We start from the raw sequence: 288,358 nt of genomic DNA on the forward strand, positions 1-288,358 counted from the left end.
AATCTAAAGAAGCTTTGCATTTCATTATGAACAAGTTCCAGGAGCTGGTTGGTTAGCATGTAAATACATCTAAAAATCTGAAAAAGAAGGGTTTAGGTAATCCTTGCATACAGTGCTGTCTGTTTCTTGTGTAAGGAACTGTTAACTCTCATGCCATTTTCCCCCTTCCTTGAGTACTTTCATCTCATTTTTAAACTACACAGGAGCCCAGTCATCACCCATGAAGGGCAGAGGAGACAAAAGAAGTATATATTTTTAGACAATTCCTTTGAAATAAGTGTTTGCCTAAGGTAGTGCGTTATGCACTGGCTGTATTGAATGCTGTGTCTTGGTCTCTCCTCTGAAAGTATTCACCCAAGGCACTGCATAGTGCCTGCACACTGAGAAGAGAGGTGATGACATCTAACAGCAACTAGCCCCAGCACACCCTTTTTAGAATATTTTAGAATGCTGCTTACTGTGGCAGAAAGAAGCAAAGTGTATGACACAAAGCCCTTTTCCCAAAAAAAAAAAAAAAAAAATTGCTTTTGAAAATGGAACAGAATGAAAACAGCAGGTTCAAGGCCAGAAAAGGAAAATGAGAGGGGATTTTTTATTTTTTTTTTTTTATTTTTTTTTAAAATGTCCTCAGCATGGTCTAGCTCCTAGCTAGCCTGTTGCCTGCTCCCATTCTGTCCCACACCTGTTTCCCAGAGGAGGGGCACTATGGTGGTGAAGGCAGGGGTTGTTTCCCAGGGGGGCAGATTTTGCCATTTGCATGAGATTTGACTCAGAGAGCTGGTGGCAGCTGCTCCCAACACAGACAAAACTGTGGCAGCTCCTGATAGAGGAAGAAAAGACACTGAAATCCCCTGCTGAAAATGTTCACAGCCCAAAGAATCGTCCTGTATTTTTGCATGGCATAGATTTGCAGTTTTTAATTTAGAAGTGGAAGGAATAATTGTCTAGAAGCTGACAGCAGCTATTGTATTGAACACATCTCACTCTTTAAAACTTAAAAGGTCTGGGGATAAAGCTAGTAAAAAAAAAAAACAGCTTTTTATGTATTCAGTGTTTTCAACAGATTTTTCATTGTATTCCAACATCTGCCTGGCACTTGAAAACTTAGTTCTCTTTAGTCAGAAAGGTACTATTTCAGTTTTCCTGCCATCTTTTTCTTTACATAAACATTTTTGTTTTGCTTCCACTAGAACAATATGGCTCGCTATCACTTGTTTGATTTCAAATTATGCCTGTAACACTCTACAGTGCTGCTGCAAAATGTCCCCTGACAGTCCCAGGAACCTTCTGAACGGAACAGCAGTCTCCTCTGACCCAGGCTAAGTGCTGTGCCTCGCTTCTGGGGTGCCTGGAGCAGTAAATGGTAATGTTGGTCATACGTGATTCTGAGCACTGTGTAAATTTCTGCCTAGTTCAGTTTATCTATCTCCCAGTTCGAATCAAGGGGATGTGGAGATTTTTGGCAGTACATTGTGGGCTGCAGAAGTGGCAGCTGGTTTCCAGTCATCTTCTGTGTTCCTGTTAGCCTACATTAATGGTGCAGCTGTGCCAGTGTCACCCTTTGAGCCTGTGCCCAGCTGGCCTAAAGCAAACACCGTTCCACTGGAGCCGAGACGGTGCTGTCCCTTCTGATGTGGAGCGTGGCTGCCTCTGGCATGGAATGCTCTGCCTTGCAGGGAAATAGAGGGTTCAGCACAGGAGATCAAGCTCTTGACAACTCTGCAAACATCTGTAGAGCAGGGCAGAGCTTCTCGGTTTTTGCAGTTTCACTCTGGATGCTCAGAGTTCACTCTCCTCCTCTGCTCAATCCAAGTATTGTTCTGGAGTGGGAACCAGGAGGGGAAGGGTCTGATGGATGAGAACAGCATTTTGGGGGAAAAATTCAGTCCCTAGAGTGAGGACCAAATCAGAGGGTGATGGAGCACAGAAAACTCTTTTCAGAAATGCATTCAGAAATGCTGCAGCAGTTTATTGGTCAAAGGATAAATACCCTTTTTTATTTGATAGTCAAATTCCTGAGACCTGACAGGGATTAAAAGAAATACTTTAAAAGGGGCAATGTAATGGAGCCCTGCTGGCCACAGGGGCTACTGCTGCTCAGTGGCCAGCTGGGCAGATGGTCCATCCTGAGTCTGGAGGGAAGGATGGCTGGGTTGGACTTGCTGAGAGCCCAGCATGAGAGGGAGATGCAGAAAAGAAGCTCAGGAGGAGTGTTGTGGTACCAGGGTGCCTTGCTTCAGCATCTCAGCAAACAAAGTCACCTTATGAAGCCAAAATGGTAAGACTCCTGTGAAAGTAGGAACTCTGCTGTATTTCCTTTTTCTACAGCAGAAGTTACTGCTTCTATCTCATCTCTGCTTACTTGGGCTCTGCTGCAATTGCTGCAGTTTTCCTGCCATGGGCAAGGGTGGCTCTTTCCACAGCACCTATGTAAAACAGATCTGTATTACTTTCAGGGGTTGTCTGTAACCTCTTGTGAATGCTTGTATTTCCTGCCATGAGCCTCACAGAATAGGGATGGTCCACAAATTACTGAGGAACCCCAGATTTGCATTGGAGTTGGCTCTGGATTTTGATGAAGTTTCAGGTGGGTCATACTATATGTCAAGTTTTCAGGTTTATGGTCATACTATATGTCAGGATTTCTCTGCTAAATAGGTGAAAAAAGAGTTCTTGTTCTAGAGAGACTTCAGTGCTAGTGCAGTATCAGCTACACATTTATGTGACGTAGACAGGACAGTACAATTTTCAGTATCTCAAGTTTGGGTGTGTTAAAATGCATAGAATGTGGGTTGGCCTTGGAATTTAGAGCACCTGAAAGTGAGGATTCCTATCAGATGGCAACATCCCTGGTAATGATGGGACTGCCATGACGTGGTCAGAAACATCTTGGCAAGTGACAGATCACAGGGTAGACAGCTCCACAACTCTGATGCAGCTTCCTATCTGCATCAGTTATCTAAATCACACTCTCTAACCCTGCCCCTGCTTGGGTTATCTCACCTGAGACCTCTGAGTAAAACTAGGTTAAAATGTACTTGCAAGAGAAGCATTTTGGAAATGTAACTCACTCTCAGTGCATTAAATGAGCAAATTTAAAAGCCAACATGAGTGAAGAAAATGAAAGAAAGGTTCCTGAAGGCAGTGAGCAACCAAAGCAGAAACAGGACACTGGCTGTAATTTGTACCTGAAACCTGTGAAAGCTGACCCCAGGCTTGCAATTGTAGAGCAGGTCTAACACCTAATAGGCTTGGACAAGTAAATAAGACCTTGCAGCAGTGAAAGTGCCTTATTGTGACTGTGCTTGTGGGAGCCAGTGTTTTTCTCAGCCAGGCTCCACCTCACTGTGTTCTCCTCAACTTAAAGCTCTTTCACTTAGGCTTAGTTCCAGTATTCAAGATTTCTGTGTATTTTTAGCATGTTGTTTGTTTATCATCTGCCATATATTTCTTAGAGCAACAGCAGGGCAAGTTAAACATGGGGTCTCGTGTCTAAAATAGCTTTACTTGGAGAGCACAAACAGTGCTTTTATACTCTCTGGATATGCTTTTTTGGGGGAGGGAAGGGTAACTTTTATAAAAAATAAGTGTAGAATAAAAGAATAAAAACATGGAAAGTCTTTGAAGCTGACACTCTACAGCCAAATCAAACTGTTTAGATTTATGTGCAAAGTAAGGAATTTTGGTGCAGAGGGTTACTTTAGCATTTCTTTCTGCGGAGAGAAATGTCAATGAGCATGAATGTGTACGTAAACACACTCAGAAGATGGGGACAATGACTCATGCAGACAAAAGAAAAATTAAGAAAGCTGACAATGCAAGGGCTGGTATTTAAAGCAGGAGGGGTGTGTAGTGAGCATTCTTGTAGAGTAGCCATTATTTATTAAGTAGAGGCAGAGTGAGTCGAGCTATACAAAAATATAATGAGACATGCTTCAAGGAATTTGCAGCCTATTACAAACTCAGAAAAAACCACTGCAGGCACATAAAGTACATTAAGTGCTGGTACAAGTTAGCAGTAGCGAAGGAATCTGGCTGAGGTCATTGTTGAAAAGCATTGTGAAAGGAATGAGTGTGGAGGAGGAGGAGGAGAGGGGAAAGTCATCTGAGGTGAAACCCTTTGGAAGACTTAAGTGGACCTGACACCAGCTCCTCTGTGTGGGGTGAATTTTATCCTTGGCACTGGAGAAAGATGACTTCCCACTTGAAGAGGCAGCTGGGGGAAAGAGGAGGAAAGTGAGGCAGGTTGGACTGGAAGGAAAGGTTTTATGGTGGGGATTGAAGGGGCTTTTGAAGATCAAGGTGAGGGGAAGATAAGGAAAGGGGAAATAATTCGGATGTATGGAACCACAAAATGACAACTGAGCTTTATTTGGAGCTAGTCAAGGAACACAGATGGTACTGAGATGCTTTTTGAGAGCTGAGTCAATCCAGACCATTCAATGCCATAGGAAATGCAGAAAAATTGTAAATAAAACAAGAGCAGATGAGGGGAAAGCTTTATTTAATTAATTCCTTACCTGAGCATTGGTTATCCTTATTTCAGGAGTGCGTTGTTTCTTAATTTAAAACAAGAATTATTATCCATGACCTGTGTCATGGAGGTGATCAGAAAACAGAAGGGGACCTATTGCTATGGGCTTGTCCAGTGATACCTTAAAAAAATTAATCTATGAACCCAATAAGTGTGAAGGAAGAAAAGGGAAGATCAAAAGTGGAGTGAAAAAAAGTTGTTTATTAAATTGCCCAGAGAAATATTAAAAAAAAAAAAAAAAAAAAAAAAAAAGTGCCATCTGGATCTGACAAATGAGCAGTAGTGAGGTAAAAGCAGGAAAAGCTATGTGGAGGGAGCTGCCTCCGAGTGCCCAGGTGCCTCCCTTTGTTTATACTTTGTTGGTTTTAACTAACAGAGAAGTATATCCTGGTGTGGGGGTGGTCCCCACACAGAACCCAAGGCTAGGCTTTGCTTAGTTAAAGGTTAGTGCTGACAATACCATCTTATCACAACAAGCTGAAAAAGAATGCAATGGGACTTCCTAGCAGTGAATTTTAGGGAATCTTCCTGGTTTCTGGTTGCAAGGGACAAAAAAATAACAAATTGTGGCTAGTATAGCATGGCTCTTGGGCAAGTTTTAAACCAGCCATGGTTTTAAACAGAATCTGATGAAGTAGAAGACCTTACCCAACCTGTAAGTTGTAAAAGAACCTCCCTGCACCTTCTCTTTTTCCATATTACTGTGCACTCACTGGGGCTGCACACTCACAGAGGAGCCAAGTTACAAGTAGCAGATGATCCTGGCTGCTCTCTAAGCTAACTAGGGAGAGAAGGGGCAGATGGTCATTTTTCCAAGACCATAAATTTCAGGGAGGAATTCTTTATCCTTTTCAAAAATTATGCAAGAACATCTTCTGACCCTGGACCTGTTAAGCTGTCAGTGCCCTGCCTTAACTTTTGCACTGTGAAAACAGAACAGCCCTGTTGCTTTTGGGTGTGATCTTTGGCTCTCCTGTGGCGTAACTTAATGAGTGTGGCAACACCTCACCTCTGCAGCCTGACCTTGCTCACCTTTTGTGTGGGGAACATTGAGGCTTGGACTAAAGAACAGTGCATTTAGTTACAAATATAGGTAAACTACCTGCTGCTTCCCAGATATCTGACTATGCATTTGGGGGCAGGGAAGGAGAGTTTGCCATTATCTTCAGTTTTTGACTCCTCAATTCAGAGCAAGGGTTCTGGAATTTATAGCCTCCTACATTTATTTCATAACAGTGCAGATGCTTCTAAGTCAGTGAATTCAACCATCCTGACAACATATTTGCTTTTTCCAGCTGTCTCTTCTAGGGATGCTCAGAGACCCTGTGGCCCTCCTTGAAAAAATATCTGTTGTTGAGAAATAGTCTCTAAAGATTATTTGTGTACCATGAGCAAATACTTGATGAAATAAATATTTTGAAATATTTACTTCTATACCAGATGACTTTTCACCTGTTTATCATGTTAGTGTGAATATGTCTTCTCTGTGTCTCCTCAGCAAAATCTGGTTTAGAACATTCTGCACAAATCTGGATAGAGAAACCTGCAGTTTGGGGAAAAAGATGTATCTGTGGACTGCTGCCCCTGCCAGTTTTCAGGAGTTTATTACTCTTAGGGGAAAGCTTAATAGTCTGTTAATTGAGAAGACAGAAGATCTTTTACACTTGGCTGCACACTATTATTAGGAGCATAGCAATAAAGGGAACAAACCTTAGCCCACATATTCAAGTAAAAATTTGCAAAATAAGTTTAACAAGATAGTGATGAATTATCCATGCTACAATGCGTAGCAGAGCACAAAAGGGCTAATAGCAATAAAAGCATTGATTACAGACAGGGATTCTGCTCATTTTTATTCTTGCCATTGACAAGCTTCTTGTTCCTGGTGCTTCTGATTTAATCCACAGGTTGAGGAATTGCAACTCCATAATGTCATGGCAAGGTGGAGTCCAGCCTAGCTTGCAGAAAATCACTAATTTTTCCAAAATCTCACCACTTTTTAAAGTTTGGATCCAGACAACTAAATCAGAGTGAGCACTGAGTCCCTGGGAGGTACAGAACAGTTTGTTCTGAGGTTTTGCTTGCTTTGTATGCAGGCAAAACTGCTGCTTTTCAGAGGGTGGTCTGATGGTGCTGTGATTCACACGTAGTAGCGGTGGTACCATGACAACTTCAAGCTCAGCCGTGCCTGTGAATTTCATCTCCAGTGCCAGCCCCATCTTTTATAATTCCCATGCTGGCTTTCTTGGTGGTTTGGTATTTTTTCTAATGGTACAGTGTCACTCTGAACTGTTCCTAAGGTTTCAGTGCAAGTTGCTATTGTCCTAGCTTAAGCAAAGAAAAGAACACATTAAATTTTAATTAACCCTTCTGGGGCTTATTTTTTTTAAATCAAAGTAAATTATGGCTCTGTAAACAAGAAATGATTTGATAAACTCTGTTGTGATTGATCCTTATCTACTTAAAAGAAGTACCAGGCCATGCTGCTGGTATGGAGTTCATTTTGATCTTGGGCATTCTTGTGATTAACTCCTGGTTCTTGCACGTGGCTTTGTCAGAGCAGGGCCTGAGCCTGTGTCTCTGTTCCAGGGAAACCAAGGTCTCTTGCAAAAACAACTGTGGGCTTTTGATTCAGCGTGTTCCCAATGAATCTGCATCATTTACCACTTGAGAGCAGATCTTTTTTAAAGCCAAGTTAGGAACACCTGCACTGGGGAATGCAGAGAGCGTGCAAGCTTTGCAAAGGAGGGGGTAATATATCTTTTTATGTTTTAAAAAAGATGTCTTTATGGTTTTTATGGTTTTGTTTTTAAACAGATCATCATCTGTTTTTGTAGACAAGCAATTGGTTCTGGGACAGAAGGCAATGAATGATCCAGTGGAAGGCACAGCACCAGGGTCTGTCTCCAGAGCCTGTCCAGTCCCACACCTCCTGCAGCCCTTTTGGGAAACCAGGTGTCTGCAGGAGCAGTGGGCAAGCATTCATAACATGGATATTTTTTAAACTAATGCTGAAGAAAAAAAGAGGATTTCTGTGCAGCAAGGGTTTGCATCTGGCATGGTGCAACGGCTACATTGTAGGGAGCAAGGATTTTACCAGGAGGGGGGTTTTAAGTAAACTCCTGAACTCCTACTATGGGCACATGGGTGTAGCCCGAGGCAGAGGAGCAGGCTCTGTTGCTGTGCATTATTTGTGTTACATGTTACCCCTCGGGTTATGGGCCAGGATCAGTCCTTGCTGGTGCTATATTTCCAGTATTTATTTCTGCAAAGTTGTTTGTTTCAAAGTACACCTAACCAGGGCTGTTGGTGTGTGTGGCAGGGCCCTGGCACCATGACAGGCTGTCACTGTCCCTTGCCCCCTCATGGCAGAGCTGGTGCTGCTCCCAGGCCACCTCTGCTCCCTGTGGAGATGGTGGGACAGGACTGGCCATGCCCTGTGCCGTGATGGGAGTGGGAAAAATAATGCCTGTCGTGCACTCAGATGAGGTAATTCTCCTTGCTCAGGAGGAGCACAGGGTAGGGGCCCAGGCAGGGAATTTGATGGTGGCATCTGAGTGCCATATGTATATATTCCAAACATCCAAAGCACGACCTTTGTACCTTTGTAAATCTAAAAATGCAGGGGGGTGTGGGGAACAATCCCAAGCTGAAGAAGAAGAATTTCCCAAACTTTTCAAATGCATTTTTCTAAAGCAGTTCTACTGTATCTCCTGACAAGTTCTGACTAGCCTGAAGTCCCCTCATACAAACTGTGTCAGCTCTGCCAAGAGCTGGGATTATTTTGGGCCCGCCTGGATCATGTCAAGGCCGTTTTCACCCTCTTATCCTGGCACCAAGTGTACCTTCCTGCTACTCTGGCTGGGTCATGCCGCTGCCCTGACCCGGTCAGGTATGATACACACACTAAAACCAAACAGGTGCCGGGTGTGGGCACTTCCTCCCGTCCCAGGAGAACAGAAGAGCTGTGCCATGTCATAGGAGAGGGCTCTGGGAGCCAGGATTCTCAGGAGCTCTTGGGCATTGCTCAGAGAGGAGGAGATGGGGCTTGAGGAGAGCACTTCTGCTGATGGCAGCTCTCCTCCGCCAATGACTCATTAAAATCTGGCAGCCAGCTGGATCACCACCAACACAGTGTCTTGAGGTGTTGCTAGGACAAAGTAAAAATACTGTGACTGGTGTGGCATCTACACTGTGCCACATCTACTCTGAGCTACTCAGAGTCAAGGTAGTCTAAGGAAATGTGAACCTGCACGGAGAAATTTGGAGTAAGACACTAGCACAATACAGGAGACGGTGCATAAGCTGATGCTGGCTTCCAGCTAAGGGCTCCACAGCCCTTTCAGCAAAGGATGCCGCATGTGGAGAAATGACAGCACAGCCAGTCATCAGTGTCAGCCTCTGGGGGAGAACCTCAGCCACCCCACAAAGCAAGCACGTGACAGAGACCAAAACACACCCAGCGAAGGGAGGGGAAGTTCCTGAATGTCTGAAACTGCTGCTGCTCTTTTTTCACGTTGGTGAAACTTAAGTCTGCACAACTGTGTCTGCAGAGAAGCGTGAAGATTCCTCGCAAGGAAAAGTTGTGATAACAGTTGGCGCGTGTCGCGGAGCAGAGACGCCGACAGACGGCTCCCGGGAAGTGAATGGGAGCACCACACGGGAATAGCAACATCTGCCCACCAGGAACCAAGATCTGGGGCCATGTTTTCCAACAAATGACACGAACTGACACAGTTTGGGCAGCTGCCTCTGTGAATGGGGAGCCTTCAAAGATGTTCATCTCTCTCCTGCAATTTGACAGCCCAATCATGTGTGACTCCTGGTGGCTGATCTTTCCTCAAGCACTTGGTTTCCATCCCTGCAAATGGACTTGCTGCTCTGATAGCCTGCCAGCTGTTCGGTTCTAAGGCAACAAACACGTTGCAAGTATTATTTTTTTTACATGTGCTCGTTTCAATATGTTCAGATGTGAAAGTACTTAACTGCATAATGCCCCAGATGTCTGAAGGCCTCTCGGGGATGAGAGCACGCACTGGTGATATTGTAGCCTGGAACAGTGCTTTTTGTGTGCTTTAGGAATGACTACAATTAGCAATGAAAATTTAGGGCAGGAAACCACCTACCCGGAGATGAGATCGACTACAGACAGAGCCATGCACAATAATTCTGAAAACTGAGCGATATTTGACATCCAGATAAAATGAAGATAAGTCTGAAACTCAGCCAGTCAAAAAACAAGTTAAAGTAGGTCAGTGAGTTTAGACCCAGCACTGCAGTTTGAACAACTCACAGAAAGTATCTGCATATTTTTCAAAACATAGGCACTGCCTAAAGCCATTGCTTTGCAGCAGATCCAGAAGTCGACAGAACATCCAAAAGCCTAATCCAAGACCTTCCAATACTGCAATAACATTGAAAATGAGACTAAATCATGATCCTTTTTTAAGAAGTGTTCAGTCAGGGGAAAAAATTTAAAAGGGTTAAGCTTCAGCTGACACATGCCCTACTTCTCATGTGAGCTTACTAGGAACTGCAGCAGGAATACATCTCCGTGAGAGCAAGCCAAGCAGGAAGCATGGTTTCGGCCTTGGAGTCATACTGTTATGGCCCATCTTGGGGCTTCTGTGGGGCTACAATACTTCTCCCAGCTTGGTCCTGCCCACCAGCTGCTTCCTTCGAGAGCAGAACCTGCCCACAGCCAGGGCTATCTCAATCCTGCCCTTTGACAAGGCTGATTCACTGCTAGACTGTGGAGGAGAGCAGGGCACCCAGAAATGCACCAGAATGGGACAGGCCCATCAGAAACAGCTGAGCTGGTCACCTTTAGGAAAGTGTGCAGCAGGATTCCTGTTTCCTCACTCAGGTCCAATGCTAGTAGTAAAAATAGTTAATTTGTCACTGGGGAAGAGCAGCAGCATTGGCCAGTCATTGGAGCTGGCATGTGACTTCTCACTTTTTGTGTTGGTATTTCCTCTCTCCTGAAAACACAGAAGGCTTCTGGTTCTGGCATGCCATTTCTCTGCAGGCTTTCAACACAAAAAATTAAAGTTAATTTAAAAAAACTTTAAAAAACAAATAAAAAAGAAAGCCAGGATAAAGTGACACCAAGTAACTGGCTAGAATCCTTAATGTCTCTTGATAGCAGAGGAAAGCTTGTACAGACTTTCACAGTGAATGACTCAGGTTGGTATTTAAATTTATTTGAGAAGAAATCACCCTAAAAATATAAGTGAAGACTGATGCAGTTTTCTAGGTTAGGTCTGCCTTATTTAGTGAGCCTCATTACATGTTCAATGACATAAAACCAGGTGGCAGTTGACACACTAAACCAGTCTAAACAGGTCACAGTCTGCTCCAATGTCAATCATTTGCCTGGGGTCAGGAAGTAAAAGTAGGCCATGACTTCATTTCTAAAAGCATCAGATTCGGTTTTGTTCCTTGTTAGTTTTGCTCAGCTCCTGTGTTGAAGTGCAGTGGTCACATCCGTCCTGGGGAAGTAGCTGAACCTGGGGCTGCATCTTTATAGGAATCCACTGCACAGGCTTGCTTCTCCTCCTCCTCCTCACTGGGCAGTGTTCACCCCTGCCTTTTCTGGCTGCTGAAAGGGTGGTTCTTTGTTATCCCTCTTGCCCTGAGCAAAAATCATTATGAATTTCACAGAGCAGCTCTCTCAAACAGCTCGTTCTATGTGTGCCAAAGGTGCACAGAGTCATGAAACACAGTCACTGGGATAAAAGTCTTGGCTAATAGGCTGGCATCAGGATCTTTCCTTTGGTTCACATCAGCTGAGTGACACCTCTGGTGTCTCTCTTTTCAGTTAGCAGGGTAATTACGATAACATACCTTCTTGCTAAAATAGACTTTCTCAAAATACATTGTGTACAGCAGCAAGGAAAAGCTGATGCTGTGGAAAACAACAGCTTTTGTAAAACTGCATTTGCTGTGGAAAAAAGGCCCAGACTTATTTCAATGGACAATAGTTAATAGTACAATCCTACCAGGTCATTCCTTGCTTTCCTATCTCCAAGTGGTAGCTCCATAGGAAAGAAAAGTTAATACTCTTTGAAGTACGAAAAACCAAAATACAATACATAAAATAAAATACATTTTACTTTCTTTTCACCTCCAATTCAGTTGTAAGGCCAGGAATTGGAGGACAGGGTCTCCAGTGCCAAGTTAAAGTGCAGAGAAAGCAGTAGGTCAGCAGAGAACCACCCCAGAGTTCTGCAGTGAGGACATAGCCCAGCCTGAGTTTCCTTCAGTATGCAGCACCACTCACACTGCGTGGTATTTCACCATGTCATTGGTGCTTTCACCAGGTGTTTTGGGGGCTTTAGTAATAAAAACACAGGCAACTGCTGAATCAAGTGAAAATTCATCACAATCCTTTTAGATAGGATGCCGTAGGACCCTTGACACAAGTCTTTCAGTGATAAATTTCTATTATGTATTAAATAGAATTACTTAGAATCATATTCCAATTTTTAATTTCAGGCAGCTGTGTGGATCATCAACATTTCTAAAGGATCTGAGGTAAATTCAATTACTGAGAAATGTTTCACCTGATATAGGAAAGTTGAGTGGTGTGCATTACATTATTAGATGTTTGTTTATTGATTTCTGAGGGGTTATCCTATTATAGTTTTTTAATCCTTCTAAAGACTGCCTCAGGTTTTTGAGAAGCACTTTGGGTCTGCACAGCCACGCTAAAGGAGCAATTTATTTGGTCTTAGTATGAGAGAAAAAAAAAAAGTAAAACAGCATTTTAAAATTTGTCACCAGTTGGAAAGTGAGATTTAAATTCGAGAAGGGTCAAATCTGGATTAAGTATTTTAGATGTACTTCTCAATAGAAAAGAGTGAACATGCAGAAAAATTCTGACACAGGTCATGGATGGAAAAGAATATATTGCTGTGCAAATATTAAGAGAGAAATGTGCTGGAAACTAAGATGGAAACTTTCTAAGCTCTGATACTTATTGAAGCATAAACTGGACTTCAGTGGTATCTTCCATTAATTGTTGCCTGTATGATAATTTTGTGTGGGCCAGTAATTTTGGTATAATATAATACCACTTGTCTTAGCCACTCATATGGTCTCTTTTCTTGTGGCTGGTTCAAAATACAACTTTACATACTAGAGACCAGACAAAATGAATTCTCCAGCTCCATATGTCTGAATACAAACTTGAGACTGAGTCATAAGCAGTTGAAAGTGAAATCCAAGTCCTGAGATCTTAGGACTTCTGCTTCACAGATTCATAAATACATTCTAGTTTTGCCAAGTAATGTAGTACTAGTGCTTGTCATTAGGTGGAAAATAAATATGTGATCTGTTTTGTTTGGTTTTGGTTTGGTTATCGTTTATTTATTTGTTTGGGTTCTTTAAGAGTACTTTTTAGACTTGTTTGTGAGCCTCCAAAGCAGGTTAAAGTTGGTTGTGGGAATATTTGGTGGACAATGCAGACTAAAGTGAGACTGTTTTCCCAGTGGAAATGTTGATTACTCATTTTTCTTGTTTTCCTCCCTAGGAACTCTCTCCAAGGTTATATATTTTAGGATCAGGAGCATAATTGTATCCTCAGAGCATATCAGTTCAGTTTCTGTAGGGAGCATCATGGCATGTGTCATATGAATTCACTGGTCAAATGCTATCTAATGCTGGGGCCTGCTTTAGTTCAGATTATCAGTAGTTTGCAAGTATAAGACCATGATCTTTGTTGTCATTCAACAGATATGGAAACCAGAGATCACCAAACCTTTTTCTCAGTTATCCTTCTGTGGACCACATAGGCTCCTTAGTGGCAGAAACAGAACTCAAATTAGTTGAGTTTGTCTTGCAGAAATTAGTAGTGCTGTGTTTTAAGTTATCGAACAACTGGAAAATACCCAGTCCTACTCTATTTACAGAAGCACATTTGCTAGGATAAAACTCAGCCTTGTAACCACAGCTTAGCATCTAACATTAAGAAATCAGGATAAGTTTTAAGGCCTTTAATAAAACTGAAGGTGTATTTTAACAGAATGTCTCAGCTTCTGAAAGTATCACAGCTAGTACATATTTTCAATGTCAAGTATTGGCTTAGAATAATATAATTGAAGTATAAGGAGGAGTTCTACTGAAAAATCTATTTTTAGCTTCAAAGAAACTTGAACAGAAGAGTTAGAAAACATTAGGTCACTGATGGCGTTCTCCAGAGCCCTTAGAATTCAACTTAGGGAAGTTCTGGATTGAGTGCAGTCAGCCACAGCAAATGTGAAAACTTGGTATGAAAATGCCCCCATAAGCAAAGAGATATGATGTCTGATGGCTGTGCATGCCAGAAAATTGCCTTCTGTGGGGATTGTGAAAAACATGACTTTTTCCAAAAATAGATGCAAAAAACATTGCATGCTAAGTTTTACACCTATTTTTCAGGGTCCAGGCTTTTAATTGCAGCCCAGTGATTCAATTAAGAGTGAGGAATTCTAAGATGTGTTGACACATTTCTCTAAAATCTGTTCATTCTTCATGCAACTGAAAAAATACCTAAGTTTAAATTACTTTTATGTATTCAGGCAATCTCCTGAAATGCATTGTCATTGTGGGCAAGTTTCTGTAACTGTTACTGGACCAGGTTGCTCTTTATTTCAGTTTACATTGTATTAGTATTTCATTTCTAGAACTGGTTCAAACCCTACATATTTTGATGTATCTGTAGTGAAATCTCCAGTTAAGCAAAGGGGCTGAAATAACCAATATTTACATTGACAGAGGAATGCAGGAAAGTTTCCTTCTTGTAATACTTGGTAGGAGTTTTATTAACCTTTTATTTCCCTGTTTTAGCCAGGTGACACTGGTTATTCACTGCACAATCCAAATTAAACAGCAGCTGGTTGTCTCCCACATTATTCTGTATAAGGTTTTCAAAGCTCATCCTGGTGTATCACTTTCCATATGTTTCACACTGAATTTTAAGCAAAGGAATGTCTGTCTCAGCCTAGATACTTCCAGTCACACCTTCCCAGTATAGGAAACATAGGTAGTATATAGGTATACAAAGACCTGGTTAATAGTTTAATCATGAATATATTTTTTCTAGATCTCCACAAGCATTGACATTTGCTGTTGTTCTTCCCAATTCTTCAGGGCAAAAAAAAAAAAAAGGAGGAGGGTTGGTGGAAAACAGTTATTTGCCCTTATTTAAAAGAATTCTGTCAGAAGCAAGACCATAGCAGCAACATAAAATAGCTGGGTGTGTTCTAGGGGAAAATGCATTATCTCTTTTTTTTTTTTTTCCTTAAGAAATGACATTTTTAGTATTTACAGGTTACTCTCACCCTGATTAGCCATATATCAACTCATTGCACATACCCAGTGAGAGCTTATTTATCAAGATTACAGGTGAAAGATTAGAAAATGGAGGATTTTAATAAAGTCAGCAGCAAAAGGCCAGAAGTGTGTTTGTGTTCCCCAGGCAGTGGGATAGTGAGCCATGCTGTACAGGTTGGGGGGGCAAATACCTCTTCCCTCTTTGCTGTGCAGTGTGAACATGCTCAAATCTGCTCCTAAGCCCACAGCTTCAGGTTTTTCTATTTCAGCAAAATAGGTAGTTTGGCTGTGGCTGATATTTTCTCAAGCTGTCTCATGTTTTTTGTGGGCTTTCAAGGCTATTCAGCATGACAGAAAGTAAGTTATGAAGCTTTTCCTAGAAGGGTGTTCCTTTTTCCCAGGGTTACCTGTGTCAAGTAGCAAGTTAATTTGAAGAGGCAGTGGAGCCATAGTGGCTAATTTGCACAATCATGAGTGAACACTTTGATTGCTTCTTGTTCTTCTGATGAATAAACTGATTTGGGTCGGACAGGTCTTCAAAGACCATCTGGTTCCAACCCCCTGCCATGGGCAGGGACACTTTCCACTATTCCAGGTTGCTCAGAGCCTCATCCAACCTGGCCTTGAAAACTCCCAGGGATGGGGCAACCACAGCTCCTCTGTACAGCCTGTGCCAGGGGCTCAGCGCCCTCACAGGGAAGAATTTCTTTGTAATACCAAATCTAAATCCATCCTCCTTCAGCTTGAAGCCATTGCCCCCTGTCCTGTCACCACGAGTTCTGTAAAAAAAACCTCTCCATCTCTCCTGTGGGCTCCCTTCAGGCACTGGAAGGTGCTCTAAGGTCTCCCCAAAGCCTTGTCTTTATCAGGCTGAACAACCTGGACTCTCCCAGCCTTTCCTCACAGGAAAGAGAGAGGCTCCACATGCTGAGAGGGCTGTGACTGTGCAGCCTGGCTGAAGAGAAGGTTCAGGGTGACCTTGTCAATGTATTTAAATACCTGGAACAAGGTACAATGACAACAACACCAGGTTGTTTTCAGTGATGCCCAGTAGCAGGACAAGAGGCAGTGAGCAGAAACTGAAGCACAGGAGGTTCCCCTTCAACAGAATAGAAGCTTTTTTATTGTGAGGCTGACAGAGCAATGGCACAGGTTGCCCATTGAAATTGTGGAATCCCCATTCTTAGAGTTATTAAAAATTCTTCTGGGCACAGTGCTGGGGAGTCTGCTCTAGATAGATTTACTGTTTACTGCCCTTTCATTGTTAAGTTTTGGAAGTTTGGAGTTGTTTTCCCAAAATAGGTCCCATAAAATAAAATAAGACAAATATAACTTTTTCTTTTTTTTCTTTTTTTTTTCTTTTTATTTTTAGAATGGACTTTTTTAGTTTTAATTTTTCTCAGTTATTAAATTAAAAGTACTATAGTTGATCTATCTCTCAGTCTATGAAATTTCAGAAATGAAGCTCATTCAGCTGCAGGTCTCTTACATCAACAGAGACAATGGCAGTACAATAGTATCTCCTCTCAGGCTTGAACATGATTCCTGAGCTTGATCTGTAGCTTGCTGAACATAAATGGAGAATGCCTACTGAGTTTATTCTGACCTGAATGGGAATCTGAATTAAATTCAATGCACAGAGAAAGATAACATTTCTTCTTCTTCTATTTTTTTTTTAATCTGCAAGACTTGAAATTCATCTAACAGCTTTGCCCACTGAGTAAAAGTCACATTTAATTCAGCAGCTTTTAGGTGCATAGCCTTAAAAAGAATATTATTTATTTTATCATCACTGGTTAAATTACTTAGCTTATGATGCTTCTGAATGTGAATGTAGAGTCTAGTTGTTAACTTTCTCACAGTATTTAACAAAAATTTAGCATGTCAGAGACACCTAGACTGAATGTTTATTTTTATTACCTGGTAACTTCTGAGTAATTTGTAAGAAGTGACAAACACTGAAGTTAGAATCTGTAAAATGCCATGGCATAAAACTGCCAAGCTCTTCATTATGAAGAAATTCAGCCTTATATTTTTGACACAGGTCTAAGTTCTATAATGAACTCAGTCTACATTTGAACATGCCTAGAAGACTTAATCAGCACCTTATCTCTTTCAGTGCATCCTAAGTTTTGTTTAGAAATGTCTGCCTCAGTTGATACTCTGCCTAAAGACCAACAGAGTAATTTTTAATTTGGAACAAGTTCTAAAATTTAAATCAGGAGAAGACCTATTCTGCATTCTCTGTCAACTTTAGAAAAAGTCTATAGAAGAAATTATATAACCTAGATTCACAGTTACAAAAGGATTAATAGTAATATTTTGTATTCAAGGGGACAAGGGAGATTGGTGTTATATAATATTTCAAAGCTGCTGAACAAAGCAACTTGATAATGGAGGTAATATGAAGTAAAATATCCAAGATTTAAAGAAACTGATGGAATGGTGCTGTTAAAGTCACCAGGAAGGCTGCATCTCTGGAGATAGCTTTAGAAAGGAACTAGGCCATCAAACTGAAGCTCTCAGCTTCGTCTTTAATAGATAAGAAGCTCATTTTGCAAAAATCAGTGTAGCAGAGTTAAATTGGGGCTCTGGTAATTATAGTGGCTGAAGTTCCCTCTGTTAGGGATCTCTTCCATGCTTTTTCTTATTTATGCTTGTGCTGCCCTGCTCTCCTGCCCTTCTGCCTTTACCTTTCCATCCTCCAAAACAAAACCTGAGTTGACTGGCTAGACATGGTACCCAAGAAAGCCAAGAAGGGGCATTATGGTCAGATTTAATATCTAGAACAATAACAGCTAAGGTACATGGAGGAACTATCAGGAGCAGCCTCTGCTTTTGTAAAAGGTTTTTTAAACTGTTTTTTTCAAACAGCTTTTGAGAACAGATTTACATGTGGTTTATGAGATCTGCATTTTTAAGCCTAGTGTGGTCAGGAAGCACTGATGAAGTTTTCGGACCCATCTACACCGCTTCAAACTCTGCAGGTCCTTAGAAAAGCAGTACCAGGTGTCATAACACTTACTGAGCCCAGAAGAACATAAAGCAGAGAATGCAGAAGAATTACAAGGGAAGATCAGTGCCAAAGTGAAATACTGAAAACCAAAGATAGAAAATATGTGGGAAAAATCCCCAGAGAAGGAACAGGCATACTGCTTCTGTTGCTGCCTTTTCAATAAAAAAGAATAATAACCATTTTTTACTTGATTTCTACCTGACAAGATGACAAAAGAGCACTTGGAATGACCATGACAAGAGCCTATATGCCCCAAACCTTTATTAATTCATGTATTGATTCTTTTAAGGAAAAAAAAAAATAAAAAAACCCCAGCTTTTCATGTCTGATAAATGTAAATCAGTGACTTGAATTTGCAGCTGCTGACTCTTATATGCATACAGAGATATGATAGTCTTAACTAGAGGGATTTGCAGCCTTATTACTTTCTATCTCTTTTGGAAAAGTTTAAATTGGGTGTTGAAACTGCAGTGAACCTTATTAAATACCTTCCCTATCCCCACTGGTTGCCTTAAGTGCACAGTAGTTCTTTTGTGTTGCTGCAAGAGGGATGAAAGTTTTAGAAGCTCAAACCTGTCCAAAAGGCAGCAGGCACACGCAGATCTGGAGACAGTGCTTTCTCATTTGTAACAATGCCAACGCTTTATTGTGATGCCTTGGAAGCTTCTCTAGGTATTGATTCTGAAAAAGGTTGGCACGGGTTCATCCCCAGTGAAAGCAACAGTCAGCTTATCCAGCTTGCTTTTGAGGACTTCAGCCTTCTCTCAAGTAAGCAGGTTTTGCATATCTGGATGAATAATTCCTGTACAGCAAACTGTACAGCAATGCTTAGCCTAATCCCATAGCTGCTAATCTAATATATATTTCACAGTTAACACTTCTTTTTTTTTCCTCTTTCCTTCAAAATGGATGTTCAGTGACTTCTTGCTTTGGGATTCAATTTCAACTTTAAACAACTGATTTTTATTACCAGAAAGGCTGTCAGCCCTTTCATTATCAGTCACATGCCCCCTCCCATTGCTCCTGTGGATCTTTTCCCTTCTCGGGCTCATGCTGCGTAACCTCCTTTCCCTCCTACGTCACAGGCACTGCAATCCTTTTCCTCTTCTGTTCCATGCCCTGCAATAATCTCCTGCTAATGCACCAGCTCTCACTAAGAGAATAAGCCCTGCCACCCCCAATCTCAAGCAGCTTCCTGAATAATACCACATGATGGGAGATTACATGCTTAAAATATAGTTCAGTCTTAGCGTTTTCTTGCTCGTCGTAATTCAGGCCTTTCCTTGTGAGTTGTGACACGTCCCAAATCCCCACCTCAGGCCTATAACCCCTTGGCCTGCTTTTTAGGATGATCTGACTTCGTACTGGACTTGCCACAAATCTCCAGGTTGCTGGGAGGCACAGGCCATCAGATGTGTCCTCAGCTGCCACGGACGGCGCATTACCACATATCCCTCAGCTAAGACACAGCCTTCAAAATAAGTCTGGCCCTTGGTGCAGTGCTTAGAGCCCCCCAAAACTGCCAAACAATAAGCAGAACAAGTTGCATTTTGCAGTCCTCCAGTCCTAAAATGCAGCTGGTTACTCACCTTCTTGTTTACCTCTGAAAAGCTGTGTGTGTGCTTCTGTGTTCACGTTTATCTCGGTGGGAAACTCACAGCGTTTTCAGTAAATATGGGAAGTATAAATCTTTGCACAATATTTCTGGAAATACAGGTTGATAAATGTGAAGATCTTAGCATACACTGAGAATGGGGTTCCTGAGTAGCTGTATCACATAAACTCCAAGTTCATGTGCAAGTACTGGGGTAGATAGGTGCTATTTTATAAATTCTTTTAGTACTGAAACAATTTCAGAAATTGGATAAAATGCTTGTTTTCATCTTCTACCATTTTTAAACTGCTACTTTTCCCTGGACTCTGAAGCCTGGCAAGCAGATACTTTAGACTGCAGAATTGTGTAGTAAGGCTTTGATTCATCATGCAGTCAAAGATCCACGATTTTCTTCTGCAAAAAATCTCATATTTTTTTTTGTTTTTTGGTTGTTTCGGTTTGTTTTTTGGTTTGGTGGGATTTTTTTGGTGTGTTTTGTTTTGTTTTGATTGTTTTTTTTAAATGAAATAGAGTTATATAACAAAAACAAAGTTATGCACAATGCCTGAATCCACTATGTGCTCTCCTACACAGCTTTGAGAGGGATATTTTGCTCTGTGATATGCTAGCTGTAAAATGAGAGTATTAGTTCTTGCCTTCTTTAGTAAATCTATTTGAGGCAAGATAAATGTGAAGGGATAATTATACATTATTACTATGATAACACTGTTCTTTTTAATGTATGTTTTTCATGCAAGACTTCCTAAAAATCTTATATTTTTTTTTTCACAGAATCTTTCATTAGCCTTTTCCCTGTTAAAATATGTGTGTTTTTCATTTTTTTACTAGACAGTTTGATTTTACTGACGTAACTGTCTTTCTGGTGGGGACTTTCCACCACTGCTGAATGCAAAGGGAGAGAGTAGATTTCTTTATGGGTGTGCTTTTCTTGGCAGGGTCAGGTGGATACAATCTGGAATTATGGAGAAGAGCCTTAGGGTGGAATTAATTTTCTTTTTATTTTGCTATCTAAAAATTTGTTGTCCAATCAAACTTAATTGTGCAGCTGAATGTTTTCTACTGAGTACTGAAGTCAGCTGTCAGTCTTCCTCATAGTCATAGACTCATTTAGAGTCTGTTATAGAAACATTTTCAGTGATCCAACATAATGTGTGTTTTTACATATGAAAAGAATGAGTTTCTTTCTATTGCAGGGTTGTCATTTTTTAAATTTTTTTTAACCTGAGTGTACAAGTTTCTGTATTTAAAAAGCGTAACTGATTTTAGACATAGTAGAAATAATTCATCACAAGTAGTAATGTAAGGGAGGGCTAGAGCATAGAATTCTTTCTTCTGGTGATGACATTTTGTTGGTACCAAGAGTATGGCTATCCAAGAGACAATTATTCCCATTTCATCGCTATGAACAACTGAAAATTCAGTTGTATTTATTCACAGACCTGGAGAGAATACTAGGCAGTTTTGTTTGGATGGATTTTCTGAGATGTAAAAGCTTTTAGCTGGATTTTGCTTTAAGTTTGAGCTGTGGTAAGTTAATTTTAAAGGCATCAGGTAGCAAAAGGTCAAAGAGTGAGGTCTGATCTGTTTGTTGCTGTCTCTAGACCAGAGCATGGTACAGTTCAGGACCAGGGTTAAGTTGTAATGTCATAAGGCAGGAGCTGGACTGTGATCTCTATGCAGTGCTGGGTTTTATTACCCTGAGTGGGACTATATGTGAAATACCATGTCTTGTTTAAGCTTGGCTGACTCCTTTGAAGCATTAGTAGAACACTGACCATGCTTCTTTCAGGATGCCACTTGAGCTTGCACTTGAATTTTATGGACTGTTAGGTGCAGAAGCTTGATCATCCACTCTGACAGCTGTATGGAAACTCCACAAGTCCAACATAATTTCTTCTTCATTTTAGGTGGCAAAATATGTGGCTGCATGGTTGAATGAATAACCATAAGAAGTCTCTAACTGGGATCTATTTTTCCTGACTCCTACTCCATGGCCACGTCTTCCCTTACTTCACTGTCACACTGTCATAATGTGCCATGTAGGCTTTATTATTGGGACAGTGCTATTATGAAAGAAATCCAATTAAAAAATGGAAATCCTCCCCTTTAACTCTGTTAGATATTCATATAAAAGGTAGAAAGAGGCACTGTAACACCTACACCATAAGTTTTTTGAAATACATTTTATTCCTGGATTTATTGAGAAATGCTATTAAGTAGATTTGAGATGAACAAGAGAAAGGTAAGAAATTATCAATATCATTTTAGGCCAGTGTCCTGGGGTGACTTTATGATGCTTGTATCCCCACTTGTCTGTTCTGTTTATGCTGGCTATGAAGTTCTGCACCTCTAAGAGTGGTTTCAAGAGTGAAGGGGGGAAAGAAGAAGCGCACAGTTTGTGTTCTGACACAGCACTCACTGTGCTGGCTGCAGCACGGACAGACAGCAGGACAGAGCTCTCCTTTGCTGTTAGTTAGCTTTTAGCTAGCTGAGGCAGGGAAGTTTCCAGGCTTGTTTTTTTTTTCCCCTTTCCTTGGATCTGTTCAAACCTGCTCTGGACTGAAAACCCAGCCAAACCCCAGGAGCTCACACCTGTGGCCCACCAGGGCCTGGGCCTCGGCACTTTCCAGCACCAGAGGGACTGATAAGAACCTGAGTGAGCCAAGCTACACCACACGAAAAGGACTTTTCTGGATGTGCCATCTCATTGAACAGGGAGAGGCTTCATTGTTTAATATTATTCCATTTCTGTTAAATAAACATTTTTATCCACTTTTCTCCAAGGAAATATTTTCCCTAACCAGCTGGGACAGGGACCTCTTGAATTTGCTTTCTAGCAGGACCCCATTTGGAGGTTTCTCCCAAATTTGCCCTCAACCAGGACAGCCAAGGTTCTGAAGACCTTGATTTGCTAGAAGACATCTGTGATATTTGAATTCTGAGTTTTTAAACCAGATTTTTACAATTTTAGATTTAAAATGAGCCTGAGGCTGTGCCTAGCCAGGGGCTGCAAACACCACTGTGTGTGTTTGAGATGCTGCTGCCCACTGCACCCGGGCTGAGTCAGAGAGCAGAGCTACATCAGGAGGGGTATGAATTCTCCTAAATTGCCTGGGTATAAAGCCAGCTGGATTGGCTTAAACTGTTGTTAAAAACAGCTAAGGCATTAGATAATCCTGCTTATGTTACTGTGATGCAAGTCATGGGAGACAGTTTAGTGTTTATGAGACGCTGAAATACATTTCAAGCAAATTAATAAAAGCAATAACAATAGTCATTAAACTTCTTACCAAGTATGCAGAGTGTACCAAAGACTTTCAAAAACTCTCAGAATTATTTTTGCGCTGTAGTGCTGAAACATTCAATCAGGATTGGCAGGAACAGTAAACTACTGCTGGATTGCAATGAAATTTCTACAAGCAAGCATATGGTATCTAGATTAATACCAAATGAGTCCTTCATTGTTAATGTTACCATGATGAACACTAAAGTTATTAATAAAGTTTAGACCAACTCTTAGACAGTGCCAGCAAAAAGATGACAGTTCAGTAAAAAAAGATGATTTTTGATGTGAAAAAAATCTGTGTCATCCCTTAGAAAGAATAGAAGGATGTGACTAAAGCTGAAAAGCCCAGACTGTTCTCTTAAAGATGCTGCAGGCTGATCATTTCTGGTGAGGAGAACACACATGTTTGTGCTGTTCAGTCTGCATGGACAGAGGTGGGAGCTGTACACTCTATTCAACAGGACCAAATTTGGATCCACCCAGGGACCACTGGCAGCATTGTTGTGTACAAGGAATGCATTTCTAAATTCTGCCAAATATGGTTTCCTTATAACTCAAATAACTGAAAAAAACCCCTCCACAGCCCAGGGTTGAATCAATAACTGTGCAGATGGCACATGTGGGTAGTACATGAGAAAGTTTTTCTTACAAGTTTCTTTGTGTATCATCCCCCCCTAGACTTTCTTTTACCTCAGCAGCCTTCTCACCTTTGTCTCTAATTTGCTGCACTTTATTTAAAGGATTAAATTTAATTGGAATAAGAGATTATCTGAGGATTTGTTTTAAACTATAACCTAGGAAAGTTTGTTTGTGTGAAAATGAAGTGTGCTTTGAAAATATGATCATATTTAAATTACTGACAAATGTTATTAGAATTTGGTGGAGTCATGTGGCAGATAATTGATCAGTCGATCAATGATGACAATGAACTGGTGGAGCTACCACAAACCAGATATATCCACTGGGCATCATACAGTGCTGTAAGAGGAAAGACAGTGTTTGGATGTTTATGGAGAAGTGCAAGGACACTAGAGAGTTTTATCCAGTACACAGCAGGGATTGTTACAGGTAAAGAGAGATGGAAGAGGTCACAGAATTTCAGACACTTTTCCTGTCCTCTGCAGCGGCACCCAGTGCGAGGGGGAGGCGAGGCTGGGACCTGGCTGGGAGTCAAGGGCCTGGCTCAGCATGTGCTATCTCATCCCAGTTCACAGAATGAACATCCTGCCACTGCTGATCGTCAGGTCACAGTGACCCCCGCCTCTATTTATTGCCACGCTGTTTTGTTTGCTCTGGAGCCACATGAGCATGATGTATGTGATCTGCTGCTAAAATAAAGGATGATATGAGTTGAGCCCTGCTGTGTCCTGACTGGACACTGACCCATCATCCACTTTTTCCCTGCCATCCTCTGCATGGTTATTTGGGCTCTTCACAGACTTCAGAGCAGGAATCTGTGATCAATAAAATCATAGCTACCCTCTTGTGGTCCCACATTTTATGTGACAGTGTTTTCTGGGGATCTCTTCACCTACACACAGCATTCTCAGAATACGGTATTCCTGACAAATTTGTTCCCACTTTTCTGATCACCAGTGAAAACTTGGCAGCCTCTGTTGTGGTGAGTGTTGGGAGCTAAGCCTTTCCCCAAAGGGAGCTGCCAGGCTGGGAAAGCATAAGGGAAAACTGGGTGACCTGCAGTAAAATAAACATCATGATCCAATTATAGTACTATTCTAGGAATATGAACTTAAACATTTCTAACTACATTACTGAAAAATGAAGGTGAATATCCAGAGACAGCAGAACTTAACATGCAATGAGTACTTTATTTAATGGATGTAAATATTTTCTGTCCATGGAATAGCTCAGTGAAATCTGTGATGCCCTTTAAACCATTTGTTGCTCAGAATCATTTGACAAAGCAAAATTTCAATGTTTCTCATTTAAATTAAACTTTCAATTAGATTTTTCAGTACTTTTCCTGAAGTCCTATTGGTTAAATGTGAAAGGTAAATTATGCTATATTGAATTATCCTCTGATCAGACAGCTGGAGCACATAAGACACTCCCCCTTGAAATACTGCTTGTATTTATTTTTCTTTTCTTCTTTTTTTTTTTTTTTTTATTTAAACACGATTTTATACCTATCTGTACAGTTTACACTGCACAGAAATTGAATTGGAATAAATTTTAAAACGTTTTGAAAGAGTAGCTGATTTAACCCCTGTCCAACAAATCTCCTGAACTTCACTCTGTATAATAGGAAATACAGTCTGGGGCATAGAGGAGAAGCAAGATATGAGACAGATCATCATGAGCTCCCATAAACAGCTCACGAGATAACTCCTGTGACCCATTGCTGCAGACCAGCCAGATGGACAATGTTAGTGAAGTGGAGCTATTTCTGAACCAGCAAACAACTTTTCAGCAAAATCCAAATTTCTCTGTGTATGATTTTGGATTTTTTAAAGTTTTCTTTCTTTTGAGAAACTGGAAACGTGGCTTTCATCTTCATTTTTATCAAAGGTGGACCATGAAGCCATTTTCCATGGACGGAAATTGGCTTTATGGTCATGGTGATAGGGCCTTCCTTATGTAGACTACAGGAAAATAACTGAATTTTCAAAGTTCCAAAGCTGATCTATAAAATCCTTCTTAATTTCAAACTGGTGTTGAAACCAAATGGCCTAATTTTCTCAGCAAATTTGCAGCTGAAAGTGGTCTGGTGCAGATCTCCTGCCTGCTGATGATATAAAGACCTAAAAAGCTTGGCTTTGCCACTTGAGCCAGTTCTGACATCCTGGGTGAAATCTACAAAACATATTAAATTTCTAAAGAAAAAGAATAATTTATGTTATTTACACCAGAGAGTCTACTGAAAAATATTCATGTAATTAAATTTCTTCTCTAAGTTACCATGTTGTAACAATGAGAGGTTTATTTGGACTATAGTCTCGGAAAATCAGCACTGAAGTTTTATAAAATTGAAGGGTGAAGCCTTTTAAAAGCAAGTTTCAGACCAGAAAGGAGCTTTCAAAGAGCTTGCTTTGTGTTGGGATAGCTGAGTAACAGGGTACCAAGCCCAGGACAGTAAATCCTTCTGTGAGGGAAGATCTATCAGATCAGGGTTGGGGTTTTGCCACTGTGGTTTGTGCCTCCCCTAATTCACCTGCATCATGGACAGAGCAAACTCACCTTTGTCTAAAAAGTGGTGTGTGGACATAGAGTGAGCTGCAGCTGCAATGATATACTTTTGTTTAAGTTGTAGCAGTAGAAATGTTCCCAGAGAAATACTGGAGTAGAAGGTAGGACTGCAAACAATGGCAGGTGGGATGATAACACAGCCACTTTGAATTCCTATAATGTTTAGTGGTCTACAATGAAATAATCTGACTTTAAAAAAATCAGATGTCAGGGGAGTGTTTTCCAAGTCACAGCCCTCACTGACCTCTGTACTGAATGCTCTCTGTGAAGATGGAGCACATGCAGCATGTGCAGTCCCGTGTCATTTTGGTCATCATTCTCTGCTTGACATTTCTTATGTTCCTAAGTCAGTATGCCCCAGATTAATGAGGCATTTGTTCTCAATCAAGAAGCTATTTAAGAATACACTTTTTAATTATAATGGGTTGTATATGATTAATTATTTCTACATGGCTTACTCATATTTTTGGATAGTTCAATGTAGATTTTTTTTTTTCCCCACTGGGCTCTGCCCAAATCTTTTCAGAATTCATATTAGTTATCACCCAATAATTTATTGGAGTGAATTGTCTTCATGAGGTGCTGTGAACCTTGAGAAATTTGCCTGGAGTTCTTTGCTATAATGACCTTCAGTGTTCTTTGTCAAAGGAAGGAGAGGCCTAACACACAAACCTGCAAAAGAAGTGTGTTTAAGGTAATTTGTGGGGGGTTTTAAAAGACCCCATTGTTTTAGGACTACTCATCCCACAGTTGGTTCTGATGAGAGTATGTAGCCATTTTTATATTGTTCTGTCCTCATCCTTCCCTTATTCTGTGCTCATTCTTCTAAGTCAGATGTGTCTTTAGAAGAAACTGTTTCAATGTCCGGTACATTCCAAGCTGGACCAGGTTGTTCCCTCCATGTGTGCTCCCTGCATGGGGGATGAAGTCCTGCCATGTGTTTCCATTTGCAAAACTTGCTCCAGACTTTTTTCACTGAAGAATTTCCGTTTGCTGCTGCTCTTGAAAGGACAAAAGGCTTAGTGCTTTAGGGGCCTGGGTCTTGAGGGATTATTTGAAAACTGTGAATTTTATGACCTTTCATTTCTCTTAGTGTCATAGGACATAATTTTGGCATGTAACTGGGAGACTAATAATGGTCAGCACACCAGATTCTGAGCTCAGGAGATTCTGTACTCACAAGGGAAGAAGGGATTTTCTCTCCTCTGAATTAGTAAATCATCAAATTAAAATTAATCCTACCATTCACATAAGATTTGTTGTTTGTGGCTACAGAGATTACAAATTAATCACCTGCAGAAGGATTTGGGTGCAGAAGGGGAGGCTCTTTCTCTTTTCACATCACCCTTGTCTGCAGCTATCAGAGAGATAATCTGATTATCTCCCTACAAGACACATTATCCTTTTATTAAGTGGGTCCATCCCAGTAAAATAACAGCCATGAAAATGCTACAATAAAAGAACAGTAAGAGCCCAAAGTGCTTGTTAGAGCTGTCTGTAGATTGCTCTTCACTGTGACTGAGTTTTTTCACAAGTTTCGTGTGAAATGTACTGTGGGCAGCTGGCATCCACCTATTTTTCTTGGCTCTTTCCATTTTAATGTAGCAGGAGCTGCATTACAAGGCAAGATCCATTTGTTCAAAAGGACCCATTAGGTCTAAACTTAGGGGCTATAGCATCAGATTATGTGTTATCTGTGGGTGGCTTTCTTGTAGCATATGGTGATTGAATCGATGTTGTCTCCTTCTCTCCTCATACTGAATATGTCAGGAGGAGCAGCAAATCCAGAAGAGCTTTCTCTGTAGGAAAGACATTCAAATTACTTTGATTTTTCCTGGTATCTATCATGGCAGAATGTTCCTGCAGGGCAAGGGACAGAGCTTTGTCAGTTGGGCTTACAATAAAAGGGCACAAGTGGTGCAGAATGACTTAGCAGGGAAAGAAAAGGAGGAAAAGCAAATGAAACAAAGCACAATAGAGTCATGACAAAATGTAGAGATGGTGAAAACATCCAGTACCTGCCCCTTGTCCCACCCCCCAGTACAGTGTGTCGTTCAGGACTCTTCTCACCAGTGCCAGTGACTCATTTTGGAGAAATTTCAAGAGCTAGCACCTTTCCCTGCTCCTCAGTGGGGAGGTCAGCACCCTAGATGCATTGGCATTGCAAAGGTAACAGACCTGAATGTGGGATTGCATACGAGCTACCAAAGATAGCAGCTGATTTGTTTTAATTTAAACTTCTGCATAGTACATTAATACACAGAGCAGGAGAATGAGACAGCAGAAGGGTGGAAACACTTGGCTGTATTGGCAGCCAGGAGGGCAGGTGGGAAGTGTAACCCTCTAATCTTCCCAGTGCAACTTGATGGTGCTCTCGGGTCAGAGCTCTTGTTCTCGAAAGCATTCCTCCTACCCTGGTTGTCAGAGAGTGAATTTTGTATTCAGGAGGGGTTTTGTGTAGATGCATGCCTGGGAAGGGCGTGATATGATGGCAGGAATGAGTAAAGAAATACTCTGAAGTACTGGTTTTGGACTCTGTGGCTACGAATGCACTATCAAAAAAACCCCAAACAACCCAATTTCAAAAGAGTACAGTGTGTGTTAGCGGTTTTGCATGGGAAATTCCTTTTGCTGCAAAGAAAAACTGTTTTATCCTGAAGGTTAAGACACAGCAAAAGCCTGTTTAAGTTAGTCCACAGAAGCATGGATCTGTTACAGTTATAACAAAAGGGCATATGTGGAGACTGATAGAGGAGCAAAAGTGAATTAGAATAGTTCATATCTCACTGAGTCTGAAAGTGTACGCTCCATTTAAAATGATAATTTATGGAGGTCTGATTGCCAGGTATTCAATTTGGTCCTGGAATCACTTGAACTCAGATTATATTTGTGAAACAGTCATGCTTTGCACAAATACTGTCAGTGTCAGCTGTATTGAACAGCCTGTGGGGTTTTTTTTGTATTAAACATAATTATAATTAGTTGAGCAAAATGGCAATTATGTCCAAAAGGGACCTCTTCCAATAAAAAATTATGCAATGTTACCTATTGCAAAGTCTCATAAGTGGCTCCATAATCAGATTAAGTCATCCTTTCCTCTATCTCGATGGCCTGTAACCTACAGACTCTGTTGTTAATTTGCGAGTTTGTGGTCTGAATGGAGCTTGCTGAGAGGGTCATGCAGAGTTAATGCCAGGCACCCTCTTCAGAGAGCCTGCTGAAAACACAGCAGGGCTGGCCCAACTAGACCCTTGCCTAAGGTCAGCATCTTTAGCTGAACTTTGGAACCATTGGACCTAGTAAAGTAGCTCTGCCAGAATAGCAAATATTTCCCGCTGAACTGAACTTGAAAGAGCTCAAGAGTTGGTCACGAAAGGGAGAGAGAAAATGTTCATCAAAATAATCAAGAAAAGCTTATCTTTGCTCTTGTCTTCATCTGGCAGTGTAAACAAGGGACCAAAATGATAGAGATGCTTGTATTAATGCCTGATGAATGATAGGTTAAATGGAATATCAGGTCATGCAAAGTCTGTAGGAAAATTAAAAACTGAAAGAGTAATTTAGAAACCTGCAGGTTCATTGCAAAGTGCATTTTATGGACACATTTTATGGTGAATATTGTTCTTTAAGAAAGGTCTGGAAATGCAAAGTGTGGCTTACATCCCAGTTAAAGAAATTTTAGAGTGGACCTAAATTGAAAACCTAATTTTTCAAAACTGAGTAGTCCTCCCAAGAATGGGTCAGGTGGAGTAGAAGGATCTTGAGTTCTGTGCTGAGAGTGAGATGGGCAGATCTAAAGCATTCCAAAGTAAGAGCTTGTATTGATTTTGCTGAGGTTTGTATCAGAGAACAGAGTCACAGGTATTGGTCAGGGCAACACCTTCAGGTACACAGTGAGGGCTTTTTGCTTTTTGGGAACAGCAAGCCTGAAAAGCTGAGCTTCAACTTCTTCATAAATGAAACAGGGTTGGAAACGAGCTGTTCTGGGAATATTTGAACCTTAATAAGATGATCTTTAATAAAAAGGCCACTCACACCATTGCAATCCACAACTCACATTGTAAGAGATTCCCTAAGGAAGGCCTAAATTAGAATTTGTTGTTTTTCAAGATTTTCAAATTCATGCATAGCAATTTATTATCTTCCAAGCCAAGGGCACTTCCTATTTCAGTTGCATAAATACTTATCCTGGCCATTAGACACAGGACAAATACTAAAAACAAAAGTAACCTTTTTGTTGGCTTTTCCTCTTTTTTGGAAATCTTAGACACACACTGATTAATATCAGATGCTTTGCACCTATTGAATACCCCACAGGGAACTCCCATTGCTCAAATCTCAACTGTGTTACATAAAACCAGATATATTCTAGATTAGCTGTTTTTTTAGATTTTCTAGCAGCATAGTTTCCAAAGGATCAGCAGGGGGACCTTTGTCTTTAGAGAGTGAAGATAGTGAGAACACCTATACTTGACACATTCACCATTGTCAGAGCTGTAAACCTGAGCTTGTGTGAAATAAACTGTGCAAAATGTCCTGGTGGAGAAACATCTGCTGCAAATGTTTCAGCAGGGAAAAGATACTGCCTGGCTGAAAAATGTAGAGCAAATTCACAAATGCAGCATGTTGCTGTTTAACAGATATACGTGGCCTTAGGGACCCATGTGGCTCCATTACTTGTCCAAAGTTCAAAATAAAGAGAAAAATAAGTTTTGACAGTCACTTCTGAGGGAAGTGATAACAGATCAAAGGACTTGCTTTTATTGCGATATTTTCATCATTATGGAAAAGAATCACTTTGGACTTTAGCTGCTGTTTGAAATCTTTACCTTTTAATAAGTGAACTCTGTAAATGTAGCTCAGAGAACAAAGGTTCCTCTTTTACAGTTAAACTTTTAACCCTTGAGGTTGAATTGGTGGAGACCAGAGGGAAAATCCACTGTGTTTTCACTGAACTTTTTACCCTTTGAAAAAAGCTGAACAAGTTTAAAGTTCATACACTGAGCAAGAGGTCTCTACTGGGGATTTCTGGTATTATTAACTTCCTGACCTCAGATAATTAAAAGGGAAGAGTGGAGGCAGTGCAGACTTTGACTCAACTTTGAACTTTTAACCTCTTGAGGAACGTTTTTAGTGTTCAAGTGGTACACACAGTAAACTCTCTTATTAACTTTCCTTAACCCATGGACACGAAAACTGTCAGCAGGCCAAAATTATCCTTTGTCCTTTATGTCATATTTCTATTTGTGTACCAGTTAAAACTCTAGGGGGATGTTGTTTGGATACAGAAAGTGACAGAGACAACTCTTTTCCAGGAACTGGCAAGAACAGGAGACGAGCAACGGGAGAAGAAGCCATGAATCTGTTGGGTTTGTAATTCAGGCTGTGCTGGGTTTTACCTTTAGGACATACACCAGCGCTTTAGTGTTGCCCCTCAGCAAAATTTTCCTTACACTCTGTAAGGTGTTTCATCTCTTTCTCCAACTGGGCTTTTCTTCCTCAAGCATTGAAAATAGTGATATTCAGCAGCCCAGGAGATTATGGATTTATTGAGTAGGAAATAATCAAACAAGTAGCATTGTGAATTCTGTGTTTGAGAACATAAATTTTACTTCCTTATGGCTACAGTAGCAATAAAAGAAAAAAAAAAAAATCCTTGCTTCTTGTCTTAGCAAGATGGAGATTATCTGTGATCTGTTTTTTGTCAGGGAATACAATTTACTATGAACTAGTCAGGGGAGCAATGTGGGAAATTGTAAAATTTTCACTTAAACTTCCTAACATTAGTGTTATTGGGGTGTGAAATAGAGTTATTGTGAATCCATGTAGTCAGAGGTAAAAGAAGTTGGCTGAAAAACAAATACAAAGCATATTGGATGAAAATATTTCCTGAAAGAGAAAGCTGTAAGCTTCTGGGACAAAATGTCAATATCCTCTCAGTTTTTTAACCATAAGAAAGGAAGAACACTAGTGAGTTTATGTCTTATGGTTCCCTAAACGTTTATTGCATATTATGGTGTGTCCAATCATAACCATTTTTTGTCATCTCCACTAGGAACTCAGCAGTGTTCAGTGTAATTGTAGCATTCATTTCAGTTTTCTTTAGCTGCAAAAACACAATCAGAAAAATAATGCAAAATGTCTTTTGGAAGCAGATGTGCCAGAGCATGAAATTGCTTTATTAAGATTATTAGATTAGCAGAAAAATCTTGAGGCTGGCTAGATGTTGTGGCACGTATGGATGCATGTGCCTTCAAAGTGTTGAATTTGGAAGATTTTTTTAAACCTCTTGATTAAAGTCAGCCAAACACTGAAAAAAAATCTTACACAAATCGAATTGTTGTTTAGGGGATCATCCCATATGTCCCACAGAAAAAGATCTCATGAAAATTTTGGCAAAAAATGTGCCTCTACTTGAAAAGGCACTAATTACCTTGTTATTTTATTGTTTTGCATTGCTTTTCTACTTTAAATAGAAAATTTAAAATATTTAAAAATATTTTTAAAATATTAAAAAAATAATTCAAATATAAAAACAAAAAATTCAAAATATTTAATTTCAATATTTAGTTAAAAAATATTGTCTACATAATCAGGTAGTGTGACACAGTTCAAATAGGTCTGTGAAGTGAAACTGTGAGTGGGCTAGAACCCGATGTTTGTGCTGTATTAGTCAAAAGCCATAGTGAAGGGAAGAATGCTTAAGTTACTTCATAGAAGAAAATGAGTAACATTTCTTTTTCTCAAATGCAGATTTAAACATGAATTTTCTCATGTCCTGGATGGGGACATAGCCACCTCCTCAGGGCACAGGGAAAGGGAGATAGGGATCTGTTTGTAAGAGCCAGCTTTCTTCTGTTCCACTTGCAGAGTAGAGTGAATCCCGTCCTTGTGCCGTGGCCCCAGAGGAGAACATGAAAACCACAGCAGAGTCTCACCCTTGGCTGAGCTGGTCCATCCCCTGCTGCACCAGCAGCATTGAGCAATCCACAGGCTGTGCAGGATTTCCCTGCTCCTTTTGCAACTTTTAGCTCTGAAGGTTTTACAGATTTCCAGCAGCAAGGTGGGAGGCTTCAAAGTCTGGTCACCAGGCCAAAGTGGTCGTTTTTTCATGTGGATTGCAAAAATCACTCTTAGAACAAAGACTCAAGTTCTCCAGACAAGCTTAAATCCATGCTAAAATATATGAGGTTAATAAGAGCATGTATCCCAGCAGGTTACCCAGATTTTATTTGTTTTCCAGCACAGACACAACAGTGTGTTTTTCCCTGATCCAGATCACTGAATTGCTTTAGTGCAGAGCTTTTCCAAAAAGCATTCAGCTTGCGGTATGTGGTTGGCACAGCAAATTTCAGCTGGAGCTAGACAGGAGAAGTTTGGCAAAGTTACAGGCAATTGATAGCAGGGTGTTCATCAAAGCAAGCGTTGGGAAACCTTTCTAGCAGCCCCTCCTGCAATCTCACAATTCCAACATGGAGACAGAACATGTAAAATCAGCGTGAGTGCGTTTGCATGGGAGCGTGGGGATGGATGGAAAGCGTCCACGTGCACACGGGTTTGTGTGTACTGCACATAGAGACCTCTTCAGGAGGTAATTAAATGATACAGGAAGATATCACTGGGACAAAATTACACTGGTTTTCTTTTTTTTTTTTCCTGAATGGTGAATACAGGTAATATGGAAAGAGATAAAATATAAACCAAATCATTATTATCATCTTTAAGTGAAGAGCAGAAGTTAAATGGTTTCAGTATGAAACCATGTCAGGATAAAGTTTTCAAAGGTGAAGTGTTGTTGTCAGTCCTGCACTCAACCCATATGTTTATCCTTAACCTTTATCCTTCACCTTTATCCCATGCTGAATGTAGCTTTTCTTTTCACTGCTTTTCTGCATGGCTGTGTGACAGACAGTTTATAAAAACTGGAAAGCAAAATTCTCACCTGGCCCTGCACATTGAAACAAGAATGAAAGAGGAATCCTGGTAAATGTCACATCCCACACACTGCCCTTAAGTCCTTCAAAGCCAAAAGTCCAAGGCTCAAATGTATTGCATGGCAGGAAGGAAGAGGAATTAAAAACCTGCTTCAGTTTGCAAAGGGATTCTTACAGCCTAATTCTGGTCAAGGTGAGGGACAGAAAGGAGCTATAAATGAATTATAAACCGTGGTTAGGCATTCAGGGGAGATAACACCCTACTTACTAGAGCCAAATGGGAAGGCCACCCCTAGCTTTAGGCAAGTTAGTCAGGGTGAGAGTAATGGCAGTGACAACTGGCAGTGGCCACTCCTGTCCTTTCCTGGCACAGTTCTGCCCTGCCTGCAGCTGCCCTTGGCTGCTTCAAGCACCGCTCAGAGGGGCTGACTGATGAGTTGAGGGCCAAACACCAAGCCTGTAGTAGAACTTGATCCTATTAAAACTTTCTCCTGCAATTTCCTCTTTCTCCTTTCACTGATGCCTGTGGTACCCATTTCACCCCTCACACCAAATGATCGTGCAGCCTTGGGAAGACCCTGATTTACAGTGCCCAGCAGGAGGAGTGATTTCAAGGAGTGCAAGGAGAAAGCTTTGGCAATAAAAAGGAGCCATACAGGAAATTGAGGAAGTGATTCCTTGGCTCAGACCCAGAAATCAAGCTCTTCTGAAGGGTCTCATCTTCTCATTGTGTTTCTCAAAGGCAAGCTTGGAAAATCTCAGCTTGGCTCATTTTCATTCCTCAGCAGCTGCTCTCTTAGATTATGTGTAAGTCCAATAACATGCAAAGATTTGTCTGTAGTGACTACCACTTATGCCAGGTTAGCTGATGGATGTGTGTGTCTGTTTTTATTAGTTTATGACTCTGCAGAGAAGACATCTGAATGTCCACAGGGATGAAGAAGACATGATCCCTGATGAAAACTGCTTGCAATCAAATTTTGGAATTGATCATGAAGGATGACAGGATACAATGGTGAATAGATATAGGCTGAGCAGGAGTTTTATTAGAAAAACAGACTGCATGCTTATTAAAGCCTTCTTTAATAAGAAGAAGTGGGTTGGAAAAAGGTTTTGTTTGGTTGGGGTTTGTTTCCAGGTATGTAGGTCTCTGGGTTTGATCCATTGCTACAGGTGTTAAAAATGATGTGCCTAAAGTTTGTGAAGTAGCCAAGGACATGCTGGTGTACAAATCAAAGGAAACTTTAAATTTAAGATTGAAGGTCCTCCTACAAAGCTGAACTTCCCATAATTCTCTTCTGTGCCATGGTTGTGTCCATAGCAGTTTAACAGAAGAGCATTCCAAACAGGTTACCAATTACATTTCAGACCTTGTTGGCTAAGCTGCTTTCTGGCACAGGAATCTTCCTCCCTTGAATGGTATTTTCTTGCCAGGAAAGGAGAGCATATTACACTCCACTGGATCAACTATAGAACCATACAGAGGAGGGACCCATTCATGGTCTTTTTTGTCTTCATGTCCAAATTTCTTTTAATTTGCTTATTATTTTTCCTCACAGCAGTAGGACTTCTTACACAGAATAAAGATCAAAGCATGTTTTTTGTACCATGCCTTGTGCCTAACCAAAGCCAGATAATGAGATGTATTACTTGTGTTTTTGGTGAAATTCCTTGGCTGGGGCCAAAAGACAGGTGACTTTATTTTAGAAGAATACAGTACTTGAATCACAGGTGCTAGTGAACAAGAAAACAAATAGGCAAAGAAGTGTTCAGACTTCAAAGGGAGACATATTGAATAGAAAATGAACAAATCACAACTGTTCAGATTTTTGTTGTTATAAAAAATTTGTTTTGCAGTCTCATTAATTTTTTTTTAAATAGCATTTTATGACATAAGTGCATAGCCTAATTCATTTGATAAAATGCTAAAATCTGAGTCCAAAATCCTACCTTACTGTCCATAGGATCATCAGGACTGCTGGATGCTGTACTAAAGCACACACTTGTGTGGGATTTCTGATATTTATTACTATTCCCAAGGCTTCATTTTTTGAACTGCCACAAAGGTCAAATCAAAGCACAAAACATTGTCTGTGACCATGGTGAGGACACCACAAAATCAATGGTCACAAGTAGTACAGAAAAGATTATATCAATTATATGCTACTGGAAAACTGCTGCTGGTAGCTCAGAAATACATGTTTTACTTCCTCTTGTAAAAATGTTCTGGAAATACATAATTATAATGAATTAATATTTATCCAGCATCACACATTGACAAAGTCAGAGAAGAAGCAAATGAAACAATCGGTGTTTCCTAAGTTCTCACTATTTAAGGAAATCGAGGTAAATGGTAGTAAAAGAGAAAGTTAAAAACAATCAAAATGAGGAGCTGAGAGTCTGAGCCAGTGAAAGAACATCAGGAGTCATCATTTGGCTGGAATTCTGGCTGTATCCCAGGCTTCTCTCCCAAGAAATGCAGATTCACTCTCCTTTTAAAGCACATTACCACCTAAGCAAAAATAGCCTCTCATCTCTGCTAGTCACAGTTGTAAATTTGACATGCTTGCTTTGCTGGCAGATGCACACCACACTTAACGTTTAACCAAGTGCAATCATGTTGGGCCATAAGATGTTTTTGTAAATAAGCACCTGTCCCCTGAAGAATGGTTATTTTAGTGTTATAAGGGACTTCACATTTTGTTTCTAACACTGGTACACCCAATGTAAACAGCCTTCCCCAAGGAGGAAAGGGGAAAGGAAGAATACAGAAAGCACTGTATGTAAACCTTGTTAGGATCACCCCAAGCCTGCCTTTTCTCCCAGAGGTGATGGGCTCAGCCCTGCACCCTCCCTGAGCGTGCTGCTTTTTTTCTCCTTTTAGGGTAGCAAACCCTGATCTGTAAAGTTCAGGGTGGCACAGGAGTCACAGCCAGTTCCAGGAATCTTCTCCCTGGGTCAGCTCAATGTTGCTTTCATCAGAAGTGTCACTGCAACGGGAAGAACTTGTTATAACGAGTTTCAGGAGGCATTGACATAATCAGGTCAGCTGGAGGTGCATAAACAAGGGAGAAGGGAACAAAACCCATTGAGAAATGTATGTCTTTCTATCCTGTTCCTAGGAGACATGAAGTAAAAAGCCTTTGCTCTCACCTGCTGGTGTGGCATCCTTGCTTCTCCCTTTTCTCTGTAAGGCTGTAAGGCATTTTCATCGCTGCAGCCTGACAATCCAAGGACATTTTCATCCATTGCTTGGATCTTAGGAAAATCTTCCCTTTCTTCTTCTTGTTATCGTGGCAGGCACATTTTTTTAATAGTCTGCTTAATGGTTATATACCCCCCACTGCTGGGATATCCATCAGTGAGACAGAGAGAGGACAGGGTCTCTCCAGAGGCTGCAAGGCCGCTGGGGAGGTAAGAAGAGGGAATTTAAGGGAATATTGTATGTTACAGGAACATCTAGAAAGCTTGTGTCTCTGATGATGAAAACATTTCTGGGCTTTTGTATTTTTCTCCTCTTGTGAGCCAGTTGACAGTTATTCATGACAACCATGACCTGAAGAGAGCCAGAAAAAAATACCATGTTATGTAATTTGCATCTGGAGATGGCACATGCTAATGCGAACTTGGTTGATTATAGAACAGTCTGCTATTACAAATGAGGCTGAAAAAATACTTTTTCAGTCAAAAAAATAGTCTAAACACAACAGATATCAGAAGCAGGGCCTGCAGCCTGGGCTGGAAGATGAGCCACTCTGTATTCATGGGGCATTTAAAGTAAAATACCTGCTAACATGAATATATATATATATATATATATATATATATGTATGTAAGGTAAGTGATTTAATGAAGAAGAAAGATTCTGTCCCTTATGCTGCCACCCTTTCTGAGCAAATAACTTTTCTTCCAGAGGGAAAGAGTTGGGAAAATATAAAAAGGAGTGTTCATCAGTCCCATCTCCTTTAAAAATCCAAATTAACAAACAAAGGAAGAGGCTTGTTGTAAAATGGAAATGGGAAACACAGTTTGCTCATGAGAAATTTTGTGACCTGCTACAGCACCTGTGAGAGCTCCTGGTCTCTAGGGACCAGTTTTAGGCAGGCCTCTTGGGGAAAGCTTGAGATGCTCTAAAGAGAAGATGCAGTTGGCAGTCTGGATACTGTGACCTTCTCTTTACAGCTGGAGACTGCCTTTGACAGTAGTGGGTGAAGATCTGCAGGGGTTTTGGATAAGACTGATGTCCTTGTAAGTACAGTCTCCTGCTTCTGGCAAGAGAGTGGCAGTGTATCACTCTCTGTGTTTGGATTATTACCATGCTTTCTACCTACTTCACTTCACTTGCAATTTTGGATAAGTAGAGTCATCATGCTCATTTTATGCCCCAAGGTTTTATCTGGTACAGCTGTGTAGTGTTAACAGCTGCTGGTTTTTGTTACAGAAGTGGATGCATTTTTAGGAATAGGCAGTGAAATTTCTGCTGTACAGTTTGTTCAGTCAATTTGTAAAACACTTTGTAGACCCAGGTGTGTAAAATAGTACTTAATAATATTTATTGTGCAATGATAGTAATAATAGGTGGATAAAAGAAGATTATGATGTACGTTTTGATGTGTAGTTTACTACTGATTTCTTATACAATATGAATAAAATCTCAGGCTCATGTTGCCTCATTGAACAAAAATGCAGGTCTAGAAATTAGATTCCTATTCAGCAGCTTAGTCATTAAAATTAAAAAAAAATACTCTATCACTTGTATTTACATTCTTGCTGTAAAACAGGTCACCCTGCCCTTTTAGTTCTGTTTTCCACAGAATGGGCCAAATCTGTTCCCACAGTGACTCCTTTGACTCTAGCAGGGTTGCACAAGAGATGACTGTAGTTCATAATTCTGCAGAATAACTCTATTTTGATTAGGGATAAAATGTTAGTATTTGGATGGAGTCTTATTTTTTCTTTTTCTTTTTCTTTTTCTTTTTCTTTTTCTTTTTCTTTTTCTTTTTCTTTTTCTTTTTCTTTTTCTTTTTCTTTTTCTTTTTCTTTTTCTTTTTCTTTTTCTTTTTCTTTTTCTTTTTTCTTTTTCTTTTTCATCTTTTTTTTTCCCATTGACATTAAGTGGAGATGTAATAGACATTGTTTAGTGGGAAAAAAAGAAAAAAGTGTATTTCATCTGTTTTCTAGCCATTGTACAGTAAACATAAGACCGTAAATGACAGCAAAATCAGAAAATAAAATAAATACACTGTGTTAGCTCTGCCTTCCTCTGTAATATCACTCAGTGCTGAAAACACAAATACAATTCTGCCACAGATACAAGAAAGGAATTGTGTTCATTTGGCTTACTCCTTGTCTGAGCTGGGAGCACTGGGTAAGGATTAGCAATGGGAGGGGACATGCTCACCTGAGAGCCCCACCAAGGAGGCACCAAGAGAGCCTGGAGTGGGTTTGAGCTTCCCCAGGAGCCCCTGGGGGAGGCTGGAGGAGGCTGAGGGCTCCAGGAAGGCTTTTCTGCCTTGCATGGTGGGACACCAGGCAGGGAGATGCCGACTTCCAGTGAGGGAGGGTGGGAGAGAAAGAATGGAGAGGGATAGAGCTAACTGGGAACAAAAATATGATGAATTAGAGACTTTCTAGAGACTATGGGATCTAGAGAAAGGTTGGAGGTGCCTGAGGATGAGACAGTGGAACTTCTTTTGTGTAGAGATTAGAAAAGATGACTGGAGCCACCCATCCATTGCTGCAGGAATTTATTTAATCCCTCTGCCTCAGTCAGAGAGAAACTGGCCAAGACAGTCATCTTCCCATTGTCTTGTTTCCAATTCCTTTGCCATAGACATGGACCTGCCTGGTGCCCTAGACTGTGTCTGGTGGCAAATAAATAAATCTGATTGACTAGTGCTGTGAACATTAATTCTCTGGGAGTAGCGACAGCATGGCATTGCCCTTTGTACAGGCAAGGACCAGTAAAAAAATATACTGTAGCACTTTTCTTCCTGATGTTTAGCTGAAAGTAGCATTAAAGACCTCAGCTCCTCCCAGCAGGTCATTAAGCCCTAGGAAAGACCCTGTTCCTCTATCATTATTGCTTAATTATTTTCAGCTCTGTAATCTAATTTGCAGTTTGACTCTGTGTTGATTCTAGCTGCTGTATCATAACCTTTGCAGCACAGGAAGTGTGACGCAGGGCTGCCTCTACTGACGTCTAAAAATTTTGGTGAAAAGGACCTCTTTACAAGCCTGTAGCTTCAGGAAATAACTCATTTTCTAGAAAGCCTGAAACCTTTAATGTTCTGAAGAATTCACTTTCTTCTGTTTTCTTGCAAAAATGTTTGATAGAGTTTACAGTGCAAAGCTGAGTAATGAAGGGTGTTTCATTATGCATGTGCCATTCCTCTTTAGTTTTAAAGCAGGATGTTAGAGAAATATGTCACACAGAGGAGCTGTTAACATATTCATTCTATTTTAATTAATTATAACATATGCTTCAGGTGTTGTAGAAAACAAGGAAATAAACTCATAGCTATGAAGGGAAGCTGTTTGAATATAAGAATTGCAAATGAGATAGATTAACAATTGAAGCATTTAAAGCTTGAAATATTATTAAATATGAATATAAATTAGATAGTTTTATTTCAAAAATAAATAACTGGTTTTTTGCAACACTACTACCTAGCTGGTTTCTCTAGAAATCTCCAAAATCTAACAGGAAATTAGAACCATAGGGAGCTTGAGGTATGTCTCATCAAAACTCTCATTTTTATGTCTGGAATTGCTTGACAAAATACAGAGACAACACATACAGTTCATAGTATTTGATGCTTTTGAGCTCAAAGGTTCTTATGGATGTGTATTAGTCACAAGAGCCTGTGGGAGGGCACTTAATCTGAAAAAAAGCAAAAAGGGAAAGAATGTGAAGGGGTCTCTGAAGTGTAAGTCTCCAGGAAAAGCCCTCAAAAAAGGCACTGGAGGAAATAATCTAGACAATGAGATGAGAATGTGGGAAGCATATAGAAATCAGTGATCAGCGGTCTAGAGAATATGTTTTGGGCGAATATCCTTAATGAGTAGGAAGTATTGAAAGCAGTTTTATTACGGTTTTCTTGTAGCCCTTTTTTCCCCCAACCCTTTCATGAGTACCTCTGAACCTTGGCTTCAAACCAGGTTAAATAAACCTTTCTATTGTTTTGCTGCAGGTCTGTCTTGTGTCACGGTGCACCGGGAATAAACCGAGGGCCTGAGCCTGCAGCTGGGGGGGCTCAGGGTTCAGAGGGTCAGAGGAGGGGTGGGGGGCCTGTTCTGTGTGCACTGAGGGACTCTGGAAGATTTTTGCAGATGCTCTGAAGCTTGGATTGCCACATGCTGGGGTCTGAGGCATTCCTCATGGCTAGGGCAGGAAAAGCTCCTTCACTGCAGCGTGTGAGGGTGCAGGGGACAGTGGAATGTGTGGAACTGCAAGTTCTGGGCTGCTGGACTCATCTGAGCAGGACAATCCCAAAACCCTGTGTGCCCTTCTGCCTGCCTTGTCTTGTGGATTATAGCAATGAGTAGAATAGTTATTCCTGCTCTCTCCTGTCCTTCTTTGTCATAGAGCTCTGCAGAGCTCTGTGAGCCTGCCAGCTACAGCAACCCTTCTGCCAGGAGGATTGTGGCTATTCTCACAGGAGGGAATTCCAGGGGCTGGGATCAGTTCACTGGTGTGTGCTAGCAAAATGTTACAATGAAAAACATTTTAGTAGTTTTCTTAGAGCTGTTGTACAAATGCATGTTAGTAGAGGAGGAGAAAAGGAAAATTGCTATCAGCCTCCATATCCTCTCCACAGGAAAATGGTTGCTGTGATGTCCAGATCACCTCCTCTCTCTGCTCTCTGGCCCTTGCTCAATGATTTTGGTGGGTCCACAGTAGTATGAAGTAGTCAGGGAATTTTAGTTGCAAAGCCTTTCCCAGGCAGTACTTGTGACAACAAGGCCTGCACTTTGATTTAAACATTTTTTTCTTGTAACAGAGCTAAGTGAACTAATTCAGTGTAAATGAGACTGAAATGGATGTGTAAATATGACTCCATTGTTGCACAGAAATATTGCATTATTTCAAGTCCACTTTTGTTTGTACAAGTTCTTCTCTTAGGGGAAAATATTCTTCTGACAAATATCTTGACTATCTAACTCCGCTTGGCTGACTCAAAATGAATAGGCAGATTTATGGTCTCCGTCTGGATTCATTCTTAGACTCAGAAATCCTGACTGAAGTCACTGAGAGACCTTTGATCCATTAGTAATGCAGGAGCAGATTCTTCTCCATGGAAAGGAGAACATACAAAGGGTGGTGAAATGGCAACCTCCCCTTATTTCATCACACAGTGTGGTGACTCTTTTCTGTGGTCAGACACAAACGTGGTGATTCAGAAAGAAAGGCTGGAATGCTTAGACAAGAGGTGGCAAACAGAAAATATTCAAATGACAGCTGGAAGAAGGGGACAGTGCTGATATAATTGGAGTAGACAAAGGATGTTCACTTTGTGACACATTTTGCGAAACACCCAGGAAAAATTGTTATACCACTAAATTGTTACCACTAAAGCAGGTTCATGGCTCAGTGAAAATGCCATCTTCCAATGGGGAGGTAAGCAGAAGAGGCAGCATGCTCTGATCAGAAAAAGGAACAAAATAATTCAGGGTTCCCCAGGAGATAGATGTATTTAGGTTCACATATATTATTATAACAAAAGCCCTGCTAAGTGTGCACAGCACTTTCCTTTGGTGGTTCTTCCACTGGGAAATGACTGCACACTACTGCTGTTTGCTCATGGAAGGGTCTTAATTCCCTCCACACACAGCAGTGTTCAGATGATCTGCCTCTGGAAGCTGTTACTTATGACCTAGAGACTCTCTGTGTTTATTTTGGTATTTAAAATCCATGGTAAGAAGTTATGGTGAAGCCTGTTCATGCCTCAAGCAATGTCTGGTGACATGGAAACTATTCAGATTTATATACTCAAATACTGGTAGTTCTTCCATGGCAATCTCATGTAACAATAAGCTATCACAACTGCAGTCCTTGGTTTAAGGAAAAGAAGGTTGCAACAGGTGGCTTTTGTAATTTTAAGTTTTTCATTAGAAAAATATTTCTCTCCACACTCAAGCTGCAGCAATTTCCACAAGGTTTTGAGGGCTTCAATAACATGTTTGAGATGGCTTATCTGTTGGTGATCAAAGGTGTGTATGCTGGCATGTATATGTGCACACACACTCACATAAGTAGTGTGTGTGTGCACATATAGTAGTGTATGAGCTCTACAAGTAGTCTCATATCATATATGTGTGTGTCTGTATGTGAGTGCAGGCATATCTGTATGTATTTTACTTTGTTCAAAGGTGAGATATGTTCCTTTAATTGTCTGGACTGAAATCCTGGGAGAAAGAGTATGTTTGTAATTGGTGGTAGGAGCAGCTGAACCTGCCCAGGGGTGCACAGTCCCAGGGAAAGGCTGGAGAGGGAGTATCCACAAAGCTCTTTTCAGAGGAACAAAAACATTATTCCATGCAACAGCAGGAATTTGCAGTGCTCACAAAATCAGAGTACCTGAAACCAAGACTGAAAGCAGGACCTGCCTTTAAGGATGGCACAGGCAGATGAGGGAGCACTTGGTAAAACCTTCTTAATGGCTGTAATCATTTCCTATCTAAAAAGTTAATGATTCTATTTTAATAACACCTGGAAGAGGTGAGCAAATTTAAGTTTTAGGGTACCTGAATAGGTCTAGGCACATTCACCTCAATGCTGTTGTCCATCTTGTGCCACACACTACTTTTTGATACAAGCCCAGTAGTTTGTGTTAAATGAAGAATCACTTACATGTGAGCAATGAACATGTTCTGAAGGGAATCAGAAGGAGGAGAATCTCCCATAGGCCTGCACAGAGTACTGACTGCTTTCACGTGCATCACTATTTTCTTTATTCCTATCTGGAAATAGATAGTATTAAGATCTCAGCCTTTGTTTTGTTTTTTTAGTTGTTTTTTTTTATTACTTTCTTTACTAAATTGGTGATCCCATATACTACAAGTACTTATTTTCACATAAAATGGTTTAAAGTGCATTCAGGTCTGCTCCTTATCTTGTCTAAAAGATAGATGAAATTGTCTCTTAGTGTATGGCATCTTCTCTTTCCTTCATATATATATATATATATATATATATATATATATATATATGTATGTGCATCCTGGAATACATCTCCTCTGCCTGATTACCAGAGTAAATTCATTAGCCCTGCTCCTGCTGACTGACCTTAGATGCATCCAAAGATAGTACAAGTGGGGAATTTTTTTCCAAGGAGATCAGGCTGAACTGCTGTTCACTGTGATAGAAAATATTTAACAGAGATGCAATCATGTTGTAGCAATTCTAAGAGCCATATGTGACTTTTATTTTTTGATCCTCTTACCCAAGAAATTCAATAATTGCTATAAAAAGTTATAGCAGCTTAAGAAATCTATTTTATATAGTAAAATTACTATAAATATATATTTATCAAAAGCAATGACCATGTGCTATTTTTTGCCAAGAGCTTTGGTATGTTGCTGTTGCTTGATGTAAACCTGTTTTTTTTTTTAAGCATTATAGATGTAATTTGCTTTATTATTATGGCACAGCATAGACTCTGGTGGTTTGATTTGCCAGATCTCAGACAGCCCTAGAAGTATTTGCTGGTTGTTCACCCATTTAAGTGGATTATTCCATGAGGTGATCCTCTGTGTCAGCTTGCCCTCTGAGATGTGTAGCACATTTTGTTTTACAGCTGAACCAGCAAGGCTTTGTGTTTGGAGCAAAGGAATGCCCTTAGCCATGGCACAAAAAGTTTTGCATGATGGTGCTTTTACCCTGGAATGTGTTCTTCTCCAAACTCTTTCCAGAAGCTTCTTCTCTTCCTTTTAAATAGGAAAGTAACTCCTTCTGAACATCCCATCTTTCACACAAGATCTTAAGCTGACTCACAAGCAACACAGAGAGGCTTCAGTGTCCTAACTTAAGTATTTAAATGCTGCTCTATTCTCTCATAAATAGTCCAATATCCATTGTCTCTTTTGTTAGACTGCAGAAAAAGATATTTATATTTCCTTTCTCATTTATAAAGTAGCTGTTGCTGGCATCACTTTGCATATGTGGAACTTTCCATTGTGACAGACTACTGAAGCTCTTCAGTGGAGGTACCTGCAGCACAGATTGAGGGAGATTTGGCTGAATACATTGCCTCATGGGACACACATCTGGTAGAAGGCACTATCTAATTTGAAGTATTATTAAAGTGATATTAGGTGTGTCAGCACACAATATATCTAATTTGGGGAAAAGCTATCCCTTTAATTTCTTTAATGCAATTGGTCTATACAGGTGCACAGGATGTGTCTGTACATGTCATCCTCACAGAATTGGTCCCTTGGTATGAAATATTTGGCTCCAAGTGGCTTAGAGCTGAAAAACCAAGTAAATCTCTTGCTTAAAACAAGAAGTAATAGTTTGAAAACAGCATTTGTTCCTTCTAATCTGCACATTTGACCTTGAATAGGCCTCTAAGTCAAGCAACATCCTTAAGAGGCAGTGGCAGGATGTAGGTTTATTTCTTTTGATGACATTCTCCAGGCTGCCCTCCGCCGTGTTTCTGTGTGCTAAGCCAAACTTATTCTTGGAGTAAGACCATTTTAGTCAATGGATTCATTTGGCCCATTAACTTTAGCCTGCCATAAAGTCAAGGGCAAAAGGATATTCTTATGCAAAGCAGAATCACTGTAGGTGTGCTACTAATCACTGAGGATTAGGATGAAGATATTCCTGTCTTCAGAGAACCTTCATATGTCTGTTCAGCTTTATTTTTTTAAAATAGCAAAATTACATGGTTTTTATTCTCCTATTCCTAAGGAGAAATCATAGTTTAATCTATTAACAAGAAGTGGTGAAACTTCATTAGAAATGCAGTTGTTTCCTAAGTCATTTAGTATTTCTGTGTGTGTGATTGCTAAGCAATGCTAGTTCAAATTACAGTATCATAAACTGCCTATGGGCAGAATGGTGGATTGTATCTGAACTTTCCATTATTACTGTTCAGGCTTGGAAATTCTTTTAAACCTTTATACTTCAAAGTAAAATAAGTTCAAAATATCTATGTAGGACTGGACCCCATTCACCTTAATCCTGTAAGTAGATGACAGGGAGTCAGTGGGAGCACTTGGTGGAATATGATGACATCAATTATCCTCAGGGTCCTGAATCTAATGTTAAGTGGTATTTTATATTATTATTTTTATAATATGTAATGTTATGTCTGAACAAAACTACTAATATCCTTCCAGTATTCTGATGACCCCATGGCATGGGTAAATTAAAGGGATTTTCTCCTTCAAAATTAACACTTCTTACATTTTTTAAATTTTGTTTAGACTCAACATTATTGGATTTTATCTGTAAATCTTTATAGTCTATTTAATATATATACACATATATATAAATAAATGAGAGCAAATTATTTAATTCATAAAGAAATGCAGCTCATCACTTTATTTAATTACAATGTTCTGAAATGAAATACATAGCCAGTGGGAATAGGCCTATTGATTAAAAACTAGGGTAGCTTCTGTTTAGTCTGTTGGAGTCTCTTCCTTTTTTTCCCAATTACTGTGTGTAGGACAGGTCAGTCTGGTTGCATTATAAAATTAGGTTAAGAGACAGTATTTCTGTCACTGAATTGTATGTGATCCATTTCTTACGAAAAGACACAGCAGAATAATTTAACTCTAAATTCAGAGCACTTTGCTGTGCCTGGCATTAAGATTTTTTATTTTGTCTTTGTTTTCTTTTCTTTTGTTTTTGTTTTGTTATCATTGCAAACTCAAAGATGCCTGAGAAACAAAGAACATGAGAAACTAATATTCATATGAGTGTAAATAGTCTGGTTTGTGTGATGTATTTGCCTTCCATGTGAGGAAAATTTGCTATGGAAATTAAAATGGATGTTTGGAGATCATAAAGAAGCAGGAGGAGCATCATGAGGATTTTATAGGAGTGCATCTCATAATAGTATTTGAGAATTATATATCTTCTTGGGGACATCTCTTATCTAACAGCTTTGTTGTGCTCTCAGCATCCCCAGCAGGGAGAAAAGTGGGCTGAGAGTTGCTGAACTCCATGGACATGGATTGCTGCATGTTCTTCTAACAGGTGACTCCTTTGTGGCTACTGTTTTTGTTTTGTATTGCAGTCAGGATTATACTTGTCTGATGAAATATGCTAACTAATGAAACACAGCAGTGTTGGTATATGAATAAATAGTATAGTAAGATTTCCCAAGAAGATTTTACTTAATGCTGGTTCTCAATGATTTATAAATTGATAAAAAACAGAGGTGGAAAGGATCTTGAAGTGTCATTCCCTCTGTCCTGAGCCTGGGTCAGTCCTACTTAAATGACCCTGAGAGATGATGCTTTGTCAGGTCTGTTCTTAAAAATTGCCAGCATGAGGACTTAGTGGCCTACCCAGGCAATGTGCCTTTACATTTTGGGGAAAAAAAAAAAAGCTCTCCCTGGGAACCAAAATTTACTTGGTGCAATTTAAGCCCATTATTTTTGTTCTTTCCAAAATGGATAAGAAGAACAGTTTATTTCTCTCTTTTTTCATAGCAACTTTTGACACCATAGAAAGCTGTTATCATGTCACCTCTTAGTTTTCAGTTCTCTAGGCTAAACAAACCTGGTTCTTTCTGACCTCTCCCAAGGGTCATGTTTGCCAGAATTCTGGCTATTCAAGGAGTGTTTGGTGAAACTTCCACTGGCTTTGGGAACTGAGTTACATCTGCACTGTAAAAACCTTATATTTGCAAAGCATCTAGAATTAAACCAGCCATTTTTACATAAATGTCTTGTAATCCATGTTCAAGTCTAAATGTGTTTGCTTATAAGTAGCAGTGGTACATCTTAGCCATGACCTTGTGTATCCACACTGGTGGGAGCACTCAGCCTTTGACTTGTGTGCTTTAGAAATGTACGTGGGGCAGATGGATGTCTGGAATACACACGTGACATAACATCTGCTGGTGAATAAAGATTGTTATAAAGACAGAAAATAAAGCTGGGAATGTGTTTACAAGTACTCAAGCAGTGCTGCATATATGGTAGGGCACAGAGTTACTTGAAAACAAGGCCAAAAACAATTACCAAAAAAAAGTGTCCCTATTCTCCTTGAGCAACTAAGAGAATTTAAATGTTTCTGCCATCTCTGCTAGGAGAGCTAAATGAGGAAAGAGTAAGAGTAAGATCACTCATTTAGATGACAAAACACTCATGACAGTGGTAGAACTTCTCTTTGGGTTATTTTTCTATTCCTTTCATTCCTCTGCAATACTGAGGTATTCATTTAAGCCAGCCACTGTACTGTGATTTTTTGAGTAGTAAATAAGAGCTTTTAGAGTTCAAATCACCTAATCATATTTAGAAATCTATTTCTGGATGAAATGAATTGCTGCTGAACCACTTTTTTCCACTCCATTAAATTTAACTGAGTCTAGGTGACTAATTCAAATGAGTAGACTCTGCCTAAGTTGCCAACCACATCCCTTAATGGGATTTTCTTTAGATCTTCTAGGATCTAGGGCAGAAGGTCCACGTCGTGGCCTCTTAAAAAGAAAACACTGAAAAGGTGATGAGCAGTCACTGGGAATTGAGTTGTGTGGCTCCAGTGCTCAGCAGGTGGAAGATCTGACACTGGCATTGCTCCAAGGGGAAGACTGCCATGGGTGAAACACAGCTCCAGACAGAGGAATTGTACTATCTCTTTCCAAAGAGAAAGGGAGCAAGAGTCAGAAGCAAAGATGAATAAGAGAGACCTTCAAAGACGCTTCAGAGGAGGACAGCAAAATAAAGGAGGACTTAAGAAGTAGCTTTGGTGAAGACAGCAGGAGAGAAGCCAGATGTTTAGGAAAGACCACTTGGAAGACAATCAGGAAACTGCTCCTATTTTACCAAGTTCCTCAGGCAGAGAAGTCATAAATAGTTGTATTCAGGAATAAAGAGGAATAGGTAGGTATTTCCTCTGAACTTCTACTGACTTCTGAGTATTAGCAGAAGATCTAACTCTTTAGACTTCAGGAGTATTGCTGGAGAGGAAGAACTGGCATAGAGATTGCGAATGAGGTATACACAAAGTGTCCTTTGCTCTTGTTAGGGAGAAATGGAAGGCTCCAGAATTTGTACTTTAGTGACTGCAAAGTGTGCGAGAAGAGATCTCTGGGATCTCTGTGCTAGAGATGGAGAACAAATTGATTCAAGTTCAGCTGAAAGTCTGGAAATTACCCAGATAGCTAGAAGAAAATTGAAACTATGCTACAGAAGGGGCAACAGCCTACAATAATACCTTTGTCCTAAAACCTGAGTTCCATAAATCATCCTCCCTTAGGAGCAGCCTTGGATAGTTGTGGTTGCTGGGAGCTGGCTCTAAGGTATGACTCTTTCCATGTTACTTTTTCCCCCCTTCTGTTTCTGTGGTGCTGATTACCTGTATCTTTAACCAGTTGCATTATACTTTTTCTGGCCTCAAATACATTGTCTGACAGTATGAACTGAAGTCAGAGCCCTGCCCATTTATTCTTGCTGATATTCTCTGGAGATACAGCAATTGTACATCTAGGTAGGTAATTCTGACTCAAGATAAGTGTTTTTCAACTCCTACCAGCTACAGCTGGTAACTTTTTACCAACAAAAATGGAGTAGGTCCCACATACCTACATCACTTTTTGTACTAAAGTACAGCTTTATTCAAATCTTGTATGTGACTCTGAAGAAAAGTTTGTTCCAGTTCTGGCTTGTCATTCTGTTTTGATTGGTAGGGGCATGATACAGAAATTTCTGCAAGTTTTGGATTGCTGTCTTTCTCAACTTAATAATTGAGTAATGTCTAATCTTCAACTGAGTATGGAATCAAAGTAGGGATTAACAGATTCATCAACGATAATCTCAATCCAGGAAATCTTCACAGAGTAGGAGTTTGTGGTTGATACCAAAACATGCTTCAAGCTACAGAAGCAGTTAAATCATGTCAGGATTGACTTACAGAGGGACTTTCCTGTCTGAGTCAAGCACTGGGCAGAGATCAGTATCCAGAGCTACCCAGTACTGTGTTAACCTAACCCTGTCCTTGGCTCAGGAAACCTCTGAGTATTCTGTACAAAATGGACAAGTGAGACTGACAACAATCTGTCTAAAAATAAGTGAAGGTCAGTGGTGATGTCAGCATCATCAAGATCATCGAGGTTACAATCCCTGCTCCAGTCAAAAATAAGATTTGAACAGGGCTTTCCCACATTGCAGAGATGTATTCCAGTCAAGTGAACTGAGGCAAAGAGAAATAAGGACTAATTCCTGCTCTTCCTGGCAGAACAAGGAGGAGTGTGAAACATTGCTGAAAAGATGCAGGGCAGAATCCCTACGTCACTGCATGTTTTCAATAATATTCCCTGCTTCAATGTGCCTAAGAGCCTACTGCCAACATCTGCAAGGTTCAGGTTTTAGGCTGAATCTTATTTTAGTTGCCTCTTAAATCTGAGCTGACTCCTGTTAGCTGGAAGTCCTTTGTTGTCCAGACTTTTGTGACCAGCATTGGCCTTTTGATGCTTATATGTGTATTCACAAATGTAGTCTGAGCGCAACAAATCCCTGCCTTTTCCCTGGCTCTACCTTATTACTTACTGATCCCTCAGTACAGCTGGGAGTGATGCTGAATTTCCTCAGGACAAAGTGAAATGCCCTGTTCTATCTTGGGTCAGAAGGGTGATTGAAACATGCCAAGGTATCAGCACATTTAGGTAACCAAGGAATGGTCAGGGAAATGGAGATGAGAACAGAGCTGGTGGAAAGCGTGGAGGGAGTGGCAAGTCTATAAACTCACCTTGTCACTCATGTCCAAATGTCACAAATTTCACAAAACCACAGTTCTAAGTGCAGAGTGTTTTTATGTTGCTATGGGCAGTGAAAAATATTGGTGTAGATTAAACCATGGTTTTACTTCATGGTTTCATTTTCATACTTCCTTTCTTGACTCTTCTGGTGCACATATCTTTCCACAAATTTTCCTTTCCGTCATCTCCAATTACAAATATTTCCAAACGAATTAAATCACCACACTTCTATTTTATGTTTTAGTGATGTGAGGCAGAGCTGATTAAAGGATAGGTAGGCAAGGACAGCACAAAATTTCTCCATGTATCTATCCTGCAATCTCCTCTGTAGCAAGTTTCCCTTCAGATGTTTTACACAGTTCACTGATGCACATGGAAAATTATGTTGCTGTAGTTAATAACCTTATTTTTTTCTATTAAATTTATAACCCTTACTGGGAATTAAATGTGAATAAGTCACTTGATGTTTTTGCTCTGATTATAAAATCCATATGTTTCCTGAGGTCTCCAAGTCTTGCCATTTAATCTGACTATAGTGATAATCGTTTTTGGGTAAAACCGCTACCTGGTGAATAACCAAGAAATTTATTACTGCCTAAAACTATAGAGGACATACTTGTTTCTATTGAAAGCTTAGCATTTTCTGAGATAAAATAGACATGCCCACATGCCTGTACTCAATATTTTTCGCACAATCCATTTGTATCTTTTCTTTTTTTTTTTTTTTTCAACAAATTCTGACATTTTTTACCTTTAACATATCTGATTTAAATGATATTTGAGGGCATTACATTCAGGTCTTTTGCAGAAATAACGACTGGAAAAACCTGAATTTCAGAGTTGCTTCCTAAGTATCAGCAGCTTTCCAGGGCTGACTATGATACCTATCCTTGCTTACTGGTGCATTCTTCTTTCATGTAATCAGTGGTTCAAAGTCCAGCTGGAGGCCAGTCCTTAGTGCTGTATTCCAGAGGTCAGTCCTGGTCCAATACCATCTGAGATCTTCATAGTGACCTGGATTCATGGGCCAGAAGCTCTATCTGTACTCAAAGCCGACTCTATTAATGCATTTTATCTTGTTCAAGCAAATTTACTTGTGTTTCCAGATGCTCATTTTTTCTTTTCCCAGTTTAATCCTATTGTAGGAGTGAATTATTTCTATGTCCTCTTTGTTCTACTTAATTTGAAAAATGATTTCGTGAAGCAGTTAAAAATTGTGCAATATAAAAATTAAGGGTTTTCACATCCAAGACTTTGCCTAATGTATCCCATGGTTCTGCATTTAGCAGGACTTTCTTATAACCTGTAGACAAAACACAAGCTAGGGTTAGCTGTGCTTGCAAAAGATGAGCTTGGATCTCTCAAACACAACGGAGCACCTTGGTTAAAGGTCAAGGTAGCTTCAGGATGTTACTGTATGTATGTTTGTTAACCAGGGTACAGCTCTGAGTTAACAGCTTATTCTTTAAGCTCCTGTTCTCGTGTGTTTCCAAGAGAGGAGTCATGTGAGGGCATTAGGGTTGGTGGACCAAATGCTCAGTTAATTCTGGTGGAGCATCCTCATGCCATCTTGTGTGCAATTTTTAAACTGCATCTCTGTTGCTGCTTTCATGCACAGCTCCAAAATGACTGGTGAGTGCAGCTACTAATCCCAACTAATTCTTTTTACCTTCTGCTGTTAATTGATTACTCTAATGCAGGGAAAGTCTCTTAAGTCCAAAGCCCTGCTTAATGCTTGTATAATTTAAACAATGATGCTTCCCTTTCCTCCCTTCCTTTCCTAGTCTGGTTAATTTAGAACAATTTTAGAACAATATCTTCTCTACCTGATTTTCCTTCAAACTTGACTCATTTTTGAACTGGTTTAGAGACCTGATAAACTCTATAGGCACTTTGTCTCAGCCTACTTCTGCTGGGAGAGAGGTGCCTTTGGGTTTCATGGTGAAGAAAGCCTGTCACTACTTGGCTTTGGCAGGACTCTTATCAGCTACTGATGAAGGCAGTGTACATTGAAGATCCTTGTCAAATCTGTTCTTAAAAATCTTTGTCATAAGTTCTGGCTCTTCTTGAGCTACCCATATTTGGCCAAAATCTTTTTCATGTTGTACATACCCTTGACTTGTCTTGGAATCTTGTCCACCTCTTGGCAAGTTTTGCTTTAGATGTCTTCTAGCTGTTTTTCAAATCTCTGTTTCATGATTTAGCCTGTAAAGGCAAAATGTTTCCTCTTCTACCTCAAGCAGAGGCTGCTTTCATCTGTCATTTTCATAGTATTTGAACACTGAATTATTCTCTTTGTTTACCACTAGTAGCATCATTGTGTGTTAATGGTGCTTGTGGAATGTTATGATCAATATTAATCAGTATAGATTCACCAAGTGAAGGACCAGGCTTATGTTATTTTCCTAACAAAAAGTGGGAATTTGGAGTTTTCAAGGTGGAAGTTCCTGTAATTGCTTCTTCCCCCAGCTGAGCTGTAGATGAGATGGCAGGGGAAAAGAGAATTCACAGTAGTGAAAATAGGAAAAGTATGGATGGCAAAGCAAATCCCTTTGGAGGAATGCATTCCCTACGCTGCACTCCTCCAGTGCATCTGCTCTTTTGTCCTGTGTATTAACAGGCACAGAATTTATAAGAGACAAATCCAACCACTTCTGTTTCTGAAATTCATCTAATTCATATTGTGACCTATTATCCCTACTAACATCTGCTGAGTGTTCACCACCTTTAACTAGGTTTTATATTAATATAAATCAAATGAAGAAAGGTATCACAAACTTTCTGTTCAGGAAGTGTTTTTTTTTCTTTATGCCTTGCAGTTAGAAAGAGATCAGTTTATCATGCCAAGATCTGGCATCTACCCTTTCTCAAGAAGGCTGTTTCTGCTAAAGGCCTCTGTCATGAGCTGGCTGCCACAGGGAAGTTGACTTCTGTAAACATCTGAAAGTAGGGTGGTGGTGGTGGTTGTTTGGCAATGTTAAACCAAGGAAACCAGACAGTAAATACCATGCTAGCTGAACACTCCCACCAACTGAAAAAGAGAAGAAGGAAAGTACATGAAGGAGCAAAGAGGGTATTTGTAACACCCAGTTTAGCAGAAACACAGCAGTGCATTCTCCTTCAGTCTGTAGTGCTGTGAATCAGCCGTGCTCTCACACTCATTGTGAATGGAGTTTTAAATAAAGTGATTACCTCACAAATCAGCGAGACTCCCAGGGAAAAATCCAGAGCAACTCTTTAAAAACATATTTCAAAGTGATCAAAGATGCATGTGTCTCACATTGTTCACCAGGGAGGAGTCTTTCAATAGCAACCAGAGTTAATGCAGTCATGAACTTGAGCATCTTTCAGCAACTGTCTCACATTTTGCTGAGATTATCATCCCATGGAACCTCTTTCTGAACAATTCCTTAACTAAGCTCAGTAGCTGGAGAGCAGCCATTACATCTTCATCCTTCATCTTGTAAAGCAGCAGAACATTTACCAGTGTATACACAGCTGAGAAATGCAATTTGACTGGTACATTAAAGGTATTTGGTGATCTTTAATCTTAGCATAACTGCTGCCCATCAGGGGTGCAGTAATGTGCTTCACAAAGCGCACAAGAGAAGACAAGACCCTTAATGAGTTTTGGCTGAGCTGGGCACGTTCTGCACAGTGTTGTTCAAATTGTCTCAGGCTTCCTGCCAAGTAATGCAGAAGAAAATGCCTTGGAGTATGCTAGCTGTCTATCAACCTCGCAGAAAGTTTTCTCAAAGACAGTCTTTGATTTGTGAGTCAACCACTATTAAGTTAGTGTCAAAACCCTCTCTGGAGGCAACAAAATGGAGCACAGTTCTGCTGTTACTTCTAGCATCAAAATATTCATCTTGAACTTAAGGCTCTAGGTTATTTTTACTGTGCTCTGTCTCTGGATAGGATTTGTGGGGTGACTTACATGGCTTAGCTCCTGAAATGATGGGAATAAAAGCTGGGGAATGAACAATGGGGAACGGTTGTGACCGTTTTGTAATCAACCTTATTTAAGGAAATAAGAGGGGCTCTGTCTTTGTGAGGCAAGCCTTACACTGTAGGCCTCTAACTTGACTCACTTGCACACACTGGCACATTCCTCTAGTGTGAATGGCAGGTTTGCAGAGAAGTGCTGTGACCAGTTCTACCAGTCTGTGTGCTACACATGGTGGGTGGGACTGGTCAGAGCAGCTGGAGATGGCATTTTGACTCTCTGTGGAGCCCAGGGACTTTGCATTGTGCCTTTGAGAAAGGGACACTAATGTTTAGGGAAAATGCCAGGGAAACATCACAGTAGGTGCCCAACACAGCCCCCACATAGGGGCTGAGTAGTCATGACAACTGTAGTTATCAAACATTAGCATGGGACAGCATTCAAAAACCATATTGAAGGCTTTAAATAACTTATCGAGCTGCAGGCGTGCAACTGTGGAGCTAGTGCATGACAAAAATACACCTTCTGACTTTGAGGAACTGTCAAAAAGGACACTGAGCCACAGGTGATCACTAAAGATTCAGCCTAATTGCAAAGGATATGCATAACAATGTTATATGTGGTAGCTGACTGCTCAGGAAATTCAGTTACTCTGCAGAGTAATCTGGGTCTCTGGGTAGTGTATCAATAAATACCTGCTTGAGATCTTCAGCGAGCCAAGCCAGAGACTAAGGATTTGTAATGATACCAGCAGGATATAGGCTCTCAAAAAGGCCTTCACGCAGCAGCCTGATAAATTTATTGTCTGAATTTCCAAAAAGGATTTTGAGCTTTGCCTCATCTGAGTTTGCATTGTTGTAAGAATTTAAGTGTTCATATGGTGTGAAGTAATGGATTTGGAAATGAAGACAGGAATTGAATGCTGTGATTAAATGTGTAGGGCAAAAAGAAACAGAAAGCCTACCTCTAGTGATGGAGAGCTCCTTGGATATTGCTTCAGTGTGGGTTTATATGCATTTGCCAGGAAGTTTTTATCTCTTACCTCCATCCTTTTTCTGACACGGTGTTCTTAATTTCTTATCTTTCCACATTCACCCCTGATTCCTGTTCTCAAGCTTGTACCACTGCAGTTTTCCTTTGTTCTCCACGCTCCCTACAGTGCAAACACATGACGGAGTTACTGTGCTTGACAAATTACATGGCACCAGCTGTGCCACCACTGTGCATTCCTGGCTGACACAAAGGTAAACCTCTGCCACGTGTGGGAACACAGAACCAGGAGCTGCCTTAGCACAGCTGGAATGTAGTCAGAAGTCTGGAGTCCTGGGTTCCTGTGCGGCAGCCTCAGCTCACACAGTGCAGTGTGGAAGTCTGCTTAGCCAACAAAAAGATGTAGCTGTAGTATTCTACACATAATAAGAGCTGCTGAGCTGGCTGTAGCTACAACACTCTCTAAGGTGGTGGCCTCAGGTGGCACAGGTTTTGTAAGCATGCTGGGGGAGAAGCCCTGCCTCCTTCCCAGAGACTGCTCCTTGTGCAGAAGTGTTTGGTACGATTGCAGAAATGCTTGAGATGTTCACAGTACCCACATGCTGCAGAACTGGAGCTCCACGCTCTTTAAGGCCTATGCCAGCATTGCACTTGGAGGGATGGGGCACCTCACTGGGCCAGCCTGGTCCCAGGGATGCCCAGCCCTGCCTGCAGTGCTCTGCAGAACGGGGATTTGCCCGGTGGAACGCTGTGCTAAAATGTTTGTATTGCTCCTGGTAACTGAGCCGGCTTGCTCAGATCTGATTTTAGCCTTTCACAGTACGCTGCCTTGTACCAGTGGGGAGATCCTCTCAGTGTGTTTAGTCTCACTGTGAGACCCTCCCATTTTCAGCATGGGAAGATTTATTCACAAACGATGAATGCCACAGTGTCTGAGAGGCTTGGGATGAACTCTCTGCAAGTCCATACCTCCTCTGACACACAGAGTAAGGCTACAGAGCCTACTTTAGGCAGCTGCAATCTAGTGCCATATCCAAGGCTGTAAGTAATTTCCTGTAATTTTGCATCTTCTTCTTGAAGATTTTCTTCTGAGCTTCTAGTGCAATGAGAGAGATAAACTCATGCACATCTAGTCTACTCTCTGTTTCAGTGGTTTGCTTGGAAGGCAGCTCCTTCAGGAGTACTGGCAGCAATATGTTTCCAGCTGTGGGTTTTTCTTAAAAAAAAAAAAAAAAAGTAAGAGAAAGAAACAAGACCAATCTTTTTTAAGGATTTTTCATTGTTGCTGCCCAGGGTGAGCAGGACAGCTTCAGGACTCTTGTTTTTCCCTTGTCTTGAAGTGATTAAATTGAGTGGCAGTGTATTTCCAGAGGACTGCAGAACGTTATGGAGACTGTGCTTGCAAGGGATTGTCAGTGTCACATAAGGTGAGTTGTAACACAATGAATGTCTCATGCACTGTATGGGACAGAGGGCCTTTTTTTTACTTTAGTTAAAGTTGCTGGCCCACTGAGAAAACTAGATGTGTGTTTGTGAAATGGAGCTTCTGAACTGGTCCATAAAAATGCCCCAAACTCTTTCCAATCCCATTTTCAGATGCAGTCATTTCCAGCTCTCCCTGTATTTACTATTTCAATGTTTTTTGAATTTGGCCTCAGGGTTTCACATCAGCGTGCACGCTAGCTATGTACACATAAGATTTTCAATCCTTTCCTTTCCCCACCACTTGTGACTTCAAGAAATTTTAAATGTACATTTGGTGTGCTTTCTGACCTTGACTTTTGAGCATTCAGGCCGAGTACTCAATCATTACCATATAAGTTCATACCCTTGACATACCATGAGTAATTGATCTCAACTCTCAATTATTATGTTAAGCTTATATGGATTTAGAAGGATGAGATCCTTCCTAATTAACCTCAAGTTTTTTGATAAGATTACACTCAAGATTGACACTGACAGCTCATAATTTATCTGAATTTTAAGGAAGCTCTTCATAAATTGCCAAGCCAGGACTTCAGTGTTATTACAGAAATAGATTTCAAAATGCACTAAAAATGCTGAAAATGGGAAAGAGTTTTGTAAGCAACTCTAACAGGGGTGGAAATTGTGTTACACCCACAGGGGACAATGTCTCGAACAACCCAAATGGAAAACTGTTTTTCATGGTAACTAGCATGAGCTGAATATTATTGATCAAAACAAATAATGAACAGGTAACGTAAGAGGTAAATCTGCAGGTGGTAAAACTCACAGAACCTGATTCTCACAGTCTTGGTTCCTGGTGGTTGGATTCACTTGAACCTAAGTAGGTCTCTAATGAAAGCCTTGCTCTGGGGTACAGCTTGTAGTGTTTCTGATGGAAACTTTGCTGCAGCCTAACAGGCAAATTTTGTTATGGTCATCCCACTGAGCAGTCCTCTCTCTAAGCTGCTTCTCTGCCCCTGTTTTTGTTTTTTTTTTAACTTTAAGTCTTTCTGAGTGCTGTCATTTTTCTTGTGTGGTTCTGTAGCTTCCAGAGGATCAGCTGCTCAGGGTCAGTCCCCAGTTAGCATCATTCTATTAAGGCCAGTGAGGGTTGAATTAACACAAAGTCAATCAATCTTTACTAATTCACACCAGCTAAGAGTTAGCTGTAAAAATGTAACAGTTTTTTAAATGCATGTTTAAATGAATTGATCTTGTTATCGTTCTGAGTAACTATTTTACTAAAAGTATGAGGAGCTGTGGGCTGCCTGACTGCTATACACCAACAGGATCATATTCCTGCATGACTTTATACTTACATAGATTCCAAAACAGGAGAAAATGTTGTTAGCAATGCGACTGAAATAGATGATGTTGTGTGACACTGCAAGGAATGCAGCATTTTGTATGGAATGGGATGAATGAGTACAGGCACTGAATAAACTAGGGGGAAATTTCAGCAGCTGAGTACAAAAGAACTGCAAGTACTGTCCTACAAACAGTGATGAAACTTGCTTTGTGAAGCAGGACATCAGTGTTCTGATAGGGAGGAATTAATGTGGACTCAGGTAAAATGGGAATTTTCACGTAGTGTCATTTTTATTTGAGATTGATTAGTCTGACCTTCACTATCTTCCTAAAGACAGTGCAGTAAGTTTTGTTGGCTTTTTTCCCCTCTGGTCTCACTGAGATTAGAGCACGGATTGGCAGATAGACCAGCCTCGTGTGCTGCAGAAAATGCAGCAGAGAATATTAGCTCAGAAGCACTGGGAGAAGACATTTAAACCCTTCCACATAGATGTTGATAAGCAGAGCTGTTGATGGACAGCTGTTTGCAATGTTATGGTCATATATTTGTAGACCTAAGGGAATCAGATACCAATGTCCTCATAACTGCTAGCCTGGTAATTAAATATGACAGTCTTATCATACAGTATTATCAGCATTTTGAAAGTATGTCTCGAAGACAGAGATACAATAGTCCTCTACAGTTCAGCACCAGACAGCAAAACATGTTTAGCATGAAAGATAAAATTTCAGATTCCAAATATATAGGGTTAAGACCTCGATAATGGAAGGTAAAGTAATTTAAAAAATGTTATATTTGGAGAAAGATAAATGTGTTAGAACTGTTACAATGACCCTGCAATAGACCCAGAAGGATAGGATGGAACTCTTACGGTGATGCCATTCCCTCTAAGGGCTGGTTGCTGTTCTCCATAGTTTTACTGATTAGTATCTTTATCAGTGAAGACTTCCACTGAAATTAATAGGATTAAATGTGTTGCCATAACCTGACCCTTGAAATTTTAAGAATATCTACAACATTACCAGTTTCTGAATGTGCAGGTCCAATTCACTGTCATATTTGAGTGTGTCTCTGGTTTTTTATCTCCTTTTCTCTTTCTTTTTTTCCCCTTTTCTTTTCTTTTCTTTTCTTTTCTTTTCTTTTCTTTTCTTTTCTTTTCTTTTCTTTTCTTTTCTTTTCTTTTCTTTTCTTTTCTTTTCTTTTTTCTTTTTTCTTTTTTCTTTTTTCTTTTTTCTTTTTTCTTTTTTCTTTTTTCTTTTTTCTTTTTTCTTTTTTCCTTTTCTTTTCTATTCGCCAGTTCTGGTTTTATCACTACAGAATCTCAGTGAAAGCAGTTTTGAAAACCAAATATGTCACTTAAGTGAACAAAAAATCAATAGCACACAAAATTCTGGGAAACCCAATCTCCAGGAAACATACATCTATATTTTATCTTCTTGACTTCAATTATCACTTTTGCCAACTTCTGCTAGAGACACTTTCCTGGCTCTTCAACTCATTCCTCATCAATCCCTGATGTTCTCTCTATTTTAAGTGACTGTAGTTCCTATCCCTCTTACTTTTCAGCTGATACTACCCACTTAGATTTTGAAACCCATTCTCATCCTTAGTTTTATTCTGCTTATAAAGTGTTGCCACTGATTTTGATGGCAAAATACTGTGATTATTTCTATGTGTGTTGAATAGGTAACAATCCTTCCCATCAGAAGTAAGATAGCTTTAGCTGAGCAAAGATATTGTTGCCTTACTAATTAAACTGCTGTGACCAAAACCTGTGTGTAAAAGCAGCTTCTTGTCCACATGTGAACAAGAGCTAGATTTCAGCAAATTCTCTTCATCTTAAGCTGTGCTTTGTGATTTTAATGCCATTTATTGATGTAGCAAAAGTGCCATTCATCACCCAGTTTTAAAGGAAAACCAGTGCCATTTACACCTTCCAGTTTATTTAATTGAACTGGCTCATCTGAGAACATAATTGTGACAATTGCAAGGGAATCAAAGCCTAGATACTTTCTGGAATAGAACTTCAAGTGATGTAAAGAACTGCTGTGCCTCCCTTGTCTACCACAGACTTGTAAAAACTGGCATCTACACAGGTTCTGTTTTGTTGCTCATGTGAATGGTGAAATTCCTTGCAAGGAAAAAATCAGGTTCCCAGTTGAACTGCAAAAATGTGTTTCTGAGCAAGAGCTAGGGACAGTGGTTAAACTGAAAATATTTTAAAATGTCACTTCAGTGGTGTTTTATTAAAAGGTCATCTGGCATCTTAAATAATAGGTGATTTCTAAAGGCAGCATGTGAAAATGACATGGATACTGAATATGGAACGCGCACACCTAAGTGTTATCTTGTTTCCCTGGGTGGACCCATTAAAATATTTGTGAAGTGAGTATTCTCCCTAGATTTTTATCAACATTTGCCTAGCTTAATTAAGCTTTTAAGGTAAATAAGTGGCTTTGTTGGCATGCTCAGGAAAGTCCTGACACCAACCCTGTCAAGAGTAGTAGATCTGCATCTTTTCAAGCCAGCAACCCAGGTGTGTACAGTAGATAGACAAAAAGCTTCTCAACTGTCCAGAGGCTGATGGTGATCTTAAAAAGTGACTGCCTGAACTACCTTCTTGTTTCATTTTCTGTAATGAGTTTCTGATTTTAATTTAGCAGAAACATAAAATTCAGCTGACAGGCCATGTCTAAGACTCTTGACACTGACATCTTCTTTATCTCCCTCAGTTTTGGAGTTGTTCATTTCCTCCTCAGAATTACAAGCCCTCCTTACAGAAGGGGTCTTGGAAAAGGTTATCAATAATAAGTGTTATCAAAGATCTACCTGCAAAAGGCAATAAGTGTTATCAGAGATTTACCTGAAAAATAATATACTATACCAGCCTCAATTAGAAAATAGGCATGAGTTTAGTTCTCTTCACAAGAAGCATTTCTTCCACCCCTTACTTATGAGCAGGAACAAAATGCTGTTTCATCTCCCTCGTGGAATCTGTGATATATAAGGTACCTCAAAGGAAATTTACATCAGCCTGTTATGACTTTATACCTCCCCCATCAAATAATGGCCTTGAGCATGGAACAGAGACCTGAGGGAAATATGATAGAGAAGGAAGAGAGCCAAGCAATTAAAAATATTTATAATACTTCCATGCAATAACCTATGATAAGGTTAGTTCCTTTTTTTTCCTTCATTATTTCTCTGCATAAAAGTTGCTGCATGAAGTCAGTACAAATATGTGTATGAAAAAGCATGAAAAAGACTTGTTTCAGGCTGTGAGTATGTGAATGTGTGTTCTGATTTTGTTAGAAGTTTAGGTGTTCCTGGAGTATAGGAAGAAGTAGAATCAATTTAATTTATGCTGTACACTATTAATACCCAGGGAATCCTTGTGCTTAGTGATATCTAGCACAGCTAAAAGTACACAACAGAAAACTTGGGTGTTTTACTGGCACGAGATCACTTTCCTTAAATAAGCTCAAAGAACTGAAAGGGAGATGTAATTACTCCAAAATCTATGTATGAAAAAAATAACTGTGAAAAAATATTGTGTGTGTTAACTGAGGGGTAATTTGCTCAGGTGTAATGAATGAGTTACCAGACCACCCCACACATAATACTGAAGGAAGGAGATGGTAGGAAAAATAAGAGGGATCATAAGAGTTGATATAAGGAAGGTGCTACTCAGCATAGCAGGGCCAGAGGCTGGCTTAGAGGACAGAGCTGCTGATGGAAAAAGTCAACATGTCAAGTTACACTCCTAAGTGGAGCTGATTTTATGGTGGGCTTTTCACACAGGTGACATTACCTAGTTTTTAATTACTGCAGACAGAACGTCTTAACATAGATTCACTGGAGGACATATCAGTTGTCATTTTGTTGGTTCCAGTAAGTGCTCCGAGGTCCCAGTTGTTACTGTCTGTGAAACATGCTTTGTAAATCTTATCCTATGTGAATATCCTTGGCTATTGATTCTTCTGTGAACTTGGCAGTCCTGTCAATAAAGGGAAAAAAAAAAAAAAAAAAAGCATTAAAGGAAAATCAGTGTCCTTGCCTTATGCAGTAACCTGAACAGTTCTTGGGAAAGAGTCCAGTGCAGGCACAGTAGCATGGTTAATTAAAGCAGTAACATCATTAGTATACTAATTTGGGAGTGTGTGGATGTTGGGTCTGTGTATATCAGGGACACAGTGTAATTGTTGCCCTTCTGTTCTTGGTTTCTAGTTTTCTGGAATTACGTGCAAACTGAGGTAAAAGTAGAATTGCTAAACCAGTCAACCAATACCTGAATTAAAAGACATCATTTTAGGGGAGGCTTTTTAGTGCCAGAAAGAGCACAATATTATCAGGTTATTTGGGCATTAGAAACCTGAGGAAGCTGTTCTGAGATGGCTAATGCATGGGTCTGGACTTCTGCCAAGGAGCCATGGGCATCCATAACAAGGCAAAGGATTTTGAAAATTCCTTGTTCTCCTGGACCCATATTCCCAAATATGTGTGGGTCAGGTTTTTCTCTACTCTGACGCTGCACCCTGGTTTATTACTTAACACTGTAACTCCAGCAGGGCAGTGCCATGCTCTTGTCTGTTGCAAACTGGGAATGTTTTGAAGAAAAAAAAAAGATTTTTATTCCCCTCCCCCCGCTTCATTCAGATTTCAATAGTTAATTGGATGCACAAGGTACTACATAAAGCTACAGAATGATGCTAAACCTCTCTTCTAGTCTCTGTCCTAATTTGTATGGAGAAAATTACTTCTACTTAGAGGTCACAGAAAAAAAAAAATGGTGCTGACTGAGAAACATGACATTCCTTTTTCAACATTATTAAAAACTGGAATAATGAAAATTTCAACACCTCTCCCACTACTAATGTAAATAAAATATCATTCTGTGTGTCTCACACTGAGTACATTTAAGAGAAGGATTTGAACTGTAATGTGCACATAAAGTAGAAAGAGGCAGAATGTGCCCTCGTGCATACACTGACTGTTGAAAGACTCACAACCAAATAAGAGCAAATTTTGGCCCCTGTTAAATCACAGTAGAACTTAATGCAGTGCCTGCAAGAATTCAAAGCAGCTCACTCAGAAAATTGTTATCTTGTGTTTGGAAAAGCAAACCATTGAGACTGTAGGATTACACATGCAATCCATGATCTAATATGTGTTTTATCACACAGGACAGTGTTGCTATGTCTCATTCATGGAGAACATAAAAATAGCTATTGACACTGCAAACATACTGTGAGCTCACCTTACTGCTTCAAGAATATTGTACTCATTATGGGTTTATGGAAGGAAATGAACTTTTGGATTTGCTAATGAAAACCTTGGAAAAATACCAATTAAACCAAAATCCTAAGAGCATTGGCACTTTACCTTTCAGAACTGAGACTAGCTTAGAAGTTCTGCTGGTCTGCAAAAAAATAAGAGCCCAGAGGCTCTTGGAGAGGCTGATCATATGCTGTCTGAAAGGGAAAAAAATCACCAAGATCAAATCAGCTGCGCCAAAAAAAATGGGTACTTTTATTAAAACATCCAGGTTTCTCAGAGACACTATCCAGCCTCACACACACCTCATGGGCTATCTTCAGAATCCTGATACCTTGCATGTGGATACAGGGATGTGCAAGGACTTGCCCAGCCTCAGTCAGATGTTAGCTCCATGTTTTCCTCCCATCTAAAGGTAAAAGCTGTGAACATTTTTCATATTCCACTTTCTTCAGAGAATCATTGCTGCTGCTTAGAAATTCATGTTACTTCTCTTAAAGAAGAAGCTGTTACTGGTTATTACTTTTTACTAGTAATGGAAACCCGATTGGGCAGCTCCATAAGGAGAAAATGCATTTCCCAGCTGTTCTTTATTTATTTATTTTCCACTGTGAAGCCTCCAGCGCTGGGGACCGATATTCCCAGACATTAAAGTCTTCCTTGTGAAACTAAACAGCATCAAGCAAAAATTTTTTTTCAAGGTGTTTGTCCAAGTCCTGTACTCGGGCTGCTCCTCAGAGGTCACCTTGCTTGTCCCCAGCGCAGAGCTCCGGCAGGACAGCAGAGGGAGACCGCGCTCAAAGGAGGGGCACAGGCCCGGCCTTTGCCGGGACACCCGCGGCCAGCCCTCCCTCAGAACCGAGAGCTGCGTTTCGGCTGTGCCGGCCTGTGGGGCAGCCTGCTGCGGATCCCTGCCAGCAGCTCCTCTCTGTCCCGACAGCCCCGGCAGTGCGGCTCAGCCCCAGCCTCAGCCCCAGCCCCAGCCCCAGTCCCAGTCCCAGCCCCAGCCCCAGCCCCAGCCTCAGCCCCAGCCTCAGGCCCAGCCCCAGCCCCAGCCCCAGCCTCAGCCCCAGCCCCAGCCCCAGCCCCAGCCCCAGCCCCAGGCTCAGCCCCAGCCTCAGGCCCAGCCCCAGCCCCAGCCCCAGCCCCAGCCCCAGCCCCAGCCTCAGGCCCAGCCCCAGCCTCAGCCCCAGCCCCAGCCCCAGCCCCAGCCCCAGCCTCAGGCCCAGCCCCAGGCTCAGCCCCAGCCCCAGCCCCAGTCCGAGTCCCAGCCCCAGCCCCAGCCCCAGCCCCAGCCCCAGCCCCAGCCCCAGCCCCAGCCCCAGCCCCAGCGGGTCCGGTCCTGTCCCGCTGTCCTGGCCCGGAGCCAGCGGGCTCCTCGGCGATTCCTCGCAGTCACCGACCTTGCCGGGTCACGGCAGCACAATGTACTGACTTTATTAAGGCGTGCCCTTTAGTGAGAGTGTGTTTGGTGCATGTGTTGGGTCTGTAATTAAAATGCTAAAATACGGTTCTGGGAGAAAGTTTAACAGATTATTATCTTTCCTGCACAGAAGGAAGAGAGTAGTAGGACATACCTGTTTAAAGTGACTGTGCAAATGACATTTTGATGTGCCATATTTATAGTGCTTTCCCTCAGTCACTTGCATATAAAGGGCTGGATTATACCAGCCTGCCCCAGAAAGAGGTCGGAGAATGAACCTCAGTCACAACCACTCCCAAAGGCCACCAAGCCTTCCCCCTGCACAGAACCACACAAAATTATTTAGGTTGGAAAAGACCTCCAAGATCATCGAGTCCAACCTTTTGCCATGCTTCCCGTGGCTGGGATGGCACTTTGATCAGGATAACATCAAAGCTTTATACTTCCATGCTGAGCCATATCTCCGTGGTGGTGTGACTCCTAGCCCCTGCTTTCAAGGTAAGCCAGAGAAGGATCGATAATGTCTCATCAAAAACCCAAGCTCCACTTTCAACCCCCCTGTCCCACTATAAGTTTCACTGGGGCACTTTGTTAGTGATGGGTGAAGACCACCTCTGCTCCCTTCCACTGCAGTACCTGACAGTGCTGGGAGTAATACACGCCTGGGTTTGTCAGCACAACTAATCTGGGTTTCCCTGCACAATTTGTTCTGGTTGTTTTTTCCTTTTTTATCTTCTTTATGGTGATTTTTGGAAAACAAACAAACAAGCACTCCAAAACAAACAAACAAAACCAAACAAAAAACCCACAAAAGACCAACCAACCAACCAACCAAAAAACAAACAAACAAACAAAAAAAAAAGAATGCCAAAAACCAAAATGGAAGAGCTCGTGTAAATTTTAATCCAAGTGCTTTGATTAAAATTTAAAGTGGCACAGAGTGCCAGTCAGCTGACAATGGCAGGGTAATTGATGTTGCATAATGTCCCACTGGCTTTCTGGAGATGTTTTCTTTGGGTTTAAATATCTGTGTTTAATGAATCCAATGTACTTGGCTGAAGTGGAGTCAAAACCCATGGCAGGCTCAGACCCATACACTTTATGGGCTTTGCAGGAAAGACAGTAATAAAAATGCCAGTTGAGCAGAAAGACAAAAAATTCTTTATTCCTTTGCCACGTGGATCTTCTGACAAAAAGCTGTGAATCTCTGGTTTGCAGTACAAGATCCAGTCTGGTTCAGGGTGGCAAGTCAAGAGACCCAAAGACATTAATTTGCAAGCAGACTCCTTCGGGAAACAGCTCCAGAGGGAGTCTTTTAATGAACACTATATTTTTTTTCTCTCTACCTCACTTGGGAAAAGGTAGAAAGTTCCTCTTTCCTGAGCAAAACTGTAGTGCACCAATGTTCAACTGCTGGGAAAGAGTAGGTCCTGGCCAGAATGGCTGCAAAAGGGATTTTGTTCCTTGAATGAACATCCAGAATTTTAGATCTCGCTCCATATTCTCCTCTATCCCACCAGTGGCACAGGGTTCTTCTTCTGGGTGGTTGGATTTCATCTCCTAAAAGAAATAGGGAAAAAAAGAGGTGAATGGTGCCTTTATCTACCTGTGAGCTCATCATCATCACTAAGATGTTAGGCACAGTATCTTTGAAACATTTTTGGTTTCAGGTTTTGCATAGTTAATGATATTTTTTAGTAGAAAGAATATTTTAAAATTTGAAGACTGCCTTTAACACTTGATTGTAAATTTTAAATACTTATTTAAATGAGACACTAAGTCTTGACTGATTTCACCAGGAGAAGAATTTCTCCCGCTAGTCTTCACCCAGAATACATCTGCAGTGGCTGGAGAGAAAAATGTGGAAGATAAGCTAGAAAACTGGCAGCAATAAGGCAGCAACTAGGTGTCAATAAGATACTACTCTAGTGGTTAAATTGCTAAATTCTGTGGTTACTGAATACTCCTCAATATTAATTATATCAATATTAATATTCCTAAGTCTGGCATAATTTTATTAAAAGTATGTTTCATTCAGAAAATGCATTTCCACTAGGAAGGTTTGCATGTGTTTCTACAGCAGAAAAAACCCAGCTGACCTCTGTTTCACGATCAAATTGACTTACAGTCGGGAAAGGTTTGGGAAGTTGGGAAGCTCCAATCTCTTTTTTAATAGTACCATTTATCTTTGTTGAAATCTCTATCTGTTTGAGGTTTTTCTAGTGGAAATATTTATCTGAAGAAGTGTGTGAGGGCATTGTTGGGAGGCAGTGGGGAAGGTTGTTTTAGTAGGACTCCTGCTTTGGTTAACAACCCCTCAATGTGGATGTTTGTTTTCACACACAACTTCTGTGAACTCATTCGGCCCTGGATAATTATTCAGTGGGACACATCTGGTTCTAACAGAGTCAGCACTCCCACCAGCTTCCCTGCGACTGCTGCTGCAGGATTCAGCCCCACAAGAGCTAGAGAAAAGAGATGAAGCTGTTTTGCTGAGGCAGGGGACAATCATTGACGAAATAAATCCACTGAAGGAAGGAAAGGAAATATTACTGCAGCGTTGTGTTGACCTTAGGGAAACTACTCTAAGGTATTTTTCCACTGCAGCTGGGAGGGGGCCTCAGGAAGAGCTAAGATACATGGGCCAAGTAGAGTTCCTTGGGGTTTTTTTGTTGTTCCTTTGGTTGGTTTGGTTTTGTTTGCTTGGGTTGTTGTTGTTGGTTTTTTGGTTGTTAGTGGGTTTGGTTTTTTTTAAACATTTCTAGCAAAGCAGGGGTTTGTCTGCTTTATTTTATGTTTTTTGCTGGTGTGACTTCTGTCTCATTTGGTGTCTGTTGGGGCAACTTTTTACTAGGACACCCACATCCAGACTAGGAGTGATGAGAAAAGTGAGAAAAAGACAGAAAGTTCTTTCAGATCATAGGACAGGGAATGAAAGTTCCTCTGGTGTGAAAGGGAAGAGGAAAACATGCTTAGCTTTACAGCTGAGATACTACATTGAAAGAAAAATGTAAATACAGTGCATGCTTCAGAATATCACTTCTCATTGGAAATGATGTTGAATAGAACTGAGGCCATTGAAATATGAAAAGTACAGGTAAAATTAAAGGTTTATACCAACACCAACCTATTCATTAAAGAAAACTGAAATTACAGGAGACAGTAGGACTTTAAGGAGTGTTTCAATAAGAATGATAATTTTGAAGATCACTACAGAAAAAAAGAAAAAATAATTTGGAGGACAAAATGTTCTGATGGATAAAGTAAGCATCTGATGATGCACACAGTCAGGGAAGAGGAAATACAGGTTGTTGAAACTAATTAGGGATAAAGTGAAAGGAACTGCAGGTCATATGTTGAAGAAGCTCATGAGGGAAGGAAATCCATGTGAAAACTCACAGCAGCTCATGGCACTTGCTGGGGGAGGGGGAAAGACATGGGGAGCAGGAAGAAAGATGAGTCTTGAGTGTGAGGAAAGCTGACAGTGGCCTAAAGCATACCAGGCAAAGCTGAAATCTGGTACTGGAGAGGGCTTTCAGAGAGAAATGGAGCTGCTGAGGGCAGCATGAGAGGGGAAGGAAGCAAATTGTAGAACAAACCAGGGGTGAGGCCAATGGAAGGAGCCAGGGGAAATGAGATCAAATGATAAAGGGATTTGGAGAAGAGAAATATTATCTGAAAAGTCAGAGAAAATGTGGGAGAGCTTTAAGGAGATAGTGTCCTTAATTTTCATCCTACAGCCCTGCAGCAAGTATTATAAAGGGGGCATACCAGAAATCTTTATTCATTGGTGATCTCTGTCATAATGGCCCCTTGGAGGTTTTGGCAGACTCCAATTTAAAATAGCTCTGAGATATCCTGACATTTAAAAAAAAAGGCAGTTTAGCTTCGAGGGATCTTAAAACTGCCCTGGCTCAATGAAGAATCTTCACTTGCAACTCAGGGTCCGGAGCTCAGCTTTGTATTTCAGTTTCTCCGAGCAGCTCTTGGTTTTATAACCTGTTAATCCAGTGATCCTCTTCCCTGAGCAATATCACCAAAGGTAGTTCTGGATGGATGGGGACAGATGGGGGTGATTTAGTGCTTTTTTGGCAAATATGTTGATGAGAGGGCTCATTACATGAGCTTAGTGACAGGGATGGTTATCTGACCCAAGCAGGGCTATGCCTACTTAGTGTGGTTTCTCCTTCTGGCCTGACAATTTATGAGCATGAATCTCTAGTCCTCTGCTATCTGTGGCTTCCTTGTTACTGCAGGTTCATAGGACAGGCTGTTTTCAGAGGCTCCCAGAAGTGTATAATTCCCTCAAGTTAGATAAAAGACCTATTTCTCACAGTGATGCTTATTAGGAGATCTTACACACCTCAGTGAGGAGGAAGGGAACCAAAGGCTGCAGGTGAAGTATTTCTGGAGCTCAGCTGAATGCAGCTGTCAGCATTGTACAGGTGTGAACCCAGGCTACTGCGTGCTTCCCTGTGGCCAGGTGACAACCAGTGTTGTGTGCCTGAATGACACTTTGGAAGTGAAAAAAATCTGTAATTAAAATCATATCAAGAATCTAACTCAGACTAAACAGGTAACTTTTACTTACCCTGGTGAATAATTCAGGGGGGTTGTGTAGGTGAGTCAATTAATGCTTTATGCAAGTTGATGAATTTAAAAGACAGAGAAGTAGAGCTGGAGGTCCTTGCTGGTGTAAATCACATAGCTGAATACAGTGAGATATACCTAGCTGCACTAGTTGCAAAACTGACACTTCTGAAGAACACAAGAGATAAAAACATTAAACAAGAGAAAAAACCCATGGTTGTGGTTATGGCATGTCCTTCCCTGGCAGTGTATGGACAGAAAAGAGAACTGAAAAAGTAATTATTTATGAATTATGTAAATGGTGGATGTTTCTTTTTCTGTTAATGCCTTCATGAATTTTCTGTGGAAGAGGTCATGGTTTTCTCAACTCTTACGTACTTTAAATTATTTGTCAGATTCTTCCTGCAAATACTTCACATTTAAACTGATGTGCAAGGGGCATTGTGGAAGAATTCTGAGCAGATGTGTGAATTGTCTTCTTTTCTTATATCCCATAGATTTTACAGGGATTGGGTCACCAGCATGAATGATGGATGCACATCAAAAAAATTACGCTTTAATAGCCAAGAGCTACACTTGCTTTTTTGATTTGGTAGAAACAGATCCAGTTCCAGCTGGAAAATGTCAGGTTCTGAAAGGCAACATTTTTTCCAAGAGAAGTAGGCTCTGGAGGCTCTTGTCCCAGCTGAGTTCAGTGAAATGTTAATGAAGCAAGGAGGGACAGAGAATTTTTCTTGTCTGTCTAAGCAAGTGTTTCTCCATAACCAACTTTCAGTGCTGGATCCTCCTTCACTGCAGTCAGCGAGATCAATAGTCAGTTCAAAGGTGCAGAAAAAAAATGTGTCATTGCTAGTTTTCAATCTCACTTTAATATTTGAAACTGGGCCACTTCAGACAGTCTGGGGCTGATTTTCACCCACAGAAGTAACAGGTAAATCAAGCAGCTGACATGGATTTCATACATGCTCCCAAACTAAAAGCATCTTTAAAAACCTGTATGCAGCTTGTTTACAGCTCTCGTAGGAGGTCAGAGCCTGCCCTTTCAAAAGAAACAGCTAAATCAAGAGGGTATAATAAAAGCACTGAAGGCTCCTTTAAGCCAAATGAGGATAGTTTAAAACCTATCAGCCTTTCTCCCACATGGAAATTGCAGTGTCTCACAATAACATTTACTGTTCTGTCTGTCTAGTTGTGTCAGCAGGGAAAACACCACTCGAGCAGGCACTGGAATGCGTTCTGATGTTGACCAGGAATAGAAACAGACACTGGTGCCTCTGGAAAGTGATGACCCACATATTTTTCCACTGTGAAATTATCAGTCAAACATATAAATGCAAGACTTGTAACACCTTGATATGAATTCTTACGGCATTTACTCTCCCAAGTTGGGGTGATGTCATGACACAAATGATGCATTTACCACACCAGACTTTAACAAGTTAAGATTAATGAACTGTTCCAGAACAGAACTTTTATATGTGCTGTTTATACACAAGTAGTATTAAAAAGAAAATAAAATGGGCTGCCAAAGCACCAATGACATGCAGAATATTGAAATAAATAGCTGATGATTCAAAAAGTGCTGAGAGAGGAGTTTACTCAAGCTCAGCAACATTGTGTGTTTGTATCATTTTCTGGGGCTGTGTCACACTGGTTACCACTGTTACAGTCCCAACTCCAGTGTATGTAGAACATCAAGGGCAATTGCTCTGCCATGGTGAGTGAGGATATTAATTGAAAACACCAAGTTGTGTATATTTAAGTGTGAAAAGAACAGCATGTTCACCCACCTAAAGTGCTTGTTACTTTCTAAATGTCTGTCTTCAGCAGGCCTCATTCCCAAGGTGACTGATACAACCTGGCACTGGGAAATATCTCTAAAATTAATATTAAGTAATTCATATAAGAAAAAAAAAATATCTCCATATCATAATAAATCATCAAAACTCCCATAATGCAAAACATGAAAAGGTATATATAAAACATTTATAGAAAATCTTTCACCCAAAAGTCTCAGACTTGCTCAGTCTAAACATCCTTTGTTTGTGCTTTAAGTTCTTATAAATACTAAAGAATTTTTTTTATGGATTGCATCAGATACTTAAAAATCACTGATTTTAACACATCCTCTGATGTGTATGTATTTTTATTCTCCTTCCAACACCAAAATTCCTGTACTTTGAAGGTTAATGGTTGCTGCTACTGAAAAATATTCAGCATGATCTCGGAACAGCTTGTCACAGGACGTGATCTAGAAACCCCCAGTTGGTGAAACAGGGATATAGTTGGGTGATATAGAGTTACATAAGCAGGCATTCTCCAAGGACATTTTGATGAAGTCCTCTGTTGCTGTGAAAAGCTGCACAAGATTATTAATGATCACAAGTGGTCAGAATGTTTTGCGCGGTCAGAAATGGGACAAAAATAACACACCATTTTTATTTTAACAGCATGCTAGTATGGAAACACACTTCATGTTATAGTCCCATCCTTGCTGTACTAGATCACAAATCTATTGATCTATTGATTCTTCTACAAGCAAGTGAAGTACAATGTCCAGGGAACTGTGCATCCATCACCTCTGAGCTTGAGACTCAGTCTATGGCACCCTTGAATACACCTAAAGGTAAAAACAGATTTCTGAGAGGAAGCAACTGCAGTTCTCTGTAGAGACTGAAGGGTGTGTGATAATCAGAATCCCCCCAGAACAATGAGGGAAATGGGAATGTCATTCTTGTCGGTGTGGTATTTTCCTAATCTCATGCTTTTAATGAAAATTATGTGGCAGGGTCACTGAGAATCAGGTTAACCATATGGCGAGCACAGTGCTTGCTTCGTAATGCGTGGGTTTGCTGAGGATTAGAAATCTATTAGAGAGCAGATTTGGAATTCCATTGAAGAAAGTAATGAACTGCATTTTGGTGGAGAGAAAGTAATCTCAGATAAGCAGAGAGCACAGTCAGTTTGACAGTGTGTTGAGGAGGTTCAAGAGGTGAAGTAAAAGTCACGCAAAACCACTGAGGAGATACACTGAGATGAAGTTCTTTTATTTATTTATTGTGCTGTAGGTTTCTTGAGGAGGAGTTCTGTAGATGAAGTGCATGCAAGAGCAGGTCTATTAAAAGCAGCTCTCAAAATACTGAACACATGGGGCTAAAGAAGCACTTAGCTAAGAAGCAGATAAAAAGTCTCAAAAATCATTCAAATAAAAAATTAGAAGCTAGTGAATTATGTTGTTTCTAAATGTTCAGTGAGATATTGGTAGATCAAAATAATATGTGAAATGAGTCTACAAAATCTCTAAAATTAGATGGAGAGATATTTTATATCTCAAAAATCTGAAAGGAGGCCAAGAGGTTATCCCTAATCTTCATTTTGCAAATCATAATCCAAACCCCAAAACCCTAGAAGGAATTTCTGTATAGTGATAGGATGAACCATAAACAAACTAGTGATTTTGGTGGGATTTTCTCATTTCTTTGAATATGGTACCTCTGTTCCCAGTGAAACTCAATAAATAAGTTTTTTCAAAACAAAGAGCGGTACCACAGAAATCAGTATGCAAACAGTGTGTTGCTTCAATATCATTGCCAGGCTTCCTTGGATTCCTGACTTGACATGCCATAAGAATTTATATTCACTGCATAGCATGTATATTGGGCCTAAATTAACTGTCAGCACAGGTAGAAGCTTCAGGAGTAGTGAATTTTTACTTTTTATTTCTCTGTGCTATGGAGAGCATTAAACTCTATGACGTGATGGGATGCAGTTTGCTTTTCCCCTCTGCCCAACTGTTAGCAGATAAAAAAGTGAGTAATTTCTGGGTGTGCCTTTGTTCCTACAATTTCAGAGTTCATACTTTTTACAGAACACTGAGAAAGTTAAGATATTTGGAGACATAATCTTCACCTCACAAGATGCTCTTCCCTTAGTACACCTATAAAGAGAGGCTCTGCAGAGAGCAGGGGGATATCAGACTTCAGCCTGCACCTCAGGGACAGTTCAGCTCACAAACAGTCTGAGCTGGGGTCTTGGGGTCAATGTTTGGCTCTGATTTCTGTGTCACCTCACACAAACCATTTAATCATTTCACATGCCTGTTCTGCATTAATAAAATTCATCTGCAGTGTGGAATTTATCCACTCTGCAGGAGACATGGTAAGAAAGTATTTATTCTCAAGATACTGAGATCAGCCACCCACAGGCCTTTTTGCTTGATCTTTTCCCCCATCTTTTCTTACAGGCAATTGCAGACAATTTTTCATCCACTCTCAGGCTTCTGGCTTGAAATAGATTTTTTCCTTTTGGAGGCTGTGTGTGGATCTGGTTTGCTGCTTGTTCTTTTTAACTTGTAAATTGATGCATTATTTTTATTTCACTCATTTTTGCCATTATTTCCTTCAATGTGTTTTCTAATTGCATGGTCTGCCCAACTAAGCTGCAGTTTAGAACCACTTTTGGTGCTCACCTTGAGGCACTTGTGTCTATACACTGCAGAGTTACAATGAATTCTGCTTCTCCATGCTTGTCTCCTCCTGCTGCATAGTACTTTCTCTCCTGTTTCCATTCTGACGTCTTCCTGACCCAGCAGTTTTCCTCTTCCATCTGAAATTCTATGCTTACAATCACGGTCACATTTTTCCCAGCTTGCATCCTGTTTCAAAATCCTCCACACCTTTATTCTTGATTTCTTTATACAAGTTTCAACAATTTATTCCAGTAAAAACTGTACATACCTTGCCCCCTGAAAAAAACATATGAGTTTCCATCCTCTCCCAGATTGCTTTGCAGTCTTTGTAAAGATTCTATGTTATCTTCTCCCCTGATTCAGGTGGAAGTTCCTGAGTCATGCTCTCTAATCATGTCTGTCTGTGTCAGTGCCATCTGTTTTATCTTCAGTTTGTATCTATGTTTTCCCTCCTTTCCTTCCTCTCTCCTCTGATGCTCCAGCTTTTCCATTCACATACAGTCATGCTTCAGTCTTACCCAATGCAAACTTCATACCCATTTTTAGCTTCAATGTGCCTATGTGTTCTCCTTTGTCTTTCTCCTTTTCATTTATGTGTAACTGAAGGTGCAATTTAGGACTTTGAAGGTCTGCTTTTCAGTTATATCCTTACTTTTCTCCCTCTTTTGCTTCATCAGACAAATCCCACTGAGGTCACGAAAACCTTTTCTCTCAGAAATGTCCAGGACTGTTACTCAGGGCTTCTTTTTGACCCATCAATAACATTCATATCAACTATCAAACATATCAAACCTTTTTCCTGATTGCTCTATTTCTTGTGCAATGGTCTCAATAAATACCTGCAAATTGTCATATTTATTATCTTACCATGCTTCAAGTCTTCTTTAGAATTCTTGTCAATGAAGGCATCGGTGATCCAACTCCTGTCTGCCATTCTGACCAATGCTGTTTCAGTTTTCCACATGCAGATAGATCCATGTTAACTCTTAATTTTACTCACACTGCTCATGTGAGAGTACCTGTCTTTTATTCTGGATCTGTGCATCCTGTAGCTCAGTCAGGTCTTGCTCCATAATTGCTGCTCTAAGTTCTACAGCAATAGTAATAATATTAATAGTAGACAGAATCCTATTGACATTCAGCACTGTAATCAGCACCTTCAAAAATGCTTATAAATAGTACAGAGAAATTATTGGCAGGAAGGTCAGATGTCTCCTAGGTTGCTTAAATAACAGAAAACAAAATTTAATTCCTCTTAATGAGCGTGGCTTGAGACTGATTTTCATGGATTAAAACAGATTAACCCACTAAACATAGCTTCAGATCCTGATTCAGATTTTTCTTTTCCCACAGCTAAAAGACATTTAAGTTCTTCTATTGATTTAATATTTTTTATTTTTTTTTTCATTTGGACAAAACAAACAAACAAACCCCAAGGCTATAAATGAAAAATTTGGCAAAGAAAGGGTTATAGGACAGGTTGCAGCCACCTGTTCTGAGTGCTCACTGAGAAGGATAATCAGATGTGGTGAGCTGACTAAAAGAGATGTGGGCTGAACTGTTAAAAAAGAAGTCTTTCAGAAGAGGATTCCCAAGAGACAAGGATGGAAATGTGGTTTCCTCTGGTGTGTGGCCAAAGATTTTAATGTGAATATTGGATTATTACAAACTGGTTTTTATGTATGGCAAAGGAACAATCAAGACCTTCCTTACACTTATATTTTTCTGCTGTCCCATAAAGGCAATAGCATTTGTATATCTCTTAAAAGGTATTTAAGCCTTGCATGTATTTGCAGCATCCTCTCCTGCCTTTGCTTTGAAGGACTTCATTCTTCAACTAGGTCATCATCACATCATTAAGAAAAAGGGCTCTTTCTGTCAGGCCCAGTAAAATCTTTACCAAAACAGTGTTCTCTGACTATATTTCACATTCAGCTTCTCATCTTAGCCTTGCTGTCTACAGATTGGCCTTGGATACTATTTCTTATGCAGCAATCTCCAGTTCTTTTTAGTGGTTGTCTTGTCAACAAAACCTCTTCATTTCCCAGCTCTCAACTGCTTTGCGCTTCTAAACTATACAGTCTTACAGGCTATCTGAATATAAGTGTCAAACTTAAAATAATCATCTCTCTATTAAACTTCTAATTTGCAGAACCCTGATCCAATGTGTTTGCAAAGACCTTTAAGAGCATTGAGTCCATTGAGACAGTGTTAACACTGTCAAGTCCATCACTCAGCTGTGTTCTTAAGTGTCACATCTGCATGTCTTCTAAAAGCTTCCAGTGTTGGTGATTCCCCCACTTCCCTGGGCAGTTTGTTCCAGGGCTTGGCAGTGTTTCCATGAAGAAATTTTTTCTAATACCTGATCTAAATCCTCACTAGAATAACTTGAGGCCATTTCCTCTTGTCCTGTCACTTGTTACCTGGGAGAAGAGCCTGACCCCAGCTGGCTGCCTGCTCATTTCAGGCAGTTGTAGAGAGTGATAATGTTCCCCTTGACCCTCCTCTTCTCCAGATCAAACATCCCCAGCTCCCTCAGCTGCTCCTCATCAGACTTGTGCTCCAGACCCTTCCCCAGCTCTGTTCCCTGCTCAGGACATGCTCCAGCCCCTCAATGTCCTTCTTGCAGTGAGGAGCCCAAAAGTGAGCACAGGATTGAGGTGTGACCACACCAGTGCCCAGCACAGGGGGACGGTCACTGTCCTGGTCCTGCTGCCACACCACTGCTGATACAGAAGGCCATTGGCTTCTTGGCCACCTGGGCACAGCTGGGCACAGCTGGCTCATGTTCAGCTGTAACCAGCACCCCCTGGTCCTTTTTCAAGAATCTTTCCAGCCACACTGTCCCCAGCCTGTAGAATTGCCTGGGGTTGTTGTGACTCAAGTGCAAGACGGCCTTGTTGAACCTCAGCCCATTGGCCTCAGCCCATGGATCCAGCCTGTCCTGGTACCTCTGTAGTGCCTTGCTGCCTTCCAGCTGATCAACACTCCAACCCAAATTTGTGTCAGCTGCAAAGAGACTGAGGGTGTACTTGATCCCACCATTCAGATCAGCAGTAAAGATATTAAATAGAACTGGCCCAAATACTGAGCTATGAGGAACACCTCTAGGAACTGGCCACCAGCAGATTAAACTCAACTCATCGCCAGTCTCGGGCCCCAGCCATCCACTATTTTTTTTTTATTCAGGAATTCAGTCTCCTGTGTCTCCCTTTTACCATCTATTTGTATTTTCTGAGTATACTTTTGCTTTCCAAGGTACAGTAGAAAACAATTTTTGGGATGACTGAAGTGTTTGCATGGTTATTTCCAGCTTTCTTCTTTATGGCTTTTACAGTGTATTGATTAGAAATATAATGGTGGATGGAGTTTTGGGAAATTAGAAATTTCTTTGTAGTCTCTGATATCAGTGCAACTGTAAGATTAGGGGTATATTGTCTATGTAAGGGAAAACCAGAGAGAAATTCTACTGTGAAAGATTTCCACTGTCCAATCTCCCAAGACTCATTTTCCTTGTACTTTGCCAGTCAAGTAAACAAATTTTCCCTTCCCTTTTTTTTCTTTTTTTAAGTTTATGGGAGAATCAGGGGAAAATTCAAAGGACTAGAAGATAACCTCACCTAGGGGGCTGAAGTACCCTTCCTAACCTTTCATATCCATCTGGTTTTGCTTTTGGGAGGGGAAGAGGCAGAAGACATATTTTCTTGTAGGAAAGGACTGTCACATTTGTACCCTTCCAGGTGCATTTCTCTGGTGGCCTGCAGTTTGCACACTCTTTTTGTTCCCTCAGTACAGGGAAGTTGTAGCTTTCAGGGTGCTTCACTGCCAGCCAGAGCCCTCGGGTATCAATTTGGTTTTATCTATGCATCATTCAAAAATACAGGATTTGGGCTAAATGGCAAAAGGATAATCACAATCTCTAAGGTGTCACTAAAAGCCCCCTTGAATTTCTACAAAGACTTCTGCAGAGAAAGCTGTGACTCAGGGGGTTATAGAACTTCTTGGTGTGGAGTTTTTGAAATCTGTCACAAGGTGGTGCAAATGTGGGGACTTGACAGGAGGAAGGATACCATTTCTATGCATAGCATCTCACCACTGAGAATGGACTGTCTTGGAATTTTGCACTTCTTCATACACTGATAATGGACTTCAGTCCTTAATATCCATCGTTGGGTCTCCATCTCTAATGATCAGTTCCTTTGGGCAATATTTAATTGAGTAGTACAGTAATTTTGTGATCAAGATATAAATTTATTACAGACTGGATTGTGACTGACAAACTCATTTCACCTATGACCTAAACTGAACATGAACTCAACTCTTCTCAGGTAGGAAGCTGATGTATAAAATTGTTTTCAACTCATTGCCAGGGGATTTAGAGTGCACGTTTTTAGTGGTTTAATCTGGGATTTAAAAATGAAACCAGTTAGTAGAAGAGTTGGCCAAAACCAAGATAGAAAGATAAATCATATTTTTTTTTTTCCAAAGTAGGATCACCTCGCAGGATGTTTGTGTTACCAGAATAGTGCTTCTGGTGGGAAAGAAAATCCCTAATTTTTATTTTAGCTCTGAAATACACAGATGTAATATTTCTCAGAAATATGTCTAATATGTGATATTCTTGACTATATACTAAAAGTACAAAAGCTAAAATAAATATTTTAGTGCTCAAAACATGTGTGGTTTTGTATGTTTATTTTAGTGATGATAGATATAACAGAGTTTTAAGATACTTTCTGCAAAATGGAATGCAGACTACTCTAATGGCAGATGTTGGTCAATATATTTTTTAAAATAAATCCCTAACAATTTACCACAGCCAGAAGGAAAGGAAATGGCTTTCTCAGACATTTTAATATGCTGAAATTAAGCAAAGCAAAAATTACATTTATGCTGTACACTTAATAACTTTTAATAATAATCATCAATATTCTCTTTCTTCACAGAAATCAAGGACTTCCTAGCTTTAAGGCTGGGTGAACAAAGACCTTTCAAGAACATTTTCCTGCTGTTCTGTAGGTTTATTGTCTTAATAGATATTCTCATTGATCACTGTTTGCTTTATGTTTTTTCACTTCATATTTAAAATTGACATATATTTGAATACTTACCATTATATGGTCATTTGAGCTATTAATTTAATAGGTCAAATGATCATTATATTTCACTAGGATGCTGGGGTTTAATTCATTTAACTTTCTAATCTTTCATCAGTTTTTCCTTTAAGAGGATTTCAGTGCATATACAGGATTTGTATAAATCTGTGGAGTAAATTTATTCTTTTAACAGTTTTAGTTTTTCATCAGAAATTCATTTAAATGGATTCTACTATATATCACATTCACTGCCAGTGTGGCTTGAGGTCAGGTTGTAATTGATGCAAAAGCAATGAGGTATTAAAAGAGAGAGGAAACATCTGAAATTGGAAAGGATTTGAAAAGTGTGCCATTAAAAAGGCCATGGCATTCCTTGGATATGATGGGGAAGGGGTATGAACCACTCATAAACCATTTTTGTCCAAAGCCTGATATAGTTGCTAATTTCAGGTTCTGGTAAAATCAGAATCCATGCTAAGAGGGCCAAGTTTGAAGGGGCACATCAACACAAGAATCCTATATCAGGGTATAAATACGGTCCCCTCTATTTGAGAGAAGTCTAGAAATATCAAACCAGAAAAATGTGGGGGAAATACTTTCCTCTTCTTCAGTTTGTTCATGCAAAGCATTTGGCATATTCAGGATTTTGGGGTGTTGCTTTTTTTTGGGGGTGTTTGCTTGTTTGGGGTGTTGCTTGTTTTGTTTGTTAATGCAGGCTGCTCTGTTGGTATGGGATGCACAGAGCAGTAGCTGGAATATGCTCCTTTTCCCAAGTTCTGAAGTAGAATAGTAATAGCCAAGCTTAGAAAAGAAAGAAGGTGAAACTAATGGGGTTTTCATGTGCACAGGCATGAACAGAGAGAAGAGGATTTATGGGGAAACATAGAATGGTGTAGATGGTGCAAATATGCTAAGATTTCCTACATATAGAAAAGAAGTAGCAAAAAAAATCTTAATACATGCAGCATAATGACAGACTTTTAAATATATTAATCAAAGTTAATTAATGACTTAGCTAAGTTGTTACACTGCAAGAGCTACAGGGTGTGGGTTTACCCCTGCCCAGATCCAGCCCCACAGCTGTCTGTTGGTGACCTTGCTGACAAAAGCTTCTTGGCTGTGTATGTGTGGAAGTCAAAGGCAGTCCAAAATGCACCTGGCTGTATGATACCTTCACTGGTGTCAGCTGCAGGAGCTGATGGAACTTCTCAAAATATATATGGGGTAGCCTGTGGACCTCTGATAGTGCTGCTGCACTCAAACAGCCAACTTGCATAACCTCGAAGTAAAGAGAAGAAAACAGTGGTTTAAAGCTGACAATAGACAGGGAAAAATTGCAAAATAGCTGTGGGAAATTCAGAAATTCTGACGAATGTGCTGGGGGGATAGAATCTGTAATATTTATGTGTGTGTAAGAAAGACTACATATCTGTATTCAATTAAATAATATCAGTAACATTAATGGGAAAAAATTGCCAAGAAAATAAATTTATGTTAACATCACTGTTATTTAAAAGAAAAACATAAACCTGGATAATTTCTTTTAAGTGTATGACACATACAGTATATCTTAGTCAATTAAAATTTTTTTTTTTGCTAGAATTGCCAATAGTTGGAAGGAAGTTTGGAATATAAGTAGCATTTCAGCACTGGTGAGGAATGGTTGATTAGATCAATGAAGAAAGATATAATGAAGGGTCTGTTGAACATGTACTGTACTTCTAATTTTAATTCAGCAAATAAGCTATAAAAATCAATTATTTACATGTAAAACTAAAATGGCATCTCAGAAATTACAACAGTTGCACATAATTTTCTCAGTTTTTACAGTGACCTTTTAGATGGTATCATGTAATTATTTCTTTTTCATCTCCAACATATATTGGGGACCCAGGCTATGGCTGAAAGCACAACTCATTTAGGCTTACGGTTAAAAGTGCAGTAAAGATAAGTTTTAGTATTAGGAGAGGCACTATGCCTTAATCTCCAGCAATAGTGGGGCTGCAAAAGGGTTGGCACAAGGAGCAATATCCTGCAGAACATTTTCTCTGCTGACTGTTTTTTCATCTGGGTGATGGCTTTTGAGTGTGGGCCAGGTCTCAGCCCATCCTGGTGGTTGGGGTTAAGGTTAGGAGGGAGACAGTTTGCACTTTCTTCACTCAACCTGATAATCGGTTTTTCATTTTCCTCTCTGTGAGAGCCCTGTATTTATAGGATATCCTTCCATCACACTTGAAGTTGCACCCTTAGAATGGTGTGATGGCTTTGTATGCTGGGGATCTGGTGCCTTCAGCTTGCTGCAGTCAATTTACTTTTGACAACCAAGAAATTTGATTTTTATAATGAGGCGTAAATCACAGGAAAGGGTTGTCTGTAATGGACTTAGTAGAGTTAGGAGCAAGAGTGCAGCAGTTCATATCAAGGGGATTTTAAAATAGCTGCACAGTAAAGGACATAATCTTCGTGGAGAAGGAGAATTTGAAGAAATTTGGGACAGCCAGGTAATAGTTACACAGCTTGGAGGTTCAAAAGCTGTTGTTGACTTGTTATGGTTCATTGTGGCTCTGGTGTGGTGCTTAGTTTGATATATAAGAATACCAGGAGCCAGAGGCTGGCTGTGAACTGAGAGATGGGGTGAAGTGCAGCTTGCCCCAAACAGCTGCAGTGTCTCACTGCTCAGGACACCGAGCTGCATGTTTGTTAAATTGAATTATACCTTTAAATTAATTCAATTGAATGTGAGACGAATGAATTATAGATCATTCTCGGTGAGGCAGTAAATAGGGTTTGATAGAACCCAGGACCACAAATAGGAAAAGCCTACAATAATGTATTTGCATGTTTACATATCACTCCCCTGTGGTGGATTAGCAAGCAGAAAGAAGTCTAAAACCACAGGGGGAAGGTTTAAATAGGATGATGCAGACATTAGTGAATGATTAACCATAATTTCACAAAGGTGGAGGGTAAGCTGTTCATTTTGCAGAATCTCACAAATGTGTTTTGAACGATTAACTAAATTTGCTTGGCAAAAGTTTAATTAAGACTGCCACTGATTAACAGCAATTATTTAACCCGGTGAATAGGCTGGCTACTCACACTGTGTGGAGAGCCCAGCAGGAATTATAGGAAGGTGTTCAGGGGTTCTTGGGACTGTCTGTACTAGCTACCCCACTTCCAAGGAGCAGAGGGAATCAGACAACATTCCACAGCTCTCCTGAAAGGCCCCTGGCAGAGTTTCCCTGATGGAGTGCACAGACACAGCCAGCATCCATACACAGCCAGCTCTGTGGGCCAGTGCACCAGGGAATGGGGTCAGAGCCCTGTCCTCCCTGCTGAAATGATGGATGCTGCTCTCAGCACTCCTGACATTTCTACAATGCAGCAAAACCAGGCTGGGCCTTGTGTCTGCAAGGAAACTCAAGGCAGGGAATGAATGGAGCCTCCTTGTGTTCTTCTTTGCTCCTTCTTCCTCCAGCAGCTCCACCCTCCCCTTCCTTCTTGTTACTCTTCTTCTTTGTAAGAATGAATATAATCTGTCCCTGGCTGGTTACACCAATATTTTCAAATGCTGGTTACAATCTTTATGATATTTATGGGTAATACTATTTTGGCCCAGTTAGACACACTCATGAGAACAAATGACCTTTATGTAATTTATATATGACAATTATGTTTCACATAATTGTTTTTGTTTTGTTTTCTTTTCTTTTCTTTTCACAAGGGGAAAAAAAGAAAAGACTAGTGCTTTTAATAATGACTTATGACTAAGCTGATTAGGAAATAAGTATTTCCTTGAAAGTATTTTGGGAGGAAGCAAAAATATTCCTTTAAAAAAGCACAAATTCTCTTCACAGGTTTACCACAACCTTCTTGTCTTTTTACTCAATTGTTAAATGTTATTTCACCTTTTCATTACAGAGATCCTGATTTAACAGTGAGGTTCTGGCTGTCCATATCTCAAGCCCCAGTGAAGGGGTGTTGATTGTCAGATAATGGCAGACCAGGTGAATCTCTCTGATGGCTACTGGATACAGGTCTGCCTTCTAAACAGTTCCATGAATATTACTATAAAATTAGGAAATATGGTATACTTGGATGGTTGACATAGCAACATATAAGTAAAACACTGTTTTAAAGAACATTGCTCTTTATAATTAAGAAGACCTGTGCAATCTGGGCAGGATTTCAATGTATTCCCAAGACTTGACAAATATATATATATATCCTCCTGTAACTGAAATGTCTGCTGCTTTTATGCCTAAATCATGCAGTTTACTAGTGTTCCAATCATTTGCTCCACAATTTATGTGAATACTTCTTATTTTGGAGACACTGAGAATTTCATTTATATCTCTCCTATATTGTGGTGTTTGCAGTCACAATGTTATTCAAGCAGTAGCTTCACACGTTTCAGAACGTTCCAGCATTACTTCATTAGCAGTTTATATGGATGCTCAGTTCCAAAATATCTCAGTTACCTTGTTTACAAGGATTTTCAAGCTCACACACAAATTCACTAAAAGGCGAACTCATGTTACTGTTCCATTAAGAAAGCCATATGTCTTGCTCTATATTTGCACCTAAGACCTAAACTTAATGTCTACTATACCAAGTATGGTATTTCTATCTTTCTATTGGAAAACTAAAAACTAGCTAACTTTTAGCCTGCTTGCTCTCTGTTTGTATCTAAATCATTACTGCCTAGAGCAGTATAAACAACATATAGTCAAAAAGTATCATAGCCACAAGAAGTTTAAAAAAACCCCAAACAACTGGAAGTCATTAATTATCTTTTGATCAGTTTATTAAGGGTATTCCTATCAATCTTATTCTGTGCTTTGTTTGTCCTTTAAATAGTCATAAATAATTAGCTTATCTCCTTCTATCAGTGTCTAAAATAAAGGACTAATGATGTCAGGACAGCTTGCTTTGACATTTATGAAATATGCTATGATCTACCTGTAACTGATTGTACGGGTAGCTGGAAGAGCATATTTTTAGATTGCTTCATTTTCTGTTATCAGAAAATCTGTCAGCCTTAGCTGGAAGGCTTAAGCTGTTCCCCTACTTCAAGGAGGCCTCTACGTGTCATGCCCTTGGGAAGCATCTGTTGTTTAATTTTGTGAACCGATGTTCAGGTTAAACTGCAGAAGATTAGCCAGGTCCTCCTCCTCCTCCTTTTTTTGTTTCACCTGCTGTTCCCCAGAGCCCCCCTGGGCACGGAGGGGGCTGAATTCTTTCCCTGGGGGATCAGGACTGTGCAGGGGGCAGACCCTGGGGGCTGCTGTCAGGGTTCCCAAGGGAAGCCTAGGGAGCAAGGAGTGGAGAAAAGCAGGGGGAGGATGCTGCCAGTAGGTCTCTCTATTCCTCTGCCTTCTCAGGCTCAAGGTAATTCTCTCATTACCCATTCTCTCGCCTTTTGAGGCACCAGCTTTGAAGTGAGCTTTCCCTCCCTCACAGAGGCAGGGTATAGACCCTGTCCCTGCTTCTCCTACGTGATCCCTTGGATTACTGTCTCTACTGATAACATCACACCAGCTACCCAAAGGGACAAAGACCACATGAATGCCTTATATATAGGTATTATTATATTTTCAGGAGCTTTCGGAAACTTCCATCATTACAGTAGCATAGCTGTGCCACTTCACTATTATTTCAACAATATGCAATTGCAATTTACCCACAATAGGTAGTTTTTTGTCATTACCAAGCTCATTTCAACTCCATGAGTCACTTCTCCCACTGGTGAGCACAAATCCAGGTTTGCCCACCCAGGCGCTCCTAGCTCACCACACTAGAGGAGCAGATGTGTGTGGGTCAGGTGATGGAGATGGGGCCCTGTTCCTTTGCAATCCCAGCAGCCAGCACTTGGCAAGGGCCTAAAGAAAATAGAACAAATTGAGGAGTTTCTTCTGGGAATACGCAGAGGGAAGTGTCTCTGTTTCAATGTCATCAGGATGCTCTCTGCAGAGCTGGATTATCTGGCCCCACAGAAAAATCTATGGTCTCTTTTCTCCACCCAGAATTAGGAGATTAAACTCAGGTTTGACAACTTTTAGTTTTAGAAGCAATTGACAGGTTTTTAGAGAAAGTGCTGGATTGTCATAATCTGGTTGTAAAGTGACAGATGTTTGCTTAGCTGGGTTTAGGTCACCAGGTGGGATGGCCTCTATTCTTCAGGTTAGTCCCAGGACATAGGATAGGTAGTAAAATGATATTTTGAAATTCAAAGTAACAAAGGGTTACACAGGAACTCTTTCTCTGTCAGAGTGTTTAGATGATTTGTGGCTGGCTGCTTTAGATGCTGCACTCTGGCTGCAGATTCTTCAAAGTATATGCTGCTTCCTCTAAGTATAATCTCTATTTTGTAAAGGTTTAACATGAACCAGCTGTACTACAACCATATGGTGACCTGAGCAAGACACTGGACTGACTGGATTTTTTCAGTTTTACTGAATGTGGGGTTTTATGTGGAGACAGAAAAATGCAAGATAGAGCAGTTTATAAAATATCTCTCACTGCATTCACTTCTACTCTTGGAGCAGCTGCTTATGCTCAGCCTCTGAACTGAGTCAGTCAATTTACTCCAATAGATACTAAATCAGTCCCTTTATCTTTAATGATTAGACAGCAGCAAAAGGCACATCTGATAAAACATGGAGAATTCCAACACAAAACTTAAGCTTTCCTCACAGAGAAAGAAATGAGCCCTAACTGTGACTGAGCAGGTTAATGGCAAAACTGTACCAAGTAAAATCATTCTGCAAAATGAAAGCAGGATCAAAGATATTAGACACAGGCAATAGCATGTTTAGGGTACAGTAAAGAGTGCCTCAAACTATATTTGTTAGCTACTATTCCTGTTTAATAATTAACAGCAGATTACAATTGAGTTAAACCTTAACACTTCACATTGCAGATTTTCTGTAAACAAAGTAATTTGTCCGGCTTAATTCTGTATTCCAAGTAACCTTTATAAAAGGTTTACTTCACTGAAAACCACCACCCATCTCTTAAATTCAACAGTTTTATCTGACCTGGCTTCCTTCAACATTTTACTTTTTTTTACAAAGATTAAAAAATACACTGTGGAGTAAAATTATCTCAGCTTTGAAAATATGAAATTGCATCTGAAGCAGTGCTTAAGTATGTAGTAATTTACTGTGTAGCTCTAAAGCACAGATGGGAGAGTATAGAAAGAGGATTAAGCTGCTTTCCATATCCTAAACTTTATCAGGGATAACAGAGAAAACTCTGTCATTCATTACTGCCTGGGGAGTTCTTAAGTGTTAACAATTTATCCAGCTGATACAGTAGAAAAGCTAGGAAGTATTTTTTTTTTCATTAGCAATAACAGACTGCAACTAAAATGAAAGTCAAAGTTGCATTGCAAGAGTTTTGTTCACCTGCCAAGCAGAGGAAATTAATTGCTTCACTTTACATCTAAGCCAGAGTCTAAGTGCATGGACTCAAGAAAATTGCTGAAAATTTTGTTATATGGAGTCTTTATTTTTGAAAAGGCTATTTCTGCTACATTAAAAATAAATAATAATGAGACATTGGTTTTGATACTTAATGACATGCAAGGTTTATGTTCATACACTATGCTTCACATCACACAACAGAAATGGTTTAGTATTTAGTTCAGAACCTATTAAAGTCAGAAGCAATACCCTCATTAACATTTAGCAGCCTTTGGATAAGACCTACCCAAAGATTCAGCTGATAATACCAATACATGTAAGAGATTACAACCAAAGTCTTGTTATCCCTTGTAATTATATCTCCCTCATGTTTGTTTTCACTTGGATGCTTTGGCAGTTTTTCTAGACACTTCTGTTTAATCTGTGCACTTGGATTTAGCAGAATTTTATGACTGCAGTAGTTTTTCAATGATTTTTGAGTTTCTACAAATCCAAAGTTGTAATGCTCAAATAGCAAGTGTACTGTGGTTTTTCTGTAAAGATGCCACTGCAGAGCAGTTCTTAATTTTGTAAAGAGAAGTCCATTAATATAACATGTATTTTAATTTTTTAAAAAAATCTGTGTTTGTAGGTTTTCTAGATGTTGCCACAAACCAGTTTATGGAGCCCAGTGTGTGTATGTATGTATAAAAGCACAAAGATTTCTCTGCCACAAAACTATGCATTTAATCCTGAAAGTGTTAAATTGATTTAAAAATTTTCCATTATATCTTTCTGTCAGATTAAGTAGGGTTTCTACATGAAAATCTGGACGATTAGGACAGCTCTGATATGCATTGAATGTTTTTACATGGTATTTTTGTCTCAGTTTCCACTGAAAACTCTTGCTACAGATCTATTTCCCTTCTCCTAGCTTTTGTTCTATTTCTAAAAGAAAATGCTCCCAGTTTCTTTTTGTAGGCTGGACTTTATTTTATCTTCTGCTACTACAAATTAGTACAAAATTTGTACAAAATCTACAGGTAACATGGAGATGTAGGATACCATTTGAAAATGGGAAAGCATCTCTGGGGTGCTTAAGACCACACAAGCAGACACATTGTACTGAGATGTTTGGTCAAGAGCAGATGAGTATCCCATCTCCAGCAGTGACTGAAATTTTTATTAGTCATATTCAGAAATGTAATTCCAGCCCTGACAGTGTGTTTTTTTCTTTTTGACTACCTAATCCCTTAATAATATATTATGGCTTTCTTGGTGTCTGTGAGATAAATAATACATTTTCCTTAAGGAAGTGTAAGCTGACACCCAGCAAAATTGTGGCTATGCCTGGCACCACTTGCAGGAGCAGTGAAAGTTTCGTGTTCTGGACTAGGATATGTGCACACAGATTTATCCCCTCCTATTCAGTTTTCCTGTAGTGCCATCATTTTCTTTCAAATAAGATTCCCTGTATCCACTCAATACAACTGAGTTTTTCCACCAAGGCACTGGTTACCAAATGTTTCGACTTCCCTGTGGTTAGTCTTACACACAGCAGCAAGCTACTAAAAATCAAATGATAAAAATGCATTTGGCTTTGCCACTGTCATTTTTAAATGGCTCCTTCCTCACCCTCACCATTTCTCTCCTGGAAATTCCCAGAGATTGGAGGGAGGAATGCAGTGGTGAGCAGAGGGAGATGACAGAGTAAGATGTATGCCAGCCTTTGCTCCTCAAGAGATCACACAGAAGTAATAAAGAAAATAAGATTGGCAATTTTGCACAGTTTACAAATTAACAGCAAAATTAGAATGTTTCCAGTTTCATTCTGAGGATGAAGAAGTATCTTTGCTGGATTCTCAGTACACAGATTTACAACTCTGGTTTGTGGTTCAAATTTTGGTTTTCTGCAGACTTCTTCCCTGAGCACACAAAGCCACTCCTCCAAAACACTCTATTTTACTCACTGCAACCATTTTCATTTCTACTGCAGTGAAATCAATATTTAATGTTTAGTGAAGCTCTGACTGGGGAATCCACTTGTATCCTCTGTTAAGTGACTGCTCTGGCAACCAGGCCAAAGAGTCATGCACAAACACACATTTATACACACCTGTCCTTAGTTCCACTGGTGTCTAATTAATCTGCATAAAGAAGAATAGTTGATTCAAGGTTCTGGAGAAGGAGAAAGTCACCTGGTGTGGTGATATCACATGGAAGAGAACAGAAAACAAGAAGAAAATTTGAACCCTAAGGAGAAAGGATGCTTTGACTGGTGGGTGGCAGCAAGAAGGGCAAGTCCTGTCCACTCTACCCTTATTCTCTACAAAGCTTCCTTGGGTAAGGTTGCTCTGAAGAAAGCAGTCAGATTAATTGCAGAGATCTCGTAGGAACATGAATGCATAAATTATAGATCCTGATTTAGCTTAAATGTAGGATAGCTGTCTAGCTGCTAAATATTGTCAAGAAGTCTAGTGTCTGAATTTTTGCACAGACAGACTTTACATTTCTAAGTATCTTTAAGCATCTTAAGAGTGAGGAAGCAACTGAAACCACAGATTTGAAAATCAGCATTTTGACTTCAGACATTCCCTCCTCAGTGACTGCTAGGTGACATGTATTTTTTTTTTTTTGTTTTTAGTGATACAGGCAATAAACTCAACCTCATGGTAACATTGGTGTGGTGCTACATTCCCTGCCACGGGGACACTGAAAGGATAACTGTGCTAAAGATTGTGAAGTTTTAGGTCTGATACCACTGGCACCATGAGTACTTGTGATGAAGGTGGGAAGAGATGGCCAGCAGCACCACCTCTGAAGTCCCACCTACCCACTATCCTGGGTAAAACTTCTTCTAGACATTTGTAGCACTAAACCAATGTGTGTGATTCACTAGGCTATTCTTGATGCATATTTGGAGTTTATTAATTGACAATTATTTTTGCATACAACAGTGTTTTCCTTTTGATGTTATGAGGGTAACAGGGTTTTGAACTACATGTGGATTCAATAGTTAGAGTAAATCTTGGCTGTTACATGGTTATCCAGGATTAAAAAAACCAGTCATCTATTCCACTGAATCCCACTTTGAAGAATTTGAGTGAAATAGGAGCAGGGATAGTCACAGGGGAATGGGTCACTCTTTGATGTACAAGCCTTTGAACTGTAACTGTGCCTGTTGTCCATACCCTTTTTGCAGATTGCTGGATGCCAGTCTTCCTCAAGAACTGTCTTGATTGTTTCTTGCTCTCTAAATTAAAAGAAATTAGCCTATCCAGGTTGAAATTCCTATTCAAACACAGAAATACTGCCATGCATTTTCCCTTGTCTCCACTCTCAATCCATCTAATTCTTTAGAATGATGTTAGTTGTCCTGCTGAAAGACTCTGTTCTACTTAAAGTGAAACAACACTGAAATTTCCTCAGCAATAGGTTTTTCTGTTGTATTCTTTTGTGGCTTTTTTATATAGTTTTTGGTTTTTGTGGGGTTTTTTTTGTTTGTTTTTTTGTTTTGTTTTTGTTTTTTTTAATGTATGTTCCAGTTTTCAAGTTATCCATCACAGGCTTTTCGTCAGTTGCCTGAGGTAATCATGTTCTGCTAAATCAGGGCATGGGGGCAAGAAAGGTTACCCTGCTCAACCTTTTTAAACTTTCTGGAACTGCCAACTCCAAGCATCTCGTTTAACTAGGATGATTTAAATGAGTGATAATATCCAGTTACTAGCTCTGAGACAATTTGGCCATCTGAGGTACCATGAGGACTCAGCAACAGCAAGCAAGGCTGTTCTCCACAGAAATGAGAGTGCTGGTGTGCTGCCAAGATTATTCTAGGGCTGCAGATGGCATCTACTGTTCCCACTGTATAAGCCTGGTTTAATGTGACTGGTGCAGACAGTGTGTAGCCAATGCAATTTTTTACTGATGGGATGTGATAATCAAATTTAAATTTTGTTTTCCCTAAATATTTTAGAACACACCAGCCATGTGTTGTTCTCACAACATGTCCTGACAGTAGTGTATGAACTTTTTCCCCTTAACATTGGCTTCTTCTGCATACTTGATTACCTTAATAAAAGCCCGTAATAGCTGGTACAGACGGGTCATATTTTGGAGGAACATAAAGTCGTGAGTTGCCATCGGGCATGAGAACTGCCATTTTTTCAAAGGGGCCATAAAAGGCAAATACAGTTTGTCTCTCACATGGCATAGTATGTTTGTAGAAGTGATGGGAAGTGCTATAACACATGGAGAAGCAGTAAGACAGTGTAGCAGGGTCGTGGATAGTCAAAAACGAGGACACTGCAAGCTGGAGGCTCTGCAGTCACGTGCACAGGGATGTAAACAGCTCAAATTGCCACTGCATCAGTTGATGTCTCCTTGCCTCTGAAAAATAACACTGTCCTAAGGATCAGCTACCTGGGTGTGACTGCCTGGGGACACTGGATCAGCTGGCACAGCCCAGATGAGAAATACAAAGCTTTGTTAATATCCACCAGCTCAGGATCTATCCAGAGCAACTTCAAGGAATATAAATGTTCCATCCAAAGAGTGTGGAGCTGTTAAGCTGTGTAAAACAGCAATGTGTAAAACAGCAAGGTGGGAAGTAGTGCTTTGTGGGCAGCATCTATTACTTGCTGAAGCATGAACTATTTTATGTGGTCTATTCCAGCTCATGACTATATTTGCAGCCCTTAAATATTTATGCCATTGTCTTTCAAGAAAATTTTGTTGCACTTGGGTGCATTGGTACTCACACTTCAGAAATGGTCTAGAATATTAGAATCTCATTGGATTTTTCGAAGTAGATGTTGAAACCCAAGTTGCAGAGTTTTAGAGAAGAGCTTTACTTGACACAACAGCAACAGTTGCACTGTTGTACTCCTGAAAGTATAACTGCTGTGGATTGCTGGTCTTCTCAGGCTGTATAAAATAATTGCTTTTTTTATCAGAAAAATGGTTTTATACAGCCCCTGAATCTAAGTTAGAATTAGTGCAACCAAAATGTGTTAGTTGTCAGCAGAATTTGTTGAGAATGATCTATAAAAGTACAGGCTGCAGGCAGCAGGTGAGTATCTAAATCAGCTAAAAATCCATGGGTAAATGAAAACTAAGTGGGGAATTTCTGAGTTCCTAATTTTGATTTCCAAAATGGGGAGTCTCACACAAACCTGATAAGAAAATGAGAACACGAGCCAGGAACCAGAAGTTCAGCAGGGTAATTGTTAAGCTTTACTATTTTTTATTCCAGATGCTGCTGTAGCCTCACTGTCTGCCATCCTCCTGATTTGATGAGAGTGTCAGAGTGTCGGGGAAGATTCCTGAGGACAGAAGAATATTTTTAATTTGGTATTGCATCTACAAATTTAGGCAGATGTAAATCTGAACTGGCAGGCTAAGAGCCAGGTCCGGCCCTGAAAACAGCAGAAAATATGGTAGTATGGACAAAATAGTACATTCTGCTGAGAGACTACTCATGGAGGGGTGGGGATGGAGGGTGGGCTGTGAGAAGCAGCTAGCTCCTGTTTCACTCAGAGCCTGGTGCTGTCAGAAGCCATCTGTGGGTATGTCCTGAAGATAGGGCAGTGCTTGAGACCAGGAGTAGGTGTCTATGGCCACAGGAACTGAGGGCAAGATAGGATAGATTGTCCTAGAATCATAGAATCACAGAGTGGTTTGGGCTGGAAGGGACCTTACAGATCATCTCATTCCAACCCCACTGCTGCAGAGACAATTTCCTCTAGGTTGTTCAGATCCTCATCCAACCTGGCCTTAAACACTTCCAGGGGTAGAGCAGCCACAGCTTTTCTCAGTGGATTTCTGAGTGCCAAGGCCTCAGCACCCTCACAAGGAAGAATTTCACAACAAGTAACAGCAAATCTAAACCTACTTTCTGTCAGTTTGAAGCTATTTCCCCTTTTCCTGTCACCACATGCTCTTGTAAACTCTCTGCCTGTCTTTTAGGCTGCCTTCAGGTACTGGAAGGTGCTCTGTGGTCTCCTCAGAACTTTTTCTCCTCTAGGCTGAACAATCCCAGTTCTCTCAGCCATTCCTCACGGCAGAACTGTTCCATCCCTCTGATCCCCTTGGTGTCTCCTCTGGCCCGGCTCCAGCAGCTCCCTGTCCTTCCTGTGCTGGGAGCCCAGGGCTGGATGCAGCCCTGCAGGTGGGGTCTGAGCAGAGAGGGGCAGAGGGGCAGAATCCCCTCCCTGCCCTGCTGCCCACGGGGCTCTGGATGCAGCCCAGCACACGGGGGGTTCCTGGGCTCCCAGCGCACACGGCCGGGGCATGTCCAGCCTCTCATCACCAGCACCCCCAAGTCCTTCTCCCAGGGCTGCTCTGGGTCCATTCTCCTAACAGCCTGTCCTTGTGCTTGGGATTACCTAGATCCAGGTGTGGGACTTTGCACTTGGCTTTGTTGAACTTCATGAGGTTCACACAGCCCCACCTCTTGAGCTTGTCAAGGCCCATCTGAATGGCATCCCTTCCCTCCAGCATGTGCCCAGCTCCACACAGCCTGGTGTTCTCAGCAAATCTGCTGAGGGTGAACTCAGTCCCACTGTCCTGTCACCGACAAAGATGTGTCCTCAGGCTGTATCGTACGTAACAAATAAATTCGTAGAGGAACTCTGAATTAAATTGCCAGAAATGCTCAGATCAATAGATGGATTCTTTTTGGCTTCATTTAGCTTTGGATCATGCTCTCAAGGAAAAAATAGATGAATACAGGCTTTAACCTGAATTCTCATAGGCAGGAGTGGAGAGGTAATCTTTCTTGCAGAGTGGATTGGAAAAACTCTGCTAGCCTTTCCAAATTCTGGTCTAGCTGCTCCCAGAAGGCCTGGGTGGCTGCTAACTTAGAGGGCAACACTGATTTGAGCTCTTTCCAGCAGGGTGCTGTCATCTTGATATTAAAAAAAAAAAAGAGACCTCAAAGTAAAAGAGAGGTGAGGTGATGGAAAATGAAATGTTTGCAGAACAGGCTGGTTCTTTGAATTTCCCAATCCATTACATAACAAAAATGCATGAACTGTGTGATTAAGAATACTAACTAGTAAGTACAGAAATCAATTCTGTTTAGTGAGGATTCAAATCCCCTTGAGGATTTAAAATGTTTTTCAAAGTCTAAGGAGGTGTATGTGGGGGGGTGACATCTTTTCTATAAATGCACAGAATTACTAAGCACAAGGGATTTATTTAACCAGGAAACTTACATTACTGAGATTAGGCATCTCGTTTTCAAGGTGCTCTGGGAAGATAATGACTCCTGTACCCATAATTCACTGTAGACATCAGTTTTGTCTGATAATACATAAATTGACCTGATGATACAAGTTAGCAGTTTTCACTCTAAATTGCAGTATAGTGCTAGATAGCAATAAAGAATGTGTGGGCCTGATCATTGAGTTTCTTTAAATTACGGAGCAGAGGATTTGGCCCTCATGTTTAGGAAATATACATTTCCTCTCCAAAACAGAGATGAAGTTTTTCCTTTTGTTAAAATATAAATGCTCTGAAAAAAAAAAAAAAATCTTCTGGAACAAGGGAAAGAACAATGTGGTTATTTATTCTAAAAAGAAGGTTAGCCTCAAGGAATGGCTGAATGTTACAATGAATCACATGGAAAACACCATGAGCTTTTATGATGCTGTGATTAAATGTGATCAGTTAGCAGAAGAAGGTGTGTGAAATTCTGATTGTAAAGAATTTGATGGGAATTTTGCCAGTGACTTTAATAGGCACAGAGCTTCCCTTGGATCCTGGAAACTGAAAGCATTTTAACTTGCCGGTTTGATTTTGAGTTAGGGAATATTGGCTCTTCTTGTCTTTATTTGCTTGCTTTTCTGGGCTGAAGTAAATGTTATAGCATTTTATGCTGAGTAAGCTTTAAATAATCTCTAACTGAGCTAAATTATGTTGGAAATCCTTTTTGCAAAGGTGTAAAAACTGCTGTGTTGAATTGATCCCTGCATCTCTAAGACTGTCTTTTCAGAGGAGGAACAGACTATTGCAATTTGGCAGAGGTGAGGAGGATTGTGAAGCTTTTTCCTTACCAATTTTTAATTAGCTGCAGAATGTAAAAGGAGGAAATGAAGAAGCTTCCTCTAAATTGAAGGAGATTATAAAAGAAAAAAGAAATCAATACCGTTTAAGGAATCAGATTTTTAGTTGGTACTTCATGGGTCCTTTCCAAACTATTAAGTAGATGTAATTTAGAGCTGCTGATTAGAACATCTGATTCAGGAATACCAAATGTTAGTAGCTCTGTCTTAGAGGCACTATTGTGTCAGACCACAATTGTGTGGTCTGAAATGGAGATTTCTACCATTAAAGGTGTCTTCAGGGGATGAAAATGTTAAACTTATAGTACAAGTCTCCCAGGTTCAAATAGGGGCTTCTCATCGAGCACTTGGCAGTGGCTTGTGGGTCACACAGTTCTGCACAGAACTGCTTTGTCACCTGCCTGTTGGAAGTGAACAGCAGGACCTTAAAGGAGACAGGGATTTTATCCAGTGTGAACCTACAGGATTGCCCTCAAATGTCAGGGAATATGTGGGATATGGAGTAGGCACTGGCTGAAAAAGTGCTGAAAGTTCTTCTTTCTGAAGAAAGGGACAGCAAGAGGAAGCCTCTGACTTCATTTCTAAATTTCTACTTTCCCCCAAGAAATGCCCAATGTTTACCTTGAAATGATGATGAAGTCATAATTCAGCCTTTTACGTGGAGTGAATAGAGAAATGTGACCACTCAGCCTATAAGTAGTTACATGTTTAGCACTCAGACTATATCAGTAGCATTGTTGCTTTTACTTTCAGGTGAAAAATAAATGGTGATTAGAAGTAGATGTGCATTTTAATTAAGGATTTATATGCTGTGAGAGGAAAAAAAGGAGGAGGAAGATAACAGGAGTAAATATTACTTCTAGATTTACTGAAATGTGTCCAAGTTAACAACTACTAATACATTATTTTCTCTTTGTCCATCACAGAAAGAAATCTGTGAACTACACAGTCCTGCTGGTGAGTTCTCCCAGTGGCAGATGCAGCTGCACCAACAGAGTGGCTGTCAGAAGAGCAGCCTGGAGCTAGGGCTCAATTGAGAGTACCTGCACCATGGCTCGACCTTTACTGCTTGTATGCCATGTTAGATTATGGATTGCCATTTACTGTTAATGCAAAGCTAAAATCCACTCTCCTGGAAAGGCCAAGGATGCCTCAAGATCTTAGCTATGAAGTCTATTCATTGTGCAGGAACAGAAAACTCAGTACACAAAAGTCTCAATTTGTGCAACTTTATTTTTTCTTTTTTTTTTTTTTTCTTTTTTTTTTTTGAGGATGTAGAACCCAAGCATGTAGAAATCATGCAGCAGTGAAGAAAGAGAATTAAATTCTAACAGTAATGTGAGAGTAAAGCTGGAAAGTGAAGGTTCAAGTATTTGATAAAAAACTTTTTCTTGTCCCTTATTATAGTGTGGTTTGCTGTTCTGTTATGCTACTGCTGCAGCAAAGTGCTCTATTCATACCAGATAAAATATACATAGAGGTCACAACACTGATGTTGCCTTCAAATTTGATCTATTTAGTTACTGTTTTTTAATTATTTTCAAAGTTCAAATTCTTTCCACAGACAGCTGTGATATCAAATGGCATTATGAACTCTTGCTGAGTATTTTATTTATATTATTCATCCTGTTAATAAGCTGTTGATTCTTATTTTAATTATTCTAGTAGGTGTTTCCTTACAGTTTGTGATTTATCTAGTAGTCTAATGTCATCTCTAGTTTAGGCCTATCAACAAACTTGACCCTTACAGAAGGCTGTATCAGTGAATAATAAACATCTAAAGTGTTACTTTTTCATAAGAAGAATTTTAACACTGACAGTACCCAAACCCATGTAATAACATGCATTTTTGCCTTCCTACACAGTTTCTTGCCATACATATATATATATCTGTATCTATATCTGTAACTGTAGGTACAGGCTGCTTTTTCTATTTTAATGTTTATACTTAAATTATTATCTTTTATGTGTATCTACAAATATTGGCAAAATGAAAACTTAACAGCTTAGTTTAATGTCTGCCCTTTAAGATCCTTCCCTTGAGGATCTGTGGTATAAAATTAAGAAACTTCCTCATAAAAGTTTAAGAGTAAATAGCCAGATCGCCTCTAAAGCTACAACCCAAAATCAAGAAGTTAAATCAGTCTGAATGAAAGAGATATTTCCCTGAGTTACTTACTTTCATTTTACTAGCTCTTCAGGCTTTCTGGAGTTTTCCAGATAACAATTACTGTAAATAGGCATTAAAAAAAAAAAAAAAAAAAAAAAAAAAAAGAAAGAAAGAAATGAAAAGTAATTCTCTGTAGCTGGGAAAGTCTGCTTTTGGTCATTACTTTTGTAGTGCTCTGCACATAAGGTTTGTGATCTTATTTTAGTTTTTCCAGCTGGAGAACCTGAGGCTCAGGAAGGATGAGAACTTACTCCCTCACAAGAAAACTAGCAAGTGAGCCATAAAGCAAATGCAAGCCCATCTGTGGCAAGTTTGGTCTCTCAAATGCCTATTTTTGTGTCACTAGGTGGTAATTGACAAAATCTGTTAGTGTTCCTCAAGTTTATAGCAGGAATAAATGAGAAGTCTCACATTAATTTGCTTCTAAATGATAACATTTGTCATAAAGCTCTTCACAGTCAGCCCTGCTTTACTAATGTGTGAAACCTGAAATTAAACTGAAAAGAAGGCCTAGGAAAAGCCTTCAAAAATACTTCTACGTACTTCACAGCAAATTAAAAAAATTTGTAAGCTAAGGATTTTACCTTTTAAAATCCTGAATGTTGTTTGTGTAGGCCTTGTTTGGGTTTGCTCAGTGTAGAAACCAACTTATCTTAAAATGCATTTATCCTGCCAAGGTACAGACATTTTCAAATTTTCTGGGATGCAGATTCAGACTACAAAATTACTAGAATGAATTGAAACAGTCAGAAGTAGGAGTGATGAAAGTGATGCCTGTCCTTTACAAATATGAAACTGTGGGCCCAAAGAAAGGAAATCAAGATCATGGTCACAAAATGACATTGCCTGTCCATTTGTGGTGAATTTCAGCTTCTCTCTTCAGTACCAATTGCTGCTTGCTCATGGTATCAAATTTCATAGCAATCCCATAAAAGCTGTGAGAAATTAATTTATGGAAAATTAATTGTGGGTTGGTATGCAATACTATTCCAAACAGAGTGTAATTTCAGGTATTTCATAATATGAAAAAATTTGGACTGACAGTACTTTCAGCATTAATTCTTTGTTAGACAGTTCTACTCCACTATAGGTGATGGAATCTTCCTGATTTATACCAGCTAGTGGCATAGACTACTGTTTCTCTTTACAATAATTTCTCCTTTGTTTGCTTGTCTGTATACATTATAATATCTCTCACTATAACTCATGGATAAACTTTGACCACTCCCAATTTTTTATTTTCCATATTTGCCAATCTTTCAAATGGCAAAATTGGTTTAATCCTAATCTTCATCATCAAGCAATCAACATGTTAGATAGCAGTTGGGTAACTATTCTTTAGAATACAGGTGTACAATTTGAGTTTTGCTTGGTTGTTGGTTGGTTGATTGGTTGTGGATATTTTTAATAATTTGTTTGTGGCTCACAAGTTGTTTCCCTAAGCCTGTAAGTAAGAAACTTCCATTCAAACTGTAGTCAATAATAATCACTGATTTTTTGTGTATTAATTCATGAGCACAGAAACTAGAATTTCAAGAGAATTTCTGTCTTTTGATAATCTCAGTAAGCTGAGAAGATTTGCTTCTGAGTTAGGTATATATTCCTGTAGTCTCAGAAAGAGTTTTATTTCTCTTAGATGATAAATTTTAATGGAAACAGCAGCCTGCAAGAGAGCATTTTCTGAGTTCATGAAAATCATTCAGACCGTGCTTCTGCTTTGCTAGTAAACATTGCTCTTTAATTCAGAAAACAGTTTGTGCTGGCCTGGGGAAGCCTGTCTCATTTGATAATGGGCTCTGAATCCAGTGGATTATTGCAGGGATTTTATCTTGCAGTAATCTCCAGGGAGAAATGTACAAACAGCTGGGAGAGCAAGAAGGAACTGCATTGTGTGACAGGAGTTTGTGGAGCAGAATTTTAGGGTGCTGGAGTGGATCTCAATACCAACATGAATCTTTTTTGTTTTTCTCTGGTAAGTGTGCTCACATATGTTTTTTTTTTAGTGGGTTACTGAGTTTATAAACTGAACTGGTGGGTGTGCTTTTATAGAAAAATAATGAAGGTTTTATATCACAAACGGTACAACGGTTGTATAACAACAGGGAGTCTTTCTAGCCTAGACAAAAGAGTTTTTGTATAAGAAATTGTATGTAGCAAAATATGCTTCAGTGAAAATATAAAGCAGAGAATGTATAAGAAATATGTCATGCACTATCTGTGACTATTGCAAAACCATGCAGATTTATTCATGAGGCATTTAATCCAAATATAGTAAAACACCTCATAAATAAGATAAAATTACTAAATACATGTATGTTATAAATTGTTTTGCACTAGGGTTTTTTTGGGATTTTTTAGGTAATAGATGTAGATAATATTTAGATAATAATTTTCTTTCTTCAGCAGTTTGGGAAAAGTGCTAGAACTTTTCATGCAATAGTTTTCTACTACCTAAACATGAAAACAGTCATCAGGGATAATTTAGTCATGGCAATATTTGCACACAGACAGAGGATTTGATTTAAGACTGTTTTTAGTTGGCATTGCTGTTTTGCCCTTTCTCTTTCTGTTTGTTTTTTGTTTGTTTGTTTTGGTTGGTTGGTTAGTTTTCGGGGTTTTTTTCTTTTTCCCCCCCCCCCCTTCTCTTTCCTTGCCCCAAGGCAACTGCTCAGAATGAGCAGGTAAATCAGGATAGGAAATCCACAGAAACTGTTTCTGTTTTAAGAGCTTAACCATCTGCCAATACCAATGCCAAGTATTAGTAATGGTAATTAGCTGAGTATATTTGTTGTATTTACTCAGCACAGTAGATCTGTTTGCCCATTTTTCATCTTTTGTCCTGTTGTTTAGTAGTTTTCCCATACATTTAGAAAGAACAATTAAAATCAATATTCAAGCTGCACTAATAAAAACTCAAATAGGGAAACTGTTTTGTGTGAATCATTGCTCCTGGTTGCTAATACTATCTTAGTGCAGAGTCCTGGTGTTTTCCAGATCATAAGGATTAAAAGTTAGTTTGTACTTAAAGTAAAATCAGTGTTTTTTCAGGATTCTGTGACAAGAGTCACTCGGAGAAGTAATTCCCTGGGAACAGTGACAATTTTGATCATAGTTTCCTGTGAATGCCGATGTATTTGTAAAAGTTAACAATGGCTTTGTGGTACAATCTGTAACAGCTTGAAAATACTAATTTCAGAAGTTCTTTGGGAAAGAACTGTACTATCAGTATTTTACTGTTCCATTGGAGCAGCTTCTGGTTTTCTAAGTAGTTCACTTTTTAAAAGTTTTGAGCCTTGTATTGGTTGAGAAACCAATATTTAGACAAAATGTCAGGTAGATTGTGTGGGCAAGGGAAGGTCAAGTTCCAGTTTCCCTGTTAAACTCGAAATGCAGCACCCAGGGTTTCTGTGGGAGAGGCAATGACTGCTGTGATAATGGATGGTTCAGACAAGTGAAAGCTGGTGCCATGATAGTTTCTGTAATGAAATAATTAGTTCTGTTTAAAGATTGCTGCTAAGAAGATAACCTTCGTTCGTTACAAGCTTTACACGGGAGCCATTCTGTCCGCTTTAGTAATCTTCTGCTCACCCAGCAAAACACATCACAAGTTATCAATATCTAAGGGTAATTTATAGGTCAATAATGGGTTTCATAAAAGAAAGAGCCCTGTGCACCTCCCTGTACCTATGAGAAGGTGCAGTTGCTTTCAGTAATCAGATTGTTGAGCTTGGAAAATAGCTGGTGATCCACATATATGTCTTGGCCACATTTACTCTGTCACCCAGTGGCCATGGAGAGGCTGGCTACAAAGTAGTTGGAGCATCAGTATAAGGGTATTTCCCTTCAAGAGAGTCAAGCCAGAAATAGTGAACAGCAACAACATAATTAGTATTCAAAGGCAGCTTTTAAAGGTGCTAGGGGAGACAGTTCCTTAGTAGATGCAAATAGCCACCAAGGAATAGAAATTATCGTAGATTTACATCGAGTGAATGTCTGGAGTAACTGCTAAACCTGAAACCATGGAAGAGAAATTCAGACTATTGACAGACGGAATAAAAAGAGCTGTACAAAACAAATCATATTCTCATGGAAGTATTTCTCATATAGACTGACTGGTGAGATTTCAGACTGCAAAGAGTGTGTGTGTGTGTTTATGTATGTGTGCATATCCATATACTGTTAAAATACACTGGTTTATAGCTCAGAAAATAGCTTTAACCTAATAGTAGTGGTTGAAGTAATCTACAGCCTGGGAGAATGACAATAATATTCTGTTTAACGAAACTTCTGGCTGATGCAAAGTGGTGGAAATTCGGGTAGAGGAACATCTGTTTGCACTGTTGAATTTTAATTTGGGTTTGCTTTCATACCTGCCCATAAAACTGAGACAGCTGTAGCATGAGACACAGTGTTATGGGTCAGTATAGCAAGTGGCAATGTGGAGGCTGGAGACACATAATAGTCACAAGATGGTTGTGGTGGGGCTTTGGAGCCTGAACTGGATTCTCCCCTTCCCTGTGAGGCAAACGGGGATTACTCCAACCTGTCACCACCTGGGAGTTCTCTGATCTCCTAGCATGAGTGCTCCAGCATGGGGTGTTTCCCCAGAAGTACTTTGTGTCCTGAACTGACTTCAGAATGATTTGGTTTCTCAGCTGAGATTATTTTTCTCATCAGACTCATTGCCTTGTTCTCAAGAGATTTGTAGGAAAATTAGATTTGCCTTCAAAATCTTGTGTCCCTTTTTCATTTACAAAATGATCAACAGGATAATGTCCTTTTTTTTTTTTTGTAAATATATTATGTTAAATGGTCAACCTTAGACCCTAAATTTGCAGTGTCTTTTCCATCTCATGGTGCTTAACATGTCAGGCAATTGAATCAGAACAATACTCTTTGTGTTATGGATAATATACAGAGTCCCAAATCAAACACTGCTTTTGTATGAATTACAAGAAATTATGCTGCCAAACCACCTGTTTTGATACACTGCCTAATAAATGTCAGAATCCTACAAATAAAATGAAATATGAATGAAAACAAAATAAATGAAATTTGTTATTGAGCTGTGAAATCCTTTAGTTAAGGTAGAATATTTTTCCTGCATTATTTTTCCTAAATTTGCTTTGAATATCAAGGATATATGCATTAGGGTTAACACCATTTCACCTGGAACAGTACCTGTTAAACCTATCCTGACTTATACTCACAACCCCTGCCCTTCAGGAAAGTTTTCATAAGAAAGCACAGCAGAAACATGTGTAAGAAGACCAGGAGAGAAAGGCTGTGACACTCCTAATCACAGTGTTGTTCAGATCAGTTATTCAAGTTGAGCACTGGTCTTAGGATTTAAGCCAAACAAGATCCCTTTCATTTGTCTATTTCTTTCCCGTATGGTGCTTTTCTAACCACCACTTCTGCTAGTAAAATGTGAGTGAAAGTCTAATCCTCTTAGTGATTTTCAGTACCATTGGACTAGTTATGTTTTATTTTGATTGTTGGTTTAAAGATAATGCTGACAGCACAATGTAAAACACATTACATCTAATGTTATAAACTGAAACAACCCTTGGCACTAAAAGCTAATGTTTCTATACTGCAAAATGCAGAGAGAATAAGTATTAACAAAAGTGATGTAGTGGATAAATTATGATTTAGCTGGAGCCTCTATGTTAAAGAAACCATAGAGTAAATGGAAAGGTGCTAGTGCTGCTATGACTAGTGGGACATGGTAGTACTTAGAAATGGACTTAAAAATGTGTTTTACCAATGAAGGATTAGCTGAATGTGGAAAGACCTATCTCTAAAGTGGAGTGTGATTAGAAGAGATCTAAGTGGTTGAACTTTGTTGTGCTTCCCATGTAATCATCTCTATATAGTCTTTGCTCCTTTTGGCTGGACTGCTGTCATCCCACCATACACAGGATTCCACCCCTAAACCTAAAGTGGAAAATGACCTGACTGCATGACTAAATGCTCCTTCTCCAACTTATGATCAACCTAGTCTCTGCATGCTATGATGACAGTAATATCATGCAAAAAAAAGAGCTACAGACAATCATTCACTTCTAGATCTAAACTAGGATATTTTGTCCCATAAATCTCCTGAAGCAAACAGCTTCAGAAATCATTCTTATTGCATGTAGGATAAAGAAAATGTGCTAATACTCCAGAATTAAGTTCATGTTTCATTCTCCTATCTCTCATTTTCCTCTATGATATTTACTGTGCTCAGGATGACTAAAAGAATTAACATATGAAATGAAAAGACTACTGACTTAGCAGGTTTTGATATAAAAGTAGACCTAACTATAAAATAAAATAGAAGGAAGCAAGAAAATTTCAATTTCAGTTAAATACTTTGAGTTGCCCTCAAAGAAAAGCAATTACTGCAAGGAAAATAAACTCTCAGAAAGTATAAAACCAGCAAGCAAAGAAAACTATTTCGAAAACTGAAGATGTATTTTCTCTTTTTTGGGTGCTCTCCTTCTAACTGCTGTGCTTTTTTGTGTGAGTTTTCTTTCTTGAACTTGCTTTCCTGGTTGTCTTCTCTCACATCCTTTCCCTCACTGTCATCTGTTCTCACTCTTTCTTGTGTCTGCACTTACCTGAGCCCACAAAAGCCTCCCTTCCTCTCTTCTCTCTTTTCATCTTCTTTTGTGTCCCTTTCTTATCTTTATATTCTCCCCCCACTCTCTCCTTTCACTTTTTCTTACTTTCTTTTTCCTCTCCCTTTTTATCTTTCTCATGCTTCTCTTCAAGAGGAGCTCTCTTGATGCTTCTCCCTTACTTCAATAATGGCATGTATTATTCCCTATTGAGGGAGACGTATATGGTTACATTTTACATTGCAGATCCTGGAAATATGTGCCAAGGTTTTAAATTCACCCTCTTTGTCTAGAACATGTGTTTCTGCTCTCTCACCCATTTTCTCTCTGTGTGACCTCACTCTTTTCTACACCTTCATGTCCTTTCTCCCTTGCTTAGTACTTTGTGGCCACTAAATCTCATACTCTGGCGCTCACTTCCTTGCACCCTTTCTCCCTCTTTCCTGTGAGCTCTGTTTGTCACAAGGATTCCCTTGTCCATAATTTCTCACATATTCACTCTTTCTCACAAGCTGTCCTGCTCTTATCCTGTTCCTCACAGCCCCTCTTTCTCATGGCCTTGCACTGTTTCCCCCTTCTCATGACCTCACTCCTCCCCTCACAACCTTATTCTCACTATCTCTCCTGCCTGCACACTCCTTGCACATGCCTTCTCTTTCTTGAACAATCTATCTTTTACACACCATCTCTTCCTCACTCTTCTACTCTGTGCTATTCACACTCCTTTCCTTCTCATGCCCCCACTCTTGCTTCCTTGTGTTTGCTGGTTTGTTTTTTTTTCTTGCCATATTTTCTCAGCACACTCTCTCACATTCTTTTTTCCTTTTTCTCACACTCTTGTCTTTCTCTCACATGTACACTTTCTTGCAGCCCTGTTTGTGCTTCTTTGCACACTTCACAAGAACTTGCCCTTTCTCATGATGGTGCTTTTCTTCCACCCTTGCTCTACCCTCTGTGATTTCCTTCATGTGCTCTCCTGCTCTCTTGTCTTCAACCCTGCCCTTTCTTGCACCCACTCTTTCCTGTGCCCTCCTGCTTTCTCACAAGTGTACTCTTTTATGTGAGCATACCCTCTGATATTGGCTTGCTCTGTCTACAGTCATATTTGCTTTCTTAATCTGTCTTGTGTGCATTTTCTTTCTCACATCTCACTCTTTCTTGCATGCCGGGATACTTTCTCATACCCTCTTCTTTTCTCACACCTTGATTTCCTTTACATTACCTTTCTTGTGCTCTCACACTTTCTCACGACCTTGTGTTTAACCCTTTTCACACCTTGATGCTTGCTTTCTTACTCCATTTCTCTGCCCTTCTCCTAATGCTTTCTCCCTCTTTATTTCTTGTTCTTTCCCTTTCCCTTTCCGGAGTGGTTTCGTTTCTCTTGTGACCTCCCTTTTTCCAGCACCCTCCATGCACATGCTGGCAGCTTCTCCTGTGACCATGCTCCCACACACCCTTTTGCTTTCCTTTCTTTTGGCCACCCTTTCCCACACCTTTGCTTTCTTGCTTGCTTTCTTGTTCATGTCCTCTCTTTGGAACACCCTTGCTCATTTCCCTGCACTTGATCTTTTTGCTGCCTTCCCTCTCTCATGTGCTCACTCTTTCTCATTCCCTGGCTCTTCACCTACACTTGCTGTTTCCCATGTGCTTACTCTCCACACACTCCTGTGCTTCCTCCTGCACTCACAGCCTTTCCACTCCCTTATGTTCACTCTTTCTCAGGAAAACTTTACTTCTCATCCAATATCTCTGTTTCATGCTCTCTTTCTTGTTCTCTCCCACTCTCATTCACGGCTCCTCTCACTTTCACACATTCCCTCTCTCTCCCTTGCTACCTCATCTCTTTCTTTCTTTTCTCCACCTGCTCCCTGGTTAGTGTACTGGCTCTTCCTTGTGCACTCGCATTTCTTGTGTTCTTTCTCACAGCAGTCGTGCTTTCCCATGTGCTCTGCTTGCATGCATCCTCTTCCTCATGCCCTTGTCATTCTTCATGCACATCCTACTCCTTGTGCCCTCACTCCTTCACATGCTGGGGTTTTATGCACACTTGTTTTTTTCTTATGTGATCACCCTTTCTCACACCCTTGAGCTCCATCTTTCTCACACAAGATTTCTCTCTTTCTTGCTTGAGCTCTTTCTCACATTTTTCCTCTTTCAAGCACTAATTCTCACATGCTACTCGTTATGCTCTTTCTCCAGGTTTCACCTCTTCCATTTCACCCTCTCCTTCCTCTCTTATCCTTGCTCTTTCCCCCACTTCTTCCCTCCTCTCTTTCTGTATTGTTTTGGTGTATTTTCCTACCCTTTTCCTCTCCCCACTACTTTCTCCTTTCACTGTTCCCTGTTCTATCTTTTCTCTCCCATTGTAGCCCTCTCATACTCACTCTTTCACATGAGTTATCTTTTATGCTTCCATCTCTTCATTAATCTCTTCATCAAAGTTGTGTTTTATTCCCTGTTGAGGGAAAAGTATATGGTTGAATTTCACATTGCAGAACCCTGGAAGTGTGTAACAAGTTTTTAAACTCATCATTTTTGTCTAGAAGTGCTCCATCCACAACTTCAGATGGGGAGGCTGAACCATCATTGCTAGATGGCAAAATACTTACAGTGATAAAAAATAAATGCAGTAATAAAAAAAAATGCAGTTGCTGTCAAAACTCATGCTCAGCTGGATGTTCAGCACTTCTATGTGTTTCATAAACTAGGCACCAATTTCCCAAGAAGGATTAACTCATTAGTTCCTAGAATAGGCTCAAGTGTGTAACTTGAGTATTTTCAAGAAGTTCCCCATGAAATATTTCTCCCAAAATATTTATTTTGGTTTACCAAGAATCTATCAGACTGAGGCATATAAATATCCATTGATAAATATTGTGCTTGCAAAAAATTAGTCATGTCTTTGAACTGCTGCTCCACCAGTCAAAAATATTGCCTGTAAAGCTTTATATATTATTAATATAACTTCAAATATACATCTGTGTTTATCCTCTGTACTAAAGGAACAAATGCTTTTAAATAATATACTATGTTAATTTCAGTGGTGTTGCTCTGCTGTAAGTCACACTGCTATAAATTTGATTTATTCCTTAATTAATGCAGTTAAAATAAGTAATCAAAATTCATTGGGAAAATATTCAGTGCAGATCAAAATGGCAACATCTAAAATTTAGGATCATCAGTTAAGAGTGTCTTTAGTTTTGCCATCTGCTTTCACTTTACTCTTAAATTATGAAATGGCAGTGTGTATTTGTAATCCTATCCACAAATCCCTTGGAGTTGTGGGATAAATGTGAAAATCTTAGTTTCTATTAAAATGTTTATATTCTTGGAGGTTGGGTAAAAAGAACCTTACATGTGCATTAAAATACTGAGTTAAAAAAATTTGAATGCAAATGGATTCTTTAATTCTACCCATTATCATTATTTTGGGGGCCTAAACCATAATTGTCAAATTCTGGGAGCTGGCAGCATCATTCTCTCTAACTCTAAGTAATGGGGTTACCTTTCTGCATCAAATTAACTTTTTTTTTTTTTTTCTTGTATAGGAGTACAAACTATAAAACATTTCTATGGTTCATATAAAAGTTTTCATGGTATATGGTTTTCATAGTTTTCACAGGAATTTTCATGTAGTGTTCAGTTGGAGATATACACCTGGTTTTACTCCTGAGCAGATAATATTCATTTTTACTGTACCCTCAGCTTTAACATGGCAATCTGTGGTGTCTAAGTCATGATACTGTGAACTGCAGCACTTGGGTACTTATTAAAATCAACACCTATATGCTTTTTTAGAGAAAAAAAAAAAAAACTAAGTAAAGGATTTCAAATGACAGGGGAGGTAAAGTACATTCCATTATGCAAATCACACAAACATCTTCCTTTTAAAATTACAGTTAATTTAATATGCTTGCAAGTGTTCATCTCTGTTTAAATGTATTTTAGGAGGGCTCAATGGACAGCTTGTATGAGCCTGTCCCAGAACATCAGGAAGCCAAGCATACAACTACTCCTGAAAGCCAGGCTACCACTCCAGTGAGCACACATGTAAACTCTGGGCCACCTGACAGGTCTATGTCTTTGGTAAGTAACATTTAATTGCAAAGCATGCAATGCATTTTGCAAAAAAACTACTGCTCTGTACATGGGCATGTGTGTGTTCTGCTGGTTTATCTGCCAGTTTGAACTATTTAGGCTCTTTAGAGCCACTGTTCAAATCTCATCTCTGTAGCCATTGACCTGATTTCTGGCCAGTCGTAACAAGCACATTTGAAAAGCAGGTCATGAGTTTCTCTACAGTGAGCAGCAAAGGGAGATTAGTGCAGCTGCACTGGACAAGGGAATTTCTCTTTGCAAGTAACAGTATATGAAAACTCTGGGTACAGATACTGGTATGGTTTGTCTCTAAAGAATATACTATCAGTAAATTTGGTTGTCCTTTTTATTAATAAAAAAAATGCATTTCTAAAGCGTGAATTGAATGAATTTTGTAACCAATGGCCTCTGGAATAAACTTGACATTTTACAAGACCTCATTAGGCAAACATGTGAAGAAGGTTGTCTTCTGGGTTTTTTTTTTCCCTTCCTAAATGATGTTACCGTACTTAATCCTTTTTATTTGCGTGTTATTGGTATAATAGATGATACTTTGACAAATACTTGAAGATGGTATATTAAATTTCATAATCTTATTCATTTTGTAATCTCTGTTCTCTGCTTTGCAATGTGCCTTTGCTTATAATTACTGTTTCTATTTCAATGTATGATGCACTCTGGTGATTGAATAAAGGGGAAAACAGGATGTTCATCATTCAGAGGGTACTGTCCTCCCTTCAGATATTGTGCCAAGTTTTACCCACATGCACTCTGGGTTAGGTACCATGTACCTACGAGACTGCTGGGCCTTTGGAGTTGCATTATCACACAGCAGGTTTGCACACAGGATTTGCTTGGAGAAAGTGCTGGAGCTGGTGGGATGGGAGAATGCCTGGGGAATTGTGACAAGCACTTGTTAAATTGCTAAAGGACTGAAAACAACTTGTTCTCAGACCCATCTGCTGTAACCATCTCACTCTGTGCATGTCCCTCTCTCGCACATAATCACCTTGGGACTGTAAATAATGGTCTTGGTTTTGAGAGAGTAGCAGTGCAGACATCTCAAGATGATTCCTCATAGCATCAGCACAGACCTATGAGCCTGTGCTCTGAAATGTCCCTACATTATAACTTTCCTGCAGTAGGTGGGAGATGCTCTCCTAAATGACAGGGTTTTTCCCCATTACCAGACTGTGACCTTATCACTATAAGAATGAGCTACCTCTACAATGTTCCAGTTAAGAGTGTATAATTGTGGTTGTGAAATAGGGCTGTAAATTCATCCTAGCTTGGCTGGAGCATTTTCATTGTGGGAAGCTCTAGTTATTTGTACTTATATATTGCATGCCATTGCACATGCTCAGAGATGAATATTACAGTGCAGCTTCTACATCCATTTAGTCTCTCCCTTTGCTGTGACTCCAAACCAACTTAGTATTCAATGACTGCTACACTAATATTTCTTTGGCCAATAGATGTTCATCTGTTTGAAGCAGTATTTAGACAAAGTAAAATGAAAGTGAAAAAGGCAGATTTCCTTTTAGGTTTGTGCCTAGAATAGGACATATGATATCTTAATGGATTTAACAATAGAAAACTAATAGGAATTGTCCTTTATTTTCTCAAGGTATGGTAAAGACCATAACACTGTGCTCTGCTATGGTTTTCACCATGAAGACTTAAAACTTTCACTAAGACTTATAACTGCAGTGGTTGTTTACATCAGGCTGTTTCTTGCCTTTTCTTGTTGTATTCTGCTTTTTATTTTTATATGCTTTTATTTGGCATCTTCAGACTTTTCATTGTATTGCTTTAGAGTTAGGCTTCATAAATTATTTGGCTAAAGAAAAATAGTCAGGCTATCCAGTAAAGAACTTCGTTTTCCTTGAGCCAGCCTGCAGAAGCAGATTTGCTACTAGTGTAGGATTAGAAAATCCTATTCATTATTCTGAACAAATTTTAGCAAAACATCTTTCACATTGCTCAGTGTTTTGTGGGATAACACTGCACAGTCCATGAAGATACATGTATAACACTGAATAGAAGAACCCAGCACTTTGGTTTTCTGCTGCCTCTTATCACATATTTTTGTTTTCTTAAAAGAAATATGGTGATGGCACTTTTGTTCATCATTAAATATAAAGTTCATCCTCAATGAAACAACACTAAATGGGGTAGGCACACTTGGCTCGCTAGGTATTATCAAGAAGCTTCCCAAGGCTGGCTCTGGGTTTCATTTTCTGGTTTAAGAGAAATAAAAGAATTAAGCTCAGCACTTAACTAAAAATAAGGGCTGGATGCTGTGTCACTGTGCTGGCTGTAGAATCAACACGATTATTTATAAAATACTTTCTAGAAATGGAAAACAAGATTAGTGGTGATGTGTCGGCAGTAAGACCTATGGAAAAATGTCGCTAAAGCCAGAGGCCCGTGTGTAATCTTATCTGCTATTTCTGGCCTGTGAGTTATTACAGCTACACCTTGGATGAAGCCGTTAAGCTTATTAACTGAGCCCATTTGTACTTCTCTCCCATTTTTAATTCCGTCACTCGGTTCCAGGCTGCGGGGCAGCCCCCACGGCATGATAAATTCCGGACATTATTGGCTCCATTTATCCATCCATCATTATCCAGTAATGCATGTATATAAGTGCACTGCTAAGTAGGTATGGACTTGAGTGAATGTTTAAATGGTTGGCTGAAGCACGGCAGGTTCCACAGAGCTGTTAAATCTCCCAAGGGTGGAGCAGCCTGGAACGCCACACTTCCTCCTCAGGAGGCTTTGCCCTTCCTTTTTCCTATATAACTTCAAAATCAACAGGGCAGGTATCCAGCATCAGCACCCCTCAAATTTAAAGAGGGTGACTAGGGTTAGAGAAAATTCTTCCCTTCAAAGCAATGAGGTAGTGATTTTCTCTTGTGATTTGTCCTAATCATAGCTGAGCCATGAAGTTCTTCTGGAGGTGTGGAAATACAGGGTAGTGTGGTCACTGATGCTGTGCAGGACATCATTCACTGATCACAGGCTTTGGGCATTCATTTTTGAACCATGGCTCTTTTGCTCCTGGCCAAACATCTGCCCAAATGGCACATCCTGTATGAATAAAAATCTGTCCTTCATGTGCACTGTTCTTCTCTCTCACATAGTTCCAAAGACCTGTTTATTATCCAGAATTATTTGTCAGAGATGTTTCCACTCTGGGTTCCAGTGGCACTATCCTGAGCTGGTTATGCACACTTGCCTTTTGATTTTAATCCTCTTGGAGTATTGGCCTGTTAGCTTTGTGATTACTTTTCCTGTTGCTCAGCTTCAGTAATATTCTCAGAAAGAAAGAAAAAAATAGATTTATGGAGCTGTTTTTGTACTCCATGCATAGCAAATCTGAATTGGACCTTCCTCAGAAAAAGCTAGTAGCCATGAGCACATAATGAATCACATGGGTACTCTTTGCCTGTAACTATGCTATTAACTGGGAAACTGAATTTCTACCTCTTGTCACCTGGTGTTACAGTCTTCTACCTCATGAGCTGTCTCCATCTTCTCAGAGAAAGAGTATTCAGTATTAAAACCATTTCCATGTATATCCTGTCAGACTGCAATCACCAAATGTCATAAGATCCACGTATTTTTGAACTGCTGACCATGATATGATTGACTACCATGCGTACCAGAAGAGTGCCAAAAAAATTTATCAGTCGTTCTAAGCTGTTGCCAGGAATATCAAAACCAGTTGTGATATCTGCCTTAATCTGCAGTGTTATAATTTGCCTTTGAGCCCTGGGAGGGCAAGAAAAGATAACATTTCATTGTTATCTGAAATGGTCATTTCCATGTTTGCAAGTTTTAACAGACACAGGAGCTCTACCTTTTCTCAGCCAGCTTGGAAACACCAGAGGGTTTAATTCAATTCCTTAATTCAGAGTTATTTGATAAAATCAGGAAGAAAAGGACTTTATCAATAATTTCATCATGCAGGGTTTCCACATAAGCAGGTTTTTTCCTAGGAAACAGATTGTTCACATTTGGGATAAAGAAGAAAAGAATTGTTCCCATAAACAAGATAATTATTCTCTTTAGAGAATGTGGAGAGTAGAGTCTAGATGAACCTTTATTTACATTCTAAGATAAAATATATTTTTTAAAACTAGCTTCATTTTAAAGTTACATATAATTTTAAATGTAATCAATACAGAAAAGATACTTTGAAAAAACACAAACCAGAGTAATTTATTCTTGTACCCAAATTTAGCCACCTGATTCAGAAACAGCAGGAAGAGTGCTGAATTAAAGGTGCCATTTTTAAATGGCCATTTAAGTCCACTTAAATATTTCACTGCCTCCCATGATATCCTGTGAACTCACATGAGTCATAACCTCAATATATGATGTACTGTCATCAGTGCAACTTTGCTGGACTTTAGGAATTGGTTCCAAGCTGTGGAGCAAAAGATTAAACCCTGTTTCATGTTCTACACCAGCTGCTTGGTGTGTGAAGATGTGAATCAAATCTTTCTAGGTTTATTGCCACAATGGGACCTATCTCAAATTTTTCCGCTGGATCATATACAGATTTTAAATTACAATATCCTTTGGTCTCTGACCTCCATGCACAATACTTCCTTTAACAAACCTGTTTGAAATTAAATATTTGATATTTTTCAATAACATTTTGGCACTACCCTTTTAAAAAAGCCTTAAAATAACTTTTTAAACTATTTTTAACTTCTTTGTGTTTGTGCATTTCATAATTTATTTTGAGTTATTGAAAATACTTGTCCAACACTAAAATGCTGACATTTTTTCAGCAAGAAATTGATCTTACACTGCTTACTTTATTTCAAAGTGAGTGATAAATTCTGTATAATCTTTTGATCTACACACAGCATCTGTGAACAAATCGACACAGGCAAAAAAAATTATGTGGAAACTGCATACGATTATTAACATTCACAAATATCTATGCTAAAAGGACCTCCTACACTCAGCTAAAATAACTTAGCACAGGAAAACAACCTTTTCTTAATGCACTGCTTGAAAAAGCATAAAAACATCTATGATGAGTTTTACTGAGAAGAGAGAAGTATAAAATGCTCAATTATGAATGTACATGCTTTTATGTAGTAGAGGTTTTGGTTTTTTATCATGCAATCTGGATGATGCTTTTAAATTACTGTGGTCAGAGTCATGCAGATGTAGTTAGTGTTACAAGAAGGAAATAAATATAATATTATGAGAAATAGGTCCAGTTAGACTAAGTTTTTAGATTTATAAAATAATGAATGGTTATATTTTTTTTAATGCCTCTTGTTGCATAACAGATTAAAGTGGTATCATCATGGACATTTTTAACCCAGTTCTTGCTTTTCAGGATGGAGGAAATAAGAAAGTGATACAGTGCTTTGATATCCTGTCTCAAGAGACTTTACAATAATATTGTGATATACAGATTCTTCTGTCCTAGCATGACGTCCTTAGGTTTTCCTACAGTTGAAATTAACCTCAAGTCCATGGTTAACTGCACAGCAAACATGCATTGAGATGTTTTGGTATCATTTCCCAGCAAGGCACATTTTGTTCTATCTTTCAACAGCTACATCACTTCTCCCCCTCCTCACACCTTGTAAGGGTATAAGTATTTATTTTCTGGGCCCTGGGGGCTTTGTGATCTTGCCTCCAGGCCAGTGTTTGATTCTGATTTGGTCTCCATGAGAGCTTTCAATTTTATTTGCAGCTTCCTGCCCTCTTCCACTTTTCCCCTGCACATTTGAGTTTACAGAGTCTGTCTGAAAAACACATCCCGTGGCAATATGTGGGTATTTTAATCCTCATAAAGTTCCAAAGAATCATACTATGGAAGAGATATGATATTCATTCCTAGGTATGAGCATGGTTCTCTGGTTTTTCAGGGGTATTATGGTTGTCAGCTTCCTGGGAGACATGGAACACTGAAGCCTCCTGAAATCAGGACACATAATTACACATATTCTCTGCTGCACTGTGTCCTCCACAGCTTCCACTGTTGAAAAAAGAAAGATTGAAAATGTTAGTGGATATTAAAAAACACACATCAAAAATATATAATTCATTGTCTTTTCAGTGACAAAAATAATATATTTGGATTAAACATTTTTGATTTTCATAGACCTTTTTTCTTTATCTTTTTAAAAGGAGTTTCCTGACTTTGAGAACACACTGACCAAAAAAAGAAAGTAAGTTGAGACCAGTTCAAGGTCTGCACAGTGTCACTATATTTCTCTGTACCTTTCATCCTTGTTGTTTTATTAATGTTTGCCAATGTTGCTTTCATTCTCATAGAGTACATGTATTAGTGTTGCAGTTGGAGAGCACATAACAAGCTTGTAATGCATTACTAAGGCTCTTTTGCCATGACTTTTTTGTATCCACACAGCTTTCTTCCAAAATATCAGAACCAGGACAGCTAAAATCAAATGCAGTTAATCTCAGCTTGGTTTAATCATATGTCTGCTTTTCTGAGAGATTGAAGTGGTAACCTATTTTATAGCGTGTTTGCACCATTGACCTGATAATCTCCTGAAGAGGTTTTTTTTCTGTTTGTGTTTTAATCCAAGTGAAAAATTCGTTTGCAAAATGATTCAGAGAAAGAAGGTCAGATATAGTTTCATGAATAATTTTTGTGATAGCAGCATGTTTTGAATCCATTCATGGACACAGTGCTATGGTTTGGGCTAATGATCAATATTTATTAGCAGGCACTGGAATTTATTTTGAAAATTCTTTTTTTGCTTCATGCTGAAGGCTATTGCATTGCTGAAGTGGACCCCTTCAAATGAAATCTGAAACCCAGCCTAATGGAATGTTACAGACAGATCTTATCTGTCTGCTGTGACAGACATGAAAATTCCTGGAGATTTTGTTTGTTTTTGTTAATTTTATTTATAGGTGGGGCCCCACTATATTCAGAACATCAATGTAATCTGTGTCTGGTGCTAAAAAATCTCAAAATGGGTAAAGATTTCTAAGAAAATGAAGAGCTCTTTTGTCTTAAATAAGAGTTTTAATCTATTTCTTGTCATCTGATAAAAACACTAGTAACTTATCAGCTTCAAACACAGAGACATGTGCACTCATCTGTGAGATCTTAACTATGTGTCACCAGCCAGGGCTCTGTGAAACTCCTCCCAAAATTTCATTAATTAAAATATAGACATAACTCTATTACTCATGGATTTCTCATCATTCTTTTACACTTTAAAGGAAGTCAAGCTACTGTGTAGGCCTTACCAAGCTCTACAAATATGATGAAATCACCTGGATGCCTAAAAGTGTCCTGTTTAGATCAGAACTTTGCCTGCCTCAGGAAAAAAATAGCAGTTTATAGCTAAAATGTCAAAATTTACAATGCAAATAAAACCATCCTCTTTGAAACTAATCCTGTTCTAAAGAAATCAGAATTTAGAATTTAGAAGCATTGTTGAGATTATTTGACTGATCAATTAAAAAAAAAAAAGAGTGAGTTGGAAGAAAACAGTTTGAATCAACATGAAAAGATTTTGTAATGAAAATTATTTCATCATGTCCAGCCATCATTATCCTGGCATGGCAGTCCCAGTGATAATGCAGAAATTTTCCCATTGACCTTTGTAGATATGAAGTGAACAACAAATTAATCATTCTCTGTTCCATACAATGGGGCAAGTAGGAATCACCAAATTAGATGGAGTAGCAAAAATAACATAAATATTCCTTGTTTAGACAATAAGAATTAAACTGTGGAATTCTGGAATCACAAAATTCAATCATTTTAAATGGAGCTAAGTGGGTACAGACCAGTTCCTTGAAAGATCCACAGCAGTTTAGCTCATCCTCTTGCTCAGGAAACCCTTCAGCCCCTACATGACTGAGGATGGGAGAGGGATCCAGAATTTGTGCTCCTTCCCTTCTGCTGATCCCTGTCAAAGATTAAACAGTCCCTTCTCTCACCTACTATAACCAGTGCTCATAAACTACTCTCTGTTGGATTTTTAATGGATAAAGTGAAACAAATTAATCATTATTCAAAGATATTTTTTTCCCTCTGTTTAGTTCATCTATTCTTCAAGTTGTCCTCTATGAACTACTGGCCACAGATGGAAGCATGAATTAGGACTAATCCTTGATGTAAACGTGCAAAAAGCTCAAGGTTTACTGGGGCAGTAAAACATCATTCAGGGTCCTGGGGATGGTATGTTTGTATGGATCTCTCTGGTTCAATCTGTCATGTCACCAAACTTACAGCCATAATCCTAAAAGTTGTTGGACACTTCAGATCATGTCTGGAGGAAAGTATCTCTTCTTTGCTTCCTGATGTGTCCCCCAGACTCCAACATGAATTCTTCATTTCAGAAAGAAATTTGAGTCACATATTCCTGCAGAATGGAGCCTCAGATGCTTTGTGTGGCGTTTGGGAATAGATGATTGGGTGAATGAGCCAACTCTGATTAAAGCCAGTGGGAATAACACAGCTAAATCCCTGTGCCCTGCTTTGAAGAATTAGTTTGAAAATACCCATATTTGATTAAACACGCTTTAATTTTTTCATTCTGCCTTTCAGCTAATGGTAAATTCTTTTAATTCTTTTAGATCCATCCAGAAGTCCATGTCTGAAAATGAAGCATTTGGTTAGTAGCTGCTTAAATCATTTACTGTTTACTTGCTAATCTCAGAGAGCCAACTTTAATTAAGGGTCTGATTTGTTTTACAGCTATTGAAGCAAATGCAAAGGAAAGAAAAAAACAGAATTATGCTTTCAATATATTCTGCCCTCTTCCTTGCTTTTCACACACGCATTTGTAGGTAGATATTGAAAACAAACTAGTTAAATATAGAAACCACATTAGGATGAAGAACCTGTTATGGGACAGCATTAGAAATACTCAGCATGTCCAGTGTTTCCTTTAATCATTTCAATAAAACCTGTCTCTGATCTAAGAAAATTCAGGTCCCTGCCCTTTCCCATTTTAAACTTTGTGAGAATTTTCACAAACAAGATCACCAAGAAGGAAATTCAGGGGTTTTATTAAACCCATCCTGACACTCTGTATTGTTATCTACACTTGTGTTTCAATGTGTTCTATCCTGTAACTACTCTATAGGAAATAATCATCAGCTTCTTAAAAATAAAATTTCCTGCAATTTTTTTTTTTTTTTTTTTTTTTTTTTTTGTTCAGTGAGAGCTTCCTGTTATCATGCTTTCATTTATTCTTTGGAGTTTTGGTTTAGTTGTTGTATCTAGTCCTTGCTGAGTATAAAGGGTATTGTGTGTGGCTGTGATGATGTGGCTCTGATTCACAATGTGTCTCAAATAGATGAAAGCTCCCCTGTGTTAAGGCTTCACTCTGCAGCTCCTCACTGGGAACACTTTCATGCAGGACAGTGTCATTTGGTCTATAGCAAACAGGCTGTAATGAATTCCCAGCACCTGACAAGATCTACAAGAGCTTTCACAAAGAAAATTTTCTGAGAGAAACCCAGCATTAAATAAAACTCAACCAAACAAAACTAAGCAAACCCAGAAAGCAAAAACCCAGAATAGTTATCTACATGTTGTGAAGCAGGAGCACTCTGAAGTTCACTGAGGGAGCAGGAGAATGGCCATCTCCTTCCATCTCCATCCAGGCTGAGCCCATCACTGGACTCCCCTTGGAATCCAGGAGGGATGACTGTGGGCATCTTTGATGTTATTCCTTGCAAACACTCTAGTTGGGTAAAACTATAAGGAAAAAAAAAAAAAAAAGTTGGTAGACTTAAATAAAAATAAAAATAATAATAATAATGATTATTTACCTGGAAGCAAAACAAAGGCACAAATGTTCTATGGGATCCTAGGTCTTAAATCCAGGGTTAAGATAACAATCATTCTGATCATGTGTTAACAGTGTTAAATGAGGTATTAAACCACAGAAGAAAATGAGAAAAGTTGAAATCTGACCATAATAATTATTATCCATCCATCCATCCATCCATCCATCCATCCATCCATCCATCCATCCATCCACCCATCCATCCAAATTCCTATATTGCAAAATCATAAGTTCATTTCTGTGTCTGAGCAGATGCTCCAGTGCTCTGCAAGCTTTTTTTAATTTGCATTCTGATGCTATTTTTATAGAATTTCCTGTTATTTCACAGGTTTGCTATGAATTCAGGTGACTGCTCTCTGTGCTTTTACTTTAGACAGGAAAAATGTGAATGGCACACTTCGGCAGGGTTCCAAGAAGCCAGAGAATGATTCCTACATCAGAGGGCACTGCCAGCTTGAAGGTAATTGCTAAACATATTTCAGCTGATTTTGCATTCCCAACAAAGTATTTAAAAGGGCACCTAGGAAAATTTTTCATTTTTTACCAATAATTCAGTTAAATAATTTTTCAGTTTTTTTTAGAGATTTATTTTGTCCTCAATGGGGGTAAAAGTAGTTAAAACAAAGCTAAACTGGGAAGCTACAAACACACTCTGTGACCAATTCACTCTGGGCCAAAGCAGACTTTCCCTACAGTAAATTGCCACAGTTGTGTTGTATAGGGCTTGCCAGCTGCAGTAATCCATGATTCCTGGATATTTTACACAGCTCCAGATATCCAGCAGGGAAAGGATGCAACGTTTCTCAGAAGAAACTTTTTGTGACAGGTGCAAAAGAGAGTTGGCAAAATTTTAGATGCAAGTACTTTGTCTAATTCTCTTTCTAGACCTGTTCTGACTAACTATTAAAACAACCTTACAACTAATGCATGGGAAGTTGCTAATGACACTGCTTAAAAGTGCACCAATATAAATTCATCAAAATAACATTCAGTATTAACAAGTGAGCAGTCATCTCACCTATTTAAACACAAACTGGAGTTTAAAAATCAAAATGCTTTGATAATCTGCTTGATGTTGCTTCCAGGAATGGCACTTATATTCGTACTTCTCAAATTTAAGGTAGATCTCTTACTGTTGCTTAATCAGGCCAAACCAGACAAGGCTCAGCAAAAGCAGAAATCAAGATATGTGAGATTAAAGTAGAAGTATGTCTTGTTCTCAATTTAAACAAAAAAAGTGGGAATATCTCCTGCACAAATGGTCCAGAGATCATCCACTGATAGGAGATTCCACTATTATCTGGATATGTCAAAGAAAGCAAAGGACAGGGTGCCAACTTTCCTTCTGAATTTTGTTCAGTTCACCACTTGAAGTTAAACTCTTAAATGTTTGGAAATAGATCTGAAATTGCGATACATATTGCATTTGCACATCTGTGGGCAAATTTGAAACCCAGAACCAGAAATAAGAGATGACAGGAAGATTTAGAGGAATTCTTGTACTGAACTAGTGAGGAGAAAAGGGACCTTCAGTAAGTGTCATTGGCTTGCAAGGAACAGGTTCTAATGATAGATGACAGAAATATTAGGCATTTCTCTCCTGGCAAGTCTTACTTTTAACCAAAACCATTTTGGAATGATTCTTCCAATGATACTCCAGAGGTTGCTGGATTGGAAGTGGGGAGAGGCTGAATGAGAAAACAGAACTTTTTGACCTTCTTCCAAAGTCTTTTCTACTCCAGGCATTTTTTACCCTTTTAAATATCCAAGGCATGCAAAAGAAGCAGTGCACATTTTAAAAGCTGACAAGTGTTGTAATTGAAGGGCAGGGGCCCAGAGGGAACAGGAAGCAAAGCTGGCAGCTAAATAAAAATCTCCCCTTCCCCTACTGCAGTAAAATTATTTCTAGGGAAGTCCCCTTCACACAGTGGTGGAAACCTTTGCAAGGAGATTTACAGTGTATCACTATTGATCAAGATAATTCGTCACTATTGATCAAACTTTTCTCTCAGCAGAGATAATCCTTCAAGGTCTGCAAGTCTATTGCATAAAATGAATTTCTGTTAGATTATAAAAGCCATGTAAGGCGGTCACCATAGTTTTCTCTGCTTATTTCTGAGCTGAGTCCACAGACCTGTCTCAAATATCACTGAAATAATTGTAGAGACATCCACAGACACTGGTAGCCTTTGGATGTAGCCCTTGATGACAGCACATGTATTATTCCATCTACAAACCCAAGTTTTCTGGGATAAAATTGCAGTGAACACATGAATGTCCCACAGACACAGCAGTGGAAACACCAGTCCTTGCTCACAAGGCCACACCCAAATCATCAGCATGAGATCTGCCAGCCTAAAAACATCATTGTTGAAAAGTTGGCTGTGGAAGTCACAGTCATTGGGCTTCCATGAATGATTATGGAGACAAAGAGCAAACAACTGACACCTCTCAGAGCCAGTGGATGTAATTCTCCACTGCTCCTATTTTGTTCCACAAGAGGGTGACTGGTACCTCTTGCCAGACCAGGAAACAAGAACACTGCAGCTCTATTTGAACTTCATTTATATCTTTTGCATGTGTTGCTATTGTCAATGTTGTTGTTGTTTGTTTGTTTTCTTACACAAATACCTTATTCCATTATTCAGTGGGCTGGAGAGCTGATCTAAGCAAGATGTAAGAGCACCGTGGGTACAGGTTTTTATGGCTAGCAAAGACATTGTGGTTGGGGGAACACCACTAAGTTTTGCTTTAATAACTTGCTGTTTTAATTTGGGTTTGGGCAATATTACGTCAATAGCAGTGTCACTGTATGCAGTCTTTCAAATTGAGGGCATTTACATTGCCCCACAATTGTTTGTGATTCAGCTGCAAACAGCTACTCAATAATAATGTTTTGGATAAGGCTGTAGGAGGACTTTGGGGCAAAGAGCTGAACACTGCAAGATTTAATTTCCCAAGTAAGCTCACAGAGTGCAGGGGTGTAGTGTACAGAGATGCCTGCAGGAGATGAAAACAAGTTATCCTGAGGACCAGAAAGAACCCAGTTGTGTGAATCTGGTGTTGCATGAGCACTGCTTTTCATGAGTTATGGTGCTCCTGGAAGTCCAGCCAGCTATATAATGAAATAAACAACCAGATTGTCAGACACCAGGCCCTCGGTGTCTTCTGGGAGATTTGTAAGTGCTGAAGACAAAATCTGGACCAGGATCCCATGTGCCTCTTTGAATATAAATTTTAATGATCACATTCAGACACTTCTTCCATGTGATAGCTAAAGAATCTAACTCACATAGAATTATTCCTTGAATTACTCTTCTTTTTCTGTTAATTGTAGGAAGCACAATGCAATCAGTCTCGCCTGCCTATAGTTAGTTTTTGTGGGTCTATATTTTAAGCAAGCTGTCCATTTGCAAACAGGAGAACTACTGATGCTATAAGGTATTCCACAGAAGCAATAAAGATGCCAAATTAAGATTAATGAGAAAAAAAAAAAAAAAGCAACACATTCCTGCTGTTTTCTAGTGACTTTAGAAAATGTGGTGTGATTAACAGATATTTTACTTCATTTTTTTTCTCCCTTTAAAAATATCTGAGTGATCTTGATATCTGTTCTGAGGGAATCTGATCACTAGGGGTGTCCTATAGCTGTACAGTGCTTTGCCTTAAGATTGGGAGTAAAAGTGAATTTTTCAAAGTAAGCTTGCTTAAAATAGTTTTTAGACTTGTTTGACCTATTATTGCTCATTTTTGTAGTGAAGGTTAATACTCTTCCCGTCCAAACATTCATTTATTTCAAGAGATGGGAGGGCATTCATCATTTGCAAGTAATTTCTAATCTAATCTAAGATAAACAGATCTCAGTTGAAAAAAATATTTTTTACCCTTCATTTTTTCATATGAATATTCTAGACTTTGCTGCTGTAAATTAGCAGGGCAAGAGGAAAGTCACAGTGGGGTTCTGGATTAGTAAACTGAGGACTGAGTACAGAAGAAGAAATAAGTATGAATGAGTTTTCTTTCTGTGAGTCAGTTTGCCAATTTTTTCTGCAGTCTCACTTCAAAGAAGTTTAAGATAAAATGGATGCTTAAATAAGATTAACTTCAGAGATTCAAAATGTCAGCTCAAAGCATCGAGTGCAATTCAAATGATATTCCTCATAAAAACAAAGCAGGACATTTTAAAGCATGTTTTCTCTTTTTTGGTCATAATTTACAGAAGATAATATTATTGCTGATGGAATACATTTGCTCCAAGGAAAGAAGATAGAAGAAACAACATGTCAGGTGAAACAACTACTCTTTCTTTTTCAGAATCTAAATTTTCATTCAAATAAAATTGAATTTCTTGTTTCTATTCAGAATTTGTCTAGCCTAAACTTCATACTCAGTATGCTTCTGTATTTTAGCAGCTGATATTGAAAGAAGACTCTGGTGACTTCCAAAGTTGTTCATTATTTTTCTGTTGCAGGCCATATGGATTTCATTGCCTAGAAAACGTTTTCCTTCCCTGAGCAAATACATTTCTGCTTAATTGATGTGCTAGAACTGTGTCTGGCAAGTTCTGTACTAAGTGTTTACATCTGTCTTGCATGATCCGTATTGGCATATGTATCCTAATGCTTTCTGAATTTCTATAAACATATACCATATCTCTTCTTCCTAAATCTGTATTAGTCATCCCACTGGCACGAGGAATTAATGAATTCTGACCCTTGGGTTTGCATAATCATAGCAACAACATAAAAGTAGGTGACAACCCATCAGCTGGTGAACAGCAGAGGTGAGGAGAAGGACTTGTAGCTTTGGAATTGGAATAACTGGTGTTTGGGTTTTATTTCACTTCCAGTCCAGTGTTTGCTCTCATAATGTTTTACTTGAGTTCTACCTGTAGCAAACCAGCTTAGCTCTGCTGATTTCACAGGACATAAAAGTTTACTCAGTTTGGGACTAAAAATGTGTAACACACCTGTATATATGTGTAACACACCTGTATATATGTGTGTGTTCTAAATGAGGAATTAATACGATAAAATTATTTAGAAGCTGAAAAATCTATTAAATTTTCCTTTGCAGAAAAGTTCTGAATTCAAGGTGAGCATTAAATTTTAGAAAAAGCTCTGATCTGAGCTTCCTCTGTTTTTTCTATACAATGTCAGGAGTTCTTTTAGATGTTTAGGTTAAAACCAAGAAAAAAATGTATATTCATCACCCTCAAGGCATCTGAGATAAGACAGAGAACTGTGAAGACACAATGTTTAGGCAGTGCTCAGCTCCAGTGTAGGTCAAAGTCAAGATCTGGGTTAAAAGAAAAGAGTCAAATGATCTGCATGCTGGGGGACAGACAACTGTATGGGAAACTGGTGCCTGGAAAGTCAGTGTGTCCCAGGTTTCTTCTGCTTTCCCTCAGGGTTTTATCTGTCCCTGCACTGTTAGTTCATTCCCATGATTATCTCCTCTCCCAGCTGACAAAAGAGTATCTGAGGAGCAAGGAAAGGAGAAAAGAATTCTTTTTCTTTTGCATCTCTCATTCTCTTTCTCTGAGTTCTTTCTCTCATTTTCTAAGTATTGTGAAGAAAGATTGTTCTTTGATTTCCTACAATAGTTCTTCCCTTAGTGTGAGGGATCTGTACTCTGCCTCTGTCCTGCCATGACAGCTTTTGGACTGGCTCCTGGTAAAGAGTCTGGAGGTCATTCCTCAGACATGACAGACTGTGGAGGGGAAAAGGGAATAAGACCCAAGTTTGCGTTAAAGTATAAGTTCCCATAAATTCACTTAAAACCTTTCCCCATGAACCATTTGCCCCATTTTTGAAGCAAAATCCTTTTTTTGACTTCTCAAAGCATTTGAAAATGCTTTTTTCAGATGCATGAATGATGAACTACAGAGACTTGAGTCCCTCCAAACTTTGGTATCAGTTTAAGACCTATTGCACTTGCTTTTTAAACAATTCAGGTTTAATGGCATTATTTTAAATTTTAGTGATTGTTATCTCTTGTCTTCATTATCATCAAGGTAACATTGATATAATTCTCTTTTAAGCTTCCAAAATTGACTGATTATATCTGTATATATCTATATCTATATATCTTATATATATATATGTGTGTGTGTGTATATATATGTGTGTGTGTACATATATATATCTAATATTAAAAATGCAATATTCATTTGTTGCACTACATTATGCACACAGACAAAGAAATGCTGAGAGAACAGCATTATGGGGAAGATCTTTTCCTGCAAAATCAGCACAAATAAGTGTACTTATGAAGTTCCTGTCTGCTGATGCACAGAGCATGGGGAACACACAAGAGGAATTAGGAGTCTGCATGCAATTGCACAACTGCAGCCTCAGGATCACAAAGCTGTGTGGGATAGCTCACACAACTGAGCTGTCCCAGAAAGTCCTGGGAATTACAGACCTCTACTCCCAAGAATGTGATGGAGCAATGCACACAGGCTGAGATACAGGAAATTTCACATAAAATAAAGCAAGCACTCTTCTTGTATAGAAGGTGGTTAGACACTGATAAACCTTCCTAGCGAGGATATGAGAAGTTTGTCTTTGGAGACGTTCCTGTCAGGGATAGACCTGTGCAACTTGCTCTGGTGACCAGGTCTGAGCATGGAGCTAAACTAGACAGTCCCCAAAAGTACATTCCTACCTCAGCTGTGGGAGTCTGTCAGGGTCTGTGGGAGTCTGTGATTTTGTGAGCCATGGAAAAGGCAAATTTACAGGCGGGAATAAATTGAACAGATGAACACCTTAGATTTTTTTTTCCCTACTGTTGAAGAAAAAAAAAAAAAAAAAAAGAGAAAGCAAATAAGTTTCCCTGAGTGCTTCACAAAAGCTTTAATCCTTCTCCATTTCCTAAATTGACATTCATTCATTCCATTCATTCTGTAAGTGCTTGAAAATGGGGCTTGAAACAGAAGTACAGGTTGAGGGATATAGCATAAGCACCACTGCAATAATTGTCTCTTACCATAAAAAGTGCCTTTACTTTCTGCATTTATTTTTCATACCTTTGTTCTTATTTACTCAAGTCTAGCAGGGCTCCCTTGATGGCTCGAAGCCTTTGTAGCATATTGGGAAGGACATAAAATATCAAGTAACGCAGTCTTTGGGCTAATACATTTTCAAAAATGTTTCATGCCTCATTTCTCACGTAAATCCTTAGGTTGCATTCAGCCTTCAACATGCCATTCATATTCATGAAGGAAAAAGGCCAGTGTTCATCACTTTCCTGCTGAGCTGTAGGCACTGCCAGGCTTGCCCCCTAGGGACTGCAGCAGTGCCCCGAAGAAGGTGTATTCCCCTGGTGCTCCTCTCCTGAGGACACCGTGACCAACAAATGGCTTATAAGCAGATGATGAAAGTGTGAATAGTCTTATCTTAGTTCTGAGGATTGTCCCATTTTCTCCCCTTTGTTAATCAGGTTCAAACTCACACCCCTGCTGCTCAGCATCCCAGGAAAAATGAACCAAGCAAGACTCATTTTAGAACTGCATCAGTGGTGCTCCTAAGGGGGTGCTGCTGAAGGAAGTCTTCTGTCTTTCCTGTTCATTGAGCAGGGAAAGCCATGATCTAGGATGAGATCCAAGGATCCCATACTATAATGCACAGCTCTGCCATGGTACCACTTTCGCTATGATGTCTCCAAGATGTTACTGAGTCCCAGATAAGTGAGGAAATCAAGACAGCTCAATACCAAAATAATTTCAATGGGTGGCAGCTGGTATATGTCAGTCTTACTTTCATATCCACACAGTACCGGGCTGAAAAGCTGCTGAGCTCTTATCTATATTTAATTACACAATGCTAATTATGCTTATTCATCTTCTGTAAGTTATATATTTTTTTTATTTTACTTTTCTTACTATCTAGGTGATAAACTATGAGCAATGGATCCCACCACGAGTTCACAATCCAGGTGTGCCTGGCAACAGTGAAATGGTGAGTAGCCATGAAAATTGTTTATTTTTTTCACCAGCAGCTGAGAAGAACAGGCTCACAGGCTGGTTTTTCCTGTGCTGTATGATCCTTCTCCAAAAGCCTAAAGATCTTTATCCATATCCATGTTATTAATCATGATATCTCTCTGTCTTCTATAGAATACCTTATTATTGCCCTGCTATTAATCATTATATTTCTTTATCATTTATAGAATATTGTATTATTGCTGTGATTCCCAGGGCAGAATCTGCCTATTATCTCAGGCTGCTTAGTCTGACTCTGCACTCATTTTAAACTAGTTGGAGTACCAGGCCAACGTCATGGGGATATTTAAAGGTCAGATGTATATGGGCAGAGCACGTGAGAGAAGTCCAAACAGTGCTTCTCTATGCACTGACCATGGCTTTATCGACATTTTTTAACAGAAAATTTATCCAAATTTGATGCATTTTACAGAACTCTTTTAAAATGAGCAAGTTGTATATCATCACATACTATTTAATATTAATTATGTGCATCCATGTTATTACTGAGACTTTCCAAACATTTTTATGGTACCATAGCAATTAGCACTGTGGACACAGAAAACACATAAATTTTTGTCTTCTCACTCTTACACTGTACTCTGAATTTAAGTGCATTGGTAGTCATCATTAAATCATTGCACTTCCTTGGCAAAGGCAAAGCAGTTGAAGAAAAATCACAGAGATTAGATTGTGCCATGACTAAATTCTTTATGCTGAGAAGTGACATGCTGTGCAAGTAGTTTTATTGAAATTAATGCAGTTACACCTAGGAAAGAGAGTGCTCAACAGGACTGAGATTGCAGGAATCTGACCAGCAGTGTTTTACACTTAGCTTCCAAATTGCTGTATTTCTGTCACCAGGTTAATCCTCATAACATCTCACTGTGCAAAGATGTGTAAGGTATTTAAAATATCTTTGTATAAAGTGGAAACAGTTTATCAGACATAATTTAGTTCTTTCTCCTGTAATGCATTTTAGAAGTGCATTTTTAAAATGTATATTTTTTTTGTGCTTAAGTATTCCTGCATGCTTCATGCAAATTATTTGCAACTAAAGGGCAGCCTGTGATTTATTTTTTTACACAATTCATTTTGATTTGTGTTGTGACATGATTTTTCACCACTAAAACCCATTAAGTAAGGAAATCAATAATATTCTTGGTTCTCATTCATGTGGGAATTATTTCCTTATAGATAGCTTTGCTCATAGATTGGGGCAAAGCACAGTTCACCCGATTGGTTTCTACACCAAAGAATGTTTGGATAGGCAGATAAAATCCCATATTTGAATGCTTATGTAAGCCAAAATAAAATACTGTAAATTTAAAAGCTATCTCACCACTAGCTGATACTTCATGAGCTTTTTTTTCTCCATGAAAGAGAGTTACTACATTTATTATTTAAGCACTTATGACTTTTCCCTAACAATAGACTCCATGAAACGCATGCTTTTAAGGAAAAGAGGATTAGAGTTTGCCATTAATGAAATTATCTGAATAGATTATCTTCCATTTATCTTGATGTTTCCAAGATGGAAATCCAAGATCATAAATCAAAGTCATCATGTTGCTTTTGTGTTGTTACTTATAAGCGGACAAATTATTATTGCTACAAGAGATCTAATATGAGAGCAATATTAGCATTTTAAACCACTGTGATTTATTTTGCAAAGACATCTCACAATGAGACTGAAAAATTGCACCTCAATTTCTCTCGTTCCCTAAGACAAAAATGCATTCCTGCCATCTTGAATTTGTAAGAGGAAAGAAATCTACATGCAGGTGAAGGACAGAAAAAGCACAGCAGAGCAGTTGGTGCTGATGAGCTGATGCCCACAGTGTGTCCAGGTCTTACCAATGCTCACATCCTCCCTGTTGGACTACAACCAGTAGCTGGAGGTCATCAGCTCAACTTCTGGAAAGTGTCTTTTGTCTTAATTTCATCTGTAAGGAGTTCAGTTTATGGAACTTTGAGACCGAAGTGCAGCTTTCAGGGATAGCTGTGGCATTCACTGCAAAACTGAGACACTAATGAAGCCCTGGCCTACAAGAGACACTGGAGACATGAAAAGGTGCCAACCCTCTGGCTTCCTGCTCTGTTCCTGTGGAACAGATTCCAGTTTCCAGAACACTGCAGATTTCATGAAATGTAGCATGCTGCTGAGAAGGAGGGATCTAAACCCAAGTGCTATCCACTGTGAACTTTTGCAGTATTGTGATTAAAGAAAGACGATTCCTAGGGTCCCATCCTTAAGGAAAGGAGTCAATGTAGGCTCCATCAGCATTAGTGTGATTTATATCACCCATGAAGGTAGCCATGAAAGGTGCATCTAGACACATAATAAATAGTAGTAATAATAATAATAATAATAATAGTAATAATAATAATAAACATAAAAAATAGTATTTTATCATAAAAGTGCCTGAAAGAATAAAGCAGTTTCAGATTTTTTTGGGGTGTGCGTATATGTTTATTTCACTAGGTCCTGCTTGTATTCTGTAATGCTAAGGTATTCAAGAAAAAAAATATGTAAACAGCAATATGAACACTGATCTAAGTTTGATGTTTCTTGTGAGTTGCTTTTTCTCCTTTTTTAACCTAATAGTCCCAAGCAAGGAAAAGCCTAACTTTTAGAGCATTATGTCAATGATCAGTTCTTTGAATCCAACACTTTGTCATTCTCAAGATAAACACCATGTTACCCTTAGTTTTTATTTTTAGGGTTTGAATTATTTTAGTGTCTTTCTTGTTTTGTTTTGGTTTTGTTTTTTTGGCAGAGTGCAGAACCAGACAACAAATCTGAGTCCAGGGGAACATTAAAAAGATTGCAGAAATTGGTCCGAACAAAGAAAGCAAGTACACAAAGCTTGGAAGATGTCAAGCACGTTCTGGTTCCCTTCAGTAAGTACACCATCACATCAGCATTCCTTCCAACATTTGGCAAATTGCAGTGGATTGAACATAACTATAAACAATCCAGTCCAGGTCTGTCATTCACCACCCACGATTTTCAACCCCTGACTGAGATGTTACTGTGATACCACTGCAGCGCTGACTTCCTCATAGTGTGAAAACCTGTTTCCTGTCACACTAGCTGGAGTTTTGTAACAGTACATCTCACAAGTGGGGATTCTAGATAAATAGAATTGTATAACAGCAGGGCCTCTGTGCTGGGGACACTTTGGGTTTCCCAGTTTTGTATCGCATTTCTGGTCAGAAAGGCAAAATTCACAAATGGGAAGATAATTTCCAATGCTAATCCATGGGTCAGTAGCATCTGCAGGAAGGTCTGAGGTAAGCAAGCCAGTCTCTCATCATGCCTGAGTGCCCAGGGCTGCAAGGAACAGGAATTCTGAACTGATTCTGGCATCAGCTGATTTTCTGGAGTCTCCTATAGATCTCTGATCTGACTGTGCAGCAGCTTTTCCTCTGAACTTGTTTTACCAACGTTATTTTAACAATGCATGCAGTGGTTGTACAACACACTTGTTTATATGATTATTTATAACCCCGTATTAGCAAAACAAGTTTAAACTATCTGTTGAACTACTGCTTTAGCCAATTCACTGCTTGGGCTGAAACACATGAAGAAATAGGGATTTTAGCAACTACTTTGTAATTACAACATACATAAAAGGGGTGGGAGAGCAATAGTTCAGAAAACTTCCTGAACTATCTCAATTCACGCTCTCTGAAACTATCAGCAATATGACATTCAATTAGCAAATTTTCATGGGCAAAACTAATAAAATTTTTCACCTTTGAGGAAACAAGACAAAGATACCAAATGGAGAATAAATCTCACTTTTGGCTCAGATGCCTGACCCAGTACAAAATCCTTTCCATCTTCCTAATTATCATAATTATTTGGTTTTGGGAGTGGGGGGTTGTTCTTTTGTTTTTTGTTTTGTTTTTTTTCCTGTGTGTTTTTGTGAGTTTTTTTGTGGATGTATTTTTGTTGTTAATTTTTTTTAAAATTGAGTCCTTGGCTTTTTCATTGTATAGAGTGAAAGACAGCTATTAAATTAAAAAAAAAAAAAAATGTGCTAGTTTCTCTATGAATTGCAACATCCTATAACAAGAATTTACATTTTTAAAGATACCTTAGAAGATGCTTATCTCTCTGAAGAGGATGAAGAAGCGCTAACTTCTTGCATGAAGCTGACAAAACCCCAGGAAAAGAAGTCCTGGAAGGATAATGCAAGGAGAAAAGAAGAGATTGAGACCAGGATGGATTTTATTTCTGCGTCTCTGGGCCGCTCATACACTTCCAGACTTAATAACTTAGGAACTATTTCAATTCATTCTGAAACAGAATTTCACTTGTGGAGTGACTGGAAGCTGTTTCCTGACAACCAGCTCTGTCCTTGTGACTTTTTAATTTCAAAAATAGAAGAATGGGAAAACTGTACTTGCTCTTCTCATCAGCCACATCTTACATATTCCCTAACTGATATGGATCTACAGTACTCCTGGGTAAGTGGAAGTGGTTTCTTTTGTGCTGATATGCATAAAAATTGGAAACTTTTTGCTCTGATTCAGCATTAAAGACATGCTGTCATCTTCCATGTGGTTATGAAATGCAATAAACCAAATTTAGATTTCAGGTAAATGGATGTGAATGCATTGCTCAGGCTAACACCAGGGGTTCGTATAGCCCTAGGTAGTTCATTTTTAACCATGCAGACATCAGCAGCTTAGAGCTGGAAGGCTCTAGGCTATTCTGTTTCTCATCAGCACACTCATGGGGTTTTTTTTTTGGTTTTTCATCTGTACTATACTCATCCTTCTATGCTTAGAAAGCTTTCAGGAAGTCTGGGCTAAGTCAGTAAGGGACAATGAAGCCAATGGACTTGGAGCAGGCTCCTAGAGTCACTGCAATGCCAGTAAAGGACATTAGAGTAATTTAGGCAAATGTCAGAGGTTGCAGAGGTATCTGTCTTTTTGTCTTCTTGCTCAGCTTAGCTGGTAGAGCCTATTTTTGCAATTACCCTTGTGGTAGCAAGAAGATTCTAAGGACAGAAACAAAGAAGCAGAATTTAATCTTAGTCTGAAGTTATCTTCCTGGATAGATCTTTGGAGGAGGTTTTTGTATTTTAATTGCTGGCATTATTAAAAGGGATATTCAAAACTAGAAGAACAAAACCAAGAGACACACTTTTTGGTGAGGTATATAAAATACAGACACTGCAACAAGGGTTTTCTCCCTCTCCTCACTGGTCACAGCAGGTCTTCTGGAGCTCCACATAGTGGTGAGCACATGGAGGGTGACTGGAAGAGTGAAATACATCAGGGAAGCAGTAAAAAATAGCCGCTTTTCCCTTTATGCCTGTTCCCTCTACAGTGCTCCAGGGACAGAGCTGTCTCTCACTGTGAAATAAGGCCAGCTCCGAGGAAAGTGCACCTAAACCACAGGTTTTTGTTTTTTTCTAAGCCAGCTGAGTGTTCAAATGCAGGTCTGAGCAACCACAGCCTTAGATCAGAGAGTGTCCTGCTGAGAACAGCATCATCTGTGACATGTGCCCATATAGCATTAGAAAGGTAATAGATGTGGGTCTATACAGCAGCCATATTTCTGAATTCATGGAGGAGGTAATTCAGCTTCCTTTCAATGACACAGTAGCTGACATACCAGGCAGGACCTGAAATGTGGGATTTATCTAGCTGTAGATTTTCCTGGGATTTGACATAGAAAACAGAATCTAAAACTTTGACTGATGGATAATTTGAAAAAGAAGGAAAGGACACTACCCCTAAAAATGCAGAGGGAGATGCAGCAATGAAACCCAGGATAGCCTCAGCCCTGCACAATCACAGGGAGAGCATCTGCAGACAGACCTGTGGGACCAAGAGTTGGCAGAAATGGGCTGGGAGCCATGAACAGAGGCTGTGGTTTGTCAGGGGAGTCCCCCTGCATGCCAGGAAAAAGGAATCTCTGCAGAAAGTGAATTGTAACAGGGATGCTGGGCTCCATCATATGCCTGGCTCCTTTATGGAAGCAGCTTTAGCATCCCAAGTGAAGGTTGAAGTCCCAGGTAAAAACAGTAATAGAGGTGTCAGTCAGATTTATGAGAACATAAGTGTCAATTCAAATAATTTTATTTCATTTTGTCACAAACACACTGTTAGCATTCCCTACCCTGGTGAGATTTGTCCTACCCATGTAACTATTAAGTGCCAGCAAGAGGTTTAGTGCTTGTTTTTCTCGAATTGTTTATTTTGCCATCTGCCTTCCTGACGGGCTGTCTGACTTTAATGTATCTCTGAGGGCTTAGTGTCTTTAGATTTAGATTACAGCCAATGGCAAGACATTCTTTGCATCTGCATTCTATCAGCTGGCTCAATTGAAGATTACAAAGGCTGAACTTTCAGTTTTGCTGTTTAAGGATCAAAAAGCGGACACTGGTGGCTTTGCTATGAGAGGATCAGACAGAGGGGGTGGTGCAGATGTTCTTTCTGATGTTGATTTACTTATGAAAGTAAAACCAATATATTCCATAGCACCACTCTTCCCTGCTCTGTGAGAAAGAAGGTGTGGTTTCATTTTCTTGACTTGGTAACTCCTCTCTTGTCTCTGCTGCAGCAAGTTGTGGAGGACATAGCTGGAGACTATCAAAATGCTTGTTAGTATGTCCTGAGTTGAGACTAAACTGGTAGATGAAAAAAAAAGATCCAAGACTGCTATTCCATCAGCAAACTGCTGCTGATCTGGCTTGGGGGACAGACAAATATCTAGATCAGACAAATATTATCCAGATGTCTCTCAGCAATGCACACAAAGCTGATCAGGCCTGGCCTTTATTAAAGCTTGAATGGCAGAAAGTAAATTAAGTAGTGCTCTCCTGTAATCACAAGGAAAGACATGGATCTCTCCATCACAGATTGCTGCTTAGAGAGACAAAATATGAGTAATCCTAATTCCCTTCCTCCAATTTCTTCCCCTGACACCTTTCTTCCCTTGACTCCCTCTTCTTTTCTTCCACCTCAGCACTTTGCACAGCCTCCCTTGTGGTGCTTCATATTGCCAGTTTTTGTCACCTAAACCAGTAAAAGGGGTGACAGAAGTCATCTAGGCAAGGACTGTGAGAACAGACTCCAAAAACTATATTAATCTTCAGCTCCAACAGGCTCCTCCAGCTACTCTTCCTTCAGCCTCCCCCAGTTAAGCCCTCAGTAACCACCTCCATTAAGTGGACAGCCTCTGGCACAAGGATATTGCAGACCATTCACATTTCACCCATCCTGCCACTGTGCTACCCTTAGACTCTTTGTGCAGAGTTAACTACAGGTATTTGTATATATATATTATATTTTATATATAAATATAAAAATATAAAATATATATATTTTATCATTCAGCTTTTTAAAATATAATTAGTGGTTAGTCAAAATTTTGCTTAGGGCAACATAAAGCATTGCTTTTTTTTGGTGTGTCAAGCTTGCCATGTGAAATTATTGTTAGTGGTATTCTTCCCAGAGAGATGTAATTTATAAATAGCTCTTCCTTAGAAAGTGGAAGCATATATTTTAAAAAATACAGAGTACTTGAAGGGGAGAAAAAAAGAAAACTATTCTTGCATGATTGGATAAAGTAACTACTATGCTGCATATTTTTCTATTATCATGAAGTGTATTGGGGAGATCCAGGCTGATGTTTGTGATGTTATGAATCAGCTGAAAAGCAGGCAGGAGATGGAAGGAAAGATTGTCCAGACACCACTTTAACAACCACTTGACCCCAATGGAAAAGGTTATTGGGTTTTTATAATTCTTTTTATTCCTCAGGCTTAGCCCTACAGAAAACAGTTAAGCTGTCTGTCTCAGAATAGTTTTTTCTTTTTTTGTGTGTGTGTTTACTAAAAGCTGCCCTTCTGTCATTTGTATCCTAAGATACTCACTACCCTAACAAAGGATTATGCTTAGAAGTACCATGTCCATATGACTTTTATACAAACTCTTTCAGCCTTCTGTTGCTTTTTCTCAGTCTGTGCAGTTGCATAAGACTTTATAAGACTTTTTCAACCTCATAAGGCAGGAAAAATCTACAGTCAGAAGGCTGTAAACTACAGGAGCTTGCTAGGCTTGAATGGACCTGAAAAGCACAGTGAGGTCACAGCTGAGGTCCTCTTCACAAAAAGGTTTCCAGAGTATCCTGGACAGTCTGAGACAAAGAGAAAAACAGCAGATGAGTCCTTCTCTCCTCTCCCTCAATACTTTAACGTGCTACATCACTGGCTACATCACCATCCACTCTCCCATTATCTGTGAAATATGGAAGATGCCTTTGTAGAATTGCACAGGCCTCCTTTACAGGAAAGGGAGAGGAGACAACATCCTCTGTTGGAGACAAATCAGCAGAGTTACTGGAAGTGGGCTTTTCTTCTTCATACACCTTAGCATCATGGTTAAGTTTTACAGAAAAAGGATTTAGTCACTGATACCCTAAGAATATTTGTCTGGTGCAACCTGTGTTTGGCATTCAGTGAGAAGGAAATATGAGCAACATTTCCCAAGACTAAAAATTGGGATTTTGATGAGGAGAAAGAAAAAAACCTAAAGGAACTGCAGAGGAAGACATATTTTCTCTCCCATTTTCAGGTTAAAAGGAGATTAGAAAGCTTCGAAAGATCGGTTTCTATTTGATAAGAATGCGTTACATTGTGGAGGAATGAACAATAAGTTTGTTCAACCTTGCTGCAAAAAGACTTTATGCCAATTCCTGTGTTCATTCTCTCCAATTCCTATCAGGAAAGTGTTATGGTTTAATCATGATTATGTTTGCCCTGCTGTTACTGGCCATGGTTTTCTGCCATTTCAGTGACCTTGTTACTTTTTCCTTTCTTCCTGGTCTGGCTTGCTTCCTAGTCGGACAAGCCATTTCTCAGCACCTCCCTTTGACCCCTAGGAAACATGGCTAGTTTGACACTCATTTTTTTGTTGAAGAAACACTCTAATTGTCAACCTTGGTTTTGTACATTTCCTTGCTCTAACTTTTCCTGGCACACTGTACATAATAGGTTCTGGTTGCCCCATGACAGCCTTTCTTCCTTGCTGTGCTTGCTCTTATCCTGCCCTCTGCACCTCCCCTGCTGCTCCTGATCATTTTGCTTCTCAAAAACGTGCTGCATATTGCCTGGAGATTGATGCAGGGGTTGGGTATCTGTGATACCAGTGACTGATCACTGCTCCCTGGACTAGTGGAGTGGGGAGGAAGGGTATGGACAACTGGTAATGAACAAACAGGGCAGAGTATTCTTCTCTAGCAAACTGTGCTCCAACGCTGAAAGCTGTATTTGAACTGCCCAGAGAATTGCTGTGGGAAGACTTCTGCTCCATTTCAGCCAGCAGTTTCTGGTGCACACCAGAATGCTGTAGGCTTTAATGGACTTTCTGCCTTCTCAATTTTCTTAAACAATTTGACTGTTTTCTGCAGTTTTTCCTTTCTTCAGCTAATATTGTTCTGTTGAGAGACACCTGAACATGCCTTAGAAGAGCTTTCTCGATTGCATTTTGAATCCTCATTTGGCACAAATATAGCACTAAAAAGAATGCCTGGAAATCCCCAAATTGCTTTTCTGAGACACCAATTTTCAACTGCTCCGGCCACTCCGGCTGCTTCACTGTCGCTAATAAGTGATCCTTTTAAAAGCTATGGCTCTTGTTCCTATTTCAGTGACAAGGTGGGAAGCCAGATCCTCACCAAGTCTAAATCTATTTTCTATGGGTGTTAGAGAGTCCTGCTCAGCCAAGCTGAGGCCCAGTCTTTGCCCAGGGACGAGATAAAGGGCAGCTGAAAGGCAGTAAACAAAACCAATCAAGACCATGATACGCGTGTTCAGGTGACAAGCTGTGGCTAAAACGCAAAACCAGGATTTGTTTCCTCAGATATGAAACTGTCCCCAGCTGCTTCTCTTTCATCTTGTCATATCTTCATTTACAGGGCCCTCAACTGTAAAATGTTTTGAGGTTTTTTCTTAAGGGTTGAGATTAATGAGTGAGAGACGGTATTCTTATTTGGATTTGGAGATGTTTATTATTTCTTATCTATGTTACATTTTCACAGACTCTATGTTCTTCAGCACACTAAGCTAACAAACTAAAAATGAAGCTTTACATCTCTCTCTACAAGGCTTTTTAAGTGTAAACTACCCAATTATAAAATGTGAACTAATTTATTTTTACTTTTAACTTAATAACCAAACATTTGTGTTCCACACTGTGGAGTTTTCTACTCAATCACAATATTACCTAAACCTATGAAGAAGAAGGTGAAAAAGTGAGAGAAGCTTACACTTTAAAACTTCTGTTTTGCTACATATATATTACTACATCTCAAAACCTTAAACTCTAAATTTTATACTATGTGTTAGAACACACTTTTATTTAAAATATACGTTTACAATCTCTGTTCTATTAATTTTGGAAGCCTTTTCTATGGCCTTAGGTTAAATACAGTGTTCTCCTGTGGGTCAGTGCTTGTCAGCACAGAAAGCTTAAAATTCTCTGTGCCTAGGGTTCCAACACTCAGCAGCTTTCCTGTTGCTTTTTATAACATTCTAGCTAATTTCAGTGGTTACCCTGCTCTCCCCATTGGTCCACCAGCTCAGCCCTTTTCCCTCTGTATTCTGCACCTCTCTTGCAAGGTGAAGAGACAGCTAGAAACACCCCCATGCTCCCCAGACTGCAGTCATGAGATAAACAGGAACTGATAAAAGACAAAAAGGAACAGTGCTACAAAGGCACCCATTTCCCCCCCATTCAAACCCCATTCCAGAACCTCGTGAAAACTTATTTTGAATTTTAAGATTTGTGAGTGGGTAGTGGTTGAGATTTATGAAAATCTATTGTAGTAAAGTGCTGGTGACATTTGAATGGCTTTGTTTTTTAAACTGATGAAAAGCTAAGAGCCACAACTAAATTTTCAGTGTTTACTTTTCCTGGAAATACAGAGAAAGATACAGACTCAGAGAAGAAAGACAGAAATGCTAGTGAACTTAAGAACACTCATTTTCTTGGTGCTTCAGGGTCTGTAGAGTTTCACTTTTTCTACTGTCACGGGCACCTTTATTCAAGAAACAGTTACAGCAACAAATTGGTAAACATTATAGGGCTTGCTTCAGTTAAATACAAAAAATGAGAGAAAAATCAAGTGCAAGGTTTCTTCTCTCAAGCTTTGTGCTGGGAAAACAGGAAACTGGGAGGGTGTCCATCCTTTCTAAAGATGCACCACTGCACTGTGCTGATAGCAAATATCTGTCACTACCACTCCACTTCCTACAGTGACTTTTGCTATTTCTTACACAATAATGTGAAAAATTTGGTGTCCTCATCTGTGATGACTTTGACCATGCAGTCTTAAAACAGGCTTTAAAAAATGTGAAAAATCTGATGCTGTTATTCTTCACTATGGTAACTCTTGTCCTATTTTTTATTTTTAATACCTGACTAAAATTTTCATGGCTATGTAGGGAATGATATCATATTTTCCATTAATCCTAGAGGCATGTACCTAACTCTACCAAAAAGCTTCCTAAACTTTTTCTGCCACAAACTCCTGGGCTGTTTTGTGAAGTTGAATTTCTAGTAGTTTCTAGTATATATGAAGCAGAATGGTAATGAAGTGAATTTATTTGCACTAAAAGATATTTTAGAATACCACAACATTTTTAATATCGTTACAGATAACTGCAGAAGAACACTGCAATTCAGCTCAGCAGATTTCATGGGTTTGCCTCTGACATAGCTGCTAGGTCCTGCACAGCTAGAGAGAGAAATGAAAGATTTTGGATTACTGTCATGAATGTAATATGAAGGGCAGTATGATTGTTGAAATTGCAGGGAAAACTGTGCATTTTGTAGACTTAAGCTTTGTGAATGGCATATGCATTCTCAATAGAAAGAGTGCTACCTGCTTCATGAAACGTGATTAAGAGTCAAAATATAATTAAGCTAAGTGAAGTTGTTGGTAACAAACTGTCTGGTGAAAGGATGACTTCCTGTTAGCCTACTTTGGAATTGCTACAATGATGCACTTTTCCATTCTGAAGGACATATATTGCATTGCCTGTCTGCTGCTTTATTACTTACTCTGTGACAATATCATCCTTATGTGGGTCTGCTGTCAGTCCAGTATAAAAGACATTCTTCTTATTGTCTTTTTATTTTTTAAAAAAATAAATAAATTAAGGCTATAACTTCTTCCCATAAGCCATAAAATCCAAAACAATCAAACAAGAAAACAAAACAAAAAACCCCAGCCAATGTAAAACAAAATGAAAACCCCACAATATTCTGCTTGATCGGTGGTCCTGCTGAATGAATCAGCTAATACAGGCTGTGTTTTCATGCTGTGTTGTACTAATGCATTCACTCCTGGTGCTTTCAGGGACATCTTGACCAATGAAACTATCAGGCAACTGTTAAAATTTTTTACAGTGCAATTTATCTCCTCACACAAAGTAATGCAGTTTTACTTCTGTGTAGATTCACTTTTGAAACCTAAATATTCTCTAGATCTTGTGCTTGTTGAGTTGATGGCAAGCTTCCCATTTGTACCCAAAATGTTTAATCTTCACTTTGCTTGCAGTATCTCAGTGCACTCTGCATGTGCTCATCTTCATGCAGGAGAATAAGCAAGCTTAGCTTAAGATTTCCTCAGAATCCCTGATGAAACTAAAATTAAAGTGCTACCCACGTGGCTACCCACGTAGGTAAGGATTTTGTGGCTTTGGTAAGGAAGCCATGGCTGAAGATGACTCAAGGATCCTTACTGACCTTAAGTTACAAGAGCTAAGTGGTGGCTAGCAGTGCACACCACAGTGCCTGACACTCCTTGTCTTCTCCAGCTGATTTAAGTGGCTCTTCTTTTGGGGACATCAGTTTTCTGGAAGTTCTGGGATGGCTCAGAACCTGGTTATGTTTGCTTGCTTCTTTTGTGAGTGTAGATTAAGCTTGTTATTCTCTTTGCTAAGTCACTTTTGTATACTTTAAAGTGCGCCCTAAAGCCTATTTGTGAAACAAGCCTTTCATAAATCAGAAGAAATTAGTTCTGTTTTCATCTCCTTCACACAGAAGTGAAGGAAAAATCACATGATATCAGCGCTTAGCAATGGCATAAATGGAAGAGTGAGGATTTTCAGTGCCAGAAAGGTACTAAGGTTTCCAGGGCTGCAGCATTATTATAATGAGTGTGTTTCAAAGCCCTTTAAAAGAAGCACTTCAGTTGTCACATTCTCCAAAAGCAGGGCACGTCTTGCATAATTCCAAACTCGTTTTCAGAAACTGAAAATTTAATGTGAAAACTGCGTGTTCATCCAACTCAGAAAAATTACTTGTGGGTGAAATGAACAAGCCTGAAAAATAAGACTGGAAATGCAACAATTAACACATAGTGAACACACCTGTAATTCTGCTATTTAAATACTTTCAGATATTTAGACAGGTCATTGGAAGACAAAGACCAGGGCTTTTCAGAAAAAAAATGGACAGTGATTTGTATCTGAGTATTTGCTTTTATTTTGAAAGGAATTCACCTATGGTAATGAAATTTCTGGACTGTTTTTCTGTAGACATTTAACTGATTGAAGAAGTTCACCTTCCCTAATACATAAGAGAAGCAAATTGGAAATTTGAACATAACATAATTCTTGCTGGAAGTGCTTACACTCCAATCCATTTGAAGAAATCTGGCTGAATAATTTTTGCAAAAGAACCAAATTAATTAGGTTAAATGACGTGAAACTTCTTGTTTGCTTCTACTTACAACTTATCTTTGATAGCATAGCACATGAAATGATGACAAACAGTGCGTGGGAAGTAGGAAAATCAAGAGTTCAGATAGTTTAAGATCATGAGACAGAAACTTTTACATATATCTTGAGGATTTCTATATTTAGTTTTAGATTGTGTAAGTGTTTTAATATCTTGATTTCCTTCTTTGCATTTATGCTTCAACATAATTCCCCTAAAAATTATGGCAAGATACTATTCATATTTTCCAGTTTGAAAGACATGAAATCAAACTCCCCAAACTTTTCTTACAGCTGTATTTGCTCAAATTATCTGCACATCTAACCACAGGGTCACATCTTGAGGAATCCATGCAGTCAGTGATCAATTGCAAAGTAAATGACTTTTAACACAATTTCTTAGTGATCCCCTGAACTGGAATGACAAAATAAATCCTTACCCCAGTTCCTTATAGCAGCATAGCTTCTTTAAACCCATGAATCTTGATCCAGAGATTAAGGACATAGATAATGCAGATTCAACTCCCTGCACTACTACAGACATCTTGTGTGAAATTAGACAAATCACTTGTCTGTCTCAGGCTCCATTTGCAAAATGGGGATAGTGTGTTCCTGTACACATCACATGGTTGTTGCACGAGCAAGGATACACATTCCAACTTGTGCCCCAGAAGGGCAGCAGTTCAAACAGTTTATTTGCAGGCTCTGACACTGTCATTCAGATTCATAGTTTGCACTAAATTAGACAGACATTCAGGAGAGAAAATGTGGTAAATGTTGAAGTTGTCTTATTAAAACTGCACCATAAAACACGTAGGGGTGAGAATCAGGTATCACAGACGGCAATAATTCTGCCTTTCCTTGGCTTCAAAAGTTTGTTTTCTTCCTCTAATGAGTTTGGGTGTGTATGGTACATAAAGGTGCTGATTTTTTAGGGGTTCAGGTATTATTCTTTCCACCTCTAGTGGTGTTTGAACCCAAAGATATTTATAAGGTTCTTCTGAACTTTCCCCTCATAAACCAGAGGAGCATAATATTCTCTCCACCAATTTGTACATATATAAAAAACCAAAAAGACTTGTAAACTAGGAGGCCTAAATCTAGCTTTCAGAGTTTGCTCCAGGAGTGAGGGTTCTCTCCAGTTTGTTGTCTGTAGCTCAACAGAACTTTTAGCAGATCCTGGAGCTGTTTGCAGGAAAGGTTTCATTGCCTTTTCATCACCTGCTTTCTGTGCAGCAGTAAGGCAAAGGAAAGAGAAATCACACAAAATAATATAAATAATAAAAGAAAAAAGTATAGATGAGAATAGATGGTAAAAAAAAGTTCCCTAGAGGAGAAGTATGCAAGGTGTGAGTCAAAAGCTCATACACTTAATAGGAAGTGAGAGGGGAAAGAGTTTGATATTAGAATGAAAAATGGTAAAGATTGGTGGAAAGAATATGGAAGAAAAGGGGGATGTTTGTGAAGAAGCAAAGCAAAGTATTACTGTCTTTATAAAAAACACAGTTTTGGAGACAGTCTTCCATTTCCATTCCCTTGTCTCCCCAAAGACAAGTTACTGACACATAAGTAATTACCTTAAACATACTGAATACTGTGAGTGTCCCTGTGAGTGCCTTTAGCCTACAGCCTGAGCTAAAGCATGCTATCTTAAACCCTTAATGAAATAAATTTATGTGACTGTGCTTCATTTCATTTTGTTGATGGGCTGAGAGCAAGTTCCCACCCTGTCAGTGAGGCTCAGCTGACCTGGGGCAGTTTAGTCAGTTGTGACCACTCAGCCACAGAAGCCTGAAGCATCCCATGAAATTCTGAGTGAGGCAAGAGGGGCATTAGCCATGCACAGGGTGCAGCAATCACCTTGCCAGTCCTCAGTGCCAAAATCCAGCAGGAAAAGCATTTCCTCTTCCTTGTCAGGGAGCCCAGCCTGGCTAGAGCTTTCCCACTCTCCCTCACTCCTGCCCTGGAGCAAGCAGCTGATGGATCCAGGTAACATTTTACACCTGCCAGACAAGCACAGCGCATGAGCCAGGCCACCCTGCACTGAGGTTCAGACCTGGAAGTATGAGAAAAATCAGCCTCTCAAGTTTCAGTCCCAGTGTGTGTGATTTGGCAGGTCTGCTGATTTTGGAGCTATTTTGACCCACATCCTGCCAGATTTTGAAAGTCTTGCCATTAATATTAGCACCTGAGTTAAGTTTTGATACAGTAAGCCTATGGGTCTGGTACAGAGCTTGGGGAGGAGAGGAGGGAAGATTAAGGTTGTGAATAACCACCTTTTCTCAATAATGAAGAAGGACTCTGTTTCTGCTGGCTACCAGTCAGGTATCACATAATTTAAATGGGTAGAAATAGATTTTTGAAACCAATTCCAAACAAAGCCATCTTGTCCCTCTCTGTCATGTCCGAATTATGATTTTCACCCACTTTAAATCATGTTAAAGAAAAAAAGGAGAACATTTTCCTCTAGAATCAGTATGAAATCCAAGCCTTTCAAGTGAATGAATGTGCAGTGTGCTGTGTTATTCCTTTTCCTGTTAGCCTTTGCACAGCAGTCCTAAGGCCATGATGGCACAGCAATGTGACACTCTGACACCAGTGAAGAAATTCAGCAGGAGATGTTTACTGGGAAAAGATGGTTCAAACTGCAGAGTTTTCTGACAGCAGGCTGGCATTAAAGTTAATCAGAATTTACTTCTGCTGATCTTGATTCTAATCAGTGATAGGCTGGCAGACATCATGTACATACCTTGAAAAAATCCCCTGCTACACTGTCAGTGCTGCTGTGTTAAGCTGGTCTTCTAAATACCAAATGGAGCATGTCATGTTTTGTGTATGAGATTAAAACAGAGAGCCTAAACTTATTTTTGTATCAGTTTCCTTTACTGAAAAATCTCATATCTGAGCTTTTTAAATAGATGTACAAGGTGACCATCACTATTTATCTGTAAATGCATTTCTGTGAGTCTGAGCTTCAGCTGGATGACTATAAAACAAGTCATACAAACCTGCAGATTCCGTGGGATAAAATGTCCTTGTAGCTGATTAGTAATCACAGTATTCACTAATGGAATCCACTGAGATGTTCTAGGTATGAACACTGCAGTGTAGCCTTGATTTTAACATTCACTCTGAGAAACAGTGAGGCTGCTCCCCTGCACGTCTGAACTCCCAGCAGCAGCATCCTGCCAGTTGCTTTCTGTTGTTAATCACAGACTGTAAAGTGTACTCTGCTTTCAGAGTACAGGAGTCGCACAGGAAAACCACCAGTGACGCACATTTCTGCAGCAAATTATTACACAGATGCTGGATAAGGCTGTGGCTTCTGCTTTACAAGACAACAACCTTGCTGACTTTGAATTTTCTCGACAGGAACACCTGGAAGATATAGACACAACTTTGGCTCTTACTCTTCAAGCTAATAAGAAAGGGATTTGTTCAACAGGTGAAAGCCAATCTCCTTGAGAATCCTTATGTCACAGCAATATAGATTTTTATTAGTGTTACTGCTAACCTGACATAGTGTAGGTGTGACTGATCTGTTCATCTACTGCTAATGCAAGAGAATGTGTTGGGATCAAAGCTGGAGATAAGTTCCTGGTACTTCAATTTCCCTTTAGGCCAGGTGGTGTTGGGAACATGCCAAGGACACAGTCTGAGGGCCTGGCAATGAGACACTTCTTCTTACTCATAGAGTATCAACCACTCTTTTGGACCAGACACCTCTTTAAACTCTGGTAGTGGTGTTCTATAGCCTGTCCCTGCCATAATTCTTCATCACTCCATTGACCCTAAAGGCAAAGGATTAGCATAAAAGAAGGAAGAATCACAGTAACATTTTTTCAGGAAGAGAAGGAAGCCCAATAGTCCAAGAGACCAAAATCATATATTCCTAGGACCTGGCATGATGAAAGTATTCCTGCTGCTCTGTACCCTGATGGTTGCTTAAATAAGCTTAGACTCCCACTCTTTGTGGTCTTATGCCTTTTCATTTTACATATGTCATTAAAAATCCACCCAATGTAAATGATTTAGCAAAAATTAAGTTTTTGAAGCACAATTTAGGTGTTAATTATTCACTTTGCTGCATAGCCAAGGTTTCATAAGTCTTATACTTTGTATGGGATAGGAGACTTCTTGATATAGGGTCAACACAGACACAAATCAATACTGTAAGATTAAAATATTCTTTAATCAAGTGCTGTCTCTCTAAGACTCTGAGAGTCTGTAGCTTCTCCATTTTCTATTCCTGATGAGAAAACTACATGGGAGCCTATTCAATAGGAAATCACACACCTTGTTGCATGAAGTCCCTAAATATTTTGGACCAATTTTCAATACTAAATTCTGGATAAGGAGTTTTCAGAGAATGTGGGAGTCTTAAAGATGGAACTTTAAGCATCCCAGTTGAAAATCACAGCCTTGGTCTTTGGCATTAAAATTAAAGTGAGTGTGTTGTTAAATAGTTACAGCCCAGCCTTCAACCTCTGTCTTCTTTCACGGGTTGTTAGGATAGAGAGGGCTTGGCTTCACTTTTCCACACTTGCTCTTTTGAGTTTCTGAAGAGTCTTTGCTGTGGCAGCTTATGGAGAGAGCTCTGCTGAGGATTAGCAGTGACTGTAGCTGTGGCTGGCTCAAATCAAACCAGGAGAGGGAAGTATCTAGCTAAATTCTGGCCCATAATTAATACATTTGAGGAAATTGTGTTCTGCTCACGAACATTCTTTGAGGAAATAAAGATTAAATTTGTTGAGTAAATTATTCACTGCAAATTATTCACTCAGCCTCACTTGCTATTCTGAGATTTCTGCAATATCTAAGTGAGTTAGATAGCACAGGGAGACGCATGCCCATAAAATCACAGGCTGAGGGCATGATTCTTTTCTTGTTCAAAATATATCTTCTTTTAACTAAAATGAGCAGACCAAGACACTCTGGGCTTGTTTAGTATTAGGGAAAGCAATGTAGAGCCCCAAGGTATCTTTGAGTCTCCAGTTAAGTTTGGACCGGTTTTGTCTGACGGGCAATGGAAAACGAGTTGCTAATACAGAGAAAGCCTAATTTCATTTGCTTTTTGACAGGTGGCCAGTGTGCCAAACCCTTCAATCTACTCCATGCCCTACTCTCTAGTTTTATCAGAATAATCAAGTATTGAAAGGATAAATTTACTCTTGCAGTTTAGTCTGGAAGTGATCTCTCCTCTCAGGGAAGGTAACTGGATGGAGCCCCTGAGGGAATATGATACCATGTGGGAGGGAGGCACATAAAGCACTTGAACATCCAGGACCATTCATCACAGTCCATTCATTAAAAGTGAGTAATGATAATAATAAGCTATAAGGGATGTTGCCTTTTATAAATATAATGACAGTGGGAATCATTCTCATGGGGGGATCTTAATCATTTTAAAGTGGATAGCTTTTTTGCCCATAAGACTTTCCAGATAAAAGAGTGATGTTGCCTGGTTGTTTCAGGATAGAGGAGTCAGTCCAAGCCCCATAAAAATCACCTGAAAAACTTCTATTGATTTCACTGGGATTTGGATCAGATTCAAAGTCCAGCAAGGAAATGGAATAAGTTACATGCAGTCATGTCCAACAGAAAACTACGTATAAGAATTTTTCTTTTAATTTTAAACGAGTACTCATTCCACTATGAAAAATTAGTTTCAGATACAGAGGATATAAGCACCAATCTTATTATTAATTTTTAATTCAAAAGACCTCCTTTTGAAACCTAATGGTTAACTAAATTAAATGAACTTAATCTTATATATGTTTGATTTTCTTCACTTTGTTACTTTGTGAAACTGGTGGGTCAACCATCCAAGGGCAAGAACATAATCAGGTCAGCCTTCAAGCTGCTATAATTTTTCTGATATGTGGATGAGGAAAGGAAATAGATATGGGTGAGCACTATATCTCTTGAAATAGCCTCTTTCTTCCTGTTTAACAATAAATATTCTACAGAAAGGAAGCTCATATATTACTCTTCAGCTGAGTTCCCATTTTGTTAATCATGAAGATTTTAACAGTGGCCTGAGACAGGAAATCACAGTCTAATGATCAGCCGAGTCTGATTTAATCCTCATGTTTGGATCAGATTAAAAAGAAAACCAATATACTGCAATGTAAATCTATGGTGATAATAATCAAGTTTAATTACTATTAAACATATATACAGCTTTTGCATATACTGAATTACTAAGGCTGATTAAATACCCATGGTGAAACCTCCTTCTGCTTAGAAACTTAAACTGATGTTTCAGATGTTGTTTTCAGATGCAGGAAAAAAAATGAATCTGTGAGTTAACCGATCTTATTAATTCATTAGTATTATTAATCTCAATTCTTAGGAACTCTGATGGATATGTTATTTTCAATAATAAAACCCTCACATTCAACTTTGGTTTAAATTAGTGTTTTGATTAAAATGTGAAGTGAAACATTAGAGGCTGAGGTTCAAAACATAGTCTAATGCAGCCCTCTAACCTAGAGACTTTTGGGCTATATTTGACAGAATTCCAATACTTTAACTGCCGTTCCTCCTTCCCTTCTTACCAACCCCCATCTTAGAAGGCCTGCAAAGGAAAACCTCATAATTCTGTTAGTGTGTAACAATAATTCCTTCATCAGTCAATATCGGTCTCAGTCCATCCAGTTGCTCATCCATCAGAACCCAAAAAACTCCTCTTAAACATTTAAAGAGAAGTCCAAATAGAAAACCAAAATGGGAATTCATCTGATAAGCATGCCTTATCCTTCATTGGAATATTCATATGGTAGAAGAGAAAGAAGAGTATTTTTAAAAGAGCTTTTATTTATGCCAAAATTATGAGTTAAGCCTGCTTAGAATACATTTCCTTGGAAAAAAAAAAATGGAAAAATAAACAACATGAAAAAAATTTTTTGAAAAAAAAAAAAAATTGCCAAAGTTTTTTTTTTGAAAGTTACTTCTGAGTCCTTTTCTTGCAATTTACTATTCCTTTTACTATTGTAGTAATCTTAAATTAAGATTTAATTGAAGCTTTGTGGGGAGCCTGAAAATTTTGGATTTGAAACTGAGAATTTACCTCCATTGCTCAGCAAAAAGCTGGGAATATTTAATAGTTTCAAGGTTTCTGGCCTATTAGTCACAACAAAAAAGTTTTACTTAGGATGCTCAAGGCTTTTGTTTTTTTCTCTAAGATAATTCCAAACAAAATGAAGCAGGAATTTAAGCTATTTTAATAGCTCTGCTTTTGGGCTGGTTTTCAAGGGGATGTAGAGGACCTCTGCCATTTCCCTCAGCCTCTTTGTTTAAAGTCTTCTGTAAGGCTTGGCTTTTCTCCCTGTGAGACTTTTTCAGCAAATCAAGGAAAACAGAGGACTGAAAAGCGAAGTATCAGGGAGCCTCAGTTCTGTGACAAATGGCAAAAAAGTTATTCCACCATGCAAGAGAAAAATATGACTTTAGGTAATTCTCTTCTCTACCAAACAGCAGCCTTTAATCTCATTGCTTTTATTGCATTGCTGGAGAGCTGAGAGGAATGGAGGAGTTAGGGGCCAGTTGCACCCACAGTGTAGCTTAAATCAGATATCAATATTATCTCTTAGTCCTCTGAATAGCAGCACACCTTCTTCACACACAAGTCCCAGCACAGGTGGAAATAAAGCTGATAACGAAAAATTAAGAGATGAAAAGAGAATGATTTCTTGAGGTTATCCAAAATCTTACTGAGACTTGATGGTGACACAGCAGCAGATAAGTTTTAAAGCACTTCTTACTTTGAACCCTGTCCTACTTTTCAACTCATCTCCTTGGTGCACCTTTGTGTTTCTTGTCCCCATCACTTCCTCCCCTCTTTCCTCACCCCCTCCCCAAAGGAAGAATTCACTTTACTCCCCCATGCAACAAGGCAGCCGTGTGAAGTCACATCCTGATAGAATAAGGAACTGCATAACCAGTGTAGACGCTCGGAGTGCCCTCCCTTGCACTTAGTTTGGTTACAAATTCATAGCCCTTGCACATCCAGTGGAATAACGTGAGTTAAACATGCTGAAGAGAAAAACTTCTAACGTGTCTGATAAGGAGAAAAGTCAAAAGCCAAAGGTAAGAATGTCTCATTTTTTGCCATCAATTAATAAAAATAACAGGAATTCCTAACAATTTTTAATACGAGGGTTTCCTCTTAAATCCTATCTTCAGGATTTTCTTATGTGCTTGCAAGTACCTCAGTGCTATAATCTCAAGAATCTGCATATACTCACCTTATAATAGTAAATATAATATAATAATAGTAAATTCAATTCAATTTCACCCAAATCAAGGAATAATCATTGTGAAGCTGCTATAGCTGTGCTAAAGAATTCTGGTGCTGGACTTTAACAGATGGGCACACAAATTCCCTTTCTCTATTTCATTTATGATAAACCAATGATGTCCCAGAAGAGAGTGTGAGAATCAGTGAAGAATTAAAAATGCTATTATATTTGTTCCTTATTTTAATAAATTTGTTTTTGCATCACCAAGCCACAGGGGAAGAGGATACTTGGCAATCAGTGTTTGTTATCTTAATTTCTTTGGGAATCATTAAAAAATCAGCCTAAAAGAAATACTCTAAACAAATTGTCTATATGCTACACTGGACACTTTCCACAATCTGGAATTGTAAGGAAGGAGGTGAGACTTTTGCAAGATGCATAAGGATGTGTCCAATGCACAAAATTTATTTTCAGTCCCTGTACTGTGAGCAAAATGACCTCTGCTTGTTGTATTGTACAAGTATTTTTGGGTATTGTAAGGCTGTAGTGCAACAGCTACTGCTCAACCTGAGTACTTCAGTCTCCATTTCTGCCTCAGATATTGGTGCTGAAAATTTAGCAAAGAGATTAGAAAAGCCTCTCAGTATTTCTTTGCTCTCAACAACTGCTGTCTCCCAATTTATAGATTCACCTTCTCATTTTTTGGAAATAGACCTCCTTTAATGACTTCTGTCACTACATTACAGACATTACTGCAGACACTGTTTGAGCAAGGATGCCTTCTGGTTTTGCACAGCATTGCCTTTTGTGGATTGTGCTTGCAATTTTAGACTATTACTCATTAACAGTTATTAAAATTAATGTTCTTCCATGGATTTGAAGTGATTTTGATACCATTTCCTCCCACATTTTAATATTTTTTTATTGCACTGCTTGTTTTGGTATGCATTTTTTTCTGCTCATTCATTATACTGTGTTTTAATGCCAGGGATGGATTATAATTAATATCTAATTACATTATTGATTAAACAAGAAATGGTCAGGAAAGACTTTGGGGATGGACTTCCGTGTGTATAAAATATTTTCAAAAGCCAGTTTTGGCCAATCTCTTCTTCCAGAATAAGGTGTTCATTAGCAATAGTCTGATTTTTATTTATAAAGGCCCACTTTTTCACAGAACTATGCAAAGTTTCCATGAGGAGAACACCTTTGCTTAATGAGCTGCTCACAATCAGGACAAGGGAGCAGACAGCCCCACGTTGCATAGAATAGGAATCTTGGTTTGTTGTAGCACGTTTCGAAACTTGTCCCAGGGAAGCAACGTAAATACTCAAGTTGCTTAATGCTGAATTGGGTAAGATTGGACACAGGTCCTCACTTCTTGGAGAAGTCACAGGATTTCACAAGTGACCTCTGTAGGTGACGTCCTGGCTGGCCCTGCAGCATTTGGTACCTCCTCATGCTCACATGGCACGGTACCATTGCCACCGGGCAGGTCTTGGGCTACCTCACCTTGCCTTCAGGCCACTTAGACATCCCAGTGTCTCCAACACACCCACACAGACCTGTGGGAGAGCCAAAAGGCCTGCTTTTCATTTTAAATAAAAATCAGGTTTGCAGCCTTAGACCCTCAAAGGAGGCACCAAAAAGATCTTTTTAGGTAATTGAATCTTAACCATGGAGACTACTTGTCTTTATCACAACTCTACAAATTTCTGTGCATTAATTAGAGTGTTTCACCAACATTTTTTTTGTTAACCCTTTTGGTTTTATTACTTTCTAATGTGATAAACACTGGCATGAAGTGCTGCCTTTTGATAAAGATGAATGAATGTCACAGAAGGCTCATGTTCAAGTCTTTCTCAAGGCAATTTGCTGTGGTGATGGGCAGTTGAATGATCAGGGCAATGATCAGAGTAATACAGGTTCACTATATCACTGTTCACTACGTGCAGTGCATTTACCTTATTTATTATTGTGGTGCTTAAGTGACTTCTGCAGATGTGTTAGATGCTGCATAGACAAAAATCTATTTTAACACTCTCAGTGTACACTATGAAAAGTTGATCTATGCTGTGAAATAATAGTTTTGCAGGGTTTTTTTTGTCATGCAGCAAGATTTCAGTAGTGCTGCAGCCATGCTAATAACTTCTTTGAATGTCTGGCAGCTTGCGTGTATTCATGGATATGCATATAACTACTGAATGCATTTATATAAATAAACATTCATTGTTAGGCAAAAAGACATCCAAACCATGTGTCGTTCCAGAGAAAATGGAGAGAAATGAGAGAGGAATGCATTCAAAAGAGATACTGGAAGGATTCTGATCCTTTGCAAATGTTTCTCATTGTAGCTGCACATATGGGTGTACATTTATACCTTGTATAAAAGCTGAGGAAGCTGAATTATAAAGGAAAAGTCCTAAGGGTTAAAAATACCCCACTTAATGTTGGAGAAATTCAACCAATTGGATGGCTAAGCTCTCTATTCCAAGCCTATCTAAGCTAATTTATCTGTCTATCCAGGACCTTAAATGACTTTCTACCACAGCAGAACCTGTGCATCTCCCATCCCTTCCTTTCGGGAGTCCTTGCCTGCCCTCCTTTCATTTCTGCCAGATGAGACACAGCTTGGTGTGCACGGTGTAGCTGCTCAGAGCTGCAGAATTATTTGTGGGCAGGTGAGGTCAGACAAAGTACGTCTTGCACAAAGCCCTGAGGTCCATGGTCACGCTGATGGCTGGAGTGGCTCACTGCAGGGACAGTGGCTCCTGTGTTCCTGGAGCTCTGCAGAGCAGGAAAGCAGGTGGGGAAAGGACGTGTGTCCTGGATGTGTTTCAGCTATGGGTCTGTGCAGTCTGTCCCACCAGCCCTCAGAGAGCTGGGGAAGAGAGAGCAGTTGATTTGGAGGTTGAAGGAAAGAGCCCTGAAATCACCTGGATGTCAGCCTCTTTGAGCCTCATGATGTTACAGCTGTCAGTGCATCTGGGGAGTGGAATAAAGCAGATTTAGAAAAAACACTCTAACAAATTATACAGGTTCTAGTCTTCTCTTTTATGCACCCTTCAGGCAGCACCGTACACATAAAACCCCATTAAAGCACTTCACAGCTATTCTGCATTTCACTTTGCACTGTTTTGCACGTTTCTCCAGGTGCAAATACTGTGTAAAACATCCCTGCATTGTCTTGCCCACTTACCAGCACGTGTAATGTGCTGGGCAGAACCTACTCCTTTCTCTCTCTCTCTTCTCCATTCCCCTGGACACAGCAAACTTGAGAATTGCCTGATGATTCTTGGCTTTGCTTCAACATGAAGCAAAGATGTCTTTGTGCCATTTTTTCTGGCTTGACTGAAGAAAGTCTTGTGTCATTATTCTACATGACAGTTGATCTATGTTTATGCTAAAGGTTTGAGATGTTTTTGTTTCCTTATTCTGCTTCCAAATGCACTTGGTGCTTTAAACTCAGCTTACTTCTGGTGTGTAAGACAATTCAGGGTCAATGCCTCTACATTTTGTTTAAAAGATGTCCAAGCATCTAATTAAATCAATATTTGCTTACTTAGGTGATAAACCACTATTTTTTTTCAGGGCTGTGAGGAAAGAGTGATAAAATCCAATGGGAGGAAACATTTTAACATGCAAATTTATTCCCTAATACAATTTCATACCAATAATTTTACTTTTTGTAAGCTTGGAACAAAACCCTGACATTGCAGAAATCAATGCACACTTTTGCCATAGATTTGAGGCAGAATTTCACCTTTTTATATATTCTTCACAGAAGGCCTGATCCTGATTTTGGCTTAAATTAATAAATTAGCTGTGATCCCATTGATTTCAGTGGGATTATCTGAGTAAAGTTTATTGCTTGCCTAAGTATTTGGAGCCTGTAATGCAGACAGGTGCTATAAGCAAGTTTTTTGGTGACGCATTTTTCTGACGGTGGCTCATGTCTCTCCAATGGGGAACACTTATTAAACAAAAGAGAAAATAGGTACAGCAAACCTAAACACCAAAAATAATTTGAGACATAATTAGATCTTCTGTAGGACAAGATCTGCAGTGAAGAGATTGCTCAGTGTTAATGAATATTAACTAGGATTTATCCTTGAGTGGGGAAAGCTGAAGGTTTTAATTTTATTTCAAAGGTAAAGACTGGTAGAGTTATGAAGTTTTATATTCTTTTCTTTCCCCCTGAAATTTCAAGTGCATAATAAATGAGCCACTGCTAATGTCACAGATGCTAATTTTCACAACCATGACTGAAGTGATGTTCGTTTCCATTTGCATTTCATTCTAACAATGATGAGAGGTGATGAGTTGATGATAAGCTGTTTTCACCGTACTGCCCGCTGTGCAAATTTATGCTTATAGGCAAAGATGACACATAGTTCTGTCATTAAAGGGCTTTACTGCATTGCCTCTTGAAGAAAGACTGTTTGTCAAAATCCATTTGAACTCTGGTAAACAAGCAGGAACAGATGACAACATCTGGGAAGTATTTTTAAGACCTCGGTTTATGGTGTAAATACCTGTGGGCCTTTAGTGGGGGGGGTTCAGAGAAAGAAATAATGATACTTATAAAAACCATGTGTGTGTAGATGAGGAAAGGTGGGATTGCAGGTGACACTTCAGAAGGTGTTTTCTGTCTCCCCCAGGCTTCATAAAATACTGGAACAAGGTTAGAGTGAACCTTGGGTTATTTTCTTTGTGTGAGTGAGCGGTTCTACAGTCACATTACTTCTCCTCTTACTTCTGCTATTTTTTCTTTATTTATATTATCAACATGCTTCTTGGTCATCAGCTAATTATTCTTTATTTTCAAGAGCAGCTTCAGAAAGTTGTGTCTTAACATATATGTTAATACGTCTCTCCTAGAAAGCTATTGAAATTTGAGGAATTTTGTTTTCTCAGTGGGAAGCAAAGGTCCAGAGTGTTTGTGGTGAAAGAATAGCCATCTCTCACCTGGCCCTTGGCAGGAGGCTGATTAGGATGACCAGACTCCCCATTTTGATGCTCACATCAAGACATAGCCTCATTGAGGATTATGACAATTCTTGGCTGGCTTTTGTTACAAAGGAAAATTATATCTGTGGCCTGTTCCAGTACTGATGTATTTTGTGTGTTCCCTTGATTAAAGCATCTTTTACATTTTTGTCAACTTTGCACAACACTAATTTAATTTCTTGTTTTTTTCCTGTCTTGGTTTCCTTCACTAGCCAGGCTTAAGTCCTTAAGAGCAGAATATTTTAAAACAAATGAGAGCAGTCTTCTGAAGGGAATATTTACACATTAATATTCATTTTGCTTACAGTAACAAATCCAGGGTTTTGTTTGTTTTCCTAAGCAAGTAGGAGCATTTCAAGAAGTCTGCCTGAACCACCTTATCCAGGAATTTTTAGAAACCAGACTATCAGCTGCAGCATTTATAACTGTGCTCTCTGATAAATAACATAGCACAACTACCAAGGTGACATAAATCAGCATTGGTTGCCTCCTAATTCTTTAAGAGTTGTTTAAGAGCAGTTGACTTACTTACTGTGTTTCTAGGAAAACCAAAATACCCCACAGTAAATTTTGGTCAGGATATCTGTCATTGCTGGGAAAAAAACAGTAACAATGTATGGGCAGGACTGTCAGAGGATGTGGCCTACAGTTTCCTGTACTTCAATATTCGTCTAGTAATCTGTGTCATGGCATAAATTCAGACAAAAGCTGTTATAAAGCCATCACTGGGCAGCTGTATAAGCACTTTCTGTGTGGCTACAAACACTTCAGCCAGAAGAATCAATCCCTTGCTGTGTGGGCAGAACTTGCTGGGAAGTTCCCCATACCTGAGAAGGGGGAAAAAATCTTCTGGGTCTCTGTAATCACAATATCCCTCAAGCTTTCTCTTTTGAAAGGCTGCAACAAAGACAGCAGAGTTACTGCAGTTGTTAGAAGCAGTTGTTCTCTTTTCCACAAATTGGTGGTGTCAGTGGTTTTGCTCAGCATTTGCTGCTTGGCACCAGGCTACAGTTTATATATGCTCTGAATATTTAGCATATCATATATCCTTTAAACCATCCTAATAGAAAGCTTTGTTTCAAGAATCAGAGGTGTGTTGTATGCGTGCTGTTATTCCACAGGAAGATGAATGACTACTTATCTTTTTCCTAAGTGAAATCTCTTCTGTATTCATGCTTACTCTTACCCTTGTAGCTTTTTTAAAAATTGTGTTCTACTGTCAGTGTACCCAAGAGAATATTCTTAGTACTTCTCTTCTTAAACTTGAGACTGAAATTCCAGCCTGGGGAAAGGTTTGGAGACTTCTTCGGGGAAGCTGCCTCTTTGAGTATGCACAATGTATACCTTTCTGCCACTTTTCCTCCCTGTACTCTCTTTGGTTAGTTCCATGGATACACAGAAATCCAGATAATGACTTCACATGAACAGAGTCATCGGGCTGTTTAATTGCCAGTCATAACATCTGGCCCCTTTCTGGAAAGCTAAAGGTCAAGACCAAAGGGTCTTCTATCTCATCACCCAGCACTGAAGCTGACAAGTTTTCTCTGGCAAGAAGCTCTAGTGACCTGCTGTTTTGCACCATTATACCTTCTGGGTGGAGTTTTAGTCCTTTTCCTACCCTTCTATGTATCATCTTCTCATCTTCACAAGAACAACCATGTAACCTAGCACTGATGAACTTGATTTCCATGAGGTGCTGAGTGGTCATTCCCTTGAGAACTGTAAGAAGTGAGAATTCCTCTACTTGTCCAAGCTGACCTCATCAGAAGGTGTGTTAGATTTGCTGTTCTTCCAGGTATGTTGAGAGACAAGTACTTGAGTACTTGTCTTCAGGTTTTTCTGCAGTGTTCCTCGTGGCTTCTTCAGGGAGAAGACAAACACTAGAGGAGTTCTGCTCAACCAGAAGACATGGTGCAGTTTCATGTCTTCCCTGTACCTTTGTGTTTGAGACAGAGATGGAGATGTGTCACTGACAGGCTGCAGCCATGAGATAGAGAAATCAGCTTCACTTAGTGACAGCAGGGCTGAAAGCAGATGTGTGACAAGGAGACAACAGAGGCCGAGACAGCTGAGCGAGCTCTCGCGGCTTCTCTGCCACCTCCGCCTGCGCAGAGCGGATGCTCGGCTCTACCGCTCCTCAACTGTCTCACTTCTGTCTCTCTGTCTCCTCCTTTAAGAGCAGATGTAAGGTTCAAAAACCACTTCAAAGAGCTGGAAAGGGATAAGCAGCTCAGAACCTGTGGAAAGGATATATGAAATGGTGGTAGAGCAGGCGTTCAGCTCTAGCACATGGCAGGGCTGTTGCCTACTGGCATATTTACATTATTTTCTTCCTGTCTCTGTAATGGAGTTTATATTTGCTTGACTAATATATCTTGGTAATTGTGGTAAAATGTTTGAAAAGGTCTTTGTGTTTGTGATTTTAGCCAGTATCTAAAGAAAGAGGAAGAGGCAACATCTGCATATCCCTTCGTGACAGCTTAAAATTGTGTAGTTGGCACAGTTCCCTTTGCAGTGGTAGGGCTGATTTCAGTAGGATTTGGGGTATGTCCTTAAATCTGGGGTTCAAAGAACTCCTCAAAGCCCTCGCAGCTGCCACTGCCTCAGTAGCAGCACCTCACTCTGTCTCTCCACTACCTGTGGTTCTCGTGGAGGCTGTGGGAGCAGGGGAGGGGGGAACTGCTCAGTCTCACTTTTCTCATGTGTCAGAATGAAAACACACTTCAGGCACCTGGTACACTTGTTTTTCATGAAATTAAGCTGTAGTTTTCCACTGAGCTGTGGTCACAGCAACCCATGCCACAGAGAGAAACAAATGGAGAGAGGGCAATTGATGTGCCCTTACTGGTACCCTGGTGAGCTGTTGATTGTATTAATTCCTTTTTTGGACTGGCCTGAACAGATTCAGGATCATGTCTTCAGATTCCTAGATTTATTTTTTTTCCCCTAGGATTGCAATTATAGAGCTTACGCTAAAAAGCAAGCGTGGAATTTAATACATTATAACTTGTGCACTAAGAAAGATTCTTACACACTCCCAAATCATATGGAAACCTTGAGCTGGCAACCTTCTTTCAACTTCCATACAAAACCAAAAGCTGGCTGAACTTAGGAGTTCAAAATTGCAAGGAGCACATTTAGGATTCCCAGGAATAAATTGTGCAAGCATGTCCAGATTTTGAAGCCTAAGAAGCTGCAGTGAAGTGTCACTTGTGCTTTCTTCAACTGGAAAATAAGGATAACTTTGGCCTGTGGATGACAAAAAGCCAGTGTTGGAACACAGCCATTTAACAAGGGAGGACACAAGAAAGAGAAAAAAATGGTGACTCTAGTCTACATTTAAAAGGAGTCAAAAGTTAATCCACTCTAATGAGTGTAGTATTTTATTTATTTTTTTTGTTTTTTGCTTTGTTTTCCAATATAAAAATAATTTAAATAAATGGACATGTAGATCTGATGAAGCACTCAAATTCACGGTGACTGATGATAGACACTGCACTGAATTTTGCTTCTCTACTGTAGTGGATCTCCATTAAGGCAATTTCAGCTAATCTCACTATGGATTCATTAATCAAGTGTAGTCAGGATGTCTGAAGGGAGATAATGAGGGGGAAAAATGGCCTATTGTTTGGATCTTATTCTTCAGCTAGTTATTTTGTTTATCATGTTCCATAATATTTGTACCCTGATAAATAAGTTCCAGTTGCAATTTATTATCATAACAGATGACTAGGACATCTTTACTTACAAATTCAGAATCATTCCATAAATAGATCAATTAAATTCGTGTTCTTCTTACATCACAAACCTATACAGTATCAGTTAGCAGTGAAATGGAAACAAGTTGGACCTGTGCATTTTAAAGTTTCCTCCCTTTATCCAAAGATGCAAGCATCCATGGAGATAAAGTCCCTAATCCCACATCTTTTTCTCTAAGCATCCTGCAATATCAGCAATCCTTAGTGGCTTCCAAAATTTCTCCTCTAAAATGCCCAAGAAAAGATTTGTTCATTTTTTACTTACTTTTTACTCATTTAGGATTACATACTGTATATCTGCCCCACATAAAGCTGTCACTATATTGCTTTAAAAAAAAAAAAAAAGGTTGAGGTTCTAAGAGCCCGGTGGGTTTGGAGACTGCTGAAGAAGGGAATGTTTATAAGCTCTGTGATATTAACTGCAGCACTCAACCTCAGGTGACATAAAGCATGCAAAAAAGAACTTTCTGTCAGTTTTATTATTTCTAAAAAGGTTCCCCTTGAAAGAGAAGAGTGACCTTGCTCTGCTGAGCTGACATATGCCACTGAATTAATGGCTAGGCTTTGCTGTAGGGAAGCTTGCAGAAACATTACAACTCCAATGGCTGAGTTTGCTGCGAACATTAATCAGGGGAACCAAGATGATGTATCAAACACTCATTTAAAAGTAATAAAAACTAACTCTCTCTTTTCCCCCCTCCACCAAGTTTCTTAGAATTAGCTTATTGTTGGTCATTACCTGTTGTCAAGGGTAAGACTGCAGTAGGGCAGTAAAACTCATGTAAGGGCTTTCTGAAGTTTGCTTACTCTTCAGAAAAAGAGCAAACAAGCTTTTGGGACAGTCAGACTTGACCTGACTTAGAGGTTATTTTTTTTAATCTTGTTTTTATCTGGAAGGTCCTTTGAAGGAATGCCTTCCACAGAACAGCCACATTCCCACCTCCTCTACCACAGCACACTGGTTGCTCCACTTGTGGGTGTGCTGGCCAGGCAAAGGGGTCCCTGTAAAACTGAACCTTTGGGGCTGGATTCTTCTCATCTCTTCTTTGTGCATATGTATTTTTGTCTTCACTTCAAGCAAACATGCTAGTGAGTAATTTCTCTCACACAGGAAATCCAGCAAAACCCTGCAAGGTCAGGACCTAGATAACACACAGCATTATTAAAATCATGCTGTATAAGTAAGCAGGGAAAGGACTTTAATTGAAGCTGCTAGGTGATTTGGTTTTAAAATGTGAGAATTCATCTGTGAACTCAGCTGGTTTGAAGAGGAGGAAGTTTCAGGAGAGGAAAGATGTTGGTATTTAAGGGATTAAAGATCAAAGCCTGCAATGCTTACATAGTGTTTAACCAGCCTTTACTCAGGCAGAGCTCCCCTCTGCTGCAGGGCCGGTTTTGTGGAGAGTGGATTTCAAGGCTCATCCCTCAGTGTTTCTGCCCATGTGTAAATGAAGGGTAAAAAAAGGATAGCAGGGAGGTGGAAGTGCACATCACGCCAAATCTTTAAATGTCATTTTCAAAGCTCCTCTGAGTTTGTCACACATCCTTAACCTTCTTTTAAAGTCATTTTCTTCTCATGGTTTTGTGTGCCACTGAAAGTCACTTTTAATTAAATGTCATATAAATAATAAAGTCTTAATTACATAATTATAGCAAATACCTGTGTGCACACTCCCAGAATTGGACAGACTGCCAGAAGAGCACTTGGAATGACTTTTCTCACCGGGAAGTGAGAGTAATCTGCAGCAGCTGGGCAGGAATGATGGTGCTCAAAATTCAGAGTCCACGTGCATTGAAAGAAAGTGGAGTCAGATCCCTTCCCCCCTTGCACATTTTGCAATTCTCACTTGCACAAGACTTCCCAAGTGTTAAGACTTGCATTTCCTAAATTGCTTCCTTATTTAGTCCCTCACAAAGTTGTTTAATCAACACAACACATTTTTTGCCAGACTAAACTGCCTCTTTGCTCAGATGTCCTACATGGCTGCCCCTTCCAGAGGAATACTTAACAGACCTTGCAAACAATCCCACCCTGGTTTAACTTCAGGAACAGCAGCTCTGCCCTTGCTCTCAGCTGCCACAGAGCCTGTCCAGGGCAAGGTGTCCCTGGGAGGCACTGGAGACTGGGCTTCCAGAGGTGACTCTAACTGGGATATTGGGAACTACCTGCCTCGTGTCAGCAGGGATGCAGGCTTGAGAGGCTGGTACCAGTTAGAAGCACTGATAAAACAGCTGCTCAGTGTTTACTTTGGAGAGTACAGTTTGTTCACCTGTAGGCGTGTTAGGTATGATTACCTCAATTTCTTAATTCAGCTTTGCTTTTCCAGTCCTTTTCCACTGTTAAAATTAGGGTCTTTGGTCTGAGGCTTCATGGTGGCAGTTCTGTTCAAAGTCCACTTTGCTCCCCTCTCTTCCCCACCTCCATGCAGCTACTGAGCACCAGGCCATGATAACAACCAGTCTTTTATAGAGTCATTTTTAAGCCAGTTAAAAATGCCATTTCAGTAGATTGCTCTATTTGAGTTAGCAGGAACAAGCTGTATCTTTTTTATTGCTTTTGACTGGTGAAGTGCAAGGTTTAGGCCATGTTTCATGTGGGCTATAAAGTTATATTAATGTGTTGGTTAGTGGTCAGAAGTTCTGCATGTGTAACTAATGTGTAAATAGGGAAAAATTCCCTGTGGTGGAGAGGTCATGATATTTTCTCTTTTGTTGTTGCTTAATCTTTTACGCAAATTCTCATTCTTTATACAAAAGTGACTTTTTTTGGTGGTGTTTAGTTTATGGGGTTTTGTTCCACAGAACATCCAAAAAGCTATAAATTGCTATCTTGCCATCTGGAAAAGTAGGAGACAATTCTTTTGATTATCTATGCAAGAAGATAAGCTAGCAGAGTGGAAATATTCATCCCTACTTGGTAAGTTTTATTCTCAGAGTGGTCTCCTCCTTCTGAAGGGACTAGAACCATCAGAGAATAGAACAAATGAATCAAATCCTGATCTCCACTTATCTCCATCAATCAGAGCAGCAAGAACAGGCTGTTCTCTTGAGGGCTGCTGTGTCTGCTTTCAAAAAAAGAGGGAAGAAGACAAGTGTCTGTGGCAGGCAAGGAAATTGAGCAACATGCTGAGCTCCCTTTTTATCACTTCTAGTGTCCACGTTTGCCCCTATACAGCTTACATGGTTTGTGTAGTCTGAGGATGAATGGAAACTAAAAATTAAAATGCATGGAGTAATTTGAAGAGATTTACTTGTGTGAGAGGGTCAGAACAAAGCCATTGACATGAGGGACTTAAAAGATATTTTGAATAGGACTTGAAGCAAAATATAATGGGCCGGAATTTCTGACAGCAGGCAACCAGATTGCTGAGCAGTGTGAATTGTCCGAAGAAAAATATGGGATAAATATCTCCCATAATGATTATTTATCAGGATAACTGCAGTCAGTTTGGGCTCAAAGGTTGTTTTTAGACACAGGGAATCTCTGACTAGTTTGTCACAGACAAGAACTTCTCCTATGATATGCCCTACAAGGGAAGGATGTTTTAAAACAGAAAGAGATGGATTGCAGAACTTGTTGTTGTCTTACTATTTGCATACCATACCATATTATTTTCTAGGAAAAATGATAGGCTATTTACAGACAAAACAGACAATCAACTGCAGACTGTCCAAACTAAAATAAACAACAATTACATAGCACTTATGCCTTTAAAAGGATTATTTAAAGTTCCTGGATTTCAGGGAATAAATGATATAGGAGAAGATGGAAGAAGGTTTTAAAATACTTAAAAGTATCTTTGATGTTTTCTATTATGTTAGTTTGGAATACTGAATGGGAAGAGATGAAATTTAATGTGTTGATTTATAGAAATTATTTGATCAGTACTTGTGCGGGAAAACACAGTTGTTTCTCCCTCTGCCCATGCCTCCATTAGATTTTAGTGAGCAAATTTGTATTTGCTTAACATATCCCTGGGTAGCTCTTGCATGAATTGAGCCAGAAAAACCACTTAACTTTATAGGATGCTGAATCCTGGTATCAAAAGTCAATAGTGTATTTTCTCTTAGTAGCTTTGCATTTACTTTAAAAGCTTCCCTTCACCTGGAAATAAGGCCTGTCCATATCTTCACAAAGTAGGTGTTCCCTGACACTAATGCAGTGACTGACACTACTGAAAGTAATAGTCCCATTCCCTTTGCAGCCAGGAGCTCCTAAATCTGCTTTTCATTATCAGTATAATGGGGTTGGATACATTTTTAAAAGGTGGTGCCTATTGATTACTTAATGGAAAAAGTTAGTATAGAGAAGTGCTGAAGCAGCCCTATTCACTGCTCTCCAGTGCAGCAAGACCATTATCTAGAACAGTGGAAATCATCCTGTAGCCCTTATTAATATTTAATGAGGATGAAGCAACATTGAAGTACACTACCAAATAGCCCAAGGCTCCTGCACATGCTGAATATAAGGTTGTTTGGAGGGTCAAAAAAAGAATAACTGATTTCCCTGTGCTCAAGCTGTTTATAGGTAAGACCAACACTAAACAATGTTTTCCCTCTTGTTCCTTTTAAACTATTTCCAGCACATCTGCACTTTAATATACACTTATTCCTACTAGACATATTGAAGTGTGGGAATGCAACAGAAAGGTCAGTGTATGTTTAGAGATTGCTGAGACAATTTTATACTTTCCCTTCCCGGAATTGCTGTGAATCCCAGGCTCCCTTCTCCCTCCCGCTCTGTGCTGCAGGGCACATTTGGCTGGCTTGACAAGCTAGTGAAAGGTGTTAATCCTGTCTAATAGAACCATAATCCTCTGGGCTGTGTTTTTATATCATACTGTTGAGCTAACCCCTTGTCACAGGATGTTCTTCATCTACCTCATAGCAAAGCTCTTTATGGGAATTTTAGATAAAATTAAATGTACAATTCAAATTGTCATTTTCAAGTTCACAATATAAAAACAAACAAATAAACCACAATGTTTAGACAAAAGAGATTTTACAATCAATTAAGAGGATCTGTATGATTTTTGTCTTTTCTTCTTTTTTTTTTTTTTTCTCAGTGAATAGTAAATGTCATTATAGCTGTCCAAAAATATTCACAAACATGGGTCAGTTTCTTCAAATAACCTTTGGCTGGAAATATTTTCCAGTTTAGATGTGCCCAGAAATATAGGGGGGGGGGAAAAAAAGAGGATGTTATTATTCTTTTAAGCTACACTGCTTAGAATATGGACCCAAAATATGGGTAGACTTTTCTGTTCCATCTGACTCTGCTCAAGCTCCCACCGCTATGTCCACATTCATTTTTTGGGGGAGGTGGCAGAACTGGTTAATGAATAAGTTTGGGAAAGCAGGGAAATGCATCAAGGAGGGATTTCTCCTTAACTTCTCTGGATGCAGGTCCATGCCAGCATCAAGTATGCCTGCAGTGTGAAGGCAGGCAAAGCTCCCAAACCAGTCCTTTGCTCCTCCACTTGTGTTGCCCAAAGGAGATTCTACCTCTGTTGCTTCTGAGGCTGCCTCGTGACAATTCTTGTCTGGTGCAGAAGATTGGAACTCTGTAATAGGAAAGTTGGGAGCTCACAAGCCTTTTGAGGCTTGTGAAGTTCCTGGATTGACAGCAGAAGCAGGGAGCTGGAGATGCCAGGTGAAGAGTGCACAGTGGGTGCCTTAGAAACCTGGGGGAGATGAAAATATGACTCATGTGGCTGGGGGTGGGGGAAGAAAGCAATGGAACAAGGAACTAGTTTGGCTGAAATCACATGGGCAAGGCAAAAGGATGAATAAGTACAGGAAAAGCTGTAGCCCAGATAGCCTGAAATCACTTATTAAATCAGACAGAATGTATTTATTTTGTGATTTGCTATTTTAGTTCAGTGTTTTTTTATCACCAGAGGGGATTTTGAATACTCGAAAATAGTCTGAGATTATATTGCCTCATATATAATAGTGAACCCTCCTCAAGAACTCATAATTCATTAAAAACTTTCATTTAGTATGGAAGAAGGAAATACTCAAAAAACCCCAATTCATTCTAGATTTAGCTGTGAGTATTGGTGAAGATGTAAAAACAAGCTCTTAAACACATTGTAGAGCGGACAGATGTCCAAATTCTGTTTCTAGGTCCACACTTAAAGGGACTCCTGACTTGTCATTAATGCCAATTTTATGCATTTTGCCAACATGGGCAGTGCAGTTTCAGGCAGCTCTGCCTGGGCATGTCTGACAGGTATTTCTGTAGGACCCCACTCCTCAAAATCTGCTGTGCCACTTCCCACCTTTCCATGTCATTTATCCACATGCAGAAAGAGTAAAGACTAGAAGGAAGTCAGAGCAATCCATTCACTGTCTCTTAATGCACAGCTCAGGTAATGCAGCTTTGTTAAGCCAAATGAAGCTGTGGCATGGCAGAAAATTGTACCCATTTATGTTTAAAAAACAGAATTTTTAATTTGGAAGAAAAACATAAGGCTTATCTGATGATTCCGTGACTCCCTCATGTGTGCATTTTGGACAAGATGTATTCATAATCCTCAGCAGTCCTTACTCATTCCTGATGGGAAAGAACCTTAAATTGAATCCCCAGCTGCAAAAATGCATTATATAAATTGGCACAATTTATACCACCAAAACCAAATCTATTGCTTGTATCATATTTATGAAAACACCTTTTTTTTTTACTTTGAAACTCATAAACAAGTGTTTTTTACCAGCAAAAACTGCATGGTTATTTACATAAATAAGTAATGTGAAACAGATGTAGAAGAACTCATAATCATATCCATTACCTAATTAGTATTTGAAGCAGTATTGTTTCTCTTCCTTATTTTTCTACTTCTGCTTGTACAGTCACAATTTTTTTCCCCTACAGTCACCTCGTATTTTGTTTCTAGCTGGATGTAGCAGTTCATGGTCCACTGATATGGGAGGGATTTTTAACACCAACAGGTGGATTGACAGTTTTATTTAAGTCTTTGTAACAGAACAAAGCAAAACAACACCAGTGAGTCAAGGTTTGTCTTCTCTTCTTTTACAGCGCACAAGCAGTTTTGGAAGCTTTGACCGTTTCAGGCATCACTCAATATCAAAGACAGATGATTCAGCTGAGGTCTGTAGAACACAAACCTTAAATTTCTGCAGTTCTTTTTCCCATGACAGTTATGCAAAACCATTGGGAAGCTATGGTGTAAATTTTACAGTGGTGAGAACTTTGCTTGAATACCTGCATCAGTCTTAGTGATTGAGGCCTTGACAAAACAAACAAGAGAATCACACCTAAACTTTGGCACTTTGATGTGAAAATAGAAACAATAAAAGAAAAATTAAAAAATTTAAAAGTGCACTTCATATTGATGCATGCTCAAATTAACCAGCACTGTGCAAGTAATTCACAGATGTCTCACTTTGGTTTTCAAGACCTCTGCAAAAATTCCCTCAATTCTGATTGATATTAGGGTCAATAAATAATGGGAAACAACATTACCTACCATAAAATATATTTTCTTTCTGTCATTCATGCATAGAGCATTGTGCTGCAAACCTGTTTAGGTACACAGTTTCCAAGGAAAAAGGCCATGACTGAATTTTGTCATGCTAACTCTGTTAGTGTCCTAAATATTTCCTGGTAATTCCTGATCCAGTATACTGCATTTTATTTTCGTGGTGAGTTATTGCTTACTTTTTGATTTCAAAACAGACATCTGAGCTGGAGACTATAAGTGACATTGGGGAAGCAATGCAAATCAAAGCAGCAAACAATGGAGGAAGTCTGAGTAAGAAGATGAGAGCCATTTCACTTACCATGAAGAAAAAGATGGGTAAAAAATACATCAAGGCACTGTCTGAGGAGATGGTAAATACAGCCTAAGAGCCTTGTGTTTGTTGGAAATACATTTGAAGTAAAAATATTATGTGCATTTTTTTTCTGTTCATGATTCAACTGTCCTCAGTTGTGACAAATCATAAAACCAGGGTAACAACACATACTGAATTAAGCCAGCTTTTGGTATGTACCTGTTCTCTCATGTGAATTTTAGTGTACACACAAATCACATAGTAAGGGCCCAAGAGAGTCATAAGAGTTTCACATCATTTAATTTTGCTTTTTCATCAAGGAACATTTGTATGAGCATGTGTGTATGAGCACAAGAAAACCTCCTCATGTGGACATGGGGGAGTATTGGCTGCACCCCATCATCAGTCTGATGCTCAGTGTGTACAGAAAGCCTCATTAGAAGAATTCATCTCCTAATACAATAATTATTTCTGAAGTCCATTTTGTAAAGGTCAGCCAGGAACCTAGAGAATTCCAAGTCATATGCCTTATCTCCTTCTACCTTATCTAATCTTACTGAAACTATCTTTATTAAACATAAAAAACATATCCTGCACATACTGAAAATCCTGTTTTCTCAGTACTTTGTATCAGTAAGTTCCAAAATTTCAAAACATAAAGAAAAAAACTTGTCATACTTAACAATCCTAAAAAAATCTAGTTCTAGCTAGTCTGTATCCTATCTAACATGTCAAATGAGGAACCTCACAAATAGAAAATAATTTTCACAGGATAGCCTTGAATAGTTTTTGGAGGACTAAGACAAAGATTTGTATTTCATTAGTTTAGTTGTTTTTTTGTTGTTTTTTTTTTAAATGCAATCCATGATCTTTGTATTATATTTTTATATTTCCTTTCTGCATATTTAAAGCAACAACTTCCATGAGAGAAATTCAATGGATTATCTGGTTGAACACACATGTAGCATGATCTTCATTCCTGCAGGAGATGATGACAATCAATACCAGACTCCTGATTAATCTGTTATCCTGCTGACTGGTGTAACAAGCACTGTTCTTGTTAAAAACCAGTGCAGTTCTTCATTTCAGTGTCTGATATGTATCTATATGGGTCTCTACTTCACATTTGCACTGTCACCTTTGCTTCATCATCTGACTGGTGAATAACTAATTTTTTTCCCAAATACAATGTGCTGAAAGAAGTTTCAGTTGCATCAGGATATCATATGCACTGGCAACATGATGAATTCTGCTGAAAAATCTCTTGCTTTGAAAGATCATCCCTATTTCATGTATCTGTTGCATCCTCTCTAACTTAACTGTGACTGAAATATGGATCTTATTGTTTTAACAGGCTGGGATTCCTGAGGTGTGATTTATTGGTATAAACTCAAGGGGCCAATTTCATACACCATTAGACTTTGTGAGAGAAAGATGTACCTTTTAATTCTTAAATGCACTGGATTTCGAGGACAGGGTGAATGTTGGGCAGTGTGGTGAGCACGGTGCTAGAACACACCAGTGCCCTACATGTGTGCAAGCTGTCCCCAGCCTGCCACCAAGTAACCACCATCTCCAGAAGCTCAGTGCAAAACACAGCTGTGTCAGCCAGCTCTTCACCACCTGCTTTCAGAACTGAGCTTTGTATTTCCCTCTCTGAGACAAGCAGACAAAATCTTATCAGGCTGCCTACAAATTTTTCCCATTACAAGCTTTCAGCTCTGCCATGGTGTGCTGCAGTCTTCCTAGCTTAGCTGTTTGAGCAGGGATGGGATGAAGTGAGTGGGACAGAAACAAGACAGGGAATTTCTCCAGGATCATAAAATACTAGGGGTGATGGTTGGGCATGGTTAGTACCAGGCAAAGTTCTAAAATGCCTACTCTCACAAAAGAGTTCTTAATAAACTGCAATGATGAGCTAATCTCCAATGATGCTTTAAAACAGACAAAAAAATATTTCTCCAAAATACATTTCTTGGGGGTTAACATTTGATTTTTGTGTTAAAGAATGAAGAGGGGAAAGATGACAGTGATCCTGGTGGTGGAACACACACTGAGAAGGTCTCCCTAAAAACCAGTGACTCTTTGGAAAGTCTTTATAGTTTGAACAGTGGCCAGAGCTCATCAAGTAAGTACAAGACTATACTTCTTATTCACTGGATCAATATAGTTATTGCTTATGTCTGTGGAATCAGAGCTGGTGATCAAAAATGTGATGGTAGAGAGCTCTTCATTCTGGCAGACAAAAGTGTAATTTGGTTAAATGGGTAGCAGCTGGGGTAGGTAAACATCTATCCAGAAATAAGTTGAGTGTTTTTAAGAGTGGAAATGCTAACTGAAGAAAAAAAGAGACATGAATTTTTGTGGGGTTATCACTGCCATGATGCTGGGTTTGCAATCACTGGGTGAAGCCACACAAGCATCCTCTCCTGGCAGACTGGCTGTGAGCTCATCCTTTGCCCTGGAGATGAGGCAGACAAAATCTCTCTGAGATGTGTGGGGTGTGGGTCTGGCCTGGCAGCTTTGGGACATGATGCAGAGACACAGCCCACCTGAAAACCCTCCCCACCAGGGTAGTCTCAGTTGGAGGGCAGAGGATCTCTGATGAGAAATGTGCCTCCACCTCTCTCAGTGTGCTCTGCTGTGGATATTCGCTGGGTGCAGGCCTGCTGTGCCACCCTGCAGCCACTGCCCGAGCCCTGAGTGCAGACTGGAGCTGCAGTCCAGACCATTTGCACTTAGAGTTAATCTGGCCCTGAGATGGAACTGTGCACTTAAGCAATCACCTCGAACAAAACCCTTTTTATGATCATTTTCTGTGACGTGATTTGTGAAAGTCGTATATGGGAGTTTACTTCCAACACACCGCTGCTCTTATCTAAAAACATATTTGGATGGGATACTGCAGAGCTTGCTCAAATTTGCTTGAATTACTCTGCTGATATTTTATTGCTCAGCTTGGATAAAATGACAGGCAGAAATGTTGATAAGATTAAAATTTCCCTCTGCAATGCAGGTTCCTTTGATGTTTCAGCTAGCTCTGGAATGAAATAAAATAACTTCTACAGTACTTGTTTTCATTTCTCTGAATAAACAGGAGAAGTTCAGCAGAATTAATTCCCTAAATTGCACTTTTAGGGTACATTTTATTAATCTGCAGAGGTAATATTTCAAAAAGTCTGTAAATAAAATGTGTAGTCTATTAGTATCATCACCAGAAAAAGATTACTTTAGGGAAGATATTAATGAAAGATCTCCTACCCATTTTCTTCTGTCTCTTACAGAATGATTTTTACTGAATGTAGTTATCCTGGAGCTTGTCAAACTCACACAGAATACCCTCTGTCTCTGTTTCTGTGGTTTGGAACTCTTTCCTTTGGGCTGTTTGCAGAGTTGCAAGTCTGGGCATTTGGTGCAGGGGTGTCTCAAGCTGTCTCTCTCCCAGGTGGGGTGACCAGCTGCTCCGATGGCACGAGCAACAGGGACAGCCTGCGCTTTGACGACGAGGTCCCGTACAATGGGCCCTTCTGCGGCCGAGCCAAAGTCCACACCGACTTCACACCGAGTCCCTATGACACTGACTCGCTGAAAATCAAGGTGAGAACCACCAGGATTCCTCCTTTCCCACTAACAGTGCCTGGGGGACCAATTTTTACGTGTAAATAATACATTTAATAATTAATTTGTAACTGCTTAAGCATGTGGAAATCTCTAACAGCAAGGCCGATCTGGTTTTGCAATGCTTCTATAAGGGCTTAGTTCAGACAAGGCTGCAAAACCAAGTGCTGCTAAAGGCTTTTTAAGGCACAGATTCCAGGTAAAAACCTCTTCATGGTATCTCCCCACATACCCCAGCTTTCCTCAGAGTAAAATACATGCTGCTTCCCACATACATGGTCTGGAGTAAGAAAGAGAAAAGTCTCATGGGATGTGAAGTTGTCTCCCAAGCTTTCCCAGTCACAACTAGGATATATCCCGAGCTCAGTGGCACCCATTGTCTTTAATAAAAACAGTTTTCCTTTCCATTAAACTTTTCTTTAAGCCAGTGTTTGAACTGTGAATGTTCTTCAGCCCAGAGATGGCAAGGGGTATCTGGGATGTGTGAGTGAGGAAGAGGAGCAACAAAGAGGGGCCCAGTTGAACATTGCTAAAAAAACCCAGCCCTTCAGATTCTTTTCTTCTTCACAGCTTCTTGTTTTTGCCAAATCCTGTATCTCACATAGAATCCCTCTCCTCCTCTCCTTCTCTCTACATGACAACTGTTGCTCTGCCGGTACTTGTATTCTTCAGCACTTGCCCTCCACTTCCACCCACATCTAGCTCATTTCTTTTAATACAGTTCAACAGTTTAAACTATTTAACTGATCATGAAATGGCAAATATCTGCTGGCTCATATAGGTTTCTTTTTAATCACTAGGGTGGTGTATTTTGGAATTATAAACTAATACTTAGGGTTGAAATCCTAATTATTTATCACACAAAATTTCAGTATCTTGAATCTGAATTTAAAGTGCATCTGCAGCTTGGCTTGGAGCCACTTCATCCACATCTGAAGTTCCTGAGCTTGCATGAGTTTGTAGAATAACGTGTGCTTATTATGTGACCTTTAAATAAATGTTTGTTTTGTTTCCATTTCAAATGTGCTCACAGCTCTGAGCCCCATGTTCTACATAAAGCAGGTCACCAGCAGGTCACCAGCTCACAGACAATTTTGTACTTGGGTTTGTGGTCACCAAAACTAGGGCGACCCCTTGACTCCCTGTTCCTTGACCAGACCAGAAAAGATGTAAGTCTTGGAACTGTGGACACATCTTAACAAACAGTTTGATTTTTAACTTTGTAACAGAATCCCAAATGAAGTTGTCATTTGTTGGATAACTCTTCAAAGGCTTTCAACATTTTTCTGTGATAGATGCCAAGAAGATAGGGCTCATTTTTGAGGTCCTTGGGAGTAAGTTGTGTAGGGTGCATGACTTTGTGAGAGCCTTTTTACTGCTGGGATTACTCAGAACGATCGTTTTCCTGAGCTGAGACCTTGGTTCCCACAGTGATGCTGTGAAAACCTTTACCAAAAAGCCCTCTTGAAATAGCTGTGCTGTCACCCTTTTAAGCACTCATGTTTGATGAGTTAAATGTTCTTTATTATCTTTGAGAAATGTAGCTAGTGTTTGTTTTACTGTAAAATAGGTAGGAGTCCACCTTTCACATAGATCAGCTATCTGTTTTTGAAGACACTTGAGAGGTCAGATAATAAGATTATTCTGTAAATGCTATGGCACATATTTTGAAAATAACCTTACAGTAATCCCTTGCTTTTTGCCAAAACTGTGCCCACTGCCCGTGACAAAAGTTAATTGCTGATGCAACCCTATCCCTTTTCAGGGACCAAGTGGAGCACAAAAATAGTGAGAGGGGCTGCTTATGCTCACCTCTCCTTCACAAAGGTTTGGAGATAAGGACTAGCTCCACTTTCTGTAATTATTTTCCTGGGATTTTATAAAAGCGAAGGCACTAAATCTAGGTAATTAAAAAAAGTTACTTTGCACTGACTAGAGCTGGTTTTTGTCTATAGAGGAAAAGCTACATAAAACAAACCAGAGGTGTAAGCAGTGGTGTGCTTTTTTTATTGTTCTAGAAAGGAGACATCATAGATATCATCTGCAAAACTCCCATGGGCATATGGACAGGCATGCTGAACAACAAAGTAGGAAATTTCAAGTTCATTTACGTGGATATTATCTTGGAAGAAGAAGCTGCACCCAGAAAGATAAACCCACACCGAGGAAAGAAAAGGACCAAGCCTAAAACATTGCAAGAGCTCCTGGAATGTGTCCATCTGCAGGTCAGCCAAGGCATTTCCCAGCTCTGTTTGAAGTGTTCCCTTTCTGTGCACTTGGGTTTGAATGTCATTTACAGGCAGGAGGAGAAAGGCAGGTTTCAGCAGTTTTGATGTCAGCAAAGCAAAGCAAAGCAACCTCGTGTCTTTCATCTATGAAAGATGCCAAGATGATTTTTTGCCTTTTCTTTTATATGCATTTTATATAACTTCTATGTATCCTCAGTACTCTTGGCATGCATACTGTAACTCCTTAAGTCTGATAACTTAGCTTAGTGTTCTGTCAGGCCAGGAGACCAAACCTCCTAAAGGCCTCGTAATAGGAGGCTGGAAAGCTCTGTCTTGGGAAAACAAGATTCTCTCCAGAACATATCCTGTGAAATGGAGATTTGGACCATCCAGGGGGAAATTCCATGGATGGGGGAATATCACACCATTCATGCAGGCCTCCCATTGGGGTATCCTTGTCACATATGCTAATTTGTAAGGTCTATAAATTATATAGGCAATCTATCGTGTGTGCACTGTGGTGCATTCCACCTTGGCCAAGTGAGGCACCAATAAGGATCCTTACTAAAATACTGAGGTTAAAAAACCCTAATCCCTTAACCATATCTGACCCTCAATTTTTAAAACCAGGAAAGGCATCATGAGTGGTTTATAGAACTGCATTTTACTTCATCTTGTGGCTGGGCTAGGAGTCTCCAGTCAGAGAGAGACGCTGGAGACTTGTCAGGTCAGCCTGACTGCAGTTGTGTGTCTAAGTATAGCAGATGTGTGGCTGTGGACATCTCAGGGACAGAGCTGCAGTCTGACTCCAGTGCCAAAACTGAGAATTTTGTTTCCAATTTCTTGTAATCTTTAGGGAGCAATAGTGTTTTTGCACTATGCTCGTGTTACGCCTCTCCCCCTCTCTGCAACCCTAGATCTTGACTGAGTGTCAAAGTGTAATGAGGTCATGATTTACAAGTAACATTTTTAATAAGGGTAATTGCTTTGCTGCTGATGCAAACACTCCTTTCCCTGGAGCATGCACAGAGTTTTGTACTGAGTCGACACACAGCTCAAGGGGGACCTTGTGTGACACAGCAGGGACGAGGGCACCCTCTGCTTCTCCCCTTATCGAGGGTTCCTCCTGTGAAAAGGCAGAGCACTCCTTTCCCCAGAGCCCTCCTGGGCTCAGCCTGGGAGACACTCATGGAGTGACCCACAACAGTCCAGACACTCAGCAGATTAAATAATTCTGACAGAGCTCTGCCCTGGTCCTGTTTGCTGCTGACTGTGCTGTGGAGTTCAGGCACAGATGCTGGCATGGCCAGGAGGATTCCCAGGCATCTCTGCCTCTGTTCCCTCTTGCTTTCCACCTCTGCCAAAGGTCAGGCAACTGGACTGGAGAATGGAGCTCATTTCATCTTGGCCAAAAAGTGAGATAGTACCTATTCCTCAACTAAACATAGAGCTTGTTTCCCTGAGAGAATTTGCTTGTTTCCTTTCACAGGAATATGCCTCAACCCTCCTGCTGAATGGCTATGAAACTCTAGAGGACTTAAAGGATCTACAGGAAAGCCACCTTATTGAACTAAATATTTCAAACCCAGAAGACAGGGCAAGATTGTTAGCAGCAATTGAAAATCTCCAGGACTATGACAGTAAGTGTTTAAGATTTGTTAAGAATATATGCACTAGTACATTAAGCAAAAGAGAGCTTAGTTCAAACTGCTCCAGTAAAGAATTTTCTTTAATTTTTTGAATAGCATTCTGCAGGTAATTACAAACTTTTTCTTCCCTTGCTTCATCACACTTAAGTCCTTATCCAAATTAGCTTCTTTTGTAGGAAAGCATTTTAAAAATATATATATATACACTAATAGCTGGTTTGCATTCTTCTCTCAAAATTAATCTAACTTGTGCTTCTGGTGAGCTCCCAACATTTGAACCTATGGGGTATGTATATGCACATGTATTGATCACCATTTTGTTTTCTTCACTTGTTCCTTTCATGGGGAGTAGAAAAGCTAGGATACAGAACAGGAAAAAACTTTTCTCATGATATTTTCAGTCTGACTTTGAATTGTATATAATTTATGTCAATTTTGCAGAAACTACAGCCAAACATCTACTTAATTAGACATGAAAACAGGAGGTGTTTTCTTCTTTAATATTTGTGCATACTCCCCCTGTGCTGAGCAGTCCTGTAATGAAATGTGCATTTCCAATTATGAAGCATAGGAAAGAGAGAGAAGGATAAACAATGTCTTCCTGGGATAGTTTAATATCAGTTTTTGAGAGCATCCACTTATTATCTCCTAAGTATGTAGGCAGCTTTCCTTTTTTTTTTTTCCTGAATGTTTGGGCTTTTTTTTGGAACCCTATTTGTACATTAAGTTGTTCTTATTTAGCTTCCAGAGAAAGGCTCTTTCAAACATATTAGAGTGGCATTAGAAAGGTTTTCTTTGCCCTCCAGGTTTAGAAGTTCTTTCTGGTCTATAGCTCTGTGAGATGACAGGTTTGAAAAGAACTCTGGAAGGGCTGTCTATGTAGAAGCAACGATTGAGAGAGTAAATCCAGAAAAAAAAAAGGGTTACATTTTGCAGTTTTATCACAGGGAACTGCCAGAAAGTCACCCGAAAATGTATATACTGAGTATAGTGTGTTTTTTGGGGAACCAGCCTTGCTACACTTTCTGTACTTTTTACTGTGAATGTTTTTCCATATTTAACACCAGAAAAATAGTAAAGAAAAATGTTAGATTGTAATTTTCAGTTCTGCATCAGTGTGAAAGCCAAACTGAAACATAATGGTTTGTAACAGACCACACGAGTGCCAAACTACTCCGTAGTGGTGAGAGTGTGGTTTGCTATTTATATTTGCTGGGTAACAAAAAAGCAGAGCAAGCAGCTTTTGATACTGGTGTCTTAACACTTAATGATCTACATTGCACCTGTGCAAGAACCAAGCTTGGCAAGGTCCTTACATGTTCCATATACTGAAAATGAATATATTCACCTTTTTATCCAAATTGAGTTCTTCCTACATTGGCAGTATAGGATTAAGTCACTTTTCCAGGTGAAACAGTATCCCTGATGTTATCTGCATGGTAGTCTAATAGTTCAAATTCTTGTAACAGCTCTGGGAATAAAAACATTAAATCTTATAAAGTGGTCCATGTTTCAGAATCAGTGGCGACACTGTAGTCTTATTTCAAGAGACTAAATGAATATTTGTTTCACATGCACTTAAGACAGGTGTAGCAAATCTTTCCAGTATTCAAATGCAATCAAATAATTTTCCCAGAATTTATGAATGCTCACAGGGACCAAAACCAAAACACCTTTTTGTGTCATGCCAGCTATAAGCATTCATTTAAGTGTAGTTAACTTCTGCTTGTGTATATTTTAGGGTAAGCCATGAGTAAATATTGTCCTAGTCTGATTCTTGAATCCTTGCCTTGCCTGGTTGCAAAGGGATCAGAGCATTTGTCATGTGACTGGTGGGAACAGAACTGAACAACCTGTTCCAGAAAGGAGGATACTAAAGACCAAAATGGAGAGAAGCTATCTGTTAAGTTGTTATAACAAAAGACAGGGCGTCAAGATGATCTTGGGGATAAGCTCCACATGAGTCTGACATTGTACAAATCATTTGACCTCTTTGTCCTTCTGTCAATCAGATTAGAAAATTGGGTTGAAAGAGCTGGGTGCTACTGAGAAAGTGAATTCTGCATCTGGACTGAACTTTCCTGGGTCAATATACTTTTTTTCCTAAATGGGCATGGCTCAGTCCAGCATAAATGATTTTTTAATTAAAATTGATTTTGTGCATTGCTTAGAAGTGAACTGCATAATTACCCACAGCTACAATGTAATCTGTTTACTGGCCAAGAGAATTCTAGATAGAATTTCAGCACTTTCCAGGTAAAAAGTTCACTTTTTAAAAGTAAGCTTTATTAAAAAATAAGCTAAGGCCATAGACTGTATTTACTGTTCTAGTTCCATCTTTCTCACAGAGCTTGGAAGAATTCCATGTCTCTGCATTCCATTCATGCTTCCATGAAGCACATGTTTGATTAATGGATGGAGAGTCAGGTGTGGTCCAGAGTTGAAATACAAGGGTTTCTGAGTTTTGGTGACACTGCTATTACTCAGACAGCCAAGTGTGCTGGAACCTAGCCTCATTTTACTAGATCCTCCTATAAATGCAGTAAAACAACATTTCATATTTCTTTAATGTGAAACATGATCTTGTGAGATGTCCAGAGGTTTTTACAAGGCTTTTAATTTCTTTGTCATTCCTTGGCTTTTTCTTGACATTTATTGTATGTTATACTAAGTAATATCTTCATGACACATACTTGTGCTGTATAATTCATTTTGCAGAATAAACATTTATTGAGTTTTCTAACCAAAAGACCTGCAGCAGTTGTTTCCACATTATATGCTACTTAAAGCCATGCAAAACATAGGATTTTTGGCAGTGATTTTTTTTAATCTTACATTTGATTTAGACTTTAAAACCACGACAGACCTGAATGAATTTGAAAGAATAAATTTTACCCATCTTATACCATCAATTTAAAATGTAAGTTTTATTTAGCAAATGCTACCTCAGAAAGTTTTTTAAGCATATTTTTCTTTCTATTACTGTACTATCTTCTTTCTCCCTTTTCTTGGGAGTCCAGGCCCAAATTCATCATCTTCATGTACTTCACGTAGCAAGGCTATCCTAAAACTGAAAGGATTTGTAATCTCCTCATGACCTTCTCCCCCTCCTCAGACATCATTTTATATTTTCTATAAGTTGGTCAGACCTATATATTTGGGGCAAAAGTCTTGGTTTCCATGAATTCATGGCTGTGAGGAAAAAAAAAAAGAAAAAAAGGCTTTTCATAAAGTATTTCTTAATAGCTTTCCATTCTTCTCCCAGATGGCTTCTAGACAGGAGATGGATGTCTGTGCTTTTGTAGGATGCTATTTTTAAAGTGAAGCAGTTGCTGGATGGTTAATGAATAAAGTAATAAAAGAAGTTTGGAACTTCTTCTCTTGACCACTTCCCAGGACACACATTTTTGTGTGTGCAAGATAGGCTTGATTCTCTTCTCTCATAGATGATTTAAATCAAGAGGTTCATCCCTGAAATCCACTGGGTTACACTCGTCCAAAGCTACTCTGAGCTAAAGAAAAAATAGACTTCATTGGATATATGCATGCAGTTAATTTTATGGAAAGATCCCAAAAGGTGAATGTGTGCAATTTGGGGGATAATATTTTACACTTATCTCCCAAAATCATTTTCCTTAGCTTACTTTTCGTATTTAAGTGCAGATCATAATTTAAATTCCACTATTAATACCAAATAATGTTTATTCTTTATTTATTATTGGACAGCAAGGTAGGGGATAGATAAAGATATGACTTTCAGTTCTCAGATACATTCCTTACGTGAGAATCAGTCATCAAGAATTCCATTTTACACTGGGCAGTCCCTTTCAATACATGGGATCACACAGTATCTTGTCAGTCAAATAGTGCTCAAAGACAATCTCCCCTTCTGTATTGTGGTACAACTCATTGGCCTGAACATAATATTGCCAGATTTCCCAAGGAAGCTCGTCCTTGCATGTGCATTAGTAGTTTTCACCTTTCTTTTTTTTTTAGGCACATCTGTTTGCTTGCAGATTTTAGATTAAAAAAGAAGCTTCTCATTCCTGTTTTCACCACAAGTTCTCACATCTGTTCAATAACTTTTCCCTCCAACAAAAGCTATGCCACCGATTTCAGTGAATGCTGTATTTTAAGTTGCATATCTGTAAACATCCACAAAATATTTAGTCATTTGAATACCCAAAGTATTGCACAAACCAGTTCATGTTCTCTGCATCCTTTCCAAGAATTACTGCCCTTTACTGCTCCAAGATGATCCTTTCTGAGACTGATGCTTTGTGAGTTCTCATTTCATTTTCACACTTAGGTGGTCTAACTGGTACAGGTGATACGTGGCCTGTGTACCTTCAAAGGAGGTCTGGCTTCATTCTCAGAAACTCACTTTGTTCAGTGGGGTCCAGTGTCAGGGTAAGGAGCAATGGCCATAAACTAAAATACAACAAGTTTCATCTCAGCATGAAGAACTTCTTTAAGGGAGGCAGAGCACTGGAACAGCTGCTCCCTTTCCAGAGACATTCCAAACCCACCTGGTGACATTCCTGTGTCACCTGCTCCAGGGGGTTGGACCAGATGATCTCCAGAGGTCTGTGCCAAGTGCCCTGTGATTCTGTGATTATGAGTCTTTAGTTACTGAAAGGTGCTGCTCAGTACAGCACCACAGCACATCCCAGGAGGGCAGGCGAGTGACTCAGCCTAAAGCACAGTACTCCCAGCCCAGTTCTCCTGGAGAAAATTCACAAAGGCAAACTCTCAGAGAGCACACTCATGAAGTTTGGTTTGCTCTTGAATGACCTTCTTTTTGTCCAAGACAAAATGCAAGCTTCCTGCCACTCATCTGGTTTACAGGAGTCAGAGTGACCTCTGTGCATTCTTGAGTTGAATTTCCTTAAACCCGAGATTAAAGTGCTTCCCTAATCAGGACTTTAACCTCATTAGAAAGGGGAAAAAGAGCTGGTGAAGGAAAAAAATCTATCCTTGCATGTGTGGTGCAGATCTAAGTCATTGAATAACAAAACCTCATTTTAAAGGTCTAAATAGTGAGGAAGATAAGGGATGCATCACACATCTCTTACCAAGGCTAAAGGCCTCACATTTTTTTCAGAAGTCTGAATATAATCCTACTGTCTAAAGGAGTACTGGAATATATGTGTCAAAATGATGCATATCTTGGGCTCTTCTGGCCATATCATAGACAACAGTGACTGAGAGCCATTTATCTTATGTGAAACTGCTGTACTGTAGAAAAATGATAGGACTTCCATTTGTTGATAAGATAGTTATTTCTGATGATTCTGCAACATCTAAAGGCAGTTTAATTTTATCAATTCCTGTTTTCTGTGCAGTGTGGCTTTCTTCTGATGTCCCAAAGATTAAGGCAGCAAACCTACCTTTCCTAATGTAGAACTTGAGCATGTACATATTAGAAAAAGGACTTGAGTAGAAAGGAATAGAAGAGCCAAAAGTGTAAAAAGAATAAAAAGAGCAAAAGTTGCTTTGTTCTTCTCATGAAGAAACTTCTAAAATTGCATGCCATGTATTTTTATGATACTCAGCATCCTGTTCAAGTGGTTTAGTAGTTACTGCAGAATATTTAAGACTGCTTTAAAGAGAAAAAAATGGCACCAAAGTTTGCTTTCAGTCTTTTCTACATAAAAATGGAGGTAGAGGGGTGTTCTTCCAACTTTTTCTGATTAGAATGAACAATAAAAAAATGTAACATTTTTATTGTCTCAAACACCTGAATATTTTCAGTTTTCAGTTTTTCATGTAAGAAAATTCAACTAGATTTACAGGAAATTTACATATAAGTATATCTTCTAAACAGAAAATTCTCATTTTCCTAATTGACCTAAATTCAGATTAAAAAATAAATAAATAAATAAATAAATAAATAATTAAATCTCAGTTCCAGGCTTGTCTGTGCATTTTTCCCTGAAACACACTAGGGAGACATTGATTAAAAAAAATATAAGTTAGGATCTGTTGTTCACATAGGAACTGCTCGGATTACCTAGACAAGCAGTTACAAGGCACTAATACAGTGACTGAGACCACATTTTCCTTTTAATCCAATGGTTACTGGGTCTTCTTTCCATTGTAAAACAAACAAAGTGGATGGAAGCTTCTCTCTGACCTTGAAAATGTAAACAGGATTAACACTTTTTAGGTCAGTGCTTGCCAGGGCAGCAGATGATGCTGGAGAGCAGATGAAAGGGCAGCAAGCAGCATTAGGCAGCCAAGGGGATTAGGAGGGAGGCAGCAGGGCAGGAGGGCTCCGAGAGCTGCACAAGATTTGGTTCCCTTTGTCCTGGTGGGAGGGTGCTGCAAGGAGTTGAAGATGCTCAGGACTGCTGAGGCATCGCTCTGGTTTGTGCTGAACTCCTTCTGTCGCTGCCAACAGCAGCAGGAGTGCCTTCACCAGTCTGGTGCCTTTGTGATTCCTTCCTGACTTCAGCCAGAAATCAATTGGGCCCTACCTGATCAAATATTTTCCCTGCAAAGAGAGAGATAACATTTGACATGACAAACTGTGTTCTGTAAAGTGAGAAGGAGATCAAACAGTTACAGATATCAATTAAATCTGCTTCGACGTGTACTCTTTCATGCAAGTGCAATTAACCATTAATTTATTTGGGAACAAGGTGGAACTTTTATTCCTTGGAAAATATTTAAAGTAATTTTTTTTGTTATTACTATTCTAAATAAATATGGTTATGCCTATACCCTCAGACTTCATTGAAAAGATAACTAAGCTGAGTCTGGATTCTTTAAAAAATCAACTTAGTTTTTCAATTTATTAGGCAATTGGAAGCTAGAAGATATTAAGCAGATTCCATCAGGCCAAACAAATCTACAGGACTTCCATCAATTCCTCAAAATGTTTCTCAGTAGCTCAAAATGCTTTGTGAAATAAGCTCATTGAAATCTCACACAATGAAAAAGTTCTCCGAAGAAACTCTCCCGCTGTTCCATTTCACTCTAAAAGACTGAAAAAATTCGGTCTTTCATTTCTAATTTATTTTGTGTTATTCAATACAAGATAGGAAAAAAAAATCAAATTTAAAGTCTTTCCCCTTTTACCAAATGTTATAATTTCCAACAAGTGAAATACAAGTCAGTGTGGGTGTTCTTTGTGGAAATTTTAAAATTCAAGGAACTAAAATAGATTTAGATTTTGACACAGCATTTAATCCTTCATATCTTTGAACTTCCATTCTGCCTGAACTTGAATTCAGACAGTTTAAATATGACTAAAGATCCAGAACTGACTGTTTAACCAAGGAGTAACAAATCAAGTGGCAGAAGGGAACTTTCTTTGCAAAAGCAAAAAGGTACTGAAGGGCTAAAAGTCTGGAGCAAAACCATCTGTTTCCTCTGAGATGTTTCCTCTGAGATGAGTGTTCCCTACACTTTGTTCAGAAAGCCAGATACAGTTTGATGTAAATCTACAGCTACAGGAGGTTGATAACAGCACAAGGAAAAAAAAATAGGAAATGGAAAGATTAATATTTTATAGCTTATTTTATTAAGAAATTTACTGTGAGTAAACATGTGCTCCACAACCAGAGAACAGGAAGAGGAAATTTTAAACCAGTACATATAAGAGCCATTATATTCATGTATGTCCTCTCTTGTTGAGCTTCTCTTGAGAGATCTGTTGATACTGCCACTGATTTCCAGATTTTTGAATTTGAGCAGATTAGTCATACAGCAGCTTAAACAGGGGAAAATTATTTGCAAGATAATTTGCTTCTACTTAGTTTTGGAACAGTGTTCAAAAACCATGCAGCAGAAATCAAGCATCTTAGCTTCCTCTGAGGTTTCTGTGTTATGGAAAATAACCTTCTGGATATCAAGCTAAGCTTAGGAAGTTTCCATCAGCCACCCACTCCTGCAGTAAAGCTTGGGGCTTTAGAAAAGCTGGTTACCACGTCTTTGTGCCGAGAGCTTCAGAAGGCCAGAGCGTTCTGTCTCCCTGCAGAGAGCACATCAGGTGCTGGGGGTTGCACTCAGGAGACAGTGTGCGTTAGACAGTGTTAGAAAACCAGTGGGATCTGTGGTTAATTCAGTACCTCACTCTGGGATACGTGAGCAGGGGAAGGGGAAAGGTTCCATCCCTGCTGTGGCCTCGGTGACCACGCACTGTGCACAGCCTGAAGGGCCTCAGCATAAAGCATCAGGCCAAAGCCTCCAGCATTCATCTCTGAGAAACATCCAGAAGGAAAAAGACCAACCTCAATGTCAACTCAGATGTTGTTACACTTGTGTAATCATACTTTTAATTCTCTGATGCTGAGGTTTCTGTTTCTGATGGACAAAACATATTGATGTAGTCATGCGTAGATTACCAGCTCTGTTTCCAAAGTTCTTCAAGATCAGCCATGCTGCTATCTCAGCTCTTTCCCAAGGTACTTGTATTGACATTTTTTTCTTTCTTTTTGTTTCTTTCTAGTTGAAGAACAGCAGAAATGTGAGGGTGATCAGGAGACTCAGAACTTAAGCCTCCACCAGAGTTTTGACAAATCACAGTTAAATGACTGTCCAAGAGATTCTGGCTGCTACATCTCATCCGAAAATTCAGATAATGGTAAAGAAGAAGCAGACCCAGAAGCCCTGTCTGACATGGTGCAGTCAATAACAATCAGTGAGTCAAACTGATTCGGTCCTGCTGCTTTTCTGCAGGTTTTCAGAAAAGACAATCACATTTGTCAGTATGATGGCACGGAAGCAGAACAAAATATTCTCAACACTGAAAATCTACTTTTTTTCTGGTTCATGATGCTCTAAACTGTTCCATATGTGGACAATTGATAGCTAAATGTTAGTTGATAAAAAGAATTTCTCGTTTCTCTTTTCAATAAATCCACAGGTATTTCCCTGAAAAAGTTTATACTAAAGTATTTATAAATATTTGTACAGTGAATGCATTTTCTATAATAGTAGAGAATTGGTTTTGGTAGTGGTTCATGATCTGGAGATGTTCATTTCTGGAACTGTCCAAAATGTAAATATTGTACATATTTATTTTAAAAACATATGGATTAATCACACTGTCTCTATTTTCAGCTGTGTTTTGCTGATTTGTGTACAGAATGTATTTTCATTGATATATCATCGTATTAAAAATGTGGGTACAGTCAAACCCTACTTTGAAAAATACCAAGCCAATTCTCACTAATATTAAAGCTGTTTCTCACCACTTTTCTCCAAGATGAGCTCTAAAGTGGACTATCATTTCCTGTACTTTTTCCTGGAGGCATAAAAGAACTGTAGGGTAAATCTGAATTCAGCTCTCTGTGGCCCTTATCTTGTGGAAGAACAGAGCCATCTGAATGGCTTATGCAGTGGCAATTTCTTTATGGTTCTTTTCACACATGTTCTCATTTGTCCCAAGCATTATACAGAGAATTCAAACTTGGAAAAAAATTAAATAAATCAGGATCAGTGCTATGCTTTCATGATAAAGTTTTGTGAAGATGTGGCCATTTGTATGTGGTGTGAAGTTTGTTAATAGAGTATTTGTTTGTATACAGAACTCAGGAGCTAACATGGGTATTGTACATGACTGTCTTTCATATGAGATTTTATTGTCTTTTCCCAGTATATTTCACACTGGAATACACATTTTAACTGCCTGTCTTCTTTAGAGTTCTTCCTTCAATAATAAACAGAATCATGTGTTTAAGCCCTTTAAAAATACTTGATTTTTAATGTGGTTATTCCATTTCAAAGACTGCTCTCTTCTAAGACTAACACAGCAAACAGTAATTCCACTGAGCATTTTTAGCATGCATAAGAATCTGTGTATCAAATAAATAGAAAGACTTTTTGCTCAGTCATTAGTCACAGCATTTTCATAATTTGAGGCATTTTGCATTTATGTTAAAAAGTTTCCACATATTGCCGACAACTTGAAAGAAAATCACCTTCAGAAGAGATGAAACACAAAAAGTTCCACCCCAAAAAGGAGTATTTCTGAAGAAGCCATAAACAAATGGAAAGCTTTTCTCCCTTCCTTTTTCTTTTCCCCACTGTATTTTCTGTACTTTTCATGACTTCTCGAAAGACCACGGCTGTCAGACTCCTAATACACAAACATGCTTTGAAGGCTGTAGTATAAAAATTGTATATTTTGAAAATTGCATCAAGAAGATTTCAAAGATTTGGAGTAAACAGACTCTGTTTAGAAAAAAAATACACCAGAAAGGGAGCTACTATGATTTGTTTCCGGTTTTGACTTTTCATAACAGCAACTGATGTCAGCATTTAGCAGCAATGACTCCATACTGCCAGGTGTGGTGGGGATGCAGAACCCTTGGTGGGATGAGGGATATGAGAGCTTGTAACAAGCAGCTGTATTTGTTTCTTAATGCTTTTCTAGCCAGTGGTGTATCGTGACATGCAGTACTGACATCACTTAATACGACTTAACTTCTGAAATAATGGGTTTGAATTGGCTTCTATCATCTCCTCAGTTTAGAGAAGGGCTAAATTCAGCTTAAATTCCTCTCAGAGCGACTTATCTTCTGGCTTTTGTGGCAGAGGCACTTAGTCTTCAGGTTCTGAGGACATCTGCAAAATTTCTGAACCTGTGAAAGTATGTTGAGGTGAGCTTAAATGTGATTGTGACTGTCAAGAAGCAGCTGAGTTAGCTGGGTCAAGGACTAACCACCACAGAGACCAGAGCTGTGCCCTGATATAAATACTCTGAGAAATGTTAATTTGCACAGGTTTGCAAATGAAAATAGGCCTCCCTAGCCAATGGCAGTGAGATAGGCAAAGCTTTCAACAGAGCAAAACACCCAAGAGCTGCTATATTTTATAGGAATTAAACTCTGCCTATTGGGCTGATGGCAAGGGGATACAGGTGTAAGGTTAAGTAGTTGGGAACAAAGAGCATGAGCTGTAACCACTCTGATGTCTAAGCAGTAAGGCTTTGTCCAAAGGGCTTCTTGTTTAGAAAAATATACCAACTGAAAGCTTGTTTGACACTTTTATAGCTTCCTGTGATGGCAGAGCAGATTAGATCTCAAACTGAGACACTTCCGCTCTCTCACACCATTCTGAGAAAAAGAATGAGGAAATTTTGGACCACAAAGAAAAAAAAAAAAGTGTTTCCTACAAGAGGCAGACCCAACTTGCTTTCCTCTCTTGGTGGTCTCGTTAATCACACTGATCATGGATTAAACTGTTTGGAATAGCAGAAGTATTTCTCCAATTGGTTTAAGTGCTGGGTAATCTGAATGAAAGGTTGTTTTTGGAACTCTTGGAAAAAGTCTGGTGAAGATCTGACTTTCAAGTAATCCTTAAAATGTCCCTGAGATAGGGAGGAGAAGAAAGCAGTAGAGGTTTTGTTCCTCTCTGTCACTTGCTCAAGAGCGTCATGTCCCTTTTCATTTTTATTAACCTTCCTCCACATTTAAGGAGAACTAAATCATTTACAATTTATTTGGAGCCTGTTCCCTGCAGTTGCAAAGAGATGCAAAACCAGTCAGTAACAGCAGAGGCAAAGCTAACGAGGGCAGCCCTTCTTGCCTTTAGGCAGTGGGGATTTCCTGGCAGCACAGGGCTGTGGTGCAGGTGCAGCAGACTCCCCCAGGGCTGACCACTGACACCTCTACTGCTGCTGCTGCTGCTGCTGCTGCCCACAGCAGAAAGCCACAACTCACACAGACTTTCGTGACCCCCACAAAAATTCAGGTGGTGGCAGGCCTCCTGCTTCCCAAAGGATAACCATCTCTGGTCAAAGTTAGCAGTGCTTAATAGTGTTTAATGTCCCATGCTCAGCACCATGGGACTGCCATTCATGGCTGGCATCACATTAAAGGAGGGCTGCTCTACCATCAGAGAGGAGCTGAGTGCCAGGCCACAGCCCTGTGATCCATAGGGAGTAGCATCCTGCTCTCCAGAATTTGAAACAAAACTTCTAAAAGTCAGAGTACATGAATGCAGCAGAGTAGTGGCTACCAGCAAGGAGGGGTTTGCTTTCATTTTGCTGAGGTGCCCATGAGCACAGGAAGCACAAAAATGTGGGCAGTTCTGTAGAAACTCCGGAGAAGATTCATCTCTGAGGGACTCAACCTACTACAGGCTGCCAGCTGGACTTCACAGCACTCACACGATCCTGACCCAGCCAATTTTCCACCCACCTTACCACTCAGTTTTCCATCCCAAACCTCACCAAATCTACCCCTGAGTGTCTGGTCTGTGATGTGCAGGAGCCCACAGCTCATCAGCTGTGATATAAAGGGCGCCTTTATACTGCAGCACTTCCTCCCACGCAGTGGCAATTGAAATAATTTCTGGCATTGTCACGGAGCTGCATCACACCGGCAGACCCATTTGTAAAGAAGGCTGGTGCACAAATAACAAAGCAATATTGAAAGAATAAATGGGTTCTGTGAAACAGACAGGCCAGTTTGTAGATGTCACAGTGTTCACAGGATGAGGACAACCTGCCCCTTGCTTGGAAATCAGCTTTTCCATCGAGTCAAGGCCAGCACAGTTCTTTCAGCCCACGCAAACACACACAGATCTCTGGTCAGCAGGTAAGGGAAGACGTGCCACAGACCAATCCAGTGCCTTGAGTCACACTGGCAGCTTGGTGTCTGTCCTACGACAGCTTTGATGGCAACTGAGTCACAGTGTCACAGATCTCTGAGCCTTTTGTCATGTCAGAGAGAAGCAGTCTCAACATGTCTATCAAAGCATGGCAAGAACTCTGCCTTTTTCACAGCTCAAAGATGAGGTTTTGAGCTATGCTAGCTTCTGAATAGATTATTTGCATCATGTTCTGGCTGCTGGCTGCATATGTTGTAGTACTGCCTTGTGCAATGGCACTCTCTGTGTGGGTCCAGGAACAGGTGACATAGGATGGTACAAGAATATCCCTTTGGTTTATGGGTTCCTGCATGAGTTGTTCATTTGTGTCCCTGATCCTTGGTTCCTGGTAGGCAATGAGCAGCTTTTTGCCTACAACTGAGGAGAACGTGGAAGAGGCTTTGATGTGGCTGTATGGAGCATTCAGTTTGTATCATCTGATGAACCCACCAGCCTGCAGCTCCTCATCTGCCTGTGATTTCCTGGGGATTGGCCAGAGGACTGACACAGGCAGGAATCCTTGCTGAAGGTTTACAGCCCTTAAACTGAGCCCAGTTTTGGGGTTCCCAGCACAGAATGGACCTGTTGGAGCCAGGCCAGATGAGGACAGCAAGGTGATTAGAGGGATGGAGCAGCTCTGCTATGAGGAAAGGCTGAGAGAATTTTCAGCCTGGAGAACAGAAGGCTTCAGGGTGACCTAATTGTGTCATTTCAGTACCTGAAGGGAGCACACAAGAAAGGTGGAGAGGGGCTGTTTACAAGGGCTTGGAGAGACAGGACAAGGAGGAATGGCTTCAAATTTTCAGAAAGAAATTTTAGATAAGAGATTAGGAAAAAATTATTTGTGGTAAGGGTGGTGAGGCACTGGAACAGGTTGCTCAGAGAAGTTGAGGATGCCCCATCCCTGGAAGTGTTTAAAGCCAGGTTGGATGGAGCTCTGAGCAACCTGGTCCTCTGAAAGGTGTGCCTGCCCATAGTAGGGCGCTGGAAAAAATGATCTGTAAGGTTCCTTTCAACCCAAAGCATTCTATGGTTCTATAATTCTACAATTAACTGATCCTAGAGAAAGGGCTGGTCTGTTCACTGCAAAACCAATTAAAGTGGTTTCAAACCTTCTATTTTCTCCTGGCTAGGAAAAGCTAACAAATGCCACTACAGACACATGGGCAAGAGGGGCTGGAGAACGGCAGTGAATTCAGGGAGACACAGCTGTTGAATCTAGAGTTGCATCACGTGTGCATAAACAGCAATTATTGCAATGAGCATGAATTATGTATTCAGGGAAATACATATTCTCTAGAAGGAGGACACAGGTGGGAGGTGGTCCATGATAGGCTTGGAGGGTCTGAGAGGGTCATTTTATTTTTTGTGGCTAGGCTCTGCTAGGCATGAGAACAGAAAATCTTCCTGTGCCGTCATACACAAATGAGGGACAAGAGGGCTGGAGGACAAGTGGTGTCCCTTAACAGTTCACATACCTTGGCTGTTTAATTTAAGCCTGGCCAGTGTCCCACAAAGTGCATGTTTCTTGGGAAGAGCACACATGTCCTCAGCTTCTAAGGCCCCTTCCCCATGCCAATCCAGAATATTTCTCTGGAGGACCTCTCATGCTGTGTGCCATACACAGGTTTTTAGGGTGGAACATCAAAGGTGTAGCTATGCTGTACAAGTCAGCATTAGGACATGGAGACAGGTAAGGACTGTGCAGGGCCATCAGGTCATTTTCACAGACTGGAGCCAAGCTGATTGACATGCTTTGACTACCAGTCATGTCCATATGGCTGAGGGAGGGAGGGCAAGGGAGGGCATGGGAGGGCTCCAACCAGAATCAGTCCCAAGCCTCAGCTTTCCTGCAGAAGGAACCAAACTGTGTGAATCGTAGATACCCTGAATGCAAACAAACATGAAAGTGTTGAGGGTTACTCAGTGACTCGGGGTGGAGCTTGCATGCAATGTATACTCTGCAACCAGGACAGCCATCCTGTGCTGCTTCTATTCCCATTTTCTGAAGCACCTCATCCAGACACTTCTGACCAGCTTTGCTCTGATGCCCAGTACCCAGTGCAGGTTTCAGACTGCTCCTGCAGCTGGTTAGCTCAGCCAGAGCTGAAAATCAGGCCCCAGCCTTTTGCCACTTTTCTTTGAAAAGAAGCAAGATCTTTATGCCTGTGATGCACATAATATCACAAATCTCTCTAATATGTTCACCATCATATTTGAGAGCAGTCCCTTACTGCCTATCAAAAAAAAAAAAAAATCCTCCAGGGAAGTCACTTCTCAAAATACTGTTGGCAATAACCTTAGACTTTAGAGAGTGCAAATGTAAAAGAAGTGGAAATAGAAAGCCATTCATGTGAGGAAAAAACACATTAGAGAAAAATGAATACAGCAAACCCGAGGAACTTGCACTCTTTGAAAGAAATCTCCCTGTATATTATTACCTAACTACTTTGCCTCTTAAGTTTGCTCTCATCTCCAACATAAGGGGTCAATGACTATCATTATTTACAGGGGCATATTAAAATAAAATGTAACTTACTCAAGAACAGTTATTTCTCTTTAAATGTCTCTTTGGTAAAAATATACAGCAAATACTTCCTTATTGATGTTTTGAGCTACATGGCTATTTAAAGAGAGTGCTGAAGTGTCAGAAGGAGCTAAAAGATCATAACAGCTAACTCATAGCTGTGCACCACTCAATTGTATATACATATGTACGTGCCTGCAGGACATCTACCTGTCTTAGTTCTGCTTTATTTTTCAGACAAAATGTAATATCAGTCTTTTCTGATTTAATTTGGTTAAGAAAAACATGCTTTGTGACCTAGAAAAGGCTTTGGAGGGGCTGCTTTTTCATTTTGCTTGCAGAGTGGAGGGAAAGCCATCAGCAGTGGAAGAGGCTTTGTGACCAGTGATTTTGTCAGCTACAGTTTAATTTCATTAGAGAAAAAAAGTGGGAAAATTGACTGTTTTGGACTGAAATTGTAGATATATTTAACACTTAGCTAAGATATGAGAAACTTTGTATGTTGTGAGAAGCATGAAGAGTGTAGCTAACTGGGTCAGCCCTACAGCTGTTCAGTGAGGTCTGTGAACAGAAAACGATGGCTGAGTGTCCAGCAGAACAGGAGCTGTGCATGAGCATATGCAGAGTAGTCACCTGTAAGTCTTGCATAAATTCAGTCTCTCCAACACTGTAATTTTGTTGTTTCCTCTGGCAAAAGACCTAAGTCTTGCCCAACTGGCAGAAAAATTAGGCATTATTTGACAAAAATAAACAAATTTGTATGAGACATGATTCAACAATATCCTAGATATTATTATTATCCTAGATAAGAGCTTTAGGTACATACTGTACAGTACTTCATAGAGTCAAAATTGAATTCAGGGGATCATTTAATTAAAACCTATTCAGCTGAAAATCCTATTTATCTGAAACAATGTTTGTCCTATCTATAATATCAACAAACTATTCACATGAGCAACTAGCAATAAACAACAGAAAGATGCACAATGAATGTCAATTAACACAATTTGCTATCAAATAAACTTGCAGTTTATGTATACAGCTTTAGCACTGTCCTGTGTATCCATTATAAAGGTCAATTAACCTCAATTGCAGCTAGTCAGCTTGTTCTAAAACAAAATCAACATAAGATGCCTTTCTTTTTTTTTTTTTTTTTTAAATCAGCATCTCAGCAATTCGGTTGCCTGGCACTGAAGAACTTTTAAATTGCTAAAAGTCTTTGCTAAAAGTTTTATGTTAGCAAATGTCAAAAAAAAAAAAAAAAAAATAGAGGGGGGGTGGGATTGGCTGAAATTGTCAAGGTATCACAGTGTGGCTGCATAATGCTTTTAAAAATATTCATTATTCAGCACATAATCATGGATTCGGAACAACAAAGAGCTTTGGTATGTGTGTGCCTCAAAGGATGAAAATCTTCCTAAGTAAAGCTTTCGATGCATACACTAATCCAAGACTACACTAACAAATCTCTTGAAATGGAAATCCTTGCTGAAAATGGCCTGTGTGCTTTAAACACTATCAAAAAGGCTTTTTCCCTCCCCCCTCCCCTCTGCCTGCAGAATGTCAGCATTTATGGTAAAAGTCAATCAGGTGCTCACTTGTTCTGCTTAATCAGGAAGAAGTGATGCCACGTGAGCTCTGGGAGCTCTCATCTGGAATTGCACAAGCATCACTAACTCAAAGGGCCATCAATGCTGTAGAAAGAAAAGGCAAGTGGCTACAAGTGACATATTGGTCTGTTAGAGAGGCATTAAATATTTGACATCACACTTGAAAATACAGGTGAATCCCAAGAAATGTTGGTTTTCTCAAAGTTAATAATTACACTGTTAATTAAAAAAAAAAAAAAAAAAAAAAAAAAGAAACAAACCCAAAAAAACAACACACACAAAAATAAACCCCCAAACCAAACCAAAACCCAAAAACCTTTATTGATCACTTTCCAGGACATTCTCCAGTGGCCGTTCCAGCCACCAGCCATTGAGTTAGGCTTCTATCCAACCTGTCAGTGTTTGAGAGGCTGCTTAACTCAATTTTTAAAAAATAATGGGCAAGGTGGTGGCTGACATGATGAATCACAATTCTGGTCCTGCCAGATGCTTCTAGTCTTTTTAAAGTTGATGATAGTTACAAAATGACTACAGTGGTGTCTTCTCTCTTTAGAAGGAGATCATAGGAGGCTGTACAAAGACCTAAGGCAAAAAAAGATTGCTTTCTCGGCATGTACAAACACACCTTCCTTCTCAGAAGGTTAACAGGGGCTCTCTGCTTTCTGTGTCCTTTATGAACTTTGCCTTTGCTGTAGGCAGACAGTGTTCAGTGCTACAGAGCAATTTTTCCAGTGCTGCTGCTACTGAGACTCACAGAATATAAAAAAAAAAAAAAAAAAAAAACCAAAAAAAACCCCAACAAACAAAAACCAGAACTTTAGAACATAATTATAACAGACATAAACCTGTGGGAAAAGGCTTTGTTTTCTGGGTAAAAATCACCTGTGTCCCTAAGGCCTATGAAATACTTGCCTACAATTGTAGTCTGAAAACCACAGTGTCTTAACTGCATTAGAGTATCCTGACTCACTGCTTCATTCTACATCTGTGCTTAATTCTTCCTAGAGGTAATTTTTACTTACCACTTCATTGCTACAGCAAACATCAAACTGCATTACACAGTTTAACTCATCAGGATTGCAGCAGTAAAAAGAACAACCAGCATTCATAAAAAAGTAAGAGTCACTTCCCTGGTTGATGGGTGTGTGCTTTCAAATCTCAGCTACAAACGTGAACACAGTTCATGACTATAGCAGCAGCAAGTTCCCTTTGCATTTGCTAAAAGAAGCCCTCCTAAAAACAAATCAGTGTCTGACTGTGTGTATTATAGTTTCAGCGTGAGATAGAGTGAAAACAGATGCTTGGCTTGTCTGGCTAACAATGAATGGGTGATCTGAACAGACCTGGCAGAAATCTTCAGATAATCCTCAAGTTCCATGTAAAAAGAGAAAAATGTTCAGTTATTGATTCAGGATATGTGGGGATGTTGCAGTTCCTTCAACACAAAAAAAAAAAATTGTATTTACTATGATTTCTCTCTAGCTGATAAACTTTTTAATCAAACCGTTCTGCACCCTTGTAGGAACTTGCTAGAGGAAAGCCTCATAAATCATGGGGCTTGGTCTGATAACATTATAAGGAAAAGACCACCTGAGTCAGCCAGCTTGCTGTAAGGTAATACCTCCTAAAAGGCATCCTGAACATCATTAGGGTCTTGTGAAACAACATTTTGATTAGCTAAGTGAAAATGAATCACAAGTGTTGGCATACAGCTATGCTATCATTTTATTCAAAGAATGATCAATCGGTGGCAGAGTGATGAAACATTAAACAGACAGATCAATTCAAGACATTATATTCTTACAAGTCTCCTAGATCCTGTACTCAAGATCTGATAGTTTCCACAGGACTTATCAGACAGGGATGATAATTACAAAGATATGGTAATTAAGGGCATTATATCAAGCGTGTGAGCTGGATCTACTGTCACAGCAAGAACTTCTTCCCTGAGAACTGGCAGAGAAGGATTTTCCTCCCCTGTGACTGGCACAGCAGGATCCTCATCCAGCCACTGGCACAGTAACAGGTTCCACTTTAAATCTATCCTATCTACACCCTGTTGAAGTAATTCAGTTAATTGTGTGCATCAGTCTTGGGAGAAATCTTTCATACTGCTAGTTATGTCCTTGGATGAGTAGGGGAGCAATCAAACACTGAGGGGGCACTGCTGCCTCCTCCACAGTCCTGGAGCCACTGCCTCAGAGCCAAGAGCCCACTTAAGCACCAAGGAACCAAGCAGCCCACAAGATCAACCAAGCTTTTAAATGCTATAAATTACTCAAGAAGGGATGTGGTGTAAGCATAAATGTTCACCATGGTGCACAGCATGGGGGAAAAGCTAGCCAGAGTATGACTTGGCAATTTAGAGAATTTGATGCTAATGTTATTTTATTAAATTTCTTTTTTTAGCTTTAGGGAAAAAAAAAAAAAAAAAAAAGGTAAAGGGAAAGAAAGACTGAGTAAAACCAAAAGAATTGCAATGAAGGCCAGACAAAACATTCACTCTGACAGCTGAGACAGAGTCCTTCTCCAGACTGTGCCAATATTGACTTCCACATAAAGTCCTATTTTTTATAGAAGAGGTTAACCTTCCACAATTTACTTACTCATGAAATATAAGGTGAACAGAGACACTAATGCAAATGATCCAGTATATTAAAAAATGCATTGAGCCAGGAAACATTCAAAGTTCTGTTATAAATTATCTTTTAAGGTCTGGAATAGTAGACATAGTGGCTGTGCCAAGCCCTATTAACTGGAATAGATGGATTTAGAAGGAATCTTCTTTTAGGGATGGTCTCTAAAAGCTATGGCAGCTTTCTGTCCCACTCATCCTTCAAAGATTACTTTTAAAAAGGGTTATAGATAGCCCATCACATTGTTAGGACCTGAGTAGCAAAGCATATATGGGTAACTAGAAGTATATATTTCAAAGGAGCAAGGTATAATAACAACAGTTTGATCCCTTCCTATCGTATTCCATAAAAGTTATCACTATCATTTTTAAGGGTGGGGGAGAAAGAGGCCGCAGTGGCTTGGTCAGTTTTTAATATGAGCTGCAAAAGACAGACTGTGCTGTTCTCCCTCCCCTACTGCCCTCAGACTGCAGTCAGAGCAGGAACCAAAGACAAGCAGCTGATCTGAATAACAAAGTTTTTTCTGCTTCTCTCTCCAGCCTGGGACACCAGAGAGATAAGTTCACACACCACTGCTTTATTTTTGCTACAATTCCATTGACTCAGAGACTTTTTTGGTAATGCTGAGAGTTTGAAAGAGCAGGAGACTATGAGGAAGTTCCTCTAATTTTCCTGCTGCTTGCAGAGCTGAAAGGCCTGTAGGTGTTGCCTAAGTTTTTATCACATGAAATGGCCAATGTGGGACAGCAATACTGTGCCAGGTCTCTGTGCAGACAATTTTATTTGGCTGTAGCAATTCTTTCCTCTTTATGAGGAAACTAGGGTTTTAGGAGAAGTTTTTGTACAATCAGTTCCAATTAAAGCCCAGTTACAAACCCCTTGCACGTTTCTTGTTGGAGGCAAATCTTCACTAAGAGAAAATTGCTAAGCCCCAGAATCGGAGGGCTTAGAGATGGGATGAAACCCTTTCCCTATGGGACTGTCCTTTAGTAGTCAGGTTTACAGCTTGCCAACATCTGCTGAGATGAATGGAAAGTTTTTCATACAGACTGGAATGGGACAGTGTTTAAAATGAACTGCATTTTTCCTTTAAATATGACTAATGTGCTAGCTGGTGAAAAGCAAAAGGGACAAAAATAGAAAGATGAAAAAAAAAACCCTTTCCTTGGGTACAAGATCTGATATGGAGATCTTTGCTACGTAGGCTGTGCTAAAAACCCTCTAACACTTTGGAGGGACCATTCTGGTTTAGTTTACCTGCTGTGACTAAGACAGAACAGTGTTAGTGTTGAGACAGAAAGAGAAAAGGATTTCCTCTGGCAGGTGTATTGACCTAGCTAACAAGAAACGCCAAAGAGGAGCTGGATGTGGTAAGAGATTCGAGGATACCTCGTTCCAGTGTCCCCAGCTTCAGTCAGTTTATGTGAATCCAGTGTTGCATACCTTTGCAAAGCCAAAAGAGACAGCAGACTATGCATTCAGCTGGGGCTGGGTTTCACAGATCCTTGCTCAATATGTGAAGCTTTTGTGAGGGTCATTCAAGTTCAGCAGTCAAGCATGGAGCAACCCAGACACCACATCCTCACATGTTCAGGTGCTCGTTGCAAGCTGCAGTATTGTATTACTGCATGGAGTACTACTCCAAGCCAAAACTGGCTCCTACCTGCCAGAAGGTAAATTAGCAATAGTGATTTTTTACAGCTACAGTTTCTCAGTTGTTTTAAAGTCAGTCAGTAACTTACGTGGTTACCTTCTTAGCAAGAAAAGTGTTTGTGCAGCATCTGCCTGATGTGCTTGAACTACCTGGCATTTAATCATTCTTTTTAATTTAACGGAGAAAGATCACTCCTCTTGTGTCTAGTCTCTTCAGGAGGTGACTTACTTCCTGTGTAATTTCCCTTTGTGCTGCATGAAAAACAGCTATGCTGTTCATCTCTTCCTGTCTCCTCATTTTTAGCTCTAAGGTAGAGAGCTGGGTACTGTTGCACATTATGCCAGAGGTCTATTAAGCAGCATACTGGTGCAGCGAGGTGGAAAAACGTAGCAGGCAGTGATGCTGGCTGCATTCAGCACGAGCCTCGTAAATCCTGGGCACGTTCTCTGCATCGCCTACGAGGTGCTGAGGTAAAAGAGAAAAGCTGTGCTACCTGCATGCATGTTTGATTGCCAGCACTGAAATGTTCCCTCAGACTGTGCTGCTGCTCCTTCACCACCTCTGCTCCGAGGCTCCTCATCAGAGGAGGCAGAGACAAGAAGGGGGAAGAAGGGCAAGGGGATGTGCCCAGGTTATACCATCCGTACACATCAGGACTAAGGCCTTGGACATGATGTCATGAGAGCAGCTCCACGGCTTCCCCAGGCTGGTGTGGGCTGGCAGCCAGACACAGAGTTAGGAAGTCATAACCAGTTTCTCACTCTGCTTCAACAAACGTGGACTCAGCAAAACCAAAGCTCTGGCCCAGTGCCTGTGCTGAACACGGAGCCTGAGATGTGGGTATATTTTTACCAATCACATTCTCTCTTGAAGTCTGACTGGAACATTTATACAGAATTCATTCGCTGAGTTTTTAATTCTTTGCAGGCAAATCAATGTGTCAGCAGGTATTGTCTTGCTCTCTGAACGAAATAATCATCTTCAGCAGCACTTCCAGTTAGAGGGTCTCCAGGGCCGACTCCAAGCTCTGCAAAGTCAAAGGGGATGTTTGAAAGTGTGGGCTCTGGATTTAGCTCCAAAGCCTGTCAAACATTTTAAGTATGTGTGGCACTCCTTGGAAGTGTCAAAGTATCACTGTCCCTGTATTTTGGGTGTAAATTGCAACATAAAATGACACAAGTTTTGCTACAGGCTCCTACAAAATAGTGGTGGCTGATAGATACTAAGGGTGATATCCCACGTTTGTCCATGTACTCCTTGGATGATGTACCTCTGAGGGCATCAGCACCTCTGCTCCCACAGGTGTGAGCCAGCACAGAATTGGAAATAACCTCTGAGCTGCTATCTGCAAGGGAGCTTTGAATCTGTGCCTTCCTGTCACTAGCACTGAGCAATTCCTGTGAGGCCTTGCTGCCCCTGCAGTTCCCATGCTGCTGGACTGCCTCACCCCTCAAGCCTTAAACATCAAGTCCCCAAACAAGCATCAGGAATGATGCTCCACCAAACTGTTCCTGGTATGGGCATAGAAACAAAATAAAACCCCTTGCTTTGATAACATATTTTGAAGTTATCCTCCACTCACTGAATGGAACTGTAAAAATTTACGTGCTCTTCCTCCTCTGACCCTGCTACTTCTTTTGGCAGCCACCCCTCACTCCCCAGACCTGCCCTTCCCACCTACACACGGCTCCTGTGCCGGTCTCCAGAGCTGCAGCAGACTGGGAAAATGCAATGGCTGAGTCACAAGGCTTGGCCAAGAGGTTAACAGTGCATCCACACTGAAAATGATGGGGTGCATCTCATCCAGAGGTGAGCCCTGCTCAGCACTGCCCACACACAGCTCTGTGCCCTGGGCCTGCAGACATCACCCCAGGCTCGGAGCTTGGATTTATCCAAGAGCCAAGCTGGAGCTGTGGGGAGAGAGGAGAGACACCGCCAGCCCCTCCATGCTGTGCGTGGATGAAGAGGGGAACGCCTCTCTTTGGAATGGGGAATAATGAAGACATCAGGATTTAATTAATTTATTTTTGCCCTAAAAATGTTGCCTTGGAAAGCTCCAGTTTTCTGCAGGGTTGCAGAGGATAACAAATGGATGGGGAGGCCAGGGGACCGAGCCCTGGCATCCAAGGCGAGAGCCATGCTGAGGAATACCTCATGTTAAACAAGCAGGATAATTATTCTGCTCTACTTAGCACCAGCTAGGCCTCATTCAGAGCACAATGCTCATTTTGGGGCACTGCATTTTAAAACAGATAGAGACACTGGAGAGAGTTCAGATGAGAGCAACAAAAATGATTTAAGAGTTAGTAAATAAGACCTCTGAGAAAAGGTTATGAGAGCAGGGGCTGCTCAGTCTGGAGGAAAGAGGACTGAGGGGAAGCATTACTGTCTACAGATATGCAAAGGGCTGTTACAGAGATGACATAGACCAATTATTCTCATTAGAGAACAAGAACAGAACAAGAAGCAATGGGTTTAAGATGCAGCAAGGGGGAATTTAGATTAAATAATAGGCAAACGTTATAACTATTGGAAAAGTTAGGCTACGGAACAAGTTTACAGTAAAGTTTGCAGAATTGTCTTTACTGGAGAAATATGTGGCTGAGATGAGACTCCTGTCTGTTGTGGAGGAAGGCCAGTCCTCCGAAAGGCTTCCTCCTTGGAGATCTGTCCCCCAAGATAAGACAAAACTACTTGGTCATGGTGACTCAGCTGTGGACCCTTCCTGCTTCAGGACCCCATGTTATCTCCCTGTTAACTATTTGGTCATTTTACCCCTGTCTTTAGACCATTGGTCCTTTTCCCTATTCTCCTCTCCTATAAAAACCCCAGCTTTTGCCCAGTTCAGTGGAAGTTCATCACTGGCCCCCTTCGCTGAAGCCTGCTACTGAAGGATGGATCCCCGTGGAATGCCACACACTCTCCCATCTCTCCTCTATGTGCCAGCTGGGGTAAAACATGAGCAGAGCTGGGCTGATCCGAGCTGATCACAGAGCTGAAATCACATCTAGAAGAGCTGAACACTTGACACCTCAGACCACGCTCATAAGGCTTACCCCCGGCTGGGAACAGCCCAAGACCCCTGGACAGCCGTTCTTCACGGGACCTGTGATTATCTGGGATAATCGGTGGCAGTGCCGGGGGTCGGACAAACCTCTGGAACCAGCCACCAGCAGTCATGGCTAGGCTAAGACTAAGGACATGCAGAGCTCTTCTCCAGTGCACAGAGGTGATCCTGAGCCTTTCACAGGCAAACAAGGATGGCTCCTAATAAATAGAAAGGAAGATGAGGAGTTTGTGTATATGCACATGATTGCGTGTGTTTATGATTACCGCTGTAATTAATACTATACAACAAAAAAAATGCTATTAGTAGTCACAGCCCTTATTGTTACTCCATGTTTTGTCCACAAACACCATCTCTCCACATCTCCACATTAGTCTTTCTCTAACAGTAAGTCATGACTGGGACATCATTAAAACTGTATATACATATTTGGGTTCCAGCTCTAGATTATTTGTCCCGCAGGATGGTGAGCTTGGCAGGAAGCTCATAGGGCTTCATTTACAACCAAAATAACACATGATGTGGCAGTGCCATGGATGTCCAACTATGTTACTGTCATGGAGGCTACTGTGACAGCTCCATCATTCACCTCCATGCCTAGTTCAGATACAGCTGCACAACACCAGGTCCTTTCTACTCAATGGTTACCTTAACTACAAGCCAGAAATCAACAAAGGCACAGGTGGGGAACTGCAGATGGAAATGGAAGCAGAGTCATTCCCACTGCTACCTGCAGTGTTAGTGCAGAGCCTGAGAAATGCCACTATGAAAATAGAGTGCAAACAGAGAAATAGTTGTGTCTGAAGCTCAAATATTACCTTAAATTCATATTATCACTACCACTTCTGTGAAGTCCTAAATGCTTTGAAAATTACACTTGCAAGCAAGCGCTGCACTATCAATACATTTGGGGAATCTTTTCTAAAACATTAACTTCACCTTTTCTGAGTAAAGGGATGTCCAGCCCAAACCAAAAAGGATCCCTCACTAAGTCTCCAAAAACTAATCTGAGAATTTTGAAACTTTTGGACTAAATAATACGATTTATGTTGACGTACCGTTTAACCTGGTGTGAGGCTTTATGCTGAAGTTTTATAAATATACTTGAAACAGAAAAAAAAAAAAAGTGATCTTAGGCACAATGTTAGTCCAAAGGTGAACACTGTAAAGAGCGACAGTGTAGTCAAGTACAAACCACTTATTTGCTACTATACTGCAGCTGCTCAGAAACACACCTCTCCTTGCTGTAGGTCACTGCTTTGGAGAGGTTATCACTACTGACCAAGCTCTTTGCAACATTTTTTTGAGGCTATCGTAAAGGCAAGCAAGAAGCATGTGCTGATAAGGAACTGATTTGAAATGTCAGCCTTATGGGAGGAGGTGCCAGTACAGCTGGCTTTTATTTTTTTTTTTTTTTCCTCAAGTACAAGAGGATTAAAACCTTCCTGGTCAGGAAGAAAACCCAGAGGAAAAGAAGCCAAAAGTCTGAGAGGGCTATGAACCTCATAGCTATAGCAATAATTCTGCAAATGACTAATAATAAGGAGTCGATAATCCAAAGGATGATCTCTGAAGTGAAGAGCACCAAATTGCTTTGGGAAGAAAATCAATTATCTCCTTTTGTGGCTGCACAGCCTACAATATGCAAATGCACAGAACTTACCATAGTCACAGAAACCTGAATATCAACTTAGAAGAGAAAAAAACAAGGAATTTTACAAGAATTGCTCAAAAATATCCTCTCCATGAATGGGTGTGTATCTGCTTTATTGACACAGCTGCAATGTTATACTAATACTCTTCATCACAAAGGTTGACAGCCGTCCAGAGATGTCAACATCTATGAAAGAGATGCTGCACTATGGTGAAAGCAGAATGGGGCAACCGGGTCTGGAAGGCAGCAGAGAAATCAAATTATCATCAAATCTTGTGGGCAGTTTTTTCACATCTCTTCTCTTGCTGAGTGGTGTCTTACTCCATAACTGGGTCACTGAAATTAATGGATCTACTTGCAAGTAAAACAGTAGCCAATGTGCCTTAGAGAATCAGAATCTGACCCACAGCACACATTCAAATGTCACCTTGTGTTTTAATGTATCTCATACTTGAGGAGGTTTAAAAATGATTATTAATTTAGAAATAGACTCCTTATTGGGATCAGGCTCTTTTTTTTCACTAGAAGCACAAATGTCTTTAGAGGAGATGTCTGAACATTTGTCCACTTGTTACTAAAAATCCTATTTCCATGCCTGTGTAATCCACATTCCCTGAAGGTTTTGAGAGCAAGGAGCTTATTGTTGATGAAAAGGGAGAAGTGCAGCCTAAGGGCTGCTTTGGAACTCCAGATGGACGGAGGTCTCCAAGGGGAGGGGTGCATTCCTCGAGCATCTGCTGGTGAGCCAGGAAGACTGCATGGGACAGACCTCATACACGTCGCAGTTAAGCATCGGGTTTAGGGACTTTGGTTAAAACGCATTTAACCTCTGGATTTAAGAATAAAATGCTATTATCCCTACTGGGGGATAACTGACAAAAGCACTGTATCAATTGTGCTTGGAATGATGAGTTTCCCTAATTACAAGCACCGCCTTTACGACCACACTGGGGAAGCCTCTGAAAAGACTCAGAAAGAAATGAGACAAGGAAAGTTTTATCCAGAACAGCTTATTTAGGAGCAAGGATTTTTCTCAGCCTCAGCGTATCCCTGGTATTTTCTAAAAATGGGAACAGAATGGTGTCACTTCTGAGTTGCTGAAAAGAGCTGAAAGTACTTGGACTCAAGCCACAGAGAGAGAGCAGCCCAGCTGAGGGACATGGATAAGGAATTCCTAGCCTTATTACATGATTTGAGAGAAGGCACAGACACTTCTCTCAGTGTTAAAGAAAGGAAAGCAAAGCGGTGAGAGATCTTTGTGCCACACAGGTGAATTTCCCCAGTTCTGGACAAAAAATTCATAGACTTAACACAGAAGATGGAAAAAGTATTTGTGAATTGCCTCACTACTTATGTCTCTGAGAGACAGACTGGGGTTAAGACTTCACTAGGAGGAAAAAGTCTCACCTAATACCATTTCACTGTTCCTTAAGCTTATTCAGTGACTTCTTTTATATCTGCTTTTATACCTGCTCTTCAGAGACACATGGGGTGATTAACACCATCACAGATAACTTCATTTAGTGTCCCAAGCTACTGGGATATGGCACTAAGATGAAGCTATTTAAATATTCTTTTTAAGGTAACTCCTAAAGCCTGAATACAGAACTTATTAATACCTGCAGTGGTTCACTGAAAGCACAATGAGATCAAGAAGCTGCAAACTTGTCCAGTCCAAGGTCCACTGAAATATTTGTACTCCACAGGCCACCTGCAATGAAACCAAAGATTGCTCCCAAGGATGGTTTAAGTCAGGCCATGAAATTCTGGTCTCTCAGCCTCCCTCTCTGCTGCGGTGTTGCTGCTGAGTAAATTTTCAGTCCTGAAAAGTAAAGTCCTGAAAATTAAGTCCTGAAGTAAACTGATACTGCACCTGCATAAGTACTAAACCTTCAGTGAGGAAACTCTTCTTTTTACATTGGGTGAAAACTACAGCTGAAGGGCCCTCAAAATCAACATTTATGGCAAAAAAAAAAAAAAAAAGTTAGTCATAGCTGAGAAAGCTGGGAAAAATCTACTGTGCATGTGGTGCCTCATCTATACTCTTCACTCTTTTGGAGCAGCACTGAATCTTGTCAGCACCTCCATACCACTGGGTGTTGCTTTGCTTAGGCTCATTCCTTACAAGAATTGCCACAGAAATGCATTGGTCTGCCTAATAAAGCAAGCTGCAACAGCTATCTCAGATGGTGCTATGAAATATTTACATACATTCATTCTCTGATGTCACTTATGGTGTACATAGGCCTTAGACAAGTTTTGTCTTATCACCATTTTGTACAAGCTGGTCAGAACTCTGCAACTTGAAAATCATTATCCTCTCCATTAGCTTCTGTTCTTGCTCTTATTGTGTATTTGTTTTGGTTTAGGGTAAATTTGGGAGAAAATTTTTGAATGGGGTTTTTTTAGAAAGTAAATTTAAGTGGCTTTTCTTTTAACTGGTTTGGGAAAAGATTTTTTTTTGGAGAAAAGTGGACAAAACTGTTTATTTAACAAGTAAAGAATTTACAAGTAAAAAATGAATAATATTTAACAACAAAATTTTTGTTGCTTAAAGAGATGGCAAATCTAAAAAAGTTTTTGTTGTAGGGTGTAGTTTGGCTTGTTTAGGTCTTTATTAGTTTTTTTGGTGCTAGAAAGTGTTGAGGTTTAGGTTCTGTTGGGCTACAGGTGTGAATTCTCAGTGGTTTTTATGGTTTTTAGTTTAGAGTATGTTTGAAAAGATTTATGGAAAAAGAAAAAAAAAACATAGACTGGGGAACTTTTTTGTTTTAGCTAGTTAAAAACTAACTAAAAGCAATTGTTTGTCTGTGCTGCAGAGAACACAGTCAGGAGAAGCATGCGGGGCAGTGAGTGCCATTTCTGCAAATAAAACTGTGCACCTCTTCCTTCCCCCCTTCACTCTCAGAGCTGTTCTTAAAGCTGCAGAACTCAAATAAACAGAGCAGACAGCTGGGGATACAAGCATCATAACTTCACCCCAGGACATATTGTCAACCTGAAAGTCCAGTCTGAGGCACCCACAACATTTAGCCTCTTATAAGACAGACCTCATCAAGAATTCAGCTCAGCAAATCTTGACAAGAATTTTTCTTTTCAAGTAGCAGACAGACTATGTATATATATTTAAGGATAACATGGGAGTTGGTTGCCTTAGTAACAGGATCTTTCAGCCATTGCATTTAGTATTTACTCAGCACTGGAAATGTACACTGTATTGAGAAATAATACAGTATTTTTATTAGTCTACCCCTGTGTATATGCCCATCAGCAGCAAGTGCACACTGTGTAGTTTGACTTTCCTTTCCTGAGTTATGTGAAACCTCTGAGAAGGGAGCATGCAGAAATGAAACCAGGGCACCTGGTGCAATGTATTTTTGTTACAAGTGTTTTGAGAGAAAAAAAAAAAACCTGTTGTGAGAGTTTAAAGCACTGAACTAAAGATATTCCTTGTCTCTCAATAATATGGCCAGAAGCAGAAAACTATAAAAGCATTTCTATCCCAAGGTTTCATACTCTGTTGAAAACAAATCTATAGAAAATAGTTATGAAAGAGGATATTTGTAAAGTGGCAGTTTCCACAACTGCATTAATGTGCAGTACCACTTAACAAGTGTTAAAAGGCTGTTTTACTTGGCATTTGGGGGGATGAAAGTGAGTGTATATGCATTTAAGGTGCTATTTCAAAGCCTGCTTCACTCTGAGTGAAACAAGGCACCAGTTACAGCTGCACCAATTAAAATGCAAGAGAAATTAAGCAGAATTGAGCCATTGAACTTTGGGACCAGCCAGGATACCAAAAGGTTTATATCTCATCCTGTGCAAACATGCCATGGGATTTTTCATCCTCCCAGCAAGACAAAGTTGCCTTCAGGTGCAGCACAAACCCACGACCTCCAGCTGCCCAGTGCCTCCTGTGAGGGCACAGGGCTGCCTGGGAACAGAGTGGATCTACAACAGCACAGAGTCCCCTCCTGCCTCTGGGAAGTGCAGAGATGGGAACTGCTTTGCTCCAAAGCAACAGGCAGAGACCCACTGGGTTTTCACAGATTTTATTTCAAGACTCAAGAACAAAACCAGGCTCTTCTGCTTGGAAGGACGAGTGCAGGTCACCCAGGACCTTATGGTCCCAAATTTTAAGGGCTGAGCTGGAGAAGGTTTAAGCACGTGAACCAACCTGGCAGACTCTTTTTTCTAATAGTCTATGCATTACCTCTAGCTTTTATGGCAACCCAGCTCTTGCACTGACAAGAAATCCATTCCTGGGCTGCTCTTTCTCATTATAATGCAAGAAACTGTAAAACACTTCTGTATTATAGCAAATTAATATCTCATATGGCCTCTGTCACAGTGTTATATCATACCCTTACAGGATGATGGACTCTGGTCTAATACAGCTTTTCCTTCCCTAACTACTGCAATCCTATATCCATTTTGCAATTCAGATGGAACAGGCCCTGCTCAGACAGAAAAGCAGAATGTTATAATCTCATAGAATAACCTAAATGTAATTACAAACAGAATATTTATTCTATATTAAAAAAATGAGAGCTGGAAAATAGATGTGGAAAAGGCCTAACCGCGGAGAGAGCAGGTTGAACCAGAGAGTTCCGCTGGTTTAAAGCACCACCCAACAAGTGCAGGCTTTTTCTCCTATCATAAACAGTTTTCTCCCCTGTCCTGGCTTTGTCAGGTTTTTTAGCACCAAATATTGTTGCATAGATGGATTTGCAATGGACTTTTGGGTTAACTGCTGAAAAGGAGGCATGAAGACTGTGCTAGCAGCCATCATTCCTGGGCTTTGCACTCCCCCTAGAGGGGCAGGAATGTGAGTCACTGTGATCATGTGCAGGGCTCTGCTGATGCTCCAGCAGCTGGAAAAGCCAGTGGTGCCACACCATGTCAGTGCAAGAGAGCCTACAAAGCACCCAGCTGGATGGGGATAAGCAACAGGAGGAGCAGAGAGGTGGATCCATTATCCAAGAGAAATCACTCCCCTCAGGTCGATTAAATGTTCGTGTTTAAAAACAAAAATGCTTTTTTTCCCCATTTCTATTGCCATCCGTCAGTGTAATAGAGAGAAAGCTTTGTATTTCTGTGAAAAGTGAAGGGGAAAAGAGGTAGGCAATACAAATTGTTTAAAAATGGCATAGAGATGGCAAGCTGCTTTTCCTGACAGGCCCTCCATGAATCATCTCATTATCAGAGGCTGCAAACTAAGCTGCATTTTCTCAGGACTGTCTTTTACAGGAAGGGCTCCACTTCTGTTTATCACACACTTGAACTAAAATCTATCAATTTGCAGCAAAAAAAAAAAAAAAAAAAGGTGTTCTGAGAATTGGAAAAAAGGTTTCAGCTAGTAGGAAAAAAAAAATCTTTCTTTGTTCTACTCAGATTTTAGGGACACAGAATTCAAAACTAAAAAGTCACACAGAAAGAGGCTTACCAGTATAATTCTTACCCACACAGAAGTCAGAGAGAAGAAACAAAATGGCAGTGAATTACTAGCCCTCAGTGACTGCAGATAACACAAATCAATGTTAGTTTATGGGAGATCGCCTGTACAAAACAAAATTATCAGAGAGTTTTATCTATCTGGCTCCCAATACCATACACTTTGGAACTATCCAGACATGCCATATTTTCCATATAATGACCCAGAATGTGTAATCCAGCTTCAAAAAGCTGTGCATTAGTAGCTGTGACCATACAGAGCATGATATACAACTACAGTTTTGCTTTCAATTAATGTAGTAGCAACAAAGATGCAGACAGATCTAGCAATTTGGGTTATTCATTACTACTGAAATTGCAACACCTTTCTTTTCTATTTGTTTTATTTTGCTGATACACATATTGCAAGTTTTTTAACTGTGTTTTTTTTCTTTTTGATTGGCACAGCACTGTATATCTGTCTATCCTAAAGTGCTTCTGTCATACCTAACTGCTTCTGAAATGAAAGCACAGACGATGGTGACTGCAATAAACAGCAGACAGACAAGGACAGGTAGTTTGTTGTATTGTTCCTTGGATCCTTTTCAGCAAAGTGAGCGCAAAGTATTGATGTTGCATGATGTGAACTGAATCTACATCTCCTCATGAGAGACAGGACAGCTACAGTGGGGGTAAACAGGTGAGGAGAAAAAAAAAAAAAAGGTAAGTTTGTTGTTCAGCAGCTGAAGCTGTCAAGGTCCTTAGGAAAGGGAAAATCTGAAAGAATCGACATCTGTCAGCTCTGCTCACTTTGGGACTGAATGACAGCAAGGGAAGAGCATTATACTGAGATGGGAAACACTTGGGACTTCTCCAGACCATATGAAAAGATGCATTCTCTGTCCCAACAATTCAGCAGAAACTGATATACTACCTCCTTCTGAGATTGTGAAATCCCTCCCTCACATTGCTTAATCGCAGCTGAGGGTGCTGTGGGAGCCCCATAGTGTGACGACAGCCACAGAGCCCTCTGTGCTATGTACTGCAAAGAAAAAAAAAAAGAAAAAAAGGCAGTCCAGCCCAATGAGACTGTTTGAACACAGTCAGAAATGTTTCTTAGAACCATGACATAAACATACTGTTGCATTTTTATCAGTATTTTCTATTTGGTACAAATATTCTGAAGCTTAAAGGCTCAGCGCCCACAAATATGCTGGCACACAGATTTCGCATATCTTGTAAAGTCTCTGCCTGTCCTTGGGTGTGCATAAGCAGTAGCTGTTTTTTCAAACACTTGCATATCTGAGCTGCAGAACCGAGCCAAAAGCATGGCAATGAATTATGGGCTGCATGAAGGTGCTGATACAGTCCAGCAGACCTACACGCAGCGCAATCATTCAAGAAAGAGAGAGGAAAATGGCATGGGACTTTTATTTCATTGTGATTGCACAGAAAGGCTAATCTCTGCTTCTGTGAATGGATCGTTTTCCCTAGATGTACACCCTTCTTCTGGAACAGCTCTAACTTTACAGTATCTTCTTCCAACAAACTTCTCTCCAGGCTAAACAGACACTTGCTACTCACATGACAGTGCACAGGGGAGTGATGCTGAAAAAAGAAGACATGGTGTGGCTGACATCTTTGCTTGTCTTGTAAGAGTAATCTGAGCAATGTCGGAATGATTCCATCAATACTGTCAGAAATAGGTTTAAGAGCCCTCCAGGTAGGTTGCAAGCCTTGGCACAGGGAACAACTAATGCAAAGTGGTTGCCAACTGACCAGAGGTTCTGGGAAGGTACAAAGTAACACTAAGGACCTTGACTTAGGCTGATGACAGTTTCCTTCTTCTGTGTTCTCAACATTTCTTTCCCTATTTCAGAGGGTTTGGAGTATGAAAGAAGCAGAGTGGGCGCTGCTGTCAGATGCTATTGGTTTTACATATGGCACTCAGGAATGACACCAAACTGAGTTTGTATAATGCTGGATGAGCTTGCTCACATCTCAGTTGTATCTGATCCATTCATCCGCTAAACTGAAGTATGCTGGGCATTTACACAATAATGGCAACTCTTATTCCTGCAGGACAGATGTGCACTACAAATATCATTAGGAAATGCCACTACCACCTTGGCCAATGAGCAATTACAAATGAGAACACTTCTCTCCCATCAAATCTTTGATGATACTGCTTAACACAGATTCCTAAAAATAATGCAAGAAGGCTGATGTTGTGAGATCTCTGAAATAGTGTTTGAGACATCTTTTTTCAAACTGTATTGGCCCTCCAGGCTTGTTATTTATTCTTGAGTCACAGACCTTCAGTGTTCCTTTGCTTCACACAGTGTAAAGAAGAATACATGCTCTTACCTATTATTTCTTCCTGGATTGGAAACAATATGGGCCAGGGAGCTAGGTCTTCTAGGAAAACAGGCAGAGCATAGTTGCTCCTGGAGTACCATAACAGCACTTCTAAGTGATGACTGTAATAGATATTCAGTGCCAGTCAAAAGATTCACAGTAAAGGCTCAGAAGTTCTAATCCAGTCTACAAACCCAATGAGGTACTGTAGGTGATACCTCCAGGAAAAGAACAAATGTAAAACAGATACTCTTGACACTTCAGCCTCAGTACTCCACAAAAAATAAATAAATAAATAAATAAATAAATAAAAAGAACAGAACTTTTCTCTATCCACACATATTGCAAAATTTCTCCTCTGCCTGGGGAGCTCGCTGTTCAGGCAGCTTTATTTGAGTGCATTCTTGTGTTTATCCTTTTGTTGTCATATACAATAGACCAAATTGACAAGCCTGACTGACATCTGTATGGCTTTCATATACACAGCAGCAACATGAATGAGGTAAAGTGGCCTCTTGGGGGGACTGTTGGAACTCTTGTTCATTATCATTATCACCATGATGATTGGTGCAGATGATGAGACTCCCAGCCGTCCCATCCTTGAGCTCTGCAGCCCTTCACACAGCGTGGTGCTGCAAACACTGCTACGAGCCATCACTTTCCCTGGCACCCCGTGCTGTACCGCTCTCCCTGCACCACACAGGACACCCAGGCTGAGCAGAAGGTGGATGATGTGTTCCAGGCACCAGCACAAATCCAAGCCAAGCCATGATTCAGGCCCACTACCCCAGCCTGATGTGGCTGGGGAGAATTCAGCAAGCTCACAGCTGCCTTTTGGCATTGTAACACTGGCCCACTTCACCACGGTGAAGCATGAAGAGAAACTCTCAGTTACCAGACCAATAAGTGCCAAACTGCTTTGCCTCTTCAATAAAATGTCTCTGGTTTTTATTTTTCACACCACAGAAAGCTTTATCAGCATTCACACCAACTGAAATTCAAGTAGAAAAGTGGCACAGATAAAAAAAAATCAGTGAAAATCTCTTCTCTTTTCCAAACTGTTTTTCCTAGTTTTTACATTATACTGGTATCACTGCAACTGTATTCATGAAAGGGGAAACAGTAATTTCATTGTTAACCTCAAAATTATTTCATGAGGGTTTGGTGAGATGGGTATGTTAAAGCAGTTAAAGAAACTGTAATGAAAATGTGGTGCCATTTTCATGACTTACGCCTTTACAAGACTTTGGGTAACTACTGCTAAAGGTTAATATGCTTTATATGAATCTGCAGGTATCTGTCAGACACCAAAAGCAGTCTGGGGAAGAAATGCTCCGTGGCAGAGACATCTGCTGGGAGCTCCTTGCACTCCTCCCACGCCTCATGGTTCAGCTTTTTGGGGTTGTGGATCCTAGGAGAAGCCTTGTGCTGCTCCTGCTGCCTCCAGCTGGGGAGTGAGTTTGTGGCTAATGGAGAATTCAGCACACCCCTGCCCAGCCATGGCCAGTCAGCCACTCAAAAGGAGCCAGAATCTTTAGGCTATATGCTGGAATTTTAATGGAAACTTTTGCATCTAAATTAAAGGTTATGCTCCTCTATCCAGCTGCCTGACATTGAACTGTCTGTCAGAGGAAGGCTGCTGAAATTCTTCCCTTTCCCAAGCATAGACAGCAGGAGAAGATCAGTGTTTTAATTAGGGAAAGGAATTATCAGGGACCTCTGCAATTCTGACAACACACTAAGGCACTGTTGTCTAAGTTCAAAACTGAAAATGAGGTTTCAGATTTTAGCATCTTCTAAATTCCTAGCATCAACCATCTCCCTTCTCAGAGAGATAGTGATTCTATTCTCCACCTACAAAGTGGATCTCAATCCCTCCTTCCCTTCCTCCTTCATAGTGGGAAAACATGGACTGATCCTCCTGGGTTGATGGGATCACATTATGCGTTGAGCATATCCCAGCATCCTGAGTTTCAGTTTTAGACACTGGCTTTAAAATGATTGAGACAATGCAGAAAGCACTCACCCAGTAAACCCTAGAAATACAAACCCATGTTTTTTTACATCAGCAGAAAAGAGGATGCTTTGCAAACTCAATTGCCTTTTCTCCAAATGCAAAGCATCCTGCAAATGAAAACAAGCTGTATTTGATTCCACGCACACCAAATGCTTGAACTGTGTTTAGCACATCACAGGTGTAGGGTTTGAGTGATAATCCCCAGTGTAGCAGGATTTTTCCTGCAGACATCAGTTCACATCTGATGGGAGACTGTTTTAAAACCAGCCTCTGCTCTCACAATGTAAGAACAACTCTCTCCCTCAAGCTACTTGCAGGCAAAAACATGTTTACCTCCACCTATCAAAGCACCAGGGGAAAAGAACAGCCCCTTGAAGGAAATTAATCCCTGAAAAGTGTTTGAAATGTTATAAATAGCTTACTACCAGAGTGAACAGATGCACTAAGAAGGATAAACAAGCATTTGCCCAGCCCCTCGGAGGGAGTTGGCCTCAGAGGCAGGCAGGTGTCGGGGTCCCGGTGTGTGGTGGCCAAGGGCCACTTGATGTGGCCCATCCCAGGTATCCAAGGCAAGCAGCTCAGGACTAGCAGCCCCTGGCACCTCATGCACCCTCACTCAAGGGCATCCAAAAAAGCTTTATCACAGCTTTTGCAAAGCAGTTGTGCAGGTCTGAATTTGCACTGCCCACCCTCAGGTGAGGGTGCTCACCACGGAGGATGTGCCTTGCTTACAGGGAAGTGGCAAAAGCATTCCAGGAAAACAAAGGCCAGCCTTCCAGTGTCTGCCCCAAACACATTTTTGCTTTCCCCATGAGGCACTCTATGGAGCAGGAGTTACCCATATCTTTTTCTCCCAAACAAATAAGCCTCTCCCTCTACTGCCCAATGAATATTGAAATATTCTGTGCAAAACCAAGCTGTCTTCTCCAGAAACACTGAATGTTCCCTGATGTTCCTGAACAACACATTCCTGAGTGTAGCACTCGCTCAGATAATGGAGGAAAATGGACACAGGCCTCCCTCACAAACAAGAGTAGTTAAAAAAAGGTGATACAGAAGACACAGTGGTAATGCCCAATTACCATTACAAGGGCAAGATCACTAGGGTTAGTTCTGCCTGTTGTGCAGATGCAAGACAAGTCTGGCATCACTGTGCAGAGTCCAGGCATATCCATGAGCAGGTCCTAGTAGGTCATGGAGAAGATGTGGAGAGAAAGAATTAGGCATTTCTGGACTTCTTCTAAGCATATCTGCTGAAGACCATGTGTTCCCTTGAAATGACTACAGAATACGTGTGGTGGACTGAGCCTTCAAACCTTGCAGCAGCCCAAACCAGCGACAGGGGAGCCAGTGGCTTCTGCAGAAGCTTCTGGCATGGCAGAGCTTTGCTGCAGGGCAGAAAGCCTGCTGAGATGCTCCCCTTGACTTGACTCCCAGGCAGGTGGCCTGTGCTGTGTAATCCTGCAGGGAACAGCCAAGCCTCCAGGGAGTCAGTCAGGTGGGCAGGCTTTGATTGACACACTGAATTCATTAAGCTGCTTTGCTAAGGAGAAATAGGGAAATAGGAAAGGGCATTTGAGTTCTGTCCTTGGGCAGGTATGGTAACAAGTGATCCTCAAGTCTTTTAAAGGTTTAACCTCAAGGACAAAAACCAAAGCCTGGCCTCTGCTCCAAAAAAGGAAGAAATCTCTGAAATGAGGGGCTTGTATCAGTATTTCTTAAAAACACATCCTTACATATCAGAAGTCTGCAGTGTCATATTTCAGATGGTCCTTATGTATTAAAAAATACCTGCTATTAAATATCAAAATTATGAGCAAAATACAGTTTGATCATATGCCCTGTGTGTGCTAAACCTGTTTTTCTGCTCATCATCCACTGACAGCGGCATAAAACACAAAGTGCCTGCTCACGAGTTATAAGGATGAAAAAATACTGTAAACAACAATTACGAGTTTCCCCCCACTTACAAATGAGCACAATTACCGTAGTCCCACTTTATGAAACTTTATTAAAGTATGCAAAAGAAATTAAGTTACCTAAATAATTAGAAAACAGCCAGATCATGAGTCATTAAGGAGGCTGAATGGTTCAACTTTCTCTTCCCTTTCCAAAGAGTTTCCACCTTCTCATACTGAGAATGAAGCACATCACTATATGTTAACCATAAGTGGAGGACAAATACATTTTTCACTATTAAGGTAAAGTGGTTCCACTTTTTTTGCATATAGAAGAAGCTTTTAAGAAGTGAGCTCCTGGGAATTACTTTTGGGTTATGTATCTTTCCATCACTTAGGAGAAACAGAGATGCTGGAGATGATAACTACAATAGGATTTAGTCTACTTTTCTTCCACTATGCAATAGTGCACATATTTTCTTCCACTATGCAATTTGCTACCATCTACTCATTTATGGATATTTTCTATTTAAAAAGCTTCTAGCTTGGACTTCTGCCTGAAACAGAAGCCTGCTCTGCAAGAACCTGAAAATCCATTACTCCTTATGAGAGTGGAGTGGAGCAGAGCAGAGGAGAGGGACAACTGATGAGAAGCAAACCCCCAGAGTACTTCACAGTGCATTTCTTAGAGCAGTTACCAATTGTGCCCCTCCAGGATAGATTTGAGGGGCAGGTTTCGTCTGCATTCTCCTCACTTGTCTAAATGCCAGGTGGGCAAGAAGGAAATCTCCCCTCACCATTAATAAGAGAACTAAGTAACTTGTAGCCAGTGAACTGTGATTGGTTTGCTGAAATACATATTTATTGTAAAGTTTTGAGAATCGGTGTGCTTGATCTGTGGAAAGCTGCCTTGCAACCTGCACAGAATAAACAATGTCTCCTTTCCGAATCTGGCTCTTGTCCGTGCAAAAGACACCGAAACCCTTGCAGAGGAGGGAACTCGGTACTTTCTAGCTGAAGACCGAGGTGGGGATAAAGAAAGATGCTCTGCTTCAGCACTGCCACAGCAGCGGTCTCTGACGCCTCATGCCGGCGGGAGGCCGCAGAGCAGCATGGCGCCAGGGCTCCGGACTACCGCTCCCAGCAGCCATCGCGACCACCCCGCCCGGGCCTGCGCATGCGCCCCTAAGAGGGCACGCACTGCCTCCACTGCTAACGGTACCGCGCCTCCCCGCCCATTGGCTGGTACCCGCCGGAACCGGCCGCGCCGCGATGCGCACAGGGAGTTGTGGTTTCTTTGCCCCCAGCAGCTGGTGAGGTGAGCGAGGTGGACGGGATACGTGTACTACCGTTCCCGGCGTGCCCCGCGCGGCCCGGAAAGAGCCGTCAGCAGCTGGAGCCGCAGGCAGACATGGCGGGGCAAATGGCTGTGCTGGGTGAGGCGGTGGTGTGGCTGGGCTGTGGGTTTTGCGGGGCTTTACTTCCTCTCTCGCGTCTTTCTGCCGCCAGTGTCGCCCCGGGTTTGTTCTCCAGGGTGGCACGAGTTCTGTGTCTTCCGCTGTGTCCAGGTCTGGGCTTCTCTACGGGAGAGACATGCAACTCCTGGAGCGGGTCTGGCGGAGGGCAGCAAAGACGATGAGGGCACTGGACCTTTTAGAAGCAAAGGCTGAGGGAGCTGGGGCTGTTTAGCCTTGAGAAGAGACGAGTGAGAGGGAAGCTTATCAATGTCTGCAGGGAGGGGAGCATGGACCAGGCTCTGCTCAGTGGTGCCCAGCAATGGGACAAGATGGAACTGATGCACAGAAAGTTCCTTCTGAACATGAGGAAGAACTTCTTCACTGTGCAGTGACCAAACACTGGAACCGATCATCCAGGGAGGGCGTGGAGTCTCCCTCACTGGTGACATTCCAGAACCATCTGGATGCAATCCTGTGCTCTGGGATGATCCTGCTTGAGCAGGGAAGTTGGACCAGATTGTTGTCCCTTCCAACCTGACCCACTGTGGGATTCCTTGAAAGCCAAAGTGCTCAGTGACACATTGCTCAGAAATGCCTGGGAAGATTTGCAGCCCAGAGCAAGCCAGGGCTTTCCAACCAGTCTGTTTGAAGCACTGCTGTGACCACCCTTCCCTGCTGGGGAAAAAAAGAGGTCACCCAGTCTTTGAAATTTAACTTATTTGCATGTCTTGTTGAGATTTTGTTTGTTGGTGCATTTTTTTGGTAATCATCTGAGGTTATTACTTGATGCTAGACTTTTGGGTTTCCTGTGTCTGATGATTATAAGTAAAATTAAAAGAAAATCAACCAAACAATGAATTCTTCTGCACATAAAGTGGTCTTCCCTTGGGTTTCAAGGTACAGAAAAGATTCAGAGGTGTGGGGAGATGCTTTTTTTGGAGCTATGGCTGAAACAGAATGAGTTAGTATGAGAGAGGGTTTCTCTCCCCTTATTTTTGGACTTCTGGTGAAGATGGAGGTGTTAGAATTGGGAGTTTGTCATTTAACTGTGATTTTGGACAGTCCTATTAACTCAGTGTCCTTTAGGGTCATTTATAGACAACTCCTCCAGAAGTACTGATTAGCCTGTGTTATTGCAGTAACATGCAGAGAGAAATAGAATTATTACAGTGTGGTGATATTTTTGGCTTGGCCGTCTCTTGGGCTTTTTTTCCTCAATCAGTTTAATATTTAATGCCTAAAATTCTCTCTGTTGAGAAGGAAATTAAAAACTAATTAGGTAGCTAAACAGGCCCCAGGGTGTGTTATAAAGCTGCAGGAGGTGCAATGTGTCACACCGTGTCGTTTGCATTGACTTGTAGGTTTGCAGAGTTGATCCCCTAACCCTGCTGTTCACTGTTCCATGTTTCAGGCTCTGCTGTGCTGGCCCTGCTCTTAGCCAGCTACCTGGCACAACAGTATCTGCCCTTGCCCACCCCCAGAGTGATTGGGATCGACCTCGGCACCACCTACTGCTCTGTTGCCGTCTTCCTGCCTGGAAGTGGGGATGTGAAGGTCATTGCAGATGAGAAGGGGCACAACAGCATTCCCAGTGTCGTCTCCTTCACAGACACAGGGGTGCATGTGGGCTATGAGGGCCTGGAACTGGCCGATGCCAATCCTCAGAACACCATATATGATGCCAAGAGATTCATTGGGAAAATCTTCACTAAAGAAGAGCTGCAAAGTGAAAGCAGCAGGTATTCCTTTAAGGTAAGCAGTCAGTGCCTTCAGTTGCCTCCAAGCAGTGAGGTGCAGGATGCAATCCAGACTGGACATGAGCAGCCCCAGAGCAGCCCTGGGAGAAGGACTTGGGGGTGCTGGTGATGAGAGGCTGGACATGCCCCGGCCGTGTGCGCTGGGAGCCCAGGAACCCCCCGTGTGCTGGGCTGCATCCAGAGCCCCGTGGGCAGCAGGGCAGGGAGGGGATTCTGCCCCTCTGCCCCTCTCTGCTCAGACCCCACCTGCAGGGCTGCATCCAGCCCTGGGCTCCCAGCACAGGAAGGACAGGGAGCTGCTGGAGCCGGCCCAGAGGAGACACCAAGGTGATCAGAGGGATGGAACAGCTCTGCTGTGAGGAGAAGCAGAGACAATTGAGATTGGCTTGGGATTGGAGAAGGCTTTGGGGTGAACGAATTGTGGTCTTCCAGCACTGGAAGGGAGTTTACAAAAAAGATGGAGGGAGATTATTTACAGGGACCTGGAGTGACAGAACAAGGAGGAACAGCTTCAAACTGATAGAGGGTAGGTTTAGATTAGAGATTATGAAAAATGTTCTTTACTGTGAGGTTGGTGAGACACTGGCACAGGTTGCCCAGAGAAGCTGGAGATGCCCCATCCCCAGAAGTGTTGAAGGCCAGGTTTGATGGGGCTCTGAGCAACCTGATCTAGTGGAAAGTGCCTATGGCAGGGGGTTGGAAGGAGATGAGCTATAAGGTCCCTCCAACCCAATTCTATGACACCTGAAATGTGGTTGATCATCTTGTCAGACCTTGAGTCATTTGGCTTAATCTGATGTACCTGAAAACTGAAGAAAATGGTTGTGGAAGTTGTGTACCTCTGCATGAGAGCTGATAATGATTTTCCAGAAGACCCTGTGTTTTCCTATTCAGAAATGTTTTTCTGGGTAACCTTCCAGTCCTTTCTTTGAAAGGATAAATTTCAATTTGAAATGCTAATTGTGCTTTGCTGAAACTTAGTTCTCCCTGAAATTGTAAAATAAAAACACAAACAAAAATCAACAAACCGCTCCCCAAAATAGCGCAACAAACCAAAACCCAAAAAAGTTTTAAAGTCACATCTTCTCTGTCCCATTGTGTTTTTTCCTTCAGCACTTTACTACTTACTTGACCAGCAGCAGAACTTGAAAGTTACTTTTAAAAAAACTAGCTTGCATTATATGAGCATGGCTCAGAATTGACTGGAAAAATAAAAAACAAAAAAATGTGTACTGCAAGTGGTCTTTGAAGTCTTTTTAATTTTTGAATATTATTAAGAGAAGCAGTTTCACGACCAAGCTGTTTGTTTCCTCTCAAAAACCTGAAAGGTAACCTAATGACTAAAAAAAGCTTCCCTTTTGTCTTTGAATGTGGAAGTTGATTGCACAGTATCTAGGTCTTAACTTTTTTAAATGTGTTTTACTGGGGCACAGTGGGTGTGATTTTTTGGATATACTTTGACCCCTTAAGTGGCATGTTTTGCATAATCCTAATCAAGGAATAAAAGTGATCCAGAAATGCCAAAAGCACGTTTGAACTTTTCCAGAATGAAGAGACTACATGCAAATAAACATTTAGTGGGAACAGGGTAAGGGAGTACAGGAAGATTTCTCACTTGAGGGTTGTGTCACTTTATCCTTCTAGGTTGTCAACAACAAAGGATTAGCTGAATTTTCTGTGACAACTAATGAAACCTTTCGCATCACTCCAGAGCGCATTGGCTCTAAGCTGTTGCTGAAACTGAAGAAAATGGCAGAAGCCAACCTTGGCATGTCCATTTCCAAGGCAGTCATCTCCGTGCCAGCAGAGTTTGATGAAAGGCAGCGGAATTCTACCATTAAGGCAGCTAACCTTGCAGGTGATGTCTCTCTATGCCAGAGTTTATCTTGGAGACCTTGTGGTCTATTTCACTAACAGTAAGGCCTGTGTGAAGGATATAGAAACAGTGAATCAGTGACAGAGAAGCTTAGAATGGATTTATTGTGAGTAACAGCTGAGAAGTTCTGAGTACCAACAGGTCTAGCTGGCTAATGTGGACATAGATGGCTGAAAGTAAGTTTTATTTCAGGGAAAATAGTCTTTTTTATAATCTCCAAATAGGGAGACTCTATAGCACCCTTGGACAATCATTTAAGCAGAATTAGAATGCATGATATAAATCTCCTTAGCAAGGTTTCTCTGGAAGCAGTGTGTTTGGGCACATTATGGTTCGTGATTTCACCCTGATGCTGAAGCAGTACTATTTTAGGATTAAGTAAAGGGTTCACTGGAGATTACTGCTTATGAAACTACTTCCTTTAGATCTGACACTTAAAAAAACCCAAAAAGTATTGGCAAATGTCATTCTGATCTAAGAACTGTAGTTTTCTGAGGTGTACCTGAGTGTTACTTGTTGTCTCTGCTCTTCATAGGGCTCAACGTTTTGCGAGTAATCAATGAGCCCACGGCTGCTGCTATGGCTTATGGGCTCCACAAAGCTGATGTGTTTAATGTTCTGGTGGTGGATTTGGGTGGAGGAACTTTGGACGTGTCTCTGTTGAACAAGATGGGAGGGATGTTTGTCACACGAGCCATGGCAGGTAAGATAAATGCTTTTGTTTCTCAAGGGGTTCAAGGGAGGCAAGTGCAACCCCTTGAAGTTGGAGGGACTTTTTAAAACATACCAACCATGTCACAGAGTGTTTTCCTAATGCATTCTCAGCCGATTTTCATGCAAAATTAGGTTTGTGGCTGGTTTCAGCAATTAAGACCAGAGTCATAGGTTTTGGCTGACCCAGAGGGGTAAGTTGTGGTTTCATTTTATCCATGTCTGTTAACTTTTGCACCCATTAATAAAGTGCAGGTGCATGTTACAGTTACTTTGACTGGACTTTTGCAGAGCTGGAGTTGTTTAAAATCTTTCTGTCACCTTTGCCCAAACTGGGAATATAGTCAGATCACTAACCAGTGCTTTGGTGTGTCTTTGTCTTGTGTTTGCTGCCAGTTCAGTTGAGCTGGGTTTGGGAATGCATGGGCTGTTAACTCACAAGTTTTGTGATTGTTGTATGAATGATTCGTCCGTGGGCACAGAGCTCTGGCAGCAGTGTTTGGTGAAGAGACACATGCTTCAGCTGGCCTGCATGCACACATGGCTCTGTGCAGTGCCAGCTGCCTGTGTTGCTTTCAACAAGTAAGTCCTAATGTGAGCTGGTGCTGTTCAGTCCAGTTAGAGTGAAACAGCAAGAAAGATTCAGCAGCTTCACTCTGATTTAGACAGAGGTCCACTGAGTGAGTTCTGTTTTCAGTCAAAACAAAACAGTGGAAATCATTACCCATCATGTATGCAGTGGACAACAATTTTGTCTGTTGTCACAGCTCCGTGAGCTCATGTGCTTGTGGTCCTTCTGTGACTGTTCTGGCCCTTGAGCACCATCCCTGAGTGAAAGAGAAGTGTGCTGTTTTCTGGGGCTTTCAAGGTGCTCTGTCTGATGCCTTCTATTCTGATCTTTCAGGTAACAACAAGCTTGGAGGACAGGATTTCAATCAGAGGTTGATGGTGTATTTATATGATCAGCTCCACCAAACGTATGGTTCTCTGCCAGCACAAAAAGAGGAGGTTCACCGCCTCAGGCAGGCCGTGGAAGCTGTTAAATTAAACCTGACTGTCCACGAGGCAGCTACACTGAGAGTGCTGTTGACTCTGCCAGCAAACAAGCTTACAAGAGGACTTGCAAAAAGCCGGGTGAAAACAAACAGTGCGCTACAAGGTGAGGTTTCACAAGACACAAAAGGCCTGAAAAATCTTGGAGACACTTCCAAAGTAGAGGATGACTTTGTCGAAGTTGTGTTTGAAACGGAAATCTCTCGGAAGCTGTTTGAGACATTAAATGAGGACCTTTTTGAGAAGATTCTTGTGCCCATTGAACAAGTGTTGAAGGAAGGGCACGTGCACAAAGCGGAAGTGGATGAAATTGTGTTAGTTGGAGGCTCCACACGGATTCCCAAAATACGTGAGGTTATTCGGGACTTCTTTGGAAAGGAGCCCAACACCTCTGTAGATCCTGACCTGGCAGTTGTGATGGGCGTAGCCATCCAAGCAGGAATTCTTGCCGGGTCCTGGCCTCTCCAAGTCAGTGCTATAGAAATTCCTAACAAGCATTTACGGAAGACTAATTTTAACTGAAAAGAAACTCTTCTCAGTTGCATTCCAGCTCTCCAGAAGGATCCATACTTATCTGACTGGCAACAGAACTTAATGTTAGCTGCATTCTATTAAATTTTCACCTGTTCCAGTTAGATGTTACTGGGCACTTACCTGTGCTAAAGCTTGGTGTTACTTTAAAGGTACAAACAAGTTCTGAAGTGTGTTGTGTTTACTTGGAGATGGGATATTGGATGAAAATGCCAGTGATGACACACATTTTCTTGCTAAATTTTATTAGCAAGTCCTGGAGCAGTGTGTATTTAAAGTATAAAGGGAGCGTGACCAAAGGTTTGAGATGATGTGGTACTAAGGTATTCCTGGGTCCAGTGTATTTTCTTGGAAGGACTGTGAAGCAGCCTTAATGCACAGGCAGTGTTCAGTTTACACTTATTTATTAGATTGAGCCATTTGAGGATTTAAGCACCTTTCCTAAAGGCATCTTGCAGCTTAAGTGAAACTGAGGCATTCACTTGATTCTTTTGCTGTTCATAACAGCATAGTGGTATTGCTGATGCTCTGTGACAAACAGTCCCATGATTAGGAAACCTTACTGAAAACATAGCTCTTGCCAGTGCAATTTCTTGGTCTCCAAGGGCTTCATTCCTGACCTGGCTGTGATGGTTAAACACAGGTGCTGCTGTTTTACCACTGGCATTCTCCACAGAGAATGAGGGTATGTTGCCAAATATTCATACCTGCCCCTGCCTTATTTTAAAACTACAGAGATTTTATGTTTCTTGAAGCCACACCTGCCTGTCTTCCCTTGCATTTGACCAACACGAATTTCATTGTTCTGCATTTACAAGCGTGTGACATCTTCTCCATGAAGTACCCCAAGCCATACTGTCCTTGGGGAGAAAGTGTGGGACAGAAGGGTTGAAATGTAGTTCCTGTAGCCCTAGTAAATGAAAATTGACCCAGCTACTTCCTGCTTTTCAGCTCTTACGTGGTTTATGTTTTGTCATATCCCCCTCTAAACTGAGCAGAAGTTGTAGCTGTCCTATTGGGAAAGGAGCAGTGTTGTGTAACTCGGGGTTTGAGGTGGCACTTCCTAGGACTCTGTTTTAGGCAAACAGGTTGTTATGCAGATATCTTGAAAATGTGTGAGAAGAACAAAGTTACTGACCTGAAAAAAAAACAAATTGGTGACAGTTCTCTCTCTGGAGGGATTAAGCAATAATCAAACACCAGCTGAATTATATTATCTGCTTGTAACTTCCTACCAAAAAAACATATAATTCAGCTAAGACTGGTTTCAGCATCCATCAGCCCAGTCTTCATCAGGTAAGCTCTAATAACAGGTGGTTTTAAGGATTTTCTTGTCTTCTCCAGAATAATTTTGCATTAACCTTGCTAAGATAAAGTGTGGGGCTTAGATTTATTGTTTTAACCTATGACTATATTAAAATAGGCTTATTACTCTCCTGGCAGTAGGCCTGATTTATGGCACTGCCATAAATCAGTTGTGCTGATTCAGCTGTTTGCATAGCTATTGTCCAAATGCATCTTTGAAGTAATCCAATTAAAAACCTCTTAAATTGAATCATAGTTGCACACAGCCATTCCATCAGCATTGTTTAACTTGACAGAGGATTCCCAAAGTACTGCTGACATCTGTTGAGTTTTCCTGAGTTGAAAACCAAAGTTATTTTTTTATTTGAGGATTCTTCTTTTCCTTTGTGCCTCTTTGAAAGTGACCCCAGCTAAGTCTGTATGGAACTTGCAGTAAGTAAAAGTCTTGCAGTGAGAGAAGTGCCTCTTCAGTGACACCGTGGATGAATGCCACTATGCAGTAGAGTCCTCAGTTGCTGTTGGGGGCATTTGCTTTGCAATATAAATGTATGTGTTCAACATCTGTACCAGTGTCTTTAGAGTCACTGTGGCCTTTCCTTCTGCCCTGCTGTGAGTTCATCCCAAAATCCACTGGAGTTACGGTAGGGCTTTGGTCTTCATGCCTTTAATGTGCTGTGTAAAACAAGCAGACCGATACAGAAACAGAACCACATCACAGTGAAGTTAAATGATTAAAAGTTTAATGAAGTTAAATGATTTTGCAGTTTTGGGACAAGTTAGGTAGGAGATGTTAAAACTCTCAAAGCAAATAAATTAAGTACTTTTTTCTTTCACATCCTCCTTTAGCCTGGGGGAGTTAAATCTCCTTCAGTGTTAATCTGGGAACTGGAAGGGAAGCGCAGGTTGTTTACTTGTAAAAACTAAATTCACAAAAGGGTATTTATTCAGATTTCTATACAGGCTGGATTTTTTAGTAGAGAAGTTACTGTACACTGGATATCACAATGCATCCTTATTTATTAAATTTTCTGAATTATTTATTTTGTGTCTTTTAATACTGTATTTTGGCACAAACAATTAAGACGAGTCCACTGCACTAAGTGGGTATTTCCAGGTATGCACATGGGCTGCTTACCAAAAGGCTCTCTGTAAAAAAGTTGATATTGGAAGGCTGAAATCTTTCTGTAATCCTTATGATTGCCTTTAGTGGTAGGTGTGTAACAAATTTCTCTAGCTAAGGTTTATTTGGCAAGTTGAAATTCTGAAAGCATCAAGTGACTTCAACAATTGTGTGTTCCCTAATTGTTTCCCAGTGCAGATGATGAAATGCATTTTATAAATAACATTTTAGATTTTTTTAATAAAAGAAATTTCTACCCCTTGGATCTGTCTTCTTTCACTTTCTCAAGTAAGTTCTGGCTTCCTCAGATTCCTTTGAAATGTAGAAGATGAGGTTGTGTTCAGCTGTGAGAGAGTTTCTACTTCTGTGTTGTCTTGAGGAGCTGCAAAGTCTGCAGAGCCTGAACAATTACAGCGTTTCATAAGTGTTTCAAAGCTGGCAAAAAGCAGAAGTGTGTCTCTTCCTTAAAATGGGAAGCTGCTGCTCAACTTCTTTCCAGTTTCTCCTGTGATACTGCCAGGAAAGTGTAGAGCAAGGAGGACAAGCAGGGCTGAGGGGAGCAGCTCCAGAAGGTGGTGCATGTGGGATTTTTGAGTGCTGTGGGGAATGAAGTGGAAGCAGAGCATAAGCAGGTCCATGTTCATTCATGTGAAAAAAAATGATGGAGTCTTGGTCCCTTATGAGCCTCATTTTTCAGGTCTGCTCTGGTCCCCTACCTGTCCCCCTCTTCCTGTGAGTGGTCCCATAGGACAGGACTGGAACCCAATCCCTAAATACCAAGGAAGTTCAGGGAATTTTGGAGGAAGAAGGTGAGGGGAGTGAGGTGTGTGCCAAGCTGCAGAGGTACCACATGGCTTGCTTTGTGCTGGCTGGTGCCCTGATGTTTGGTGGGTTGAGTCAGTTCTGAACTCAGCCAAGTGGCCCTTCTTCATTTCCTAGAGTGAGTCTCCAGCATGACGTGTGTGAGGAGAGGAGAGGCTGCAGACCCTGGCTGATGTGCTTAAAGCAAAAGTGCCTTTCCCTGCCCACCCTAAGCCTGTTAGGGGATTTGCTTTGGAATGCTATTGCATGGAAACACAGCAGGAGCATTTCCTGCTGCTTCTGCCTCCACTGCACCCCCTTTTCTGAAGTTATTTCTCCTGAAAGAGAAGGAATGGCTTTGCTGACACTAGTCCAGCATTTTCTTTTCTCTCAGGCTTTGCCATTGTTCAGTCTGTGGCTCTCCCAGCTGCAGTCTGAAGGCAGCTGGAAGTAAGCACAGAAAGCCCTCCTCATAAATAAAAGTAAAGTAGAAATTACCACGCACTGATGCCTCACCTCAGACTGTTTTCTCTGGACCTTGCAAAAGGGAAAGGTTCCTGAGGTACTAAAGGCTACCTCTCCTAGCCTGTGTGCCTAAAACTTTCTCTTGGGCAAGAAATTAAGATTGTACTTGATACACCAGGTGTCAATTTTAAACTAATAAAACAGGGCTGTACCCAGGAACTTTATTCAGTTTGTTGGCATTTTTTAAGCAGTTGATAGGGATCTTAAGAGAAAATTGATTACATTGGTTGTGCTGGTATTAAATTTCAAGAGCTTCTGGAATGGCAATAAAAATGGAAATGACTATTTATGTGGCCTACAGAAGCAGATATGTTTAACTGACACTTCAAGTAAGTGTACATAACCTGCTGCTGTAATTAGTATGGAGGTTTACATTAATATTTACTAGCAAAGAGGCAGTTCCACCTGACTGCATTTTTTGGGATTCTTTCACAATAGGATTTTGTAATGATCAATTAAATATATATGAGGGTTTCAGTTTTTCAGAAATCACAAGAGGAAAACTGACGTAATGGGGCACATTTATTGCCTCAAGAACTACCTAAGTATACACAGGGATGTGCATATCCTAAAAATCAGCCCCAAGTGACATCTGTCTCTGTGTCCACACAACAAGCATTGTTTTTTTCCTGAATGTGTAATCATAGTAAGAATTATTAACTAAATGAGCATAATGTCAGAGCAACTTAGTTCAACTAAAACCAGCATGTCAACAAGATTTATTTTTCAATCAGTCTTTACTAATGCAACAGTTTTAACATACACCATTGAAATCCTTGCTTCATTCCCTTGTGCCAATGCCAATATGATAAAAGTAAGTGATTCATATAAAATCTGAATTTTATGAAACCTGATCAATGTATACAGATTGTAGCAGTAGTGAAGAGCAATGCTGTGAGGAGCTCTAGAGTAAGTCAGTTGTTTTATATGGAATACAGAATATTGCACCTATATATGCATATATATATATATATATATATATATAATGCAGAGATTCCTTGAGCATTCCTTCAGAACTCACTCAGTAGTTTTCTTTATCTTATCCCAGCCTCTGCAGCCATTTCAGAAAAGGCACTTTCTTGTAGTAACAAATTCTGTGGTGTATCATATTCTAGAATCCTTCCTGCATCCAGAACAAGAACTCTACAAGAGCAGAAAGATTACAGAAGACAAATCAGCTCCTCAGCCACATTTTCCAGTCCTAGTACAGGTATCTCTGGATTATGGGAATGCATTTCAAGGAAGTAATTTATTTTTCAAATGGCTTATCAAAACTTACCTTTCTGAATCCATGACTCTGTGTAACCTGTGGGCTATAGTTAACACTGTGCAGTTGTGAAACTCTGTTTTGATGGTGGAGTGCACAAAGTTATCTGTTTCTATGTCAACAGAAGCTCATCTAGGACTAGGATTTTTGTCTTTCACAGCAAAGCACAGGCCAGACAGACCTGCTGTCTCTGCCCAACACTGTTAAAAATACATTTGAAAAGGGCAAGTCAGGCACATGGAGAAAAGGGAGCACAAAATAAAGCTGAGATTACTGTGATGCATGTCTGTACTTCTTTCCTAACAACACCTTATGCTTCTGAAAAGACCACTGAAATATGTTCATCCTGCTTTGGAATTTTCTTTCCTCTTGCTCAGTGTATCAATAGTAGTTAAGCTAGGACTCTTCAACACTCATGGCTGAACTTTGAATTTTAAACCCAGTCTTCAGTTTCTATATTCACATTATAATGGGCACTCAGAATGAGCCAGATTGAATGCTGAACCACTTTTTAATAATGTTCAGTGTAAAAATTTGGATACTTCTGTATGTTAGCTGAACTATGTCCTTCTAGAAATGTCCTCCTGAAAATGATCTATCAGAAAAATTCAGGTTGATATTCAGTACATTATTCAAGACCTGTCCCTTTGCTGCTGCTATCTTCAATATTTGTCTCCTCAGTTTAGAGTTCTTTTAAGTGTCACCCTCCTGGCATAACTATGGTTTAATGTTTTAAAGTTAAAACTGAGTTGCTGTGCCTAAGCAAATAGAACAGAAGAATAAGCTCTCTGCACTTTCATGGATTTCACATTTGTTGAGGTTTTTTTTGGTTGATTGTTTCGTGGTGTTGTTGTTGGGTGGTTTTTTTTGTTGTTGTCATCTGTTTTTGTTTTGTTGGATTTGTTTTGTTTTTCTGGTTAGATTTATTTTTTTTAATTTAAATAAATGAACATTTTTCTACCCAAGTCTAATCAGGTGCTACATGAATTGCAACACCACTCCCCCACTTCTTTACACTTACTTATATACTTGAGCTGAAAATAGTCCTTGGCTTCCCATACAACCCAGGCCATCAGAATTTATACCACTGTGACCAGTTGGTCACCTCAAAGTAACTTGCACTACCAGAATAGTTCTACCAATAATGACAGGAGATGTGTCATTTCTATCCTGATACCTTCTGAAGTAAATTCTCTGGAAGGACATAGTTTTACATTACTGAAAAATAATGGCATTAGCACTTTCTTGATTATGTACCTAATATTTTCAACACCTTCTGAAATCTCATGGAGGAGCTTCTTCAGTGACTGGACAAAATCCTTTAAGTCACGTAGCTCCAACACTTCCTACAGTTCAAGATGAGTGTTTTCCAAGTGGATCCAGATTTGACTGCAGTGTCCCAGAAAACAAGATGGGGTCCTAAACTAGCAGCAGAATGTGAATGCACAATTCCACCATAATCCTAAAAGAAGTCCTTACATTAACAGAAGCAACTGAGACAAATAATCTTTGAAATGGATCTTTGCAAGGGAAATTGTAACAGTTTGAAACTGGTGAATGGGAGGACAAAAATTGTGTGCAGTCTCTGTGAGCTCAGTTCTACATATTATTCTCAAATAAAAATCCCACAAACCTCAGTAAAAGTTTAATAACTATACCTGCTACCACCACTCACCAATATGAAAGTCAATCTAATTGGTCATTTTCTCTGCACAGAAATTAAATGAATGTTCAGCATTTGGGATGAATGCTCACCTCTTTATCAACTGTTGCATATTCACAAATTCCTTCAATTGAAAGTGCATTGGTCTCAATTTCACATGCTCTATACACTTAAACATCTAGAATCTGGATCACCTGGGGAAATACATACAAAAATAGGAACAACAAATTTGACTGTACTAGAACACAGCACATTAGTTCAAAAACTTACCCAAACTTAAACAACTCATAAGCTGCATGCTTAATGACAGAGGCTAAAAATTGGACAGAACATGTTGGCACATCACATGAACCAATGGTTAGAAAATCCCTGTTCTCAGTGCTCCTCTGAGCAGCTCTTGCTTTCACACTGCACAATGGCTGTTGTAATTTGCACTGATATAAAAGCTCCAAATATCAGAAACTACATCAGGGTCATCAGCAAGTGTGCACTATTTGTATGAAATGTTGAAAGGAAAAGTTTATGGTTCATGGTGTGATGAATCAATCACTGCACTATTCCCTAGGTAAAACAAGCCAGTAATGTAGAACAATGGTTTTGTAATGGAGGTATATATTGTCTCTGCCAAATTTGTCACCTTCAAGCACTGGGGATGCTTCTGCAGACAGAATCATCATAGAATGATGGGTTAGAAGAGACCCCAAAGATCTCCTAGTTCCAAACCCCCATGGTACCAATTCCATGGTTAAATATTCCCACTTCTGTAGGAAAAGAGCAAGCCAAATGGATTCTGAAGGTCAGCCTTTTGGAAATGTTGCGTGCAGCTAAAGAAAGAACCGTATCAGCTGGACAACAGATGAAGGTGGAAAACTCTGACTGTCATCACCCAGTACAGTATGAGACAAAGGAACTCTTGTGAGCTGGGTGGGGTGTGGATATGCCATGACAGATAATTGTCTCTATGGGTTTTTTTTTTTCATTTCTATTCATTCAAATCTCTCAGCTGTGTTTCTGAAGCTCTTACCACGGTGAGAATCTGGACAACACTGGCTCCTAAGCATCACAAAATTAAAGAAAATTTAATTCTTAGTTTATGTCTACGTAATACTTAAGATTTATTCTAACTATTCATCAATAAAACTTAGCTTACTTAAGACACACTTTGAATATGTAGTTCTCATCTATCACCTTTGCAAGGGCAATGCCAAAGTAAATGATATTACTGATCTTTTAACTAAACACTCCTAGATAACATTCAGTAAGTGAACATAGAAAAGGAATTAAATATGAAGTACAGTTGTGCATGACTATGCCACTTCTTTGGTTTAACCAAACACTTAAAAATAAGCCTACTTTCATTAACTTGATTTTAAATATATTTTAATAATTATTATTCCATTTGCATTCAAAAGTGGAAAATAATTTATCATAAGCTTCCCAAAATTAATGAAATTAAAAGGGAAACTCTGTCCTGCCCAGGAGATGTGTCACTGATGCCCCCCTGTATAGTCACCTACTCAACTTCATTGTAATTCTTTTCATATGCAATGTGGTAACAGCAAAATGTTTATACGATTACTTACATTTAGAGTATAGGATATTGATAAACCCACTGTAGAAGAACTCACTGTATTTCCAGACAGTGCTACAAACAATTCAGCAAAGAACACCATTAAATTTCCCAAAAACTCAAGCCTGACAGATAGCCACCTGTAAATCAAGGCAAAGAAAAAAATGGAATTACTCACCAATATTTTTATAGCCTCTTGAGCTCTGAGATCATTATATTACGAATTTACCCACTTCACAAAAGAGATAAGTACTATCATTCCCATTTTACAGATGAGCTAGGTGGGCAATATGACATATCTGGAACTGGTAGCACTACTAAAACCATAATGCATGCATTAACTCCCTTCACTCCTCATACTGCTTTCCTGCTCCTCCTATCTAAAAAAGATTCAGGTATAGGGCTGAAAAACAGACCAGGAATCTATTAGCTCCTCTGTGACTGTAACTGCACTGAATCACAAAGGAATGCGAGGAAACAGATTTTATTTCTTTAAACCCGAGATTCCACTCTCAAGAACTCCCTGGTGCCTGTGAGTACAGACACCAGGTTACTTCCACATGAACTACTGAAATATAAATTCAATTTGTTCATAAATTTGCAAGAGGAACTGTTAGTTGAAATGTAGCATAGTCCATGCTTATGACCTATTGGTAAACTTTTTTTTTCTTTTTTTGTTTAAATATTCTCATCCCAGACAGCATATGTATATTTTCTATATACCTCCCAGTTTCTGGTAGATAAATACAAAATCTGTGAATTCAGTGCAAAGAGTGGTGGATAAATTGCTCTTGTCACAGAACCACAGAAGGTGCCGAGTTGGAAGGGATCCACATGGATCATCGAGTCCAACTCCTGCACACAGGACCATCCCCAAGAGTCCCCCTGTGTGCCTGAGAGTATTGTCCAAACACTTCTCTGTTTCTCAGTGGCTTTACTCTGACTAAAGCTAAACATTGATTTGTGGAATTCCACAGAAGAAGATTTACTTACAAATGCAAACCTGCTCTCAAGTACCTATTTGAGATGAGATTGTTGTAGAACCAAATCAAGTTCTCATACACAGCATCATACACATCTCATACACAACAAAACAGTTATCTTTCCTAATGAATCTCTCCTGGGAGCCAAATGCTTGAATTGTTGATCTCCCTGCCAGAGCCTCACTGAAGGAGAAGGTCACTGGAGACTGTGGTGCTCCTGCCAGCTGGATTTGCTGAGAACTCGTGATGTAGTAGCACTTATAGAACAACACAGACAGGTTCCAGTTAAGGATTCTGATAGGTTATCCCTGTAAATTTTCAATATGGAAAAGAACTGGAAGTGTCTACACAGAAAAAAGTATTCACAACAGAAAAAAATCCTACAGTCTCTTGGGACACACTAACATTGTAATGATGACATAAGTGCAGTATATAAATTACTGGCAAGGTTAAAAAAAATAGCATTATCTCCAAATTCTATAAAAAATGTGCTGTACCACAAGAGGTATGTAACAACCAACTAAAACTTCAATGTATCTTTCAAGTTAAAATGTCCTGCATCTTTCTCAGATGCAATCATACTATTTCTTCAGTGTAATGATGTCTGAATTTCAACTCCTTAGCAGGGTGAGAAAAAGGTGTTTGGTCCACGAGTGGCACAAGGCAGAGGAGAAAGCAAGGTGCACTGGGGGTGTGATGGGAGGGAAGGCAGGCACTGGGCAGCTCCCAGTGGGATGCAGCAGGTGGGGGTCTGGTGAGCATGTTGGCTACAGCTCGAGTAACACCTAGGGGGTGCATGTTTTGTCCCTGTAGTAATCTGATCTTAGTTGGGCACCATGTGCCCACCAAACTCTGCTATCACTCCCCTTCCCAGCAGGACAAGGGAAAGAAAAATAAGATGGAAAAGAACTAGTAGGTTGAGATGAGGCAATTTTCTAAAGCAAAAAAGGAAAAGTTTATGTGTGCAGAAGCAAAGAGAAAAGTTAATCTCTGCTTCCCATCAGCAAGTGATGTTAAGACACTTCCTGGGAAGCAACATGGGGTGGCTGCTCCAAAAGGCAAACACTAAAATAATGAATGTCCTCTGTTCCTCCTACATCCCTCAGCTTTTATATCTGAGCTGACATCACATGTTGTGGAATATCCCTTTGGGTAATTTGGGTCAGTTGGCCTCATTGTGTCCCCTCCCAGGATCTCGTCCACTCCCAGACCCTTGCTGATGGGCGAGTATTTAGAGTTCATTTTCTCTTAGAAGCTTTCACAGTGCTATGCTTTGCATGGGTAGCTGGAAAGGTGTTGATAACACAGCAGTGTTTTGGCTACTGCTGAGCAGCACTAGCTCTCTGTCTCAGAGCCAGTACAGCCTCCCTGCTCTTTTATCCAACTGTTTTTCCTTCCCTCCTGTGGGAGGTGGCCCAATTCCCTGACACCAGCACAAGGGGCAGGACCTGGCCCCCAACACCACCGGGTCCCTGTGAGTGGCCGGGAGGGAGCACCACAGTGGGTAAGAGATGTTGCTGGTGGGGACAGGAACCCCTGTGGGGTCACCGATGGCCACAGGGTAGAGGCAAATACCCCTCATGGAATTACAGGTACTCCAGGGGATCACAGATGCCCCATGGAGGGGGGACCAGATGCCCTGGGGGAGAGCAGTCACCTGTGGCTCGGGAGGGACAGAAACTCTCCAGTGTGGGACATGCCTCGAGGAGGGAGGGAGGGAGGGAAGATACCCTGGAAGATGCAGATACTTCCAAGATCACCCATGATGGGGGGACCAGACATGCCCCGGGGGTCACAGGTACCCTGAGGAGGGGGGAAGACCAGTGGGGTCGCAGATACCGCCCTCACAGCACAGATGACAGAGACCCCCAGCCATGGATGCCAGCTGCCCCCAAAGGAGATACCCCATGAGGATCACTGATACCTCCCCCTGGGGTCACTGGTACCCGTGGGGGGTCACATACCCACCATTAGTCACAGATATTCCGTGGGGATCACAAATCCCCCCTCACTGGGGTCACAGCCGTCTCTGGGGGTGGTCACGAGCGCTCCGACTCAGCCACCACCTGTCAATCAGGCTCAGCCCCGCCCACATCCCCGCCCCAGACCACGCCCACCCATTCTTCCTCCTGAGGGCCTGGGCCCGCCGGACATCACCGCCCTCCCTCTGCGCATGCTCCGTGCGCTGTAACTGCTTCCGGGCCGGACTCCACTTCCGGCTCTGCGGCCGGCGCCGGCCTGGCGCTGCTGCCGGTGTTCCTGCCATGTCCACGCTGTTCCCCTCGCTCCTGCCCCGCCTCACCGAGTCCCTCTGGTTCAACCTCGACCGGCCGTGCGTTGACGAGACCGAGCTGCAGCAGCAGGAGCAGCAGCACCAGGCCTGGGTGGGCACCGGGATGGGGGGAGATGCGGGGCCGGGTATCCGGAGGCCGGGAACGGGTTCGGGGCTGGGGAGCGGCCCCCGCTCCTCCAGCGGGCACGGCCGCGGTGCTCGTTTCAGTGCGGGGGTGGGGGTTCCCGCGTGTCCCGGCACACGGGGCTCCTCCGGTGCATCGCTCCCCCGCCTGTTCACCGGCCGTGCCCGTGCTTCAGCGTTTGAAATGGAAAAATTATGAATTAGGAATCAGGCATAAAGAAATGTTTTGACTAGAAGAGGGGGCTGCCGAAACCGTATGGAATGCTTACTGCTCCCACAAGAGCAGGAAGAGAGCAAGACTACAAGATAAAGAGCTAGGATGCACAAACAGGATGCAAGGACAAAGGCACCACAGGATAAGGGGATTCTTTGGACCCCTAAGCCGGGAGAAATGGTATCAAAGTCCAAAAGGCGGTCAAAGGACTAAAAGGAGCATGTTCAAGGAGAAAAGGTGAAGAGTTCAACTGAGGAGGAATCGCTGACTTCATCCCAAAGACCCCCAGACCACCAGAATGGCCAACAATGAGCCATGCGCAGTCAGAGAGAGGCGTGGAGCTAATTTTAATATCAAGTGGGGATAGGCAGAGTTAGGAAATGAATATGTATTAGGTGTATTGTGTAACCCTGGTTTGTAGAGAAAAGGAGAGGGGCAAGTGTCCAGGGTGTGCATGTTTTTGGAGGGGATACCCACATGCACCTCAGCGCTGAATAAATACAAACCTACTCTTATAACTTACTCTGTGGCTCATAGATTTTTCTTTCCACATACCACATCCTGTGCCGGTGTTGCCGGCTTGGGCACCGCTGCTCTCGTGTCCATCATCCCTGTGTCACACCGACTCAGGGAGGCTGTTACCGGAGCTCCCTGTTTGTGGTGTGGGGGTTAATTAATAACCTGCTGAACCGAGGCTCCCACACCAGCTCCCAATTAATGAATTAACTAATCTCCCGAGGGAGGCGAGGAGCGATTTCTGATCCTGGTAAGTGACAAGTGTTTGTGCTGTGAGCCTGGTTTGGTGCTGCAGTGCCCCTGAGTATGGGGGGAAGAACAGTTCATCCAGCTGATCAGATGTCTCAGATTTGGCTCTTTTTTGATAAAGAAATGCATAAGCTTTGTGTCTGAGCTCCTCCTGCCACACAAGGGGACACCTGGAACCCTCTCAGCCCCAGAGTGGCATTGGGACCCTGCCTGGAGCCAGGGTGCTCAGGCAGGTGTCTGTAGCTGCTCTTCCTTGCTTGGCTGGGGGCTGCCAGGGAGGCAGCAGGGCTCGGGCTGCAATTAGACGTGGTCAGGAAGCGACACAAGGCAGCAGCTGAGCCCAAAGGGCCTGTTTGCTGGGGTACCATGGAGCTGTCGGGGTGCTCACCTGCCTCTCTCCCTTCCCCAGCTCCAGAGCATTGCTGAAAAGGACAACAACTTGGTGCCCATAGGAAAGCCAGCGTCCGAGGTGGGTGTGTGGGCAGGGAAGTGAGGGGTTGCCACAGGGCTTGAGGGGCAGAGGGGGTTGCTGGAGCTGTTATGTCCACAGCACTATGATGAGGAGGAGGAGGAGGATGACGAAGATGATGAAGACAGCGAAGAGGACTCAGAAGATGATGAGGACATGCAGGACATGGATGAGATGAATGATTATAACGAGTCTCCTGATGATGGGGAAATCAATGAGGTAAGTAGTGTGAGACCCTGAGCATGAGCTCCAGGGGCTGTCTTCTCTCCTTCATTCCCTCTGTTGGGTTCTCACTCTGGTGCAAGATCTCAAACCTCTTTATTTCCCAGGTGGACATGGAGGGGACAGAGCAGGATCAGGACCAGTGGATGATCTGATTGTGCCACAACCACACCAAACTGGAGGCTGGGGGAGAGCCTTTGCCCCTCACGGCTCTGGGGGACAGTTCAGTGAAGCTCCTCCTGCCGTGGGTGCTGTGTGGGGCAGGGGGGTTCTGAGGGGAGACTGCCACCTGGCACATTAGAGCTGACACGTCTTTTCTAATAAACTCAGTTTTCAAGAAAACAGCCCCAAATCTGGTGTCTGAGGCCACCAGGACAGGCAGGGAGTACCACTCAGGCAAGTGCAGGGCTGCCCCCCACCATCCACTGGTGTGCCTGGCAGACCTCCCTGTACAGTGCAGGCAGGAGCACTACAGGGAATGAGCCCCCTCCTTACCCACTGTGCCCCACCACAGACCACAGCAGCCACTGTGTTTCCTCCAGAGCCCATGTTGAGGCTGAGATGGGGGTTGGGGACCTGGCACCCTGCCGGTAACCGTGGCCACCACAAGGCAGGAGCCCCTTGCACACTCAGTGGGTGCCGGTGTAGCGCAGCTCGGCGATCCCATCAGGAATGGCGCGGAAGTACTCCAGGCTGGCGCGGTGCACCTTGCTGTGGTACTTGCCGCAGGTCTTGGCGTACTGCAGGAAGTGGGGTGCCCCAGGGAAGAGGACATTATCAGCCAGGATGGTGGCCCCCTCAGCCAGCAGCTGGTGGCTCTCCAGCAGCCGTAGGTCCCGCAGGTAGCAGCGTTTGCAGTGATCCATGAAGACCAAGTTGGCATTCGTCAGGCCGTGCTTCTCCCGCAGGCGGGGTATCACCTCCTCCGAGGGGCCCACGATCAGCTCCACCTGTGCTGCAGGACCCTCAGTTACTGGGGCAGGGTGTCAGGGTGCCCACCCATCACCCTGCTTCACAGGCTGCTGAGAGGTCCAGATGGGACAGGACCTTTCCATCCCCACATATACTACCCAGCAGGTGCCGCAGTCCCTGCCACAGCGGCGAAGGACCCCCACCCATCTCCTCCCCGGTTTCGGCTGCAGAGCTGGGCTTTGTCCCAGATCCCGGGTGCTCACCGTCTGCTCACTGAAGCCAGCCAGGCGGATGACCTTCTCGGCCACGGCGGCGTGCCGGGGGTCCCCCTCGATGGTGTAGAGACGGGCACCTGGGGGCAGCCCCTGTGCCAGCAGCACGGTGCCATAGCCACAGTACGTGCCCAGCTCCAGCACCCGCAGTGGTGCCCGCTCCAACAGCACCCGCTCCACGATCCGCCCTGACGTGGCACGAGCCTCTCAGCACCCACGCGCCTGTGCCACCCCAGCCCTGGGCAGGGCGAAGGTGCCAAGCGGTTCCCAGTGCCCAGAGGGACGGAGGAAATGCCACAGCCAGGCCAGTGATGCCACACCAGCAGTGCCGTGGCTGTGCTGGCAGTGTGATGGCCGTGGCAATGGTGCCACAATCATGCCAGTGGTACTATGGCTATATCAACAATGCCACTACCATATGGTGCTGGCACCACACCAACACTGTCACAGCCACGTCAGTGGTGTCACAGCCGTGCCAGTGGTGCCATGGCTGAGCCCAGTGCCATGCCCCACGTGGGGTGAGCACACAAGGGTGGCACTCACCTTTGTCAGGCCCCACACAGCTGAGGTGCTCACAGTGGTAGCACCACTGGTCGAAGGTCTGGAGGATGTGGTGGGGGTCCCCAGGGATGGCGTGGGCCAGCACGTACTGGAAGGCACGCTGCTCCCGCGAGGTGCCGGTGAGCCGGTCCCGCAGCCAGGCCACCAGCACTGCCCGGTACAGCAGCAGCAGGTAGTGCCGGTACCGGATCAGCAGGGTGACAATGAAGGGGAGGAAGGCCAGGGCAATCACCGGAGACACCATCACAAGCGAGAGAGGCTGTGATTTTTGTACAGTTGCTGAGTTGACTTGGTTAGTTTCCTACTTATCTTGGGAGTTCTGCCAAATGGGAACTTCTGCACCCTTTGTGTCTATCAGTAGCATAACCTTGGGCCCAGGCTTTGAAAATCTCCCCTGTGCAGATATTGTTGAAGCATGTGAGTCCTAAACCATAATGAGGCAAATCTATCCCCTCACAGGGGATGCTGTGGTAGGGCATCCTCCCAGGGTGCCAGCTCCTATTCATGGCACGAGTTGGCTGGAAGTACCTCTCCCTGGCTCCAGTGCTGCTGGGCCTGCAGGCCTGGGGCACCCCAGGATGCTGTGGAGGTCCCTGTGCCAGGGCTGGGGAGTTCTGGGGACCCATCTGCCAGGGTCCAGATATTGGGGTCGGCATGGCTGACATCCCAGGGGATTGTGCTGCAGTGAGGGGCCTTGTACACAACCCCTTCCACCCCCCTTGGTCCAGCTTTGCTGCTCCCACCCCCCATACCCTGCTCCCCACACCCTGAGCTGCTGGAGGTGCCCAGCCACAGCGACAGGATAGGGCAATGGGGGTAGCACCTACCTGTCCCCACACTCCAGGCAGGCAGAGGCAGGCAGTCCTGTGTGGAGCCCTGCTGCCACTCAATTATTGATGGTGTCACCTCAGCTGCAGCTGCTATCGGAGCTCTGGTTACCAGCTCAGTGGGCCTGGCAACAGAGACGGGGCCAGGCTGGGGCTGGGAGGTAGTCCTGGGCTGCACAAGGGGGCCTGGGGTCAATGGTGTGGCTGGGGTCCCAAGACTGGTGTGTAGTACCAGCAGCTGTGGTCCTGATGCTGGAGCTGAGCTCCTGTCACTGGGCACTGAGAACTTGGGGTACTGGAAACACTGGGCACCAGGAGAATGGGGAGCCAGAAGCACTGGGAGGACTGGGAGCCAGAATCAGTGGACACTGTGGGTCCCAGGACAAGGGGGGCACTGGGAGCACTGGGGGTGTGGAGGATTGGAGCACTGGGATCTGTTGAGGTTTAGGAATGGTACTCCCCTGTTCAGTGCCCCCACAGAGACCCTCCAAACCACACCCATTCTCTCCCTCCCCTGCTTTCCTCTCCCCCTTCCCTCAGCAGCAGGATGGAGAGGAGAACTGGAGGCACAAAAGGTAAAGATCTCCGGTTGAGATAAGAACAATAAAGCAAGAAACAGTTCTAACACTTTTCACATGTTTTTTTTTTCCCATTTGAAATTTTTGAATTGTGTATATCATCTGACCCAAATAATTTTTCAAAGAAAAAAAATGTTAAAAATCAGTAATGGTCACAAAACATAATATACAAAATTACTTGAAATAACATTGAATATATTAAGTGACAGGAAGTTGCAAGACTTGATAGAATTGTACTTTCAGTTCCTATTTTTTGGTGGAAAATTTCTCAAGAAGCTGAGGAAGTTCCTGGTGTATGTGAGGAGGTGAATGACAATAACAACTTCATGGTCTACCATAAAAGAGGAAAGGAAAATGAGCATGAAATTTGCTTTCTAGAAAATACTTTACATGTACCACAGAATATTTGTTCCTGGAGATCTAAAAAGTTGTTATATTGCCATTGTTAAATAATGCCATTAGATAATATATCTGTTACTATGTATAAACAGTACTCCACCAACTAGTTGAATGTGATCTCTAAATGTTGCAAACTTTGGTTTTTGTGCAAAAAGCTAACAGCAGTCTCATGGTCAAGCTCAAATCAGAATAACACTGTGGAATCTAAGTGCACAGCCTACAATTCTGTGAGCATCAATGAACAGCAACAACCAGTTTAAAAAAATTTCACCTGCTAAACCAGGAATATGTAATTTACTGAAGAAAGAAGCATCCTCTTCAGTGTTGCGCTTCTGTTTAAAAACAAAGGAAAAAGCATCCATGATGCTTGAAAGAACAATGTTCTTGTTGGATTTTTTGTTTTCTTCTTTATTAAACATGTAGTTTTAGAAGATATTTAATTCTGAGCTATCAAAAGGCCTGTACCTATACAACCTGTCTGTTTTGGTTTTTTTTTTTGCCTGTCACCTTCTCCCACCAATACACTCCAACAAAGGTTTGGAGAGAGATCTACAGCCTCATGAATGAATAGAACAACTTAACTGGTTTCATTAAATCTTTGTCAGTTAAAATCCTGCAGGGTTTATTTTATTTTTTTCTCTTATTTGAGAGTATAGCTATTGGAAGTCATCAACAGCTAATACTTAAAGAACAGCAGAGCCCTTTCAGGACACCCTAAGAAATAAAACACCACTAACACGTGCTATATGCGCATAAAGGTGTATGAGACTTGTGCACTGCTGCCAATTTCATAAGGCATTGGAGATAAGAACAACAGAGGCAAACAAACACGAACTCTCCCGCAGTACCCGAGGACTGTGTGTGTATCCACGCCCAGGAGGGGCTGCAGCACACCCAAGGAGTAAAGTCTGTCCCTCGGTCACTCCTTGTAATAATCCCGGCCCAAGGACGCAGTTGCAGCCTTTTCCAGCAGGTGCCGTGAAACACCCACCGACACAACCGGCGCTCCTCTGCAGTTTTCCACAATAATTTTTGTTGTGCTTTCAGTAAAATGATGAATGGTTACACGATAATGCGACATATGACCGCAAACAGGCGATAAAGATGTATGTCCCCCTTCCCTGGCAAACACACCCGCTCCTGCACCTACGCGCCCTCACAGCACGGCGCGCTTGGCTGTGGAGGGACACCCATGGTCGTGCCCGTTCCCTGCTTAAACCCTGCTCCTGTCTGCGGCCTGAAATGATTCCCTCCTTATCCATGCAAAGGATATATCCCAGGCCACATCAGCTGCGCATTCAGAGGAAAGACTAGCAGGCATCCATCCCGGAGTGCCGGCGGGTTTCGGGGGCCAGGGGAGGAAGAGGGCACCGTTCGGGGTCCCGCAGCCGCCCGGAGCTCCACCGAGAGCCCCCCTCCCTCCTTCTCCCTTCTCCCCGGCCCCGTCACCTCTGGGCCGGGTCCCAGCAGCTCGTAGCGTCCCCGCCACTGCCCTCGGAGGCGGCCGTGGCTCCGGCAGCGCCCGCCGGGGGAGGGAAGGTGAGGGCGGTGTTGCCGCCTCAGCCTCGCCGGGCCGGTCCTGCCGGGCCCCGCTGCTCGCCAGCCCCGGCACCTCGTGAGGGAACCGGGGACAGGAGGCGAGGGAACGGCCCGAGGCTGAGCCAGGAGAGGTTTAGGCTGGATATCAGGCAAAGGTTCTTCCCGCAGGGGATGTTTGAGCACTGGAACAGGCTCACAGGGAAGTGGGCACAGCGCTAAGGCTGACTGACTTCAAGAAGTGTTTGGACAGTGCTGTCAGGCACAGGGTGTGACTAAAGGATGGTCCTGTGCAAGACAAGGAGCTGGACTCCATGATCCTGGTGGGTCCCTTTTAATTCAGCGTAATCTGTGATTCTGTTGTGCTGTAGCTATTGTATGCATAACACATTTCAAAAAATAGTATGAATCTTAAATATTCCTTTTTTGATGCAGTTCAAAGATATGAAAATTTCTCTCACGTAAAAACAGAAACCCTCCCTAAAAAACCCAAAACCAACAAAAAACCTGCAACAAACAAACAAAACCCTTACACCCCCCCCCCCCAAAAAAAAAAAAACCCAACCAAGCAAACCAAAATACCAAAACCAACAACAACAAAAAAATTAATCCAGTTATCCAGTATTAACGTGGCTTTTTCTTGACTTCCTGTGGTCCTGGCCACACTCTCTTTGTCTCCTGTTGTTATTTTTGGTACTCTGTGTGTCACTGTCACAACTCTGCCATTTTATCATTCTTTCCGAGGGCCTTTCCTCCACCTGGTACCCTTCACATTCACTTGAATGTGGCAGGGCCAGTTCAGGAGAGCTCTGTGCAATCTTGACATTTGTATCTTGATTCTGCTAAGGACAAAACCATAAATTTGAAGGCACTGGTGGAGACATCTCCTGGTAAGGAAATTGTTGACCTGATGGACTCTTTGCTGTATGTTGTTGTGCTAAAAAATGGTACTTGTAGAGAAATAGGAACTTGAATTGTTAACACTGTGAAAGTTCTGAAGAGTTTAATTTTGCATACATTATGGCTTAAAAAATTAAAAGACTGACAAGCTATAAAATAACACCGAAATTTTGAAAATAAAGCTGATCTACCTTATTCCAACATCTAGTATAGTTAGTAAAAGGAACAGAAAAGAATGACATGTGAGGGGATACACAGTCTGCGGGCGTGCTGGAGGAGACAGGGAGGGGGACAGAGCAAAGAGTGGCACAGTGGGCACGGGTCCAGCTGTGGGCAATGCCATGGTGGTTGCATGACACTTCAATGTTTCAAGGCATTTAATTCAGTTTTTCTTTCCTGGGTTTCCCCTGCTGACAGAAGGAAAAGGTAGATGGTGGTAACCCTTGCAGTAGAACCACGCACGGTACAGGAACAAGGCCCTGAAAAGAACTGTGTGTGCCACAAAGTATTTCCTTCTCCTCTGAGTAAAACTGCAAATGAGCAGTGAATAACTTCTGGGAAACTATATAGTTATGTGAAAATCGAGCTAAGAAACTGCACTCCCCAAATGCTGCCCTCATCAGCATGGTAAAGCATTGTGATAGTTACTGAAAAAATGCACATAAACAATATTGGATGTTCATTTCTCAAAAAAAAACCCCAAAACTATTGGAGTATGATTGCCATCTTTAAAGCTGGAGTTACAACTGCCTTATAACCCACAGCTGCCTGGTTGCTACAAACAGGTTTCCATTGTGTACACATATTCAGCATTCCAAGTATACTTTAAAGTGTTATTTTACAAAGGAGTGCATTTTCAGAAGTCATCCTGATGACAGCAATGCGAAAAATAATCATTAAAGAATTTATTTTCCAAAGCATAAATAGTGTGCATTGCTTCAGTGCCCATATTTTCTAATGGAGGATTAGTTACCAACTTGTCAAGCCTATTTAGGAAGGGATTATCAATTTACAGGAATTGCAAATATCAGTGTAGAAGACAGTAAGTCTTAAATTTCTTCCAACAAGTCACAGTTTTTTTGTTGGCAATCTTTAGACAGCTTGTTTTCATATTTAAACATACTGCATTGCAAAAGCCTGGTGGGATTTCCTTTTGCCTGGAAGGGAGCAGTGCTCTTAACCTTAGCGGTTAGAGAAGAATTTTTCTGTAGATGTGACTTGAGATGTAAGAGAAATTAGAGTTCTGAGAATTGGATTTCCCAACACTACAGGATCCCTGGGGGCAGAGAGGGGATTAGAAGGGGAAATACCATTTGCATGTGACCACAGATCAGCATATCAAGGCTTGTGTAAGAATTTTATCTTAATCTTGAAAAACCACACTGCAATGTTTTTAGATGCTATTTTATCAAAAACTTCTGGGGATAAATTTAATTGTAATAGTGCAATCCTTTTATTGATAAACCATAGCAATCTTGTACTGTAGTACAATTAAAATTTTATATATTTTTTTCAGCTTGAATACTTAGCCAGTGTTGAGAGTTTTTTAGTAGCTGGTAGTCTGTGGGGGTCCCCTAAAATTATCGGGGTTTATTCATCAGGTGATACTCTGACAGTCCTGAGAATTGTGGGGGACAAAGTCCTGAAGAGGCAGTGCCAGCATCTTCCACTGGTTTACATAAGGCACTTTTGAAGCAGATAACTCTGAGTTTCAATGTGAGGAGGGAGTGCATCCTTGTTGGAAAAGCATGAGGGATAATGAGTGGGCATAACAACAATGTAGCAAAGTGGGATGGGAAATAGCTGAATTTTGACGTTTGTGAGAGTGTACCTGAAACTCTGAGTCACCATGAAGGATTTATCTGGCAGAGAGCTGCCAGTAGAACCTACAGTATAACCAGTAAGAGGAGTTGAAATTTCTGAATTTCTCAGAAGCACAAGTGCTGCTGTTGTTGAACACAGTTCCCATGTCATGTGACAGAGATGTGAGTTCACCCCAGTTCAGCATCCTGATTAATACCACAAAACTTTCTGGGCATTGATTTGGTATGGGAGTCCTTTCCCAACACTGGGTTCAGAGGGCTTTGAAGCTATCTCATGGGGGTTATATCAACATTACTGTGAGCTGGGGTTGTTTCAGTTTTCAGTTCAAGAGAAACTTAAAATGTCCACTCTTTTCCCTGTTTCTATGTAAAAGAACAAATGTTAGCAGTTTATTCACAGCTAGTGGTATTAGGTACATTTAAGAGACCATATCTAAGATATTTTTCTAAGATCAGGTGATTGGCTCTTGGATAAGCCCAGTAAATGTTTTACTGGGCTGCTGTTTGGTTTTAGTGGGGTTGATCTCTCCTTGCTTTAACTTGTAAATGAATGGGTACTGTATACAAAAGTGCATGCTGAGGCTCCCTGACTGGAGGTTTCTTGGGTGCATTAAGTAGTAACAATAATCTAGATTAAAAATAGGGAGAGGGAAGAGTCAGACTGACACTGCCATTGTTTGTTCTAAGCAATACATGATGTCAGTAAAGCTGTGGTTTTATAATAGTAGTTGGGCAAAGTGTCAAAGATTTGAGATAACAGGGAAGTGCAAAGGAATTCAAGAGCTGCCATGGTGAACTTTACTCCAAACAAAATGACATATTTGAGAAATGGAAGCAAAAAATTAATTAAAAGTCATTTGTTGAGCTGAGCTGATTTTCATACCAGCAGATATATAGCATCTTTTTCTCCTTGTCACTGCATTCAAAGTGAAAAAGACACCTTTGATGACACCTCCTAAAGTCTGTCTGCTGCAAAAACTTGTGCAGCATAGCTTTGATGTGCTGCTCAGATTCATAAAGCTGAAGACACTGATCACTCAAAATTAAGTCATGAAACATGTAAACACTCACCCCCTTAACTGTAGTGGAAGGAAACAAAGGAAACCTAGACTTTATGTTTAGAAGCATTGTAAAGGACACACTATGCAAAAAACATTCCTACAGTTCATTTACATCATATTTGAATGGTTATGGTATGGTTTTCTTTCTCCTGCGCTGGAAATAATTGGGACACAGATACAGGCAAACTGAGCAACCATGCTTCACACATGAATAATGCAGTGTTTATCTGCCTCTTTGCCTCACCAAAAACTTTAAAACCTGTAGTCTGCACTCCTGTATTTACCCAGTGAAGTGATTTGTAAATAAATGAGCTTCATAAAAATAAATATTTATTCATTTGTTTTTCAGCTGAGGGAATGAAGTTAAAAAACACACACAAGCAAATCAGTATCTGGGTGAGGTTTGTGGGACTATAAGCTCCATCTCTCTGCCAGAGAGGCTTTTGCAGACCTTCTTAGAATTTAGATTAGAGAATGAATCCTTGGAAAAGCTCAGATGATAGTTTTATAGGAAAATGATCTCTGGAGATAGAGTTCTCAGAATTATTTTCAAATTCTTACAGGAAGATCCTTCTGTCAGCAGAATGACTTTTTGTTCTAAGCTCATTTTGCCCATCTCAGTGCCCCTAATTGAAGTTCAGTGAAGCACTTAAAGACTCCCACACTGTGGATCTTTAATGGGGTGCACCACTAGTTACCCCACTTCCTAAATTACACTCATGCAGGAGTTGTCAGTAATATATGACATCACTTGCTTACGTGTAAATCTGCTGATAGAAAGCAAGAGAAATAGATTAAAAACCAGTCCCAACCCTCAAAGCCCAGAAACCACCCTATCTACTGAAGTCACTCAATAGGAGGAGTCATAAATTGCAGAAGATTGACTACAGCTTTACTTTCTGCTTCCTACTCACTCACTCCATTGGTGTCATTCAGTTGTGTTAGACATCTAGCCTAAGAAAACACTCAATTTGCCACTTTTCTGTGGATATTACACATCACTTTTTCTCCTCTTCCACATGCTGAAATTGTGTTTCTTCATCTGTTTGATATACTGGGTGAAATCAGGTAAGAACCATCAGCTTACTCGTGATGTAGAATCTTGGCTTTAATCAAACATTTAAAAAATGAATATTCCATCATTTAAATTGGCTGAAAGGTTAAGATAAAATCTTATGAACTATGCCTAATTGAGCAGATGATTAGTAAAAAAAAATTCAGTAACTTTGAAACTGAGACATAAGTTTTCATTTTAAAGTAAATAGAACCTAGCCTGATACTTTATCTCTGGCTGTACTTTGCCCAGAGACCTGCTCAGGTATGTGCACTTTGTACAAAGTAGACGTAATCATGAAATAATCTTAATATACTCATGCGAGTTCATTGGTTGTTGCTGGTTTGATAGGTGCTTAGATTTTCAAGTTATGTGTTACATATTTAAATAATAAAATTTAATTACAAAAAAAAGACTGTTCACTTAAGATCTTCCCCTTTTCAACCACCCAGGAAAATTATAATGCTTACAAACGTGCACAAGAAAGTTAAAATTATACATTAACTTGATTAAACTGTGTGTGTAACAGCTCAATGCCTACATGTATGTTTTGATTGTACAGAAAAGAGTCAGTATTCCAACAAGAGTGCACAAAGGGCAGCTGGTTATTGCTTCCAGTATTCAATGAGAAACAGGAGTTTGAAAAACTTCCCCCAGTGACTCCTCGCTAAACAATTCAAAGTACTGAATCTATAAACCTATTTGTAGAACTGATCTAATTCCACAGTAAAAGCATCATCATTTCAGTTTTATTCTCTATTTACTTTTGAAAGAATAACTTCTGTCATTTCACAGCCAAGAGTAAACAAGTTGCTTCCCTTTGACACTTGCCAGCTAGTAAATAGTTTTGGCAGTTAAAATAATTTCCTTGTGATAGATTTCTCACTCCCATGGAACAGTCTGTGTCTGGTTCATCTCACTGTCTTTCCACTGGTTTTAGAAGTAATTTTTATTTCTACCAATCAAATTATTAAAAAAAATTGAAATATTTAAAAGGATACAGAACAATGTCTTAGCATGAATCTTCTGTATTTTAAATATGAAGGAGTGAATTTTAAAGATCAGTGATTAAGCTTGGATTTAAAGAACACAGTAGGCAAAGTGAGAGTTTCATGTTGTACCTTTGAGACTATAATCAAATGATAGGTTTTTATTTTTACTTTAGATCATGTTAATGTACAGTGTTAGTTCACTGCAGATGAAGTTAGTGTAATGTAATTTACACCCTAGTTTTATCATCATATATAAATATATAAAAAACAGAAATCAAATGTGAAACATATTGTTAACATCTCAGGATCATGTCACATGCACGACATTTTACCAGGTTCTTGATTATTATTTTTATTAAATTCAAGTCCACTTCTGCTGAACAGTTCTCAGTTTCAAACTTCTTACATAAGTCCAAGCAATGAAATGAGTTTCCTTTCTGTATCACTTGTTAGTTAATAAACTGTCTAGTAATCTCAGTAGAAGTTACATATATTCTTACATGTTTAAGTGAGGAAAACAATGGTGTTTATTTTTAAATGTAATTCTGTCTTTTTCTCCATGTAATAATTGTAGTTACTGTCATAACATGATGATAGGCATGCTCTTGTTTGGATTATATCCATTATTTCTGTGTGATGTCCAGCCCAGAGGTGACCTGTCTAGTCTTTGTAGATACATGTAGGGCATTAGAGGTGATTGGTCTAGTTCCCTACATTAGTGAAGTATTGTCTTTAGAACCTTTACTGCACCTTGACTGCCATAATTCACATCATTTAGCTTTGCTTAGACCTGTAATATTAAACACGTATTTCAGATATCTTGTAAGCCACCCACACTTTCCTTTTGCAGCTTTAAGAAGGGATGCAGGCTTGCTGTCCATCCTAGATGTGATGGATTTGGTTCTGCCTGTGAGCTGTTCTCTGGGAAAAAGAGAAGGGCTGGAATTGTTTCTCTTATGACTCAAAAAATCTGAGAAATTCAGGTTATTTTTTAATATTATTTATGAGGAACTAAGAAGACACTCTTTCTTTTGTCAATTGCTTTCTTGAAAGTGACTTGTTTTACAAAGATTTTAATGACAGAAGAGTTGAGAAAGGTGCCATCAAGCACCAGAGAGACAGAAGTCTCGTGTAAAGTAATGTAACTAGAAGTCAATAAATGGGCCAAAACCCATGGCTAACACCATAGCAAAGGTGAAGAGGTCATACAGAGGATCTGTGGCAGGTGTTGGTGTTCTGCCCAGAGTTCTGAAGTGCTTTATCTACACAATGTGACTTCAGCAGCCAAAATATATCTTTAAAGTGTGTTGGATGTTGATAACCAGATAGGGCAGAAATTCAGTCTTTTTAGAATCTTGAAAATATCCATCCTCTTCTTGATCAGCTTAACCTGGTACACCCTAACTGTCTAAATACAGACAGAAATTCTAAATCTTTTTGTCTTGTGCCATTACGTACACTGACCTTAATTCTTATTTTTTCAAACTCAGAGCAAGATTCTTTGATTCTTCTGCCTTTGTTTCTTGGTAATAGTGCTATTATAATTAGCACTATTATAATTATATAATAATATAATATAATTATATTATTGCTATTAATAGTGCTGGTGATCTAGAACCCCAGGAAGGGGTTCTAGATCATTCCTGTTGTAAATAGGCAGCTATTTCCTATTTCTAGATCAAACAAATAAGGTCTAAGGATTGGCAGCACAACCACTCTGGCCCAAAGAGGAAGAAACAACCACAACAGACTTCCTGTTTATACAGAACACATTTGTTCTGAAAATTTCTAAGAACCTGCTTTGATAGTGAAGTAAAGGTTCTTATCAACACTGACTACTAATTAGTACTTATAAGGAGAAAATACACTGTTCAGGAAAATTAGAATAATTTCACATTTGAAGGGTTTGAAGGAGCACAGTGGTATCTGCAGAGTCTGTAGTTAAACTGTGGTTCCTTGCTCAGTGCATGTTTTGACACCTCTTTCTAAAGGTCAGAAGTAAAGAAAATGGAAGTTCTCCAGTTTCAGCAGAAAAAGATATGGAGAGAAAAGTGAAGAGGTGGTATTTCAGGTATTTCAGGTAGCCAAACTCATCGAATGGCTGTCTTAACACTTTCATCTTTTTCAGATGAGGAGCAAAAATGTCCCGAATTTACAGACCTTAACATAGGCAATGCTTTGTCTGGAACAGAACTCCGTGTTCAGCTACTCCTATACACAAGGGAAAATCCAGATTGTTCTGAGAGACTCATTGAATACAATGTTACTACATCAGAATACCTGAATACAACCAAGAAAATTGTCTTTGTTATCCATGGCTTCAGGCCAACTGGATCTCCTCCGGCATGGCTGGGCGACATGAAGAAGCTTTTACTGTCTTCAGAGGATATGAATCTCATTATAGTTGATTGGAATCGTGGTGCTACCACTGTGAATTACATAACTGCTGTGGAAAACTGCAGAAAAGTTGCAGAAATACTGAAGAATTATGTTGACCAGATGCTGGTAAGGTAGAGCGTTGCATTTGTTCTGAGTAAGTGTAAAGAGCGTGGTTTGAGTGGGAATGGATATTTAAAATAGATATATTGAGAAGTCCAGTGAACAATATCAAATCACATTTCTTTATAGAGGTATTACTAACTTTACATGCAGTTATTGTTGCATATATTTAACTTCACCTGAGTTCTTATTTCCCTTTCACTGAAATGTGCCTGAAAGTGCATCTGATTTCTTGAACCAGATGGAAGTTTTAGGTCTTCTGGAAAGAGTGAATTCAGCAGTGGGGAAGTGCAGGGAGAGATGTTCAAAGAATATGCAGTGTAAACATTTTACAAAGGCATTGCGCTACTCTTTTTTTTTTTTACTATTAATCTACTATAAATAAAGGTTTTAAATTAGAAATAAACCACTGGGAGAAATATAAATATTAATTGCAAAATGGTATAAACTTCTTGTCTCTAGAGGCAGTTGCTGAAACCATAATTGATGCCAGTGGTCTTAACTAGGCTTTAGATTTATTGCTTGATCAAATGAACAAGACATGTCATGATGTTATATATGCCATAGTCTGATTTGTCACTTGAATTTTCATCTTTTCTCACCACTTATTTTTCAGCCATTCTCAGAAATTTTGAATGCTATTCAGTAAAAAAAAAAATCATGTGGAATTTGAGAAAAACATTCAACATTTTGAGAAAGGCTGAGGTGAAGGGAGAGAAAGCCTACCAGAAAGCCTGTCCTCTGGGAATATATACAGTGATAGCAATTTGCAGTTGTGCCAGTAGATTTATTGTTATGGAATAAAAAAAAATAATAAAAAAATAGGACTATAAGAAAAGTCTCCAAGTTAATTGCTATTTACAGATTTGCCTGGCAAACAGTGATAGTGTGTGTGAGTCCTGAAAGTGGTGGGAGGAGGGTTTGTAGGGTCCCACAGCTATTGCTTCCGCACTTACAAGCTGTTGTGAGGCCTTTGTTAATTCATTTTGAGACATATTAATATTTCAGATCATCTGTGTCACCCCATCATTTTGCAGGGATTCCAACTAGGTCAGCTGATGCTGTTTTAGAGCCCTTCAGTAGGTTTTTATTTGGATTTTTTGAATAATGTGTGCTTTGTAGAACAGGCATTTTAAGGTGTGCATTTGACATCATTATTCAGCAGTTGTGTGACATAAGTATTTGTTAATGGTATTATGTTTTGAATTTATTTTATTGGAAGGATAAAGCAGGGCAAGATTTTTTTTTCCTCATTCAGACTATTGGTTCAACTTTATTGTATCTGATAAATGTCTTCCTGTTCCCTTCCCTGCTCCCCTTCTAACTAATGTCACATTTCAGGAGAAATGTGACTCAAGCTTCCTTTTTACATTTTTCTAGTTAAAGAATTTCATAATTTCTACACTTTAACTAATATAGAATTGCAAGCTGAAAGGAGCATCATAATAACCTTTTTTTCTTTACAGCTATAAAGTTAGAAATATAATTTGAAGTACTGACAAAAAAAGTGAAAACTAAATCAGCCTACTGATTTCTGTTCTGTTAATTCTGTGTGTGACTGGCTTTTGTGTTTTTTCCCCCAATAGGTGGGTGGAGCTTCTCTGGACTCTATACATATGATTGGAGTTAGTCTTGGTGCTCATGTAGCTGGTTTTGTTGGCCAGAAGTATAATGGCAAACTTGGCAGAATCACAGGTAAGGCTTTTGATCCCAGTGCACATATTCTATTGTACCTTGTATTGTTGTCAGAGCACTGAGACATCAACAAATGAGAGCTGAATATTTAATGGTACACATGAGGAAAAATATAGGCCTGATAGCAGTTCAGGAAATTGGACAAGTCTGCCTTCAGGACACAAAGTACAGATTAAATTTTCCAACCTGGTCTAGTCTCTCAAATAAAAATTGAATGCTACATCTAAATGCCACTTAAATTAAATGATATGCTACCTGAGTGTCTGACTAGTTGTGTTCTGGAGGTGAGTTATATTGTGCATTTTGGTTTTATGAAGTGTATAATAGGTACAGTATTTTCTGGGGAAAAGGACAAAACAAATTTTCCTGATTTGATCCCCATGGCTATTGGCTTATATTCATCTGAATAAATGGGAGATGAGCACATCTAATTATGGAAAGAGAGAAATTAATAGATATGGGTTGATCAGTCTTGTGGTTGGAATCTCTGTTTTTCTTAGCAAACTGAAGAGAAAAAATGTGCTTTTTAAAAATTTTTCTACTAAGAAAATGAAGAATCATTGCTGAATTATGCTCAGATGTTGGTCTTTTATATATCTGTAGAAGAAGCCCAGGGTTTATGATGCAAATGTTGTTTTTATTCAGGTCTGGATCCAGCAGGCCCTTCATTCACTCGAGAACCACCAGAGCGCAGACTGGATCCTACTGATGCACAGTTTGTGGATGTAATCCATTCAGATATTGATGGTAATAACATAGCCTTGAATTGCTTATTTCAGCTTGAGGAAGGGCAGGAAAGCAAAAGAGAAGGGATAAGCTGTTTCAGTAAGATCAAAATAGTACTGCAGGAGAATATTTTGTGTTACCATGAACGTTTTTCTGCTGCGCAGGTGTGTATGAACACAGAGGTTGTCAACACGTGGTTGTCACCAATTAATCCCTTCTGAGACAGTCAGGCTCTGCTATATCAACTTAGTACACCACAGAGACACTGCTTAAAATACTAAACCATGTCACTGTCAGGCTAAAAAGAAGAGCATTATAAATTCTCCTTCATCTATGCTTTAATCTCTATTTTCATTTTCTCCTCACAACCATAAGTAAACCTTTAATACCACAGTTGTCACATTATTTGTGTAGTTTCATATCAGTTTTTTTAATAATATTAAAATTTAAGCATTTTCCTCTACAAATTTATATGTGAGGCTATAAAATACCAATTTTTGTAATGTTCCCATAATGTGAATAAAGATAATGTGTGGAAAAAGGAAAGTATGTCAGATTGAATTAACTCTTACTCATGGAATTTTGCTTATTTTTATAGGACAGATATAGATTTTCATATTTTGATTTACTGCTAATGTTAGTGTATTTCAGAATCCAATGTCCTGCAAAAAGTGGAAAATTTTACTCTAATGAAAATTGCATGGAGAAAGAATTTTGATTGCTGGAGAGAACATGAAGTTAATACATTATTTTATGTAAATTATATCTCAGTTACAGCTGTTTCTGTTCTTTCTCTTTTGCAGCAGTAGTAACCTTACACAATTTTGTATACAGCATTTTACATATATATAATTTTCTTAAAGAGAAAAAAACTCTTGACTTTTTTCAGAGTATGACTGATTTACAGTACAAAAAGAATGGTATAATTGCAAAAATTTTCTTTAAGACCTGCATGATTTTTGGAGTGATAAATAATTGCCATCCTAATTCTGTTTATGCTTTTTTTTTTTTATCATTCATGATGTTTTTACTTTAGTACTAGGTTTCAAGAAACCTTTAGGAACCATTGATTTCTATCCAAATGGAGGAATGGATCAGCCTGGTTGTCCAAAAACATTTTTCAGTGGTAAGTAAAAATTTGTTTATTTAATGGGAAGAAAAGTTTGAGGTCAAATTAATAAAGGTTAAATCAAATCAAATGTACACTGCACTTAGTCAGTAATATGGGACCTGAGACTGCATTCTTTCATTTCCATCCCTATGCAGCAAAATAATCTTGCTATAACATACATATCCCATCATATCATTAATATTGGCATGGTGTAATTATGTTATTGTATCATATATACAACCTGAATATAGTGATCATTATTTTTCCATGGTTATATGGTCCAGGCACGGGGGAGCGCATTTGTGTCCCAGTGGTTTTGGCAGGATCCCTTGCCTAGGACATGGGAGGCAAGGCTTCCACATCTCCACTGAGTTTTAGGTTCCTCCTGGCTGGCAATGATGAACCAAGTTTTGGTGTTGGATAAGTCTTTTAAGCTCTAGGATGAAAACAGTTTTATGAAATGATACTTTGATGCAGAATTTTGCTTATTTCAGCTTCCATGAGTGTTAGGTAATGTTGCTGCTATTATTTTTGTTTGCTCTTTTGGATATGCTTGTTTTTGTCAGTGTTTCCCATTACTAATCTGAACAGTCCTGCTACCAGTTAGAGCTGCTGAAAGGCATAAAGCTTCCACCTGTGTGTCTGTGAATATGGGAGGATCCTTTAAGCCAGCACCATCTTCTCTACAGTTCCCAAAGTTTGCTTTGTCAGGAAAGGAAGGAATTTATTTTCCTAGCAAACTAGACAGAAGAATCTCTGAAATGTTCCTCATTGTAATTTTTTGGGGCAAAACTGTCTCTCAGAGAATGGTAAAGAACTGGCACAGGTTTCATGGAGAAGTTTTGAATGTACCACAGGATGAACCCTGTGAGTGGTCAAGGCCAGATTGGATGTGGCTCTGAGCAACCTGGTCTAGTGGAAGGTGTCCCTGCCAAAGGCAGAGGGGTTGGAACAAGATGATATTTAAGGTCCCTTCCAACCCAAACCATTCTATGATTCTACTTATACATCTTTTATTCATTAATAAAAATTATTAAATTTTATTTTTATAATTTTTTTTCTTCCCTGAAGGATTTCAGTATTTTAAATGTGACCATCAGAGATCTGTCTTCCTTTTCTTATCATCTTTGAAAAACAAGTGCAATATAATAACATATCCTTGTGACTCTTATTTGGATTACAAGAGAGGAAAATGTGTTGATTGTGATGCTTTCCAGCCAATGTCCTGCCCAGTATTGGGTAAGTCTTACCATATCTGTTCTGGGCTGGGTGTGATTTCCAGGGATGTTAAAGTAGTTTAAAGTTCATGGGTTTGTCTGCTTTATAGTTATCTCTGTTAGGCACAGGTGCTGAATGTTCCTACTCTTTGGTCTTTATGCTTTCCAGTCGGGAATGGATTGTTTCCCCTTTTTAGAGAGAAACTGCTTGTGCTTAGTTCATCACTTCAGGCTTTAAGAGTGTCTTATGAGCCTTAGAGGACCTGTGGTTTTTATTTAAGAGTAATAATATTTAAAGCAACTTTATGGTTTCTTTCACTCTTCCTTTGGAATCAAGCTTTTATTTGGAGGGGATTTTAATTGTTTTGGGGGCTTGTTGCTTTTAGAGAGCATCTGGATGCGGTTTGAAAAGAGCTACGATAGTGTGAGCATTTCCTAGTTGGCAGGGTTTTCTTAAAAATGGAATTTTAAAAATACATAATTAGAAGTTAACTTTCAATTTGTATCTTGTCCTTTTTTTTGCACCCTTATGCTGGGATGTGCATGCTGTATTAGCTGGATCAAGGTAGAAGAAAAAGTGCAGATAGATCTGTGTGTTATTTTATAGAAACCCGACCATAATGAGCTTTTATAGTAGGACAGAAAGACTCCAGGACTTCCCCAGCATGGTTATTAGCCATGTCTGATGGACTTGGACAGACTGCCCAAGGTAGAGGTGGAGAAATATTTCCCCAGTCAGCTGCTGAGTCTGGGAACTGAGTGGAGAAGCAGCATCCTTCTGCTGCAACCTTTCCTGCTTCCTGCTTTGCAGTGGCAGCTCTGCAGCCTGGAATTAGCTCTCCTTTTCCAGTCTAGGTAGAGAGATTAACAGGGAGAGAACAGGATCATCCATTCTAGAAACAAGGACTGTTATCAAGCCCCAAAGACAATATCAGGAATTGTATTAATTGCTTTCTACATTAAATCCATCAGCTGAGGGGGTTTGCTGAGTGTCTTATATTTTATTAAACAATATCTACAAATAGGCTAAAGAATGTAAAAATATTTAATTATTCAAAAGAAAGAAAGGAAAGCAATTCTGTAAGTGTTCTCTGAAAATATGTGGGCTACATTTTTGGCTTTGTTTTTATTACCTATGCAGGATTTTGTGAGCACTACTTTTTGGAGCTAGTATCTAGACTAAAGAGGTAACTATTACATTATGGCAATTTTAGTGATACTAATATATTAGAGGAATTTAATACTTTCATACTACAGTCTGTTCTACTCAGAGAATTCCTTCCTTTTTCTAGTCAGTTTTCTTTCTCAAAGAATATTTAAGAAAATTAAAGCCAAATTTGTCACTGTGTAAAATTCTTTTGTGTAAACATATGTGTATCACAATTCTGCTAAATGTCTGAAATGAAATATTTAAACTTTGGATTTCAGGTTATCATGCTGATAGATGGAAAAAACTGTTGATACCATATAGCTCACCAACAGAAGCTTATTTTGATACCTCAGACCAAGACCCATTCTGCAGTGAGTGACTAAATACATACATAAAACCTATTTACAAAAATTTATGAGTGTTATTTTTGAGGTGATCTGGAGTGAAAAGATGTTAAAAGTAGCAAGTTAGTGTTAGCCACTGTGTAAAATGATGTAAAAACATGAACTAAGGGTCAGTCTACAGACTGGGGGAAGAAGAAGAATGATGGTGGCAGAAGAAAAAGTAATACTGTGTGAACTGGGAAAGAAATGGAGCTTTAAGAGTAATGGGATGGATTGCCAAGAGGAAGAAGGATGCCAGAAAAGGAGAATCAGGTGGGAGGGCAAAAGCTGGATTGATGAACCTGCTTAGATGGGATCGATGCTGCCATTTGCAGAGAGCAGGAAAGGGAAGCGAGGCTGCCCTGGGTGGGGGACAAAAAAGACTTCTGTGTTCCACCCCAGGAGGAGATCACCCTACAGTCAACTAAAGCTACTCCCCATCTCCCCAGGAGTAAAACAGTGAAGGGAAAACTCCTCTGACTGCTTCAGAGTTATGGTCTGTGGCAATGAGCTCTCATGGTGTAGGCTTCAGCTGCAACAGTTGGTGGGGAATTCATGTGAAATTAGGTTTTCCCAGTTTTGCCCATCATCTTGGCAAGTTTTGTGTCCAGGGACACATGGTCCTAGTCATGTTTTCTGACATCATTGTATCTTCCAAAGGATTGAGGAGAAGTGAATGAAGTGATGGATTTAACATAATTTTTTTTACATAAAATTTATATAAAATAACTCCTCAATGTCTTTCAGCTTAACCCAAACCTGTTACTACTGTTCTCCCCTACCCCTCTCTGGTGGTGGTAGAAGGGATAAAAGAGGGAGAGAAATCTTGTCCAAGACAGCAGCAGGCACATGGAACAGAATAAGAAATATTGTAATGACAGTATAAATTTAAAGGAAAATATGTAAAATCATGAAGAAAAAAAAAACATGCAAAGTCAGGAAGCAAAACAAACCAGTCAGAAAAAAAGTGTATTTATTAATTAAAGCTTTAATTATTAGATAGTTGGAAAGCTGAGGAAACAGAAATGAACAAGAGGTCTTAAAAAGAAGGGAAATTGTGGACTTGAACAAGACAAGGCCTCATATGAGGCCTGGTTTTTTAGGAGAGAATGATAATAAGCAACATGCAAAAAATAAAGGAAGCTTTATTTGGTGTTCTGACTGGGAGCAATAAAGGTGTGTGGTTCCAATACAGGTGATGGCTACAGAAGGCCAGGTCAGGGTTTCTGAGGGCATGAGGCAGGTCAGCAGCAGGTCAGCTTTTTATTCTCCTTTGAACTGGTAACATAAAAGTAGAGTCACTATTCTTACCATCTACCAGTGAATACATTTAACAGGGTGCAATGCCAACTGTTTTCTGTTGAGGTCATTCTTTGACTCTCATGATTTCCCATTTCTTCCTGCAGTGTATAACTACTTACTGGACATTACTACCTGGAACAAAAGCATTAGGAGAGGTTTCATTAAAGTTAAAATAATAGACTATGCTGGAAACACAGTAGAGTCACAGATGAATAGGTACGTTGTTCTTTCTCTATAAATCTTTCTTTTTCACTTTATAGGACTAATTTTACGAGTTTTCTAAACCTTTTAACTTGTTAACTTGTAAGTTGAAAAAGTATCCCGAGTTTGTTAAGGCTTGGCCATGGCACCATTTCCTGGATGTGGCTCGGTGTCGGGGGCAATGCTCTGAAATGATCCTTTCCCAGGTCTGTGCTTAGAACTGATTTCAATCCTGTTCCAGTTGTCCTTCTTCTGAATGCTCAAACTTGATACATCCCACAAGATTTCCCAGTTTAATAATAATGCTTAGCAATAATGAATATTGTTCAGCTAACAAAAGTCTGACTAAATATTTTTCTTCAGTGAAGCGTCAACATTTCAGCAATATAAAAGAGTCAAAATACTGATTGGATTTCACCGAGACATTGAAAAAATTGCAAAGATTTCCTTGACCTTTTCTACAAAGACTTTAATAGGCCCAAAACACAAACTTAGGATTCTTCAGATGAAGCTGAAATCTCTCAATAATCCAAAAAGGTGAGTGTTTGTCATGTATCACTGGGTATCAGCTAAGGTGCTCAGGATGTTTTCTCAATAACCTGTATTTTCATGCATTAATTTTTTTTTAAATTGAATATTCCTAACTGTATGTATATTTTTCTCATTGTCCTGATGATCAAATTTATCATGTGGAAGAGCTGCTGTGTACATTAACATTTTAATCGTCAGATCCAAGAAAGCCAGAATTTAAAATAAAAAACCTAAAAAATGCTCATCAAATGAGTGATGAGTGAGAATGAGAATAATGTTACAATACTTAGTAAGTCTTAAGTCAGTATATTTTATTAACTTGAGATGTAACATTTGAGGGTTTCTTATGTGGTGTATGATAATAGCCTAGTAGGAATTGGGTATGACACTTTGCAAAAATGATGAAACTTTCTTAAATTAATCTACTATTTTAGATTTACCGAGAAAGATGAGGAGATGGATGGGAGAGATTTAGGAAGAAACAAAGCACTCAGTAATCAAAATAGTACCTCAGAATGTACATACATTTGACTTTATTAACTTATTGAAAGCCATAAGTCTCAAGCTCTCAGGTGAAAATGTCATGATTTTATTTGAAAGCATTTGGTGATGAGAGTGAAAAGTTCTAAATCATATTCCAATTTTTTCTCAGCCCAAAGGTGATAAATCAGAAGGTACATTCTGTGTAAGCCTATCAGCACTTGGGACTGTCTCAGATAATGATCTAGCAAACAAACAAGAAAGATTTTCAGTGAAGAGCCCTTGTAGGGTTTCAGTTTTCATTCCTGTTAGTCTGGCTCTTGTTAGTTTAAATGTAAGGTGCCCTTAATATGCTTTAATATAGGATCTACACTAAAGTCCTTCATGTGGAGCCTCATCAGATTGCAGCTGTAGAGGCACGTTAGATACTTTTAGAGAACAGTGAAAAATACTGTATTGAATCAGCATGTGAAGGCAATTTAAATGCAGATGTTACAGCACTATTGGTTGGTGTAATTACCTAATTGCACATTGTAATTACAACTACCTATATTTACCTTATTTACATATAATTACAACAATTACTTGAATACAGGACGATCAACTAGAAACTACATTAAAAATATTTCAATTATTCACAACAAAGTAGTAGATAAAAACCAGGGGACAGATGCAGGGATAAAAGACAATAGGAGTCTCAGTCTCCCCAGGTCTGGGTTAATGACAAACTGGGAGAGTTTGGGGAGTATCACAGTCAATTGTCTGCTGGGCTGGTCCACTATTCACACAGATGGTGTGTGAATATGGGAGTGCTGAAAGGTACACATAATTTTCATACTCTTCTTCTGATCCCTCAGATAAATCATTTCTGCTCACCCATTAGACCAGAAAGCTTTGCTAACTTTTGCATGTCCAGGTGCCAATTATCCCAAAAAGCTTATGAACCTGTCAGTGAATTCAAACTCAGTTAAAGGGGAAGGTGAATGTCTCAAAGATACTTAGCCCAGACACCTCTGGGGTTTTTTGACCAGAACAAGAACAGACACAATAAAAAGAAGGCCTTGCAAATACCTCTTCTTAACAAGTGTGGCATGCCCATGTTTTTTAGTAGACAGCAGAAAAGCCATTTGTGTTGAGGGAAACCTCACCTAACAAAAATATTTTTTGTGTTTTGCTCCTTGTTGGTGAACCTGCTCCCTGCTCAGGGCTACTCTCCTGTGAGGCATTCCTGTTACTCAGTAATCACAAGCTGAGATGAATTTGAATTGCACTTCAAATGAGATAAAATATGTTGGAAAACATAAGCTTTTATTTCTAGAATTCAGAATTATGATTTGGCTAGGTATTTTGTCCCCTCTGGTTAGATAGAAATAATACTGCAAAAATACTATAATAATGAAACATTGAATTCAAATCAAAATTAATTGTTGATGAAGGACTGGATGAAATTCTATGCTTTGCATTGTACAGAACACCAGAATTCATCTTGATCTTTTTAGTCATAACATTACTCTCATTAATTTGTGGAGACCTTAAAAGTTGTCATATTCTTAAGTAAAAATCTGACTGTCCTTTTACATACAGACAGGTGGAGCCTTAACTGGTTGGAAATCTCAAAAGAATGGGAAACAATGGAAATGCCTGGTCCACTATTCTCTCCTTTTGCTTTCTCACTATATTCTACATCCCAGGAGGAGTTGAATTGAGTGGTGCAGCCACATCTATGAGTTCAGAGCAATAGAGAAGATAATTTTAAATAAGTCAAGTCTCGTAGCTTGTATGCTATGGAAATGCCATCAGAGGGTGTGTCAGTCATTTTCCTGTTTAAACCAGCTCTCCACAAACACTACAGTAGTGCATGAAGAGCAGGACTGTGACCTGCCTCTGCCCTAAAAGACAGAGCACTTATATCAACCTCAAAAATCACGTTTTTCACGTATATGTGGCTCCCTTTGTGACCTCTTTATGTTTTCACGTAGTATTAGTCTGCTGTGAGTTTTCTAGGTCTTTAGAAGACAAATTGCTCTCCTGCATTAAAATTTCTTACACATGCTGTCATTGCAAGTCAAAGAGAAAATATTGTGATGTGGTTCTTTATTCTCCTAAAATAAAAGCAGCGAAATTTTCCTACCTAGGGAACTCCAAAGAAATTATTCAGGCCCTGTGTTAACAGGAATTGTGCAGATTTTGGGTCATGCTGCTAAAGAGTTCATTTGAATGCAGATTAATAGCTGTAATGGATGAAATGCTGCATCTTTGTACTTCAGACCAGTGTGATACACTTCTTTGCAACATCCAGTTTGGTTGTTTTTCAGTTTGTCAAAGCCTCTCTAGGAATGCATGAAATAGGGTATAAACTCAGACAAGGAGACACTTTGAGACTGTCTTTGAGAGCAGGTAAATACTGGAGGTTTAATAGTTCAAACACTGGAATATTTTTCTGTTAAAGTTAACTTTTTCTGTGGTGATTTTTTTTTTTTCTTTTTTTGCTTTTGTAGGCCACAGCTGTGCAGATACGATTTTGTACTGATGGAGAATACTGAAATGACCTTCAAACCTATCCCTTGCTCTGAGAGGGGTCCATGAAAAGAGAGCTACAACTAACCTAATTTCTCTCAGAGCAGTGACATTTTGATGCTTCCTCAGGATAAAGACTGCAATGAGAAAGGAAATGAGATAAGCTAGATTTATTTTTCAAGAGTCTACCTGATAATATGCGTTACTTGCTCTGAGTGCCTTAGGCTGAAATTAATTGAAAAGTTCAGACATGTATGTGCTTGGAAAATTATTTGAGTAAAGTAGATGTATCGTGGTGGAGAACATGCAGTGGTCTGTTCATTACTATTTGTTAGCAATGAAGCAACTACTGAATTAAATATGAATTATCTGCATAATTCTGGCACATTATTTGTCATACATATATTTAAATATTTATTATTTGTAATGGCTTTTACATGGAAACATAATGATCTGTCTACTAAGTGAATTTAATATACTGTACATGTGATCTACGGATTTAATACACAACAGTTTGTCTGTGCTGTGTTTATTGGATAAATGAATCCACATTTTCTCTTTATACAATGTCTCAGTAAGAGAAGTGGAACAATAATATTTGTGAGCACATTTGTAAATTTCACAGTTTAAACCTGTTGTCTTTATGCTCATTGTACATGAATACTATTGCAGGCATTCAGATTTTTTTTAAAAAATGCTATGGACAGGGTAGTGTTGTTTCAGATATAAAGTAATCTAATGTCTATTCTGAGGAGAATAACTTAGAACTGAAATAAATATATTATTTTCATTTTTTTTCTGTTTGGGCCTCTTGGAATTAGAGCTGCTGCTCAGGTTGAGACTGATTACAGCTTTCCACCTATTGGTATGTGAGCAGGAATAAATGGTACAAAAAGATTACCTCCTCCAGTTGAGAAAGAAATGCTTTCTTGTGCCAGACTGCCTTTCCTGATGGAACTGAATGGAGGACAGATGGGTGTATTTTTCTTCTGTTAGGTTGTTTTATGTGTTTCACACTGGTTTCTCATGCAAATGCATCCTATGCACATTATCCATTTCCTTTCCTTCCTATGCCCCCTCTGTCCCTACGCTAGACATCAATGCTTGGTCAAACCTATTGACCAATTTCATCTGAATGTCAGTGGAGTGGGATGTTCAAAAGCTGAATTTTATGTTTTGTTGCAAGTCTAAAGCTGGGTTGTAAGGAAGTTGGAATATAGTGACCTAAGGCAGGCAGGCGTGTTTTCACTGCTGGAGAGAGCTCCAGAGCGCTAGTCAGTCCTTGCAAAGCTCTGAACCAGGCATTGCACATGCTTTTACTTGTTCAGACAAACCAAAAATATACTGACTATGGCCAGACATGCTTATGGACTGACTCTTTAAAAATAATTAATTCTAGAGAAATAGTAATTACATTACCGTAGGCAATTACCATAGCTACAGTCAACTTCTCAGCTTTAGCATTTTACTACGTAATTCTTTGTTTCTTTCCTTTGAGGGAGTCATTAGGAGATATACAGGAGAAGATATTTTTTTTCTGCTTATATGCTTGTGTATGAAGGGGTGGATTTTTAAAATTTTTCTTCTGTATTTTGAAACTGCTGTTACTCTCCTTATTTCATTCTTCATGTTTTTGTCCAGCCTTTCTCTTATCTACCCTAGCCTGACCTTAACAGGTGTCTGAGTCTCCTTTCTTTCCTCACCTTGCCTCCAAATACCTGCTACTTATGACTCTTTAAAACAAGCACAGAGACCTGAGACTAAATTTCAAATGTGTGGAACTAGAATCTTTAAATGTCTGATACAGATATTCAGGCATAGAAATAGATCAGACTGCAATACTTTCCTTAATTTTTTTCTGTTTTCCCTGTTGGCACAGGAAGGCATACAGACATGACTGAGTGTTTCTCAGTGCTGTGATAAGAGAAAGATAAAATTTTATAAAGGAAATTATATTTTCACACAATTTAAACATCCCTATAAAATATGTGGGATGGGAATAGTGATTTTTTTTGCCTTCATAAAATTTTCATAAGCTTTAGGTAAAAAGGAAAGAAGCAGCGGGGTTGATAACTGGAGGTTCCAATAAACAGTGTGAGACAAAGAAACTTTCTTTTCCCAATTTCCAATTTGAGCTGGTAATTTCAGTTTTGTAAGAGGGACTGTTCCAGGCAGTGCATTTCCAGCACGTAATTGCACTTCTCAAGTGGCTGAGCACTTCTGTCTCCCAGCACCAACAAAATGGACTGTAATTGTTCGGAAATGCAGTGCCTTCTGTGGCTCGCTGCCACATGCTACTTTGTGCTGATTGTGTCAGCTCTCTCAGACTCAGCAGAGGATGCCATAGTCAGGCAGAAAATTAAAATCTTCCAGGGAGTTCCCTGTGCTGAAGCAAGTGATGGTGGCAGCTCAGTGGAGCAAACTTCTGGATCAGGGCTGAAGAGAGGCTGGACTCGTTGCAGTTAATTTGTACATTTGTGTTCAGAGTGCAAAAAACCCACTAACATTGTTCATTTTAATACAAAAAGGTGTCTTTGGGGAAGTTCAGGAAGGGCTGAAAACACAAAATCAGCTTCCTTTGAGAAAATCTTAATTGGTGAATAAGGTAATTTCAGATCAGTTTGATTTGGAATTAAGTTTGCCTTTTACTACTGCCCTAAATGTTCCAGTTTTCTCCTGTTTCAGTATTTGGCAATGAGCGCTGTTGTGTTGCCTTGTTATGACACTGTGTTTTGATTTTCTCATCTGTAAAATGGAAACTCTTACCAACCTGTGATGATAAATTTGTTAACTTTTTTTTTTAAAAAAAAATGTGCTTGTGTCTAGTTTGTTAGACAGTAAGGGAGAATTTCTATACATGGGAAGAAAGACATATCCCATGAGTAAATGTAGGCTCTGTAATTAACCACTGTATGGTAGTGATACCAAAGGGATCTCATTACTGTGTACTTGCAGTAATGAGCTCTAAGTTGGTTCCATCAGATGCAACAAGCTTGGGAAATTTAATGCAGTATTTGTGTTTAGTGTGTAGTCACAGGTAGATTAAATTGTTAAGTGGCAGGTTTAAAAAACTCATACAAACTTGTTTTTCCTCTGTGTGTATAGGACTCTGTGTATAATTCATCTTTTATTTTGACTATACTGTTTGGAATGGCATGACAGGAAGGATATGTCAAGATATCTCATTATGTGCTAGGAGTCACTGGAGCAAGCAGGATCTTACTTGGATGGAAGGCAATGGGTATAAGACAGGAGATGTTTGCTGCATCACCATCTTAATTCATGATAGGCTGAAATGGTCTAGATCAAAGATATGTAGGACAAGACCATTTGCTAGTTTAGTTTGGGATGGCTTTATTGATTTCAGTGATGCTATTTAGAGTTAAGCCTGTGGTTTATGATCTCTGCCTCAGATAAGGATTGATTACACATTGGAATTACTTATTTGTATAAGGTGAAGTGCAGATATATGATGGTAGAATTAAGGACTAGGTTTATATGCAGCTAAGTGGAAAGCAATTTAATAAGAAGATGCTGAAAGGAAGTTGGGTATCTTTCTAAGAAGAAGAAAGCATCTACTCTTCTCATGCAAGTTTTGTAAATAGAGTTATAGGTTACTTCTGAAGGAGTATTTCAGGGTAATTAATAATCACATGAGACATTAATGTCTGGATGGAAACTCAGGGTCAATAAAACATAGCTGATATGAGTCAGGAAGGAAGGATTCAGACATAGGGTCCTAAACAGGACAGTCACCTCTTGCATTTGACAGCTACTACTGACAGCACTTAACTGATACCTCAACTTCTTTTTCCACTTTGAAGTTTCCAAGATTTCTTTTGAGCTTATCTGAACAGAGAAAGCACAGCATAGCCCAGAAATTGGAGTTCTCAGTGGGAGAGGGACTCCTGGGTGACAGGCCTTACTTCAGGATCTGTTAATATAATTGTAATACTGAATGGCCAGTGTGTAACTCCTAAAATTCTGTGTTCAGTTGCCAGTTTCAAGTGAACTATCTGTCCTTCCTTTCAAGGTAAGAAGCAGCCTGAATGGCTGGTGCCACAAAGCTCTGAATTTGCTGTAGCTTCCAAGGAGGGTCTGCGCTGTGGCATCAAAATCCAGTTCTATTTTCAGCCCTTGCATCCTTCTGTGTACTGTAAGAATGTAAGAGCTGACTCCCCAACACTGGTCTTGAGTGCATTAGGTGTGCTCCTGGAAAGCATCTTTGTATTTAATTTCATTTGAAATCAACCCGCTCTGCTTGTTCTGAGACCAATGCAAAGTGTGATGTAGTAAGTCAGGATTCAGACTTTTCAGGAAAAGGCTTATGCAGATACTGCCAAGGTGCTGTGGATAAAGAGATCCATACAATGGGTGTGTCTGAAAAATGACACCTGTTTAAAAACTGGGAGTGTGGCAATTAAATTTCCTACCACAGCTCAAAATACCAGGCACCCACTTGCTTCCTTCTTGACTGAGCATGAAGAGGGGGTGATTTTTATGATGTTTATCAAATACGTGCAGTTTACACATTAATTGTATGGTGTAGTTAACGTTCTCATTTCTATGTTATATAATTCTGAATATGAGCATTAGTAGGGATAGCAGTCCTACTGATACAATGTATGGAGAAACAAAGGAGAAACCAGAAATGTCAAGGTTTTAAAAGAATTTGAAAAATTGTCAGAAGAGGGCAGCCTTTTCCCATAAACTATAAACCAACAACAGAAAAAACATCAGAAATTATTCCTTTCACTCGAATTATGCATGCCAGTGTAGGGTTAACCTTGTTAAGGAAACGAACATGCACAAAACTTGATCACAACAAGAATGCTTCTCTTTTGTGCTATCTTCAAAGGACATAGGCCTGGCTTTGTAGAAAAATGGTTTTTTCCTCTTACGTTCAGACAATAGAGTTAGAAATGATTGTAAGATGAGTCAACAAAGGGAAATGAAATCACCCTTCTTTTTAGATTTATTTTTAGTTACAGAGAAATGAACTTTGAGTACTTGGGGTATTAAGGACAAAAGATGCTTGCTTAAATATTGCAGAGAAGTCAGCCAATCTTTAGATTAAGAGTGAACAAAGAACTAGAAAATTAAATGAATGATGCTTTATTATTGTATTTTTAATCATATCAATCTGTCTCAGTATTTATTCAAATACAGTATGTAGTTCATGAAGACTGTTTCCAATAGTGAAATTTATGTCATAAACAACTGGCAGACTACACTGGTTTCCTACAGAACTCATTGCTGTCAGTAGGCTCCAGCTACAAGTAGTCTGTAACAATTCCAGTGAATTTGTCACTGCAGTGGAAAAAGTGCCAGAATTTGAATGAACGTCATTTGTGAACAGATAAAGAGATTATGAAGATTTTGTTGTTGTTTTTGCTTAGGGTGCTTCTTTTTTTGTTTGTTTTGGGATTTTGTTGTTTGGTTGGTTTTTTGGTTTTTGTTTTTTTTTAAATTCTTGTTCCTGAGTGGAAGGAGTAACCTTGTGGCTGTGTCTCTTTGTGAGTAAATTGGCTCCTGGCAGGGCTGGACTATTGAGCAGCAACTCTGAATGGAAGGCCAGGCCAAATATTTAGACTGGGAATTTGGGTCTTGACACTGGGCTGAGTGAGGACTCAAACTCAGTTAATGAAGTTTTTAGATCTTGATTCAGCAGAGAAGTTAAACTCCAATGATGTAAGTGATTGGTTAAACCAAAAATTAAGCACTTTAACAGAAGCCTACCTAATTGCAGTCTCAAGCACTTAAGTGCTTTTTGCTCAGAGATTAAAGATTATTTTAGCACTTAAAAACATCATAAAATATTTAGTTTGTGTATAATATGCATTTTATGCCATTGTTCCAGTTAAGAAACAAACATACAGCATATTACCGTACTTCAAGATAGCTGAATTTTGGATATTTCCCAATGTTTTGACTAGCAAAACACATGGGTTCCTGGTAGGTCCATGTTATTGAAGAGACACATTCAAATTGGAAATTTTCCAGGAACAGTATGACTCTATCTGTTAGTAATGATTTTTTCTTCTGAGCCTGGTTGGAGACAGCAGCCTTGGATCCTTGTCTCTGGTACGTGGATGTGTGATGGGCTGACCCAGCTGGGTGCCAGGTGCCCACCCCAGCTGCTCAGTCACTGCCCTCCTAGGCTGGACATGGGAGAGAAAATACAACAAAAGGCTTGTGGCTCCAGATAAGGGCAGGGAGACATCATCACTCAGCAGTCACTGTCGCAGGTAAAACAGACTCACCCTGGAGAAATCAGATGAATTTATTACCAGTCAAATCGGGGCAGGGTAATGAGAGAGGAAAGAAGATCTTAAAACCCTTCCCCTCATCTCTCCTTTCTTCCCAGGCTTAAGTTCACTCATGAATTCTCTGCCTCCTTCCCCTCAGTGGCACAGGGGGAAGGGGAGCAGGGTCTCCGTCAGCTCATCACAGGTTGTCTCTGCTGCTCCCTTCTCCCCAGGGGGAGGACTCCTCACACTCTCCCTCTGATTCCAAGTGGGGTCTCTCCCATGGGAGGCAGTCCTACATCAACTCCTCCGTCTGAAGTCCTCCCACAGGCTGCAGTTCTTCACAAGCAGCTCCAGAGTGGGTCCTCCACAGGGTCACAAGTCCTGCTTCAGCGTGGACTCCTCTCTCCACAGGGTCACAAGTCCTGCTCCAGCATGGACTCCTCTCTCCACAGGGCCACTGGTCCTGTCAGGAGCCTGTTCCAGTGTGGGCTTCCTGCAAGGTCACACTGGTCACACAAACCCAGTACAACACAATGAAAATTTCTCCCCTCATAGAAGTTATTGTTGGCTTGTTATTAGGATTCCTGGGCCATCCTTTAAAGGTCAATAGCTGGATTTTTTAATTTTTATTTTTTTTTTTAACTTTCTCATTTTTCTGTTCCTTTCTTTCTGGACAAAGAGAGGAGAAAGTCAGTTCTGGTCAGCAAAACTTCAACATTGGTGGCTTGGTTCTTTTCCCAGAACTGAGATTGACAAGAGAGAGGCTGTTTTCTGATGTTCAGGCTCAGTTGTTTATTCTTTCCTTATCTATATTACATATTTACAGAGTACAAGGAGCTACATACACTAGGGTAGCAAGGTGCAAAATGGAGAAATGAAGAATCTCTCCAAGGCCTTTTATGTGTCCATTTACCTAATAATCAATTGCCAATTATTATTTCCTTTAGTGACCCAATGACCCGATGCCCGTGTGCTGCAATGCAGATTCTTTCATCCAATCACTCATTATTACCCAAAACCCTTAGAAGAAGACGAAGAAAATGAAGAAGGAGGAACAACAAAGAGAAAGAGACAATGCCCCAAATTCTCCATCTTTTATCTCACATATCAATATAACTAAAACTCCAAACTAATTTTATCATCCAGTGATTTAATACAATTCTAACTTACACACATTCTCAGTTTCTCTGCTTAGTTCTAGAATCTTTCTCCATGACTTTAAGTTAAACTCAGTGTTCTCTTGGGTGTCAGAGTCTGTCAGCACAGATAAGGGAATATTTCCTGTTCCACTGCCCCCAACAATACAGTAAATATATATTATAATATATAAAAGTGAAGTATTTAGCTCTGTCAAGTGAAGGGCTTATGCTGATTTATATCCAGGTAAGTACACCTGCCTTTTCTGGAAATGTTAGTACTCCTCCATCTACCTCAGTATACTCTGGTTGGTGTCAAAGACCTTGTGTTTCAATTGCTTCAGCTAAACTCTGTCAGTCACCTTTATTTGGATAGATAGGAAGCTTGCAGCTTTGAGGACATTGTAACTAATGTCCTCGAAGGACAATGTCCTAAGAAGGACAGGGGTGACAGGTCCTAAAGAACTGAGCTGAAAAATAACACAAATCAACCTGATCAACTGTGTAAAGTGAGAGAAATAAAGAAAAAAGAAATCAAGGAAAACCAAGGAAGTCTTTCAGAAGGAGACAGTGAAAATAACAACAAAAACAAAATCTGGAACCTGCCCAGGGTAAAAGAGGGAGATTTCTGGATGCATTTTTACCTGGGAAAAGGACTTTGAATTGCTAAATTTGGGGGTGGACATTGATGATAGACATATTTCCATCCCAGGCTGAGCCAGATGGGGTCCATTCTAGTTCAGATGAGTGAGTTTTAGAGTCAGAGCTGGATCCTGATCTGTCTGTCAGCTGAAGAAGTGCAGCTCTCCATGCTAGTGGACTTTTTTCTGGGAGCCATGCCACCCAAACTTGGCTCAGCAGTGAGCTCCTCCTTCCCCTGCCCACTCAAGCACAGAACAAGAAGTTCCTATCACTGGAACTGCCTGTGAGTCTGACAACTCAGCCATTCCTGCACCTCTCTCCAGCAGCAACTTTTCCCCCCAACAAAAAAACCTCACAGGACCACAAACCCTACTTTACTGCTTGGTTCTTAAAGGTGATGCTCAGTGATAAAGTAACCTTGGTGTTTAAAAAACAGAAACACCTATCTCACAAAAACAATCCCAATAAACATTATGGACACTCTTCAAAGCACAAGGCTGAAAAGAGAAGGAAATGAAGCACTACAGTATCTCCCCTGAATGTCTTTTGGTTGCAATTAAAGGACTGAAGCAGGGTCATAGCTAGTGCCAGTGCTCCTCACTCCCTGCCTTCTATGCTCCCCATTTGTTAAGTTGCAAGGTATTGTACTTCTTTTTTGTTTACTAGGCTTTGAATTATTCAGCAGAATCAGTGGAAGAACTCCTCCAGATGGCAACGAGCTTGGATGAGCCCCCTCCCAACCTACCCCACACCAAAAAAAACCAACCAAAAAGTGATAATATCAACATGAAATCTAAAGCCAGTGAAGGGGAAATGAGGTATGTTAATGAAACTTTGAAAATGCAATCCATTGTAAAAAATAAATACAACTAGAGGTCTTGCAGTAGTTTTATCCCATTATCTACAGGGACATAAACATTGCACTTGGTTCCCGTCTCATGCAAGACTTTGAAGAAGAGATAGAGCTTTCAAGCATACAAATCACTAGAAGGATCCAACATTGAATAAAAGAAGCTTGAAATTATTTTCAAGCTGGAGATGCAGATTTTGCCTACAGCGTTAATATATTACAGTTTGGCATCTCTAAAATACAGCTGTGAAGAATGCTGTGAACTTGCTAATTAATAAGACTCCTTTCCTCAGACATTTCATTAACCTAAACTTTCTCGTTTTCTGCAGATGAATGCATGCATGCCTGTTTTTAACCTTTGTACAATGGCTCCTCGTGCTATTATTAATTTATCTCTGCTAGCAAGATGAGAATATTGGGTTATAGAAGTAATTCAAAATGAGCCATAAATAATTTATACTAATCAATATTGTTGAGTATAGTGTCTTATTTTCTGTTCTGACTTTTCATTTTATAGAAATAATGTATTGTCGAAAATATAGAAGTCTAACAATTTATCATCTAGCTTTAAACAATATACAGGTAAATATTTAGGAGGATCCAGAGACCTCCAAGGTCATCTAGTCCAACCATCAACCCAGCACTACAATAAACCCCGAAGCCATATCCGCAAGTGCAACATCCAGATGCCTTGAACACTTCAGAGACAGTGGCTCCACCATCTTCCTGGGTAATTATTCCAATGCTAAACTATTCTTTCAGTGAATTATTTTTTATGTATATCTAATCTGAACCTTCCCTGGTGTAGCTTGAGGTAGTTTCCTCTTATCCTTTCACCTGAGACATGACAAAGTGACCAGCACCCACCTTGCTGTTTGTGTGTTTAAAAATTCACACTGAGGACTCCTGTACTCTGCAGGAGATTGCAAATGAACAAGTGGGGACTCTTATTAGGAGACTGGACTGGTCAAGTTTCTTTGGCTTGTTCTGCATTGATTTTTCTCCACCTCTATCCACAGTAGAAAAAGACCTACAAGGTCTTGTTGTCTGATAAGCCAGGTGGGAGATGAGCTGTCAGGAAGAAGGTGAAAGGCATTAAAATACCTATTTTCTGTGAGGTCTCAGGGTAACAAATAATAGTGATCAGCTCTCATTTGATTTTTAGCCAAGGAGGGACTGAAAGATTGCCACCATGTCTGCAGGGTGATGAGTGCCCTCCTGTGTTCAGGCAATTATATCTGGAACAATTTACTGCTGAGAAATGATCCCAGATTCAATAAAGCTGTCGCCTAATTAAACTATAGCCTTTGCATCTTTTCCTTCTCTTTTACTTTATTTTCTTCCTTCTTGGTGGTATTGCTGATGCCATCACTTTGTAAAGGGGAATTTGCCAGTTCATTGGCTCCTTGCACTCGCAGGCACCCAGAGGCTGGATGTCAGGCTGCAACAGTGCTGCTGGATGAAATGGGAGGATTTCTGTTCTATAAATAACTCCCCCGTGAAAAAACACCAGATAAACTCACGTGTTTAACATTTTAGACACTCACATGGCTAGAGTTTTGTTTCCTGTGACAAGTGCAGCACTAAATACAGCTACCTGGGTGCTTCTACAGGACAGAGCCCAACTGATGTGAATATTACTTCTGATGTAGTAAATTCCTTGTGAAATTAGTTTTAAGTCCTTGTGAGAATGAGGCATTTATTTACCAGGCAAAGGGAATGAGAGCACTCAATGTTTGGGAAAGTAAGACACTTCTATAACTGTACTTGTTTTAGGTATAGTAATGAAGAACTTGAAATGTTAGTAGAGAGGAATGTGAAGCAGGTGGATTGATACTGGTTAGGGAAAGGGTGTTGTTGTGCAGAATGTTGCTGTCCATGGCCTAGATGCCTGTGATCCTGTGAGTCACAGAAGAAGACTTTCAGTGAAGCCCCATAGGCAAAATAAACCTTTTCTTGTTATTGCATCAGGCTGATGTTAAAGTATTTAGGTTCAGTCTTGGCTGTGAGTAGATCTAAACTTATGTTCTTAAACAATTGATTATAGGTGATCCTTTGTTTGGTTTTTTCCTTCTATTTTATTTTTATTTTTTAGTGTCTTTTGTGAAACAATTTATCACACAGTGCCTATATATTAATTTCACCCCAGCTGAAGATGTTCGTAACAAGGATGTTATTTTTATGACATCCTTTCCCCCTCTCTGCTCAGTTTAGTAAAAAATATACTTATATATATATATTATAAATTTATTTATTTATTTATTTCAGGTATGCAGTCATACACAGACTGTTTTGAATTCATGATATTTTTCAGTGTGCAGATAGCTTTGGTTTCCCTGCTTTCATATTCATTTTGTTATTTCTCTTGTGATTATTCTGGCTTACTTGGTGTTTATTATGTAGCACTCTCCTAATTATATGCTTGCACACTCCAAAGTTTAGGGATTTGAGTGTCTATTATGTGCCTATTCCACAGCTCTTCATAAATTTCTTTCAATATGCTTTGACACTACAGTCATTCCAGAAAATATCATTAAAACTACCCTTAATGTCTTACTAACTTGTTGAGGGTGGCACTTCAAGTTTGTTTTCTTTCTCATTCTTATTCCATATTTTCCTGCCAGGCATTTTGGCAAAGTGAAGTGGAAATTGCAGAATGGCACAAAGAGCGAGCAAGCCAGTAATTGCCTACTTTGTATGCTTATGTTGTGAAGTGTTCCATCCTGAGTGTTTTGAAGATTTATGGATGTGTGCTTCTTTGGAAGCATGTAGAGTTACAGAATTTTTTTTTTCACAAGGAATGGTCTTGAGCCTGCATCAATCTGCTTAATTTGGATCTTGTCTCATCTAATTTTTTTGAGTAATTAAAAATGAAAGAAGCTGGAACTCCTGTCTAAATGATGCTCAAACTATGGCTTCACTACATGGCTGAATTGAAACAGGGAACAGACAAGCTTGAAAATAATAGCAACAGAAGCAGGAAAGAGTTTTGGCAGAGCCCAGTTCCCAGATATAGTCTGTAGAATTCTCTCATACACAGTCATTCTAGCTCAACTGAGTCCCTGGCTGCTGTAGCTCCAGTTACTTGTCCCAAACTGAGTGTACCACAGCTGCCCAATGGCCTGCAAACCTTCTGGGGTTTGGGAAATTCTTGCTGTGGTTGGAGCAGTTTTCCATCTTACCTGTGGAGTCAGGCTTTCTGCACATCAGTCTTTTCATCACTTAAGCTTTCTAGTCTGGCTGCTTGTCTTAAATTGAGAAGCTGTTCTGAAACATCCCTTCTCCTCTTTTTATTTTTTTTTTCTTTTGCTTTTCCCCTACTCTCATGATCTATTGCTTTCTCATTTCTGCCAGCAACACTGTCAGAAGGATGAACTCAGCAATGGAAAAACCTCTGTGTTAAAACAAGCTAAAAGACACCTCTCAAACATTTGTAACCCAGCAAGTTACAGAAATATATCTCACTGTGCTGACTTCCAGCCATTTGTATGAGATAACTCAGGGAAGATATAATAAAATATGAGTATGAGAATGCTCTGCTTTTACTGCAAGAAAGAAACATGTTTGAAAGCACTCCTTTAGTCTGCATTTTAGGTTTTCTTTGAAATTATTAAGGCAAGATGGCAAATAGCAGGACTTTGGTAAATCAATACAGAGGAGCTGAGTATGTGCCAGTGGCAGTGTTCTCATTACAGCAGATACAGGAGGCATATTTCCCAATATTATAATAAATCTTCTTGTCTTCAGATCTGAAGATAATATTCAACTGTTTGTGTTGGTTATGGAAAGAGAGCATGACTAACAGAACATTTCAATTATTATGACATGTCAGTAGGAGTTATTGCTGCTCAGATGTCATGTAATGATAGGAAAAGAACATAAAAAGAACATAAACCCAGAAGGGAAACAAAATATGATTTCTTTTTTCAGTCTACTATGACATTTTAGTATTTTCTGGATCAAATTTTAAAAATTACCATCAGCAAATTCCAATTAATAACCCCCAAATCTACAGCAGTTCTTATTGAAGCCAATATAAGAAGATAAATATTTGTTTACTATAAATAAATTTTTGAACAATAAACTGTCAGAATATGTATAAGGAAATAGCATCAATAAGGTATGATATTAGAATTTTTCTGTTCAGTATTGTTCATTGTGCAGGTATCAGTGATCAGTTGTGTTATTTACTAAAGTGATATATGTAAGTTATGGTCTCATGATATTTTCCAAACTCAGGGCATTACAGCTCACAGAGGTAACATTAGATCTACTTGTCCCTAAGTTTTTATCCTTTCCAGTTGGATTCCTTATGAGGTGATTTTCTTAAAAAAGTAGCCTCCATTCTCATACCCATGGTTTTCATATGTAAAAGCTTTCAGTATCAAAGTACTTTAGTCTCCTCCAAACTTCTATTAAAACAAGTAGGAATTTTGTCTGATTGCAAAGCACAGTGAAGGACCTTATCTGAATGCTGCATAACAGCTCCTCTTATCTTTCAGACTTCCCAGACTGAATTGCTCTGCAAGAGGGTTTGGGTTTTCTTCAGTTAACACTGAGTACATCATTTTCATTATTCAATTATCTGTCATACATTGGAGGAGTTTCAGTTTCTGAAAGAGGAAGAAAGCAGAAAACATGGTTTTCTGTTTAAAGTGGGCATTCCTTTTATCTTATTAGAGCCATAGAGAGTGTTAAAACAAAAGGATCAGAAATTATAAAACAAACTCCAAGAGACTGATCATTATAATCAGTTTTTTTTTGAAGTGCTAAAATAATCAGTACAGCAATGACTAGCTCTGATTGCATCCACTTGTATGAAGGATTCATAAACTATGCAGTTTTATGAACATGAACAGTTTAAATAAGTTCATCTCAGAAGCAATGTAGTTAATTCATTAAATCTATACCATTTTTCTTTATCTAGTAGAAAGACAGACTTCTGAAAAATAAAATATTTTAACCTACAGACAAGGAGACTAGATGACAGAATACAGAATAACCAGAGTTTAGAATCTGGGAGCATAGGAGAAATATTATCTATGGAGATACACTATAAATGTGACTGTATAAGTCTGTGGAGAACACAATTCCATAGAAAGTGCTGCAGGAAAAGGCAGTGGAAAAGTCAGCAATATTTTGTTTATGTAATCTTTTTATATTATTTTCTTTTGTAGAGAAAAGAATTCTCATGTATTCTATAGTGAAGAAATATGTGTTTGGAAGAATGAAAGAATTCAGGCCTATTTAAGAAAGTCCAGAAAAAAAGCAGCAGTGGACAAATTCTGATATTACTGCTGGTGCCAAATTTTCATTGATCCTGATGGCTTAGGACAGTCTGGCCACAGACACTGTAAGTAACTAAGAGTTTTTAGCCATTTCTTCTGGCTGCTCCCCAGAACAGTTCTGTGGCAAATCCTGAAGAAGAAATATGTATAGAATCTGTTCCCTTCTTGTCCACCTTTTGGCAGCCAAAAAATTATGCCTCTGTCTCAGCTCTCCATCTGTAAAATGAAAAATAGTGGTATTCCTTTACCTTCCAGAAATGTTATAAATGCACTAAGGCTTGTGAAGAACATGATATGTAGTGATGCAAAAGTATAGAGGATGGAATGCCTCGTGAAAAAAAAGCTTTTTTTTGCTATTGAGAAATTCTCCATAGCATTTATTTTAGTTTAACAATCAATTTTAGCTGACAGTGTTTTAGTACTAGAGATTTTAGACATTAGATTTTAGATTTTGTGGTGGCTTTTTTTTTTTTTTCCTTTATTGCAAGCACTGTATTTCCAGGTTAGACCGAGCTGTGCTAGAGTTGATGGCAAAATAAGACCTTTACCTTACAAGATTCTTCTGTTTTTGTGATCAGCATTTTATTGTGAATGGACATACTGTTTACACAGACAAATTCCTTGAAATAAACTTAACCCCCAAAATTCTTGACGCTCACTAGAGTGTGGATTTAAGTTCCTTTTACATTTTACTGAGGACCTGATGGAAAAAGCAGCTTGGGGTTAGTTCTGTTGGCTGCTGGTGTAGCTGCAGTTTTTACAAGGAGGAAGTTGATCAGTCTGGTAATGGGAAGATCGAGCCTGTGGCTATTCCCACCCTGGACGAGTGGCTGGACTCAAACCAGCCCTGCTGAGCTGGTGGAAGAGCTCTGTAGTTTGTCCCTGTCTCTGCTGCTTGGGTGCTGTTTTTGGGAGGGTGATGGTGCTGAGCTGTCAAGGACAGCACAGAATCAAAGCTTTAAAAGTCTAATAAAACCCTACACATCAGCTGGGGGAAATATTGGTGTCCTGGCCTCTAGGGCCTTGGGGGCTTCCAGCAGCGGCCAACCCCATCTCATCCAGGATGGCTCTCCCTGGGGAAGTGCCAGGGGATGGCTGAGCTGGTTTTGACCCCAGCCACCTCACCTGGCCTCAGCCACCTCCCCTGGCCTCTTGGACATTGCTGAGGACGTGGCTAGTTGGGTAGGCACCATGGCCACTGCCCCCAGGGTGCCTGGCACAGTTTTATCCACTGGATTTGGTGCAGCTCCCCTGAACTGCAATGTCACAGATTCATTGCAAATAGTGCCCCCAAGGGTTCGATAATTTCCAGAGGATCTATTCAGCCCACTTTCTAGGCAGTAGTGTCTTGGTTTCTATGATTTTGCCATATTCCCATGTAGGGGGAGACAGCAGTGAGCAGGGGATAAGCAGCTCCATGTGCCCATAGCTGGTAGGAGAGGTGTGTGTGTCCTGCCACGAAGCACTGGGGCTCTAGTGCCAGGAGCAGAATGCTGCAGGGTGTGCATCCCTCTGGAGGGATGCAGCACCCACCAAGAGTGGGGCCATCTCAGCTACTTGCTGGGATAGCACTTTATGGAACATACATTTCCCAAATCCATTTGTGAAGAAATATTCTCCATGCAGGAACAAGCCTTTCAGAGCCTCCTTGCTATTACAGAGCTGATTCTCTAAGCATGCATAGCAGGAATAATTTCTGGTGCTTAAAGGATATGATGGGTGCCCTGATGACCTCCCACACAAAATCTGTGTGATGGACATTCCCCGTCAGGAATACTTAATGAGTAAAGTTGTCAGGGTTCAGTCTGCTACCACGTGGATTTAAAAGCTAATTGTACAATCAAATAATGGCCTAAGGCAGGAGGAATAGTTTTGAGAGGATTGCTTTGGGCCATGGAGCTGGCTTTAATTTTGCCTCATGTTTTAGGCTTATTTGGTAAACTATTTCATGCATACACAAGGTTTTTACTGCAATCAGCACCCAGCATATCATTTATATGATTAAATAAATAGATCAGAGATCTAAAAATACCAGAAATGCTTCTCAGAACAATATACAGTCTAATGCTTCCTATGGAATTAAATAAATATAAGCCTGTCACCTTAAATATATGGAAATGTCTTGACTCTAATGATACAATTGCAAGACTTTCCTACAGCCACAAAGCACAGAACTAATCTGGAGTGAGTCTTTGAAGTGCAAATTGTACATTTCCCACCAAACACTTGAAGTAAAAGATGGGAAACATCAATTCACACTACTGACAAAAAAAGACTTCAGTTTGTCACAAGAAGAAAGGTTTTAAATTTGCAATTTTCATCTATAATATAAGGTGTTAATGAATTTTATATTTTATCCAGATGGGTATGTAAATTCCTTCTGAACTTTGTTACGGAGCATCTATTGTGCAACTACTGAAAAAGGTAGAGAGTGTAGTGAGTTGAGGGGGAAAACATCTAATTTACCTTGTTCTAAATTTTTTTTAGTTCCTTTATGGATTCTGACATGGTATCCTTCTCAAATGCTGTGATTATAATCAGTGGAAATATTTTTTTTATATAATTTTATTTTTAAATGAGTTTCAGATTCGGGAAGTTTTGGAAGAGGCAGAAAATTCCTTTTGATTTTTGTCAGAGTAGACAATGTCCAACATCTTATTAATTAAGTTTTTTTTCAGATAATAAACCACATTCAATAAATTAAAAGACATGTCTTGGGGAAGTAGAGGATTCACTACAGATGACCTTGATCCTGTGATCCACCAATGGCAGACAGTGAGTGCTTCTCCAGTTTTTCTGCAGAAGCAGAAGAAGAGCTGTAGAGCAAGACTTCATTTCCTGAAGACAGATCTATTTTAACAACAACCCCCAAGCTGTTGAACTGTGAGGTACAGAAAAATTTAAGGTCTTCTGTTAAAGTTAAAAGACTGCTTTATATCAAGAGTAGCCGAGTAACTTGCAACAACTTAATAGGAATCTTAAACATTCATAGAGCATTCCCTTTATGTTTGACTGGAATATTCTGTATTGCAATTTGTGCTGCTTATTATTTCTTCTTGTGTCATTGGATACTCCTGAGAAGAGTCTAGCTTTATCTTCTTTATGCCCCTTGTTATTTATTGTTAAATAAACAGATAAAACTGTTTCTAAGTGTTTGTAGCTCTGAATTAGAGAGTAATGTGACCAATAGGTTTTTGGTTTGGATTTATTTAATTTCCCTCTTCAACTCTGTATCTTAGGTATAATTTTTGTTTTGTGGTATGAAATTGATTGCAGACACAGGAATAGTGCAACATAAATTTGAAGTCTTTGTTAAAATGTGGGGAGCAATCACCTTTACAGATCTTTTCCCTAAATATGAGTCCTAAGAACTATTTCATATCTGAAACATGTACTTTAAGTCATAGGTGGCTGCATACATTTGGCCCTTTGTAGTAGTTCCATCCCTGACACATTTAAAAGTTTTTTTCTCTGCAAAAACTCCTCAAACATGAATTAATTTTCTAATTACCAAGATTTTCTCAATTAAGGACCATTTTCTAAGTGCAGAACTGAGACCAACCTAGATCTCTCCTATCTGTGGAATAAATCACTGGGATGAATTTCATGCTTGGCTACAGCAGCATAAATGTAAAGTAGATTCATTGAGGTCCACTGGGCAGCTGCAGATTTATGTTGCCATTAGTGAGGTTTGATTTGCTGGAATTGTTTGCTTTTTTACTCTCTCATTCCTACAGTTTCTATAGTAGTAAAATGTGGAATAGCTATTATTTAGTCTTAGTAGCATTCTAACAGTTAAATTTCAAAGAGATAAAACTTGCTTAAATCAGGTATAAAAAATAATGTAACAAAAATATTTCTTTCCTGAAGGTGGTAGGAAACCTGGTTTTCCTAGGATATAGGTTATGATATCAGGCTGCTTTTCCATCTAGCTATTCCTTTGAAAAATCCAAGTCTTCTGTTAATGCAGATACTGTGCTCTTAGAGACAGCAGCTCTTGCATTTTCTGACAGTAGGTGCTGAGAACAGACACTTTTAACTCCCCCTGAGGGAAAGAAAGGCTGTGGGATGAATTCAATCCTTCCTAAATTCCAGAGAAGCCATGAGGGAGAAAGATGTTACCAGTGCCTCACTCACAGGAAGACTTTTCCCAGAATTCAGATGTAGTTGTTACATATCAGGGAGTTCAACAACCTGGTTTCGTGAGCTTTTTTGGTCCTGAAAATCAGCAGATTTGTAAATAGGAGCTTCTCTGAGTTAATATTATTTCCCCTGTGTAGCTGGAGGAAAACAAAAGCATGCCAGAGAGGTATTGGGTCTCTGAAAATTGCAGGAGGACTGTTTGAATAATCCATTCCTGTAAAATTCCCCCTATTCTAATATGTGTGAAGAGTAGATTGCCCAGCTGCCAGCAGCACCAGATTTGAGGCTCTATTGCAGGATGGGTAGTGGGGGAAGAATCCTAAGAAACTTCAGGCTTCTTTTTTGGGCCTGTGTTTATGGTAATGGCCATTAATGACAGAACCCATTGGAAGAAAAAAGGGCAATGTAAAAGTATTTTTCAGTCTCATCTGAAATAAGTTAGATGTCAACTTTGTCATGGGCATCTCAAGACCTGCCTTATCCTTTACCATTCGTCATGGTAATAGTTATCAAGCCTTGTAGCATTGTACTTTTTCTGTGTCAACTCTCTCTATTTCAGCAAATACAAGGGATCAGCCTCCCCTGCTTTAATTCAACAGATTGATATAGTACTTTAGTTTATTGCAATATTACTGGTCTGCAATGTATATCTGCCCTTGTGGCTACCTTTTCTTATTTGGAAAAACACTTTCAATCCAGCAATTTATTGCCCAACACACTTCTCAAAATGTCACATAAAATTGGATTTTAATAGACATGGTTGGTAATAATCAATGACCTTTTAGAACATGTTGTGCCAATAAGTGGTTACAGACTGTCTTTCCTGAAATATCTTCAATGATCCTATTCTTTCTCTAAATATCTGAATAATTCCTCCAGGAATTTAATGAAACTTCACAGGCAAGTGGATAGGGCAAATAGTCTCTTGTGCCTTTTGATCTGGAAAAAAATATTCCTGCAAACAGAACAAATATGTGGAATAAATTGTATAATTTTGTATTATGAAAGTCCATATAAAGTGTAATCATATTTAATATAGGTCATGGCTGTGCTGAGATTTTTAAAGTGAAAGTTCCCTCAGCCCAGCCACTTTGTGGTGGGTTTGTCTGGCTACACTGGGTGCAGATACAGGTTTGCCTGGCTGAGGACCCCCCCGAGGTTCCAGGTGAGTTAATATAAAAGCTTAAAGCTGCCCTCCTATGGTTAGGTTGTTTCAAATATCCAAATTAACTAGATTAAGTTACAGTACAATTACTGTTTGGATTGTGTTTCAGGCAGACACTGGAAGAAGGATTCAGGTATGGGTTTCTGCACTAGAAATACCAGTTTATGTAAGAGGAATTAATTGTGTTAATTGAGCAATGTGTGACTGCCTTTCACAGGGAAACAACCCTGTTGGTTTTAAAACTCTTTGCTAAAAAGGTGACACTAGGATCAGTTTACATCATAAACTGCCAGCTGCAAAATGTTCAGCTTCATTAAAAGCTCGGTGTTCTGTGTAGCACATTTCACTTACTTGAATTGTGTAGTATGAGACAGCTTCAGAGAGCAGGGAATTGCTCTCCATATGGTGTCCTTCAGTTCTGTCCCTAAGCAAGGACCTTGATCAAGACTTGGCAACAGATTGTTGGGCAGGCAAGAAAGGATAGAGAAAAAGACAAAATACCTGAAATAACTTTGCATGTGTTGTGGGCTGACCCTAGCCGGCTGCCAAGCCCCCACACTGCTGCTCACGCCCTCTCCTTGTGATGAGAAAGCTCATGTGTCCACATGGAGACAGTTTGATAGGTGAGGGAAAGAGGCAGGAGAAACAAACAAACCCAAACTGAGGAAAAGTAGTCATGAGCCACCTGCTCCCAGCAAGGTGATGCCCAAAAATCTCTGAGCATCAGCCACCTTGAAAGTTAACTCTCCCTGCCCTCCTCATCCCCTCAAACCACCCAGCCCTTCTTTCTGTATCCCATAATATTCTGGTTCATAGAATCTCCTTTTTCTGCTTTTTCTTCTTTTCTGCATGGAAAACAATCAAAAAAAAAAGGAAAGGTTTGTCTCTGTGGAAGCACTGCCCAGCAGCAGTCCAAATACTGATGTGTTATCAACACTGCTTTGGTCACAAATCCAAAACACAGCACCACATACAGGTTGCTCCGAAGAAAGTTGTCTCCATCTCAGCCATACCAAGTCCAGCAAAAAACCACAATCAGCACAAAAAGCAAAAATGGGTTTCTATGGTGAGTTTTTGATGTCCCTTGTGTAGGAGAAACTCTGTAATATTCATCCCTAATTGAGTGTTGTATGAATAAGAGAAGTTCAAAGCCCAGTTCCTGAACTCTTCTATCTCAAGTGTATGAATCAGAATTTAAATTGTCAAATATTGAAGTGAAAGTGACTTATTGAAAAGCATCTTGAAGATGCTTCTGGACAGTTTCAATAGTTCTCTGGATGTTTTTAGGGTTTATCTGCAGAGATTGTTTATCAAAATGTTGAAGAGCACAGGACTGAGGATGGAGTGACAGGTGACAGGTCCCCAGTCTGATGTCCCCCCAGTCACCATAACACTTTGTGCCCAACCTGTGAGCCAGTCACTCACCCATCCCATGATGTGTTCATCCAGCTGTGGGATGGACATTTTATCCAGAAGGGTGCTGGGAGAGACAGGATCAAAACTTTACTGAAATCCAGAAAGATCACATGAAGTGTCTTCCCTTGATCAGCTGGGTGGTTTACCTTGCCACAAAAGGAAGCCAGGTTTGATAAGCAGGACTTTCCCCTCAAGAAGCTGTGCCAGATGTGGCTAATGGCTCTGTTCTAAGAGTAGAGGTTCTTTGTTTTAAAGGAAACTCACAGTAGTATGTACGTCCAGGAAAATGTGCCTAAAATCCTTTTTATAGGACATATAGGTTATTTAGGATTGTGCAACAAATTCTTCCCTAGGAAAGACAGTCAGTATCTTTTTTAGCTATTTAATTACAAAATGTGTGTGCTAAACCACTTCTTCTGACTGTCTAGCACAAAAAATTGTGTGATAATTAATGGCTTGCCAAAAAGCTTTCTTTCTTATAAACAACAATTAATTCAAAGGGAATTTTAAGCAGGCACTTTAAATCCTCAATTGAAAGTATATCTTGGCAGACACTATTTATCTGCCCCAGTATTTGAAATGTAATAAACAAAGTTTGATGCACTGCAAAGAGAGAATTGAAAAGAAAGTGAAAAACACTTAAAGGAAGTATTGAAATGCACTGGAATCAGCAAAATGCTATGAAATACATCATATTACCAGTAAGGTGGCAGTGGAGGGAGAGTCCTAAACAAATTTGTAATGAATGGAATACTGTTTTTCTGTTGCAGCCATAATCATGTACCTCAGGAGTGCAATATAAATCTAAATGATGTTATATTTACTAACCATAGGTACTTCTGAGTAAGGGAGGGTTGTCTACATGTGTTCTCAAAGTTAAGTCCTTGCAGTTATTTTTAATGAAGTTGAATCTTGGTGTAGAGTTGAGGTCTCTTTATGTATTCAATTATTAATTTCTGTGATGAAATAACCCTGATGTTTATGGACTATATCAAGTGACTTTTGATATGCATGGTAGCCTTGACCTGACACTACTGCTTTGGTCCCGGAGCCCACAGAGTGGATAGATTTCTCCTAACTCCATTTCAATGGAGGATTAAAGCAATTAGCAGGATAAATTCTGTACCTCTTTGCTTATGCAGATGCAAACTTCTGGAATTTTGCCTTTTCAATGGATATCTTTCATGTCTTTCATGCTCTGATTGACAACGTGAGAGAGTCCTTCTTTTGCTTTCTCCATTTTTATCAAGATCAGTTGTTGGTCCTTGAAGGGCAGATTACCTATCAGGAATTCTATGTTCTATGACAGTTTCTCCTATTAATGCTCAGGTTGTTGTTTTTTTTTTTTTTTATTTGTCTGGTTTGGGTTTTCTGGGTTTTTTTTCCCCTTAACTTTCACTGTAAGTCAACAGCTTTGAAATTCACTTTCTTGCATAGTAACATATATCTGTCAGGGTTGTTTTATTGATGAAATCCTTAACATTCACAGAGCATCATGTTGCATTGGTAAAATAATGGAAATTATTTAACTGTAATAATGAAAGTAATAACATCATAGAAATAAAGTCTCTAATTATTCATTAGCATTCAGAAATATTTAGCATTTACCAGTTAGGCTCTTTGAATTGAAACACCTGACCTACTTTTCCTATATTCAACCATATGCACCCTTCAGAGCTCAGCTGCCTGATTTCAGGCGTGGGTTCCTCATTGTTTGGCAAAATGTAATGGAAATAAGAGGAGGTGTGGATGGTGGGATGTTTCCTGGGTGTTTAGAAAGAGCTTGGGCAGCCTGTATTTGACCCTCTGTAATTATGAAACTGAACTGTCACAGTCAGAGGAACTGAAACTGAGTATGAAGGTGCTAGGGAAGTTGTTTAACAAACATTTCTCCTTGATCCTGCCCTAGTTTAACAGCAGAGGGACATCAAGGTGAAAAAGGAACTGTTGCTGGAAGTGTAAAACTTAAATTGCACTGCTCCTTAAGAAAAGCAGCAGAAGCTTTAGCACACCATCATGTTTCCTCTATAAAGAATAGCAACAGGTTCCTTCTTCCCAGCATGTAGTAAAAAAATAGATGCAATAATAGAAATGATAACTACCTCTTCCTCTGCTGGCTTGATTTTTCTTTTCCTCTTTTAAATTAATAGATCAATGATTAATGTGCATATAAGGTTGGTGGGGCACTAGAGAAAGTCACCCAGAGAAGCTGTGGATGTCCCATCCTTGGAAGTGTTCAGGGCCAGGTTTGATTGGGCTCTGAACAACCTGTTCTAGTAGAAAGTGTCCCTGCTCATGGCAGGAGTTTTGGAACTAAATGCTCTTTAGGATCCCTTCCAACCCAAAGCATTCCAGAATTCCATGTGTGCAGTGTGGACACTGCCATACCCACTTTAGGCAGTGACGGGTTCTTGCTGGGCAGCAATTAATTTGTTCCACCACATTCAGTTGTGTTTTCAACCAATGGCTTTATCTTCTGTTGCTTTTGCTACCTGCAGTTTTCAGGTGATGTTTTCTTTGCATGACCTTCACTCCACTTTTTCAAAACTGGGCAAATGACCTGCAGAAAAGGACTCTGCGAGCTGCTAAAGCCCATATCTCTTTAAATTTTTTTGTAAAATATTATCACTGAGAATTAAGAGAGCATACTTGAGTCAATTTGGGTTAATGTTGCCTCACAAGAGGCAGGAATTAGAAAAATAGAGGTTTGTCTATCTATGTAAAATCCTTCTCCCTTACAGTTTGATTCTAATATTACCACAAGCCTTGCAGTGCAACTACAGTATACTTAAAATTGAAATATTAGTTCCAAACCAGTCATAATATCAGTACAGAATTTTTATAATAATACATTCCTTATGACTGGAATATATTATCTTTAGTAGTTGTCTTTTTGTAGGGCTGTGTCTAGGGCAGTGTTGAATGAGCAGTGCTTTGAACACACTCTTTGGGAAAGCTTATATGTCTTAAATGTGTTTGTGCTACAAAAGAAAGTATACTGGCATCCTACTGCTTTTTTCCTGCATTCATTTGATATAGTCACGTCCATCAATACACATCTGCCACTGCTGCAAGTTTTATAAAAAATACTAATTCAGTCACAGTTTTAGACACAAATATCCGAACTATTCCAGCAGCTGAGAGAGTTGCATGAACCTGTCTAATCTAATTTCAGAGTTCCAGCTGCTGTGAGGTCAAGGAGGACAGAGAGTGAGATGGAAACAACAACAGCAGCAGCAGAAAGTAGGAAACCATTAACTAATTGGAAGAGAGAGGTGTCTGTCCTTTGGTTGGAGAGAAACCCTGATTAAAATAAGTCAAGGGTACAGCTGGGAAGTTGTTGGGAAAAGGAGAGAAAAATGCTTTCTCAAACACTGTGATGTGAAAGAAAAGGTTATAGAGTTTGCCTGAGGCAGTAGTACAGATTTCTTTTTGAAACAAGGGGAGGCAATATGGTAGGCTTATACAATATAGCTGAATACCAGCTGTAGATAGATTATATAAGTATGAACTAATGTCAAAGATGAAAAAGCTATGAGAGCAGCATAAAGAATGAATTAAAGAACTGAGGAAATGGCATTTCTTTTTTCCTTGTCAGTCTGGAAATCTGCAGCTATTTTCACAAGGTTTCCATAAAGATTCATCTGACTTCAATCTTTTGTAAGTTTATGCTCACAAGAGGTAAGGGTAAAATCTGAAGTTCCTGTGGTTCCTCTCCTTGCTTGTCCAGAGCCATTTCTTAATGGGAGAATAATGGAATAAGCTCAAACCTCTCAAAAATACGCAGAATGGATTGTGAGGTATCACCTGGTTTAAACCTAGGTGGCTGCAGGGGAGGACTAGCATGTGAGCCCCAAGGAAGAACAGTGGGTGAACAAAAATTTTCTGCTTAATTTTCTGAATTTTTCACAAAATGCTGAGTTCTGCTTTTCTCCAGAGCAAAATGTGAACTTCTAATTCTGCTCTTTCCAAGGATAAAACAGCCAGATACAAGAGAAAGGAGGCCAACAAAGCAAGGGAGGATCCAGGAAGAGGAAAATACAACCATCATGTGAGCAAAGCAAGCATCAGCCACACTGGTATTTTTGTAATGCCATCTGAGATTTCAGGAATTACAGATATTACCGAGTATGTGATCCTGAGGTGCTTTTCAAGGTGCCTGTATTCTCATTTATCTTTTTGGAGGCTTCCCTGTCCAGTCTAATTGGAATTACTCAAATTACAGTGCATTCTAGCAGTCCCCGAGAGGCTTCTCCCAGGTAAGGACTGCTGGAGAGCAGTTTATTCCAGACTAAAAGTTTCTAGAGGTGTCATCAGTACCTGGGAAATACTCAGTGAGTTGTTTATATTTCTGTCTATTTTATATATCCTTACACTGAGACAAAGAACAGGTGCTATGGGACAAAATATGGCTCAGGGCATCCTTTTTTAGGTGGCCTGTCTGGCAGTCCAGTCACTGACACTGGGCCAGCTCAAGACAAGAAGAACACGCTGCCTTTGTTTCTTAATATCAAGGCAAGAGTCCTGACACCACAACACCAAGATCAAAGCCATTAAAGTGATTTTTAAACACATTTTAATGTCCTTTAATGTGCTGCAAAGGGAAATTTTAAGAAAATTTATTGCTATACATATGCTTATCTTATTTTAACATGACCTAACAAGAATATATAAAAGAGGGGCTTAAGAAACTAAGCAAAAAGTATTTCATTAAATCCCATTAGATGAATCTATTTAAACTTTATTACCAACACATGACATCTTCTCATATTAGCTGTATGTCCTATAAAACAAAAATATAATCAGGAACAGGAACAAAATTACAGGAAAATTCTTAAAAAAATAGTGATTAGTTTTTCTTAGGGATATTTCTCCTGTGCTATGGAAGGAAAGGCACATTGCTTAGTCAAATCTAAGCACAGCAAATGAACTAGCTTCCTCCTTAAGCCAGTTAAGCTGCCTAACCAGTATATTCCCACTTGGCAGTAGAAATTCCCTTTGAAATTCAAAGAAGATATATTCATAAAACTTTCTGGGAAGTTGCAGAATGGGTACGATGTTGAACCATCATTTCCAAATCAGAAATGTGACTCAGTAGCTTTTTCCCCACTTTTGTCTCAACATAATGTTTTCAATGATGCACTTCAAGCAGTAAAAAGGGAGTTACCAAAAATGGGAATTACAATATTTATCACTGTCTTGCCTTGACTCAGGGGAAAACATGATTTCAACTTACAAAGAATTTGTAGGTAAGGTGTAGTTAATGTAGCTGGCAGCTCCGTGGTGCTTGGTTGCTGACTGGTGATAAACCATGACTAGGCTCAGGTAAAGGCCTTCAAATCAGCACAAATTCCTGCCTAATTTAGGGAGATGTAACTTCTCAGCAGCCACTTTCTTTCTATCAAGGTCATTACAAAGTGTTATGGGTTGTGATGGCATTTTTCCATTTCATGATGGCTGGTTCCATTGGTTTTGTCTGACATGTACAAACCATTCATTTTTCTGGAGAATGTATTAATTTATTCCTGTGATACCTTCTTCAGAGTTTTCTATTGATTTATGCTTTCCATCTGTCATTTATAAGTAAGTGTTCCAGCCCTTGTGATTTTTTTTTTAATCTATTCCCTAGATTCCTGTTGCGATTGATTTCTTTTTCTACTTTTGTATAGTATTTTTCAGAATTAGTCCTTATTGCAACTTTTTTTTTCCCCCTTTCAATATGTATGGTAAGAAAATCTGGAGCAATCCATTGACTTTGTAATAAAGGACAACCAATAACTGTGTTGTTGTATTTCCAACTCCTCATCTTTCTGACATATATTAATGATTTTTGAGTACTTCCATTACAGTGCAGTAGCAAAAGGAATTGAGGTTTCTTTGAATATAATAGCTCATTCTCTTTGTTGCCTTGACTAAAAGAGCTTTAGAAAAATAATTGAAAAGTCTCATTTTAGTTTTGGGTGCAATTTCCACACAGAATTCTCTTCCTTCTCTTAATTGTCCTTTAAAATTCCTATTTCTACTTCTTTTAAATTCTTCAAGCAGGCTGGTGGCTTGAGGCATCTATAATGGAATATCATACTTAAAATCTGTGCATAATATGTCAGCAAAGACAATTTCAGGTCTTTAAGGGTTCAAGTGAATTGCAGGTGTTTTGATGGTTTAAAATCAGCAGAAATGCCTCATAAATTAGTACTTTAATAAGTTAGGTAAGCTGGGAGCAATAATTATAATTTTTATTTTCCCATAAAGCTCAAGCAATGTGGAGGCGCTCATCTGTTTACTTGCTATACTCACATGTGCTCTAAAATGCAATTGGAATTGTTCCCTTCATACATAGCAAACAAAAATATTATTTTTTTTTTAAATCTATGGGGTACACAAAACTTTTTCTTCTCTGTGGGTGAAAGAAACTGGCCAGAATATAGGTACATGACTTGCTTTGCACCAAAGGAAGAAAGTCAGTCTTCCCAGCCTAACACAAAAGCCAAAGAACACTCCCTCTCCTGGAAACATGGTTTGACCTATCTGGAAGTGTAAACAGTAATAATAGTAATGATAATATTCTGAAACAAAATAAAAACAAAAAGAAAGAAAAGAAAAGGAAGTCTATTTTGAAACGCCTTACTGAGTCTCCTGGTTGTCCTTACACTCTTGTGTGTGTGAATTTGCAACTTTACTGAGCTTTCATAATGCCCCTTATAAAATAAAGAGTTGAAAAGCAGATTTTTTTATTGTTGTTTTCATATTAAAATTCTGTGTCAGAATCTCAGTCACTGAGATGATTTTCTGTTTTCCTAATTCCGTTCCAATTGGGTTACCACATACCCAGGGAGTAATTGCCTTCATTGAGTGCTGCTTACTGGAAAGCATCAGCACAAGAGCATGAACTCCTTCCTTTTTCTTTATACATTTTCATGTTTTCAGTTCTACTGTGATGTCTGAAATCAGTTCCATGACAGGAAGGGTGTAGTATTTGCCTCAACTGCACTTTTCCTAGGATCAATCATCAGTCATTTCAGCTACACTTTTCCCCACCTATCCATATGTTCCCTGCAATGTGTTTTCCCAGCACCAGCCCTCCCAGGCTGGGGGAAGCTCTGGAGTTCTCTCCTTCCCACTGGCATTTGCTCCAGCACTGTGTTCTGTCACCCAACCTGCAGCAGCTCTGCTGGTGATGGCTGTGCCCTGATGAAGGCATGGCATGGAATTCCTTCCAAAGGAACCAAAGGCTTGCTTTCTCTGCTGGTCAAAGTTTTTTTTGCCTCTCAGTTAGTAGAGGAAGGGTTTGATGTGTGGGGTTTTTGGTTGCTTCATTTTAAAGTATCCAAATATTCATTTAGTAACTGTGTAGTTTTGGGGGCAGGTTACTGGCTGATAAAAAGTCAGCACTGATCTTTGATTTTTTTTCTAAGAGGAATTTTGCTGCTAAAGAGCTGAAAAGACGAGCAAAGGCTTTTGGTTCAGTCACTCTAATTGTTTCCAGGGAGTGGGAAGTGAGAAATAGACCTTATTTATGAATGCTACTGATCAGAAGAGATAAAACGAAACCTTAGTTATTAGTAAAGCCTAAAGGGACTCCTATGTACTGATTCATTGTTATGAACAAAGTGTTCAGAAGGCACAAAAGACAGGTAGATGCTGTGATGCCCCCTGGAAATAAGACTTCCTCAAGCATAAAAATGCTTTTAATGCTCATCAGTGGGGAGGGTTGATGTGCAGAGACCTTTTTCATTGGGTAAAAAAACATCCACCATCTCAACTTCACGTTTAACAGCCTTACTTTTCGTATGAAAGGCATTTGGCAAGTGAACCCATTACAATAATCAGGAGTGCTGCTCTAACAACTGCTGTCAGGCAAAGAGCTTCTGTTCTCTCTCGTCTCTTCCTACTCCTTTACTTAACAGCTATATTCAGTGAGCAGTCTCAAGCTGTAATAAATAACTCTTTAAGACACTGGCACTCGAGGGGATGGCCTTCAACTTCTACACTTTCCTGTTTCTTCTGAAATGAAATTAAAAGAAATAATAATTTTGACTCTGATACTGCATTCCAAGAAGTACTGAAATGAATGAAAAAGAGCATTACTGCTAAACATATGCTTACTGCTTTAATTGCCAGGATATAGGAGGATGGAAAATGTCCATCCAGTGTGACTGCAGCTGTTCACTGTGGTTTAATCTTACAGAGTAATGAACTAACCTATAATGTGCTGTGTGTGTGTGTTTTGGGCTTGTACAAGACTACTGGTACAACTATTTGGACAAAAGAACCCAAAATAGTTGGGCTACTCTTGTAAATATGAACAGATTCACTTATGTATTTGAACTCTGTCCATTTACAGATTGTGGGCTTATTCAACATGTGGTTTTTGGCTAAGCTCTGATTCCAAAATTGGTATCTCTGAGACTAATTAAGATCATTAGCATACTATTGAACATTTTCAAAACAATGTTATTGAGACCAAAATCTGATTTCTGTATTCCCTGCAGTTTTATTTGTGGTTTTGCTTTCCATTTGGAAGTGGAGCCAAGGTCACAGAATATTTCAATACCCTACAGTGGATGGCTGCTAAATGTCATTCCCTTGAATACAATTACAACTTTAAAAAAAAAAAAAAGAAAAAAATGCATTGTCCATTTGCTCTAAATGCATCTTTGATGGATGCTTCTGTATCTTTGTGATAGATTTTTTCCCCCCTCTCCCCTCTTCTATAACTCAATTGGATGAAGTCTTACATAGATGTAATAATCAATGGTGATATAAAATCAATTAGAAATTGGTCTGGCATCATGAAACTCAGATTCTGGGTCAGATTCTAGATGGAAGTAATCAAAATGTTTAATCTTCTACACTACAAGGGGTTCAGGGGCTAATTTTCACTCAAAAGCATGATTATGCTTGTAATTATGCAGTACTGTTACAGCAGTGTAATATTTGTGACACAATTCAGATCAAATCTTAATTTTTAAGATGAGCAATTGGGAAAAGGTGAATGACCTCTTAGTTCATCCTGATAATCCAATACTTTATTTTGTACTCATGTCTGATATCACAATGACGGGTTTGCTTTTATTTGTCACATCTGTTTTCTGTGTCAGATATCCTTCAAATTGGGCAACACCTTTGGGCAAGTGGAATGATTTTTAAGTTGAGGCTGACTGGGGAAATAAAGGGGTTAGTAGATGTGCTTCTAAAAAAAAATGTGAATCACAGTAGTGATGGTACTGATTTGCTTATATTTCATTTTATGTTTAATTAGAGATGTTACAGCCTATTGTCCATCCTCCTCTCATTTTGTTGACACTTTTATACCTCATACCTTTTAAAACTGTTCAATAAAATCCTGATTCTGCTGAAATCACTGCCAAAATACTAACTAATTTCAATAGGACAAATATGCATAGAAATAGAGAGGAAAGATGGTTGCTCTAACTGATCTCCCTATCTCCATTACAGGAGGTGATTTCCTGCTCTTTTTTGATACCTATCAGTAATACTAATATCTTCAAAATCTCAAATACAAAAAAAAACCAAAAAAACCACCCAAACAATAAACAAAACCACCAACAACATCAACACCCAAACCAAGCAAAAATCCACAAGCTGTCCAGAAAGATACACTTTCCAGCAAAACTGGGATGACTCTTACATGAATGTTCTTACAGTGAATCATAGAATGTCTGAGTGTTTTGGGTTGGAAGAGAACTTAAAGATCATCTTCTTCCAACCTCCTGCCATGGGTGGGGACACTTTCCACTAGACCACATTGCCCAGAGCTCCATCCAGCCTGGCCTTGAACACTTCCAGGGATGGGACATCCACAAATTCCCTGGGCAACCTGTTCCTGTTGCCCTCACAATACATTTTATAGACTATATATTTTAAACATATATATGTTTATATCGATATATTTTAATATCTATATATCCATATCTATATCTATCTATAAATATATCTCTTTTATCTATCTATATATATATATTATATCTAGATAGCACACAATTATTTCATAAAGGTGAGCATTTCCTCTTTGCTCTGAACAGTGAGCTGTTGATACATATCCCATCTAATTCCTTTTCCTTCAAGATAGACCTGAGCAATAAATGCTACTGCTCCCAAGTGGCAGAGCAATAATGATAGTAATTGCCTACATTTTATTTCCCTTTCTCTCTCTTTTGTGTATTTCCAGTCCTATTTTGCTTCAGCACAAATGGATGTGAAGAGAAAAAAAGAAATTAATTAAAGTCATCTACTTATTGCTGTTTAGGTGTTATGGTTAGAAATGTAGATTTTCTGTATAGTCAACAGAGAGTTTTTCCTAGGCAGTAATTCAGATGACTTCAATTGGAAGGCAGGAATACTCACTTGGATATTTACATTTAATTAGATACTTTGTACTCTTTTACTGAAACACCTGGAGAAGAAAATTCATTGTGCCCTATAGTAACTAATATTTTTGAGCCTGAAGTACTCCTTCGAATACACTGTAAATTTGGTGTTGCTTGGAGCATATTTTTGGGAGGGAAGATGTTAGTTTGTAATTATGAACAAATATCAGCAGTAGCTCACTATCTTTCTCCCTCAGGCTTTTCCTCTTCTTCATATTCAAATCTGTTGCATCTGCTTGTATCATCCCAAAACCAGTTCAAAGCCAAGATTTTGAGGCTTTTTTCTTGGCTCTCCCACCAATCTGTTTAACTGTTTATTAAGTGTCTATCACAGCAGTCTCTTTCTTACCCCATGCACGTATTAGGAATCATTAGCTTTGTCACTAGAGGATAAGCATCCACATGGAAAAGCTCTGTAATGCACACAAGGTGCAGTCTATTGACATTACATCATATGCCTTGTTATATTACCAAAACAATTAAGTTATCTGAGTATCAACACTGCATGTACACATCACATCATTTTTAAATCAAAGCACTTAGCAGCAAAGAAATGAATAATTAAGAACACATAAAACTTATGCTGCCCACACAGTAAGTACATTATTCTTCTCAAGACTTTTACCTTAATAGATTATAAGCTCTTCAATGAAGGCAGATTTTTGCTGTTGCTGTCCCATATTTGTCTGTCTGTCATAAGAGGACCCTGTCTGCTCTATAGCAAAAGTGGAGGAGGCCAATGATGACTTGTTTTAAGAATATGTACAAACAACTTGTAATTTTAATTCCATTCTAACCTGATCATTATTCAGTCCTTGATAATTTCTGATCATAACTATCTGGCCCTTGTTTAATTTTGATTTTTCACTGTCTGAGAAAATTTTTTGTCTGGTGGGAACTGCACTGAGACCATGGACAACTTTTGCCATGTCAGAGCAGTGCTATCCACATGGTGTTAACTATGAGGATGGTTTTGTTTGCCCTGTAAAATGAACATACCAAGCTGGACACTACCCCAAATGAGCTTCCTTACTGGGAATAATGGCTAGCCCAGGGCAGCAAAGCAAATCTCTGCCACAGCAGTGATAGTAAAAAATTTTAAAATCATAGAAAATTCGGAGAGTTAGAAAGAAAGTTAGGCTTGGCAATCCCTGGGAAAAGTGTTAAAAGTAGGCCCTGGGAAATGTTAGGCCTTGTGCTCGCTAAGATCATGTGAAACTGCACCTGTGTAGTCAGTATATGATAAATGATATAATTGTTAGATGTGATTAGATGTAATTGCTGTTTAAAGAATCATGAGAAACTATGTTAGGGGTTTGAGGGGGGATCACGAAGAATTCGTGCTTGGGTAAAATCAATGTCTACAATAGAACAATGTAGGTTTAATAATTAATATGTGTAACGATAGAGTATAAAAACATGTTCAGCTCAAAAGCACATCAGGTCAGATTTGGGTATGTGTACCCCTGACACCCAGAGCTCTTTAGTAAAGCACCTTCATATAATGATTCCATGGTTATGTGTTCCTGAACGCTAACAGCAGGACATGTCATTGCTTTGTGCAGTTGGTCCTGTTCAGTTCATGACTTCTGCCACCAGCATTTTAGCTCTCTTCTTCCATGCTTCATCTCTCAGGCCATCTGTACATCAAGGTGACTTCTGAGTGTGAAGCCATAGCAGCCTGAGTTTTGACACAGTGATATCCATAGTCATGGATCAGTTCTGGATATGCTCCAGGAGACTTCCACTGAAGGGGCCTGTGTGTCTTGGCTGCACAATCTGTGAGGAGCCTAATTGGCACACCTGCTTTCAGGCTGCTGTAGAGGAAACTTGCACCATGCCATTTACAGTAAGCTGCATCTCTAAAACCCTTTTTCTAAGCTTATGTTACTGTCTACATCTCAGGTCCTGAGATTTCAAAGTCTGTCTTTCCTCTGGTTTTGCTCCATTTTACAAAATGTTGTAAATGCCTGGCACTAGGTTTTGTCGTGTGTGTGTATGTACATATACTTGTGTAAAACTTTTGTAGCTATCAAAAGGAAGCTCAGTAGAAAAAGAAGACATTTTAGAAAGTACATTAAACAGTAAACATCTTGGGAAGGCTGTGAGGAGCTTCATGTGTAACTTAAAAGGCATATGTATTAAATAATTATTTAATCACTTTGGTTACTTCCATCTGTCCAGACTTCCATGCTTCCATTTCCACAGCTGTAATTTGTATTCTCCTGCCATGCAGGTAAACATGCAGAAAAGTAGATAATATAAATGTTGATTAATGAAAGGACCATGAATATTGTTTCTAAGGTAACCTTGCCTGCCTCTTGTCTTTCTTGATCATTGAACTTTCCCAAACCCTGCCATTTTTTTTTTTTCAATCACTAAATTATTTCCAGCAAAGAGAAAATAGTGGGTTCTTTTTGTTTTCACTTTATATGAATTATTAGAAATGAAAATTTCCTTTCCCAATGGAATTTTTTTTTCCCCCAAATAACTTAGCAATGTTTTTTTGATGATGCTGAAACATGGCTTGTTTGTTGTCCTGGAATGTTTACTTAGTATTTCATGTACTCT

General features: G+C 40.0%; 5 protein-coding genes and 4 long non-coding RNA genes across 19 annotated transcripts; 5 read left to right on the forward strand and 4 right to left on the reverse strand.

The window, feature by feature from the left end:
* Positions 1–18,575: 18,575 nt before the first annotated feature.
* On the forward strand, positions 18,576–33,184 carry LOC111941302 (uncharacterized). Its single transcript, XR_002869950.2, has 3 exons — positions 18,576–18,632; positions 31,288–31,341; positions 32,843–33,184. It is a non-coding gene; the product is annotated as an uncharacterized LOC111941302 (long non-coding RNA).
* Positions 24,579–64,968, reverse strand: LOC111941306 (uncharacterized). 2 transcript variants are annotated; one of them, XR_015285187.1, is made up of 7 exons: positions 64,859–64,968; positions 64,138–64,786; positions 63,941–64,029; positions 62,370–62,555; positions 55,835–55,945; positions 37,060–37,462; positions 24,579–27,771 (listed from the first exon to the last, which is right to left on the reverse strand). It is a non-coding gene; the product is annotated as an uncharacterized LOC111941306 (long non-coding RNA). The 2 variants fall into 2 exon arrangements; XR_015285186.1 differs by lacking the exons at positions 24,579–27,771; positions 37,060–37,462; positions 55,835–55,945 and adding an exon at positions 58,830–61,387.
* SAMSN1 (SAM domain, SH3 domain and nuclear localization signals 1) lies at positions 61,627–181,316 on the forward strand. Of its 6 annotated transcripts, XM_086883497.1 has the most exons (23): positions 78,574–78,641; positions 79,260–79,328; positions 83,331–83,446; positions 92,067–92,164; positions 94,754–94,839; positions 95,805–95,835; positions 97,263–97,321; positions 98,884–99,020; positions 107,605–107,742; positions 113,923–113,963; positions 116,356–116,393; positions 117,949–118,035; positions 121,795–121,862; positions 125,468–125,536; positions 128,340–128,463; positions 129,662–130,038; positions 163,364–163,435; positions 164,024–164,179; positions 166,129–166,249; positions 167,567–167,718; positions 169,758–169,964; positions 171,457–171,607; positions 180,072–181,316. In XM_086883497.1, the coding sequence occupies exons 8-23, from the start codon at positions 98,997–98,999 to the stop codon at positions 180,275–180,277; spliced, it is 2,031 nt and encodes a 676-aa protein (XP_086739623.1). In that variant the 5' UTR covers positions 78,574–78,641; positions 79,260–79,328; positions 83,331–83,446; positions 92,067–92,164; positions 94,754–94,839; positions 95,805–95,835; positions 97,263–97,321; positions 98,884–98,996; the 3' UTR covers positions 180,278–181,316. The 6 variants fall into 6 exon arrangements, with proteins under 6 accessions (XP_086739622.1, XP_086739624.1, XP_086739625.1 ...); XM_086883496.1 differs by lacking the exons at positions 78,574–78,641; positions 79,260–79,328; positions 97,263–97,321 and adding an exon at positions 61,627–61,731; XM_086883498.1 differs by lacking the exons at positions 78,574–78,641; positions 79,260–79,328; positions 92,067–92,164; positions 94,754–94,839; positions 97,263–97,321 and adding exons at positions 64,874–64,935; positions 65,116–65,753.
* Positions 181,317–203,249: 21,933 nt separating this feature from the next.
* HSPA13 (heat shock protein family A (Hsp70) member 13) lies at positions 203,250–219,146 on the forward strand. 2 transcript variants are annotated; one of them, XM_023944453.2, is made up of 5 exons: positions 203,250–210,509; positions 211,942–212,282; positions 213,932–214,145; positions 214,699–214,866; positions 215,779–219,146. In XM_023944453.2, the coding sequence occupies exons 1-5, from the start codon at positions 210,485–210,487 to the stop codon at positions 216,447–216,449; spliced, it is 1,419 nt and encodes a 472-aa protein (XP_023800221.2). In that variant the 5' UTR covers positions 203,250–210,484; the 3' UTR covers positions 216,450–219,146. The 2 variants fall into 2 exon arrangements, with proteins under 2 accessions (XP_023800221.2, XP_086739627.1); XM_086883501.1 differs by having other exon boundaries at positions 210,445–210,641.
* Positions 213,527–218,435, reverse strand: LOC147654412 (uncharacterized). The gene is made up of 2 exons (XR_015285191.1): positions 214,666–218,435; positions 213,527–214,210 (listed from the first exon to the last, which is right to left on the reverse strand). It is a non-coding gene; the product is annotated as an uncharacterized LOC147654412 (long non-coding RNA).
* Positions 219,147–220,948: 1,802 nt separating the features above from the next.
* On the reverse strand, positions 220,949–227,783 carry LOC111941343 (uncharacterized). 3 transcript variants are annotated; one of them, XR_015285189.1, is made up of 5 exons: positions 227,661–227,783; positions 224,723–224,849; positions 223,232–223,333; positions 221,489–221,676; positions 220,949–221,352 (listed from the first exon to the last, which is right to left on the reverse strand). It is a non-coding gene; the product is annotated as an uncharacterized LOC111941343 (long non-coding RNA). The 3 variants fall into 3 exon arrangements; XR_015285190.1 differs by adding an exon at positions 225,727–226,000 and having other exon boundaries at positions 220,949–221,676; positions 227,661–227,745; XR_015285188.1 differs by having other exon boundaries at positions 220,949–221,676.
* A 59-nt stretch (positions 227,784–227,842) lies between these two features.
* On the forward strand, positions 227,843–230,120 carry LOC147654413 (anaphase-promoting complex subunit 15). Of its 2 annotated transcripts, XM_086883503.1 has the most exons (5): positions 227,843–228,076; positions 229,062–229,088; positions 229,497–229,556; positions 229,638–229,775; positions 229,886–230,120. In XM_086883503.1, exons 1-5 carry the CDS (start codon positions 227,957–227,959, stop codon positions 229,931–229,933), a joined length of 393 nt encoding a protein of 130 aa, XP_086739629.1. In that variant the 5' UTR covers positions 227,843–227,956; the 3' UTR covers positions 229,934–230,120. The 2 variants fall into 2 exon arrangements, with proteins under 2 accessions (XP_086739629.1, XP_086739630.1); XM_086883504.1 differs by lacking the exon at positions 229,062–229,088 and having other exon boundaries at positions 227,853–228,076.
* Positions 229,988–235,382, reverse strand: LOC147654414 (transmembrane O-methyltransferase homolog). Its single transcript, XM_086883502.1, has 3 exons — positions 231,506–235,382; positions 230,954–231,150; positions 229,988–230,728 (listed from the first exon to the last, which is right to left on the reverse strand). Exons 1-3 carry the CDS (start codon positions 231,765–231,767, stop codon positions 230,408–230,410), a joined length of 780 nt encoding a protein of 259 aa, XP_086739628.1. The 5' UTR covers positions 231,768–235,382; the 3' UTR covers positions 229,988–230,407.
* Positions 235,383–239,519: 4,137 nt separating this feature from the next.
* LIPI (lipase I) lies at positions 239,520–255,295 on the forward strand. The gene is made up of 10 exons (XM_086883505.1): positions 239,520–239,715; positions 242,822–243,198; positions 244,779–244,887; positions 245,533–245,634; positions 246,650–246,739; positions 247,796–247,963; positions 249,370–249,462; positions 250,881–250,992; positions 251,341–251,514; positions 254,487–255,295. The coding sequence occupies exons 1-10, from the start codon at positions 239,667–239,669 to the stop codon at positions 254,572–254,574; spliced, it is 1,362 nt and encodes a 453-aa protein (XP_086739631.1). The 5' UTR covers positions 239,520–239,666; the 3' UTR covers positions 254,575–255,295.
* The last annotated feature ends 33,063 nt before the right edge of the window (positions 255,296–288,358 follow it).

This window comes from Cyanistes caeruleus, chromosome 3 (assembly GCF_971803275.1).
Source record: "Cyanistes caeruleus chromosome 3, bCyaCae1.hap1.1, whole genome shotgun sequence".
Lineage (NCBI taxonomy): Eukaryota > Metazoa > Chordata > Aves > Passeriformes > Paridae > Cyanistes > Cyanistes caeruleus.

Coding starts and splice junctions, on each gene's coding strand:
- SAMSN1 (XM_086883496.1), top strand. CDS start 98,997: ATGAATCTTTTTTGTTTTTCTCTG. Junction 107,743..113,922: donor CTGACAGGTCTATGTCTTTG/GTAAGTAACATT, acceptor TCTTTTTAAAAG/GAGTTTCCTGACTTTGAGAA. Junction 164,180..166,128: donor AGGCACTGTCTGAGGAGATG/GTAAATACAGCC, acceptor TTTGTGTTAAAG/AATGAAGAGGGGAAAGATGA.
- HSPA13 (XM_086883501.1), top strand. CDS start 210,485: ATGGCGGGGCAAATGGCTGTGCTGGGTGAGGCGGTGGTGTGGCTGGGC. Junction 210,642..211,941: donor GTGTCTTCCGCTGTGTCCAG/GTCTGGGCTTCT, acceptor TCCATGTTTCAG/GCTCTGCTGTGCTGGCCCTG. Junction 214,146..214,698: donor TAAGGCAGCTAACCTTGCAG/GTGATGTCTCTC, acceptor TGCTCTTCATAG/GGCTCAACGTTTTGCGAGTA.
- LOC147654413 (XM_086883503.1), top strand. CDS start 227,957: ATGTCCACGCTGTTCCCCTCGCTCCTGCCCCGCCTCACCGAGTCCCTC. Junction 229,557..229,637: donor TAGGAAAGCCAGCGTCCGAG/GTGGGTGTGTGG, acceptor TTATGTCCACAG/CACTATGATGAGGAGGAGGA. Junction 229,776..229,885: donor ATGATGGGGAAATCAATGAG/GTAAGTAGTGTG, acceptor TTTATTTCCCAG/GTGGACATGGAGGGGACAGA.
- LOC147654414 (XM_086883502.1), bottom strand. CDS start 231,767: ATGGTGTCTCCGGTGATTGCCCTGGCCTTCCTCCCCTTCATTGTCACC. Junction 231,151..231,505: donor CTGTGTGGGGCCTGACAAAG/GTGAGTGCCACC, acceptor GTGCCACGTCAG/GGCGGATCGTGGAGCGGGTG. Junction 230,729..230,953: donor CTGGCTTCAGTGAGCAGACG/GTGAGCACCCGG, acceptor CCTGCAGCACAG/GTGGAGCTGATCGTGGGCCC.
- LIPI (XM_086883505.1), top strand. CDS start 239,667: ATGCTGAAATTGTGTTTCTTCATCTGTTTGATATACTGGGTGAAATCA. Junction 243,199..244,778: donor ATTATGTTGACCAGATGCTG/GTAAGGTAGAGC, acceptor TTCCCCCAATAG/GTGGGTGGAGCTTCTCTGGA. Junction 249,463..250,880: donor AGACCAAGACCCATTCTGCA/GTGAGTGACTAA, acceptor TTCTTCCTGCAG/TGTATAACTACTTACTGGAC.